The sequence below is a fragment of the Platalea leucorodia genome (assembly GCF_965183815.1).
Source record: "Platalea leucorodia genome assembly, chromosome: 3".
Taxonomy (NCBI): Eukaryota; Metazoa; Chordata; class Aves; order Pelecaniformes; family Threskiornithidae; genus Platalea; species Platalea leucorodia.
Genome location: NC_138825.1, coordinates 45,650,548 through 45,915,740, shown reverse-complemented (window position 1 = coordinate 45,915,740; position 265,193 = coordinate 45,650,548). Strand labels below are relative to the sequence as shown.

At 40.8% G+C, this 265,193-nt stretch overlaps 3 protein-coding genes across 3 annotated transcripts; 2 read left to right on the top strand and 1 right to left on the bottom strand.

Moving 5' to 3' along the window:
* Window positions 1-37,680: 37,680 nt before the first annotated feature.
* On the top strand, window positions 37,681-49,641 carry NTPCR (nucleoside-triphosphatase, cancer-related). The gene is made up of 5 exons (XM_082305932.1): window positions 37,681-37,755; window positions 40,310-40,472; window positions 41,576-41,672; window positions 44,477-44,686; window positions 49,505-49,641. The coding sequence occupies exons 1-5, from the start codon at window positions 37,722-37,724 to the stop codon at window positions 49,571-49,573; spliced, it is 573 nt and encodes a 190-aa protein (XP_082162058.1). The 5' UTR covers window positions 37,681-37,721; the 3' UTR covers window positions 49,574-49,641.
* A 7,753-nt stretch (window positions 49,642-57,394) lies between these two features.
* Window positions 57,395-216,522, bottom strand: PCNX2 (pecanex 2; the record flags this gene model as incomplete). The annotated part of the gene is made up of 34 exons (XM_082305421.1): window positions 216,361-216,522; window positions 209,823-210,028; window positions 207,066-207,183; window positions 204,747-204,783; window positions 202,557-203,846; window positions 193,774-193,921; window positions 193,450-193,605; window positions 192,135-192,218; window positions 178,285-178,420; window positions 174,958-175,100; window positions 173,485-173,638; window positions 173,359-173,391; window positions 164,712-164,883; window positions 159,622-159,732; window positions 157,934-158,025; window positions 147,037-147,146; window positions 144,718-144,814; window positions 137,973-138,065; window positions 137,295-137,445; window positions 131,324-131,465; window positions 126,440-126,617; window positions 115,694-115,817; window positions 110,810-110,939; window positions 95,871-95,929; window positions 93,224-93,439; window positions 81,407-81,660; window positions 77,740-77,973; window positions 75,476-75,579; window positions 67,885-68,029; window positions 66,461-66,691; window positions 65,843-66,117; window positions 64,626-64,810; window positions 59,652-60,100; window positions 57,395-57,568 (listed from the first exon to the last, which is right to left on the bottom strand). The coding sequence occupies exons 1-34, from the start codon at window positions 216,511-216,513 to the stop codon at window positions 57,395-57,397; spliced, it is 6,384 nt and encodes a 2,127-aa protein (XP_082161547.1). The 5' UTR covers window positions 216,514-216,522.
* A 4,109-nt stretch (window positions 216,523-220,631) lies between these two features.
* MAP3K21 (mitogen-activated protein kinase kinase kinase 21) lies at window positions 220,632-261,577 on the top strand (the record flags this gene model as incomplete). Its single annotated transcript, XM_082305551.1, has 11 exons — window positions 220,632-221,376; window positions 239,842-240,022; window positions 244,820-244,968; window positions 245,723-245,898; window positions 250,555-250,795; window positions 253,016-253,138; window positions 255,809-255,925; window positions 256,458-256,608; window positions 257,655-257,749; window positions 259,288-260,073; window positions 261,153-261,577. 11 exons carry the CDS (start codon window positions 220,632-220,634, stop codon window positions 261,575-261,577), a joined length of 3,189 nt encoding a protein of 1,062 aa, XP_082161677.1.
* Between the last annotated feature and the right edge of the window lie 3,616 nt (window positions 261,578-265,193).

The following is a 265,193-nucleotide window of genomic DNA, read 5'->3' as shown; positions in this document are numbered from 1 at the left end:
TGCAAAAAAGTAATCACTGCTAGATCTTGTCTGTAAAATATACATTGCTGAGGTCAACTGACAACCTCAGTCACAAACCTTCCTGAGCCTTTTCCCAAAACCAGATCAAGTTTCAGACTTCATAGTGAGACCAGGTGACCTTTGCCTGATTTCTAGTTTTTGGCACAACTACTGGAGAGCTTTAGTTATCAGATGCCAAATAATTATTCTTTCAAGATAAAAGGTAACATGGATCATAATTATTCATGTTGCAAAAGTACAGAAGTGGCTGGAGTTACACTGGGGAGCAGTCTGACCTACCATCTTCCAGCCTTAAATTAATTACATGAGGAAATTTACCATTTTTATATTTTACTTTTACAGGTCATTAAATACCAATGTAATTGCTGCGCTGTTTCATTTCTAGAACATGAATTCTAATTAATAGCATTGCAGTAAGTTAATTTAATATGGTAATAGCTTTAGAATAGCTTAATTGTTGCCATTATAGAGCACCTGCAGATGTTCAGCCAATCAGCTCATTCATTATCTGACCATTCTCATGTATCCATACATGGGGAAAACTTTGCCTGCAGAAAGGGTAATGAAATGTTTCCAGCAGTACTACTGGAAAAAGCTTTGCCTTTTCTAAGGGCGAAAGGTCTAAGGGGAGGTGGTTGTAGCTATATAGGAGAATTTTTTTTTACATCACTGACATTTTCGGAAATGGAACTATCTCTCCATGTCTGTAACCAGAACATGCTGTCCTCTACTTCCATGTGCACGGCTATTGTAATTGTTTAAATTCAGCCTCATGTTGCAAATGCCCACAAGCTCTGTATAAGTCAATGTTCTACATCATTTCAAGCAAAGTCTCATGTGGACATGATTGGGAATAACCAGAAGGCACTATTCTTGCTCCACTTAATGGTGCTTATCTAGGTGAAAAAAATCACATTGTTTCTGAAGACCTAGAAGAAGGAGGGAAATTGAGAAATAGACTTTATAATTTCAATCCGTCTCATCAAGAAATCCTTTTTTTTTAAGGTGTTACAGCAGTGTCAGAATATTTGAACTACTGGCCTTCAATCTTTTCATTCTTTGCCTTCCTAAAGACTGGCATTTTCTTTATGACTTGTATACCTCCAAGTGCACTCTTGGAACTAAAAAAGACAACAAAAAATGAAGGACGTAAGTTTCATGGAAGTAAAATACTATTTCCAATATGAAGGTAAGGAAGCAGAGGCAAACAGGTGAAGTGACTTTCCACAGTCACTTTAGTTAAGAAGTAACATATGTAACAACCTGGAATCAAAGAAAAATTGAGGTGGGTCTGGAGCTTGTCTCATTCTACACCCCACTTCCTACAGGGACACCTTCAAAGCGATAGCAGGTTGCTTAGGGCCTTGTGCAGTCAAACTTTGTATGCCTCCAAGGATGGAGACCCTCCACCTTTCCTGGGCAATGTGTCCCCGTGCTGCATCTCTCTGGCTGTGACATTTTTGTCCCTGTACCAAGCTGGTGTTTCTCTCATTGCAGTGTGTGACTGATATTTAAGTGTGCGACAATATTTAAGAAGCATTTGGACAACGCCCTCAGACATATGGTGTCAATTTTGGGGTTGTCCTGTGCAGGGACAGGAGTTGGACTCAATGATCCTTGTGGGTCCCTTCCAACTCGGGATATTCTGTGATTCTACTCCATGATGCCACTGCGTGCCTGTCACTGTGCGCCTCTGGGAAGAGCCTGGCTCCATCTCCTCAGCCCTCCTAGCTGGAGGCAGCAATCAGATCTCCCTGAGTTTCCTCCAGGCTGAACAGATCAAGTCCTTCCATCTCACTATGCGCTGAAATTGCTTCCATTCAGAAGAGAGTGTGCTTTTATTCTTGGCTAGAGCTATACAGATTTGCCTGTCCTTGTTTCCACATCAGGGCTGGTAGCTTTTCAGGACTGGCATTCAAGGCTGTGCTTTGCTTTCCTAAATTAGAGACTCTGTGCGCTGGTAGGAAGCCAGCAGGAGAGGCTTCCTCCTCAGCGGGTAAGACACTGCCAGTCAGCCTACAAGTAGTACCGGGCCTCTCTGTTAGCGAGCAGCTCCTGGCAAGCGTAGGTCCTGGGGCTCTTCTCGTTCCCAAATGCTGTCTTTCCCAAAATGCTGCAGGCCCCAACTCTTTTCTCTGCTTGGAAATCTGCCTGGAGTTAGTGCTGCCCGAGCTGTCGCGGTCGTAATGACTCAAATAGATGTAACCTTGTTTCCAAAGCATGCTGCAGTTATGTAAAGCATGAAAGGACTGTTCATCTCTTTATGAAAGGCAATGGGAGTTCTCTGCAATTTATTCAGGTTCTCACTCTGCAAGTTAAAACTTAAAATGTTAATAGAGGCTCTACCCTGACAGCATTTAAAAAAGGAGGAGAACAGATGACCTTTGTGGCGTGTGCTGTAAGTTTCTGTAGCACAAGAAACATTATAGCATCATTTTTAGGAGAGAAGAGACAAATTTCTGGCAAAGGAGCAAGACTGAGTAAAGCAAGCTGAATTTGCCTTGCAACCTTCTGTCCTCAATAGCAGAGATCCGATTTTACTCTTAGATTTGTTCAAATATAGTAAAGTAACAGCAGAATTCGGCAAAGGATAGACCCTTAATTCACAGCTACGTAAATGTGCCCTTTATTCTGCTTCAGTACAGATCATCCTTATCTATATATTTGACATCCAGATTCACTAAGTCCAGGGACCGTTGTGCAGCGGAACTATAAAAGAACATTCATTCTGATTTAGTTTTGTAATTAATCTGAGGTCCTTGGATCTAATTCAAGGCCATCTCAGTCTCTAAGCTTTTAGAAGATTTGTTCCTATTTTATACCAGCATGTGTTAAAGAAAATATTGGCCTCTCTTCCTGGAGCTGGACTTGTGCAATGCTTACATGTAAAAATAATCCCACTGAGACACCCATGGCTGCTTTGATTGCAAAAAGCCAAATGTTCCTATCTACTATGCAGCGAGGAAAGGGGAAAGGGCTCTGCAAACTGGAAGAAAAGACAAGACAAAAGCACAGATGAGATGGGAGAGAGCTTTGCCCCATATTCCTGGTGAGTTTGCAGAATCTCTTCCATATTAACATTGCAAAGTTTGATATCTGCAAGGTTCAGGGGAGACAGCGAGCAGTCCCTGGAAAGGGCATAACCTTTAATGACCACCATGTTTTTCAGTCAGAGGTAATGCTGCTTGCAGCAATGTTAGCAGCACCTCAGTGCCGCTGCGATTGCCCATTGCAGCACAAAGCAGCAGCAAAGCAGCTCTGGCAGGAGGGATTTTTAAGGGCAGGGCTAGCACTTCTTGGGATAGTGAGCAACAGCGAACGAATGCCGCTGCCACAACAGAAGTACGGCCCTGCTGAGCCTGGCTGGAACAGGGCCCTCGAGCCAAGGAGAGCCTGTGCCAGGCTACATGGCTGTGGGGGGCTGAAGTCTCCTGACCAGCCACAGCGCACACTGCGTACCCCAGCCTTTCATTTCTTGCTGCAGGGAAGTCTCAGATTTGCGGCGTGCACAGGCTATTTGTGGAAGGCTCGCTGTATCTCTCACAAACCTCTTCCCTCTCCAGGAAGGTGCTTTGGGTTTATGTCAGTTTGCAGAGCATTTCACATAGTTTCTCCTTTTTACCAATGGTAGGAGGCATTTCACCAAGATGAGCGGGAACTAGCACAGAAGTAGAGAAATGGCTCCTCACAGTTTCATGGGTGCTAAAGTCTGACCAGCTTTTGGCTGACAACTAGGGAAAAAAAGAGAGAGATGTGCTTTCTTTGCCTCCTTTTGCTCTCAGGAAAGATCTTGAAAGATCTAACTTCAATGAGACTGGGAAATTGAAGAAAAGAGACAAGGGCGGTAGAAAAAAGATGACCCCAAACTGACTGTTCACTCTCTTTTCTGTGATTCATTCCAACTCACCCACCTGACCTGCAGACAACCCCTTCCAGGAAGGGGGGGGGGGGAAATCCCTTTAAGGGACATTTTTCTCTGAATAGAGAATGCGCAGTCATCTACAGTTTCCTCCCTTACTGTGTGAGAGATTGCAGTCCAGAATGGAAACAGGAGGCCTGTCATGGCAGGGATGGTGAATAGGGTAAGTTATCTGCTACTGAAACAAATGGTGTCTTAAAATAAAGAGAAAAACGAAACATGCAAAAAAAAAAAAGGGAAGAATCTGCCAGGTCAGACATGAACACAAGAGTCTACTTCTCTGAGAAAAGTTACCTGTGTTCTGTCTGCTATCTCACTAACGTCTGAACTCTCTCAAAGGGAAAGAAGCGTTAGCATACAAACAAGAAAAGGAGTAAGAACAAAGTGGTGAAGCTTTGCACGAGAGAAATCGGAAACTCAGAGACTTTTGTGCCAACACACAGTAGTGACAGTCCTTTGCAGCTGCCCTGTTTGACATCAGTCCCTAGGTGTGGTCTGTCCTGTGTACGTTCACCACTAGTGAGCTGGCCGTGAAAGGTGGCAGGCTGACAGCCAGACAGACATACCTCCACTGTAGTGGCGTTTGGGGAGGTGGCTGGGGCTGGCAGGAAATGCATGGAAGTGGAACTGCTTCTCCTTTTATTTCATAAAAAAAAAAACAAAACAGGAGGTGTTTCCCTTCCTCTCCCTTTCCTGGATCTGGGAGGAGAGAAAGGTAAAATAAAATCTATTTCAAAAGGACAACAAATTTTCAGCTCCAGTGAATTATGACTATCATAAATGTCATTCTGTTTACTTAATGACGCATTTCAAAGAAACTACTAAGTGTGCACATTACTTTCTGTTAGTGCATATTAGTGCATGTTAGAAAGTAGAGAATAATCTAATCAGTCTTCCTTAAATTAGGTTTTGTATTCAGAAAACCTCGCAATACTCTGAGCTTATACATGCAAGCCATAATATTTATTGTACCACACTGTATTTTGCTCCATCTTAACACAGTTCTGCAACAGTCAGCAAAGAGTCTATTTGGAGATCTTCCCCGTTACAAATTTTCCAAAGGAAATTCATTTTCCAGGGTCATTTTAAAAATATATTCTATTCCAAGCTGTTGGAGGACTTTTTTCTTTGAACTGATTTCACTCTTTGTTCTCCAGCAGGCAGCCCACTTGCAAAGAGTATTTCCAAGACTCGTTATTCACATGCGAGATCCCAGCAACACGGCAGAACCCACCACTGAAGATGTGTGATACTGAATCAGTTCCCCAGCAGACTGACCTAACCTCCATAAACGTGTCATTAAAAGCTAACTACTTCCATCCCCCATCTAGCAGTCTGCACAGAGAGGGAACATTAATCTTGAAGGCTCTCCATTTTATTCTCTGGGAATATTTGAGCAATTCCAATTTCAGCAACACTTAAGTGACTATGGAAAGATGTGAACATAGTGTAAGTAATTGCTCAAGTGCTAAGACTATTTTTTCTCATTCTGCAGCCAATTCTCAGACCCCTTTAGCTGATGAAAATACAGTTGTCCCTTGGGATTTAGAATTATACCACATGCCGCAGATTCAGCTAAAAATGCCTTAGCTGCTGGACTACAGTGTCATACAAAGCACATGCCAATTCCCTGAACCACTGCTCAGCCCTTAGACAGGCCGTTTCTTTTTCTAACCACAATAACTAACTGTGTGTAGCGAGTGATTCAAGTGGAGAGTAGCAAACACTGTGCCATGGCAGCAAGAAAAACTAAATCTGTTCATCCCATGGCTAAATTTGTGCCTTTTTGCTATCAGCCAAGGGTGACAGATGAAACATTGTGTTAACCTGATGTAATTAAAAGATAGACCTGAGAGGAGACAGTACAAGCGACAGCTGTCAAAACATAGTTCAGGCACAATATTTAAGCATCTCTTATCAGTGTTTATTCATTCAAAGGTTGTACTAACAGAGAAGAGCATGTGTACAGCTGCACATGCATGTCTGTACTTGGGAAGACAAGCAGCCCTCACAGGCTTCTCACAGAGCTGTGCAACACTTTGGTGCTGGTTGTTAACACACCAGCTCAGTGCTTTGTATCTAAGCCTACCTCTAGACAGTGTTTTATGTTTGCAGTGTTATGCATCACAGAAGTGGAGCCCAGAGATTCCTTGCTTGGCAGTCCTGTTTCTCCATCCCCGTGGTACCCAACAGGCCTAACTCATCAGAAATTGTCCCTTTGGATACCTTCAGCTTAGGCGATTTCTGGCTTGGCAGTGCTGCCTTTGTAGTCAAATACAAGTATTACAAATGAAGAGTGTTTGGCTAGATTTTACTCTCTGTAGCAGGGATGGTCAGGGAAACCACTGCCCTATCTTACAACAGTAGCTTGGCTGATTCCTTGGCAGCCTTCAGTTGGCAGGATTCATCCCAGTTTCTTCAAGCACAGTTTCTTAAGAACTACTGCAGGATTGGATCCAAATTGAAAACGAGTCTTCCATATTTCAGTCTGAAGAGACAAATTCTAGTGTCTGAGCCATTTGTCTGCCTCTAGTCACAGGGAATGCTTCCAGGTACCTATACAGCCCGACACAGGGAAGCTATACATGACCCACTTGCAAACTGCATGTAGCTCAGCAACCACAGGTATGCCATTCCTGTCACAGTACCACTCTGTCACAAAAAAAGCCAAAGGTCATCCCTAGATGGATGAAGCTAGATGTCATACTAAGCTACATAAATAGATTAAAAGAAATTTATAAAACTTCTACTCCATGAAGTGCTGGTAAGGCATGGTCTGGATTACTGCATCCAATTTTGGTAGCCCACTTCAAGGAAGAGACCTAGAGAAGGTGTGCAGCAGGGTACGATCAAAGGGATGGGAGAGATCTAATCTGGAAAAGAGAAGGCAGAGGGGAAACTGTAAGCTTCATGTACACAAAATGCTACTGCAAAGCAGGGAACTGACTCTTGCCAATGCCTGTTGCAATAGGGCAGAATTAATGGCTTTGATTGCACAAGTGAGATGCAAATTTGACATTAGGAAAGCTTTCTAGTGGGAAGGTTAGTTTAGCACTCAAAGACTGCCTGGGGAGGTGGTAGAGTCTCCCTCACTGGAGGTTTTTAAGAAGAAATTAGACAATCATCTGGTCAGAAGAGTTAGGAGGAGTGGATTCAAGGAGCTCTCATAGTCTCTTCCAATCCTATTTTTACAGTCCTAGAAAGGATTTTTTTAGTTTCATTTAGCTGCAGCTGTCTGTTTCAGACTCCTGCTGGCAGGGATGACATTCGAGAAAAGTGATGGGTAAAACACCTCAAAATGGAATTTTCTACATTTGCTTTGCATACTACTGTGATCACTGAAACTCCCCAAACTTTAATGCATTAATCCATCATAACAGTGCTTTTTTGTTTCAAAACCTGTGAGTCTGTAGTGGAAGAAGGGATGGATGTTATGCATAATGAAACCTTAATCCTAGAAGTTCCTGAGTGGTTTCCCTTTGATTTTGTTATCACAATAAGGTTTGGACACACACACATACACACAAGTATGATACAGAAGGAATTCATGGTGTGCTTTTATAGCACGAAAAGTTCAGCTGAGCACACAGTGTTCATGGTTTTCCTCACAAAGATCTCAGTTCCATAAGCCTTGCTTATGCAGGTAATCCCCTTAAAGCCAAAGGTACAGAACCCACAAAGGAAACAGCACAGCTCATCAGAACAGGAGTCAGGACTATGAGATTTGCAAGGCCAAGGCACCAGTTCATACCAGTAAGCTACTACTGTTGCATGACACCCTTGTAACTACTGGCAGCTGGAAAAAGGAAGATGTTATCTGGAATGAAAATCAGAGATTAGGCAAAATTTATTTTCCTGCTGCCAATGAAAACACCAACACAGGAGGCCAGATTTTAAAAAAGAACATGTGTCAATATGCGGATATGCATGTGTTATCTTTTAACACTGGGTGTTCCCTGCTGCTGTATGTAATTTAAAGATCTGTTGCCATCAATAACTTATGTATCCAGTCTTGCTTGCGCTCCATTGTTACATCTTACTGTTCCTATTTTCAAGGACAATTTAACATTTTGATACATATTTTTTTAAGGGAAGCCCCTGCTGTACTTTTCATTTAGTGTTTTATTTTCTTCTGAACTTTTGACCTAACTATGAACAGATTTTACGTTACCATATTTAATGCATGTATCAAGACAAAGTCTCATCTGAGCCTTCCTCATGAACCCTTTCCCATACCTCTTCCCCTAGGCTTCACATTAGATTTCAGGATTTAAATTTTTGTACATGACAATACAAAATGAGTCACTCTTTGGAAACTCTTCCTGCAGTGGTATAGGAGTTTTAGTGGCCATGTGATGTGCCCTCACAAAGCATGGACCAGGGGAATCTCTGTTCTGTGATTCCCATTTTCCCATGCTGCACACATTCCAGTACACATTACATGCTGAGCAAGGGATCCTCTGGTCTTAAAGTATAATTCCCACTTAGAGCTGTGGGCATTAAAGGAAATGAGCAGGTGGCAAGAAGTTCAAAGCAATTGAGGGATTCTCAATGATACAATACAAGGTTAAGCTGCAAAACATCTTAGCACAGGAATACATGTAAAAATGTATGTATGATATTTAAAAAAGGGCAAATTCACAATGAAAAATCTGTTAAGGGCTCTTGAACACAAAGATCCTGCCACTGTCTTAGGGAGTCCCTGAGCCAAAAAGCCCTGGATCTTCAGAGAGTATTCTGGGGAGGGATTGCTTCAGGCTTGGTCTGTTCTTACACTCCTCTCCAGGCTCCCCTCCCCATTTGGCTATCACTGTCAACATGATAGTGATTAGGTGAACCTTTCTTCTGACCTTGGGTGGCTCTTTGCATTTTCGTACATAGAAATGCCTGTAGGTGATACGGGATGGACTCTGCCCCATCCTTCCTAGTTTCACACTGGCAGATGACTCTCAGCTACAAAGCTGACAATATAATGCAGACGCCAGCAAATGTCAGGTACTGAGCACAGGACCTGCTCTTTGCTGAGAGCGCAGCCTCTCAGGTGCTTGCAGCACAGAGCCACACCTTGCTTGGAGACCCCCATAGTGCAGGCAGCCAGCCTCAAGGGCAATGGCTGTGCTGAGTGGCTCCATCTGGGGTGGGGGGTCCTGGAGCGGCAGGGACACCAGGATGCTGCACTGCAGGACGGGAGGTATCTTGGCAGGGGACTCTGCTCAGGAAAGGCACACAGCAGTCAAAGACATGCTCCCAGCGGCAGCCTAGCACATGCCCCCACCGTATCATATAATCCAGTGTGACCATTCTGGAACCCCTGAGGTCCAGAATCTGTGCCTCAGTTTCTCCTGAAAGTAATGTAGACACAAATAATTAGTGATACTACCTCTCCAGCTTGATACCCTTTCAAAGACACTCAGAAAACAAACAAAAAACCCTTGTCATAGCAATTACCCTCTTGCTAACCCAAAGCTGAGGCTGTTGAAATCTGTGGTCCTGGGTATTTTGCCCTGGTTCTAGAAATGCTGTGATTCCTACTGATACCAACCACATCCCTTCATTCAAAGTCATGCACAAACCAAGCATGGGGGGTAGAGAGAACCAAGAGAAGGCGGTCTCCACTAAGGAAATGAGCAAACCATTCCTTCAGCAAGCTGCAATGGGCCTGCCTCACACAGTGTAACTGCAGACAGACAGACAGACAGACAGGTATCTCTAGATCTGTCTAAAACACAGTGCAGAGAAAAATCTAGTCCTCTCAATTAGACAGCTGCCTACCCTGCTGGTGCTTGTTTTTTGTTCTCCTGCCTTCTCTCTCTTACACAATGAACGCTGTGGAACAAAAAGTGGAGCCAAAGCAAGCATCAACTTAGACCAAGAGTTTGACATAGGAGAGTTGAAAGTGAGGCTCCCAAATTCACAAGCAAACACCTAAGAGATTTTCAAAAGCACTGTCGGGATGACTGCTGCCTCAACAACAGCAGAGTTACAAGCATGGCCTTGAGATGAGGAACATGGTCCCCATCGCTGGGGCTACACTGCATCACTTCCTCAGGAGATCAGCAGTGGAGAGCAGGCACCCACCTCATGAGCATCTGATGGCTCTTGCTAAAGAACATATATGAGCCACAAATTGTTAACTCCAGAGATGAAAGTCCGTGAGAACAGTGATTGCAAGCCTCTGTTCTGAAGTCCGTGACATAAGTTGCCTTTATCACATTAGGGGAATTCATTAGTCCTGTTATTCTGGAGATACTGTGTCAGGTTGTGTTCAGCCTCAGAGGCCCTAGTCAAAGTATGGTATTTGGAAAAGCCAATTTCAAACCATTTCCTAAAGAACAAACTCTTATTTGTGCATATTTGCCCAAACAGACTTAAAATGAACTCCCAAGTCTTTGCAGACTTCACACAATTCATCAATTTCTCATGTTCAGTGTGGGGAGGCGCAGAGGAAGGCTCATGGTACTTTCATGTTTTCTCATTAAAAAACACCCATCGGTACATTAATAAGACAAGAGCATCTCAGCAGGACATATAGCTATGTGACATTTCAAGGCTTTTGAAGAAAATGCACAGAAAAGAAGTGAACCCCAGCAGCTACAGCCAGCAAGAAAACAAGTAAATGAGCTTTTGGTGTGGAGAACAAAGAGGTAGGGAGCCAGGAATGGATAAAGAAAGTGGAGATATGACAGACAAGGGGAGATCATTCTGCCTGGGAGCCTCATTAGTATCAACAGACTTGAAAGAATGAAAGACTTCAGAGGTCAAACTGTTCTAATGTGTCCACCTCACCTAGGCTAGGAAAAAAGACGCCAAAAAAACACTGTCCCATTCTTTCCAGTGTATCACACCCTGTACTGAGCCCTATTCCGAAAGGGCTAAACAAACTGGTTACATTTATTGAGTGTATGTATTGCACCCTGTTTATTTTTTAAGTTTTTCCTTCAGAGTCACCCTGCAGAGTAGGACAAAGCTGCAGGAAACCATGTCTCATGATAGGACTCTAGGAACCAGTACTCCTAGATTTAATTACAGTAAAGCCTCAGTATCTCAATTTTTTTGCAGACATGCCTCTCTATTTGGGCCTATCCATCTTCATGTGATTATCCTTCCTTTCTTTCAAACAAACTTCATCTGAGACCACGCGAACCATGCCTTCAGGGCTATCAGCAGTAAATCCCCTCCTTTGATGCTACTGCCATGTTGATCAGCACTTCTCCGCTGGGAGCAGCCATTAAGCCCCACCAGACTGAGGGAGTGAAAAGCATCTGCAAATACTGGCTACAAGTCTAAACGCTGACTCCCCTGCTCTGGAGCACAAGCAGCTGCTGGCAGCAAACGCAAATAAATGCATGCTTTCCAGAAATATTTACTAGTAGTGAAAAATTGTTTTTAAAAAGTAGATTCAACTGTTCAAGACTGCCTTTCCATGAACGCCATAGTTTGAGAAAAACAAGTTTAGTGTGTAGCTGGCCTAATGCATTCCCCACCACACTGAACCTGCTTCACCTGTATTAGAAGGGTATCTCCCTTTAGCAAAAGGAAAGCATAAGCCTTTTATGTACTCACTTCAATAGTCTTCACTTATTCCTGTGTACTTGACAGCCATCCTTCCAAGTAGCTTCCATCCTTTGTTAACATACTGAGTATATTAATCCCATTTTACAGTTTGCTGAACTCTCCCTCTATCCCTTCACTTTGACCAAGCAATTCAACTTTTATAGTCAAAGGTAGAGAAATATCTTAACATCTTATATTTTCCATCATATGTCCTCAGGCCTTTTAGATATACTTGCATATTTTTTGGCATATCACTTTTTGGGGGAGTTCCCGTAAAACACATCATATTTTTGCTTTTTAAAAACCTTGGTTAGGTTTTTTTTTTCACAGAGAAGGAATAAAATACTCCCACAGAGATGCCACATAGCATAACTAAATTTTTCAATTTATTGTACCGGTTTGGAAATTTTCAGTCAGCAAACCAGACAATATCTGTTTTAGCTGACTTATAAATACTGAAGTTTAAACATTTCCAAAACATTTTCCTCCTGGTCTAAAAATATCCACATTTAGTCTCTGACAAAGGACAGTGTCTTTTTACTTGCAAGACTTGGTCAAATTGCCTTCAATTTTTAAAAAATGTTTTTAAAATGTTTTAAAAAATGCTTTGGTTGATGTTAGTGCTATAATCTTGTAAAACATACCTCAATAAACAAGCTTCAAGATATGTGGATACATTTTTTTCATATGGAGGAAATCAGAAACTGAAGTTGCTTGAACCCACCATAAAACCAAAAAATGTAAAGAAACTGCATTGGTAAAAGGTAAAAATACAGAACTTTTAATTAAAAGATCTGTTTTTCCCCTTAAAGAAAATCCCTACATAGTTTTGGGACTTGTGACCTTTCAGCGTTGTTTGATTTTCATAAAAATCGGGCATTTTCATTTATCAGAATCTTTTCATGAGGAAAATAAGCAATTCCCTGACCGGTTCTTTGAAGCATCTTGGATTATCTATCCATATTTGTCACATACAAGAAAAGAATAAAAAATATCCCACAGGTGGCGTCTTCCAAACTGACTCTAATATTAGTAGGCAGATGCAAATAATTAATTTATGAGCTGATATTTATTGTCATTTCAAGGTGATTAGGAATGTGTGCATGAAGTAACGGAACTTACTAGCCTTAAGGAGGTGTTCGGCACACCCAGCCCAAAGCAGAGCGCTCACCTCCGGAAGCCCCGAAGACAACTAGCACAAAAAAGGACCATGAACAGGAGGCATTCTGGAATAGTATTCCTATACAAAAATGAAGCTGGAGGAAAATAAATACTGGCTTTTATTCCTGTATGACATTAAGAAGCAAAGGGGATTTTTAATACTAAATGCTTCAAGTTGACCCTTTGGTATTAAACTGCAAATAAACTTTCAGTAAGAACTCCCGCAAATCCAGTATTATATTTGCAACAGAACTCCTGACAGTCATCGGAGCAACAGTTTATAGTATGTTAGGCTGGTAGACCAAAACTACAGATAATAAAGTAAGCATATTTCCAGCACAACTATAATCTGTAAAAAAAATTGTTTAGGCAATATCTAAGCTTGTTTTCTTCAGATGCACAATCAGAAAATACTATTGCCTGAGCCAACTCTTAGAGAAAAAGTATTCACATTTTTCTTCCTCAAAGTTATGCTAATAAGGGGATGTTATTATTAATAATGTTCTTCTTAATTCTTATTAATAAGAATCTTATTAGTAAGATTCTGATTTGCTGGATTGTCACCAGAAACTCTCCATAGATACCAAATGTGCCACTGGTTTTGATGAGTAATCAAAGTAAAAAGTTCACTGAATTATTTTCTTTCTGTTAAAAAAGAAGTGAATTTCGTGATAGTTTAAGGAAGGTGACAGGCCGTTCTTACTCAACAGGTACAATATCAGCAGCCTCCACACCTCTGGTTAATGGGGATAATCCTGGGAAGCACTTCTATTCCTAAGCAGAGAGACTGAATGAAGAAATTATTTACGAGGGTGCGAGGCTGTGGAAGAACTTTTGGTAGTTTGGATATTTGAGCTAACACTTCCAAATTGTTTCCCATCTAGCACTAAATGGCATTATTTGGATAATAAACTGGAATCCAAACCACACCTATTGTCCCTCCAGTGGTTTGAGCTTTTTTAATGTCCCCCTTCAGATACTGAAAGCAGCCATCACTTCCTGTGAGAAGCCACACCAAATACCCATCATCCGAATACCCTTGATTTATCCTTGTGGCAATTTGAAACAGCAGCAGAAAAAGTCCAAAGCAGAGATATAATGAAGCTGGTTAAAAACAAGGAAGGCTAACACTGCACAATACCACACAACCTGCTCTAGAGAGCAGCACCTCTGGGAGGAGCTCCATTATGTCGATGCTACAAGCTGAAATAGGAGTATGGTGCTGTCCCAGAGAGACAACACATCAAACAGCAAGAAGAAAAATTGGGCACAAAAATATATCGGTCTCAACTGCTGTGTGCTGAGTACTGCCTCCCACTAAACCACACTCTTCTGAAGAAATGTTTTATGGTTATTTCCCTATCTTTGTTTTATTTTTTAACTGTTGACACACGGGAAGTTTACACTATCCAGTGCCAGTTTCAAGAGCCATCTAGTTTACATTTGGAGTCAGGCTTTCTATGTGTATCTGTCTGTCCTCCACATATCTTTTCAATGCCTTGGACAATTTAAACAAAATTTGACAGAGATGCTGATAAACAAAACAAAACAGGCCACTGGGTAAGGGAAGACGACCACCAAGTGTGCAATGACTGAGGGAAAGGAGGCCGGGCGATCTCACATGTTAATGGACACCAAGGAAGGCACACGGGAAAACGAGACATCCTTAGTGTTCCCACCATGGGAAAGTCTTAACTGCTGCAATTGCAGTTCAATCATGGGAAACAAATCCAAGGGGCTCCTTTTGGAACCAGACCTCGGTTTATGGTCACTGGACCATCACTGTGCCACTGAGGACACACAGCAGGGGCTTCCACATAAACACTCTGGCTGGGTCTCCTGATCTCTGCTTGAAGCCTAGAGACAACCTGCCAGTAGACCAGAAGAAAGAGAGGGCACAAGGTTATGCTATCATCCTAGCCTCTCCCCATCTACGCTCTCCCTCCTCCCTTAGGCCATTCCCTGGGAGGGTCTGTGCTGCCCAAGTTTTAAACCGTACAAAGTTCCTTCTTTTCCCAGGTGTGTCGTTCCACAGTTGCACTACTGCTTTACATCAACGGATGTACAATATTTTTAAAGTAAATATTCATATTAATATTAAATACTAAATATTAAATATCTGGTCAGTCAGACTCCTTGCAGGCAAAGATTTTAGTACATAGTATTGGGTGTTACTTCACAGTTCTCTGCTGTCCTGTTGAGCTCACCAGTCTGTCAGGGTGGCAAATCCCTGTTAATGAGGGGACCCAGAATGGAAAATTGGATGGTCCCATCAGAGCAGAGGAACAGAGGAGGACCTCCACATCCTCTGAGGAGCACCTCCACATCCTCTGAGGAGCACCTCCACATCCTCTGAGTACGTCAGATGAAAAATCAAAACATCAGATGTGTCTTGTAGTCCCAAAATGAACAGAAATGTTTTTCCTCATTCTCAGAATCCCCATTAAAGGAAATTACTGCAATTGTCTCAATATAAACAAGCAGTTCTGTGGGCAGCAAAGCTAATCAAACCTATTTTACTATGAGCTGTGTTTTGTGGTTGGATTTGCTGGTATTTAATAGGATGGCAGAGCTGCTTATATAATCTTTTGCCATTAGGGCATTATACTGTTTTTCTCCTATGTGTACTCTCTGGTGTCTAAAACAGCACAAATCTGTATCGCAGGTTTTTTTTCTTGTAGAGACACTCATAAGGGCTCTCTCCACCCTCCTCCTTGGCTTCCTCCTGAAGCCTGCAGGATTATAACACCTGTGAGATCAATGCCCTCCTGCCAATCTGCCTGAACCTGTTGATCCATCTCAAAAGTTGTTCATGGGGCAGGCGGGCATAATCCCAAAAACTTTCTTGACTTAAAAAAATGCTGTAAGAAGACAAGACAGCTGTGTTCATTTTTGCAGCTTCATTGAGAGGTAGAAGATGCTCTTGTACCCCTTCACATTGCAATGAGAGAGACGCAAAAAAATCCTAGAGTTCCCTTCACTGAACTTTCTCCTGAACGAAGAGGAAGGGAGGAAGTATACGATAAAGGCATGCAGCACCAGAAATATTATCAAAATTTATTCTGAGAAAACAGCATGACACAGCATTCGTGTTCCCAGATGAGAAAACTCACTGTAGTTTTTTCTACAGCCACACCGTCAGTGGGATTTGTGGTTGTGTTTTGTGGCTGCTGAGATAGGAAGGAGCCAGAACTGGCAAACCAGCTCGCAGAGTCAAAAAACAAAACACCCTCCCCCCCCCACCCTCTGCCCCGAAACCACTAGACTTTTACAGCAGGACTGAATTGTTATTTCTCGATTAACTGAACAGGACTTGTAATTTCTGTCATTTGTCTGACTTTTTCCTTGCTATTTACAAGCACCCATCTTTACTTTTACTTAAACAGCTCCTTCCCTGGCTGAAGGGGCAGGAAAAATTTCTTTGTAGTCTACATCACCCTGTTCTCCAAAAGCTTGCCAGTGTAATAAAAATTTAACCCTAAATAGCCAGTATTGAATGAATTGGCAGAAGGTCTCTATAGCACAATACAGTAAATCAATATTTACTGTGTGACAGGTGCCCCAGAATTGTGGAAAGATCAAAAAGTATTGTATGAACTTTCTGACAGCTGTATGTATAGCCAAGGACTTTTTGTCTACAGAGCTAGAAAAGAAAGATAAAAATCCAATTCCTTCACAGACTTAAGACAGTGAGAACCAGTTAATGTAAATCCTCTATACCAAAATAGGGAAGATAAAAGTCTTTTGAAGTTTCACATCCTCACCTCATGAGAAAAAGTGTGGAATATTTTGACTAGACTCATAGGCCTCTGTCGATAACACCTACTGGTTTGGGGACAGTCAGTCTCTATTAACAGGAATGAACTCACAACCAAGCAGAGCCAGCAGTGTGCAGTGCTCTGTGGTGTTAGCCTTTGAAGAGCCCTGGTGAAAGGCAGGGGACTAACTGTTAAGCTATGGATGCTTAAAAGAACAGGGAGTTACTCCTGAACGTTTTTGTTCTGAAGAGCTAATGATTTGTTTTACGAGTCGTGACAGGTCATGAGCAATACTGTTGCTTTAACTAGTGGTTTCTATGACAAAATCAGACCTCTCAAGGTAGTCAGGGCGCATGTCCACAACGCACGCTGGGAGCAGAGGGCAGAGATGCTGGAGAGAGAGCAGAGACCTCACATGCTCTGTATCCAGATGCAATGCAAGCATGTCAGCACTGCAAGATACCTTTCTGCACCTTAGAGCCTTGTTGCAATACGACGATTGTGCTGTTTCTCCCTTCCAGAGCGATAATCTGCACATGAGCAAGCACAGAGCAGATAATACCAACTCGGGTCATTTATAGCTTTGGCATCTCCATGCCATACTCCATTGCAATTGCAGAGATGCATCCTCTGAGAACTGCAGACAGGCTCAGCCTGGGATTGCACAGTGGGGAGAGAACAGCAGGACTATCCAGCAAGGGAGACATCCTCTTTAGGGTGCAGCTGGGACCACTGGGAAGTCAGAGATGCAGGTAACTTAGAAACTACAACCTATATCACTACACCCGTGAAGGTGAATGGATGATTTCCTCCTCTCCTGCATGATCGCTTCAGTCTTGAAACATGATTAAAATGTGAACTGAACACAACACTGAACAGGACTGAATTAAAAAGAAAGGAAAGAGTCTCTTTGAGACCCCTTCTCTGAACCCACTCATTCAAAATGTTCAAAGGGAAAAGGTGACCTTTTTTTTTTTATTTTCCCTGCACCACTCTTTTGTATGATTCTGGGCAGCCTGGGGAAGCTACCTTACACAGCTTTGAGAACTAATGCATTTCCCTGCGATGGGGATTTTACCACAAATAATTTCCTCCAAACCAAACTGACTGAAAAAACACTGGTTTTATAACACCCAAACAAACAAAAACTTTGCCACGATGAACCACCAGCAAGTTAGTCCAGAAACCACACTATTAAAAGATTTATCCTAACATAGTCACTCATAAAAGTAGGAGAGGTTATTCTGACAGGGAATAAAGTGGTTAGCTAAAATTACAGCTAATAAAATCATTGCCTTCACAGGTATTTTTCTGTGAGATGGAACAGATGCAACTAAACCTGCTGCAATAATGGATGCTTTGGTACCTTTAGATGACCAGTTCAGCCAAGGTCAGGTTCAGACTGCTTCTGGATCCTACCAGAACTTCTGTGCCCAGTGAATTGATGGGGGCGTTTCTTGTGGATGGCATCTCTTCAGCACAGCAGGCAGGACCGAAGCAGATGTGCAGACAGTACAAGTGAAATACAGGTGGAGCAGCAGGGGGAGAAAACTGTAGGCACTATGAGACACATTCTCTCTTGCAAAATTAAACAGGATTTTGATTTTCCTGGAGTTCCCTCTTGCACTGTTGAGATGAGAGACAGGTCACTGCTATGAAACACAAGCCTATCTATGGGAAGGACACCACAGGATATATTGTACTCTCGCACCAGTACAATCCCATGCAAGTAACAAAGGTATCAAAGAGCAGAATGTGTCCCACAGACATCCATCTCTTTTGGGAGGAAAGGTAATTTCATTACTACCCCTCACCACTGCAAATTATGTGTGCTGAAGTGACTGAAGCACTTGCCTTCTGTTTGTTATAGCCAACTTTGAAAGAAATGTACTTTTACACTGAACAGAAGTGGATTGAAAGCTACAGTTACAGATGGAGTTCAACAACCTCTCCTCAATTAGCAGCACCTAATCCTTCCACAGTTGTACACACACTTTAAGAGGTTTGGATTTGATTTCCTATTCTGTCACACCAAAAGTACCATGGCAGCATTCAGTGGAATTTACAGGACTCCCCACTAGAGCTAACTGGTGTAACAGTGCAGGGAATCACTCTCACATGGTCAAGGGCTGCTGAAAAATAGTAGCAAGAGCATAGTGATCTGCCAGGTCTCACTGGAGATCCAGTGAGGACATAGGTGATCAGGATGAGCAGAGAACGCACTGAAAAAATTAGTGCTGCCTGCAAGAAAAAACACATGAGGGAGAGCATTTCCATTCTTGCCAACACAGGTTCCAGGGATCTGCAATTTTAAAGGCAGTTTGTACTTTCAGTAAAATTGAACCTTGGAACTTTCTGCAGACCAGGACTGTACATCAACCACAAGTAAGTTTAAAACAGAAAACACTCATCTAGCCAGAGCAGACACCCTCACCTAACAATTCCCAAGTCACTTTAATAAGCTGCAGTCAAAACTAATTGTATGGAGAAGTGCACAATCAGATTTAAGGTCTTGGAAGTGATGGAAAATCCATCATGACTGCTATGTCCCAGGAGCTAATTACCATCCCATTAGAAAATCTGGCACTCTATTTCCCATATGAGTTGGTCCAATTCCCCTATTAGAGCTCATTAAAACTGCTCTACTACAAATCTTCCTGTGTGTATTGAGTGATTAAGTCACCTCAAGTCACCTGAATGGGTGAATTTGAGAGCTTACCTTTTATTCTGGGAGACTTAATGAGTTTTTTACATCACTGTTCTCTCATCTCTCCCTTCCTAAGTTTATTAACACCAGCCCACGACAAGGAAGCCCAGTAACAGGCGCGCTAATGCTGCATAATGGCAGAACGTGCTTCTCCATCCCTGCTCTGGATTCCCTCTGCTGCGCTGCCAAGGACTGTGCTAGCTACTCAGCCTCAGCGTAAAACCAGGAGTACATGTTCAACCAATTACCCCTCAACCCCTGGCCCTTCCCCATCCTTTCTGAAGCTTCTTTTCTCAAGACACAGCCCCCACTGCGTAAGTGGGATCTATGCCTTTTTGCTTCCGAAACATGCAGCCTTTCATTTGTCATGTGTAAATGCACCTAGTTCATAATTCAATACCAGCTGCTCTTCTTAAATGACCTACCTTGCTCATTTTTTTCATTCCACCAATTTTTATCATCTGCAAACTGCCATGCAATGGCTTTGTATTTTCTTCATGCTACAGACAAAAACTAATCCTCTAGATGAGGCATTAGTACTTTCTTAGCCTCAAAAAAATGCAAGCAAGACTTGTACCTTTCCTGTACAAAAGATGGCCAGCAGCATAAAGGAAATCCATGTTTCCATTGACACAGGCATGCCACACTTCCACTAAGGTATCAAACACAGTACAAAAGGCTGTTCCTCCATTCACCCTTCATAGCTTGTTTGAATTTTTTTTTTTTTAAAGCCTCACAGTTCTTCCTTTGACTGACCACACTGCCAAAAGTGATGTTCGGTGGCTACAACCTGCAATAAGCATACAAAATTCATAGCTGATTTTAATTATAAAGAGCTTAAGTTTTGGAGCTATGCATTCTCTGGGATTTACTAGGACCATAAGATATCCAGGAAAGAGGTAAGGGGAGAAAAATGACTATTATCTTTATTATGGACTATGTCCTGAAAAAGCTTTTCTATAAGTACAGACTTTTCAAAATCACATGAGCTTATAAAAAAGAGGATTGTTACTATTTCTGTTGTGGTTTTGTTGTTGTCAGGTTTTGTTTGTTTGTTTGTTTGTTTTAACGTACACTTAGCAAATCCTTTTGGCAGAAAGTTCCACAGGAAAGTCAAAGTTGGTCTTCTACAGTCTGTGTATTTTTATGATAGGAAAATACAAACAGGTGTATAGAATTTATTGTCTATCTGCCATTATTTTAAGTGGATCTTGCCACCAGTTCTCTTTTTCAAACTATGTTCCGTGATACATGAAGAAGTCTGGAGGAGTAGATTGAAATAGACTGATTATCCTTAATAAAAAGTTTCCCTGATTTGCATTCCCCTCAATTTGAACATTTCCAGCAGATTATTCTTCTAAAGTCTGGTTTTCCCCAGATAATTATTTCCCTTACCTGCCTCTTAAGTAATTCTTCTCCACTGTCAAGGACAACACACTCTTTTCTGGACAGTTCTAGACATTTTGTTAGCAACTCAGCCACTCTGTTCTCAGATCTTTCAGAATCAGACCAATACTGTAGTTCCTGGTGACTTGTTGCTTTCCAGTTTTCCTGTGCACTCCAGTATGTGCTCACGTTCAACATATTCATACACTGGTGCAGCTTCAATGCAGAGCAGGAGGCAGCACAACAGTTCAGATGTCCCCTGCCACATGACCCTAAGTACCCGTTGTGTCAGATTGGTAATGGCAAGGAGAGACAGATGTTGGGATACAGTCTTGTAGGTCCTCTGTCTGCCTAAATCTGTCCCTCCATCTCACAGGACAAAATACACAGAAGAGAGGTTCTTCCAGTTCTACAACAATAAAAGGCAGGGAATAGAAGAGGATGTTCTGCCGTCCTGTCAGAACACAGCGAGCCAAACTTTCTGCTCAGTTTCACTCCGGAGGCCACATTTTGCCTCTTGTTTTTGGCTTCAGTGAGGATGTAAAGTGCATAGGCTATTACCAGGCATAAGAAAAGGAAACAATTTTTAATCTGACTCTGTGTGAAAGGAAGAAAAGTTACAAGAACACAAGCGTTTAAGTGTTTTTATAGACCAGAACCCCTGAAGACCTACCCCAGCAGAAGATTGAGGAACAGAAACAAGGCTGAAAAGGAAATCTGACACCAAAAATAGTTTGTGCGATTGTTTTCATTTCAGAGCGCATCACTGCAAAGACAGAGAGAAGTCAAAGAAACCAACTTTTCACACACCACAATTCTTCCGGAATTCCACATACATCCAATGCACCATAAACCGTAATTGTGGAATAAATGATAATTCATGGCTTTGTTCATTTCTAAGCACAGGAAGTTCTCTCCACTTGTACCCTCTCCCTTGCCTTGCTCCTGCTGTTGGCTGGGAGATGTAGTGGAGAAGCAATCAAACATAAGAAGCATCAAAGGAATAAGAATTCAGAGTTCAGTGGCTCCTGCAAGATGATCAGTGCATCACACTTGCTAGAGACTAAGATCAGAAGATTAAAAAAACCCAAAACCATAGTTTTGAAGTGGTACGTAGTTCCGGAAAAGCTACTTTGTGGAGACTGAAAACCATTTGGAAAAACTTCTTCCCATGGGTTTTATTGCATGTATTTGGGTTCAGCATCTTACTGAGAATCCTTTATGATAAGAAGTCAATACCTACAATAAACAGTAAGATACACCTAAAACTTCAGCTACAAAATTAAAGATTGCACTTTCCAGTAAGGAAAATACAGCAATCCAGTAAGTTTTTACAGTGCAAGGGGTGAAAGACTGTTTACATTAAGTGGCATTGAGCTTGTGCACTACTTTTAACCTCTTTAATTGTTCAAGTATGTACAATACTTCGGGATTATCCTGACAAAACCAGCAAAAGCCTCAGTAACACCTACAGATTTCTTTTTAATTCTTCTTGATGTCCATAAATCTAAATTGAATAATGAACATTGGTCACTGCTCTGTGATCTGTGCTGGATTCAGTCCAATTTATATGTGATCGTGAATTACTGACACACTGTAACACTAATTTTCTGAGTATGATAAAGATAAAACACAACATGTGATTTGCTGACTCATTCTCAAAAGTCAATTAATCTCCCTAAATGATGTCTGCTTTGGAGAAAAAGTGACAGAGGAAAGAGAATGTATATCATGATGAGGTTATTCAAGTATTAATGCCACCATTTTGAAAAAATGTGGTCCAATACATTGTCTAATGCACACATCTGCACGAAAGTGTACATGCAGCTATGAAATTTGACAGGGTAGAGACATTGTCACAAGGTTAAAAAATTCTATAAATTCAGGGAAATCATCTAGAATCTGCATTGCTGGCTCAGTCCTGCAGACCACAGACTCTGTACATTGAATGTCTCGGCTGAAAAAATAAAACTCTTCATTAGAAAATGAACTTTCCGAATACTGACCTGGATAACCAAGAAAGTTTCAAAGGAACTTCTTATCCCAAGAGGAAGAAGGAACTGAATTTAATGCCTCTTCAGTGAGTAGAGACAAATTGAAGAGCGGCCTATGAACAGGCCCACGGGCCTTGCGCGCAGTTTGTTCATTGTTTTGAGGATCAGCACGTGCATTGTTAACACAAGGAAGCGGTGTGGATGTAAGAGGATGCAAGATCTACAGGCTGAGGATTGCTAAGAATATGACGTATGGAGTGGAGAGCACTAAAGTTGTTTCCATTTTGTTTCACTTGATTGTATGATATTTGCGTTCTTTCCCTTAAACATTCATTTTCCACTTCAGCAAAACCCTGCAGCATTCTGAATTGTAATACTCCTAAGCAGATGATTATATTGGCAAATTATGAAAGTTTTCTCCTACTGACAAGATAATCTTCATCAAATTATGGATTCCACAAGCCAACTTAGATGTCACATTTAAGTCTGACTTCTTTAGAGGAACAGAAACCTTTCAATCTACCAACATTTCCATCATGCATCATCATAGCAAAGCAATTTGAGCCACACACTGCAAACAAGAGTTAAATTAATGTAGGAATTTAGTTAAACTGCTAAGGAATATTTTTTTAACTGTAAACAGACATCTGTTTCATTACTGACAACCATCCATTAGCCCTGGTGTTTGCCAACATAGTGCAGCAGATGTTATTTTCTTGTTGTATATTTTCATAAGATGCGGTCATTGTTTAAGCTACATTCTAACAAGGACTCAGAATTAAATGGAACTAGTTAAATTAAAAATGGAATGTTATTCTCCAATGTGAATTAATTACAATGACACATTGAAGTGAGAAGAAATAATTAATGTTCTGCAAATAGCTGCAAAATGCTTGTAATGTTAACATTTGGCTGATCTTTATGCACAAGCGGAAATAAGAGTATACTGGAAATGCTTGTTATTGTGTCTCTGAGCATTCTGTTATAACATAGAGGTGTGTATAAATAACATATATTTGACAGAAGCACATATACACATGCACATATAAACACAGTCAGGTATTTAAAGTCTGGATTTTTGTCCAAGCCAATGTATTTAGTGGGAAAGGACAAAATAACTTGAATAAACAGGAAATCTCCATCTCTTCCCAGTCTCTCTAAACTGAAATGCAGCCCAGTGTGTTAAAGAAACCTCCCAAAGTTCAGATAGTTTACTTCCCATTTCTCTTCTGATACAAAAAATGGTGAGATGTAATGAAGAAAGTTGCCCTCCCACTATTTCAGTTTAACAGCAAAGGATGGTAAACCTATGTAAGATATCTCCCTAGATTTGAGCGGTTCCTATATGTATCTGATAACAATCTGCAGTGCTGGATGCTCACTTAGACTGAATTTTAAATCCCTGAAGGTTCATCCATCGCCAGCTTACAGTCTGCAGGAACAAGAAAGCTGTTTACTTTATATTTTGTTTTTCTTATCTTTCTTTTTTTCCCAACTCTACTACTTTTGAAAGGCCCAAAATTACTGTAACTGGAGACTAGACTGGATAAAAAGATGTTCTCTTTATCACCAGAAAAACTGCCCTACCTTGTCCTCTCAATGAAACTTAAGTCTGAAACTTAAAACCAGCTGCCAGATTCTGATTACTACGATGTCTTTCATCGTTGTGCATTTAATAGAAACTTCACGGCCCAGTTTGAAACTCCCTGTTCAGCATTCAAGGAACACAGAATGTGTAAAGAATTCTACAGCTAAGGACAAGACAAAGCGTGTAGGTCAATGTAACTTCTTTTATTAGACCGACAGGTATAGCTTCTTGAAAAACTTGAATAAGCTTTTGGACATGAAATCCCTTCTTGGGGTATAAAATACATAAAAGCAGCAGCTTACTTAAGAACTATAGAACAACAGAGAAAACTGAGAACGGTGACAATTAGAACGCCACACCACAAGATCATTGAAGACACTAAATTTTGCTATTTGAAATCGAGACTATGCAAGATAAAGGCAGCAGCCAAGTTAAACATGACATCTCTCTCCTAAAACATCATAGACACTGCTACTAGCCCTAGTTAAAAGCACATGACTAAAAGCCAGTTCACGTCCCAGGCTGTGTGACTATGCTCTTCTGTTACTATCTGTAAAACTGTAGTATCAACTTTCTACCTGTTCCACCAGAGCAGGCTCACACCAATTACATTAATCTGTATAAATCGCATATAGGACTTCAAAGGAAAGAACTGTAAAGTACAAAGGATTGTATAATGAATAACACTTGAAAGAAAAGCAGAAAGAACATGCAGTGTGAAGCCCAAAATATCCACAATTATCCAACCTTCAGGTTTTGCCGCCAGCTAAAGGTCTGAACAAAACTTTGGAAGAAAACAGTGGAAGCAGAAATCTTGCATGACCTTAACAGGAATGGACCTGAAGACCATTTCATTTATTGAGATCAGTGGGTCTTGCTGAAACTACAAGATCCAAGCCCGTGCAGGCGAGAAGAGGAGAGAGCACACTTCTGGTCTAAAGAGCCCCTTCCCTCCCAAGGTCAGCAAGCGTATCAGGCTATTTGGAGGATGCAGGGACTCAGACTTGCAAGGACAGGGACAGCAGCAAGCATTCTGTCTCTCACACTGATGGGATGCAACTGCAATCACCCAGAGTTTCCAGCCCTTGAAGCAGGCAGCTTGAGTCTGAGGTGAAGCCCATCTTTTGTTTTGATTCCAGTTGCCAGGAAGGAATGAGTTTCCCACAGCTTTAGTTACGAGGCAGGAAGCAACAAAAAACAGCAATAAAAATTTAAAAAAAATGAAGAAGAGGGCAATAGGAATCAAGAGACAACATAACAAGTTAGTAGAAGGACAACATGCAGGATATATGCGTATGTGTGTGTCTGTGCCTGTGCAGTACTAAGCGCTTCCCCTAAGACTTAGCTATATGCCAGAACTTGGCTTACTGTTGATCATGATAATTTGAGATATCAGTGACTGGTATGCTCAGAGGACATTTAGTATCATTGCTCACTAGGCATGATGCCTAAATATCATTCCATCCCTTGAGGAATTATATGCCAAATTTAAGAAATAAAGTACTTTAAATAGTGGTATATTCTTTGCATGCAGCTTTGATTGATACAGGTTTTATAACAGCTAATAGCACCTACTGGAAAGGCTTTGGGACCAGCTTGTGCTGAATAATGGTTAGCTGCAGGAGCCAGGATTCTCAGCTTATTCTCTTTAAATAAACCCCCAAAACATTAGGATTAAAGAAGAGCAGGAAAAGCACTGAAGAACTAGCACTACCAGCAAGGAAAGAGTGTCAGAAGTATATTTAAGACTTGCCAAGCAGCATTCAGGTTTTTATAACCGTCTTAATAATGATCTTACAGAGCATCTTTCATCCAGAAGGATTCTTTTATGGGCTGTATGCATACCACGGGAATAACTGTCCTCTGCCAACTTACACAGTGAAATGCTGTTTACACCTCTGGAGGAAAATGTTGTGCTATGCGAATTGCTACATCACAACCAAAATGGATTAGGACAGGCAGTGCCAAGTGCTACAACAGTCAAATACAAAACATAGTAGGGAATTTGAAAGAAACACAACATCAAAGCCACATTCCGGTCAGGACACTGAGATTAACAGAGAAACTTCCAAAATGTATCATGGTATTAGTCATCGAACTTTTGCTTTTAAATCTCCATTGGACCTTTTGGCTCTCACTTAGATTCTCTCAATGTATACTCATAGAGGCTGCTCTCTAAAACATTAGCAACCAGCCAGCTGAGCCTGGCAGACCTGTTTCCAAAATTTTAAACAGTTATGTCACAGTTATGGCTTTTTAATTGTACCCAATGTAAAACAAGAAGGATTTTAAATCAAATAACACAAACAAAAAGCATTTATAGAATAACATTTATATTTTAAATGCATTAGGATAATTCTCACTAGGTCCAACTACCCTCTTTAATTCAATTTGTTTCTGACTTAGTCTCATCATCCTTACTTACGTAAGTTGCTTTTTCCCATAAAGGTGGAAAAGAACAGGACTGTCCATCGAGATAACAGGAGCAAACTCAGGACTCCTGCAACAGAAGAAAGATAGTATGAAAATGGTATGGACTGCAACATTGTAAGTAAGACTGGGGTAAATTTGCACTTGTCAGGATGCAGCGAGGCTTTGTGGGAATGGATATGGGCTGAGGCCAGGGCCCTGACAGTGCATAAAGCAGAGACTGAACTCCTCAATTTGTCACAGGGCAACCAAAAACATGGAAAAACAAGGAGGAGGCAAAAAAGCCAAAACCCAGTCTGAGCTCCTTTAACTCAGTTTCCAAGAGGGGAAAGTGTTCCACTTTCACTCAACAAGGGGGAAGCAAACAACAAAGCTTTTCTGGTCTTGGGTCCAAGCAACCCAGGCCTAGATCCTTCCAACCAACCTACCTACCTATAAAGGCCCTGCCCTCAGGTTAGGAACTCAGGACAAGAGCACAGAAAGAACCGCTCTTGCTATTCTTTCAGCACAACGCTAGTCTACTGCACAATCCAGGTACATAATATAACCATTGATGTTTTCATTTAAGACCGTGGGTCAGGAGACTTACGACTGAGGGAAAAGAGAGCATCTCCGTGAGCCTTAACTGTTCCCCTCACCCCCATGTTTTCTTCCTTTCATGGTTTCCCTAATTAAAAAAGGACTTTTGTCACATCATCTCCCATTAGCTTAACAAGTCAGAGCAATCAGCTCTCCTTTTGACACCAGATTGCTCAGGTGATCTTTAGATGTCACTTTCCAAAATGTACTTTCCAACAATAAACTTAATTCCAGGTTAACATAGATTTAGATTTTTACCCCTATGGAATAGGAATAATACTAAATGGGGAAAAGTTTCCTAGTGCAAAAGTAGGTATTTCAAATGCAATTGGAAGGAAGGAGCCTTCCACCACCCCTAGGAACAGGCCACGATATTGCTGGTCCATGGACCTATTACGACAACTAACAGTGGCAAGACTGAATACAAACCTAAGTGCTTGCAGGATGATGGCCAATCTCTGACACAAGGTCATAAGACAAGGATCCATCCTTTATTAAATTTTAAATGTTAAATGTATTGCCTTGCTACGATATCGCTGCCTACTTGGTGTTGATCCACTTGCTTCACTCATGAAGGATTTTTACTTGAAAAACACCTGAACTACAAATGGATCCAAATATCAGCAATGCAGACAAAGCACGTATTATGAACAAGTAAATAACAAGCTTTTCTTCTGGGAAGAAAACAAATCCTCAATTCCTGGCAAGGAGGCAAACCTAGCAACCAAGACTTCAGAACAACAATCTAAACTGATGAATCAGAATTTGTAATGACAGAAACAGAATTATACACAGCCCTCTACAAGGATTTATAGGAGAAATTAAAACATAACTACATTACCAGTAACATGACAAATGCAGCTAAGCTAGAAAACACATGATAAAAAATAGTAACTAAAGCAAATAGTAACCATGAAGATGGTTTTATCATTTAAAAAATGAATTTCATCCATTTGATTGCTCAAATTACTTTTTTTTTCCCAGTAATATTGAGCTGAATTGGCTATTCAGGAATTTCAATACCATTAACTGCTAATGCTGAAATAGGGTTTTGTTTTTCACATCAGGCAAGAAATGATTGACAGCCATGCCAGAGTTTGTATAGATTTTAGCACAGGAGAGACTGTTTGTTTACTCTCTGTGACTTTCTTCATTGGGCTGGGCAAAACCACAGACGGCACTAAGAGGAATTTATTTAGCAGGCAGAATTTCTTTCTTTTGTTCCTTTCTTGGTAGAAAAAGAAAGAATAGAAAAGTAACTATCAGTAACTGAATTTTCTTGGGAAAAATTATTCTTATAACAAGAGCAGAGGTATCCCTTAAACTAACAACTAGGGTGAGGGGGAAGATGTAACAAGAGAAACATACAGGCATTTCTTTGATATTGACACAAATGTAAGCAAACATAGTATCAGATTAGTAGAACAGCATCCAGGTTTTTTAATTAAACAGACAAAGACATAACAAGATTCACTGATTGAAAACCAAAGCTAGAAAAAATCTGAACAGGAAGAAAAATGCAAATTTTAAATGAAGGTAATTAACTACTGGAATATTTTACTGAAGCGTGTTGGTAGATTCCTCAGCATCCCACCTGGATAGCTTTCTAAAAGATAAACCCTCAAACGACCATAATGTATTAGGCTTCACACAGAGTAAGTAAGTAATATTTCATGGCATCTGTTATAACACAGATACGAGTAGATGTGCATAATGGTCTCTGCTGATCCTGAATCATCAAAAGCTTTAACCCAAACCAAAGATACAAAAGAACAAGAAAACAATTTATGGATCCTTCTGCCAGCTTCATTTATGCTGATTAGTATCTTACTGGACAATAAAATCTAACTGAAATCATTTCAAGGTATCACTAGTGTGGGTAAGGCTGGAAAAATCAGAGACTTCCTGTTTTATGGAAATTAGATTTTGTAGTTATGCTGTCTCTCCATTTCTTCAGACTTAGTAACTTTTGAAACTAATAACTAACTTAAAAAACAAATGGGACACTAAGTGTTTGAGAAATTAAATTCTTGAAGCTGAGGGGCCAGGTGTATAATTTGCTTTTCCTCATTGCCAGCAAGAATCAACCTATTGACATACCCATGTCTGGAGACTTACTACAAGAATGTGGTGTCTGGTCCTGGCAAGAAACCAGCCATGTTTCACAGATCTCCTGGATTTTGGTGGAGCACATGGAAATAGATAATTCAAATTACAAAGTCCATTTGGGTTTCCAAAAAGCCTTTGAAAAAGCCACTCACCTAAGGTTTATGAAGAGACAAACTGCCATGGAACAATCTTATTATGGATAAATAACTGTGTAAAATACAAGAAAGAAAATGTAGGGGTAAATGGACATTTTTCACAATGATGAAGTTCATCACTGGGTGTCCATTTGGATCTACACTAGGGGCTATTTTATTCAACTTCATCACAAATTACATAGAGAAGAGTGGACAGTAAAATCGCAAGGCTTGCTACTGATGCTAAATTATTCAGGATAGAAGAAAACAAAAGCTGAATGGCAAGAGTTACAGAAGTACTTCATGATACAGAATGGCTAGCAATAAAATGTGGGATGTGAGGGAAAACAATGCCATCCATTGTAAATATGCAGAGTCACGGCAAATCAGGCTTGGTATAATTTTCCAGCCAAACCTGAATGACAGGCAGTGAAGGATTGTACTACCTGTGTATCCAGCCAGGGGGGCAGGGCATTGGATCCTCTTGCCCATTTATGAAAGACTGAAGTCATTTCACCCAGCAAGAGGTGGGATAGACCTTATCGCCTCCTGAAATGCTTTGTGAGAGCAGAAGAAAAGCTTGTCTGCTCACCTCATCTGTTCGGTTGTGATTCAAGTCTTGTCTCCATGCACAGAAAGGAGCACAGAGGCACAGTAGCAGGCAGGGGAACCCCAATAACCTCATCAGAGGCACCTGCCTCAGCTTCTCCAGAGCCATCACAGGAGGGGGATCAGCCCACAGCCAGAGCAGGGGACCCCTCAAGATCAGTCAGTGGAAAACCTCTCCAGAACACCTTATAGAATGAGGGAGACCACTGCCTGCAGAGGTATGGGATTCACTATGGAACGTAAGGGAAGACCATTTGGGGATTGTACCGGACTTATGGGATGTTCAGGGGATGAACCAAAGGTGAGAAAAAGGAGGGATCAAGGTGGTTCAAGGAGGAACAAGCATGGAAAAATAGAGGGATAAAAGGGGCCGGTTGTACGTAAACAGGCTGCTGGTCATCACTCTTATCTGTCAATGCCCTGCACCTGATCAGCACAGTCTGTCCCATCTTCTTACTAAGCTCCATTTTAAAGTATTTTCTTGGGTGAGAGGACCGTATATTCTGTGTGCCATTGTGTGTCTAAGGCCTAAGTGCCAGCAACTGGAGTCAGACCACAGGTCATAGGAGCAACTGGAGAGACTGGAGGGAGTGAGGGGTCTAAGTGCCAGCAACCAGAGAAGGTACCATGAGTCATAAGGGCCACCATGCCTAGGGTGCAAGCAACAGGAGAGGTCAGAGCACATGGAGGTCTAATTGCCAGCAACTGAAGTGAGGACCACAGGTTATAGTGACCTGTGTGTCTGGGGTGCCAGCAACCTCAGAGACCAGAGTGTGTGCATATTTTGTGGGTGCACATGCATGGTCATTAACTGAAGCTGGATTACCACACAGGTAGGATAAAGAGGCTTGGGAACTGGGTATCAAAGCAGGCACAAGTCTGGGCCAGATACTGGAAAGACAAGAGGGGCTGAAAGTTGGCTACTGGAGGAATCCAGTAGCCCAAGCCAGCTCCTGGAGAGACTGTGAAATCTGGGGGTCAACTGAGACTTGTTTGCATTTGTGTGTCTGTGCACAATGCAACTGGAAACAAGCGGATCTGGGGCCAGCTACTGGATAGACGGGATGTCTATGGCCAGCTCCTGGAGAACCTTTAATGTGTCTGTCTGTGCATGCATGAGTGTGTGTGCATGTACACAAGAGGGTCTGAGTATCAGCAAGCCTCAGGGGCTTGTACACCCAGCTGCCAGTAACTGGGGAGAGCAGGAAATCCAGGACCAGCTACTGGATAGACCGAGTGTCTTAAGGCCAGCTTCTGGATGGATCCATATTGTATATATGCGTGTATGTGTGTATATATATATATATGTATGTGTATTTTCTATTAAAAGGCTTTCACCCTCATCAGCCAGAGAGGGCAACAGGACAAATCCATTGCTACTGTTTATGCTGTGTTTTCTGTTGTGTTGATCTGCATGGCCAATCATTTGTGTATATATATACATACACTGTGTGTGGGTATGTGTCTATTGGGAATACGTGCTCAGTCTCACTACTGGTTGAATGAGGGAATATGGAGCAGGAGCAGCCTTTCCTCTCTCAAGCTACCGGATTCAGCAACTCCTAAAAGCCTACACAATCACTCCATATTTGCCCTCTTCTGTGTGGATGCCAAAGAGACACGAAGGCCTTCCTGGAATGTCTTTACACTTGTCCACCAGTATACTGCAGGGCTTACCACTGCAGCCTTTATGCATAAAAGCTGTTCATCAAAAAAAGGAGCATCTCTGAAGAAAATAAATCTGAAAACTACATTCTTCTAAATACATCTATATCTACAGCTTGTTGGACTGGCTTAGCTTTTCTTTGTATTCTCTTAACTATTCACGCCTGTTAACTTTGGATTTTTTTTTTACTGCATTTAAGGAGATTAGGCCCCAGTGGGAGATAATTTGCTTCACTTTCCTAGGATTTTTGTATTCCCTTCGTCCTATGGTTTCTCTGATTGAACTGTCTTACAGGAATTACTGCTTGATGCACTTGTTCCAGTATAGCAGCTTGTATCAAGCACTCTGCCAACTGTCACTCAAAGTAGTATAGAAATTCACTTATGTTCCTGCCTATGTAAACCAACAATCACAAGAATGACATTTTCTTGACAAAACTGTTACACCTTAAAAAACAGCAATTGAAAAATTTAGCAATACAATCAGATTTATTCTCTATTGCAATGAAGTTCTTCCTCAATTACTGCTTATTCCATTGACTTCTAGCACATAGCAGAATTCAGTTGAAATTTAAAATTTGCAGGTGCGTATCTATGTCAAAATAACAGATTAACATAGTAAATTTATTTTTATCATCCCCTAACAAACCAAGCTGGATTTTTTTCCAGAGCAAATGTTTCTTGCTATTTCTACTAAAAATATAAGAATACCATACAAAATGTCATGCGGTTTCAAGGACACTGTTTTCTTTTTGAAGAAGTAGGAGGTGGGAGATTACTGAAAAGAGCAAACAAGCAAGCTGTTTCATCGAGAATGGAAGCAATGAAACCTGGTTTCCTATGGATTTATGCTATGGGTTGAGCTCTATGTGGCTTCTCTCCTGCCTAAAAGGATTCTGTTTATGCTGCATAATTCCCCTCAGACCATTAAAAGGGTCTTCCTCTTATATCCAGACCTGTGTGCTTAAAAATATGTATAGCAACTTACTAGATTTTTTACTTTTTCCTCTCTGCCAAACTGACTGCAATTGCCCAGGTTGTTCAACACGCTTTGCTGGTAGAGACAGAGGACTACATTCTTTGAAGGTTGGTTGGTCTCTGTTTACAGTAGTAAATTCAATTTCACAAATATTCTCCAACTTCCATGTAGAGGGCATTTATAACATTTGACATAATTTATTTCTTATGTCTCTATTTTCAGGAAATACTTTCAGGAATTTCTTCTGTTCTGTGGAACACAACCCCTGATGGAACATTTCTACTGGACGGATTTCTACTGCATGAACCACACACAAAAGATCCATAGATAAACCGCTGACAGAGGGAGTACTGCCGTTTTCATCTAGAGGAGGCCCTGCATGTAGCTAATGACTTATCTCTCTGGGAAGTTTAAGATTAAAGACTGGCAGACTGTAGATGTTCAATGCTTATTCTCAGACACCTGCTGATGCCATGATTACTCCACAGACAAAACAAAGTCAAGTCAGAAATACCATCACTAATATTAGATGGCCAGTGGGATACAGCTAGGCCCACTATCTGTGAGCAGGAGCATTCACTGCAAGTGAGAACAAGGACAAAATAAGGAACTCTCTAAAATTAAATCTCTTAAAAAAACAAAGTGTAATTCCCTATCCTGACATAAGCAAAATGCTGTACAAACTCAAGGTACCATGAATCAAAAAGACAAGTTCTGTTGGAGAGCAAGAAAAGGGTTTCAACCTAACTATTCTCTTTCCCATGAGGGCAAAAAAACCCCCAAACCTAACACCAGATAAACCAAGGGCTAAAACTCTAAGAATGTGCTGAGCCTTCCTTGAGGCAGAGCGCTGAAATGTAAACTACTGCGCAATTGAGGGTGCAGGTCAGAGATGGTAGATTCAACTCTTATTCCTTCCAGCTTCTACTCTAGGGAATACCATAAATATCATAAATGACCTCTTTTCTTAGCCACTGGTCTGGAAACTTGCAGTTAATTAATTTTACCCCATTCAACAGAAAGGTCTAGGACTCTATCCAAGTTTTTTTTAGTGAACACCCAGCAATATATGCAGGCTTCCCCAGGCTTAGGTAACAGTTTGTAACAATGATTGACAGTTCCTTCCAAGGTCTCCACAGGTCACTCAGAATCACAACCTGCCCCTGGTACTCCAGAGGGGGTCTTTTTCAGGCACCAGACTTTTGTAAATACTTCTTTCATGGCCTTGCCCAACCATACAGTTCAATTCAGCATGAGTTGAAGTTAACTGACCCTCACCTAGCAAAAACAGAGTCTAGGTAGCTGGACACAAAAATATTTTGAGCTGGCAACCTTTTAGGAATAAATGACTACTAATTAAGCTACCCATATTGGAAGAGGAAAAGCTGGGTTTTTCTCTCCTCATCCTAAAAGAAGTAAAACCCATGTTGTTTATTTTATTTTAGAGTTACCTACACTGCTAGGGTATATGCTGTGTCTACTTATTTCAGCTAACCATCTCCAGCCAAGAATGCCAAAATCCCACAATCAGGAGAGCACACAGGCTGACTCCAAAGACTACTGGTTACAGCATACAGCTACAGAGAAGACAACTTGCACGCTGCAGCTTGTGCTTATTGAACCTGCATGTTCTATGCAGTCACTAGATTATAGAATAAACACATCAAAGGGAACAAACCCAAATAGTAAATCTTTGAGGAAATACACATAAGACTTCCAATTCATTTAGCAAACATAAGGTCCTCTTAACAGCAAAACTCTACAAAAGCACAACTGGCCTAACTGCTTCCTGGTTTTGGTGCATTTAAATGACTGCAACCTAGACAGAGCCTCCAGAATGAGAGAACATTTTATGGTACAAATTACAATGGATATCAAAGTGGAATGCCAACTAATTTAAGCCCTGATGCTGCAACTGCTTTACTAATACATCTCTTTGCAAGACCAAGGTTTTAGCCACACAGTGAAATAAGTGTCAGAGTCCTGTATCTGAAAACAGGATGAAATCATTCTTAGACTATGGTACCACAAATCAAGGGTTCTGTCAAACAGTAGTGATAGCCCTAAAATTTTCCACATGCACTTCTGAAAACGACAGGTTGATTTATAAAACCTAGTAAAGCTCTATGTCGAATAAAACAACATTGTCTGGGTCTCTTTATGTGGCCTGCCTGGGCGACCAGCCAATAGGCTGAAATAGTTTAATATTATATAGAAAACCTACCTGTAAAATCAATCACTCTGCACAGGAAGTTCGGGGCAAGGCTGAAGTAGCCAGTTATAAAGCGTTGTTCTTGTGTTAGTAGTCTAGTAAATATGCGGTTCTTCTCTGTGGTTCTTTCTTCAGATTAAAGATGCCTGACAAACGCCCGCAGGAAGCCATAAGTTAACAGCACAACTTCATTGCTCCTGAAAAAAAACACAAAACAAAGTACTGGAATGTAAACTATGAAAATGCAGTTTTCATTTTAGATGACATAGGAAGCTGTCTTTGTTACCTCTCTACCCTCCTACCCCACAAGAGGCATGACAGAGCTGTCAGGTTTTTTTAATTAAGTATTTAAGCATGAAACATGTTCCACACTACTGATGTGAAATGAGGAATAGAAGTCATTATGTTTAAGGGAAAGATAAATTAACCACATGTGGTCATCAGTGAAAGCAGAGAATAGGCAAACAAGAATTCAGAGTTATGATCTCCCCTTCGAAATGACCTCTGGCCAGATTCGGTGAAAGAGGCCAAAGAAAGGTACAGATGTTCTGAACTATGATACAAACAATCCCTGGTCTGCTCATAAGTAACACTTAAAATTTGCTTCTGATGACTCACCAAATTTTATGTAAAACAGAAGTGTACTGATCATATGTAATACATCCAGTGAATTGACCATATGTAATATATCCAGTGACTGTACGATGGTGTTGAGGGCAGAAACTAGATCTTCCCTCCTCTACATTAACATCTTAACTGTGCTCTGTCTGGCCCAATCAGCTTGAATTTGTGACTGTGCTGTGTCTCAGCCTTAATAGGAAAAGCCTGTGAATTTGGTTACAAGGATACTCTCCTGTCAAATGGACAATATGGATTTCAACTCCCTTAACTTGAGGCTGCAGTTGAAGAGGACACATTTCCTACTACCTGACTAAATGGTAGCCTATTACCTAAAGCTGAAGTGCTTCACCTGCAGTTATAGAGCAGCTGTAAAATGTCTTGGTTTACAAATCCCAGCTAAAGAGAAATACTCCTCTACCATCCTGAAACATTGCACCAGATTTAGGGGCAGGGAGTGTATCTAACCATCCTCCCCGCGTTTCTTACTGGCAGGCTATACATCACCTCTGCAAGACACCTTCCTTTCCCTCCATACTGTCTTGGGATCCTAGGCATCAGCTCTGGTTCTGCATGCACCCAAGGGACCAAATGCATAATTTATTAACCCCACCTCTTAACATCGATTTGTTGCAATTTCTCCTTCTGAAAGTGGTGACGATGATTTCTACCTCACAAGCTGACCCTTAACTGGAGCGTAACTGGAGACTGAAAGAGACTTTTGCTTTCCTCAGAAGCCAGAAGCGCAGTGGTACAAGGTACTCTTATTATGCAGGGAAATAGCTGATTGCATCCCTCACACTTTCAGATGACCCACCATTCTACACAGACACTGCTCCTAGCTGACCTGAAAGTATTGTATATTTAAAGATGCAGAATCACTAAATAGAGGGTTACTCTTCATCCTGCTAAGAATATAAAACAATACAAGGAAGAGTAGCCATATATGATGTACACATCAAAAACATTTCTTTCAATTTATGGAAATACCTGTCTATTGTGATGTACGCTCTGCCTGCTGATCTACACATTTCATCTGGCTGAAAGGATACTTATTATCTTTGTGAAAATGATGAATAACCCTTAAATCCTTGGGAAATTACTGAAAATGAAAGCCAGACAAAGATGTGATGAACCTGAAGAGAACAATTCTAGCTGAACGATTCTAGGAACCAGGATGTATCCCCTTCATAGCCCAGTATTTCTGGGTAACCATTTTGGTGCTTACAGCCAGGCAGGGATCAATACGCCTTGGTGGCAGGGCATCACCTCACCCAGACTTCTGCCTGCGCACCACAGCCCTCCACACAAAAATCCTTTTCCCTGCTGTCTTACAGCTCTCCATCGCCCGAGTCCAAACAAACAAGGAGGCCACATGCATGAGGCGTGCTGGGATGCGGACAGACGTCTGTCAGTGTCTTTGTTAAACCTGCCAAACCTCTTCCTTTGTGACCCAATTCACTCAGATGTGCAACAACCCCCTAGTCACTGTCTGCATCGAGGTATCAGAGAACCTGTTTAATTGACTGGTTTGCTGCATCCTGCAGCACGTTGTTTACTCAAACGGGTAAAAAGCTCTAGGGAGAGCTTTCTTCACATATTCAGAAATTAAATAGGTCAAGCTGACTGGATAAAGAAAATGCTGACCCACATTTAGGAAATTCATTGTTTTTTCCCCTCTCCCCTAACCTTCAATAACGTCCATCTTCTGGGAAACACCACGGCAGCAGCTCACCCCTGGGCCGTGCCTTCGAGGCCGCCACAGGCCGGGAAGGGCCCGGCCCTCGGCGTCAACCGCCCGAGCCCTGCGGCCGCGGCGGCTCCTGCCCTGGGGGCGGGAAGACCCCGGCCCGCCGGCAGACGCCGCCCGCCCGGGGCAGCTTTGCAGGAATCCCCGCCGGGGGCTGCCGCGGGAGAGGCGCGGCTCCCCTCAGCAGCGGCCAGGGCTTGCGCGCCAACCCCCCCCGCCTGGGCGCCCACGCCGCCCGACGCCCCCTCGGGACCGGCCGATTAAAATGGCGCGTCGGCCGCTGTGGTGCAAGGCCACAAGAACCGCCATGTCGGGCACTGCCGGACGGGGCCTCGGGGCGGGCACCTCCCGGGGGGCGGCGGCAGACTCCGCGCCTCCCGGCGAGGCACGGCACGGCGCCGCGCTCGGCTCTTCCCCGCGGGCAGAAGGCGGAGGCGGCGCGGGGCCGGGCCGCCGCGCCGGGGGCGGGGCGAGGGGGCGGCGCGGCGTTCCCGCCAGCCGGGCCGCGGAGGGGGGGAGAGGGCGGAGCGCGGTCTGCGGCCCCCGCCATGGCCAAGCACGTTTTTCTCACGGGACCCCCAGGTAACGGGGGCAGGAGGAGCCTGGGGAGCGGGGCGAGAGGAGGCGGCGCGGCCGCTGGGGCCGCCCTGGGGCCGGGCCGGGCCTGGCCTGGCCTGGCCTGGGCTGGCCTGGGCTGGCCAGCCGCCCCGCGCGGGGCCCCCGGGGCTGTGAAGCGCTTAGAGCCAGGGGACCCCAGCACCGGCCCGGGGTGTGAGGGAGCCCCGGGAGCGCCTCCTGCTGCCGCCGGGCCCGGCAGCTGCCTGCGAGGTGACCCCGGCTGCCGCCGTGCAGGCCTGTAGCTGCTCCCCGCCCCGCGTGTCGCCTCTTCAGGTCGGCGCTGCTGCGTTCATTAATTCGTTCCTAATGAGAGCCCGTTTTAGCTCTCCGTCCAGTCCCATCTCATGTACGTTTCCAGACGCTACTGCTGTGTCCCTGGCCCCTGCCCTGCGGTTCAGTGTTGGGAGGAAAATAAAAACTCCCCGGCAACTAACCCTGCTTCAGTTAACCTGCAGCCGTTAATAGTTTCTGAGCGGTCATCTTTTCTGTAACTTAATTGTAGTGATTTAGCACATGCAACCTAAGCAATGTTCATTTATGGGTAATAATTGGTATCCCAGATGGGCAGGCCTTGATTGAAGCGGTGGAGTAGTTTATCGTGGTAGGGGAATCTGATTATTGTGGAAGTAGAGTGGTGTAGAGTACGAGAGTCAAACTATAAGGTTGACAAAGAAATAAACCAGTTATTATGATTGCAAAGCTTTCTTTTGTGCTCTGGAAGTAAAGCAGTGGGCCTAATTCTCCTTTTTGGGATCGTTTTGCAGATACCTGTCTTGTCTGGAAAGAATTTAAAACACTAGTGCTAGGCTGAGATAGCAATACCTTCCACCCACTTCATTTTGTCTTTCCATCCTGGCTAAAGGCAGCCCGCTGGGAGACGCAGAGGTTAGGCCTGCTTAGGCCTTGTCTCTGTTCATTTAACAGAAATGGAATGTAATGTTTTGATTAGCCAAATGTGTAACTTTAAGCTTTCTTAAACTTAGTTTGAATCATTTTAGCTTTCTTTGGCAATTTACTGAATGAAGGTAACCGAATTAGAGATAGCAAATCTACTTAGCCAAATTAGTATAAATGCACTTAAAGACACAAGGCCCTGGAAAGATGGTAGATATTGATGGTGCCACATTTGTCATTTTATTGTTGTTCAAATGCCAGGAATCCCTTTGGCTTCAATTTTGAAAAGTTTGTTTAATAGTTTGATGAGGTGCCCTTGAAGCCACAGAATATTTTGCCATTGATATTGACTGTTAAGAAAGTAGTTCCTAAATCTGCTTAAAATCTAAGGGAGGAATTCGGTAGGTGCATGTTGAAATCATTTCTCTTGGCATCTTTAGGCACCTTGCATTTGGTCTATTTTCCTTGTCTCCAGGAATTTAAAGGTTTATTCTGCAGGATATTTTCTATCTTCTGATTTTTTTGACAGCAACGGTTAAAAATGGAGTGATAACACTAAATTTTGTGAGAGGCAATAAAGCTGAGTTTAAAAGGAGATTGTCGAGGGATGTACTTGTACAATGGCAAAGGAGAAGAAATAGCTCCTTTGTGGGAACTGAGAGGATGTCTGGAACATGTCCAACGTTCACATTGTAGAAAGTACGTCGGACTGTGCTAGGAGACATCAGGTGGCGAGGGTTTTAAGGATCCATCTTAGAGTAAGAAAATGGATTATAAGACCACAGGATAATTCACGTGAGAAAGGACTTCAGGAGGTGTGAAGGAGGGTCACCTCTGAGGCCAGACCAGGTTGCTCAAGGCTTTATCCAGTCAGGTCTTGAAAACCTCAAAGGTTGCGAAGACTCTACAGCCTCTCTGCACAACCTGTTCCAGGGCTTGATTGTCCTCATGATAAAAAAGCTTTTCCCTGTATCTAGTTAAAACCTCTCTTGCTTCAATTACCATAAGAAGCATGTTTCTGTTGTTGGAAATAGTTTTTGCCATGTAGGACCTGATATCTCGGGGGCACTGAGGGCTTCCGATTTCTAGGACATCAATAGAAGTAGCATGTCCTTTGTGCCAGTTAGGCTCCTGGTAACAGCAGTCAATTTTGACCTTATGATCGTAACAGGGGGATGATCTCAGCTCTGTTCTTAAACAGTAGCGAATAGCAGTGGTAGAAAGGGAGATTCATCAGTTGTCTTCCAGCTGGCTTGGGTATCAGTTGTGTAACAGTATGGCTCTCGTGTATTTACCTGCCTTGGGGCAAGCTTTGTGGCCTGCCCGCGCACTATCTAAGCTGACAAGTTTAGTGGTAGCCTAGGATATTTTTACCATTCTGTTGTGACTTCACTGTAGACATACTTCTTAAAGGCTAATAAAACATTACAAAGTCAGTACAAGATGAACTTTAAAAGGTGTTTCTGTTCTTTCCTTTTCTACCATTTAAAAAAACTCAACAATTTGCAAAGTTAAAAAGTAATCAGTGTTCCTGCTGAACTGAATCATTACTGTGGTGTTTAAAAATGGGATTTTAGTGGAGAAGATTAATTCTGTGTGCTTTTTGTTTCTTCTTTATTTTTAGGGGTTGGAAAGACTACTTTGATCCAGAAAGTCACTCAAGCTCTAAAATCCTCAGGCATTCCCATTGATGGATTTTACACAGAGGAAGTTAGAGAAGGTGGCAGGAGAACAGGATTTGATGTTGTCACTTTGTCTGGAAAACGAGGACCTTTATCTAGAGTCAGGTACTGAGATTTTAATAACTGTAAGTGGCTTATTGTTTTATGCTTCTGCTCCAGTCGGTTGGCATGTTAAATGCTCTTCCAGAAGGTGATTTCCAGTACACATGGCTTTCATGGTCAGGTTCTTTGTTCAGTTCTCGTGTCCTGGCTGATACCTGTATTGTGTGTGTAGACAGTGCCTCTATTGCGCAGTGAAATACTGAAAACATGCTAGGGAAGGATGTTCTCTCTTACTGCCTATTTTACACCAGATAGAGAGGAAGCACTGCTGAGCCTTTTATTGTGAGACCAAGTCTCTTTGGGATACAGTAAGTAGCTTATTGTAGGCAGGGAGGAAGATTTTTTGTTTCCACCAGCTAATTTATGGAGACAGAAATGGAAAATAAAAGGGAAATTTAATATAACATTGTTTTAAAGAGCCACTGACTGGCCCACAAAACCCACATGTGAATTTTAAGAAAAAGAGGGTTTCAGAGCCCCACTAAGAGGGGGGCCTCTGAAGTGCAGAGGGGCTCACAGTCTCTCCTCTTTCACTAGACTTAGCTTTTCACACTTTGTGCAAAACTTAGTCTAGGTCCGGGTGTGACGTTAGCACCTCATTCAGACATAGTTGATCTGACTAAATAGTTTGCATATTGCTAATAAAGGAGGTTCACCTAGGATAGTGTGATGCAGCACATGCAAACTGATATTTTTTCCAAGATTGTTTAAGGGTTTTGCAGCCCATACTGAGATTTGGGCTACTGCTGTGATGCTGTCTGTAGTGTCACATTACCAAATTCAAAGATCTGAACTGCAGGCATGTATTTTGATTTCAGCATAAATATACCTGCTGGCTTTTTAGATCCCATTGTCTTTCCATACGCTGTTCATATTTGAGCTTACGTAGTTGTGAAGGTAGCTTATGGTGTATTTATTATCTGAAAGTCTGCTATCTGCAGCATGACTTAATGGATGGTTTACAGGATTTCTTTCTTGTTCTTAGAAGCATTAAGGGGATTTGACTTATTGCGATAACTTCTCGTAAATCCACTTGAAGTGACTGCAGTGAATTCTCACTAAACTCATTACTTAGAAGGAATTGTGTGTCTCTTTTTCAAATTCAGTTCTGATTCTTCGACTTCAAGACGTGAATATCGGGTCGGACAGTATGTTGTAGACCTTGTTTCATTTGAGCAGTTGGTTCTACCTATGCTGAGAAATGTGAGTATTCTATGAACGCTGCTGAAAAATGGACACTTTATGATAATCAGTGTTATTGGAAGGCCCTTCTAGAGCACTAGTTTTTAATATTAATAAATGGCCTGTTTCTTGGGTATTGCTGGTTCTGATTGACTTCAGGATCAGGAAGCTGGAGGGGCAAATCTGTCTTGTTCTCTTCTGCTTCTTATAGTGGTGTTGGAGAGATTGCAATCCTCTCTTGCTCTTGATCTGACGTCGTCCTGTGAGCAGGACCTCCTTGGCCTGAGAGACAGCCAACAGGAGATTTCTTCTTTTGCCACAGTCTTGCATATTATAAAGCAAACAAAATGTATGCGTGGCTTACCACGCAGAGCTGGGTGGAGTCAGTGGGTCCAAGAAAAAGGCTTTTGCTGCTGCTCTTCTTCTTTACAGCCTTTTTTTCCCTCTTTCTCTGATTCCCATCTTCTTCCAGTAGAAGCATTTGTTTCTTGAATCCAGTGGTTATTTTTGATTACTACTGTATACGTACCTGCAGACTAGTAAGTTTTAACTGATAGTAGCAGCCTGATAATTTGGGATTTAGCCTGCTGCGCAAGGAGTGCTCTGACTGTGACAAGACTTTCCACACAGTCTTTTTCCTATCCTTTTCCTAACATTCTGTTACTGTTTTTTCCTTCTCCTTCCTCTCTCTCACTCCAACCTTTCCCCTCTCCAAAATTAAACAAGAACAGATCTGATTTTGGCAGTAACATACCACAAACAGTATGCAGCAGCTGCTGAACTGTACTACTAAAAAAATCCTATTGTGATTTTTCTATGCTGTCAAAGCTCAAGGGACCAAGGAATAAGGGACTTCTTAATGAACTTTGAAAGAACAAAAAAACCAAAGAGGTGCAAGGAGCAAAAATGAGATTGAAGATCTGATTCTTGTTTTTGTCAAGGAACATTGAAGTCTGAGAATAAGGAAGCAAAGACATTGGGGGCAAGGCAGAAAGGAAATATGAATAAAATAGGACAATTTTTAATTTTTAATTTCCCTGTAACTTGATTTACTATGTTAGCAAATAGAAGGATAGTTTAATAAAAAAGACTTCATTATGCCAGCACTGTACTTGGAATCCTTTTGCTGCTGCATTAATGTGAAGTCCAGGAAAGATCTTGCTAGAAGGGTGTTAGCAGTGTTGAATTTTTCTGGTTGTTACGTAGCTTTCTGCGAGTATAAGAGAGTGAAGAGAAGAAGAAAAGGGGCCAGCAGGGTCGGCCAGTGCATGACCCTGTTCTCGTTGAAAGCACTGCTAATCGGTTTTGTGGGAATGTGGTCATGCATGTAGGCGGCGCAGAATGGGAGAGGAGGAGAATGAGGAAGATGATAGAACTGAAATAAGAAGAGACGAATGAAGAATGAGGGCCGGAGAGTCACAGGTATGGTCTGGTTTGATCAGAGAGCAGCACAGAGTGGGCACGTGCCCATTCAGTCTGGAGGACAGCTTCAGCTCTTAAGGCTTGGATCTCATTCACTCCAGTGAGAACAGGGGTAGATCCTACAATGGATGATCTCTCTGGTTCTGGAAACTTTACCAGGCAGGACTGAGGATTTTTTTTCAAAGCAAAATGCTCTGTTTCTCAGTGTGTGACCTACTGACTAGTATTGGATTTTTAGCTCACTGATCTATGAAAGGATTTTAGATAAAACAGCTACTCAGCAGGGACTTTGCTTGAAAATATTTTAGGATGCATGTTATACAGTTTTTCCACTTTCCCAGAAGCGAATACTTTGCCTTCCCAAGGGAAAACATTTAGATTTTTTTTGTTTTTTTTTTTTTTTAGGTTCTGTATAATATGGCTGGTATTGGTATATATTCATGGATCTACAGTGATCTTTTGACTTGAGTTGGTTTCCTTTTCACTTCTATAAATAATGGAGTACAGTTCCCAGTTACTTTTACCAAGAGAGGGTAGGCAGTGCACTTCCTTTTCTGTTGAATAGTTCCTCTGCTTTCCGAGTTGCCTTTCCCTCAGTGGGAATCACCCATGTTCTCTCCTAGGCTTCCCTGCTGCTCACAGCAGTCTGCAGCACGGTACTGCTTGGCACAGTATTCGCTTCATGAAAAAAACAAATAGACCACAAGTGTGGTTAATCGTTAGTATGGTGCCTATCCTATGATCCAGGGGAATGGCTAGGACTATAGAATAAGCTATATCTCGACAAAGAAATGGAAGATGACTGTTCTGATGTGAGAGAGGCTTGGAAACAGCTTGGTTGTTATACAGGTAGCTTTGAAGAAAGCTAGGTGTTCTGAGAGAAATGCTAGTTTTGACCCTCCTTTGACCCAGCTACAAGAGGAGAAACTTCCAAATCTAGACTTAATGCAAGTCCTTTTTTTTAATACTTGTGTTGTGTGGATATTTATCTATTCTAAATGCATAATTTGACGGGAAGAGTGAAGTTTTGAAAAATTGGTGTCCCTCAGATTGATTGAGAGCTGCTAGTAGGCAAAGTGCAGTTCTTAATTGTCAAATAGCTTGTATGGGACCATCATGAGAATTCTGCTTTGAAGGATAACTGATCTTATGGATAGTTCCTATTGTAGTTGGTATTTATGCTGTACATGTATTTTCATCTTTCCAAAAATCTGTGCTGAAATAGAAATGATAGATTTAGAAGTCTGTCAGTTACCAGCAGCAGCTTTGACTCTTCCACTTTCCCCAGTATTACAATTGAATTGATTTCTTTTGGAGATATTTCTTTTACTAGCATAAAATTATTTCTGTTGCTTGTTCTAAGTTCTGTGTTCTTTACAGTCTCTTGATGCACTTTTCCACAGGTGAACCATGGCAGTGGTGCAGAGAAACAAATTTGTGTCATAGATGAGATTGGTAAAATGGAACTCTTCAGCCAAGCTTTTATTCAAGCTGTTCGTCAAACACTGACTGGCTCAGGGACCGTGGTGCTTGGAACTATTCCAATACCTAAGGGAAAGCCACTGGATCTTGTTGAAGAAATAAGAAGTAGGAAAGATGTTAAAGTGTTCAATGTGAGTAATATTTAATATCCTTAAAGAGCCTTCTGTTCTAGGTTGCTGGTTTGTATTTGGCTCAGTTTAAAGACTAATTGGTACTACCAATTGATAGCTGTGGGTAGCTTGTATGAAATAAGGTTTTTTAGTTTCCATTTTATTCTTAATGGGCAGGTGTTCGCCTTATTAAAAAAAAAAAAAAATCACATTTGGCATTTACTGTAGCAGTCTCACACAGCTGGCTTTGCTTGTGAGGGGCTGTAGAAGTAATGATATAGTTGTTTTAAAAGGTTTTCTTGCTGTAGTATTATTGCCATATAAGTATTCATTATTCCTAAGAGTTAAATCTTTTAAAGTACAGTCAGATTTTTAATTTTTTTTTTTCCAGACTGGCTTGCAGAAATATTACCAGTAATCATATTCAAGAAAAAAAAAAAAAGGCAGCAGTGGAATTTGCAGAAATGATTTCTAGAAGAAAGACACTTGTAAATGGAGTGTACTTTCTCTGGAGTCAGCGAACCAATTTTGGAATTCATTATGTTGTTTTTACAGACATAATTTTCAGAATGTTAAGGCCTCAAAGTGCATTTCTGATCAGTTACAGGGAGGTTCTCAAAAACTTATCACAACAAAACATAGCCTGTTCAGAGGAATACACGAGTGAGGTTTCCTTAACATCTCTAAGTGTCCTGGATGCTTCACAAAAACAAGCTATACGCAGCCCCCACTCCTTTGATTTATTTTTCTGCTCAGTGTGTACTATTTATAGTAGAGAATAAAGCTATATATCCAAAACTGAACTGTGCATCTCTATAAATTATAAATTCAGTAAGTGGGACTTACACATCCTGGCTTACTAACAGGGGTAATATGCTGTAGAGCAGTATGCTGTTGCAGCCTGTTCTTTACCAGATGCACGTCACAGTGAGAGTGCTTACTTTGTTTTCATCCAAGTGCATGAGGAAGGAAAAAACACTATCAACAACTTTCTACTGAATGATCGTTATTACTGCAGAGAAGGCAAAGCCTCCGTCTTCTTTTTTCCTCTTCAAAGCGAGATTAGTAAAACTGCAGTGCTCAGAAAAGTTCCTCAGCTTTCTTTTAGTTGGTGGTCCCATCATCATCTTCAATTTCTGTTTCTTAAATTAAATGCCTGTTTAATTTAGTGCTGAAGCAATACTAGGGGCAAAGATGAGAGAAGATTCCTTTCCTCACATAAGCATTCAACTCCTACCGTTCCCTTCAGAGGTAAAACCCCAGGTTTCCCACTGACAAGCTGATGTGCGTTAGTTGTCAGGTTCCGGAACAGGGATGCACATGAATGTGAATTTTGTATGACTTGCTTTCCAGCGGTAGGACTGGGGAGGAGGGAATGGAGAATGCCTCACCAAAAGTAACCGTCATTCAGTGCTTAGGCTGCAGTCCCGGCAAGGCAATAGCGTGTGTTTGGCCCTCTCAGGGGAGGAAATAGAGCGCTAGAAAACAGCATTTGACTTTTCAAGGAAGCTTTTGAGGCTTCCGCTGTCTCTTTTTAGCAGGTGATGTTCTGAGGCCGTGTGCCACTCAGCCCCGGGTTGTTAGCTGTATCAGTCTGCCAATAGATCTTTCTCTTAAGTACTGACTACAGCCAGCAAAAGCCTTCCTGTATGTCTTCCTTTCAATGGAGCAATGTTTTCTCTAGCTAAAAACAACTTTACTAAAAGAATGAGCCATCCTGTTTATGCTGCTGAGATTAGGGTTCATGCAGATTCCTTTGTTTGAAGAGAGTTCTCTGGTGAACCCGTTATCCAAAGGCATGGGTGTGGAATGGGTGACAGCCTGCAACAGTTCCCAGGTGGCAGAGACCTGCTACACTAAAGTCTTGTGCAGGAGAGCATCTGTCTCGCTTGCTCCAGTGACACACGCCATGCTCTTTCCCAGCTAGTTAAACCGTGTGCATGAGCAGGAACAGAACCTGCCCGTGGGGAGTCAGAGGTGTTACTAGCTGAAGTAAATACTGCATCACCAGCTATGTTCTTCAAGGGCTGTGGCATGGGGAGAACCTGGAGTGCCCAAATAGCTCATGGTCAGTAATTTCTTACTAACTTTTATGGTGCCTGGAAGTGTGCAGAAGTAGGTGGCTACCTTCCAAAAGAAAGTTCTGCCTGCTTTGTCACTGAGTATGGGGTTAGGCTGCATTCAAGTAACTCAGCAGGGTTTTCTCATCCTTCTCTTAGCGTCGCAAGGACAGTTCTGATGTTTGATGCTAAGTGCATAGAGACAGCTGTTTGGGGTTTTACAGTCCCTTCTGTCTTGAAAGCATATTCAGTTGGTGTGAATGGGCCCAGACGCCCTAAAAGGAGTTGAGGATTTGGTCCCAAATGTTTAATTTATTATGTTTAGAGCACTTAGCCAGAGGAGCTCTGATATTTAACACATTTCTTTCCATTGTTGCCCAATTCCCTTTTGCTGAGAACTAAACTTTCCAGTGAAACTACAGAGGCTCTTTTTGCACTGCCCAGGTCTGTGTAGTTTTGCAGACACGGTGTTGTAAATAGGATCAGATTATCCTTAGCAGCTGGCAAGTATTCATTTTCTCCCATTTTCCCACCTATTAATTTTGCTTCCATGAAACCCATTAGTGAAGTTTGGTTGTGTATGCCTTTTAAGAAAGAAAATAAATAGTTAAATGGATCAGAAGAAGAAAAGTTTCCGTTTGAACAGACTGTACAAGAGGGGTTTCCTTGACAGTACTTTAACAGCTAGGGGAAGGAAGCTTTTGTCCTCTGCTGTTGCCTGCTTGGAGTCTAGGTGGTAGTTTCCTCCAAATTATCTAAATGCTTAGTAGAAGCAGCACCTACAGTTACTTTCAACTCCCTGTCTAAAAATGTACCCATCTGTTTGAACATTCAGTAAGGTACTGGGAGATTTGTTCTCTCTGGGAAAGCTGCCTGCACAGAATGCCTCCAGATCGTAAGAGGAGACTTGTATCTATCAAGCAGCCTTTGTAAAACAGTTGTGAAAATTTCCCAGCACTTGGCACTTTCTCTCCGCTGCTCTCACTGGACTTCTGGCATGTAGGTATGGAAAAGGGATAGATAAAATGTAGTATTGTTTTTGTTGGCTGTGAGACAGTGGGAAGAGCTATTAAATGTTCAGAAGGTCCTTTGAAAGTCAGGATATCGGGACACTTGCTGTGAGATTTGGAGTTTGGCTGATCTATGCTCTGTGCCTTGTTTACCTTGGGGTCTCTCAATAGCCTTACTGAAGAGCAATTCCATTCTTTGTTGTCTTGCTCTCTTTGTTATTGTGGGGTTTTCTGTTTATCTTGTAATAGGCTTGGAATGATGCACAATAAAATCGGCAGCGTTTTCAGGCAGATCTTCCCTTTCATTCTTTTTTTTTTTTTTTTAATGTAACTTTTTCATCAGTCCCGTGTTGATCTGCTCTCTTGAATTCACGTAGCGTAGGTGAGACCACCGTCTCTAGGTTTTACAGAGTTGGTTTCCAGCATTTGGGTAGGGTGTCTGTGACTGTAAATAGCAGTAGGCTCCTAGGGCCAAATTCTTCAGGTAGGACTGTCGCTTATTTAAAAATAATAATACTTTCTCCTGTTCAGTATTGACTGTAGTACTGAAAGGGATACAAACCCTTGTGCTCAGATCTTAAATGCAGCTACAGGGGATGCAGTGAAACCTTGCTGGTAGAGAGTTTTATGCCACACATGGTGTGGTGTCTCTCCTTCCTCGTCAAACAGCATTTCTCAAACTTTGTTAAAAATATGAACGTCCTCACTTTTTTTTGGCTCATCTGTCTTTGTCTGATTTTTTTTCCTGCCCTCTCTGCAGGGACCTGAACAGCGGGGAAAATTTCTTAGGCTTTCTAAAATGAGGCTTTTGCTGACACTTCACAAATGCTTGTTAACCCTTTCACCACCCCAGCCATCTCCCCAGGTTTTGGTTGAGTTCGTAATGCATGGCACTGTGGGTCACTGGGCTCTGTACCAGGACCCGGTCTCTCAAGAAGGGGTAATTTTACACAGACACACACAGACACACACAGACACACAGACACAGACACACACACACACACACACCCCTGCCAGCTCTGTGCTCTGTCGTTGCTGCACCTGGGAGCTGAGCTGACTAGCAAGTGCTGGCATTTGCTTGGCAGTTTACAGTAATCTGGCACGTGCTGCAATGCAGATGGGCCCAGCAAAAGACAGGACGCTGGACTATATGGATTTTCACATGTACTGGTCTTAAAGCCCAACATTTCCATGGACTGATCAACCAAAGGCGTACCTCAGTGTGCTGCAAAAGCCCCCCAGCTTTGTCAAGTAATCATCTTACTTCTTTTTCAAGGTGGTTCTATCCTGCAGTGCTAAGGTTTCTCGGAATACAGAGTTGCGCTGCTAAGCCTGTTTTAATTTTTTTCATTGCAGATGTTTTTGACTAGGTCTGTCATCCTAACAAATACAACTCTTTCGAGTACCGAAGGCATAAGAACTCCACTTCATAGCAGGAAAATTATATTTGGTAATTGAAAGGGATTTCTAGTAATGACAAAAGTACATGCTGGTTCTTCGAGCGATTCTTGTCAGTTATTCAAGCCCTGAATAATACTGCAAAATACCGTGGGTAATTAAATCAAAAAGATCACTGAATATTCAATTACATATGCAGGTTTGTGGTTTAGCTTATTGTGTTCTGAGTAGCAGAGGAAGGCAGGTGTTTGACATTCAACATTCCTCCACTGAGAAAGAAATGCATTTGAATTTCTGCTTTGTTTTTGAAGTAAACACTCATATACAGGTTATTCATCAAATTACATCAGTTTTAATTTCTCTTTCTCTAGGTTAGTAAGGAAAACAGAAACAGCATTTTGCAAGACATCTTGGCAGCTGTGGAATCCTGCAGAAAATGAAGACCTTTTCCTGCCTGTAAACACTAAAGCTTTTATTTTTACAAAACATTACAACATTTTGCGGATGTTTTAGAGTCTGTCCTTCCTGCTTTAGCCCCTGGAGGCTTTACTGGAGCCTTCAGGGTAAGCAAGGTAAAGCTGGTAATACTCTAAAATGTGAAAATGAGCTAGCAGGATTCTTGTTTATTCAGTTCACAAGCTGATCCATTCAAAAAAATTGAACAGATGCGTAGTTAACATCCAGTTCTAATCTGCGTATTTGGAAGTTAGGTGGTCTGACTCTGATCCTAGTTACACCATGTAAAAGCAATTAACTGTCAAATCTGTTAGAGATCTTAGTCTTTCAGAGTGTGGTGTGGACTGCTCTGGGTAGAGAGCAACTCTGTACCTGGAGCTTAGCCCTGCTGTAACAGAACAGAACCCTGCCCAAAATGTATGTGTGCTCTGCCTGTAGAAATATCTCTGCTGTCGGTGACCCTGCTTCGGTGTGGCCAAGTGTGTTTCAGCACGGGTGCTGACGATTCAGGAGGTAGAAGGAATAAGCAGATGCTCTCCCCCTACCCCCAGACACCCCTCTCTCCAGTTGGAGTATAAGAAGGGTTATCTAGAATTTCCAGGAAATTTCCTGTAGTCCCAAGTGACATTTGCAGAACTCCACTTCAGGAGGACAAATAACCACCCCTACCCTCTCCTAAGTGGCCCAGACAGTAGTTGATAAGAGGGGTGCATTTTGGATTTATTTTCAAGTTTCTGATGGCAATCCTGCCTCGCACCCCCTTAAAAAATTATATATATAAATCTTCAAGTCCATGAAGTTCAGTCGAATCTTGACGTGTGTTTTTCACGTAGAGTTTATTAAGTCAGGATCAACTTAATACTGCATTTGTCTATATGGGTTTTACAATCTGTTCTGTTTATTGATACTTTTTGTTTGGTTGGGTTTTTTTCCTTCTTCATTTCTGTACATGCTTCATGGTTAATGGTCAAATAAGAAGTGTTTGAGAGTATTAGACAATGTGTTTCCCTGTGAGGTGTGCAAATGTGTTCAGGCAAAGTGCTACCACTTAATCAGTTTTCATGTTGTGAAAACAGAATTCCCTCCCAGGTGCATACTTCTTCATTGTACGGTTTATAGTCATGTCTGGCTTTAAAAAGTTGTTAAGCATTCAGTCGCTGCTTAACTTTTTTCTGTTCAGTTCAACAACTGTTAAAATGAGCAAACTATTTAAAGGCATTTTCAAATATCAGTTTAGTTATTTATTTCTGTAAAACCGACACCCAAAGTTGCAGGGGGCTGGATGGGGACAGGCCTTTTTACAGGAGCCCTGGAAACAGCTGGGAGCATGGAGGGGATGTCCTTTATTTTCCCTACATTCAGAACGAGGGTCTGGTACAAACATTGCCCCTCCACAGATGGCAGGAGGTACGCACCATGTTAAAGGATGCCATGGCCTTGTTCCCTGACTGCCCCCTTACGCTACCATTCTGCCCAAATCCGTTTGGATGGTAGCATCGTCTTCATCGTATTTGGGAAACAGAGAATTCCTCTCAGGGTCCCCCTCCTCTGCGAACATACAGCTCCTGGCTGCTTTTTGCAAAATAAGGCTGTGCCCTGAAGGTATCCCTAATCCCTTAATTACTTCAGGCACCTTACACAGACAAGACACCTTGTTAGAGGTGAAGGACTTGGGACCACAGTAAACTTTTTCAGGGCTACGTGGCATAGACTTTCAAACAGAAACTTCTCTGCACTGAAGTGTTGGATATCCTACTGTTCCAATGTTAAGTCTCTTCAGCTGTAAAATATGCTGCAAAAGAATAGTTCTTTCAATGATTAAATAATTACCCAAAGTCTAGCAAGGTTTTAGTGCGACTGCAGTTGAGTCTTAAATGAGGACTGACCTTTAAAGCTAAATAAAACGGAGATGTTTGACACTTCTCTGTGGAGGCTGGGGAGGGGATTTCCTTCAGGAGTGGTGGCAGAGTTCAGTTTTTCCAAATTCCAGTTCAGCCAGTATTGTTGGGAGTTCCTCACTTACAGCGGTATTTGTTCCTCATAAAAGTAGATCTATTGCCCTGCATATAGTGCCACGATGCCTACTGTAGTCCCATCGTTTAATAGACGAGAAAAAAGAATCATAACAAGTTTGGGGAACTTTGGACCAGTGAACTTCTAAGCCATTGTCTCATAGTGCAAGGAAGACCTTTTGTAGTGAGGGCAGTCAGTCACTGGAAAACCTTCCAAAATGGAGGTCAATTTTTCCTTCACTGGAGCTGTGAGTGAAGCATCAGCCCTTTTAAATCAAAGGGTATTTTTGCTAATGACATTAGCGGCTCTTGCTTTCTGCTACCTATCTCGGGATTGGTGAGAGTCTTTAATTTGTTGTTCTTTTTTTAAGCCCATCTTCTCTGTGAGCTAGAGTGCTTTTCAAGAGAAATAAAGAGAAACTTTGTGGTCTGTGTTCAGCAGGAGATCCTAGATGACCTTAACAGTCATGTCTGGCCTTTAAATCTGAGACAGTTCTGAAGAAATGATTCACCTGTTTCAAATATACATCAAGTGAGTAAGAGAGTAATATTTCCAACTGAATTAAGGTTTTATGACACTCTGTGTTTACTTTAGAGGTAAAAATTTATTGTCTGGTCTTGCACTAGTAAAATATTTGGAAGGCCTTGAGAGCACTGTAACAACAAACGGAGCATTCACAATTCCCCTGATGGGCCGATTTTACTAATAGCACACATTTGGTGAAAACAGGCTCTGATGTACCAGCAAGATTCCAGATGACAACATTAGTGCACCTGCAGGTTTTAATTGGTGCAAAAAAGGGGAGAATATGAGGTACCAATTACTCTCTCGAAGCCCCAGAATCAAGGACTTTTTTGGCAAGGAGGCTTGTAATTCCAACATAAAATTGCACAGAGCATGGAATAAACAGGGCTGCATTATTTATCATGCATTAGACAATTTTTGACTTGTGAAACTCTGAGCAGGCTGAATGACAAGAGGTGAACCTTTAACACTTGACCTACTGCAAAGTTAATTATAAGTAATATGTCTGTGTTGCAGATTTAAGGATGTACAAGCACTAGTGAAACATTGTAATTAAATACCAGCTCCCAATCCAGGGAGTAATCTAAATATGGCAATAATTGAGTAGTTAAAAAATACGGATTGATGAGAAGTTGATTATTACATGCTGGAGAATTTCACTGGTAATTCTAATCTTCTAAAATGAGCTGCACAAAGTTCAGCTAATCTTTAACTTAAATGCCCCAGCAAGAGAAGAGCAGTCAGTTGGTGGGTTGGAGCCAAATGCAGATGACATTTCTTGCTTTATTCTAATAAATAGCTTTTAAAAAAAGCTGAGAGTGGTGTCACACAGACTCCTAAGAACTTAATAGTTTCAGAATGTCATTCATAGATATTGAGAGTATCATCTGGCCATCTTGTTGAGGGAAAAAGACTCACACTGGTAAGTCCTTTTCATTAACATTTGTCTTAAATGCAATGAATGCCAGGATTTTCTGTCTGTGGGAAGGAGGTGAGACTTTTCAATGAGAACTCCAGTTCCTCCCATAGAAGAAGTTTGTATGACACTTCAAAATGGAGGGAGCAGCAGGACCTCCAGCATTTCTATTTTTGGATGAACAGAACCGAACTTTGTACGTTGCGCCCATCACTGTTTCCTACTTGCGTGCTGTGGTGGGAAGCAGCCGGGCTGGAGGCCAGGCTGGGGCCTTGCCCGCGTACCTGGTGGGTGTGAGCAGTTCAGCAGCCTGTGGTTGGCTTTGGTCAAATGTTACTAAAAGTCTCTTCACCAGATCCTTGGGCCATGTTTCACCCTTAGGAGCGTAGCATCTGGCTTTTACTGTGTGATGTAAACCAGAGCCTATTAGTGAAAGGAAAGTTTAGGAAAACAGAATGGGAAGCGGGGTAAGTATCCCACATTTAATGCAAGGGCTGAAGTAGTGTGCGTGTGCTTGTTTTACCATATACTCCTTATCCTCCTGCCTGTAGCCTGCTGCACTGTGTGCGTTCCCCTCTGGTTGTGAGGGCCCTGCTGAGCCAGTGTGGGTAAAACCACTCCCCATGTTTCTTTGCAGCAGTGGTGATGTTATCTGGGGTTAAGCTGGGGGGAGGCAGTTAGGGCCTCCATCTCTTCATCCCTTCTGACATTTCTATGAAAAAACTACATGGACGCAATGCTCTTGTGGACCAAGTTCTTGATTTCCTCAAAGGATGCATTCAGCTTGCTAGCGAGACCGGAGTGTCACTGCTTTCAGGTTGTAGAAACAAGAAGGTTCTGGGCTGGCTGAATGAGCACCGGGCAGGCCTTCAGCCCCTGCTCAGTAAGTGGCCTCTGCAGCTCTGGAAAAATTCAAGCATAGCACCTGAATCTTCAAAACTGACACCAAATGGAACTGCATATAAAAGGTACTTATGTGTTGGTGGTGGCCATCCTTCCTGCATCACAGCGGTGGTAAGAGATCAGACATGTAACAACGTAGGGAAACTCTTCAGCCCGAGCAACTTCAGGGCCAAGTTTCAACAGCAGCGCTACGCACTGTGAAACCTACCATCGGTGCCACAGCTGACTTAAAAGCAGTGGAAGTAGTCTTTGCTTTTCATTCAGAGCCCAAAACTGCCCAACAGGTGGGGTTCCTGAGGTGTCATAGGTACGTCCAGCTTGCAACTCTGAAGCACCTCGCGTGTGAGGTAAGTATCAAGCTGCTTAGGTCTTTCAGGAATAAAATTATGGCTTAAAGCCTTTGTGCATCTGTAAGCACTAGTGCTGAGAACAGCATTCCTGTGGACTCGGGTGCCTTTTGGTGCTACGCAGAGCTGTTCTGAGCAGCTCACTGTTGCAACTAGGCCTTGTGTAAAGGTTAGGTACCTTTGTGTGCATCAGAGCCTTAAACGCATCTTCTGTCATGTACAGAGTAATCGGGTCTCTCTCTGCCTCACGCAGACATGGGGGGAGGTCTAAGATGTGTTTAATCAATACAACCTCACACCTAGTTCCAGGTTTTATTTCTAACCGTCATGTCTGATTATTCTGTAGGATTGGCCCATATTTAAAAACACTGCATGTAGCAGCAGTCTTATTAATAGCAGCAGACTTGCTCCAAAACTATGGAGAAATGTAACACGGGAGAGTTTGTGCTGTCATCTTCGACTTATTTTGTCTTTGTTACTGTTGTTAATGGTCACTCTTGGGTTTTTTTCAACCCCCCACTATGCTACAGAAACAACTTTAAGACAAAATAAAAACTGCGTCTATGGAAAGGAACTCATTTTTGAATCTTAGCGTGACTCCTGCTCTGCCCTGCTTGCGCACCGTGCCTCAACAAAGGAGTTGGGACGTGCCTTTTCTGGCAGCCACCCTGCGCAGCAGGAGGCTGGGCTCCATGGCGCGCTGCTGTCCCCAAGGAGTTGCGCTCCAGGGGCCGGTGGCTTGAACCAAGTCAGGAACTGTGAGGCAGCTGCGTTATCTTAGGGTGCAGTACCAGAGGCCAGGGGGATGGTTGAGTCTCTTACAGAAGATGTGGGGCTGCGGGAAGGTGGTGTTGCTGGGCCTTAGTCTGCGCTGAGCAGATAGAGCGGCTTGCTGCTGGAAGGATTTGTGCGGCTGTTTCCCAGTCTGGTTTAGCATGCTCGAGTTGGCTACACAGAATAATTTAAGTTGATTGGGACTACTGGAGTTAGTTACTTATTTTTGATGGAAATTAATTCAAACTTAAGTTAAAGATGTGAAAATTGGAGGCCTAAGTGAGGCTAACTGAACAGGGGAAAGTTTTTAGTGCTTTCCACGACCGCCTGTTTGCCCTGCCTCCGTGCAAGGCAGGGTTCAGGAAGACAAAGCGGCGATGCTTTATCTTAGTAGGCTGCCATGCAAAAGCCCCCAGGCCAGAAACGGGGCTGGTGGCTGTCGGTAAGAGCCCTCCACCTACCTGTATAAGCTCCAGCCTTCATTTGTAGGGAAGCACTTCATGAGCGGGGCGGTGGGAGGAGAGGTACGATCTGCCAGACGTGGTCAGAGGGGAGCAGCCGAGTTCCATTTCCTCTTCCACATCACACCTGGGTTAGGAGGGCCTAAACTGCACTGGTGACCACGCGTCTCAGGGGGCCGTACAGGAAGGCTCTGCTTTTGCCCTTGCGAACACGAGCAGAATTTTGCCTAGGTTGTGCTGAGCTTTATAAATAATCAATTCATCAAGCTCTGAAGTGAAAGAAAAACAATACATTTCTCAATTTCCTAAGGCAGAAAGCAAGCAAAACCAATTCAAAATAAAAAAGAAAACCCAGAAACTGCTGCCACACAAAACGTACTTGGATCATTTTATTTTCACTAGGTGTTATTTAGTTCTACTACTTATAGTCTTAAGTGTGGCACAGTAGGAAGCTCAGAATGCAACTGTGTATCGCCTAACAGTAATGAGACTTAGCTACAGCATCTCTTGTTAAATCTTTCTTGTTAATTGGGATAAGACAGCCTGGCTGCACATCATCGTGTTGAGAATTAGAAACAATCTATGGTAGTTACAGTAAAGAGGAACAGCAAGACACTGATAGCTGCAATTTTTTTAATTTAAAAAAAAGAAAAAATGAGGAGAACACGCACGTGTGTGTTTAGACGCTGCAGTAGAGGAAGGATGTGTTGTAGCCTTTCGGCTTCCGAAGTAGTCATGCATTCCTGTAAATCAGTGTTTCTCAAACTTTGTGAAAGCGCAGCCTCCCTTTTTGCATCATCTGTCTTTATGCAACTATTAAATTGGCAGCAGCCCAGTTTCTCTGGGGGAGGGAAATCAGAACGCTTTGTAATTACTGGCTACAAGTATTTATGGACACTGAGCTGTGTCCAGCAATTAAAGGCATTTAGCAGTTCCCCTCCTAATACAAACACTTCCAGACAATAATTACAGCCTGCTTTGCACTTTCCTGTCCTTGAGGAGGATTCCCCTGGGCCCTTCTGCAACTCCCAAGGGGGCTGTTGCCTGGAATTTGAGAAACACTGCTGTAAACCAAACAGGAGCACGAGATAATACCTACGAGCAGGTGTTTATGCAAAGCTGCTTTCTTTGCAAATAAGGTGCACCGTATGCTTTGAAGGCTTTCCATGCACTGGATACCTTCTTTTCTCACACTTGACTTTTGTTAATCTGTGTAGCATGGCTCGTTCACAGAATATTTCAATATGGCTGCATGCAGTATATCAATCTGTGATGCTATGTTGCTATTCAGAATTGCCACCTGCATAACATGTTAAAGAAAAATAAAAGAGAGATTTGCTGTTGGAAAAAAAAAAATCAGATTTAGCTCTAATGTTACAGTACAAGGTGTACTGTCCTTTTATGTATTCATTGCTTCTGTTCAGAGTTGCCTTTTGCTATATGTTATATATCAAATGCCAATTAGTTTGCATGCAATCAGCTGTTTAGTTATGGCAGGAAAGAGATGTCTTGTGTGCTTTTCACTGAGTTACATTAATATTTCCCACTGTATTCATTCATGATTCCAACCGTTGCAGGGGAAGGAACGTTAAACAGGTTGTATTCATTGTTCTAGGATTTACAAGAACCTGAGATGAAGTGGCACTGTGTGTTTTTTAGGACATCTTCCAACCCTACCTATGCCAAGGCCTGTAGCTGAAGAACATCTGCCCCGTAGTATTCCTGTGTAGAAGTTAGTTAGAAAAATAAACATTTGGAGGTTGGTTGGTACATTTGAAAGAACCGAAACCCACGTGTGGCTCCCTGACCTAACTCTGTCTTTATTTAATTCTAAGCAGCGCGTGGCCCTTGTGCTGGGAATACTCCTTACTGCTCCTCAGACAGGCTTTGCTGAGAAGCGGTGTCTTCCAGGGCCATATCTTCTTGGCTGGCCCTTCTGCACTCCAGGTTCTGACTCATGAATATGGCATGGGCCGGACCCGCCTCTCGCCGTGGTCTAGATTCTGTAGCATCGGTTGCTTCGCAGGTCTCGGTGAGTTGCTGGGAAGAAAGAAAGAAAAAAGGCAACTAGTTTAGGAAATTTCTAAGTAACACTTCAGCTATTTTTGAAGTGACAGGTGAAAAAAGTTAAAAATTGATTTAGGAATGTCATTCTGTGAAACTGCACGGATTCTTAACAGGCATTATTCGCAAGGGACTTCTGAAGAGGTACTTGTCACACTTTGTGCAACACATAAATTTGGAAAGAAAAGCAGACCGGGAGGTAGAGGTTTAGTACCACAGATGTACATGTATAGAGCGCTGTAAAATAATTTGGATTGAAAAGGACTTCTGGAGGTCATCCAGTCCAAACCGCTGCTCCAAGCAGGGCCGACTTCTAAGAAGTTAAATCGGGTTGCTCTGGGGCTTGCTTTATACACCAATTTTTAAATCCAACTTACAAAGAAACCTTTTCATCAAAACTGGAATGCAATTATCAGTCTGAAAATGTTATGTGCAGCGTCACCCCACTGTAAGGAGTCCATTAATATAAAAGCTTTCCAGAACTGTGCTGTGTTAACGTTTGAATAAAACACTTCCTCCGTACCACTTTCAATCAAACAGGCACCTGGACTCTCAGCAGTTACTTGGGCCAGGACTCCCTCATCTAAACTTAACCACGTAGTCGTAGGGTATCACCTAGGCTGTCAATGGCTGGCAGGGAGATACGAGTGTCCCAGCGGAAGATTTCTTCCTGACAGCTGTCAGGGTGACGTGGATTGTCCTCTCCGCTCAACACAGAGGCCACGCCAACAATCTGCCGAGGCTTCATGCCCAAACTTTAGACGGCTGAAAGTTAGACGAGGTGAATCCTACCATTACTACTCAGCATTGCAGGCTGGCTGAGTTCTTGCAAATTAGGCTGTAAACTCTTGAGAGCTGGAATTATGCCTTGTCATCTGATATGTTCAGCTGTACATGTAGAGATATTATTAATGCTCATTAGAGTAATAAAGCAGGATTGGACCCAGATGAGTAACGTTCAGTCAACTTCTGTCGAAGTTCACGGCAAAACTCCAGGGAACCATACCATACATGGTATTTTTGGGTTGAGAGCAAAATACACACAGGCTAAGGAGCTTTTTTCACCTGAGGTTTGGAGAATTCTTTGAAAATTAGGGAAGTTATACACAGTTCAGAGTGATAGTAGCAGAAAAGTGTTTTGGACTTTCCATATCCACAGTCTTCCCCTGTGACCAACCTGGTTTCCATTTTGATAGGCCAAATACGAAAGTCTGTCTTAATTATGTTGCCACTCAGCCTCTAGGTGCAGTCGCCCTTTCTATCTAGTCCCTCTTCTCCCATTACTGCTCTGTAGTGCTGAGGTGAAAGTTTCAAAATTCAGGAAAGCAACTGATGCCAACCAAAGTTAAATAAATATACTTAAGTAGGCAATAAAACAATAACACTACTATGTGCATTCAGTTTTCCAGGGAAGATGGGAATAGAACGGGGAGCCTACTGGGAAGAGGGCTGGAAGTTCTTTGTGTGTACTGTTTTGCCATTAGGAAATGCTGAATCACAGGGCACGCAGGTTTCCTTTGGGAAATATTGCCTACAGCCTTCCTCTGACTAACCCTTTCAGCAACGAGGCTTTCAGGTCCTGGATTGAATTTCTGGTCAGAGAGAGGGACAGAACAAGTGCCCTGTTCAGTGGGAACCGTTCCTCTTTGTACAAATAAGTAAGGCCTGCGTACGCAAGCAAGGAAGGAGCTATTTAGTTTGCTTATGATGGTACTCATTACCTGGGCCGCAGAAAATGAAGACTGAAGTCCTCGATCTGAGTGAAAGGAAGAGGGACTTTGCCCCAGTGTGCAATCCCAGGTGCCTGTTTAACAGCCAGCCTGTCACTTACTTAGAAATAGATCACTCTCATGTACACACTAATATTAAACAGTCTTGTTTTCATTTGATGCAGCAAAATACAAAACAAATACCAAAATCCTGGCGTTGTTTTGGGAAAGACTATTTTCTGACCAGTGAGAAGGAAGAAACTAAAGGGTGGTGAGGGCAGTTCAAGAACCTGATAGGAGAGCAGTATAGTAGCTCACGCTTAGTACTGCTATTTTGGCTTCAGCCTTACCCGAGTCGCTTGACTGGCTGCTCTAGCAGATGGACCCATGGCGATATTCATGCTGCTGGATGACTGGGTGTCACTGGTGTTACCTCCGTCTGCAGCTGAGAGCCCAGAAATCACCAACGCACTTGAAAAGCTTCTCTTGCCGAACAGCAGGCTGAGAGTTGAGCTGGTGGAAGAGGCCAGACTGGACCTGAGCATCGCTGCAGCGCGGTCCTGCACAGTCAGCTGGCCAGCAACAGGAACAGCGGGGGACTGGGAAAACACAGATGTTGCCGAGTTGTGGAATGACAGCTGACTGCTAGAAAGCCTTTGGGCAATTTCGTGGGCAGATGTAGACGTTTGGATGAAAGGCTGGCGGCTTTCTACAATTGGTCCAGAGTGACTTGAAGCAGGGGGCCTTTGGTTTAAAGCAGTGTGTGCCTGGACTGACTGACTCCTGGGTTTTCTCCTGCCTTTAAAAGAAAGATTAATACATTTAAATCAGTGGCATCCTGATGAACTCCATGCAATTGACAGCGTCCCACATGTACATAGTACTTTTGGCATATTACTACTGGTTTTATCAGCATAAGAATCCCAAGAATAACAGAAATAACAAATCGCTAAACTTATGAACCTTTCTGTGTTTTCCACTACAAGGGTTCTGCCTTTTGGTCAGAACAGCTCCAGTGGCTTTGCACTGAGTCAAAAGAGAGGAAAATGAGCAGACACCCCCCAAGGAAAGTACTCTGAGCACAAGCTCACACCTATTCTGCCACGCACATTTTACCCTGCCCGGTGAATGACTGAGCATAGTCTTCCTGTAACTCCACTCCTCTTTGACAACCGCGCTGAAGCAGGGGATGCTGCATATCTACCTTAAATGGCTTGGTATAATTAAATGCAAAAATAAAACCAAAAAACCTGTGAGTTAAAACAGTGGCACATTGAAAAGAATTAGTCCTGCATATGGGGAAAGAGAATTTGAGAATTCAACCAAGTGGAAGACTACAGCATTCAAGCCACAAGACAGTTTTTAAGACTAATATTAAACTACATCTGAGCTCCAAGAGTGGCATTTGCAGTATATCACAGACTGAAAAGACGGGAGCACCTCTAGTTAGGGTAGCGTACTGGAGGTCTGAATGAGACCCACATAAGGCCCTTGCCCCGTTCCGGGAAGCGTCCTGAAGCAGCCACTGTTGGGTACAGCGAGTAGTTTCGATAAGCTGTTCTGTTGCGCCTAGACAACTTCTAACTGCCTGTACCTTTACACCCCCATTTTCCTTTACACCCCCATTTTTAACATATCAACACCCAATGTCATTCAAACAAATCATTTCTGTATTTCTTACGCTTGCCTATTTAAATAGGCATAAAATGAAAACTAAGTCAACTTACTGGCCAGCGAGCCCACCAGATACCTGCTTGCACCCAGGCACCCCGCAAACGGCAGGCAGCGGGCTGGCGTGCGCCACCGGCCCCGAAAGAATTTACTGTTTCTGCAGGCAGGCTCTAACCCAGGCTCGTGCAGCAAATACCCAGTCACGCGAGTGCCTGCTTGGCTTTTCTGCTTTCCAGGAAGCTCCAACCATTAACACAAGCTGGCATTTTGGTTTCCTAGCTATAGCTGTGGGATAGAGAGTTGATGCCAGAAAATCTGTTGAGAGCCATCAATGCAGAACCGAGTTTTGCTGGCCGGCATTTCCAGGTTGTTGGTAATTTTTTTTGCTTTGCTTTTTCCCAGTACCTGAAGGGAAGCACTGAAACTCCTCCAGATACTGAAATTTTGCAGGCTTAAAGGAATATAAATCTCACACTGTCTTCTAGAAACATGACTGCTGAATTCATGAGGGTTCCAGTAATGCAGAATTTCCTATCCAAACTATTTACATTATATAGCTGAAACACACTGTTTTACATCCACAGACCTGCTTTCCAGAGGCTGGTATCATTAGCCCCATTTTTCAGATGCTGAAGCAAAGAGAATTTAGGTAACTTGGCACAGAGTCAGATGGCAGAGCTGGGCCAAATCTAACTGGAGCTCTGTAGCTGGACTAAAACCTAGTTGGCTTGGCAAGCACCAGACACCTTTGCACCCCACTTACAATGTGTCTTTAGTTCTACTTTTATACTCCAAACAATAAAAAAATAATTTTCCTAAGATGGCCTGCAAAGCAGCTTTCTCTGTAATGAGAGCCCCAAGATCTCTGCTTGAGAGCAACGGGACAGACGGACGCGGGCCCTGTGCGCCGCGTTGCCACCAGTCCTCCGCGCTGCGGACGTGATCCATAGGGAGGGCGCGCGCTGCAACACGTCTGGCCTCCACAGGGATTCAGGTTCTTCAGACTCCGGGGTTTTGTTTAAGTGCTTTGGTTTCTACATCTGATGGTTATTTTAATATGTTACCCTTTTTAAATAAAAAGAAGGGACTGGAATTAAGAACAGAGGGGCTGTGGTGTGTTAGCTCATGCAGGGGCTAACGTGGCCAAACATCTGCTTGTGATTTAAACTGCCAAGCTGACCCCTGTCCAAAGGTATTCGGTATTCATCCCAAATGCAGTGGTTAGAGCGTTGGACAGGAGACCACCCGCGTCTACACATAAATAACTCTGTCCTTGAAAACACTTAGGAAACAAAGGCCGTTCTATAAACTGCATCATGAAATAAGGACACCTTGCGGGAGAACCCCACGCGTTTCCAATGCTCCCGATTTTGGTCACACTTCTATATAGGGCTTTCATTGCATTTTGCAGACTCATTGGCACCAGGCCGCAAAATGAAATACGAAAACATTAAATGCACTTGATTCATAGATTATGAGTCTAGAAAGGATTGCTGTGACCATCTAGTCTGCTGTGCCATATAGCACGGGCCACAGAGCTTCCTGGAATTAATGCCTGCACGGTATTACTAATTACTATGATTATTTTTAAGAAATGCATCCAATATCTCCAGTCATGGAGAAGCTGTCTTAACCCTTAGTCACTTGTTTCACTGTTTATTTACTCTCACTGTTAAAAATGTGCACTTGATTTCAAATCTGAATTTGTTTAGCTTTGTTATATCATATGTCTGCTCGAATCAACTGTCTTTGGTCACCTTTGGTTGCCCAGGTAAGTACTTACAGACTAAGATCAAAGCATCTTTTACAATATAAATTGTTTGAAAGCTCCTAGTCTTTTACTACAGGATGTATTTCCCAGATCTTTGATCATTTTTTGGCTCTTCTTTGAACTCCTTCCAAATTAAAAATGTCCTTCTTAAATCAGGGCTCTAGCACTGCACGTGGTGGACCAACAGTGTCCCGAACCGAAGTCAGACTGACAGACGTGCCTTACCCAGGTCACCCTATTCGTTCTGCTTCAACAACAACAGGCATAGCGTAAGTTCTTCCCCAGTCCTCTGGTATTGCCTTACTGTTCCGATACTTACTGAAGATCAAACAGAGCTTGCTTTTTAACCAGCTCTCTTTCTTAAAAACCTTCTTGACTTAGAGTCATTTGGATTTGCTCAAGTAAGCACATAGCTTTGATAGCCACCCTTTCGTGTTCTTTGTAGCTGTTGGGATGGAAGGAACTACTTCATGATCAGATCACGGAAACAGATCAGCTGCATTTTTCTCAGTGCAAACCAGACATTTCTTCTCTCATTTCTACATTATTGGCAACTCTGCTGTTGTATGGAGGGACGGATTGAGACCACTGTTAGGATTTCTTTTGCTTCTAATACTCTTTAAACAGCCACAAACCCACATTCATCTTTGTGTCCCTAACGGTGCTAGCCAGAGACTTCTCCTTGTTTCATTTTCTTTCTCTTATCAACGGTCTCTTGGGACTGAACACTGATTTGCACTTGCTATTTTCCACTTCCTTGCATTTGTTGTGTATGTCTTCGTTTAACCTCAAAGCCAGGTTGCTTTTCTTAACTAAGTGTGACCTTCTCTCTTGATTGTGGTTTTCTGAGCACCCAATACATTCTTTTAAACAACTCACAATTAACTTTCATTCTTGTATGGCATGCTCAGGATCATTATTTTACAATTAAGTTTGCCATTCTGATTACTGCAGTGTCAAGTTATGAGTATGCACGTGGGGATTCCTCTAATGCTAGGCTCAATTAAAAACAGCAGATATTTTATTCTTACAACATGATTTACATTCAGGGCAAGATTTTCTCCAGTCCCGTCCATTATCTTAACGATAGGTCAAAATGATCTAACGGGAAACAAACAAGTGTCATACCCCTCTAGTTCTCTGCTTTAGTTTATACAGTAATACCACAACTTGTTGAAAGGTTAATTGGCTTTGCATTACAAGTCCTGATCCCACAGCAATAGGTCTCACAGTGACCCGCTGCCAAACTTCACGCATCTTTCCAATGTGAAGGCCAGTCGTTCTACCTTGTGAATAGGTCTGAGGTACTTCTGAATCCGTAATGTGAGAAGGGCTCAGCTGTTAGCTGACAGAATGATTGGCAACATTTCATTTTCTCCTGGTAACTGCTCTATAGATGTAAGGAGTTATTTCCTATTTGTTTGTTCTCCACATGCACTGATGAACAGCCAAACGTATTTCTCAAATAAATCGTCATGGTCCTTCCAAGATAATTAAGATTTTTGCATACTTGCACTTCTGCTGTTCCCAGCCAGCAATAAGCACAGGTTCACTGCGGTACGGGCTCCCTGCATCGCACGTGTGGACTCCCTCCCATCTGCATTTCTCATTCTGGCATTGTTAGTGGCACCTCCTCGTCCAAAAGTTACAGATAAAGCAGTTTGACAGTGGAACCTTTGGTGAATCACATTTGTCTTGTACCCTCCCGGTAAATACCCGGAACAATATCAGGAAGCCATCTCCTACAGGTCATTAGGAAAGACAAACCTCTCTCTTTCTAAAATTAGTTTCCCGCTGGATATGAGCACGCCCCAAAAGCATCTTCCTATGCGGCCCCCTCAGGAGAAGACTACAGAAAAAGCCAAGTAAACGGTGCAAATACCTGCACGTTGGTGGACCTCTTGAGATGAAGCTTGCAACTGAGGGGTTCCATCTCTGGTGGGCTGCGAGCTACTGCTCTGGCTTGAATTGCCTGTGGAGTTGCTGCTAGAGGAAGACCCCCCTCCACTGTCCACCTCTTCCACGTTACCTCGCTCATGGTGAGCTGCGTGGCAGTCCTTCCGCATTCTGTTGGCAGGAACACACGCACGGTCAGCCATTTATTATGCAAGAAAATTTGTGCCACCAATGCTAGGTGCCCTCAAAATGTGTAACTGTACTCTCTCATACTGCTGCAGGTCTTGACATTTTATGCGATGGCAAAGATGATGATGTGGTAAGCTTACTTGGAACAAAATTGTATAGGACACAAACCAAATCTTTCCTTGACTGTGTTAAGTGGCTTTGGAGCCCTGCAAGACCTTAGGCCTCTTTATCTACTGTTACAGCTGTCTCTAAAGATCAAACATTTGCATGAGGTAACCAAGTAGCAAAGAAGAGGAATGGGGTGGAGGGAGCTCAGTGGGAATGAGCTGCATGGTGGGAAACTAGCCTATTAAGCCACTAGATTTAATCTTGGCATTTTAGCATAGGTCTTAGCATGCAAGCTGGCTCCCACAGCCTCTCCATGGTCCCCTGACTCTCCTCAGCCACAGTGGCGATAGGGCGGGTGGAGGGAGTGAGACAAGAGTGAGTTATTGCCGTATGAAAAGTGCACGTAGGAATGAGAGATGGAGGGTGTCAGATACTGATCGTGCATACCTTGGGGAAGTCAGGCAGTTTTGATGGGTAGTAAGTACATTTTTAGATGCATTTTGGTCAAGAACAGTGACTTGGGGATGATCATCTATACTGCTAAAGCTTTGGAGCATAACCCACCATAACCCACCAACACATTTACTCATGTTCTGACATGTCACTGAGTTACAGAAAAGATACCCTTATTTATAAGGAATAAACGGTAAAATTCCCTGGAATAAGGGAAAAGTCTCTAGTGCTAAGTGATTTGACAATGAATCTTCTTGAACATGTAGAAAGCTTTGCTTAAAAGCCATGAATGAGTTAATGAATTTGTTTTCTGCTATATCTGTAGCGCTATGTTGTTATATTCTGAGTTATTTGCAATTAAGTTTTTTACTCATAGATAACAGTATGGAATTACTCTCTTTAACAGAACATACAGTGGAGTCTCTATCTGCGTAGCCAAAATTTAACACCTACCTTAACCATTTGGATCTGAACCACTTTTTAATGTTGTCCAAACTCACAGGTCCCCCCCAAATGTTCCTCAGTTGGCTGTGTGTCCCAAGGTACGAGGTGGTTAAAGGGGAAACGTACATTGGATATCCCAGTGGCTGATCACATGAAGAATTAATTAAGTTCCGCAAGACCTGTTTATTGTTCTGGATGCTTCCTCTCTCTGGGTTACGATTGCGTAAGAAAATCAGTTCCTGCTGCTGCCCAGCCCAAAGCCCTCTGACGCACTCCTTGTTCACCTACAGGTAGGTTAAAAACATGGATCATGTGAAAACATCTGCTACTGAACATGCAGAACTACACGATCACAGGAGAACAGCAGCAGCTGTGTGTGCAAACACCTCATGTCTTTGCACCAACAGGTTTTATGAACTTCTGCAGCTACTCCCTAGTAAAGCCTGGAATGTTATTTCAGATACACAAACATATGGGTGCAAGATGGAAGTCAACTGAAGAGAGCTCTTTTAGCCTCCAGTCCCTACTCCATAACTCCAATCAACCTCTCCTTTTGGCCACATTACTCAGAAATATTAGTTACCACAGCCCTAAATTACTGCAATATTAGAAAGATGGTATATGCACCTTGATAACCTTGAAGGTCAAGTAGCTTTTGTGGAGCATGATAACTTTATATTCATCTGCTCCTTCATCAACCACGTGTCTCAGGGTTAGCAGCTCCTCTCTGTTGGAGAGTACAGCGCTGCGCCAGGCTGGGTCCCCTTCGTGACAAATCACAACCTTTTCTTCAAAAGATTGGATCGCTTCATACAAAACTGCTGGGTCCTCATACTCATCTGGGCAGGTGAACTGGTCCTGGTAGTACAAGAAAAAGTATTGAAAAGGTCAGGTATATCTGTGAAAACACGAAAACTATTACCAATAAACAAAATCCTGGTTTTCAAACGGTTGCCAGCTGACCCCAAGTGACTTGCCATTTGATACAGCGTGTCTTTGGGCAGGTGGAACAATTAGTTTAACAGTAATATAAAAAGGTACGATTTTTGTTTTATTGTAACCTGTTCTGATCTCATGTCTCCACTGGACAAAGACACTCGGAGAATGCCAGCTTATCCACTTTCTTTTTATAAAGTGGAAAACCACAGGAGGCAGAGCTTTTGGGTAAGCCAGAGAGAGATCAAATCACCTGGGGCGTTCCACAGTTCTTGGGGAAATCCTTACTTTTATTCACGAAAAACCACCAACAAGAGCACAGACTGGGAATTCATCAGCAGATATCACAATATTGTGTTACTACTTTAGCTGTCATGCAGCAACACGGCCAGCGGTAACATTCATAAAATTATTGTGTCAAATTCACAGCAGTTCCACTTCAGTTACATTCAGAGCAATTATAAACATCATGCATGATAAAAGCATACGATACTAAAACGTAACGTGCCAGAGCAAGAACAAAATCAACCCCAAGCTATACAGGGGTTGACCTGAAGAAATTGGAGCAACTTCAATGGAGGTGTGCCAGATTTTTACAACTGAAAACAGAGCAGGGTCAGAAACAGCCCAACATCATCAAACAACCAGCCAAGACGCTAACCCTTCAAACCACTCTCCTCTCAGCTGTGTCTTTTAACACACGGAAGCGTTACACGTGTATTGCCATTCACGAAAGGACTGATGAATTAGCAATGAAATTAGTCTAATCAAGGTATTTCTTTTCAATCTAGAAACCATCTTTATAGCACCCTCGCAACTAAAACATGACATGACCTTCAGTTTTGTTTTGATGAAAAATGCAGGGTCAAGCTGCAATATGAATGGTTTCAAATGGGCAGCTGGGGGGTACAAAAAAGAAGATCAAGTGAATGCCAAATAAATAAATGCCAAGCTTTTCCATTTTGGTTAAGGAAGTTTCTCTGAATAAGGCAACAAGTTCTCCATTTCCCTCTCATTTCTTTCTTCTTTGGACAGTTTCTAAGGTTTCCTGTGTTTCCCTAAGAAAACAGATGCAGTAGTAAAAGTTAAAAACAAAAATTAAAAAAAGACCTTACCTGGTGTAGCTTCAGAGACATTCGGATTGCCGGGGCAACCACCTTATGCAATAAATCCATGTCTGCGAAGACCCACTCATCTTTTGCTGCTATCCGAAAGTCTCCTTTGAACAGTGCGTGGAGCCCATAGAGAAAAGAGTCCAAGCTGCAAGAGAAAGGCAGCAGTCACTCCCAGAAGCCATTCCCGTCTCACCAAGCCGGACCCCTGCCAGCGCCGGCCACGTGCTGAGCTGCGCAGTGACCGGTGGCTCTCCGGCGCAGGGTGAGCTCCTGCGGTGGGTATAAAGCAGGGGTCGCACCGCATATTTCTAACGAGAAACCATTCCTCGGGGTAGGTGGTTTTCCTTCTGCTTGCACTGTAAATGACGGGCCACGAAACGAGCGTGGCACCCGGAGCAAAGGGTGTCCTGAGGACGGGCGGCTGGGTCACGGGGCGCCTCAGGGTGCCGCTTCTCTGCGGCTCTGCCAAAGAGACCAGCTCGAAGCGGGCCAGCTGCTCTGCAATCCCCGTGCAGGCAGCAGAAGCTAGCCCCTCATTTGAAAGTTTATTGATTGGCCCTGTTAGTCTTAGCAGTTCTCCTTGCAAGGTAAAAATTAAAAAAAAAACAAAAAAAAAAAAACAACAAAACCAGCTGTAAAAAATATTTTCAGCAAATCTGAGACTTCTGTCATGAAACTCAAACGTGAACATTAAACCAGATGTACTAAGAAGAATACTAAGTTTCAGGAATGGTTCAGGAAACCAGGTGAGAGCATGAATCAAACGACAGGCATTTCATACTGAAACAATGAGCGCTAAAGCAAATATGCACTGGGTTTCTTTTTTCTATTATAAGAAACTAGATGTAACCAGTTCTGCCTGACCTTGGATGATGGTTTGCCTGGATCTGAGATTTAAGCAAGAGCTAAAAGGTACAAAATCGAGTAGTTGTTAGAAAATGGTTGCACGAGGGCTTTGTGAAGGGCAACAACCAGCCTTCAGCTCCAGTCCGCGCCCCGACTCACGAGCTTCCCACGACGACACCGCAGCCACTCGTATAACACGTACAGAGCAGGACTGCCGTCCTAATGCTGCTCTGAAGAAGTGATCTCAAAACTGAGGAAAACAGAACCATCTGTTAAAAACAGGCACCTCTTGCAAACCCACAGGACATGGTTTCATCTACCTGCCAAGATTTTACTCACTCTTACAGCAGCTGATTTTTTCAGATTGTAAAGGCTCTGAGGAGAAGCTGCATTAAGATGTTAGCGGTTTTCATTACCACCCAGGCTTTCTCCAGAGAACCCATAATCTTTCCACATAATTGAGCTTTCTTAATTATTTTAGGAAACGAAAAAAAAAAAAAAATCTTTTAAATTTTTTCTCTTCTGCGAGAGAGGGAGAGGAGAGACTGGGAGACGGCCTGGCCTATCCCCAGCTCAGACACATTCTAATTTTGCCCTTGGTGGGCAGCATGGTTTAGAAATTAGAATAGAAAGATATAGATGTTGTTACCAGAAAAACAGCTGGATACCGATTTTCTCCGTGACAGCGCTGTGTAATACAAATCAACTAATCAGTGGGACCAAGGCCAGTCAGGAAGGCAGGGCTGCTGTTGCTGCTGGGAACGTGAAGAATACAGGGAAGCTCTTCTGAATTCTTACCTGATTTGCATTTATTACTACTAAGTTACGTATTAAAACATGCCTATGTGAGACAGACACTTACACTCAAGTCTTCAAAACATTCAAGCACTGATTTCAGTGGGAGTTCTTATGTGTCTTCAAGGAGCGGGTCCCGATCCCCACTGACTTTCAATCAATCATCTCCATGGTTTAGAAAATGATAATATACCCAAATCCTGCTTAATAGCTAGCAAAGCCCCAGAATAAAGCAGTTAGGGGGAAAAAAATGGTGGGTGCAGCCAGTGGGGTGAAATATGTGACTATCATCTCCTTTGGAAAGGCTAGAGATCAGGAAGGGTCCTTTCACTCACCCACCCACTAGACAACATCCAGCATACACAGCTGACACGTTGCCTGGGAAAAACACTTCTGTATCTAAATATTCTTCCCAGGATGAAACTGAAAAAACTACCCTGAACTCTGCACCTAACGATGATCTGTAGCATAGTTTTTCCCCACGTAACACCCCCTGTATTTGCTCTGAAAAGTTGTCTGGGATGAAGGGAGGAATAGGCAGGCAAGACAACTGTTTTTTACATCATTAGAGGCTCTCAGAGCCAAAGCTGAACACCAGAGCAGACAAAGAGTTTGCATTCACATCAAAGTGTCTTATAGGCATCAGCACATGCTAAACAGGCTGCTGTGAACAGCAGTATCTGCTGAAAGCAAGGCCAGGACTAGGACAGCTATGCAAACTGCAGCTGAGCATCAGCAGAGGGAGCGGAGGGAAGCACGTACAGCTCTTGCTGCGCTTAGTTAGGGAAGACTCATCCATTTCTCATCCCTCTGCATAATAAGTTCTCTAACCATCATTTTTAAGAACAAATATGACTGCTACAAGGAGCAAAGCAGCGGTGGCAGTAGTTGTGAGAGGCTGAGAGTCAATTATTTTATATATCGTATTTTCCACCAGAGAGGTCTGGAGGAGATTGCTGTATTCACAAAACCATGGACAGCTTTTATTCTCCTGCCAATTGTAATGAGGCTTTTGGGTACATTCCGCCTATAATGTGACACTATCTCAAGCCATTACTTCTGTAACACGCCGCCCTTAATCCACATAAGATACAGCTGTTGTTATTCTTCCCATTGTTACGCTCTCTCCTGAAGACTCTAATGAGATTATAAGGAAGCTGTAAAGCCAACAGCTTTGATCTCAGGCCTGACTCAAGGTTGCTGCTGCTTTCTTGGCCCAGTTTTAACATACCTCAATTAGTAATTTGCTGTAGTTACAGGCTCTTTCAAAATATTTTAAACACTAGTTAAGGTAAATTCACATGCCAAAGAAACGACATTAATCAAGAAGAGACGTAACTACTATTTCTGGCAACATTTCTAACCCTCTGAGCTAAGAACCCGAAAAGCTGCTGCCACAACTGCGAGCTATTCTAGAACAAGACTAGTAGGTGTGTGGGAACCGTCGGCCCCTCGAATGTGCAGAAAGGAGGGGATTAAGTAGCACCACAAATACCAGAGGGAGGGCACCGGAGCCAAAGCAAATACTCCCTCCTACTGCACTCCTTACGTTGCTCCAACAGCTGAAACTAAAAGCATTTGATGCAAGCCTGAAAACAGTATGGATGAAGACTAATGAGCTGGTGAATATATCTGTGTGTATTCTTCACACCAAAACTCATCCTCTGTCTGCAGTTTATAGACCTTTCCCAATGTTAACTGTCGATTTATTTAAGGAATAAAGAAACATGCATGCCTGCGAGCTGGTAACGACCTGAATGTCATAGCTCACCTGAATGAAATATTTTCAATGGTAGCCCTTCTAAATTTGGTATTTTAGATGACAGTGGCTGTGAGCTAAGAGTCAAACTTCTCTCCCCTGCTTCTGCTCGGCTCAGCTCTGGCAGACATGGAGCTGCACCGTCTGCTTGAACTCCCACTAGCAATGCAGCACCGCCAGCAACGTTGTGGCGCCGTGTCCCGTGCCCTCCACCTCTTTCCCCTCAGATGCCGGCCAGTGCGATGTGGTGCCCAGGAGGGAACGGGCAAGCGGGGCCAGCTGCTTCCCCGGGCTTCAGCGTGAGCAGCGGCTCCTCCAGGCAGAGGCGTTCCGTGGGGTGACCCTCCGCCCACCCTGAGCGATAACGCCCAGAGCGAGCTCAGGGGACCGGAGCGTCCAGGCTTGGTAGTGTTGGAACTATCTGATGAGAGACGCTTTATTAAGAGACTTTTACATTTTTCCAAATTTGAAGTGTGTACTAAACATTTATTTAAAAGCAGGTCTAGTGGCTGAATAGGATTTTTTACAAATACACACCTAAACATATCACTCATATTTGAATAAATGAATGGTAATGTCATGCCGTTCTTCAAATTGCATTTTGTGCAGGATGCCTCCTAATGACAGTTTAAAAGAGCAAGTGATTTGCATAGCAATGTTCTGCCTTCTTAATGAATGCATTTATTGTGTAATCTAGTGCTAATGTTGGGTTTCTACTGACATTTACATGAGCAGGTACACTGAATAATTATTTACATACATTATATAAGAGCATTTAAAATCTTGGTTTACACAGTGACATTTACTGATTAATAGATTAGACAAAATCATGTGTAAATGAGTGCAAATTGATAGTTTACATACACAATGTAAACTTGAGTCTCAATTCTGTAGTGCACAGCTCAGTGTAACATTACCTTTGCGTTCCTATTTCTGTGCAGCAGTTGGATGACTGACACTCCTCAAGACACAGCAAGGGCTAGACTTAAGCCAGAGACAGTTTCCTACTACCTGCACAGTTACCCCTGAGAACAAAACGTGGACCACAGAGCACAGACTCTTGGCTAGTTTGCTCACGTTGGACATACCTGAAATGCTTTGTAGAAAAAAGCGTGAGGAGGAGAAGACTACAATGCCTATCTGGCCGTTACATCTCAAACTCATCATGAAACCTCTAGCAATGTTGTATACAAGATGCTTCACAGCCAGAATGAATTGAAAGTCCTGAGATGAAGTTCAAGGTCATTTCTCACTGCCTACCAGAGTGATCTACATAATCTAAATTTTTGTAGTCTGGCTGTGGGATTGCCTGTTCTGACACCATCTCTGCAGAAAACCAAAATCCTCTTCAGCACTAGTAGGCTCCAAAAGGTCCCCAAAATATCATGACACCTTTTCAAGGAAAAGGACTGTGAAGCATCACCTAAGGAATGATTTCTCCAGCTTCTGAGGACCTTAAGTACTTCTCCCGCACCTGACTGAATGCAGACCTCCAACGGCCTGAGAGCTGGGGGCGAGGACCAGCAGTAATGCTCTAAATCACCCCCCGTAAGAGCTGCTGTGTCTCCATCAGAGAGCGAGGGGAGGGAGACCTGCCTTCAGTGCCTCAAGTTAATTAATCCTTGGGAACATCTCCTTCTGGCCTCAGCAGCGTTGCACGTGTTGGACAAAGTCTCCTTCCCCCTGGCATGCCATACAGTTGTATTCCTATCAGAGTCTCGCTGACTTACTGCTTCTTTGTGTTTAAATAAGTTGTGAAGATCTGTGTGAAGCAGTAAACACTGTCAGTGTGGTAAGAACTGCCCTCTGTGCTGAACTGAATGTCTTTGGGGGACTTGTGTTGATAAATGTCTTGATGTCAGGGGGCAGCGTACCCACCTTGCTCCTCAGTTAATAATTTCTACTAAATTGTTTTTGTCAATTAAAATAAATATATAAATTCTTTAAGACAAGAATAAACATATTTCACCAAGCTAAAGTCATGTTTTGTAGCTGTAGCAATTTATAACTTGAATTGTGCTACTCGGATTCCTTTTTTTCCCCAAAAAAATCTTTCTGACAGTTGAAATGTATTAAAGGTAATTTAACCAGGTGGGTAAGTGACACAGTTTTTCACAGTGAAACTTTTCTAGGGAAAGCTTTTGTGAAGTAGCACTGAAAAAGATACTGACAGAAGCTTCCATTTAATCCCTTTTATGTCACAAAATACATTTAAAAAAATACAATGATTCAATACTGCCCCGGAGCACTTTCTTAATAAAAAGAAAATCAGGACTTAAAAATACAGGATTATACAGAATGGATTCAGAAAAACAGCGATAGAGCTGTGCAGTGCATATGACTGCTGCATTTTTTTGCCCTTCTACAAACCTTTTCTCCCCAAGAGAAGTATTTTTGAGCATGGAGCGTCCACTCACCAAAGGAGAGAAACTAATTTGGTTCACTGGTAATTTTCCAGATTTTAAAAAGACATGGTATAGCTGACTCCTGCAACTATTATTCAAATCTTTACAGAAGACTTTGCAAATAATTATTCTCAACATTCATACTTTTCACGTTGAGCTTTAGAAAGTCTCTGATAGTATTATCTCTTTCCATTAGCTACTGACCATGTAAGCCAATAAAAATAGGTGACATTGTTATTGTATCTGTACTAGTGCCAAAACATTGTAATGAACATTTTAAGATCCTGTGGAAAGTACATGTAACGTGATGACACTTTTAGGAAGCTTTTGTGATATTTTTAGATGCATTCCTAATATTGCTGTGACATATCTATTGCAGCCCCAGATCAAATTCACTTTAATCTTTTCTCAAAAAAAAAAAAAAAAAAAAAAAAATATCACAAATGCACATCAACTTTGCTATCATGTCCCCAAACTCTAAAATTCGGATCATCAAAAAAATAGGGCAATTTTAGAAATACCGATGACTGACTTACTAAACATCACACTAATTCGAGTGCATAGAAATGAAGGGAGAGGAAACTCAACACAGAAGACAACTGCTACAGGAAGGGAATGCGCAAAGACTAGTAGAAAAGAGATGACGAAAGCCACTTTAGAAAGCAGAAAGCAGCAGCACACCAAGAAATCAGGCGTGTGGGCCATGAACATTTTGTGTGACTGACTGGAAGATGAAGACATAAAAACAGACGTTACAAACGACTCAACAGATCACAAAGCTAGAATGAATATTTAAAGGACTGTTTTATCTTGTAACAGAAAATGCATTCAAAATCGCACATGCTGTCTTTGTTTGCTTGTTAGTAAGACAAATCCTCTCTAAGGACCGTGTTGATAGAGGGCTAGCTAGCTGTATTCACAGTTTTATGCCAATACAGCAAGGTCACTTAGAGACTGTGTATTTACTCATCTTCTCTACTGTTACTAAACTCTTGTGAACACAGGGAGTTCAAATACCTCTAATAAAAATCTAAAATTAGGAGAGAAGTTAGACTGTGATAAAGTAAAGATTATTTCATTAATAAAATGCTTTATCTATAAAATTAATTACTCAGGCTAAACACTTAGCACAGCATAAATGGTACTTTATAAAACCTAAACAACTCGGAACTCCTAGTGAAAATGGAAGAATCCCTAAGGAAAATGTAAGGTGATGAGCATATCCAGAAATAAACTTAACCAAGCACATTTTAATTAGCCAGACTTGCTAGGAAGAAGTGTTTTGAATGAATGAATGGATGAGTAAGGTAGACTGAGAACAGACAAAGCTGCGGTCTCAACAGATGCGAGGTTCTCCCTTCCTCCATCACCAGAATGAAGTGGCACAAGGAACATGGAATACAGCCCTGAGGAACAGAGGACCCTTATGGATTTATTATTATTTAGCTAACTAGATGTCAGAGTACTTTGCAGTTTCTTCCCCTTCTGGAGGAAGCCAGCATTACAGTAGCCAGGCCAGGCATGAGTGAACACAAGCAATAATCATCGGCACCTATTCTTTCAATGCAAAAATGCTCTGCCCTGTGAAATAAAGACTGTTATTAGTTATTAAGCAAACTATCAAAGTAAAAGATGTCCAGGAATGGCAGAAAACAAATTATTTTATGGAGGAAAGAGACTTTGCCTTGATCTAATCTTCTGCTGAGATTCCACATTAAGTGAAAAAAGACAAATAGGTTTAAAACAAACAGCTTTAAAATGAGGAAAAAGGATTCCTAAAAATTACCTGATGGCCATATTGTGAGCTGCCGTTCCCAAAGCTCTTCGACCCAGTATACACAAGGCAAAGGAAAGTGTCACTAGAGGAGAATCCTCATCGCTGTCCAGGTGCTACAAGGTTTTAAGAATAGCGTGTTATTCCAGATGCAAATACCATCTCTAAAAGCAGTGCAATACTATAGATCATAACATTCATAAAATTTGTTTGTAGCTGGACCTACACACAAAAACATTCTTTGCAATTAAAGGAAGATCATTGCCATCAAAGGCTTTCTGCAAAGTGCAAACTGATTTTGCCCACTGGCTAGAAACAGAACACTTCAATCTCAGGTGGCAAGATTGCAAGGGAGGGGAGCTTGGGGGGGGGTGAGCTTGGGGGGTTTTTTGTTTGTCTGTTTTTTTCTGATCTGACATTCTAAACCAGAGCAGATTCCTTATTGCTGAGAGACACTGCAACTGGAGGCAGCCAAACCCCTTTTCATGGGACACGGTGCATATGAAATTCCCCCACAGATTCCAGAACAATCTATTTGGAAAAATTTGGGGGAACACACTTTTAGTGAGTAACAATATATACCTAAATTATATACTATTGATGACACTGACCTCACATTTTAACAAGCAAAGTCAAAACATTACATCGACATATACTAGCTCAGGAGAGTTTCTTTACTGAAATTTTTGCAAAGAAAACCTTGCTATCAAGCAGGAGGAAAAACTGAAACAACCCCTCATGAATGTGAATCTTTAGGAGGATACAGACTATTTCTGTCCATGCAATGGGTGATTTCTTACAGCTTTCTTTGACTCTAATACTGAAGCCACTTATAATTGAGAATGTAGCTCCTTCTATAAAATACACTGATTTTCAGGGCTCTGTGTACAGTAAAACTTCCTTTACATCTTTCTTACCTCCTACATGAATTTTACCTCTATATAGTTAGTGAATTACAAAAACAGAGATAAAAGAAAAAGATGTAAAAATATATATATAAGGGGTGTGTGTGCACACTAGTGCAGGCACTCCTTTGCTCTTTTAAGTCTAACTCAGTTAAGTTTCAAGTCTATTGGGCATCCCTAAATCTATTATTCTGTTTGAAAGTCTCAGCCACATAACAAGTGAAAAAGCATCATTTAACAGTGGCTTTCCCTGCACCATGCAATTCTTTGTATGTCCAAACCTGGGAGCTGAGACATGGAGATAGGAAAGAAAAGAGATGAAATATTCCCAGCAGGAGGAGATGGTGGGGAAGGCTCAGAGGACAATTCAATGAAAACAGTATCAATGCAATGATATGCAGAGGAACTGGTGGAATGGTACTCAGGGTCAGAGACATGAGAAGGAACCGAAGTGGAGAAGAATCATTAAGATTCAGCGATGTTATGCCAGCTAAGGTCAGTGGTAGCAAATGGGATGTGCACTCAGCGATCCTAAATGAAACATGCACAAGTAACAGTGTGTGGTGGCCAGGAAAGACACACTTCTCATTTTTTGCCATTATCAGCAATAATCAGAAAATTAGATCAAGAGAATATGCTTGTTTGAAACTGTATTCTCCCTCTGGGCTATCTGGAGTATTCCATGAAAATACGGTAGTGCATTTCTGACAATCAGCAATCTTAGTGGCTCAAAGCATGTGAATGCACAGCTGTAAACCTGCCCTTGACCTTCTAGAGCTGCGAGGTAATTTCACACGGTTTTGTGGCACGCTTCACATTTGAATTATGAGCTCTCAGAAGTGACCTATCCCAGCAGTGAGTTTGTTATGCACTTCCCTACCATTTGAAGATTGTACCCAAACATACCTTTTGGAAAGGGTACATAAACATTGCAAATATTTGGAAAGGTACCCAAACACTGGCAACACTGAAGGAATGATGACATTCCCTGAACAGACCCTACTCCAGCATTACTTCTGCAAACACTTATTATATCCATGCTTTTTAGAGATGATGAAATTAATGGTGTCGGAAGTGTGCACAATAAGGAATTGGTTCTGTATTCAAAGACTAACTCTCCTTAAAACTCAGTTTTTGCACAATGGTAGTCCCCAAAATATGTTTTTTCCATTCCACAAAACATGTATTTTCCTTTGATGTTAAATCTGACAGCTTAAATGAAATAAATTTTATTGTATTAATCCTGAGCAAGCTAAAGAGTAACGATGCGTCATTTAACTCCTATCCCAAGAATTAAAACTACTACTACAAAAAAAACCCCAACCAACCAACCAACCAATAAAAACCACCAAAAAATCAATGCAAGCTTACCTCCACTCTTTTTCTGGCACAGAACTGAATCCAGTCCAGATAAACACTGCAGAAACTAGCTCTTGTTATTCCTTGGAGACATGGAACATAATCTTCGTCTATGTTAATGTTAAACATTGCAAGGTCACGTTCAATATAATGCCACTTTGCGTAAGGCTGCAGTATCTTTTGGATGGATTCGTCTTTTATCCAGTCAAGGATTTTGGGAGAACTTGCTGTAAAGTATATTATACTCTGTGGATAAAATGTGCAAACGTTAGTCACTCTATTTCTGATTAAAGGAGATACATTTTACACAGAAGAGAATAAATTAAACAGGACCACACTAACTACCCATAACAGTACATATTTTTCCTATTTTTTACTGCTTGGCATCATTGCTTCACAAAACTGTTCAAGTTAGAAAGATGATAAAATTGATATCTAAACAGCAGACAACAGAAAAAGAAGTCATATTTTTAATACCTTCTGCCTTATAGGAAAATTAATACAAGCAATAGACTATGATAAGAATACAGAGTTCCAGCTTTCAAACATGTTAATTATGGAATATTAGTGGGGTTCTAGAGCCCATCCATTGATACCGAGAAGGTGGTATCAATAAAAGTTCCGGCATATTTTGAAAAAATAGTAGTAGATGGTCACATGCTCAAAATAGGACTCTCTCCCCTTCGTGGACTTCTTGTTTTCTAGGGGATGAAGCTTTCCTAATTCTTTAACAAACAGTTCCACCACGATTTAACTACAGAGGTGAGATTTGACAGATGTGTACAACACAAGTCTGAAAACGCCTGTTTTAATTGATGTTTTCACTCTGCATTTAGTGGCATCACTATTTTTGTTATTTGTCGATAAGGCCAGTAAAGAATAATGGATTATTTCTTATATGTCAGCCTAAGAAGCTGATAACTGATGTAACTGAGTTTGCTTTTAAAGCAGTGAAGGAGGAGCAGCATTCAGCAGGACATCTTTTACCAAATGCAGAAATATTAGAAAGCAGCAAGACTCGTATCTCATATCTGTGCGTGGGTTTCTAAATGCAAGTTCTTCTAACCGCTGTCTCTGAAACCATTAAAATAATAATAAATAAAATAAAATTAAAAATCTATCTAAACCAAATTTAAAGCATATTTTCAAAAGAATATGAAACTTAAGGAGAAGTTCCAGTGCTGCAAAGGAAAGTGGCATCAGCTGGGAAGTCCCATTATAATGTTTTATGATTATAACTTTTGTTTTAATAAAATATATTAATTTAGAATTGAGTTCCAAAGCAAACGAGGGGCAAGTGAACATGACTGAAGATGACATAGTTCTACTTTACCCATGCAATGGAAATATTATTAAGCAGATAAATGTATAAAATGAAAATATGATGGATTAAAAAGGACAGAAGCACCACCAGCCCCTTTAAAAATTCACAGTTTATCTTTCAAATTGCACAAAAATACACAAGCAAGAGGAAAATTAAGCTCCAGAGGAAAAAGACAAGTCAGACAGATACAGACTAAGGATGGACCCTTAATTTCTTGGCATGTGGAGAACGATACACTCTTTAAAAAAGATTCATGCAGAAACAATAGAGCTGAAAACACAGCACGCAGCAAATGCAGGCTTCTTGAATACTAAAAGATGTCTAAATAAGAATATATTGAGAAGAGATGGAGGAGGCACGAGGGAAAAATATCACAGTAGTTGGGCAGGAAATGATTTCAAAATATATGCAGAAGGGCTACAGGAGCTGACCCACTTTATTTGTGGAGAATAAAAAATCCTTTTATAGGAAGAAATACGGGCCTTTCTAGGCTGTCAATGAAACTGCAAGTGAAATAAATACATTAGGAATAAGACGCTTAGTGCAACTCATTGTTTAAAAGACGAATGTGGTAATTATTCTTGAAGGACAGGAGAACTGAAACAAAGCATACATTTTATTTGTTGATCTTCAAAATACAGTTTGCTTTTTTTATTATTCTCACCTGTGTTTCCAGAGAAGCAGATTCAGCTGGGGAAAAATCAGACTCGCAATCAGACATAGAAACAGCAAAAACTTCTGCCACCTAATTAAATTCTGCGCTTACTAGCTCTTCCTAGATATGTTTTGTGCACAAGTACATCCTCAGCTATATGGCAATTCAGAAATAATATGGTAAATATTTACAATATTGTAAGCTACAATGAATAAACTAGAAGCACTCCAAATGCTCAGTGCAATGGAAGTGCAGTTGCTGCTGGAACTCCAGCCTAAGTGTTTTCTGAGTTTGTGATTTATGTGACCTGAATTCTGCATTAACTAGAGTTCTTCTTACAATGACTTTCCTATGCCATTAAAACGAATGTGACAGGGCTTTAGAATGGTCACAGTGAAATTGCGCAGGGTCTTTACAGCTCAAGATTCCCCCGTAAGAAAGAGCTGGGCAAGGAATGAATTCTCACCTGTTTCTGATATTGTTTATCTGGAGGTAAGTACTAAATAAACAGGATGATAGCTGATCTGATACATAATATAACCTTCTCACCTTCTGAGGCTGTACTAAGGATTTTACCAAATCTTATCAGAGCTCCTGTTTCCAGAAGAAACTCATAACTTGAAGAACAGGAGAAGAAAATCTCCATACAGCTTTCTTTTGGGAAGTGTCATTCTAAAGAAGGGATCTCCTGAGCATGCTCTCCCTTCGCTGAAGGGAGCCCCAGCCCAGGCTAATATCGAAGCTGCCAACAGGTTATTATTATCTTCTGTTCATCCTTTAAAGGACTGACACCTTTCTAAGAATGAAGATCTGTACATGCAGTGTTATAGTACTGGCTCAAATAAATCCAACCACAAGAGATTCAATTTTCACCCCTCCAAAGCCATAGGTGGTGGACGTAACAAAAGTAATTAGGAAAGAGATGTCAGGGATGGTTGGGAGCTCTAGTGAGTGGCTTTGCGGCAGTAGCAATGGCACAGGAGGCAGCATTTCATTCTTGTTGCTTTAGTAGAAAACAATAAAGCTCAGCGATTTCTTCATTTGCTAGACTGGAAAGGCTTTGGCAGAGGATGAAGGTGTCTTGCTAGACTATAAGGTTCAATTACCGTAACAAATTAATATCTGCCTGGTCATTGTGATCTTAATAGTGCAAATATAGATGTGATATAAATGAATTGCTGCTTAATCTAATGGAATAAAACAACTTCAAATGTGTTGTAGTTTATATGTAAAACAGCAGGTAAGAAGGGGGTTTGCACTACTAAAAAAGTATAGTTGAGAAAGAGCTCTTCAGAGATTTCCCAAGAACTTTATGCTTGTTGATCTTTTTTTTTTTTTTTTGCCAGAAAAAACAGTGGAAAGGCCAAGTCAAGAAGAAACAACAAACTGTCAGTGAAGTTTTGCTTTGTAAGAATGCTTCCTCTGACTTTATCGCTAGAGGATGTTAACTCACCTTCTTGATTTCTGCTTAAGCATGCCAGCAATCTTCTGTACTAACTCTAAGTGGTCAGAATCAAATGTAGCAAAGGGAGATATGAATTAATTATCCCTATCTAACATTAAGTCAGTCTGACTGCCGGGAGTGCAAATGAATAAATATAAAGCCAAAAATTTCAAATGCTATTTCTAATACACAGCCAGCGTTCATTCTTTATGACAAACCTGCCTAGGAATATAGTCCACTTTACCGAAGAGTTTACCTTTATATAGTATCTGATAAGTATTCTCCGCAGATCGAACACTTGCAGCATTGTTGCAGCGTTGTTATCAATGATGCTATATCCTTCCAGGATGTACTGGGTTCGTGTTATTTCCCACGTCAGCCATCGGAGGTTAAAGGCTGCATTACACGATAACAAATGAGGCAAGTGCCCGGGCTTACAACAGCAGCAGCCTTCATTGTCTTCATCTCCTTCTGTTATAGCCTCCACTTCTCTCTGCTGGCAATATGTCCCTTGGCAGTGAGAAAAAGAGAGTATGCTGCCAGTTATTGGGGGAGGAGGAAACAAAGGACTTCTTCCAAGCTGACAAAGTATGACCGAAGGCTCTATGCACTTAGCAAAAATCTAATAGAGCGAGCTACGGCAACAAATTAGATGTGCCAATTGATCCACGCGCAGTAGCGAATAAAGAGCTGTACGTTATTTATTTGCCATCGCCTATAAAAGCCAAAAGGGCCCAATCCAACGTTCTAGGTATTTGGTTCTGAGCTGAGCTAAACTACAGACCACAGCTTCTGCCTTAATAAAAACTCACCAGGAAGCGACACTAACGAGTCTCGATTCATCAGGCACATTAAGCAAATTGATCCAAGTCTCAGTCTACTACTTCAAATTACATACAGGATGCAAACAAAGATTTCACAGTGTGTCAGAGCACTTATAAAATCCAGGTTTTAGCAAACTATCCTGGAAAGCAGGTTCCAAAAATAACATCCAATGGGTTGTTCTCTCTCCCACCGGAGTAAAAGCTACTCCGGATCAAACATCGCTAATGAATAACACTAGAGGCATGAGAACAGAACAGCTTTCTAATTAGCTGTAGATCAAAATAGAGTAAATCTTCCTGAAAAAGAGATGTTACCTCAAAAAGAAGTCATGAGGCAGATGCAGAAACAGTAATATATCTGCTCTGCAAACTCTGCATTTCTGGCCTGGCCTGTGCACACTAGAAGGTCAAGCTGAGCCCTTTGGGATTTGGCATCTATGAAAATGTGGTTTCTACACCGTGTAGGGCACTACAAATCAAAACCAAGGTGGACACCCAGATGCTCCTCCCACTGTTCTCAAAATACATGAGTTATTTGTTCTTGACGCATGGATCTTTTTAAAATTTACTCTCTGTGGGCTGTTGCTGAACTTACTCTCCACCGAATTTGTACATAAACCGTCTGTCAAGGCCACCTCCTAAGATGCAAGTTACACATATGTCTCGCATGGGCCGTCCGCCAACGGTTCAGTATCGCCCCCCGAGAGAGCTGGCTCCGTCAGCTCCCAAACGGAATCGATAGGAGAGGAAGGTGCTAGACACTGTGCTGCAGTTCAGCAGCTAGGAACCCTCCCCGCCAGGACCAACAGGCCTGTTCCGTTGTGTCGCTGTAAACGGGAGAAGAAGTTGCCTATGTTCATCATCTGAACGTCGGACTGGGAAAGAATACAGCGTCAGCTCCGATCCCCCCCAGTTTGCCAGCAGCCCGAAAGAGAGCCTGGAGCAAGGCAGCATCCCAAAGGCCTTTCTGTGGAGCGTCATGACAGTCGCTGTGCCCTCGACTAACCATCCCGGTCCCATCACAACTGTCTGGTCAACAAACTGAGGACCTTTAGTTTGTACCGATAGAAGTAGCACCCAGCATATTCCTTTCTCCACACCAAGAAAAGCCTTTCAAAATATAACAAAATATGTTAAAGTATTGGTTATCACCTTCTCTTTTTTTGCCCATACACCTTCTAAAATGTATCCAGCCAGCAAACACATACAAGAAAAAAGATGAATAGAAAGATCTGAAGGAAACGTGAGACAAAATGGGATTGTAGCCCTAAGGGACAGGGGGAAAAAAGATCCAGTATATTCCAGTGTTCTCCGTTCAGTTTTCTCTAAGTGAAAACTTACACTGTGTATCCAGTGTTGTTCACACACTGATATGTATTCCTCCTTGAACTTCAGGGATATACAATATGACAAATTATTAAATGTCTTCAAGTAACCCAAATATAAACATCTTCCAAGACTGCCACAAGGTACAAAACATGTACGTGTATCAGGCTGACATTTCCAGTTGGACTGGACATGAACTGGACTGCTTCTGCTTCATATTTCACAGATTTCGACAGGAATTAACACTTATTGCTCAACAGCAAAAAAGCAGCAACTGCTCTGGGTCAGCGGATGCTTTTCTGAAGTCAAGTCAAAAGACATCATACTCAAACTGAAGTAGGGAAAGGCATATTCCTTTGTATGGAGCTTGAAAAGAGTAAAATAACTACTCCGTGCTGGTGCTGTTACTATTGCTGTTATGTTTATTTGTGAAAGCTTAAGGGTCTGTCAGTATTAAACTGAATTTAAGAAAAGATACATCTTCATCCAAGGTGCTAAATTAAGTATTGCCAAATGTTTATAAGCAATGAAAAACACAAGCCTAATACACAACTGCCACTGATCCCCTTACAACTAAGGGAATTAAAGATGGATTTGCTCAGTCTGTGTAACTCTATTCTTAAATATTTTTTTTCTTTTGGTATGGAAATACCACATTTCGTTCCTATGGAATGCTGGACATTTTTATGTGCTTTCTGTATTATCTCTATTAATAAATACAAAATATTATTACTCGAGACCCTGTAATTACTTAAGCCATATATTTTGTAAAATAGAGGGACTAAAGAGGCTGGCAAGGCAAATAATAAGTGAATTCAAGAGACCCTCAATGCTTGAGGGAAGCTGTCATCGCACACATAACAAACAGAAGAAGAAGATGCCAGAACAATTATTTGCATTCTCAGCTAATTTGACAGGTAAAAATATCTGTAAGTCATCTTTGCTAGGTAATTTTAATCAACTAAAGTTAAAATTATACTACAGTGGACACAATCCACATTGAACTTGAGGAGTGAGAGACATTCTAACCGGTATCATGTTATTACAAAAGCTCTGGAAACCAACCAAAGGAGCTCATGTGGTTATTGTGCAGATTTATTCCCAAGAATGAAATCAGGGCTGTGCACTGTCAACATCTGGCAAACATGCACTTGCTTAGCAAAAACTGTTTGATGGACTCGGGTACTATCACCTTGGGGATTTGGTGTGTCTTGACTGCTTGCAGAGCCTCTGGGGTATCCCTGTTAAGTTTAAAGGTATAATCTGAGCCACAGCCAGTGCTCTGACAAAACACCAAATCCCTATTTCTATCGTCATGCTGCTGATTAGGATTCCCAAACGACATCTAGTAAAAGGACTCAAGTCTGCACAGACAAAATGCAGGCTTGATGTTCAAGTACATGTTGGTTCCCCCCCAATCCTTGCAATCAGTTCTAGGAAGACTGTTGGTAATTTTCTCTCATCTTTAATTGAGCCTTACTTTAATCCCTAATGCACTGGCTGGACTTCAATGCCACAGATTTGCATGTTACTGAGAAACTTCATTTTACCAGTGTGTACATCAATCCTTTTTGGTTCATTACTCTAGACACTGCAAAGACTAAGACCATGTGCTCAGTTTTATTCATTGAGCCAAAAGGGACAAGTCACAGTAAATGAAGTTTTTACGTGCATCTTTTACAGAAGGGCGACCCTAAACTTTTGCATATATGTTATACGCTGATGACTAAAATGACAATTTTTATATTGCTTCTCGAAACATTATGAAGTTCAAGCAACTCAGAATTATTCATAAAACTAAAGAGCAGGGAGCAGAGCGTGCACTTCAGTTCTGCAATGTAATTAAGTGTAGTACCATTAAATATTAAAATACAGGAAAATGTTTTCACTGGTAATTAGTCAGTTTAAAATCAGAGGGAAAACATTTTTTTTTTTTTTACATTTCTTTCTGCAGTAGAAAGAAAAGAAGCTCTCCCTCTTCACTCAAGCTTAGTCACTCACTGTGACCCTTGCTAGTACAGATGAGATTTCTAAGACATCTAACACTGGATGGTTGCCAAAAATCCATCAATGCAAAAGCGTGTGCCAGCTGAACAAAGCAAGGTCAATCTATGTGAGCTCAGGAGAAAACCAGGGTGAGAACTTGGAGCTCTTTCTATTTTCCTGACGCATCAGGATTGGAGGACTGACTTGTGCTCTGCCAGAGTGATCTGACCTAAATGGAAATAAGAAAATTGAAACTGAAGACTGTAATCTCACTTCAAGAGGATACATAAAATACACCTACATTAATGACCACCCACCCTTCTAGAATTTAAGGCTGAAATCAAAGTGTGCTTTTGAATTTAATTTTGAAAACTCAGTGAGTGAAAAGAAGAGCATTTTTCAGTTCTGAAGGGCCAGAAAGAAAATCCCGTAACACAACTAGATACTTCTAGAAGCAGTTTTAATTTCCATAAAACATTTCAGTTTAGCAACACATCCAGAATGGGGAATAATTATTGTGGCTGAAGGTAGTGATGGCTTGAGCACTAAGGATTGCTAACATATAATAAGCAACTAGGGTGCAAATGTACGTAGAAAGGGCTCATAGGGCTCATGCACTAACCCCACCCTGCAGACGTTAAGAAGATCATAAATCACCCTCCTGCACTAGGCATTTCAAGCTTTAAACTCCGTGATGCCAACAACCAGTTTTGGACTAGGGGATTTAACTAGGTGTTGAGTCTGAGAGATGGAGCTGGATATGGAGATGGGAGCCATGGAGATGGACTGAAGCCCAGGGTGACTCCTTTTGTAGGCCATGCAGAGGTCTCTTCACCGACAACTCCACAAAAATGCCGGGTTGCTCATCATTTGTTTGGCAAAATCATGCACATGAATATTTTACAAATAAATGCATTACAGTGGAAATATCTGACTCTGCTCCACCAAGCTCTGCTGCAAAAGTATTCACAAATTCTGATGGATTCTCCTTCTCACCCAACACATTTCTTTTCTGCTCAGGATAGGAGCTTCATAAGCAGCAAGTTATCACCCAGAAGACCAAAGAGCATAATTACAGCCACTGAAAGGCCACCCTCTCCTGAAACAAGCATCAGATACAGCTCTAGAAACAGAGAAAAACTAACACTTCAGAAAGGAGTGAACTGAGCTCCCAAATGGAAACTCATGAACCCCAGAACTGGACACATTCTGGAAACCAGCAACTGTTTTGGCTCTTTCCTGCTCTTTTCCTTGTGGAACTGGGATTAAGAACAGTAATTTATAGGCTCTGATAGTCTCAGGTTGTTTCAAAGAAAAATCTCAGGACTTAAAAACCAATATCAATTCCTCAAACATCAAAGCTGTTAGTTATAAAACTGTGGTTTGGTTTTCAGCTGCTTCAGGTGCTTGTATGCCTGAAAAATAGTCTGGTTTTCAAACCAGATCAGTTGCTCTAATAACAGGCATCCCCTCTTCTCAGAAACCTTTCCTTTTCTTGGTCCACAGAGACACATTATGGAAGCCCAGGTGGAAGAAAGCATTCTCTAAAGATGGTGGTTGTTAAACTTGCAGCTACCAAATACCATGAAAACCTCTCATGTCACCTCTTCTGGAGTGCAATGCAAGATGCAACATATTGTTTCTGGCAAAGACATTTTCTCAATAAAAAGGCTGCAGTGCATCTAACAACATGTTCCTTCCTTCCAGAGGTCCTCTCTGGTGCACCCATACATACATATAAAGTTGTGGAAGGGAGGAAAGGGAAAAAAGACATCAAATATTTATTCTAGTCTGTGTTACAGAAACTATTCTAAGCCTATTTGAAATTCATAGATGGCTTCCACTGTTGGAGCATCATTGTACACCTAGAAAGGCTTGTACATCACAGATTTCCTGCATTCAACATAAAATATCCTCTTCCCTGTTTCATGCCATTATTCGCAATTAAATGACCAAGATTTAAGAAACCCCTTTGCATCCTTTCTGTTCATGCCTGTAATATTTCGGAGCATTGTGTCTCTCAGTCTTTGTTCTTTTCCACAAACAATGTACTTTTGGTTTTTAACCTTCTCTCCAAAGAGATGTGTGAAAAATGGCTGCTTTTGTCTGAACTCCTTGTAATTTATCAATACCTTTTAATGGTCTGATGCATACACTGAACACACCTCAAGTGTGGTCTCAGGAAAGACATGAAGGTGGGGACTTTTATTTCCCAACAACAAGAGGTGATTTGTAAAAGCAAAAAGGGAAAGTTGCAACCACTCTTTAAATAAAGAATGAGTCTTGCTAGTGCTACAGAGACTTCAGACACAAAAATCAAACACCAATAAACATTCCTTACACTGGTAATGTACTTGCTACTGTAATAAAACTATACAGCGTACACATACACTGCAGAAATGAGTAACTGTCCTTATTTCTTAGACATCATTACTATGCCTAAAGCTTATAACCTAAACTGGCTGCATTCATACACCACTTTGCGTGGGAAGTAAGCCAGCTAACACAGAGAAAGCCCCACGGGCGATCCCATCCTGCTGTCACAGCTGCCTTCCACTACGTACAATTACATCTCTCTCTGCTCTGTGCTTCTTTCCTTGATCCATCTAATGAAGTTCCAAGTGAAGCATGAATATCGCACGTGCAACATGCAGCAACAAAAAATCACAGCAGAGATTTAGAAGTTAATTACATGATTGAAGAATATCGGGCATGAGTTAGAAAACAGCTCCTCAAGATTTCAGCATCACCACCCGTAATTTCTCCACATGTAACGCCTAACTGGATATTCTCCAGAAGACATTTTGTAGAGGCACAGACTAAAGAGGAAAATATTTTAAGTCTTCCTTGTTCTACAGGGAACACGCGGGAGCTAGATATTTTGACATTCTTTCGGCTTGTTCCCTGATTGCGGGTTTTCCCCTGTCTCTTCCTTTCAAATTAAATGGTACATTATGTATTTCTTCTGGCAGGCTGCTTTTAGCATACTGCTGTGGTCTAACACAGACAGCAGAGTTAAGTTACTGAAGGGCTTGATTCCCCCACACCAACATGCAGCTACCTGAATGTTTTCACCTAGCCTGAGCTCATTACTATCCTCTCTTCGTTTTCGGAAAAGGAGGAGTTGGGCGTCTCTTCTCAATGCCTGGCTCCCCCCTGCTTTACACACAGGACGAATGACACGATGCAGGCACATCCCCTCTCTCTCCATAGAAAGGGAGAGCGAAGAACTAATTCACACAAGGTGCTTAATTTGAACAGGACTAAAGATGGTTGAGAGGAATCCCAGCTTTGCTGACTGTCGTCTTTCAGTCTGCTCAGTCTGTGTCTTCTTACCCTGTCTGCAAGGGTTTGGTTGGTTGTTTTATTTGTTTGGGTTTTTTTTTCATTTAAAAGCTGAGCCAAATGCTTCTATTACATACCGTTAGAAAGGCATCTGGATCAGTCATTTATAATACCAACTCTCAGTTAGGCTGGACTGCAAACTGGGGAGGCAATACCTCCTGCTCCTAGTACACTTAAATTCAGAAGACTCTATGACCCCTTCTTCGAGCACTACTGTGGCAGTATTGCCAGCACAGCTTTTCAGCTACCGCAATGAGAAACACCCGTAGGAAAATCCAGAGCTCCACAATGCAAATATTGCTTTTGGTATACTCATAAACAGAAAACAGTCACCGACACAGAGAGCACTGTTCTGATTCACTCATTTCCAAAGCAAACACAGACTTCCTATTTAAGGAACAGCAGATTTTTAAGGCCCTCAATTAAAATTACTCATTTGAAATTGAAGTTAAGCAGCCAAAGCTCAGAAATTACAGATTTCAAGTTCCTCCTCTAGCCCTTTCCTTCTTCCTTGTGGGAAACCATTCTGTACAATGAAAGGAATCAGGGTCCTATGTGAAAAACAGTGCATGACCAGATGGCTAAAAATAGGAATGTAAGATGCCCAAAGCAGACAAAATGAGCCTAGTGCTTAACAACTGCCTCTTGACTTCGTAAACCACCAGGTTCTTCCATGGCAGTTGCATACACTCTTCCCACTTATGCAGAAAAAAATCCTGCTGTATTCAGTTGTACCCCACACTCACCAGCTGCAAGATTTGAAACTGGGAAGGACGTGCTGAGTCCGCGCAGGAAATGGCTCCTGGTGCTGCTTGGGGGCAGCCCGGTCTAACTTTCTGCCCCTGCAGGCAGCGATCCCGCCCAAAGGAAGGAGCAAAGAAAACCCTCCAAGGAAGAGTTTCAGCTCAGTCTCAGCTTTCACAGAGCTTCCTTGGGACAGCCCTTGTCCCCTTATGCAGCTTCTGCCTTCAGGTCTGCCCTTCTGGCTCCTTTTACTCAGACTCAGTGCCCCAGTGTTTGGGCACCCTTGCGTAACCCCTATGGGCCCACCAGAGCAGGGCTCCTTGCTGACACAAGGACAAAACCTGTTACAGGCAGGGCATGGTACAGCAGCATAGTTTATCTAAAGCACACCAGCCCTCATGGGTTACCGGGAGACACAAGCAACCCTCTGGTGTCAGCACACCACCTCAGCAAGCCTGCATGGGGCACACAGCAGACTACTTGCCCACACTTTGGAGTCCATGAAGCTTTCGTTATCGTCTGCGTCAGGCAGATCCATCTTATCTGGCTTGTGCCTGCTTCCCCTCTGGGCTCCTCTGTTCCTCCTACTCCATCCTTAAGCAGGCTTGTAATTCATGTGGTTTCTCTGGCACCCATTCTGCACGGTCCAGTGGGGTTCAACTCTCACATAGCATGTCAAATGCTACACGTTTGAGCTGTTCTTTCCTCAGGTATGTTCCTTTATTCAATCCTGTGGCTTCTCTGTGCCAGGCCAAACAACGTAATAACAATACTCATGCACTCCTAGTTTCTCTTCCCACAACACCTCCTCTACCCAGAGAAAATATTCTGAAAGCTAGAGAAACCTTCCTTACATACCATCTCTGCGAGGACATAAACTAATGACACATTTTCTCTTATTCTTGTAATAACATCATCCAGTGGGTTCAGAGAGAACAGGGGGAGTCCATTTCCCTCCCATTTCCATCCTTTTCCTCTCCTTCTGGTACTGGGGAGTCTCTTCCCCCAGTGATACTCTGAGGGTGAGGAGGAATAGGGGACTGGATTTGTACTGAAGATGAGATAATCTAGGTGAGATTCCCATTCCCATTTTCCCACTCCTCCTCCTCCAGTAACTTGTCTGTGCTTTCCCAGTTCACAGTTTGCTGCCGCTCTCTTGGTCCAGGTCTTTTGAACCCTCAGGTAAGGGTGCTGCTTTGCAGGCTGCCAGCCTCCTCCTGAGGAGCACGAGAGAGACGGGGAAAGGAGATATTCGTGATGAGAACTCAGCTGGCTCTAAATGGCAACCCATGAAACAAAGGAGAGGCTGCGGGGCTCAGCCCCAGCTGAATTTAAAGACCTGTTGCAGCCAGCACATTGGATCTATTCACAAAGCGAACCAGCTACAGTAGTAACACTGAACAGCGTAAGGCAATCTGCATGGAAAGGTCAATTTTCAGACCCATTTAGTTACTCGAACTGTGGTTTTAGGGAATACGGAGATGCCTTGACAGGTGGCACACTGCAATTTTTGAGCTTTGCTCTCAGATCCAAATGCAAAATGGCACTCGCCTGATAATGAACCATCCTGGCTCAAAGTCAAACAAAGTCTTCCCAAACCACTTTGCAACAAAACTATCCAGTTGTTTACCATTCAACTTCCAGTTCATTAAGCCTGTCTGCTAAGCCCCTGATCATTTTATCCAGCTAGCACGTGGTTTGAGGATCCTCTCATATTTTTTCATCTCTGTTTCCAAGATTTTCTTTTCTTGAACTGCCTGGGGATGGTGATGATGGAGAGGGACCCAGCAGTAGGTGGCAACTGCATAAAGGAAAAAAACCACTCACAAAACTCATGTAATTTAAGCATGAAAGTGAGATTTCTTTCTTTTTGTTTCAAATCCTACAGTGAACTATTTTAACACAAAAGGATGATCAGCAAAGATAATTTTCTGAAATTAGAATGCAGGTTAATGGAAATGTACATGGTCCTGCTTACTCAAAATCCCAACAGATCTGAACAAAATGTCAACATTGTCCAAGATATGTCTCTTCTTTAACATACATAAACCCGTCCTGGAAGTCACTTTTCTTTTCGGATCTGCACAAATGAATGAACTATTTTTTGACTTCACAGAGTTTCCATAAAGAATTATAACTGAGCAACCTAAGAGGAACCAAAAATGACAGGCTGACTAAAACTGTCCTCAAAAAAACCAAAAAAAGCAATTATCTCAGAGATTTACCAGCCTGTGAAACCAGTGGTACTCTAACTAAGCGATTTGAACTGCCACAGTATTTAACTGTTCTTGCAGAACAACATAAATTTGCATTTGTCTGGCCTGAATTTGAAAGAAATAATAGCAAGTTCCAAATCTACCCAAAAAAAGCTTTCCACCTATGGACTCCATAGGGTACTTAACCTCAGTACCTATCTCTGATACAGCAGCACCACTGCTTACCTTGGGGGCACACAAGGAGAAGATAATACTTGCACAGATGTCTTTGAAATTGAAGAAAGCTACAGAGCCACACATACATCATCATCATCATGAACAATAAGAAATTATACGGCTGATAAATAAATTCTTTCTCGTCCTTTCCACTTGCTTTTTCTTAAAAATTGCCTTTATATTGAATAGGTATCTCCTCAGGTACTACAATACCAAGCTGTTTCAGGTATTTACTGTTTTCTACATAACCTTTCTTACAATACAGGAGTGTTATCTTCGTCCCCACCATCCAGGAAGGAAAGTGAACATCAAGCATTTACCTCAACCTGTTCAACATCCTACAGGGAGCCTGTCACAGAGTCAAGACTTGAGCCCACACATGTTATTTCCTAGTCTAATCCTCCCACACCTAAGAGCATTCAAAGAGTCAGTCTGTCTCCTATTTTCTCATACTCAACCTTGTTGAAAAGTCACCTTGATTATACACTCCTCTACATGTTGCCCATTAGATGCTCAGCCCTTGAGCCTGGGAAGCTGTTTGTTCTGGGATTTCAAAACTACAATCACCTGCAATTGCAAAGTGGTATCTTTGAAAGGTCACAAACCCAAGCAACAAACCCAGGCAGCCAACACGTGTAGCATGAGCAAAATCTAAAAGCTGTTTAAAAGTTCTGTGGTTTTACTTTTATTTTTCTTCATACTTTAGGGACAACAACAGACAAAAGGACAGGAGTGTGACACTACAAGCAACCGGCCTCACAAAAGCCACACCACTGAGGAGGCGGATGCAATTGCCATTCATTAAAGAGGAGTGTCCTGACAGAGGAATATACTGAAGAGGAAGAAAGCGAGGTCCCTTCTTCAACTGAAGTCAGCTCTTCCTAAATAAGAGATACATGAAGGCCTGATCGACCTGCTTCTCCTCTCCTGTTCTACTGTGACGGAGACCATCTCAGCACTGGCATCTTGCATGATCTGACACAAGATATTTTCCATGGGAGGAATCTTATGATATTTGGGGTTTTTTCAAAGACAAGTTTTGCATTGAACAACTTCAAGAACAACTTTGGTTTTCATGGTTATGGAGGGAAAGGAACAATTCAAAAACATAACTAAGCATAACCTAAAACATCTGTGAACCAAGCAAATAACTCAACATGCTTTCTTTCTGAAAGTCTTAAGATACTGCAGAACACAACTCCAAATTTCTTAACATCTAGGTTTCAAAACACTGTCATTCAAATAATGATACAAAGAAGTACAGAGCTTTTAGACAGACAGACAAATATCTACAAAAAGAGAGACAGAGAGAAAGGTCCTTAAACTCTATGTCCTACTATAGAGTTGTGACAGATTAAAAAGCCAGACAGGGTTTGTTGCTGTTTTGTTGTGATTTAAATCATCAGGGATCCTTACCTCGAAATTCCAGCCCTCTGAGCTGAAAGGTGACAAGGCCATTTCCAATTTCGATCAAGTGCACAAAGGCATTTAAATAATCCGATGCCAGAATAAAACAGTCTCCTGTGTTGTAGTTTCCCCAGCGGCCCAGAATCAAATCTCCACAAAGAGACTCCTGCAGAGATCTTGTCAAATGCTCATAAAAAATGGAGTTGAGATTATTGTCATCATTTCCTACAACCAGAGCAGCACACATTTGTAAAGAATAAAATTTATAATACACTAAGCCATTCTGCATAAAACCCCATATTCTTTTTTATTCCTGCATAAAGCTCCTTCCTCTATCTGGATGATATCTTCCTGATACTTTATACAACCTACATTTCCTCGGTGATATTTAGCCCTTCAGAGAAGCAGGCTGAAACTTTTGTTTAATATGAACAATATTGTAAATATAACATCAAATTAGTGATAACACATATCTCAGACTGAATCAAATCACCTCCATGTTTTAGAACAGCAAGACTTTTTTGGCTCCACTGAAAGTCTCTGCAATGCTAAGTTAATGTCTACATATTGTTCTTAATTTTAAGGAACCATAAATCATGATTATTTCAGTACATAAGCTTAAATCTGAATATTATTTCTGAGATTTTTAAAGAATTTAGCCACACAGCTTCCAGTAATTTTATTGGGATTTTTTTCTTTTAGTCCTCCAGGATTTTTTCAAGGCTTTGCCCATGAAGTATCTCTTGGTACTTAAGATGATGATACATATTTTATCACTTAGGTCACTTAGTATATTCAGAAAGAATGAAACAAGATTCATTCCCCACTAGAATTGCTACCACTTCTTTAAAAATAGTAGCTGTCCAATTACACATTGCTTGGACCAATTGTCCAGATGAAAAACACCCCATCACAGTCTAGAAGTGTTATCTCATAAAGGTCCACGGCATTTAACTGGATTAAAAGTAGCACTTTATGATGGTGATCCGTGAAAGGGAATGAACCTTTCACAAATGCTAACACAGTGCCACATAATCCAACGTGGTGTTGTCTTGTGCTTCTGCTCTTTTACATAATATACGCTTGACATGAGAACTGCTTTTCTATAATGCATCAGTGTCTCACCTTCAATACTTTTAAAACACTGGTGCATGAATAGATACACATGTACAAACCAACATCTTGTAGGTGTATTCGTACACACGAGAGTGTATGCAGATACATATATACAAGTACACGTGCATATTTACGTATGTGCACATTTAGGAGCAGATCTAACATGGAGAAAAAAAACAGAGGATGACAGGCTATAGCTTCCCCTACAAATTGCTCCTCAATATGAGAAGAGGAGTGGGCGTGTTTCTATGCCGCTTTTCATCACCATGGCCATTATGCATCCAGCCCTGGTATGTACGTATATGCAGGTATGTATGCACATACAGACATACTCAGCTATATACCCTCTGCAATATATTCGGTGAAAATCTAAACAAGTCATAAAATGAATCTTTTAAGCACACACACACAAAAGGAATGTTTTGCTTGAGCTATGGGGTTTAAAACATAATTAACTTACTAGCATATATAATAATGCTGAAGGTTATTGCTATCGGATGACAGAACGGCCTTGGGAAACATCTTAACTCCCTGCCTTGAAATGATAAATAATGAAAGAGCACTATATATGCCTCAAACTGCTAGTACCTCTCTCGCCTTCTTGGACACCCTGGATTACACCCATTTCTGCTTGAAGATATATATTTGTTCATGCTACTGATGTAATGGATAAGGATAAAAAGGGAGGGTGTGTAAAAATATAACAGCAGTAATTACAATGTAAACTTACACCTCCACAATACAAGCTCCTGACACCTCAGTAGCAAAATAAAATCAGCTGCAGAACACTGAAACGGAAGAAACCCATGTATGAAACCCTGGCCTCTCTCACTAGGACTGGGATTTGGCATGAAACACTGGTACCTGTTTCCCCAGGAAAGGACTCTGTCCCGCCAGGTGCTGAAGAGCGTCAGCTGAGGCACCGCACGCTTCCCGCGTCCACTGACTTGCCAAATAACGCTCTCGCTTCCCAGTCTCACCGGAACCACTCGGTGCAGCCCAGGAAGGTGCTTCACATTGCCATGGATCAGAGCTCGTTTCATGCACCAATACCCAGAGGAGAAGCCCACCATCTTTCCTACTTCTTTCTTTTACCCCCTCCTGCAAATTTTCCAACTTCCCTTTACCCCCTCTCCAAAAGGTTTCTCTCCAGGGAAGAGGAGATACCTGTCAGCGCAAACTGCTCAGCAGTAGGGGCACTGTTAACCTGCTGCTTTTTTCCAAAACCTTTCCCTGCCCACAGCTGACCTTCAAGTCTAGCTCGGGTGTCTGCTGCGTACTCCGCAAAACAGCAGTGTTATGATTAACCAAGCAATTCGCAGCTCAGCAGCTATCTGATCAGCCACATGTAACTGAAGAGCAAATTCACTTATCAAGTCACACGACCTAAACCGGTGCTCTGCTACCTTTAAAACGCTCTGGTTTGTTCACAAAACATTTAAACCCTTTGCATCTCTTCAGCTTCCCAGGCAAAGCCTCGACAGTGTAAATACATCACATTTTGTAAATCAAGCAAAACACCCAAACTCTGAGGCCATACCTGCATCCTTTTCGATCTGAATTGCCAGTCTGGTGTTGGAATGGTCCGACCTTTTGGTGCTGGAAATAAAGACATGTTGTACAGCCAATTCTTTTTTATAAAAATAAGACTCTCCCAAAACCACATTTTAATTTTCTTTTTAACATATCTTCTCATTCTGTGTTTATATCATTATGCAGTTCACACTCTAACCTGTTCATCCGTTTACTCCAAGTAGGCATATATAGTTATTTCACTTCAGTATTGCTATTGATATTGTAGCTTATCAGCACACAAACCAGAAGTGTCCGTGGCCCCTCCTCCTTTTCCTCAAACTCTCTCTTCCCCATTTTCCTTCTTGTGGGGCAGAGTCCATTCAGAATTTGGCATCTACAATAATACACAACACTACGTACTTAAATAAATGAACTGGCTCCAGAAGCATATCAGCCAGGTGCCACCAAAACAATGAATAGAAAGAATATTAAATTAGTCTGTCTTCCCTTCTGAGCCTTAAGGGAAACAGCTGGACTCAAGGGGTTTTCTTTGTGAGAAAATATTTCTGTGGGTGTACAACATCTATGGAAAAACAACAACAAAAAACCCACTTAGTTTCATATTTAGCTAGGCAGCAACAAGAGAGTCCCTTGTCATTCTTAGTGCTTGAAAAGGAGTAAATTACAGGGTCTTAATCCATACAGACAGTAACCCTGTCTCACTTATGAATGACACATTCCCTGCTCAGTATTTTCATTGTAGCAGTGATATAAATACCACAGGAAAAACAGTCACAAACCAGAACACAACTAAAAGGTAGACTGGATTGAGTTTTTATTCCTACCTGTAACAAAAAACACTAACAAAGCCTGAAAATAAGGAACAAGTATATCACTGTGGGCAAGCATGTGTCCAACAGAAGGGAGCCGTTGTTGTGGTCACCAGGGATATTCAACACCAGAAGTGCAAAACATCTCCCAAGCATCCATCTCCCAAGCCTCCAGGGTACAAGTGAAAGCCTGGGTAACTGAAATGCTATAGCAAATGTAAATTTCCCTGAAATACTGCTCTGGCAGTGGTGCTTTAGGATTTCAGGACACTTCCTTAAGAATATTGCCTCAAAAGTTTTGACCTCAATCGCTAACCTTAGCAGAAGGTCTATCAATCAGATACATGAATATTATCACTCCTTGGAAAATGGTGTTAAAGCAGAAAATGGGTAAAGACAAAGCCACTTGCCCCAAACAACAGTCAGCATAAGGTTACATGTGACAGCGGTGAGAGTCTCATCTGTTCAACAGCCTGCAAACGCAGGGGAAAAGTGCCAGCACGCCACCTCTCCTGGCAGGGGAACCGAGGGAGACACCCAGGCGTGGTCCTCATCGTGTCCTTTGTCAAACTGTGATGAGGGCGGCGAGGCCCGGTGGGACTGGCTGTGGTCTGGCTCATTAGGGTGGAGCACAGACCATAGCGGAGATTTTGAGCCCGCTGATGGCTGGCCTGTCAACTTAGCCTGAATTTAGCTACTCACTATGAGAACTTAGACATGCCTCGAGGAAGACTGCAGCAAAGAGGGTAGAAGTTATATGGGAGGCTTTCAAACAGCTTAAATAATGCTGAAAAAGGATGGTGTAAGCTCAGAGTAATGTTGTCTTTGAAGTACAGCAGAGACTCTCTGGGAGTCTGTGTGTCCTCATTGCAGTATTGGCTCCCAGGATTTTGTGTGTCAATATACAAGTTATTTAAAAGGTTGGAAGTTTCTGAGCTGAAGCTATAAGCCCATACTGAAGCCAACTGGGAGAAGGATGCCATTGATGTCCCTAATGTTAGAAAGCCTTTTCATGCACCTTCTCTACCTCCCTGAAAAAGCTGTGGAAAACTGACCAACAGAAAAATCACACGCAGGCTTCGATGTAGTAGATAGAAGAGGAACAGAATTGCTTTATGTCTACTCCCTACCGGCAACTGAGTTTTGCTTTAAAAAGGCATGTTCTTTACTTTGCAAGAAATACAGCTGGAGAGAATATGAGTCTTAATTAGAATTATTTGTGGTTAATATTAGTACATTATCTACATAGATTAACATTTTATTTGATGTATTATTTATCTTCCTGCCTCTGGTTGGCTCAGCTTATTGTAACCGCAATTTTCATTTCCTATGTAACAGAAAATGGCAATGGGGGGGAGGGCCTTCTAAGCAGCTCAGAATATAAAGAATGATTTTGCTTCAAAATGCTTGTCAGAATTCTTCTACCCTGATATACATCCACCTGCAATTGCAACATATGCAAGAGTAAGCATAAAGACAAGGTTATGGAATTCAATCAATTTTCTATTCTCAGCAGAGAAACGCTGCTGATTTCCAAATGCCTATGTTTTAAGATTATGAGACTCCTTATTAACTTTCAGTCCCTCTGAAATCAGTGTGGCAGTATGAGGTACAAGTCAACACTATTCTTTACCCCAATTTTTTACCAACCTATAAAGCATTTCTCTTCTTGAGGCATACTGAGACCCATACAAATCAGGCAATACTTCAGAAAATTCTAATCTCTAATAAGTAGGAATCCTTTTGCCCAGCATGCAGCTCTAGTTCCATTTCTCCCCCCCCCTTTTTCCTTTTTTTTTTTTTTTTTTTGAGATAAAGATGCATGAAACAATCAAGGAAAATCATGAGTACTTCAGGGCACTCCGAGAGGGATAATGCAGCCTGACTGGGAAGAAGGGAAGGAAACAGAAGGGCTCTCTCAAACAAAACAAAACCAGGCTCCGTTGCAGCTTTATCCTCCATTCCAAGCACAGTAACGATTGCTTAAGCAGCTAAAACATGGGCCTCAGGACATGAGACAAGAAAGGATTTACCTTTTCAGACACTACCACAAAAACTCAAATCTTTATAGAGATATTTTGAAGCATAATTTTAATTTTTTTTAAGACTTACAGTAATATAGGTAGTTTGTAAAGCAAACTTCTGTCCTGAAATTGGTTTAGTTGAATAAATTCAGTCAGGTAATCCATTTTGGACTTTAAAAATCTTCCACAATTATTAGTAACCAAAGCTATGTTTGCACCTTCTTGAAGGCAATGAGAATTTGCATAGCATTAAACTATAATACACTGCGCCTAACAATTAAACCAGCGACGCCTTTACTCCCGGGCTTTTTGCTGCCCACTAGGACCTCTCAAAGTGAACTTTTGGGACTAGTGGGTGATTTGGGCTTTCCTCCAGTGGCCTCTTGCTTTAAACTTGGTTGTTACCACTCATCCAAGGTGATAATTAGCTCAGTAATTGGATTTCTTCCTGAACGGCATTATTCTATGCAAACCGAGTGCAGGTCCTTCCGCACTTGCCCTAGAGAGCAAGTGATTGTGTTTGAACATCTTCAGCTAAGTCTTCAGCAATTTTCAAGCGAACATCCTGCTTAGTTCCTGCAATACCTATCTCGTGCTCTTTTAATCCAGCATTTACATGGGCACTGAGATAATCCACTGGTCTGCACAGCACTGTTCATGCCATTTTAACTATCGCGTCCCTTTGCAAAAGGATGAAGTCACTTCCTATACTTCCCTTGTCCAAAAATACTGCCTCATTTTTCAACCTGGAAAGACCTTCTTCTCCTACTTTACTCTCCCAATTTTCTTAGAAAGATAGAAAAAAGACTGAGGGGGATTCAGGCAGCCTGGGGAACATACAGTGGATGGTAAGAATTGGGCAAATTGAGGAGAAAAATTAAAAAAGATCATTACTATGCTTATTTCCAGAAGATGAAAATAAAATCACAGCTGTTCTATCTGCCTTGCTGTTGCTGGGTTTTGCCCCAAAACACAAATTCAAGATTTCCAGGATTCCTACTGTGAAGGAGGAGATCTCTACTTTGAAAGAGAACAAAACAAAGAAAAGCAGTTCCCCTCCGGGGGATGTAAGAGATGCCTTTCTAGGATAGATCCAAAGTTTTTCTTTGTCTGTGTCCAATGAATTTTAATCCATCTTTCCATGACATCTAACAGGCAAGTCTAACAGAGAGAAACTTTACTATGCTGCAGCCCTATGATTATTCATGGGAGTCTGGGGGAAAAAAAAAAAAAAAAAAAAAAAAATCAACATTTCCGTGTGAATGTCTTACACTGCTGGCACTATAAACAGAAGGCTTAGCATTAAAAACGCAGTAGTAGTAGTAGTGACAGTGAGGAAGGAGGGAGAATGAGGAGATGGCAGAATAAGCAGGCATCCATGAATATTCGAAGGACACCAGAGGCAAAAATGATGGTACTAATTGGAAGTGTGAGGATGCCCAAGTAGTTTTAAATCAATTTCATCTAAAATGCAGAATGATTTCAGTGCGATTATAACAGCAAAGGCTGACAGCCCCTTCGTGCATAACCATACCCAGGTTTTCTGGGCAGCTGCATGGAAGGCATGCCTTAGGTTTAACTCATGTTAACAAAGATAGATTTCCTAAAAATGAAAACAGCAGCTCCTTCCTGATAACTCACTCTGATTTTTATTTTTTGTGCTTTCTTCCTCTCCTCCTTCCCTGACTGTTCCAATGTTTCACTTAACAATAAAAAGTGGCTTTAATTGCACGCTAGGAAACTGGGGGAGGGCTAAGGTACAAAAAGTTCCAGTTGTTAAAGACAGTGCTGCTGGAAGATCCTTTTAAAACATAGGAAGATCTTATTACCAGTAATGTTTCCTGTTCTTAGGGTTTCTTTACTTTCTTAAAAAGGTTTTTATAATTCATTCTGAGAGCTTCTCAGATTTGGGTTTTAGGTTTTTTGTGGTTTGTTTGGTTTGGGTTTTTTGTTTGTTTGTTTAAGTAGGTGGAAAAATCAGAATTGCGGTCATTTGCTAAGATACTACTGAGCATGTTTGTTTGGCATATTCTGAAGCCTTTCCTGAAGATGAGGTTTCTGTGCTCCTGTAGCAATAGGGATGCAAATGAGAGGTGTGAATTTGAGATCAAAAGCTGAATGCCCAAACATGGATTAAACCCACCCAAGTGCTCTGACATTCAAAGGTTTAGCTGGGGAATTCACTTCTTATTTGTAAGCCAGGTCATTTAGAGCATGTGTGCTTTAAAATATTCACTAATGCTTTACCAAAAATGTCATCAATATCCCCACTTCTGTCTTACTTGCCTACTTTGCTACTTAATTTCTTTCCCCTTCCTTGAGTATGCTTTTTCTTTTAAAAGGCATTTAGTCACTATCTTCAGATATTTTATACTAAGCAATACAAGGAGCTTTATAAGTGGAGGGATTATGCCAACCGCACAGATGTGTTTGTGCTCGCTCCTGTGCCAGTGAAAAAGGGTTGGGACCCTGACATTCCTGTAAGGATGGGGCTTAGCACAGGTCCCAGCATCACAGCCATACCTCACAGTCCACAATTCATAGAAGTACTTTTAATTTAAAAGCAAATGTGTTAATTGCACCCAGAAACATGCACCTGAAATACTGCAGGTGAGTGTTATTTTTCTGGCTTTCCCATCGTGAGCCAATGCAAACATTATAGGAAAGGTACTCTGCTGTGCCCAGCTCTGGGTAAAGAGCTCGGCAGGACCGATCCACCTGGGCTCTGCGCGGGCTGATGGGCCCACGAGTGAAGTGGCAAAAGCCTGAGAAACTGTAAGGACCTGGAGAATAGAAAAGAGGTGATGAGAAATGTCCTGGTGAAGTTTCCACCAGAAAAGAGAGCAAGATCAGGCAGCAAAAAAAAAAAATTACCAAGATGTTGGGAGCTGCTTCAGCAAATGAGGCCCGAGGCCAAGACATTTACCTCCTTTACTCCACACAGAGAGATGCACATTGTTTAAACATCATAAAAGGAGGAAAGGACAGCAAGGCATTTCAGAACTCATTCTTAGTATTCTTTATTGCTGATAACAAAGTGCTTTCATGCTTTTTCAGTATGCAATATTAAAATAACATATACTTAAGATATTTTAATTGTCACTTTCAGACTCGCAGTGACTGCTTAAAAATAAAATTAGGAGGTAGAGATGGCAAGAAAGTATGAGGAAATACAAGAATAAGACAAAGACTGGTGAATGATGTCTTACAAAGAAAGCCTACATTAGAAATACTAGTTTCGTTCACTACAGGGTTTTCCATATCGATATTTCTCACCAAAAGATGAAGGGAGGCAAAACGAAAGCTAACCAAGCCATTCCAGTGCCGTAAACCTGCGAGTGCAGCATCAGTGATACTATACTGAAGAACAAGAAAAATCTGACTGCTAGTGTGCTGTTGTACAAAATCCAATCTAAAACAGGGATAACTTTTAATACCTCTGGTTTTTTTTTCATTGCAAGGCCTGTTGAGAGTGTTAATCATTTACAGCAGTCGTTATGGTAGTCTCTACAGTACTCTTCAGACTGAAAAAAATCTCCAACACATGGTTGAACTAGATAGTATTTTGAGAGCAAACACTGCTAGTCAAAGAATTAAAAAAAAAAAAAAAAAAAAAAAAATCCCTCTAGCATTCATCCAGTATTTACCTGGTCCCAACTAGCACAAAGCTTCAGAGACAATTCTCAGTGGCAATGGTGACATAATCCTGCATTTTGCATTATCTTAGAAAGAAGCGAGAGACATTTTACATTTTGCTTTTATAAGCCCTCAGGTAATTTGGGTCCAGTACATCAGGAGACAACCAGGATTTGAGCAAGCTGTAGCACAAATTATTCCCTGCTGCTCTCTGTACACAACTGATGTATCACCTCAGTTAGAACGGTTACAGTTGCTGAACATCTCCTTTGCAATCTCAGCCTTTCCCCTGTCTTCATATTTTGGCAAAAGTTGCCTGAGTAAGCATCTTCTTGAATGGAAGGTTTGAGTTTAGTGCTCCAAACCTCAGCTTGTCCCTAAATGTTTGATTCAGTTAAATCTAAAACAGAAGGTGATCTACATTATCCAAGTGAATGGACGAACGCTTGCTGAGAACATCTATTCTTATGGAAATTCGGTCAATCCGTTCAAACAGGTTTCCAATACTCAATATGACAAATTTACTTATCTCATTAGATTTACATGATTTGGAAGCTAAGCATTAGATGGACAGCTTATAAAATTTTTGTGCCACTGTATACCCACACAATCCCTTAAAATATTACATGCTTCCTATTTCTGATCTATGTGTCCATTCTCATCTTTCTCTTATGTCCTGTTGCTGTCTTCCTTTCCAAATATCTTTAAAGTCCTCTTCTGTCATGCTCATGATTTCTCTTCCTCTATAGGTCTGAGTTCCTGCTTATCAATGTCTGTTGCATTACCCTCTCAGATTTTTCACTGCACGCCTTTTGCTTTTTTGCCCATCCCTTTCCCTTTTCATTTATCCTGCCTGTTGTTTTGATCTCTGCTTGTGTTTCTGCCTGGCCTCAGCATGCATTCCCTCTCTGATGCCTCCCTTCTGTCTTTATTCTGTCCTCTTAGAATGATTCAGTGAATTGGAGTTGTGAATGCATCTTTAACTCGGCAGGGAACTACAGAGCACTGAATCAGAATGCACTCCCAATTAATTATCACACATATGGCTCCTATTCAATTAGCCTCAATTTGTTTTATTGACTGCCACGGGCAAAATTTGAGAAGATGAGATGTTACCAGTTAAAGAGATACTGCCAAACAGTTAAAACACAACTTTGAATTTTGTATAGCTTCCCTTGAGTGTGAAACTCTTGGCAACTCAGAAAACACTTATTTTAATACCAGATCTGTTTGATTAATGGTGCCTGGTTTTCCTTACCCATCCTTTCCCAGACAGCCTTCATGTTCTCCCAGTTCAGTGTGACTCCACACATGGAGTCAAGCGATGAGGTGAGGGCTGGGTTGGAGAGGAGATGTGCATTACCTCCATGCTACAGCAAGTGGCCAAAGGGGCACACATGCACACAAGGTCACTTAATCCGGGGGAGACCACAGGTCAAGATACTTAATTTCTAGTAGGGCTTCTTTTAGTTTGGGGCTTTACCTGAAGCAACACCTCCCACACCTGAATGCTGTGGCTTTGTCACTCCTCAAAGCCCCACACACCTGCTGAAAGGGATTAAAGACTCCCAAGCCAGGCAAGTGCTGCAGGTACAAGTCCATGGGCAGTACTGGTGGTGTGCAATGTGAAGATGTAGAGCAGACAGGCACTACAGCAGGGAGGAGGCAGGGAATGGTCTTGAGAAGACAGTCAGATGAGTAAGTCTAATGAATAACATGTAACTTCAGAGGGCTCATGAAGAAATAAGGCTAAAGTACGGACAAAGATGTTCCTTGTTCTTCAAACATTTCTGTTTTCTCTGTTCTCTCCCCCAATGCCAGAACCATGGCCACACATGCATCTGGAGAACAGGGCGCAACTTCCCAAAGACCAGTTTATACTCATTGTTTCAACAGAGGAGCATTTTTTCCCCCAAAAAATCATCTTTATTGGGAAATCTGCCAGTTATAAGAGTAATGAAGGAAAAATAGCAGCAATTTGCTAACATTTCAGCTTTTCCATCACTGCCAGCCAGGGAGTAACACTACAGTCACCCCGAATGCTGTACCCAAGGGCACCCAATCCAGGCCTAAGCATCCCTCAGTACCAGTCTAGGCTGGATGCTCAAGGATCTAAATCCCTTTGAAGTCCCCAGAAGGACTCTCACCAAATTCCACATGCTTTGTGAACAGGACCGGGCAGCCCTTCTGATTTGAAGACAACACACCAAAAAGTTCAGACTAAACCCCATTCATTCATTGGTTCTATTTTTTTTGACTTGTAAGTCCCAGGCACTAATAAGCACCCATTTTGCTTTTATCTACATGCTGATACTTATTTATACTATTTTTCTGAGTTCTAAATTAACTTAACGCTCAATAAAAGCCTGGAGGAGCCCTGAGGCCAACTCAGTGAAGACTTCTCTTAAGAGAGCCACAGCCATCAAAGGGGCTAGCATTCATAAAACTGAGTAATAGCTGATAACAAAGGAACCAGAACCTCAGTACACTCTAGAGTAAAGTCGTGCAAGTGGAATATAGTGCTTCTTTCTGGTCAGTTCATAAAAAACAGTACAGATATAAGCAGCCACAGAGAAACACAAAAATTAGCAAACAAAGAGAAACAGTTCAGAAGAAACTAAAACAATTGCAATGAACAGTAAAACTGATGGCTGCAATGTGGCTTTCATGCTAACTCCTGTTGACTAGGGCAAAAAGGGTTCTCCTATGCTTAGGTTATGCTATAATTGTTGACTTCAGAGGTTAATGTACCTTTCTTTAAAGTATTTATTATAAATCAATGTCCAAGGCATTACTGAACTATAAGCAGCTGCTGCAGTTGTTCCTCTGTAAACATCACCACTATGGAGGTCTAAGAACATGTGAAAAATCAAACAACATAGCAAAAAAAGACTAAAAAAAGAGAAACTCAGCCCTAGAAAGGCAACTTGAAAGGTCTGAACATGCAGCTCCCAAACAAGGCCCATGGACAGTTATGGTTGAATGATGTTTTGTGTTCAGAGCAGAGGTTTTAGCAGCTGTAACAGATGAGCAGGCTCACAGGGAAACCAGACGCACTAGGGTGTGTTAAAAATAAGCATTTGGAAGTGGAAGGCCTGTTATTTTATGGGAAAAAGGGAGGGAGCAGACGGGTACATTTCACAACTCCTTTTCCCATACACCTGCATAATGTGGGGTCAACCCGAATTACGTCTACACTGGGAAAACTCTTCCTATTCCACCTGCAGGCTGTCCACAACAGGCAGGTTAAATGAGCTGGCAGGAAAAAAGAAAATGCCAGCTGCACTAGATCTGAGGCAGGGCAGATTTTCCTCACCCTCCGTTCCCAGCTGTATTCACCTTACGGGTGGCTGTTTTCCAGACCACAATGACTGGAACAATAACACAGTGATACACTTTTTAGAAAGATGGAGGAAAGAAAGGCTTGCTTACATATTCTCAAACACAGAGAGGTGTCCTGTAATGCCATCCTGAGATAACTGGCAATTTAATCACAGCCTCTTTAGAGGCACCTAACAAATTCAGTTACACCACATGGTAATTCACTCGAGACCCTTTAGAGCAAATGCAAGCTGTGCCTTACCCAAAAATAGGCACTGAACCAGATGACCAAGAAAGAACAGAAAACAAGGAGCAGGAGAGAGACGAGTGGCTTGTAGGCAATAAAATCTCTAGATTCCTGGTGGCAGTTTGCTGTTTGTGGGGGAGAACAGGCTGCTCGTCGTGATCCAGCGGTTAGACCCACCGGGGAACGAAAGTAAACTTCCTACTCTGTTCTGTCCATTGCCTTATCCAAGATACAAAGCAAGATAAGAGAAAGGGAGGAAGGGGACAGAGTCAGGCTGCAGCGTGACAAAGTATTTAAGAAAAAAAGCAAAGCAGAGGAAGGGAACAACAGCGTTTGAACAAACACTTTATGCTTTAAAGTGCCTATACATTAAACAAGATTTACTGCTATTTCCTTTTCTCTGTCTGACATCTACAGCCTAATCATTCCAACAGCTGTGAAAATAAAGACTAAAACAGGACTCTTCGAACTGGGAAGCAGGACCCAGGCTAACAGCAGGACAAAGCCAGTGTTGCCTCAAACTTCTTTTTTTTTTTTAAAAAAAAAAAAAAGAAAGAAAAAAAAAAGAAAACAGAGAAAATTTCTCCTAGTTGGATTCCCATGAGGCAACCAGCTCATGAGCAGCAGGCCAGCTTTCTGATTTTACACCCCTCTCTTTTCAACAACAATGGCAGCAAAAGCTGTAAAAAAGTGGCTGCGTGAGAAGTTGTTCTTTCTTACTCACCCTCCTTATTGCCTTATTTTTTCTTCTTCTTAAAGTCACCCTTCCGTTTCCCCCCCGAAAGATCCCTGACCTCAGTGATGTATTGGCGTACCACACTCTGAACGCAGTGAGTACCAAAGTGCACGCTATAAACAAAGAGCATCTGCTGATTGCAGGGAAGAACACCCATGCTCTGCGCACACGCTGCAAGAGCACAAACAAGCACAGTATGACTCCGGAATTTTGAAGAGCTTGCTAGGAATTTCACAGTTTGCCTACTGTCAAAATGAATCTTTTTTTTTTTTTTTTCTTTTTTTTTTAACCCACTTGAGTTCCTCCATCTCCTTGAAAAAACAAACAAGCCATCATCTTAATTCTCTAAGACTTTCAGCTCCAGCTCACATCATCTGGAGTGGCAGATGCCCAGTCAGAAATCTGAGGAATCAAACTCCTCTTTAGCCAGCAGAAAAAATGGGACTAAAAGAAACACTGGAAATGCAAGATGTGTATGTGTGCACTCAAAAAACCAGATGAAGACAACCAAAGCAGCACTTCAAAGACAGATGGAGCAGTTGCTCACCACTCAGGCTACTGGCCTAATAGCCCAGCTCTATTAATAAACACGGTACTGTCTACTTGCTGATGTCCGAAGCTTCAACTTTGGATTCACTTCACAGAAAATGAACCGGATGTTTTTTTTCCCCTCATCTAATTTTACACTGTTGGCCCAAATGAGATGCAAAAATAAGTTTTCCTTAAGTGAAACAAAATAAAAATGACTCGCTTGACAGCAGTGCAGTGTGCATATACTGATGAACAGAAATGACACTCTAAGAAAGCAACTTAATTTATGCTTGGAAGAAAAACAAAACCATGATATTTTGATATCTAGACTGCCTGTCAAAATTGTTTTCGATTAGTCCAATTAAGAGGTTAAAGTATAAAAAAAAAAATAACCACGGAATTCACTACCTCTGTAACTTCATATAAATGTAAATGAATTTTTGCATAGCTAATATAAATATGATAATTTAATGTAGTCATCAATACAGCAAGGAAGTGTTTGAAAATGAGTATGCAAAGCAGCCAAAACAAAAAAAAAAAAAAGCACGCTATATCCCAGGCACAGTAGAGTAAGATGATAAGCAGTACAGCAAGGAGCAAAAGCAAAAAGCAGCCACTAACGAGCACTAGATTAATACATAGTAAGGCAAGCAAGCCCCATGGCAAACACCTGCCTGCCGATGGGAAGTGGTGAATGAATTCCTTGGTTTGCTTTGCTTGCGTGCACAGCTTTTGCTTTGCCTGTTAAACTGTCTTTATCTCAACCCATGAGTTTTCTCACTTTCACTCTTCCGATTCTCTCCCCCATCCCCCCCGCTGGCTGCGTGGTGCTTAGTTGCTGGCTGGGGTTGAACCATGCAATAAGGCACGCTGAAGGTAGTTTTCCCCTGGGCAAAAGTTCCTGTCAACAGGCAATGAGTATGGAAACGGCCAAAAAAATCTGCTAGAGCTTCTGCTTTGTACGAGCGTATCTCAGACTGCCCTGTAGTGAACCTGCGACTTTCCATGAATACCCTGAGCTGAACTTAGCAAAAAGTAACTGTCAATGCACTCCAAAAAAGCAATCTGTACACCAGCTTCCCCATCTGTTTGTTCTGTTTTGTCTTCCAGCACCTGGAAACTCAGTGCATACCTGGCCACAGGGCACTGCAGCCCAAAGACTGGTCAGTGCAGGAGCCAGAACAACTTTCACTCCAGCTTAAGTTCCCAATCCTATTTAACTCCACAGCTCTGAAAGAAAGCAATCCTGCTGTCCCTTTGAATTCTAAAAAGTTGAAGGGTCAAGATTTAAAGCAGTAAGGCAAGACCTGTCTCACTTCATTCAATTATTTTAAGTATTTTGTAGAAAATGTCCCTATTCTGAATACAAAATTTCTTCCTTCCCTTGCCTTTTTTTGTCTTTTGACTGTGTCCCTTTAACGACCAAGGAGTTTTTCAGTCCAATGCTCACTTGCTCTGCTCAGTTCTTCAAGTTAGCAATGAAATACTGAAATACAAGCGAGGCAAAGGAGAATCAGAAGTGCTAGAGACAAAAATGAGTATAAATTTAGGAGGAGCCATTACATGTGCATATTGTGGGGTGCCACAGGTTCAGGCAAACATTTATTTCACTTTGATGACTATCTGAATCTTCTACAAGGCTGTTTTCTACTTCTGAAAGATTTTTGAGGGGGAAGGTTGTGGTTTTGATGTATTAAGAGAGAAGATCATAAAAGATAAACTAGAATTTCTAACAAACAACAAAGCATGAATTTTTCACAAAGAGCCTAACTTAAGCATTCATGTTGAAGACAAAGTTGTAGTTACTGCTTATTTTGAAAGGACAAGTAGTGGTGGTTTAAAGTATTAAAAGGGTTAGTTTTTTGCACTCGGGGTTTTACAGTTTATGGGTAAAATAATTAGTTTTGTTTTAAAAAATCATTAGCACCAACTTCTTTACTTCCCTTAGCAGGAGTCACAGATGGTCAGTATTGATGAAAACAAGACCCCCTTATTTAAGTATCACCCATCAAGCACCATCTTTTGACATTTCCTTTGAATACCTTCTGCTCATCTCATCCCAAAAGCCTCTGACAAACCAAAACCAAATGAAAATGGTCCCGCTATCTCCATCTACAACAATCTACAGATACTACACTAACCTAGCTATATGGAAGTGATGTGTCTACAGCCGAGTTTGATTCTCTAACCCATACTTAGAAAAGAAGCCACATGCCTTCAGAATGGTCTGGTTGAAGTGAAATGCTGCAAATATTCAGTTCTCCACTTCCTACCTAATATGGCTCAAAGTTTCTGTCCAAAAATGTAATGCTCTCTGTGGGATTAGTGGTAGCTTCCTGCCTTTCCACGACTCCCCTCAACTTCACTCCTATGGAATAATGAACCTGTTGACCCAGAAAAAGATGTGAGAGAAAAAATTTTGTTAAGATCTGGCCCCAGTGCACAAAACACAGCTACCCCCCCCGAAAGGTTTCCACAAATCTCAGAAGCAAATACAAAGCCTCTTTATATGACTTGGCTGTGTTTGACTCATTTCTTTATAGATGAGTACATATTCACTCACTGACACAAGTCAAATTGAAACAAAAATTAAAATCTTCGAACTAATCAGACCCTTTCTTCTAAAAGGTAAAATCAATCACTGTAATTTCCAGTTTTCAGTTCTTTTGAGGTGCTCAGATACATCAGTGGCACTGATACAAGAAGTGTGGTAAGTGTATAGTACTTCTCACTGGTCTGGCCAAGTCCTAATTTGGCCAATATGATTTTCACTTCTGCCTCAAACTGCTGTTCTGCAGCTGCAGTAAGTTACTCTGAGTGTGATTACATGTTAGTAGGTGGTGAAGAGCTCACACGCTGCCCAGATCGCAGGACTCAAAGGAACCTCCCTTAGTCACTGAATCCAGCTCCTAAAGTTGCAGACTGCTCATTCATCCCTTGCAAAAACTACCTCCATCAGGAAAGGTAAGCATTTCCCTGTCTCCAGTACTCTTGTTGGGAGCCCGCTAGATCCCAGTTACCAAAAGCTTTCAAATCCTACTGGCTAGAAGGAGCAGAAGCTCTTTATTCAATCTTTTCAATATTCTGCGTTTACGTCCTTGTCAAACAATGAATGGCAGATAAAATCTGACAAACCCAACCAATTCTTAAGTCAAACTCCAAGATCAGATGTAGCGAGTAATAACAATGCACACCCATCATCACTTCACTATGAGAGTTACCTGCCACATCCCAAACAGTAACATTTAATCAGGCTAGTAAAAAACATATTAATGCAGCCTGACTTCGAGTGCCAAAGGCTTCACAGTTGCTAACCCTAGCTGGCAAGACAAAAAAGGCTGACAACGGGGAGTTTTACTGATTTTTTTTTTCACAGCTTCGCTCCTGTATGTCTGTACAACAAATGCAACAAGACACCTCATCTGTAACGTACTGACAATTGTTTAAATACACTTTCAGAAATACCCAAATAACCATGAAATAGTAAAACACCAGAATCAAGATTCAAAGATTAACCTCCCATGCCCTACAACAATTTAAGGATTATCCTCAGAAAGAAAAATACCTCCAGAAATGCATCTAATGAGAGCAAAACCTTTACAAATAAAAAAAATGTAGAAAATTTTTGAATAGTCTTACTTGTAGTTTTTCTCCCAGAACTTGATCGGTCTTGCGTATGATGCGATAAAGATGACACTACCAAGAAATGGACTCAGTGGTGTAGAAAAGACTGAGGTGGCCAGAGTTTGGAAAAAAAGCATAGCAGAGTCTGAAAATTGCAAGTTAAGGTAACACAAATGATTTCTTCATACTTTTAAACCATTGTTGAGGCAGCTCTTCAAACTATTTATTTTTGCTTTTTTCTTGTTATTTATTTTACCAAAGAGGTGGTAAGGAAAGGAAAGGGAGGCAGGCAGTGCCGAATTGCCAATTACCAGCATGTAATCGGTGGCTCTTCAATGCGACACAGTTGTAATGAAGGCGACATGTCTGAACGGAGTACGCTATTAGCAGGGTGACCCTGTCTAATCTCTGCCCGAGGACAGATGCTGAGCGTAGGCAGAGCAGTAAGCACCCTTTTCCAGCTACCTCAGTGTAGTGCAGTGTGCAGTGTAGTGTACCTTCTATAACACAAAGTGCCTTTCCAGAGTCTGACAATCAAGAGTTTAAAACACAAAAATACCCCAAAACTCATTTTCTTGGAAATTCTCGGTTCTCTGCACTGGAGTCTTGCTCCCAATGTGTCCAGTATTTCATTCTATGAGTTTCTGCTTATTTTGGAATGACCTAGTACATGCAGAAACAACTATACCTCTATTAATCCAACCTGCTGGCTTAAAATCATGCTTTCATGTTAATTTTTACTGACAATTTCATATTCCATGCTGACTGAAAGGTAAAAAAATGCTCAGCACTTCATACTTTTTGAAATACATATGAAATGAGAAGGTGAGGACAGGGGAATAGTAAATATCACACAAACACATCACAATGAATGCCTGAAGCCATAGCTTACTTTAACTGTAAATTCATATTCCAGATTGCTGGAAAGCAAGTTAGGAGATGGACAAGGATACTGAAAAACATGCGAGTTGAAAAGAACATGATTAAAAACCCAAGAAAATTAAATGTTAGGCTTTAATTCTTCATTAATTCATACCACGTCCATGAAATCTGAAGAAAAAAGTTTCCAAGTTGGTATAAGAGAATAGTTGTCCTTCCTAATACCACTCTTGGGAGGAAGGTGCTAAATAAAGAAGTCATAGACTAAGGAGCAACTATCAAAGTACAACACTTAAGTGCATCTCAAACTAAAATTCAGGTCAAATCACCCAATAACCACAGCCTTTTAGCTTACCCTCTTGTAGTAATATCCTGCACGTGTGTCCCACAGACTTTGAGACTTCACAAAAAAAAAACATTTTAACACATGTAGCATCATTTGTGGTACAGTATTTCCATAAAAAGGCTAGCTAGCCATGCTTTCAAAGCAATCTGCAAAATCTAAAAACAAATATTTGCCAAAAGATATCTCTCATATTCCTCAAACTTATTAAAAGAAAGTGGTCTGGAACGGTGTCTTTGTGCATTAGTGAGCTTGCAAAATGAGCTGCCCTCAAGAGTCTAAAGTTCAAAAAGCAACAGAGAGGACAGAGCAGGAAGCAAGTGCACCAAAAAAGTTAAACTGTCACATTACACTGTAGTCACAACCAGCACTGGCTGTGAAAGATGAACAAGTATTTACAAGTGTCAGATAAGGGAAGGAGGCATGGGAGCTGAAGAGACAAAAAGAGAACAAGGAGGACAGATAAGGACAGCAAATCAAGTTTTCTAAGGAGGGCTCTAATGTCATGATTAATTTAAAAATTGCCACCATCATGAGTTAAGACATTTAGGACTCCACTGTGAGCTGTTTGTGTCTAAGACATAATCAGTAGCAACAGTTTTATTTTTGCTAAAAGACATAATGCTCTACTACATGTACGCTGGAAGACATTTCCCATTTGACTTGCTGAGACTGATTTTAATAAAGTGTTTCACATATGTAAGCGTGTCATTAGTGCAAGTAACAGCACTCAACTCCCTCACACACACAGCTGATGTGTACAGTGGGCAATTATCTGTCATCAGGGTTTTTTTTATTTGATGTTACCTGATTTCCTTTTATTAGGTAACTTTTTTTATACCGATGCTTTAATTATGTTTAACTAGAAAATAAAAAAGAAGTGCAAAAAACTTTTATTCTATGTACCAATCCAGTTTTCCTGTGTACCATCTTTGTTAGGGTATACAGTGTAGAAGCAGAACTTGTTTCTTTGTGAATAATGGATTTTCCTTTTAATGTGGCCAAAGTCAAATTTTTTTGAGAAGAAGAAATCACTAGAAACCCTTCAACATGAAATAAAACATTCTATTTTGAGGATTAATTCTTATAATTCAAAAATCTGTTTAAATTCCAATCAGTTTCAAAACAAGTAACTGAAAGACTGAAATTTTCAGTGTCTTCCATCCCCTTCTTTTAACACAAAACTATGCAGCAAGGCCAGTGCAAATCCTCTGTTTCCCAAAACCCACATTTCTAATTGCAATTTCTGTTGGCCAAAAAACATTTTGTCACTTCCAAGCACATGATCACTTCAAAGATGGGAGAACTGAGCAACACAGGGCTTCATTTTCTGATGTTAGAGCTGTAACCCTGAAACAGCCAAAGCAGAAACTCTCACAAACAGGATAATCTGAACTACAAATCCTTTCCTTCCGAATCTCACCATGGATTTATTACGTAAAATCCTCCCTTGACTACCAACTACACTGACTTTCTAAGTGCGCTGATAATTTTAAACACATAACCTTTTCTTACTCATTTAAGCACTGGGAAGCGAAGCTGCAGATCTCTCCGAAAGCCAGAAGCCCATTCCCATTGCTCATCTTTCAGGATTAGGAGGGACTTTGAGGGGTCACCTAGACCATCTAGCAGCGACAAGGAAGGATCAGCTAAACCTATATGACTCCTGACAGACATTCGTCTAAAAGACCTCCAATGGCTCCACAACCTCCACCAGGCACAACTCCAGGCGCGTTGCCCTTCGTGCTCTGCACACCAGAATCAAATGCATTAAAGCATGCAGAACTTCTCATATTGCTGAGCTCTATGGCAAAAGCTCACAGAGGCATTTTGAAATTTAAAAATTTATGTCCTGTTTGCAGAAGTGATTTAGGCGATTAAGAACCACAAATAATTAAACTCTGCAAAGAAATGGCAGGCTTAGTGACTCTGCAAACTGCAACATGCATTCATCAGTACTGTTTGCAGGGTTATGGCAACAACAAATAAAAATACCATGCAAAAAGGCAAAGTTATTGTTGTTGTGGGAATAGTAACTTGGTCATTTAACCAGTATCTTAATTGCAACATTGCCTTAAAAGACAGATTTGCATCTACAAAGGGTATTATACATATAAATAATAGAAAACTAGTCTAGATCACGTTAGTAATAACTGTGTAAATAAATTAAATCCTGCTTAATTAACTGCTTTCCATTTTACAAAGCTTAATTGGTACTTTTACCAAGAGTAAAGTTATTACTGCACAAAATATTTGTGACCAAAGGGAAACCTGTTGAAATATCATCTCAGTTCTTAAATGTGTTACTAAATAACCTTATATACACTTCTCCTGCAATTCATACCTACAACAGAGATGAAAATAATTTTTTGTTGTGGAATTCTGTATTAATTTGCTACAAATCACTCAAAGTGCTCAGACTACTATTTTTATAATGCTTTCCTTTTGCAAATAGACAATCTAAAGCCTTCCCTCCGGGAGTTATTCTGTCTGCAATTCCCTCTGTCCAAGGCTCTCATTTATACTTCCTATCTAGAAACATAAGCATAGTTAATCAATGCTGCATATGATTCAATATACCACAGCAAAGAGCAGAGGGAAGAAATCACTCAAGGGGGGGAAAAAAAACACTGGGCAATGAAAGGGACAAAGACTTAAGTGCATATATCTAATAAACAGTACAAAGTAAACTCTTCAGTAGGTCTGAACTAAAACCACTTTGTCTATTCTTCTACCACAACTTTGGTTGGGAGGGAAGGAAGAAATGAAACATTAGTCTCTGAAAATGCTTTAGATGTCAATAAAGTTAAATTTGTTCAGTTAAAGTGGTTTATTTCACTCTTTATCTTTTTCCTGTATTAAATCAAGTTTCTCATTGAATTAGACTTCCAGCTGAAAAAATTTTATTACAAAAATCGAATATATATTTTTTAACCCCACCGACATTTGGGGGGCATTGAACTCTGTGTCTTACTCTCCATATCCACAAAACCAACGTTCACAGCCCTGGAACAGGCACTGAAACAGACTGTTTCCAAAGAACTGCTTTGGTGTTGATGAACATGTATTGTTACTCATAAAACAGAGTGGAAATGTTAAAAAGGAGAATGCATCTCAGCACCACAATGAAAAATGTACATTAAAATGTTAAAATCCAGCTGCTTCTGAAATGGAAAAAAAAACCAAAAAAAAACCCCAAAAAATCAGGACAGTCGCACCAGAGATTGGCTCACTGAAATGAATTTGTATCTGAGATACCAACTAGAAGCAACTAAGAAAGTAACTAATATTTTAGAGCTCAGTCAGCCATATGCCCAGCACTTTACGAAACTAGCTTCTACATATATAAAAGTCCACCCAAGTTGGAGCTAATATGTTAGTCACAACGTTTCTTTCTGGATGCATCAAAAGTCAGTGTGGAGGACTGTGGAAGTACGTGATCTGCAGAATGTGGCTTGGTGGGAAGTGAGCAAGCATAAACAGACCAGTTTGAGTCACAGTTCAGTTTCCCAGTTTCAGCTCCCATGCAGCCAAGAAAGAGAGAAAACCGTATTTCTCAGGAGATGCTCCAAACATTGTCACATTTTAAAATAAGTTACCTAGGAATTTCGTGCCTTGTTCAAACACTGTAAATAAATTACATACATGAAGAGGAATTTAAGACTAAAGAAAAACACATTTATAAAGGATATGAGGTATTGCAAAGAGCTGAGCAAAAACATGGAACGATGATCCCCAGGCAATCTGCCAGGGAGCAATGTATGTCATGATGAACTGCAACTTCTGCAGTAGGTCCCACAGCTGGAAAAAAAAAAAAAAAAAAAAGAAAAACATGGTGACTTTTTAGGCACTGAGATAGTTTCAATACTAATATCTGAAAGTGACACTTTTTAGAACCCCGGAATGAATGTGAGAAAAATTATTTTGTATTATTAGCTTTCACGGGCATTAAGGTCTTACTTTAATAAGGCACAGAAGTATATTCTTCATTTGAAATTCAAACTTGCAATGAGGTATGTTTTTAACCACCTTACTGAGGTAGCTCCCAGATTACCTTTCTTCAAAAGTACATCTGCTTTAATTAGAAAGTGAGAAAATACGTTCTGATATTCGCTGCATATATCACACCACCAGTTAGATGGTTACAGGAGAAGAGACTCCAGGAGAAAGTGGGTATAGTGAACAGAGGAAGCCCAATGTGCGACACGTGTCGCTCTGCACATGGAAATCAGACTTATTTCTCAAGACTGCAACATTTTTCACTTGTTGAATCAATGGGAGGAGCCATCTCTATGTCAGCATATGCTTGGCATTAACCATGAATTGTAGCCGCATTTTCAAGATCAAACCATCCTACCATAAAAACGTTGCATTAATATGACTTTTTATTGTTGTATGGTACAAACTGAAAAACACACTGAATTTACTTTTCCTTCCTGTAAAATATGCTTGGTGCTGCAACTAGCAGTTTCTGATTCAAGAATGGTGTGTACTAATTCCCTAGAATACATATGTTTTTCTGCCAGCTCTATTGGCATCAGGCCAAAACAGATCTTATGTCTCGTCTGCATTGGGCCATCAGATTCATATTGCAGAGTAGGTTCCTGACAAACTGTCAGGAAAGATTTGGCCATCAATAGACATTAGTGCTCAACACACATACAAGTTGACAGTGAAACAGGAGTATACGCAATATTTCATGCTCATATAGCAAATATATGTTGAATTTCCTATAGTAATTTTTTAAATTGAGTTAATGAAAAACAAGACATTGCCAACATCCTGAAAGACATTGAAGCTATATCAATACTTGTATACAAAATGCTTCCAGAGAATGTTCCCAGGCACTGGTATTGTGTATGTTGTTAAATTGTTAGAAAGGTCCCCGGGAAGGTTTTGGTCTGGCCCAGCTAGCACTGTTCCAAGCAATCCACAGGCATCCTTTCAACTGAAAACCCTCCATGGTCCATTTCCAGGTGGCAGTTCCGTACCTCCACCCTGCATACAGACCGGGAGAGTTTATTAGCACGGACACAAGCTTCCTCCTGACAGCTGGCCTCCGGGACACAGCATGGTCGTAGGCACTCTTCATTTACTAGTATGTTGACAGTCAGAGAGCATGTACCTTCACCAGCTAACTCATTTCGTCTGTCCTTAAGTTGCCACCCCCAAAGTAACACTTGGCCATCTGTATCCACATCAGCAATGCACTTATAAGATGTTTCATTGAGCTTCTCTATGAATTATTGTAAATAATTGCAAATTAATTGGGAGGGTGGTGAGAATGACTGATGGCATTAATGTGTTTTGGTTTTTGTGCTACCAAACGATCGTAGAAGCAGCTGCTGTGTCATGCTAACTCCAGTTATAACTGATAAACCTTCCAGTTGAGATGCAAGCAGTGCTTCACATGATTTCTGTGCTTTGGCATGACTCAAATTAGGAGCAATATGCAAAATACAGATTATGTTAACCTTGCACAGGCATACTACTTAAAACCAGCAAAGCCCTGATAAAAGCAAGCTGTTCTGATCTCTTCAAGGCACAGCCTGGTTACCCCTACTTAGTTTGAGAAATTCGGATCTTGTCAACTTCATTTTCTCTCAAAAATGCTACATGTGACTTGAAAACTACAACATTAGGTAAAGTAGGCAAGTAAACCTGAACTGAAACTAGAACTGACTTTCATTTATTTGAACCCCGTTTAGCAGGCTGTGGGGTTGCTTTGTTTTGCTTAATTTTTATTTATCTGAACTGTCTGAATGAACAGCTGGGAGAAAAATTGTATCTGCTAAAAGATTTAAGTGAAGGGCTAAAAAAGCTAATGACTCACATCTGAAACCTCAAAAATTCAAAACTGCAGCACAACCCAGCAAAGTTCTGCCTGTTACAGATTGAAATCACAAAGCCATAAATCACCCCAGCTGTGCTCAAAGCTCAGGGTTCATCAAAAGGTTTTCAAACCTCAAATAGAATTCAGGTTTTGCATTTGCTTGGAAACCAAATCCAGGAGGAGACCCTTCTGGCTTCTTGTTCCATTACACCATTTTAATCATTCTTTAATATTTACACATCCTTGCAAAACAGGCCATGGAGCCCAAGTTCCCTGTTGCTTCTAACAAGTCCCCTTACTTCTACATTCACCACTGCTTGAACTTGCTGTTATTTCTTTCAACACTTGCCTCTTGGCTAATGTTTCTGTAAGACAGGCAATGGAGCTCATTTCCATTGGCAAGAATACGAGCCTAAGAAGAAGCTCTAGCGAACCTCCCAGTTTTTGAGAGCCTTATGACACTGCACCTAAAGGCCTGGAAATGTGTGATTTTCAAGCTACTGCTTTCTTTAAGAGTTGTCAAGTGCCTCTATTACCTCCTAAATTACCACTTCCAGGGCACATTCTGCAAAACACCTTAAGGGTAACGTGCCATCAGCATTTTACATATCTAACTATACTTGTTCGAGGTTGTGTCACCTAGCGACTACAATATAGACATTCAGGAAGGGGAGACTTGGCTTTACATCTTCTCTTTTTTGTTTTGCTAAAACCATCTGAAAAAATATTGCTCCTTATCAGTTTTACCCAATTTACTACGTACTTTCTCCTATATCTGGCAGAGGAGCTCCAGGGATTCACAAAGCGCTATTGCTTTTCTCACAGGAACTGGAGCTGCTAAAAATTGCTTTCATAAATAGGAGGAAGCTGATCCTCAGAAACAGTCATTCTCTTCTATCAACTACAACTAACTGCGTTTCAGTCTTCAATAATCATAAGACACTAGCTTAAGAGGCAAACCTTCAACATCTTTTTTAAATTGTCAGAAACAATTAGGATTAGAAAGGGTTAGGAAAGACAAAGCCCATCTGGAGTTGAATCTGGCAAGGAAGGTGAGAGGCAACAGGGTGGACTTCTACAGGTATATCAGCAGCAAAAGACAGACTGAGGAAAACACGGACCCAGACCCGCTGCTGAATGGGGCAGGGGACCTGGTGACAAAGGACATGGAGAAGGTCAAGGTACCCTATGCCTTCTTTGCCTTGGTCTTTATTGGTAAGACTTCAGGAATTGCAGGCCCCTGAGACCTGTAGGAAAGCACGGAGAAATTAAGACACCCTAAGTAGTGAAAGATTAATTAAGGGTGCATTTAAACAGACTAGACAAAAACACTTCCACAGGACCTGATAGGACACCTCAGCCCTTCTGTGATTCTGTGAAATACGCAATTTATCCTCAGTAAAGTTTTGTTTGAATGAGGGTAATAACTTGCTCCTGAGGGTGTGAGGTATATGTTTTAACAGTGCTAGATACAAAGGGGGAACCTTCCCATCTAAAGTGAAAGTGTAAAAAAAAAAAAAAAAAAAAAAACAAACAACACAAAACCCAACAAAAAAACTGTGCTGAGTTTTAACCCTCTCTTTATGACTATTTATTTCCTTAAACATGTATAAAAGATTAATTTTTCATTAAGACTTCTCCATCCCAATTTAAGATGATTTATAAAAGAATATTTTTATTAAGCCTTCTTAGATCTTCAATGTTTTCCACAGTTCACTAAGTAGAAAATGATATATTATTTAGGGGACAAAGTTCTAATATTCCTAGATATCGTTACTCATGTTAGTCTTGCACAGTAAACAGTTTTTAAGTCTTTGATAAAGTGTTTAAATTATCAGTATATTCAGTGAATTTAAACCAGCACATTCCCACTACTGTCAAGTGAAAGTGCAGTACATGTATCTTTCTTTCATATTTACTTTATGTGGACACACACATTTTATCATCTTAATCATCCTTAAGTCCTCTATGAGCTCTGAAGCCTCTACAGACCTCTGGCACATAAGCTAGTATTCTATATATCTATAAACAAAGCAAAGGCAAAGACTTATCTTTTCAGGATTTCTTTTAAATCTCGTTATTCTTGCTTAACCAAATTTAAGTAACATTACAAACTAGAAGTTAATGGAAATTAGTTAACATACATAAAAAAAGATTTTGGGAGTCTGAAACATCAGTAAAACGTGATCTCCTTTTCTTAGTTTGGTAGATTTCAATAAACTAGGCAGAGATTAACATCTGAATTTAAATGACACTGAATGTGAGATGGAGACTATGCAATGCTTTCAGCTTTTGGCAGCCTTTCTATCTGTTTAGCATCTGTTGGGATTCTGTGTGGGCAGACTCCTTGGCAATACTGGGACTAAATAATGCATAAACATTAACATTTTCTTGCTAAGCTTGAATTTTGCTGTGTTTTAAAGTAAGTATATGTACAAATTGGTTTTAAACAAAAATAACTGTCATATACATATGGCTATATGCTCTATGTGCAACACAGAATTGAGAGATTAAAAAAGTTAAATGCAGAAAGCAATTATTTTCCGCTTTGAACAGGTATTTCTTTGTATTCCTGTTTAGATCCTAAGAACTTGAGACAGATTTGAACTTAGACTTTCAGATGCTAGGTGGGTATTTAGTTTTTCATGTTAAGCTAAATCTGGTCAATTCATAGCTCCAAGTCTTGGAAGTAAATTCTAATACCCACTGGTAATTTCTTTTTTTTTTTTTGTATGTCAATAAAAATTAAGATGCATTAAGAGGGAAAAGTTGTGAGTATGTATGTGTTTATGGATATGAAATTAAACTTAGGTGGAATAATTTTATTCTAGTTCTTGGCTTTGCAAATCATTGACTGACTTTGTTTTTTTTATTTAATGCCATTTAAAACAAACTTCACCTATGAAATCCTACAAAACAAGATTTACTGGAAATATCAAAGCTTTCTAATGCTTATGTCTTAAGTCATTGTGGCATTCTACTGGTGTATTTGATGAGCACTATGTTTGAATCTACAACAAATACTTTCCAGGCTGTCTTTATCTGCATCTGCTTACAGACATTTGAAGCCCTTCTGTTGTAGGATTTCAAGATAATTGTCTAACGCAACATATATAAGAGGATCAAAATACAATAAGTCCAAGGCTCTGATATCAAACCTTGGAGGAATACATTCCTGAAACACGGTGTTCAGCACTTAACATCGACAGTGAACAAAACAGGCATGTTTTAAACAGTTTGAGTAACAAGCCTCAGAAGCCGTACATTTGAAGTTCAACGTTAACCATCAGGCAGAAGTAAGTATGATGAGGATTATGACAATAAGATGATGATAAAACCTAACAGCCCTGGATCTGCTCATGGCAGAGGCTGCTTCTTCCAACACTGTTAGCTGACAGCAAGAGCCCAGGGAAGGAGCCTGTGGTACTGTAAGAAACCATCTCCCATATCTCCCGAGGTGGGCAAAAAGGACAAGATCAGAGCTAATCAGCTTAATTTGCAGAGGGGCAGGCAAGCAAAATAAATCAGCTGGGAGTTGCGCTGGTCCAGCCTCTTTAGTGAAGCCTTCATAGGCATTGCTCCTGCCAAGACTGTATCTTCCCAGAAATTGCCTTTACTAAAAGTGGATGTAAAAAATGCACAGAGTAAGTTGTGTGCTGAAGCACCAGATACTCAAGATTTCTCCTTCAGTGCCTGCATCAACAGATACAGAACACATCTCTATCAGTATGAAAGTGCATGAATATAGTCCTCAGTGCGTAGTGAGCCAGACTGACCCCAGGGAGCGGGTGTACATCTCCCTGCACCCCTGAGTGCCTTTGTCCCATTCTAAAGGAAAAAACACAAAAGAGAGAAAATGCAATTTGGGAATAGTGTCAGGAATGAAGTCTAACAAAGAGGTCAGTGATGGAAGGCTGAATGAAAAATCAATTAAACCATTTCTCCAATATTAAAAGGAAACATGAACTGTACAGTGCTCCAGAGAGTTAAGGAGTCTATGGAAAATACCACTGGGATTATCCTGTCAAATATCAGATGTAGCCTTGGGTATTTTACTCAGCAGAAAGTGTCTTAACAGGGTTTATATGCTAGATATCAAAAGTTGAGGAAACAGCTGTGAGCCAAGAGGGTGCAGCTGATTAAGACATTGGATTTCAGTATGCACGAATGGCAAGAAATGGATTAAAATATGAATTAATGACTTAGTGCCAGAAGCTTTGAAGTGAAACATCAGATTTAGAGAAGGATGAAAAATCAGAAGGGGACAGGAAAAAGAGTAAGGCTTTTGACTTATAAGTAGCACCTAAATCAATCAATGAGACATGCCAACTAACCAAGAGTTTTATTGCCACAAAGGCAATAAAAAGATCCAATAGGTTAATTACTTGACTTCAACAAAGCACCAAGAAGGTCAATGCACTTGGCAGTAGTTTCTCATAAAATGAAGGAAAATAAGATGACACGCATAATTTCTTTCCCATCCAAGGGATTGCGTTGTGGATGTTGAAAGTTAAGCCTCATCAGCACAGGTCTGGCAGGTTGTTACAAACTGGCTATCTTAGCTGGAGTTACTTTGACATAAAGATCATCTTTCCTAACTGTGTGACATTGGATACTATGGCAGAAAGAAGTACACAGAAAAAGAGAAAAATTCTTATAAAAAAATAAAAAATGCAGATTCCTTATTAGCTGGAAAATGTATTCTGGGAAAGAAGAAAAAAATATCAGAGAGGGAAATTGTATTCTTAAATGAGCTCAGCAGGGGTAAGAGTACTTAGGCAAATGAATTCAGTGTTAATGAAGGTAAATTTAACAAGCTCTGGTTCTTTGATTATTTTGCCTTATGCATGAAGACAAATTCAGAACCCTCAGAGGACTTGACTATAAGAAAATATAAGGCAATTTCATATTTTAGTATTGCTAATTAGTTCATCCACACACACAAATTAAGAGGCCATTAAACTGCCTGCCAGTAACATACAAGACACTGAAAGAGATAAGAAGTTGTAGTCCTATACATTAGAGGGTTAATAACAATGGGTCTTATCATTCCCATCAGAATCTACGTAGTAGATGAGTGTGTAAGCTAGGGGTGGCTCTTTCTTTAGGGCTTAAAAGAAGCTACACAGATTTGGCAAAAATGCATATTCCAAAGCCAGGTATCACTTCTCAGTGAAAGAGTTGCTGGTAAAAGAACTTTTTTTACCACAGTCTGGCATACAGGAATTTCCAACATGCTGCTGGTTGCTCTCAATAGTGAACAGACTGGCAAAAAAAAGAAAAAACCACCAGGTTTTTTTCTGTGGTAGCCAAGAGCGTACTACAGCCAGAAGCATCCATATTCGCAATACCAAGTTTTTTTTTTTCTGTCTTTTCTCCTTCAGCTCAACATCAGCACCCACTTGCGGTTCCAAAGCAGTTCAGGGAGACACCTTAACCCCTCTCCACCAGCAAGATTTAGAGGATGCCCATAGCTGAGCACATTCCCTTTTTTTTTTTTTAAATCGCACTGAAGAAAGATGGACTAGATAAGCTATGACATGCACTTAACCATCCACATGCTCTCCCTCTCTTGTATGTCTTGCGTAAGTTGGGTTTTCCTCAGTTAAATATTATGTCAGTAGATATCAGAAGGGTGGAAGAAAGGTCCATCTTTTCATCATTCCCAAATAGTTTATTCTTTCCATACCCCTAAACTGGTTAATATTCCCACATTTTTTACCCTATTACAGAGGAAGTCTTAAGAGTTTTTCCTACTGTTAGAAGTCTAGGAAGAAATCTCCTAAATCCTGTTATATATTTCATCTTTCTATGCCTATGAAGAATATATTATTTGTGGGTTTCCATTTTCAACGAACATGAACATTCTTATTAACCTTTGCACTGACACCATCTCCTAAAAAGTCCAGGGAGAACAACTGGCTCATTTGAAAAGTTTACACAGAGTCATGTAGACCAAGACGACTGTCTTGATGATCCGGTTTGACTTCCTGTAAAGCATTATACCCACAATTTTTGAATGAGCAATCATATAATTTTAAAAGGCCACTCAACTCTGATTTAAAGAATATAGACAACGGGAGTTTTGGACAGAAGAATCCCAGGCTGTAGCCAAGGAGACAAACTGGGCTGGCTACATGGAAAGTCTTAGCATAAGAAAGATGGCTAAGTCCTGTTCCAGTTGAATTGAAAGCTGCAATCATTCTTAAAAATAAATAAGAAAGTCTTTCCTAAATGTTTATCTTGCTCCCTTGCCATGGCAATTTGAAAGACAAAACAGCACACTCCGCATATACCTAATCAACTTTTATCATTGTTTTCACATTCAGCAACTTGTCAAAATGTAAACAGCTAATGATTCTTAAAAATGAAGTGAATTAACCGTGTTGCATTAATAAATCCTACAATGTTAAAAAGACAAAAAAATCCAAGTTGATTAAAAAAATCCTCAGGAATAAAACTGAATAGACTCTCTTGTTCTCTGTGTTACCCCAGTGTGGGTGGCTTGGCTATTTGCAAACAGAGATAAAAACCTGTGAGCAGCTATTTGGACTTCCATGCCTCAACTTGTTCAGGGAGCAATATGCTCATTTGGAGCTTCTGATTTGACTAAATTACATTAAATCAACAGCACAATGGGGAAAATGAGGGAAGCACAATCAGTGAGAGATTCAGAAATATTCTACCTGACATTATTAGCAAAGTTTTATTCAACATAATCTGCTTCAAGAGTCACTAGTGGAGTTGTGAATGTCTGTTGAATTTAGACGCCTTCTTCCCCAGTGCCTGGCAGAAGAAAATAAATGCTTACTACCACAGTGCTTTGAGAGCATGCAAATATTTTTTGTGGGGTAACCATGCTTAAAAATTACCATCACTACGACTAAGGCACAGCACTTCTAGTGTTCCCTAATTCAGATGGTGGTAAATTGACACTTTCAATACGTAAGCAGAAATCAGCCATGACTGTGTAATAAGTTCTGCAAGGCCAAAGGTGATGGTACTAGAAACTATTTCATTTTTGTTTTTCTTTTTAAAAATAGCTGCAAACATAAAAATGACTGAACTACAGACGGACAGAATCTGTGAAGACCCATAAAGCTTTTAGGAACAGAAGTGGATGCAGCTTGCTTAGGGCCTACAGCATGGAATAAACACACATTGTCCACGGAGTCTTTATCCTCAAGTGACCATATCCTTTACTGAAGTTCCACAATATTGAGCTAATAAAAGCTCAGACCTTAATTAGGGTAAAGAAAACGTATGCCCTTTATGATTCGAAATTAATAGCACTTTAATTGCTATCATCTGCAATGATATTTTTCAGATTGGCTTTAATGATCATTGTGTAACTGTGCATGTGCTTTTGTAATATAAATAATTCAACCATTTAATTTCAGTTTTTTAAAATGGAACAAGGATAAGTCCACTTGATGAACTAATGACCTGCAAAATTTCAGATATTATCAGATATAAAGAAGATGGCAGATCAATGTTAAAACTACATTTTCAAAACATGTCTGTAGTACAAGCTTTCAGCCTAGTAGAGTAGTAGTTATTCTAGCAAATATCTCTGCTTAATTTGGTATGCATCCTTCATTATCTCATTCAAATTGCTATCACTGGTCTTTCTACTGTAAATAGTAGCTTCAAACTACCCAAGCAACTCCCAAAAAACAACACTGAAAAGCCTTTACATCTCTCTCTTCCAAAACCATGCAATAATCCACACCAGTATTTTGTGATACACTCAAAAGGTCAACATTTTCAAAAGAATTAATGAATAGTGAGAACTTCAATTCTAGGGTGCTAATTTTCTGATCCTGTAAAGAGGTTTTTGGAGAATGAGTTTTAGGACTAAATAAGCCATTATCCAGACATGGGATGTCCACTGATGCACATCACTGTCAATCTTCTCTGGAGATAGAAATGCACCCCTTACTCTAGGGAACACAGTAACACAACAAATACTGAAAACTGCCACAATCCCAAATGTTTTTTTAAAGTAAATTCAAGTAGAGCACACTCCAAGAGTTAACAATGAAAAAGAGAGGAAGGAGCTCTGAGGTTAAGGTTAAGGGCAGCATCACAAGGATAACAGACTGAAAATAGGAAAAGAAAAATGTTAAGGCTGACATTAGGAAAACATTTATTATCATGAGGATGATTAGATAATGGAATAATTTCCCAAAGGAAGTTGTTGAGTCAAACACTAAAGGCATTCAAAGGAAACCTAGATAAAAACACCAGGCCATTGATCTGGAGTGCAGCCCTGCACTAATGACCCAAGAGGCTCCTTCAAACTCATTGAGGATTCTCCTCTTGAAAACAACAATTCGGAACTTTCTATAGCAACATGTGCACAAAAAATAAAGGCAAAACATTGCACAAAACCAGATGACATTTAACTGGAATCTTGTTTTCAGCTTAGAGATTTTTTTCCTCTGTAGTACCAATAATCTGTGTCTATATATGCATTCATTACTACTAGAAAATCCTACCACATATTGACCAGCACAGTGACACTGAGAAGATAAATAAAGCTATGAAATATATTTTCCAAAGAAATGACAAGAGCTATAAAACTTGCCTTATGAAACACAATGGACATCATGAAGAAATCCAGCAAGAAATTTTCTGAAATGTCTCTGTAGTCAAATCGGAAGAAGATTACAGTAAAGCTCAAAGTAACAAACTGATTAATAGGATTACAGAATGAGGAGCGGAGGAGTTTCATCCCAGCAACTGTTATCAGGATAATATCACAGCTGTAAGAAAGGCAGAGAGAAAAACCTAATCAAGTCAAAGTCATAAAGCATTAAATTATGAAGCTCTTAAATACAAATAGCTGTACCAGATATATTTTAGATTGCTATGTATATCTAAATATACATATCTTATTGATTTCTGATATTAATCCTATGTTCTTTTAATAATCGCAGTTATTGGACCCATGTGCAACTTCATATTTTTCCCTTATCATTATCACACACTTGTAATCTGTAATAAAGAAAGAACTCTGTACTAAAAACAGTAGTATTGACTATTAAAAACCAAGAATCTAGAAAGGATATTTTTATATAGCTCTTAAAATAAAATTTCCGTTTTGGAAATATCCTGGCACTTCCATTAATACATTACTGTATTTGAAAAAAACATCTTGAACCCACTCCAGTTTTTTTATTACTATAAATTTCACTTGATGACAGAGTCTATAATTATTCTCCTAATTTCATTACACACAATGCCAAAATTCTGGATAGAAACGCCCATAGATGTGAAATGTTTGAAGTTCTTACCATTGTTCTTGATCGGAAGGTCGTCTATTCTATACAGTAATTACTTCATCAGATGAAAAGAAATTGTGTGTTGCATCTATGTTTTGTAAAATGCATACAGTCTGCATTTTATTCTCCCTTATTATATTCCAGAGAGTGAAATTAAGCTGAGAGCTCTAAATAGAAGTGACCACACAGAAAATCAAGAAGTCCAATCTTTGGAAATTACAGTGCTTGCTGCTATATCTCCAAAAGATAATGTTCCTCTTTTAACTCTCTAGAAAACTACACAGTTTTCTGTGTAAGAAAAGAAAATATAATTGCATGAGAAGAAAAGATGGAGGTAATGTGTTGGCATCCCTTGAAGTTAAAAAAACACTCCAGTCTGTGGATATATATCTGAACTTAAGAGACTTGAGGTTGTTCACATTTTTAAGTTTGTTTTGGTTTTGGTTTTTTAAGATACTTTACAGAATTAGAAAGATGGTCTTGCTTGGACAGCAATTTTGATCTCTTGATAATACAGCCTATTCTGGGGGTTAAATCCTAGAAAGGTCGCAGACACGTTGATTTTTAGATCACTTGAGTAGCTGGGCACTCCCGTGATACGCAACACAGTACTGGGCTCCAGATCACGAGCGGTTGCATGGTTCTGTATTTTATCCAACAACCACTAAAAAACGCAGGAACAGGGTCAGGAGTAGGAACTGGAACACGATTCCCCACCCTATAAGAACTTCCTTACCACCAAAGCAGGAAGAATCAAGAGCAAACCTCCCATAGCCTCTACTTTCCTGGTAAGTGTTGAACAGTTGGACCCTTGTTAAATGAAATGGGCAACACCACCTTCTCCATCAAGGATTTTAAAAAGAAAGAGATCAAAGCAGTATTTTGTGAACTCAATCCTGATCACATACTGGGGATGCTGCAAAAAACAGCTCTCAGCTCAAAACCTTTGGGTTTCTGGATTCTAGTCAGGATAAGGTAAGAGACAAGTGATTTATTCTGAAAGCTCTGGGCACGTTCAGAGTATATCTCAAGCCTCCTAATGAACCATCAAGTCAAAATCAGGAGTATTTAGTGATATTAGGTACTCTCAGGGTTTTCTGGCAGTTAAACAAGTATATTTGTGTTGCAGTTTTGCACATTGATGCCCAAGAACCATACTGGATGTATTCCTGAAAAGACGACCCAAACCTAATAGACATGTACAAGTAACTCCCTGTTAATTGAGAGCCAGGTGACTTCTCTTAAGTAAATTAAGCCCATTAACTTTTTGGGAGATGCATTGCTTTTTTGATGCTGGTCAAAATAGATTGGGACTTCAATGCATAATGAGTGACTCAAAGCAGGCTGGGTATTTGCAGAATGCATGGAAGGTTCTCCTCCACCCTGCTGCAAACAAGGAGAATACCTGCTGCCGTGACTGACACTTGACAGGCCAGAAAGGTCTAAGCAGGTTTTCATCATTCTAGCAAGGCTCATAAGTCTGTACATTTCCAGGTTGATTTTATTTTATGTGGCATTTATTCATTATTGTGTAACTTCCAAAATGCAGACGCAACTTTATTTGAGTGCAGGTCATTCTAAAGGATCACCAGGACATCACTGTTGGAATGAAATGCCAAGCTGACCTTATTTCTCACCTTGTCAAAGCTGTTCTTTTCAATTTGCCCCAGATTTCTGAATGGAAAGCCTAGTGACTAAGCTAGATAGATTCTGAAGCCACTAGAAGCCATCCCAGTGTGTCCTGTATAAGCCAGTTGGATCTCGCATTCTTCAGAAAGAAGAAAATTCTTGCAACATGGAGGAATTTTCATATGGAAAACTTACAGATCATAGAGCAAAAGGAAGACTTTTTCCTCACTGGATCTGTTAACATGTGGAAAATTTCACAAAAAATGACATTTTATAAAATAATGCTCTCAGGGGTAACAGAAAATAATTTGCTCATTATTCCTCTCCTTTAAAGATACTGCCACACAAGATGCTTTTCCTGGGGCCTTAACTCCCAGCAGAGAGAAAGCAAGAAAGAGAGAGAAGGGGGGCTTATTTCTGAAGCCTCTGTGGCAGGTAACACAGGCAGGGTTTTCAGCTTGTCAGCATGGGTCCCATTAATAACCAGCACATCAGGGTCCGGAAAGCTCAAGCTAACTCCTGACTGTGAAGGAGCTGTTCTGCCTGCTCAAGAAGCAAACCACTTCAGTCCTTTAAATCACAAAGCAAGATGAAGCTTCTTTAAAAAATACATTCAAATTAAGAAAAGCTCCAAAATCAAATCATGCAAAACATACCACCTCAGACACTTTCAGACACAAAGCAGGAGAGCGACACTTTCCCTTCTCTGAGATGCGATGTGGTCTGATCCTTGGGCAGTAAATAACTAAGGGATGTCCCAACAACATAAAAGGGGTATTTATGTATTAAAGCAGAGAAAGTACAATCCTCAGTAACACGGTGTATGGAAGGAGCAAGGAGAATCCAGGATCCCTCACGGGCTTACAGAGTTGAGGAGAAAGAGGTAGGATCTGAGGACGAATGTTTTGCATGTGGTATTTACATGGTAGCTGTAGGGGAAGCATATTAAAGAGGAGTGCCAGAGAAGAAGGGATACTGGGAGTGTTGTGGATAGACCTCCATTACAACAAAAAGGAGAAAAGCACGGGTTTTAAATCCAAGGTGATCACACAGACACAAGGGGGATGAGGAAGGAAAGGATTGTCATGGTATTCCCCTAACAGGCCAAACAATCAGAGGCAGACAAATGTAATTACTTTCTTTAATCTCAGGATTTCTGGGGGACTGACTCACTACTTCTGAACACCTGAGGGAGGTGATACTTTAAAGTACAACCTAGCTTGGAGGAATGACTATGCAAAAATAGCACCTTCCTAACCCTACATATTTGCTCCGTGCATGTATTCAGTCACGTCTGCTAACTAGCAACAAATGACATTTTGATTACTTTTTAGTTCTCCCAGCCTTGCAGAACCAAACAGAGGGATGAGTGTGAACGCAGTTTCACCTAAACTCCTGAAGCACTTTGGCCTTAGCATCTCCCAAGTGCCTCGGGGAAAAAAGGTCAATGGGGAACTACACAGGCTCTCTGAGTGACTGGTGAGAGTCACTCTGGAAAAGTAGTTGTCTGGGAGGAATATGCGGAAAATTTGACTAACGCCCTAGTCCTACTTTCAGCCCCTAAAAGCAGGGGCCACGTTTTCCTTATAGCTGTGTAGTCCCTAAAGCTGTGTTGCTCTTCAAGAGAGAAGAATAATTAAAACAACATGCAATTTTTACATCAAAGTTCTTTTATCTAATATTTAAAGTTAAGAATCTAAATTATTATTAATACTGAGGAACTCCCCCACCTCCAGCAGTTTTTCCTGCTACTGGAACCTTCCTTCCTGAACACAGGCTGTTTCTTTGTTTTTATCATCTGCATCACTGTCATTCTGATAAAAAGACTGCAGAAACTCTGCTCGCTGGGGATGCTGCAGTCACTAAGCCTGCTGAATATCTGCAGTAGGCAAGTCACTGACCAACATATTTACCATAAAAGGCTGTCTGCAAGGATCATACTGTGAGACCATGGATCAGCATCACCAGTTCTGCTTAATACCAGACACATCAGACTTTGGAAAAACTTGTATCCCTACCTTTCTCAAACCACCCTTAATGCAGGACTACCCACCATTCTACACTATTGAATATTTTATTCAGTCTTGCCTTAAAAGACTTGTGTGGTGAAGCTTCTCATAACTCCTTTGGGAGAATACGCCGTAGTCTTAAAAATCCTCAGTTAGGAAATGTTTCCCGATATCCAGCCTAGATTTCTCATTTTCATCTGATTAATTCTAGTTACCCCACTGTGTTTATGCCCATCAAACACCTGCAGCCTGGTATAGCGTGTCTTGCTTTTAATTGACATTTAGACATGCCATATATATCTATATATAGCTCTTTAATCTTTTAATTTCTCTCTCTCTCTCACTGGAGTCATGTCTTAGCATGTGCTAAGCTAGTTTTGCTTTTTTCTTTCAGCAAAGCTGATAATTATTTTATACTGAACTAATAATGCAGGAAAGCAAACTGTGACAAGCAAATAGACTTATTTAAGAAACAAATTTCATTTCTCAATCTTCAGTCTAAAACCAAATATTCTACTAATCACATGCTTTGAGTTCTAATCTACTTACTGTGTACCAAGCTTCTTGTATTTACTAATTGAGAAAGCATCAATGGTGAGGGCATTCAGTATTATAGCTGGATACAAAATGTATTTTTCAAAGCACTGAAGCCACACATAGAGCCTTTCAAACCACATCAAATGAGCAGCATCTGAAATAGAAACCCAGATAACAGATCGTTTCATCAAATTATCAGCATCTTTTGCACTGCAATACCGTAGAAGAAATGAGTTAGCTCACATTAATAAATGTAATCAACCAACTAATTTATGAAACAACGCAATTCATAATTCTTTTGCAAAACAGAAATAATTTTGTTCTCTGAATTTAGAGAGTATTTGTTCTGCCGCTTATAACCGCACTCATAAGAAATGCTCAAAAAGTGTAAGAGATGGCACATACTATTTGGTAGTTTCTACATAATCCAATTACCAGTCACTATATTAAATAGCACTTTTAGTGATGTAATGACTCCAGAGAGGCCCTCTCCAGCTCTGGTACTGACCTGGTGGATGACCTAGGGAACCTCATTTGAACTCCGTGCCTCTCCCTCCCCATCTTGTAGTGGCAAAACACTGTTCATTAGGCTGCAAAGTATTATTGACCTCATTGATAAATGAAATATCCTTTGAGATCTAAAGACTGAAGAATTAACAGGAGCTAGAAACTGTCACAGATGTTTCTCAAAACACTTAAACAGCCATTGTAAAAAGTACCTGCCAGGACCACATCATTCACCAGTAAAGAATATCTTTTTTTTTTTGCAGTAGACTTTTCCAACAACATCACAATGCTTAATATGAGTATTAAACAAGAACTGAATGCTCTGTGCAATTCAACTGCCATGAGAACTTAGGTGAACTGAGTTCAGAAATACTTGTGTACGGACAAAAATAATATCTTTATTCTGAACCGAGCTCAGCTAGACAAGGTTATTGGAAAACCAGTGAATGCAAAAAGGCAGAACTTGGTATTGACTCAAATAACAATGCCAGCTACTGAATCTCCAATACTCTTCCCTGCAGAAATGAAAATAATTATGTATACACATCCCATGCTCCCACACATACCTTTTCAATGACAGGCAAGGACGACATGCCAAATCAATAGATTTGTATGTTCTACAGGCACAGTTGTATATTGTATAGGCTCAAAGAGAAATAGCTAAAAGCAATCCTTCCAAATTACCTTTAAGTCATGCTTTGGCAGTATCTTAAACTAAGGCAATGCTCTTTCAAAAATCTGCCTTCAGAAAATACAATCAACTTCTGTTTCTTGTTATAACGCAAAAATATTTCCTCTTCTTATTACCTAAAGGCCACCTCCTAGAAGTTCATACATGCAGCGAAATGTCCATTTTGGAACCTAGCTGTTATTCACCGTTCCTCTCTCCTCCTCCTGAGCTACAGATTGCTCTCAGAGCTCCACTCAAGAACTTCATCCAGCTGCCCAACGCTGAGCTCTGTTTAAGAACTCAAGCTTGAATAAAGAGATATACATATCAAGTAGACTAAAAAGAAGGTAGCTGCAGGAGCAGAGAGAAATGCATGCAGACAATGCAGACAGGAAAAAAAAGAGCTCATGTTCAGAGGGGGCCCAGGGAAACGTGGATGATTTGAAAATGGCTTACATGAATCTGTGCAGTATAAAAGCAGTGGTGGGGAGGAAGGAGAAGAAAAAGAGTCTGTAGTGTTTCAGGATTTCTTTCTCACTCAGTACTGCACTACTTTCTACATATCTATTATACCATAAGCTCATATATCTTGACCTCAGCCTTTCTTCCTCCAGTCAGGCAAAACAAGGACAATGAATGAATGAGTTATCTCATATGGGCATCACGAGAACTGGTCTGATAATTGCTATTCTGTGGAAGGCCTGAAAGTTTGAACAGCTCATCCAGAGGCTATGAAACAAAGCCAGGAATAAACTTGTGGAATTGTCATTACCAGCTGCTCATCTAATTGCAAGAAATCATTCGTCTCCCCATAGCACTACACTTGTCAAAAATTAGGAAGCTGAAAATTAAATTCTCTACAGTAAAAGCTCCTCACAGATGTTTTGTGGTCGCCAACGCGGAGGGAAACATTGCCAGGAAGGATGAAGAGAAGGCTGAGGTACTTAATGCCTTCTTTGCCTTAGTCTTTAATAGTCAGACTGGCCATCCTCAGGGTTTTCAGGCCCCTGAGCTGGGAGATGGAGATAGGATGCAGAATGAAGCCCCAGTTGTCGAAGAGGTGGCAGTCACTGACCTGCTCCTCCACCTGGATGCTCACGAGTCTATGGGGCCAGATGGGATCCACCTGAGGATACTGAGGGAGCTGGCAGAGGAGCTTGCCAAGCCACTCTCCATCATTTATCGGCAGTCCTGGTCAACCAGGGAGGTCCCAGATGATAGGAAATTAGCAAACGTGATGCCCCTCTACAAGAAGGGTCGGAAGGAGGATCCCAGGAACTACGGGCCTGTCAGCCTGACCTCGGTGCCGGGAAAGGTCATGGAGCAGATCATCTTGAGTGCCATTATGCAGCAGATGTGGGACAACCGGGGGATCAGGCTCAGCCAGCATGGGTTTAGGAAAGGGAGGTCCTGCTTCACTAACCTGGTCTCCTTCTATGACAAGGTAACCTGCTTAGTGGATGAGGGGAAGGCTGTGGATGTTGTCTACTTGGACTTTAGTAAGGCCTTTGACACTGTCTCCCACAGCATTCTCCTGGAGAAGGTGGCTGCTCACGGCTTGGATAAGCACACTCTGCGCTGGGTTAAAAACTGGCTGGACGGCCGAGCCCAGAGAGTAGTGGTGAATGGAGTCAAATCCAGTCGACGGCCGGTCACGAGTGGTGTTCCCCAGGGCTCAGTACTGGGGCCAGTTCTGTTTAATATCTTTACCAATGATCTGAATGAGGGGATCAAGTGCACCCTCAGTAAGTTTGCAGACGACACCAAGTTGGCCAGGAGTGTTGATCTGCTGGAGGGCAGGAAGGCCCTACAGAGGGATCTGGACAGGCTGGATCGATGGGCCAAGGGCAATTGTATGAGGTTCAACAAGGCCAAGTGCCGGGTCCTGCACTTGGGTCACAACAACCCCATGCAACGCTACAGGCTTGGGGAAGAGTGGCTGGAGAGCTGCCTGGTGGAAAAGGACCTGGGGGTGTTGGTTGACAGCAGCTGAATAGGAGCCAGCAATGTGCCCAGATGGCCAAGAAGGCCAATGGCATCCTGGCTTGTATCGGGAATAGTGTGGCCAGCAGGACTAGGGAAAGTGATCGTCCGCCTGTACTCGGCACTGGTGAGGCTGCACCTCGAGTACTGTGTTCAGTTTTGGGCCCCTCACTACAAGAAGGACATCGAGGTGCTGGAGCGTGTCCAAAGAAGGGCAACAAAGCTGGTGAAGGGTCTAGAGCACAAGTTTTATGAGGAGCGGCTGAGGGAACTGGGGTTGTTTAGCCTGAGAAAAGGAGGCTGAGGGGAGACCTTATTGCTCTCTACAACTACCTGAAAGGAGGCTGTAGCGAGGTGGGGGTCGGTCTCTTCTCCCAAGTAACAAGTGATAGGACAAGAGGAAATGGCCTCAAGCTGCGCCAAGGGAAGTTTAGGTTGGATATGAAGAAAAACTTCTTCACCGAAAGGGTACTCAGGCACTGGCACAGGCTGCCCAGGGAAGTGGTTGAGTCTCCATCCCTGGAGGTATTTAAAAGACGGGTAGACGTGGTGCTTGGGGACATGGCTTAGTGGTGGACTTGGCAGTGCTAGGTTAACGGTTGGACTCGATGATCTTAAGGGTCTTTTCCAACCTTAACGATTCTATGATTCTATGATTCTGTCTTGTTTTGTGTACTTGTCCTTTCATTGTCCACACCTGACAACTACAGGATACTGTCCTTTTCCAAGCTTCTCTTGTTGTACAAACAGGGAACCTTTAAATTCAGCTCCTACATTTTTCTTACAGGGTAAAAGAAAGAAGACAGCCTGTCAGACATATCTATCAAAGGGATTACACAACCTTTTCCTCAGCCTGTCTCATCTCAGAACATGATAAAAAGCCTCTGCAGCAGCCTAAGGGACTGAAATATATATATATTTTTTATTTTTTACTCTTGTTTTCTAACACGCACCACCACATACATTGCAATAATACTTAAGCCCCAAAGTGCGGAAATGGACCACATATAAAATGAGGACTGCAAAAGAAGGAAAAAAAGCCTGTTGCCTGCAGCGGGTAGCATGGGAAATGCAGCTGATCTCCAAGCAGAAGGAAACCCATCTGTGGAGATCAGTCTCTACCCTCAACCTTTTCAAAAGCTGAGTCATTGCATTTAGGAAAACAATGTTTCCTGACAAATGAAGACAGACTTAATCAGGACAAGGGAAAGAAATCCTACAGCAGTCTTTTATGATTAAGTGATGTAACAAACAATAAAACTTGGGTATTCATCAGAATTACTGATTGTCAGGGAGAGGAAGCCCTGAGCAATGTTTTCAGTTGGGCATGATCCTTAATAAGATTTATATTTCTACTACACTTTCCTTGGCGTATTGCAGTAAAAGTTAAAAGGCAACCTTCAATCAAGTCTCTTGGGTACTTTTTTCATACCCAAGTGGAAAAGTGTGGAAAGAAATCGTTTTGAAAGACATGATTTTTTTCAAAAAAAAAGATTTAAATCCTTAATGCATGGTTTTGCAGAGAGTGATCTGAACTCTTTTGTTGTCTAGTTGAAGAACAGACTAAAGTCCCTCAGCAGACTGTGTTCTGACAACACTGTCTTCAAACACCTCAGGAACATATATTGAGAATGATTAAGGCACAGGATCCATCAAGAAATGACAAGCAAGCTTTTGGCTGGTAGCAAAGGCAAGATAAGAGCTGGGGGGGGCGGGGAAGCTGTGCTTCTCAAAGTACACTGTCTGCTTGCAGAAATAACTGTACTAGAACAGAAAATCAGACCTCAACATATTAAAATATTTACTGATACTGACATGTATCAGGGCACTACCCACTGAAGCCAGCGGACAGTAGCAAGAATGAATCTTCAAGAAAATTTCACAGTTCCTTTCAATTTTAATGTTTCTCTAAAGTGTTATGATGGAAATTAGAACTCTAACTTGCACTACCCATGGTGTTCAAATGATATATAGTTACATGTCAGAAAGTACAAAAAATTCTCCTCAATTTCATCAATCATTTAAGTTTTTAAATTATATAAAATGCCAATGTATTAAGCATGAACTATAACATACCAAGCAACGCAGCAAGTAACATTACTGTAATGTAAAAGCAAAAGGCAGCTCAGACGATGGGTCATGAAAGGCCACTTCGGGCCAGTAAGATGATTAAGGGACAGGAGCTTTTGACATCGGAGGAGAAGTTGAGAGCGCCAGGATTGCTTAGCCTTGAGAAGAAACGGCTCCAGGGGCATCTTATTAATGCCTGACTGGGGTCATTTTGTGAGTATAAATACCTGATGGGGAGGGTGAAGTTGATGGAGCCAGTTATCAGTAGTGCCCAGTGACAGGACAAAATGAAATGAGCACAAACTGAAATTCCATTTCAACGTAAGAAAAAAAACCAACCAAAACAACCTTTCTTACTGTAAGGATGATTGAATGCTAGAACAGGTTGTCCAGAAAGGTTGAGGAGTCTCCATGCTTGAAGATATTAAAAGTTGGACACAGCCCTGAGCAACCTGCTCTAGCTGACCCTGCTCTGACCAGGGGCATTGGACTAGACAATCTCCAGAGGTGCCTGCCCAGCCTCAGCCCTTCTGTGCAGTGCTCTCAGGAGACAAATTCTACAGGTTCACAGACATGCTGGTGATTCGGGGGGGAGGGAAATGGAAAAGATGGGCTATGCATGCTATTCAAAAGAGGGAAATGTAAAGCATGATTTATTCTCCCTGCTCTGTTCCTTCTGGATTTTTTTTTGTTTAAACCAAGACAAGCTGCAAGTCATTACATCCATTGTTTAGAAAAGATTTTATTACAAACCTCTCACTTCCCGTTGCTGATGCTCTTTGCTTTTAAGAATGGGGTGGGAGATCCACAGCCAGGGGTGATGCTTGCGAAGCTGAGGAAGTATGTAATGTGTTACAAATCCCACAGTCCAAGCTAAAGCAAACAGGACAATGCTGAGAAATGGCTGGGCCAAAAGAGAAAAATGATACATGGTTATAATTTGCAAACAACATTTTTATATAAAACTTTTTTTAACAGTTTTTAAGAGTTCCTATAACTGTATTTTTGTGCAATTAGTTTTTATTCCTATGTTCAAACTCTCTGACTCCACAGGTGGGTATAGATTTTGAAATATGTATTTTGCACACAAAATGAACCAATTTTTTTCCTCCCTAATTGGAGGAAAAAAGGCAAGTGATCAGGCTTACTCATTCTGTCCCCCAGGTTCCACATCATAAAAGAGCTATGAATATGCAGAGGTTTAAGGAAAGAGATGTCAAATAACTAACACTAAAAGTAATACAAATATCCATAAACTAACTGCCTTGCACATAAAAAAAATGTTATCATAAAAAGTAAATGCATTTTCACTAAGTTCTTTTCTCACAATCTCTATTCTTTCCAGTTAAAGCACCCTGTGGTTTTACATAAAAGAGATAATACCTTGGGGGGGGGGGAGAAAAAAAAGAAAAAAGAAGGACAGATACACACCCTTAATGATAGAAACACAGTACTGGCACTGACAGCAAATGACAGAACAGCAGCCACTGTGCAGACAATGAGATCCGATTTCAAGATTTCTTTCTGTGAAAATAATTATTTTATACAAAATTAGCAAGCCAATACTATTTTGACCAAAATAAATGACTCCATTCTCAATTACTCGCAGTCTGCATTGTGATAAGGCTAATCAGCACTCCCTGATACAAAAGTATTTTCTCCACTCTGCTTTGGGAAATTATTTCTTCACACTTTAGGTCTGTCAAAATAATCACATTTGAATTCATCATGCCTAATTTTAAATTGTATTTTTAAATAACATAGTTTTAAGATTGGAGAAATGAAAGTAATACATTTTCATACCGAGTCTGATTCTGTTTAAGGAATATAACTCTCTTATATTATGACTTTTTCATTTTTGGGAATCAAAATTCTGGTTCCATTTGCAAGCATTAAGGTTTCTTCAGATTCACTTTCTCTTGCATTACTGAAATGACTCATGCTTTTCTGTAATATCTTCAGAGACACGAAGTTAATATATTTATTATGTTCTAAAGTGACACATCCCATTCTCTGATTTTCTGCGTTGGAAGCCAAATTTCAGCATGATTTTATGGATTACAGACAAGGCCTTTTTCTAGTGCCACTGAATGATAATGAAAGGACACGTCTGACTTTACATAAAGATCTATAACTAGGGTAGGAGTAATTTTGTTTCTAAAGATTGGAAAACATCACTGTCTTTCCAGCCTGTTTGTCTTGTGATTAAAATGTCATTCTCAGTAAACAAATAAACAAGATAGCTTGTGAGCTGTGCGATCTTCTGAATTGAACGTCGGAGGCCACCCAAACGCGTTTGTGAGTAAATGAAAATCTTGCCTTAGATTTATGAGAGGGGCATTTAAGTTCAGCACTCAATACTACTGCTAAGTTATCAAATGAGTAACTGTTTGTAGCTCTTGGTTTAGAAACTGACTTATTCTTCAAATTCAAAGACATCTAGAAACAACATACGAAATGCAACACTTTTGTTAGTATTAGAAGCTCATCCAATTTCCTCGTGCTGCAGTCTAGGTAGTCTTCATGTATCTCATCAGAGAAAAAGAAAGAAAACTAAAATAATGATGGGATAGCAAACCTATGAATAAGGGAGATAAAAAGAAAGCACGCAGAACAAGTGAACAACAGAAGGGTTGCGAATTACACGGGAAGCTGGTAGCAACAACTATATTTAGGCTGCCTCTCACTCCCTGTTATGAAAGATGCTTCTCAGTAAAAGGTCAGAAGCATCAGCACTTCCACTTACTGCAGCAGGCCTTTGAAATTCAGCAGGACTAAAAAGCCTTCAGGCTCAAGAAGTACTTTTGCTTTGTCCCAGGAAACTCCAATCCCGTTTACCTGAATTCTCAAGCGATCACCACTATCCTTCCCTTTCCCAGGCTGCTCAGGAGCACGAACAGCCCTCCCTCCCCTCTGAGAGCTGTGCCCTCTCCAGACGGCCCTGTACTCTGCATGCTCTATAGGTGGGAAGGTGTAGGAGCAGAGTTAGGTCTTCCTAACTCTTCACAACCATCTTTTGAAAACATAATACTGCTGGCCTTGTTCCTTGCTTCTTGGCTGTGGCGTGCAACAGGAGAACCACAGCATGAGGGACCTCACAGGAAAGACCTTCTCTTCTCTGAACAAATCTTTAATCCCTGCCTGTCCCCACAGGTCCTCTCCATTCGGTTCAGACTTTCTCTCACTAGCAAGCTGTGTATCCATCTCTCACTAGCAAGTTGTGTATCCATACTCAAATGTTTTTACTATGCAGACCTGTACTGAAAAACCCTGGTCAAAGCCCTGATAAAGATGGATAAGGGAACTATTACCAATGCATGTAATAGAAACAATTTTTTTTAGCCTTTCCCATTTTTTTTCAAGATGTTGCATACAAAATCTACGTAAAGTAACAGTATTTAGCTTGTAAAATTCAGCATCTGAGAAAGTTAAGCAGTGCCAGATTCATATGGTACTATTTCAGCCCTTTTGTGAATACATATTATGAAAAGTCTTGATCAAGTATCATTTTCTGCACAGCTGAATCCAACTACTCAATAATCTAAAACAAGTTTGTAAGAACAACAAACATAATCAAATCATATTTTCAAGCTCTTCTGTACCACCAGGAAGGATTACTATTAAAATGACTTATTTCTCTCACAATATGAAGAAGCTGCCATTTTAAGAATGACATCAAATATTAAGAATTCAGCTGTAAAATCAGCAGAGGTGATAATAATGGACACTCTGGGGAGAGGCGGCATCCTAACTTTCCATTCAGTGCCAGCTCACCAAAGAGAATCTTTTTAAAAGGCTACATTCAAAAGAGAACATATTACACAAATTATATTGCACAGGACTGGTATTTCCCATCTTTCCCATCTTTGAGTTTGCAAGTGTTCTTTTTAGGGTGCTCTCACTGCTTTTGAAACATTAACAATCCCATACAGGAACAGGCCTATGTTTTTAAAGCAATGATTATTATTCAGGTATTTAAACCCAAATCTGACAATTGCATTCCAACCCTGCCAACATCTAAAGTGTTTAAAGTATCTTATATGCCCAGGCTTGCCCTTTTGCCCTTGCACAGAACTGCTTCAAAATGCAAATGTACTGCTCAGCTGCTGACTTTCACAGAGGTCCCCACGGGAGCTCCTTCTTGATGTGGCAGATGCTTTCAAACTTCTCACAAAATTCGGGGGGTTTTTCCTTCTAAAACAAAGCTGAGCAGTAGTTGCTTTTGTTTCACATCATGGCATAGTGGTCAGGACCCCCCAGGAAGCGGCTGACCCTGGGCAGTCATCTCTGACTGAGGGGGATTCAGAGCTACCTTCCAGGAAAAAAACCTCAGGCTTCCACCTACAGGCTGCTGCGGGTGGATCTGCGGCTTCCGCCCTTCCTGCTGAAGGCAGCTAGCTCCTGCAAAGCATGAGCCTACCTTGGACGCAACTCTATTCTCTGTCCTGCATTTAGACCCAACTGTCTAAAGCAGGATTTTGGATTCCATTCCCAAGGCCAGACACTTATGAATTGAATGTTGAATAGCCCTATGATGTGATGCTTGAGTCCTTCATTGCAGCTGGTCCAACGTGGAAAAGTTAAGCTCTGATCACAGTTAAAATCTCTGCAGTGAGAGATAATCACTGTTATCATTTGGGCTGAAAGCAGGTGTTCTTTTTTCTCCATTTTACACTCAAGGAAAAAAAAAACCCAAACCAACATCACATTTGATGCTTCAGAGATTTTACAAGCAGAATATACCATAGTGGTGCTTTTTTTTTTTATTATTATTTTCAATTATGCTTTTGGAGCTTTGTACAAATCCTTTTACTAGCTATCTAAATGTTTGTATTAAAGGCCAGGAAGGAAGCTGAGTTTGAATGTAACACATTAGCACCCTCAGGCCACTGGTTAATCTAGTAATCAGCCATGTGGATGCCTATAGAAATTAATTATAATGGTAGGAAGCTCCATTCTCAAAGTTGAATGGTCAATTATCCATCACAGCTGCTTTATAATTCAGGCTTCCAAAGCTGGCAATTCTTAAACAGCTATTCAAGCAAAGGAAAATAGTAAAGGTCATGTAACTAAACATTAGAGATGCTGTATTTATTATTCCTAACATCAATGCAAAGCCACTACAGAATACAACACGTTAATTTTCAATATTAACCTTGTTTGCTTTCAGCTCCTTGAGGAAGTGATTTGGTTCCATACACCTCAGGATTTCTGATTAAAATGGGTCTTATTTAAATGGCATGTTCTGTAGACCAGATGTCTGTATATAGACCAGGGCAAGGCTGGCTGTTGTGTTGCATCCTGCCATCTCTTGCCCCTGACAGGGTGTTAGGAATACTCTCCTCGCAGAGGAGCACTCCAAGAGGAAAAACCGAACTACCACCATGAAATCTCCTTCAAATACTGACATATTGTTTCACCCAGTTTCTGAACTGTCTGAAGATCCCCTTGCAGAAGTTCTGCAAGCTACTTAAAATTGGCTTTTAATAGTCAGCTGAGTCCTACGTCCTAAACATGACTGCTGTTGCTGAAGCAAGTCAGCAGAGACTGTGGCTTGACTGCTCCTCAGACTTGAGGCACATGCATTTTCTCCTGCCTCAATTCTTCCCTGCTTGCTCTATTAGCACTGCACTGTGAGACAGCAGTGGGAGTCTGCTGGCAAACTGGTTAGTGTTTAATTGAGACAGAGGTACCAGATAATACAGGGGTTAAACGAAGAGCCTGCATTAATCAGAAATTGCCCTCTCTTTCTTCAAGAGATCTCCCAGTGTGGAAGAATTAGCACTGCTAATTGACATTGTAAGCAAACACATTTGCTTACAGTTTTTATACAGATTGAGGGAAGCCCAGACAGAGAAAAAAAACGAAGGCAAAGAACTAGCAAGCTCCAGCAGCACTGAAGGAAAGCAGCCTCCGTCTAAAAGCAGCAGCACGGAGTATCAAATGTACAGAGCAGAAAAGTGCCAATCCCCAAAACCAGGTACATCCTGGAAAGCAAAAGGTGCCAGGAATCCCACTTAATTAAATGCAAAAAAACACTGGCAAAACATGACAGGAATGAGCCATGGTGAAGAGAAGAACTGAAGTCCTACGTCTGGCCAGTCCCACCGCAGTCCTCCCTATGCTTCTGCATCTTCCACCCCAGTGGCTCAATGGCCCAAGTGCGGTTGAACCACATGGTAACTGTGTTGGTATAAGATGTCAGATCCCTGTCCATATTGCTGACACAAAAATAGGTCAAGAGTCTGCAACATGACTCTGTTTTGAAAATACAGCCAGGATTTTAAATGAGAATTTGTTCATTCTTTTGTTTTTTGTTTTCAATGTATTGAAGCCTTGCTCAAGGTTTCCCTCTGCACTGTGAAATGAAACCAGCTAAGTGGACAGCCACAGTAACTGCTTCAGTCCCCTGGCAAGGCTCCATCTGCAGAACAGATGAGATCAGACTCTGTACTGCTCTAAGGGCACTATCAGCAAAAGATACAAGTGGGATATAAATATGGGGAAACAAGAAGCTTTCCATTGCATCTGCCATACAGTGCCCACGTACAAGAATGGACTGACAATGAACTGTGGCAATAACCTACACACCAGAAATACTACAGAATATAGCAAAACTTTAACATAAATACTTTGGTTTTTACTCTGTTACCAGCTGCACATTCATATTGCAGTATGACCTTGTTGCAAATAGTTTAGTTTGCAAGGAACTGTAGCTCAACACAAGCAACAAGAAATAGGCATATCACTTAATCTTATGTGGACCTTATTAGAGTAAGCAGTTTAAAATAACATTATACATGGTAGAAAATAACAATCTAAGCAGCAGCTTAGCAAAGAAAAGTAGAAAACATTGGTAGTGTGGGATCAACTCATGTGCTGAATGTAGGCTGTGTAACACCTTATAAAATGCCCAACAAACACGATACAAGATGTACAGGACAGATGCATCCCTTTGAAGGGACATCTGGAGGCCAGGCCAGCTACCTCACTAGCAACCTGTACCACTAGGCACTATAGACTCTTAGGTCATGTCTAAGGGTCAAAAAAAAGGCAGTCTGTCTTTCAGGCACTCTCTGAACACTCCTTGCTTCTGCAAACATTCAGGAACTTAGGAATAATTGCCTAGATTGCAAATGCTCAGATGCAGGTGTTAGGGATGTGGTCAGGAGGAAGGGCTGTCTGACAGCCGGGAAGCAGGACAGCTCATGACTCTAAGAAATGTCAAACACCCCTTAATACTTTTGGAAACTTGATGATCTTCCCACATGAACTCTTTATAAGATCAACCTCCCCTGGGTAACAGTGAGGTTTTTTTATATAAAAAGACACAAAAAGGAAGATGGGTCACTTTGGATGTTTAAGCTAAAGTGGGAAATAAGCTGACACAAACTTAGAGCTATGTGCCAGACAGTAGGAAATAAACAGCCTGCCAAGCAAAGAAGAGAGGATGAGACAGCAATGCTTGGCACCAGGCATGTACCTCCCTCTCTCATACTAGTCAAGTTTCACATGCTCCTTCCACCTCCAGGTGCCAAGTCTGGTCTGTGCTCCACCTGGCTTGGCTGAAGTGGAGGGCATACAGTCAAGGGTACTTCCTGGCACAGAAAAAGGCATTCCTGAAAACCAGGTCAACTCCTAGCCCTAGAAAAAGAAAGAATCAGGGCTGTTTTAAAGACACTTAATTCTGTGGACCAAATCCTGTCCCCCTCCAACGTAGACAGGGAGTTTGGCAGGACTGCTTACCTTTATGAATGCTTGTTGAACAATCCAGCCTACCTTGTATGCACCAGGTTGCCAGGCTGTAACTCTATGCAAAGAACCTGCATTAGCTCTCTGAGTACCAGGATGAGATGCCTCATTCCCCAAGCTCTAAGAGTGCATTTCCCATCAACTGTATTAAGGAATCAATGTTGCCGAGTCCTTCAAAGGAACCCTTCAGAAAGCAAAATTGCAATATCCCCCTTCTCCCTTCCAGCCTCACTGGAAAGAAGATCTGGAAGAACTTCTCTCAGTTTCCATCTGTGGATTTAAAGGAACAGGATAGAGATCCTCCCATTTTCTGTGCTTTTATAAGCATATGATATATATAAATGAGAACATCTTAAAGTTCCTCAGTGGAGAAAATGGATGGGAGAGAGCTTTGAGCAGGAAGTAATGAAAGAAAAAGTCTTACCACTGATTCTCTCATCTTTTCTGGGAGTGGATCTGCTGATGAATCTTCAAATTGTTGACGCAGAAAGTGAGGGACATATTTGCATTGAATAAGAGACCTGTTAAAAAAAAAATCCTAGTTAGGATGCTTTTGAACACGCCTTTCAGATATGAATGTTCCTGGGGGGCAGAGGAGGAGAAGTGGCCTCAGGTTTCCTTCCTTATGTATGCAGTAACTATCTTATCTCTGTATAGCTGGAGATTGACACAAACCAGCTCTACCTGTGATCAGGGCAGAACCTCCTTGTCAAAATCTTAAGGCGCCTCAGCAGTCCAATCAATGTGACTCAGTCATTTAGAGGAATGTGCAGAGAGAGTACTGTTCCATTCATGCCCTTTATCAATGTTTCAGCTAAGCTGAAACCAATATGGGAAACTGTTTAGACCCACATTAGAAAGGCCAAAGAGGCTATTTCTGCATAAATTGTATATTAATCTTCAGTTCAAGATTTTCTGTGCTACCTCCTGCTCCATCTTGACGTTTATGCCACAGGCCATCCCTTATATACTGTTTCCAACCTCCTTAACTTCCTTTAATTAAGTTCAGAGCCATTTAAAAAAAAAATCTTAAACCTCTTTTTTTAAGGAATATACATTTTTATCATGATTGCACAATAAACATTTGATGTTGTTACACACGTATTCTTAAGATATTTAACAACCATTTCAGCTGCTGCTGATTTGATTAAGAACATTATAAAATCACTAGCTAGATTTAAAAGTTAAAATGGATTTAATGGTTTAAGATTACTTCCTTAAAACAAAAGTTTTAAGGAAAGACAAGTTTCTGTTTTATTAAAGAAGTTAATGAACTGGTGTGTCCTTCCTGGGGAGTGGGAGAGAAGAATACATTTAAATTACTTCAAAATTGAAAGAGCTCACTCTTCCATGCTGATTTGCAATTTACCTGTGTATATTTTCCTCCAAGGCTAAATAAATCTCCCTAATACAGCACACAGCTTCACTTCCTTCCATACCTGAGTTCCATACTGTAATAGTTGATGAACTACACACTACCTACACAAAGCTTGATCCAGGTCAAACTGACATCAGTGCCAGACACAGTAGGCTTTGGATAAAGTTAATGGCAATAGATATAAGCAGTTCTTGTTGCTTTGCCACATCAGAACCTAGTAATGTATAAATATCAGGTTCTCTGAATCTTCTGGATGGTAAAGAAGGAATTTCTCAACTCTTCAGTAAGATTTACTGGGATGCCAATTTTCCACTAGTGCCCTATATCCTTTCTTTCCTCATCAGAATTCTTCTCCTTTTCCCAAGTTTCTCTCCTCAAACATCATCTTGAATGGCCTAAAAAGCCCTCCACTCCCCCTCTCTCTCTCCCGCATTACAGAATTGTGCGTCCAACCACCCTGACTTACCGTACGCCTACTACAATCTTCATACACTAGAGAGCCTCACCTCAAAGCACACACAACACACCTCGTGAGTCAAAGGAGAGAACCTGTGGGTTTCCTCACAGGCCCTCTGCACTGTTCTACGATAAGACTGAGCTGTCTGTGAAGCAGAATCCCAGATGGCATGGTGATACCGGCTGCACAAAACCTGTTTGCTTGCTTAATCCCATACATAGATGCCCAGCTGCTTGCGGAACACCACAGCCCCCGTGACAGCCATAAAGCACAGTTCCCACACAGGACAACTCATGTCTGCCGCCCCTGAGCTATGGATCTAAGGGCCTCTCTCACATCACCTCAACCTGCAGATCACAATGTTGGGAACTTCTCCCCTGGATCTCCCTTGTTCTCAGTGGCAGCTCTTAATACACACTACCTTTCCTCAGCTACCTTTAGCAGACTGTGCCAGCACAGAAAAGGAAGGAGTTAATCTCAAACAGAGGCACAGCCTACTGACAGTGACCCTCAGCAAGAGCTGGAATTGAGCCATCTTCCCAGCATGTCAAATGCCCTTTCTCCTTGCCACAGTGCTAACCAATGCACATTCTGCAACTCCAGTACCCTGAGAGCCCCCTCAACTAAATCGCTATCCTCCAACATGGCAAGCACGTAATTTCCCAGAGGGTGAAATCTGCTTCAGAGAATTTGGATAGTGCTGTTTAAAGAGCACCAGCCTTACTGATAATCTGACTGCAGCACTTCATTTATTTACAGGACTGATACCAACCAGGCAGACATGGTGAGGAATTTCCACCTCACCACAGTACTTTTGGGAGACAGTCCCTGCGGTTCTGAAACCCAGGCATCACTCTGGTTGCGCGCTGTACGGAGTAATCAATAAATAAGATTTGCAGGCAACTTACATCAGTACAGATGGGTCACTGCTTTGTCTGCTGAGATGATAAGAAAGTGCAACTAGCAGACCACAGAAAGCAGAGAACAGCGCTGGAATGTGTTGCGCATCCCAGGGTTCCTGAACAGGAGGACAGAAAGCAGAGTATTTGCAAGTTAGGAATGCAGAGCTTAATTTTCTTATTTTTCTCTCTTTTTTTTTTTTTTTTTTTTTTTTTTTTGAAGTAGGCTAAGCCATACATGCAGTGTTAAACACACAGCATCTAAATTTGTACACCATCTACCAAGGACTGAAAATCCTTTTTCATATCAAAGTCTATTATTGTGAAAAAGACTGAGATTAGAGGCATGTTTTGTGATCGTATTATGTAATTCCTCTATAATCAGCAATTAGCTAGAAAACCACATGAAAGGCAGGTTTTCTTTCCTCTTTAATGAAACACTAGAGGCAAATTCTCATTAAAATGAGATGTGAATGAAATGAACTGCACTGTATTTGTCTAAACTCTAAAGTGATATATAGTTACTTGACCTGTGGCCAGACTGCATACAACGAATGCCAATGTCACCTGAATCAGGCAGTGGGGTACAGTTCTGGCACCTCACTCTGCAATCTTTCTGCTGCTTTGTACGTTACACGCAGGCCCTGCCTGGATGATAACACAGTGGAGAGGGAGAGTGCTCGCTCCCGTACGTGACACCCCCGAGCAGGGAAAGAAGAGACAATTTAAACACTCGCCCGCACACTGTGGGCATAACCAAGATGAGAAACTGTCTAGGTGACTTAAACAGCTAAAATTGGCTAGAAATAATAAGAGAAAGAACATGAAGCTTAAGGAACACTTATCAAGAACAGCTTCATCTGTTGAGTCCTCAGCTACAAATTAGGGATCCTAAGACATACTTGCGAGTCCTGGCTGTAAAAGGACACAAATTTTGGCTGTGAAGGATACAGAAACTCAGTGGATCAAATCCATAGCCATTTCACTTATTAGGCTTCTTCAATACCTCCACGCAACTTCCACCTGATCAAGTGAATGTGAAGTTACCAGATCCTGGCATTAGAGCACCTTCTGGGTAGGTTTTGAGAGACAATGCTTGTAGGACCTGTGAAACTTTAAGCCTTGTTCAGCTACAACAAGGCATCTTCTGCAGTATGTCTTTTGCTTGAAAAAAAAAAAAAATCACAACTTGTACAGGACCAATATTTTCACAGAATAAAGTGGTTTTATTCATCCTATTTTGCCAAGCGATATGCATGATTTCTTAGCAAAGCTGATTCACATTAAGAAAGATTTCATTTCTTTCAGGGGCAATGAATACCTGGGTAAGACAAACTGATTTGCTGTTAAGGGATGAACCACCTCCTCCAACGTGAGGTTTCTCTTAAGAACTGGTATCACAGAAGCAAAATTTTAATTCCAAGAATCACCTTCCCCTCATCATACTACTGAACATCACAAAGATGAAAGAAAGAAGTGTCTAGTTCTGCCAAACAATCCTACTTAAAACAGTCATTACAAACAAAAGAGAGTGTTACACAGTATTACTGAAAGAATGCAGCACCATTTGTTTGACAAGTTAAACTTTGCCATCCAATTCCACTCCTCATTTCGTTGTTCCCAGTTTTGAGGCCAAATACATTTTGGGTTAACTTTTCCCATGCTTAGTCTCAGGTAAAAAATTTGTATTCTTCAAAACACTGAAGAAAACTAACTGGAGTCAAAACGTTCCGAAAATGGCTGCATCACAGCCCATCCGAATATCCATTGCCTTTCCAGGGCAATACAACTGCGTACAGATCCACCCAGCAGTTTCAATTGCATGACTGCCCCTTCCCCCTGCAATGTATTTCAAAAGCAAACACTACAAAGAGCCCAGCAATATACCTGGGTATTAAAATGTACCAGTAGCCAGTTTGAGAAACCATTTCACCCTGTTTCTACTGTAAAACTGCACATGGCTGATTCCTCATATTAATGTCTCAGGAACTTTTTACTTCTATATTTTCTGTATATTACACAGAGCTTCTACATTTGGCTGGCCTGTGCTCCAGTTCCAAAATGTCATCGTCTCCTCAAAGCTCAGCTGTCAGGGAGCCAGGAAGGCAGGCAGGACAGGCATCGATATTTGCTATGCGCCTGGAGAGCAGGATTTTCCAGAATAATGCCACACAATGTTGTACAAAAGATGAGAATGAACAAAGGTGTCATTTCTCCAGCATCAGCGTGATATACACCCTGCTCCATTTTGTCATTTTCCTCCCCCACTAATGATGCCTGGTAGAGCTTTAAATTAAAAAGATGAAAAAAACAATATAGCTGATAATTGGACAATGATTCTTCTCAGTGGGAAAACAGGAATGACAGGTTTTAGACTTGGAAGCTGGTATTATCTGTCATACTAGACAGGGAGTTTGACTTCCTACTTTACCTCATTTGGTTGAGGTGACAGGTAGTGCTTTCATATATGGTTTTGACTGATGCAGACACTCACGTAGTCATTTTTAAAACAAGTGAAATGGACTTACAGGGTTAAGGATGAAAGTGATGAGTTACAACAGACCCAGTGGTCCAGGGGTGATGTTCCATTTCAACCACAGAATCCCTAATCCCAAAACAACCCACTAAAAAGGAAGATAAAGGTGTCTTTGAACTTACAAGCCTTTTACCACTGGTAAAGGTGGGGAGGCAAATGTATTTTTAAAAAAGCAGCGATAGTAGTTTTCTATCCTACATTATTTATCCTTTTTGCGTCTTTCTTTCTTTAAAAAAAAAAAAAAAAAGCATGTAGAAAAATCTTATCTTTCAAAGATATGCTAAAATAAATCATATATCCTACTCTAGAGACAAAAAGTGCACTGAACACAGCAGAACCATTGTGCTAGGTAGAAATTTTTGCTACTTTTTTTTTTTTTTTAAACTGAATATTGCTCTCAACTCAAAGACTTTGCAGATTGCTGCAGCATTAGCATCATTGAAGGTGTTTGCATACTGACTGGCTCTTTAAATATGGAGACAAACTCCAGTTGCTCTTCATAAAGAAGAGACATCAACTAATTTTCCACTCTCTCATGATTTCATCATTATTCAACCAATTTTTTGAGGGGGGGTCTTTCTCCTTACTTCCACTCCCCAGCTTCACCATGGATCTATGCTATTGCTCATATCAAGCAATATGCAGGATAGCTGTTGACAGTCAACCATTCCACATGTGCAATAGTAATTTGAAAGAAATACTATCATCCTGTTTCTGAGCATACAAAAACTTTCTGAATGAGACTGTAAAAGGGAATTCCCCACCCCGCCCCTTAAGGTATGAGAAAGTGCTAACCACTACTTGTTCTCTACAAGGTTAACTATAAGCTTAACTATATTACGATGAATACTCGTTTTCAGTGAACACTAATGACCAGGAAATGTGAATTATTCATGGACCTCAGGTTACACTGGTTATAGACAAATTCTAGGGAGAAAGGCCCACCAGCCTTATCTTCCCATCATCCACAGAAAACAAAACATTACTTTCCCAGAAGAGCTCCAAAAACCTGACAAGTGATAAGCTACCAGAATACAGATATCACTACCCATTCTGCACTTCCAACTGTTATCTGTGACTGTATTTTCATTGCTGAAATTTAAAATCCACAAGGACGGGACTCATGCAGGGGTATGCAAGTGTGTGCGCACACCACCTTACACAACAGGGTCCCGGTCTGTGACCAGGATTCCTCTGCTAGAGAGTAAGATGAGAAACAACTTCAGGCAGGGGGCATGGATATTCATGTTTCACATAACGGTGAGTTTATCCTAAGCCAGAAGTGCAGATTTCTGCATTCCTATACAGTGACATAACTCTGTGAGAGTAACCCTGGGCCATATCAGATTTTGCAGACATAGTTTCGTTTTTCTGTTATAACTGGACAATAAGTTCATGTTATACACACAGAAAACCAAGAACATAACTATTGAAGTTCTCACTAAAGTGCGAGTCTGACTACGGCTGCAAACATCACTCACCGAAGCACGTGATATCTGACAATTCTCTCCAAAATTAACACTGCTAACAGCTCTTGCTTGAACCTCAGGGGTCTTTAAATTGGAAAGTACGTAAAACTGATGAGCCTTGTCTTCAAAACCTCCAACAGGGCTGTAAGTATTTTATGCGGTAGAAACGAAGCTGTCTAATAATCCTGTACTTCTGCTTTTGGTCACTTACGCAACCAGGAATTCTGTCTATACACATGGGCCCATTCAGTGCTGTTTAGAAATTTATCTGGGCAGTCTTAGCAGATTGAGGGAGATGTATGCTTGCAATTCTTTCCCATTATAAAACCCTAAGACAAATATTTCAAAATTATTAGTACACAGATGAAGCTTGCATCGTTGAAAACAGGAACCAAGAAGCATTGTTATTCTGATTAATGAGTTTAAAACTCATTAAACAACAAACTAAACTACATCAATGTGAGCTGAGAGTGGTTTAAAATACACACAGGATTTTTACTAACTGTCCATTGAAGTGATAAATAAGTTATCAGAAAATACTTTCTTCAGGTATATGGTAATAGAAGCTATATAACTTTCATTAAAAAAATACTCACTCACACAGAGCTGGAGGAAGCAGCTGTGCCACATATGAACACATTCACATCAGTTTAATTTTTCTGACCCACGTCCAAAATCTGAATTTTTTCCAGGCTGATTTAAGATAAACCACAAGTTCCTTAAGCATTTAAAAAAAAAAAAAAAAAAAAAAAAAAGCTGGATGACAAAAATAATTACTGGTTCCGGATAAGTTTCAAATCCAAACCAGCTGATTGGCACAGAAGGCAGAAGAGGACTGACTGATTCCAGAAACCTTTGGGGATGTGATCTTCTGCCCCATAGCAAAACACTGATGTGCTGGAATGCTAAAGACTGATATCAAGATGGCTAAATTCCAGACTGAATATTTGTGGAAAAAGTAAGAGGGCATACCTGACTTTTTTTTTTTTTTTTTAAAATATCTGTTAAATATTTGGGCACAGACCACAAAACAGATGGAGAAGGAGACAAAAATCAGCACATCAGGCAATTCTAGTCAAGTGAAAAAGACGGCACAGAAGTTCCCGTGTCCCCAATCTGATGGATGTAATATCTGAAAATAAAAACACCTCCTCCAGGAAAAAGAGATAACCTTTTCATATATCAAAGCTAAGGTAGCTATTAGAGCTGCCAATTTCTGTTCAAGATTACAGGACTGAAGCTGAGATCAGAAACAAAGCCAGGCTGAAGTGAACGCAGATAGTTTTAAACTAAACTCAGTTACCCAATAGCTTCAAAAAAGTAGCAAGCTGAAAAATTGCTGCTATTATATGTAACAACCCAAGGAATGACCAAAAGAGGTAATCAAACCATGTTTAGAATTTAGAGCTTTTTATTAAACAAAAGCAAATGAAAGTTCATAGAACACCTGGAAAGAACTGGAATAAGGAGTGATGATATTATTAAACAGAGGCCTGGGAAATAAAGAAAATCTCAAAGTAAGCAGGAGAAACTCAGGTCTTTGCATTTCAGAAGCTAAGACATTTATCTCCTTTCTTGTCTGAAATCAAGCTCACAGGATCGTTGTATGTAAGGCTGGATAAGCAGCTGATCACTCATGCCAGGGATGTGTCACGGGATAAGATTTATGAAGAGATGCGTTACAGCACCTGAAAGCTGTAGCCAAGCGTTACAGCACCTGAAAGCTGTAGCCAAACGACCTTTGCATCACTGGGATAACATAACTGTAAAAATCAATCCAGGTGACTTCGCATCACCACCAGAGGGGATGACTTCTGTTCACCAGCTATGTCCGACAGTGACTTGAAAACCTGCTCCACTCAATACGCTCCTTTGACTGACAACAGTGATGACCAGTGTCTTGTTCATCAGTCCTCAAGGCCTCAAGGCCTCAAACACAAGGATGGAGACCTGGAATTCCAGCTATTTTGTGCTTTGCGGCTTTCTGGAGAAATTATCTGTTATAATTTTAGACACAATACTCTGTACTTCCTACTGAGAACAGTTTTGGGTTTTCTTTCTTCTTTTTTAATTTGACAGCTTTAAACAAAAAGAAAACCGATCAATCCAGCAGTAGCACCACCAAAGGAGGTCGCGACAAACTGCAGACCCACAGTTCCTTCACACAAAGAGCAAGGGCAAAGCTGCTGAAGAGCACCCTGAGGAGGGGAGCCAATCGCTTGGCCACAGCAGATGGGACCCCTTTGCTTCTCAGTCACCTCCAAACAACATGTCCCTGTCCCTGTCCCTCCTCCAAGTGTCCGAGTCACACAACTGAAACACACGCCTCCCCATCACGCAATGAATTCACGCCTGGCCTTGTAACAGACTGTCCCTTATTTTTGTTGTGTGGAAAGTGCATGCTTGGTCCCATAACACCCCGTGTCCACCAGGTGAGCCATATGCAGCCACCCCTCAAAGCACATCACATGCTTCTGATCAAGTCCTGTGATGGGACCTGTAAGCAGCCTGCCACGTGATCCAACCTGCACATTCACTCTTAGCACAAGACTAGAGATCTGTCCATCCTCTTTTAGGCGATATGTGCATTTTAGCCATGAGAGAGGAACATTTCTGGTCATGCGATGGCAAAGATGCTGCAAGGTCATTCAGAAAGAGTGGCAGGGCCAGATGAACTCATCGGGCAGGCCGAATTTTGTCGGCAGATCATAGGATGAACTCTCAATCGAGAATACTGTATAATAATTTTCCTCAGGCATCTTACCTGAACAAAAATCAATGACAATTATTAAGTTAAACTAATGATACGTCTATATTGCAGCTGCTTTTTCATAGAGACTCTCCGTCGGTTTTGTACAACATAATTCAACAGCAAAATCAGTCTGGACAAGGCACAGGACTTCTGCACAGGCCTATTTGTCTCAATTCTCAGAGCTTATATTCACACGTTGAAAGTTAACTTGAGTACTTACACTGTTTTGCGGACATACCCCAAAACAATTGCTCAATTCTTATTTTTTTATTTTTCTAAAATTGGAATTTTAGAGCAAAGAATTAATTGCTGTGAATTTGCTATTCTAAAATAATTTCAAAATTTGACCGCAACTAAATCAAACTATTGTACGTACATATACAGTTTCTGTTCTAAAAATGAACAAGTAAAACTCACTTAAGAACACAGATCTATTATAAAATGAACATTATTTATTTTAATAAAAAAGAAAATCATGTGGTAAATTAATTATTCTTCTAATGAACTTCTTCAGGAATAATATCTTTGCTTTTGAAATAATTAACGTACACAGAGAAATGAGGCTAGACTATTTCACCCTGCAAGATAATAATTAGAACACAAGAACTACTTAAGGAAGGAGAGGCTCAAGCCTGATACCGCTGGAATGGGTCTTCAGACTGGGTATTTGATGTGAGCAATTGTTCACCACTAAAAAGCACACGACCACTTAGAGATCCACTCTCCTCTACAATTTATTTCAGGAAATAGAACCCTGCTAGTTACACCTGCTGAGCTATAAGATGTTCTGCCAATAAACAGAGTTTACATTTGAGGATGCTACATTTCAGCCAAGAAATAAGCTTTGCAACCCAGAAATCCTGTGCCACAGAAAGCCTACCATGTTTCCCTGCCTTGAATCTTTTTGATTGTCATGATTTTTTGACCTCTATAAATATTGAAAATTTCGTTCTGTTGTTTTTGCCAAACTGACTAAAAGTGAAAAGAGTAGAATAAAAATAAAAAGAATAGCTGTAAAGTGCAACTGTAAAGACATGCTATTTCTATCTTAAAGAAAACCGTGTACTTATCACTGTCGTGCAAACACCTCAGTGAAACAGACTATAGCATTTGCTCAGTTTTGAGTTAAACTCTACAATTTCTAGTGCACCAAAAATCCAAACCTTCATTTGATCAGGATCAGAAGTTGTTGCTCACTACATATCAAAACAGTTTTAGTTTCTCAGAGGGGTATTAGACCACCTTTCACAGTGGTCCCTATTCAGGATCAGATTCTTCTCTTACATTTAAGCCAAATCCTACTCCTCCACCAACCAAAGAATAAGTCTATAACATTGCAAGAGAACGATTCTGTCAGACAACAGTCCGAAAGGAAAAAAATCTCAGGACCTGACTGAAGAACAAGGAGGGTTAACACAAGTGCTTATTTGATAACTTCTAGAAGGAAAAAAGTATGAAATTTCAAGCACCCCAGTAGACTGAAATTATGAGCTGAAGCAAGTGGAATCATCTTTACATGCTTTAAATTAACCTCCTCAGAAGTGCCTTCACAAGAACAGTGCCATAAAAATTCAAATTAACTGTAATTTCTGTGTGAACAGAAACTCTGCACTTAATATTGGCAATTTACAACAGATATCTTGTAAATCTTTCACAGCACTCTACAACTTCAGGGTAACATTAAAAGCATATTTCTAAGCAGTTTGAAGTCTAATCCACGAGGAGATTGCTTATCTACAAAGCCACCTGCATGCTGTAATTTAAAGTATTATGCTGAGAAAGGAGTCTGTAGAATATTTTAAGAGGCTTTTCTTTAATACTGTTTACAAAACTATTTTTTAAAGTATCCATCACACAACTTCCCTACTGTCAACTAGCGAATCACCCTCTGCTAACCTTAGGGGAAAAAATGATCATTTCCCCAGATATTTGCCTGTTGAACAGTGGTTTAACTCAGTTCCTTCCTTCCATATAGCTCTCTCCGTTTTTCTCATTGTTTCTCCCCGCCACTATAGATTTTTCTCACTCTGTTCATCCTTACAGAGAGTCACCTTCTTCATCCCAGGTGCCAGTTTCCAAATCATTAATACAGCTGGAAAATGGTAGCAGGAGTACTAGCTACTTTAGGAAACTGCATAAGAAGCAGTTAAGCTTTCAAGTATCACACAGCTGGGCCAGGTCAAACCAGTGTAACTGATATACTGGGTGAGCCTGGCAACAGGAGATTCCCTCGGAGCACACCACATGTTCAAAGACATTTAATTTAAAGTGTCTTAATGCAGCACTGCTCAGCAGCTGAGTTGCCATAATTTATTGTGTATGGACTCAAGCCACCCAGGGGCAAGATAAAATGGTGGCTTAACACATTTTACCTTACTATTGGGAGTGGTTAAAAACACATGCACAACCAGCTCCGATCATCTGCAAGACATCATTAAGGCATTATAATTGACGTTTTTTGATTTAAGGCTCCTACTCAAAATTTTAAGTGGAAAATTGTTAAAAGCCATTATAGAAATGCTTATGTTCCTTAAAGAATTCCCTTAAAGAAACATCTGATCACCCCTCTCATCTGTGTAAATCACCAGCCTGGGTGTTGACACGATATATCCTTGGCTGTTGTGGAACCTCATATTGTGATCTCTGTGTGTGCTGTGCATGTGTAGCACCATAAAGCATCCTCTCACGTATGCCTGCAAGATGTCAAGAGCAGCTTGTAAATCACTGCGCATCCTGGTGCACTCCTGCACGGGCACTGACAGCATCTAGCCTGTAATGAAACACTGTCAAAAGACTGTCCCTTAAACGATAAATTTTATCACAAGTCTAAGATGAAATTCTGGTCTTGCTGTGGTCGCCTGGAATTTTACAGAAGACTTGAAGGCAGCCAAAATTTCATTGCTATTTTTTAAATTAAAACAAAAAAATTGCAGAGGACATATACATTAACTGCAAAAAAAATAAAGGCTTTAGATTGAATATGGCTCAAAATACAGCATCTGCCAAAAAAACCAACATTGGGCATCCCTGGGAAGGGTACCAAGAACAAGGCAGCCAGTCGTTTTGCTAGCACATAGAGCCGTGGTATACCCACATCCTGAGCACCAGGCACAACTTGCTCTCCACATCTGAAGGCCACAATGGAGTAAGAGAAGGCACAGAGTAGGGCAACTAACTTAGCTGCTCCTGAGAGAGCAGCCACTTTACAAGGAGACACTAGAAAGGCTGGGACTCTTCAGTTTAAAGAGAAGATGTCTGGGCAGGATATGACTGATGCTTACAAAACTGCAAAAGTAGTGGATACGCTGAATGCGAAACAGTTCTTCCACAAATCGTGCAATACTAGGCATAGGGAAGACTTGGTGAAATGAGCAGCTCAGTTTAAGACCAATGAAGGACAGCACTGCTTTGCACAGAGCAGAGTGAACACCTGGAATTTGTTGTGGCACAAAGCTGTGGAGACAGACAGGACCAGCGCATTCAGGAAGGGACTCAGGAAATTCATAGACAAGAAGTCCACAGATACGAAACGAAACTGGAAGCAAGGACACACTCTCCAACATCCCTAATCCAACAATTGCAGATACTGATGGAATATTAGGGAAAAGAGTGGCAAACAGTCATCTGGCTTGCATTAAATTCCTAAATTGCATTTCCCTGTCGATGCAGACACATTACTGGGTTAGATGGTCCACTGAGCTGCCCAAGCTGGACATTTGAGTTCTTAGGCATACCGTTATGAAGCAACAACAAAACCCTTTCTTTCTTTCTTTCTTTCCTTCAGAAATACGGACCTTACTAGGAATTTTGACCAAATTCAGCCTGGCTTATACAGGTCAACAGGAGTTGCAGCTTTTTAAGCCAAGCCTGCTGTTAGTCTTTGTAGGGGAAATTCAGTGGATCATTTCAGACTGATACATGTAAGAGGCAAACAGTCACAGGTATTAGACACACGTTCACTCCAGTATTTCTACTACAGTTTCAATCTATTTCAGTGTAGCTAATAGGCAGAACCTGAAGCATGGCTTGTAAAGCTTATCTTGATAAACAACAGTGACAGCGTAGCACCAAACAATGCTGGTCTCCCTAGATTATATAAATTTTGAGCTTGAAATTTTGAATTTTTGCAGTGTTCTTTTTCTGGCTTACCTTCACTGCACTGAAGCAGAAACCATATAGGACAATCAGAACCACAAAGCTTCGGGAAATGCTGTATAGTGCAGATACGAACCCAGCAGCAGCTGAAATACAGACATTACGTTAATTTCTTCCTAAATGAGAACGTGCAATGAAAAGAAAAAAAAATGAAACAGCTCTTGCATCACAAGAGGCATAGAGATTAAAATCAGATATCACAAAGGTGGTTATTGAGAGAACACCTTCAATGCCCCAAAAAAGCTCACAAAACTGTTTACAGCTAAGACTGAAAACCTGATTGCACTGTGCTCCATGTGTTTTCCATTGACCCAAGGTCCCACACTACTGCTTTTTGTACGGATCATTGTTTTGCCAAAATATCAGTATCCCTCTTCATGTTGCTACCAAGGAGGAATGAAGTGACCTACAAAATTGGCAATTTTCTAGTCAAACTCCATGTGGAATTTTCCTCCTTCCCTTTACTCCTGAGACACAGGCTCTGGTATCATCCAAAAGCATCCTAACTTGCTCGGTCAACCATGATTTGCACCATATTAAGATACGTGAACGAACTTAAAGGGAGAGAGAAGGATGCCAGCTGATCTCTTGCTATAACCTCCTTTGAGAGCTCCCAGAAACAGGGTAGGCAAAGCTGTCAGACAGAATTGGGAGTTCAGCAGTCTTGACAATAGAGACACAGGGACTGCAAAATTGTGCTCTAATTAGGGTTCAACATACACTGGAATCATCATTATTGATAGGATGAGGACTTTATCCAACACGTTAGTTCCTCCAGGTCTCCTATGGTATTTACGAGACAAAAAGCGAAGAACACCCGTATCATCTGTACTAGTTTTAACCACTTGCCAAAAGCTACAGCTACAGTAGCAAGCAGAATGATGCAGTAAGCGTGGGTCTGTGGAATGAGAAGTGCTGAGGATGTGATATCCATGATATACATGTCTGAGATGCCTTACTGCAGACTGTCTCTAGTCTGGTCCCACAGACTGTATGCTCATTAGCATTTGCAGTGCAATAGGTGCACCCTTACAGTGCACCTTTCTTTTAAGCTTCATCCAAATGGAATCCAGTTTGCACACTGATATCATTCCATGATGCAAAACAACACGGGGTGAGCAGGAACAAGGAGGAAGTTTGCTCCTGATCCAAACTAAGATGACAGTGTAGATGCATCCCAATCTTCTCTGTTACTTAAGCTATAATGAAAAACAAAAACCACCACTACCAACAACAAAACGATGCATTGTCTCTCATGGGCCTTGTTTAATCTCTGACTGAAACAACATGAAAAAAAAAAAATCACACATCCAGTATCTTGTGAACATGTCTCACTATGGAACGATGCAAACATTTTTTTGGTTTTATTTTTTAAATGGAGGTTTAACAGAATATTTTTTTAAAGAAGTTTTTTGTTTTTAGTACATACAGTAAAGATTCACATCAGACATGCCAGGAAAGAGCTATTTGATGTCAACCACATTCTACAGTCTATAACACAACTTGTATACAACTTTTCAAAAGAAAAAAGAAATCTAATTAAGGGGGTCTTATTAGTATTCACCCCACTGTTATATGAATACCATTAGCTGTTTGAACTTTAACATGCAATGTGCTTTAAATAATATACTCTAATCTAAGGTTATAAAGCCCAGAAAGGGGTAGCTCAGGCTGCAACTTACCAGAACCGCCAAAAAGCAGCATGTCTATTTGCTCCAAAAGATATATACAGAAGGTGTTGATTTGAGGGAAAAGACCAAGAAGAGAAATTGCAGGAAAGCAATATAAAAACACTAAAGAAACAAAAAGATGTATGTTAGAACACAGTCATACACCACAATGTATGGAGAACAGAGAAACATGCAGCATACCAGAATAAGAAATTGTTGCAATAAATTCTGAAGATTACTCAAGTTAGCACACCTTAACCTTAGCAGCATCAATTACACTTTCCTTCTTGTGTATTCAAAATCAATTATGCTATTTTACATGTAAGAAACTAAAGCTCAGAGGCTAACTTTAAACTTTATTTTGGATAAAAGCAGCGGCAGAAAAATAGCATTATGTAGCCTCCTTACTGCTTCTAATACTTTCAAGGTTATACTTGTTCTATTTAGAATACAAAAGTTTTAATTTGCAGACTTCGGAACTTTCATCTTGGATCTGAGATGATTCGAGCACAAATACAACAATTCAATATAAACAAACAAAACTATTTTAATGGCTAAGTATCTTGGCTAGACAGTATCCTGCCTCTGCCAGCAATCAAGAGCAGACAGTTAAAGCAGCAGATAAAAATGGGACAAAGTAGTGAAACTTCCCCAGACTATTTCCCCAGCTTCCAGCAGGATGCACCTTGACTTTGCAGTAGTGAAAGAACATTAAGAACAGTAAAGAAACTCAGGGGTAAAACCCAGTCTGACATCTTTACATAGTCTCTTTCTAAATAGAAATGCTAATTTAAATGATGGCTGCCTTACACTCAAGGAAAAGCAGGAGTCATAATTCAGGTAATTGTGCTGCTAGTCTTATGTTCTGTTCATTTCCAGCCACTTCTTCCCATCCATTTACTCTTAGCTCCACCCTAGAAAATGCTAAGCACAGTTGTCTAGCAAAGCATCTGAACACACACGTGACCCAAGTCTCCAATACTGTCAGCTCTCAAAGATACATGCACATCTTTAATCATATTCTTACTGCGTCGTTGTACTAGTACCAGAATGTTCTGCATGGTGAAGGACAGAGATGTGTGTCAGCCGCTATTCCTTGTAAACAAGTATGTATTTGTTAGTTTACATGCTAGGAAGACTGCAGTTTCCTCCTATTCATTCTCATAAAAAAACAAATTAAACAAATCACTAGTACAACTTACTCCCCTTCCCACCCCAGTCAAATTTTAAGAAGGTAACAATAGGATTTGTGTTCTTTGTTGAATGCTAATTTCATATTTTACACCCAGCTCCTCTTACTAATGCATCTTGTGCTAAAATAAAACAATACACCGAGTTTGACCTGACAGCTTTTATCTTCATTGTATTATACAGTACTGCTATCTAATATTGTAAATCTTGCTGAGGAAGTCAAACACAGGAGAAAAAATGACATATGCAAGTGTTAAACACAGACAGGGCTCACTTAAGTATACTTGCATTCACAATGCGCCCTTCATCATGACTTCCTGCCGCTGGCACAAATTACGTGTACGTAAGAACACGAAGAAACACTGTCTTCTCAATCTTTTACATGCAAATGCCATTATTAATCTCCTCTTCCTTTACTACTCTGCTCTTCTTTTAGATATCCCACCAAGCCATACTAAGCCAAGCAAGGACCACTCGAAGACAGACAACTGCATGACCCGAAAATGCCCAGCAGGCCACGTGGACTCGCCATGAGATCAACTATCCCAAAAACTCACTGCTGAAACTCACAGGAGATCTTGTTCCTGGGGCAAAGGACTTGCAGAACTGCGAGATCTCGTCTTAGACTACTGACCTACAGTCCAAACAACTGCCTTTGCTGCAGCAGCCTCATAAAAAGCTGAATAAGAGCAGGGGAAGGAAGGACAAGACCAGACACATTATACTGTCAGTACACCAAAATACATAGGGGTGAATGTAAATAAGGAGGGAAAAGTTGGTTGACTACAGCAATGTCCTCCGCTCACCCTCTCTCTATTAATACCTTGAATACTCCTGACAACTTCTTCGGCTAAGGCAGCTTTGTTTATCTCATTCTGCACAAAGGAGTATACCAGAGAGGAAAATAAACAGTTGTCACTTACAAAAGGATTGAATTTAGGAGCAGTAGTTTCCCTTGTGGGAAGAAGACAATAAAAGTAACTGATTATTCAGTTGGAATTGCATTATGAATTCCAGAGAGAATTTAGGCATCACACATTTCCATACAGAACAACACCTTTAAGAGCAGGACCACTAAGAAATGCTTATGTGAGCTGCTAGCATTTAACACTGCAGTTTGAAGGTTTCCTCTAAACGAGTAGCTACCAGATAAGTGTAGGAAGGAAACACAAATTTTGACTTTGGAAACTTTGGGTCTTTTGAGAAATGCAGAATGATAACTCAGTGGCAATGTCACTGCAAACATTTTAGAAGTTTAGAAAATTATTGTTTTGAAAATGATATATCTGAGTACTAGTCCATTTGCTGTGTAATAACACATACTTTTTCACGGGGAAAAAAAATATGCGTTATTTCAGTGAGAAATAGTCTTTTTGTTCTCCCTCTCCTGAACATAGCAGAGGATAACATTCACAGAGGCTTTCTTCCCCTGACAGAAGGTCAGTCATTGCTGAAAGTAGCAGGCAGATGACATGCTATCACAAAATTTTGCCACTACCTGATACTTACTCCTCTGAGAAGTCTGCCAAATAATTTCACTCACCTGTCTAATGCTTAAATAGTTTCATCACAAAAACTATCATACATTAAGTGCGTAACTACTTTTGTCACTGACCACACCTGTAGCACCTAGTGACTGAGGCTGGCTCTGTCTGTGCACTTACTTGCACTACATATACGAATCTAGCAAAAAGGTCAACTGATATAAGGAATTCAAGATGAAAACCATAGTTAGAATGAATTAAAGCCATGATTCCCCAACTAATATAAATCAATAGCAGAATGACCATCAATTTAAAATAAAACGGCATCAGATCCTAAATAGATTGCTTGCAAAGAAACGGACCTGTTAAAAGCCACATTTCTTAAGTAATTAGGTTACACATCTAACAAATTTCCCCTGATTTTCTTTTATAACCTTGTGTCAAGACTTTTATCGTAGTATGCTATGCAGCATCACACTAGGTAGTCCTTTCTATGATTTCCATCATTTTAGCTTCTTACCATAGTGAACACCTGAAATAGAAAACTTTGCCTTTCCTCGGTATTTGTAGTGTATAGTGAAAAATCCCTTGATTTCCCAGCATATGAACTCTGACTGCTACAATAAATTACAAGTAAAATATAAATTAAAACATCACCATACGATGGCAAACTAATAAAAAGATATCAAAAATATCTAGCAAATGGGCAAAACTGCAAAACAATACAACACTTCATTGGTTTTCAGTGGGGCCAACTTCCCTCCCAAAACAATCCTATACCTTCCGTGCCTAAGGGAATCTGTACTCAAAGCGCAACAAGATGCTGGAGGATGCCAGCTGCCGTGGCGTAGGGAAGTAGCTGCACTGTGAACACTCGCAAGGATCGATGGCAGCCAGAAGCTGGGACTCCCATAGAAACAAAAGAAGGAATTGCCAGAGCGTGGCACCAAACATCACTTGAACAAATACACCCACAGGTGTGCCAGCTCCCAGAGCTGGCAAAATAAGAACGGGGGACAAGCAGAGGGAAATGGTTTCTTCTCCCTTTCTTGTTAAACAGATGCCGACTGGGGAGATGAGCCTGTATTTCTTCTCTCCCCCACCCCCTCCAGGCTGTTTCAAGAAGCTGCTCCACCACCTCTTTTGAGGCCAGCCAAAATTAGCACATTTATAACCACACTTTTTTTCTTATACTGGTTGCTATAGTTTTTCATTTATCTCTATCCCAAGAGTCATTTAAGATTCTTGTTGAATTATTTATCAGCATTTTTACTGTTCACCTTTGACAGGCAGAGAAAATAAGATGTAAGAAGAAACTTTAATGAGACCAAAGGAAAGTAATGAAAGAAGCTAATGAAAATAAGTGAGATGCAGGTCTTCATTATTCCCCTGCTTCTATTGAGAAGGATTGGGAGTCAATGAACCCATATAAAGGACCAGAAGGCTTTCGTAAAAATAGTATGCTTTTCAGGCAGTAATAGCCTGACTTGAGTATAGCAAAAAGCAAGAACAACAGTCAAAGGTGAACAAAGACCTCAAAGGTCATACACTCTATATCACAAAGTTTTTTCCTCTACTACAGCAGGTTTTCCTGGTTCTAAATTCACAAACCAACAGGTTGTCTTTGGTACACTACAACACAGCTCTTGGGAAGTTTTCACAACTTTTGCAGTAACCTTTAGCTTTTCTGCTTCGTACCGAACATTGTTGCACTACTTGACTTGCGTCCAGTTCAGCACTCTTACCTGTGACACAACTACAGCAGCATCGCAGCTACAGACTGCAAGTGTGTAACAGGAAGAAGCGTCCTGACAGAACCGGGTATTTCCAGCTGTGGCCACTCCGAATTAGTGCCAAAGGACCATCAGTCCAGTCCCATTTTGGGGCAATACCTGAATGTCCTCAGCCACCTCAGGACATGATTCCAGAAGGAAACAGGTTGGAAAAGCTACTGCGGAATGGCCGCTCGACACTAACTCACCACGTGGACAGCGAGATTAAACTAAACCAAGAAAAAGCATGTGCTTCATCAGTGGAAGAATGTCCACCTGAGGGCTTGGCATGGATTAGCTTCCAGGCATTAAATTTAAAACTCGGCTTATTCTGCAGTAACTGCTCCGCACAGACAAGCTCTTACAAAGATTAACTGCATTTCACAGATGATGTCTTTTGCTAATAACATCAGTGACTGTTAGAAAAGTCTCTATAGAAAACTATGAGCCTCATTTCATTAAGAACTCCTTTTACACGAAGGAAGGTTGCCAGCTGCCCCCCACCCCCAATCTTAAATCATTCCAAATGTTTCTATCAATTTGACTTAGAGTTGTGCCCCCATAACATGCATTTGATTGCCAACAGGGGAAAACACAGACCTCCCCAGCTAACACTTAATTCATTTTTACGGTCCTAGGAAAAACACCGACTCACCTATTACATGGTCTCTGGCTGACTGGAGAGATCTAGGCGAAAAGAGCTTCAAGCCATACATTGTATAAACTGGAGGATTTGTGTCTTTAGATCCAGCATCTAGCAGCAAAATAAGGCCACACAATATACAAAAATATACAGGTCTGCTGTAGGTTATGATTTTATTGTGCCCCTGGAAAAAAAAAAAGGGAAAAAAAGTGTTTGAATTTTGTACTCACTCTCCTACTGTGTGCACTACATTAAACTGGAGAGAGGGTCAGGAGTCAGACAAAATATTTTAATGACTTATACATACTAATTAATTATAAATACATTACAAGGTATTTTATCTTCTCCAGAGGAGACTTTCAAAAGGCACAAAAAGCAGTTAAGACTGACTCCAGCAATCATTTATGCTTTTGAAAATCTAACCTTCTGGACCTTTCAAAACACACTAATTGCAGAAGTCGTCATTTTCTGTGGAGAGAAAAAACCCTCAATCTGTCTTTTCAACAGAAGAAGAAATTTTCTCTGTATTACTTTTATTTTAATGAATATCGGCTTCAGGTAGCTTGGCTTTTTTTTTTTTTTTTTTACTTTTTGAAGTATAAAATTAATTTTTAATTGCATCCCGGGAAGTAAAAAAATAGCAGAGCACCTCCTAGGTGCAGTGTGAGGCATGGAGATTGATTTTCTTTTTTTTTTTGCACCAATACAATTCAATTTTTTTTGTTGATGTGAACCACTTGACAGCAAACTAGTGTCCCTCCTGGAGGGGGTGACACTCATCAGCAGTTTCTGGTGTCTCTCTCTCATGCAGCACTTTGAAATGATGATCCAAAGGAATTAATATGTGGAAGGATCCTTATCTTACATCTTTCATACGCATCTCTCACACAATTGATTTGCACTAACCCTACAAAAGACTGCTGTGGGGCTTTGGGCCAGGGGGAATAATAGACGCTTAAGAAAAGTCTTAATAGTTCTCCTGGTAGCAATCTTAAGGGTAAATAAGACATTTTAAAGGCTGGTGAGTCAAAAGATTCTTTGAGTGTGAAAAGCCAGGAACAAAGTGACAAGGATTCAAGTTTGCCTTGCATAAAACTGCTGTGAAACTGTTCTTATTTGTAAAATGTAATTTAAGCGAGTATAATAAAAGATAATTTCTTTTTTGAGTCTACTTACTGATTTGAAACAGTGGCCATATTTGTTGGCCAAGCTTGTGTGTTAGCTTTGCTATTAACTGCTCTGTACTCTCTTTTGGGATTAATCAGTTAACAAGGTGGCAGATTGCAGGGAACTAGCGGGCTTATATTGCACCTAACATCCATGGAATATGAATCAAGTTAGACTGACAAATCCTAGCTGTTTAATCAGAGTTTCAATTTTACTAATGCCTTTTTTTTTTTTTTAAATAGAACATATGTCCATGAAAAAAATCAAAGGGGAATTAGAAAGATAAATATCCGACTTAAAAAAAAAAAAAAAAATCACTTAAAATATTACTTTCAGGCTGTTTTTAAACTTCAGTTCATTTGTCTTAAATACAAGCTGTGCCTTAGGAAAAGAAACAAGTAAATATTGCATCTAAACAATTGCTTAATGATTTATATCCTGATGTGCACTCCAGACCAAAATCTATTTTATTGTGATGTTACATTCTTGTCTTATCTCTTGAATTACAGAACCCAGGTTTTATCTTTGCATAGTAATTATTTGAAGGCAGTTGGGTAAGACTGAGTTGATAACCAGAAGTCCAGAGGTTTAGCTCCACACACCTTTCAGTTCCAAGCAGAACACTGACATACTCAATTAAGTTTATAGTGTATATTTAACTCTTATTTTTGAGTAGTTCACAGTGCACTGGGTGAAGAAGTGGCTGAAGGGCAGAGCTCAAAGGGTGGTAGCGAACAGGGCTACATCTGGCTGGTGACGCGTCAGCAGCGGTGTTCCTCAAGGTCCAGTTCTAGGGCCAGTTCTGTTCAATGTGTTTATCAATGATCTGGACGCAGGAGTTGAACGCGCCATTAGCCAGTTTGGTGATGATACCAAACCGGGAGGTGCTGTTGACTCTCTTGAGGGACAGGAGGCCTTGCAGAGGGATCCAGATAGATTGGAGCATTGGGCTATGATTAATGGGATGAAATGTCCAAATGCCAGATTCTGCACCTGGGACAGAGTAACACCAGGCACAAGTATAAATTGGGAGAGGAGTGGCTGGAGAGCAGCCCCGCAGGAAGGGATCTGGGGGTGCTGGTCGACAGCAGGCTCAACAGGAGTCAGCAGGGTGCCCTGGCAGCCAAGAGGGCAAACCGCATCCTGGGGTGCATCGAACACAGCAAAACCAGCCGGTCAGGAGAGGTGATGGTCCCGCTGTATGCAGCGTTGGTGCGGCCTCACCTGGAGCAAGTCCTGTGTGCAGGTCTGGGCCCCACAAGTTAAGAGGGATGTGAAGGTCCTGGAATGCGTCCCGAGGAGGGCAACAGAGCTGGTGAAAGGGCTGGAAGGCATGGCCTGTGAGGAGCCGCTGAGGACTCTGGGCTCGTCTAGTTTGGAGAGGAGGCGGCTGAGGGGCCACCTCATGGCTCTCTACGGCTTCCTGAGGAGGGGAGGTGGAGAGGGAGGTGCTGAGCTCTTCTCCCTGGTACTCAGTGACAGGATGCATGGGAACTGTTCAAAGCTGCACCAGGGGTGATTTAGACTGGACCTGAGGAAGCATTTGTTTACCGAGAGGGTGGTCAAACACTGGCACAGGCTTCCTAGAGATGTGGTCAATACCCCAAGCCTGTCAGTGTTTAAGAGGGATTCGGACAATGCCCTTAATAACACACTAACTTTTGGTGAGACTGGAATTGGTCAGGCAGTTGGACTAGATGATTGTTGTACGTCTCTTCCAACTGAAATAGTCTGTTCTATTCTAAATAAATCACTCGTACCATGCTAACAACAATAACCCTAGTTAGGCCTGAGAAAGCAGCTTTCAAAGGCTGTCTGAACAGCCTGCAAAACGTGAGCAAATACTACCTTCCCTATTTTTCAGGTGGCGGTGGGGAATAAGACAGAATCCTGAACAGGAAATCTTGTCTACTATCGGATCAACAGGAGCAAAGCAATGCAGTAGTGATGCTCTCGGAAGGACACTGGTTGCACAGCTGTTGCACCGCTTGGGATGCTCTCGAGCTGATTGAGCTTCCCAGAGCACAACAGAGACTCCAGTCCCCACACCTGGGGAACAGGCAACACTAGAAAGAGGAACTGCTGCAAGTGTTAGTGTTGTATTTCACTGTCGTTTACATCCTTTGTGTGAGGGGGATTATTCGGGACAGGGATTGGTTTGAGGCCAACAGTGGACACCTTCTAGGAGAGAGAGCATCACTGAGACGGTGCATCACCTCCTGAAAGCCATAGCCGGGGAGGGACATTACATTTCCTCTTTTCAAGGTTTTAGAAAAAAAACAAACAAAACGAAACAAAACAAGAAGGAGTGAAGGCCTCTTGTGCCTGCCACTGACAGGCCAAGCTAGGCAGCCCTTCAGCAAAATGGGCATGTGGCAGTGCTACTTATCAATAACATTTTAGATATTAAGGGCTCATTTTGTTCTACTAGACAATCTCATCAAATTTTGACATGCAAAACTGATTTCATCTTGGTGAAACTACTCCACTTTGCATTCTCCTTCAGAAGAATTTAAATAATGAAGCAGGATTCCCTTTATATTTTACATCTCATTTGTTGAACAATCATTTTTTTAATCCACTGATAAAAATTTCAGTGAAAACTCTTCCTTTCCTTAAGTCTGCCAAAAAATGTCACTGACTTTTTCAGGTCCATGTTTCTCATTAATGTGTTTCAGAAACATATTCCCATCCTACAAACACAGCACTGGTGCATCTCGTATTTTGATAAAAATATTAAGATTTTCAACAAAGCTAGAATAATTTCACAAACACTTCCATTTAGTAAAATAGCACTTTTGACTGCAAAGCATTTTGATGGGGACATTTCAGAAAGATCTAATGATTTTTTTTGTTTGTGGGTACACACATGTAAGAGGAAAAAGACAGAAGGCTTTTACATAAAAAGAAAAGCGTGTGTGCTCAGTTCTACAGAAAAGCTTACAGGGACAAATTAAAAATACTTTTTAAGTGCCTTATGGGATTTATGAAACTGCCTATGGTAGCTACCCACCTGAGTTAGCTATCTGCTTTGGCAGGTAATGGGACCGAGACAATGAAGTTATGCAAGCAATTCTGTAAATCTTATTAAGAGCATGACTGCAATCTTTCAAAGCTCAAATGCCTTTGTAAACCTGAGCTAGATCCTGAGCTATACAGGTGTCTTATGAGGGACTTACAGACAAGCTCTCATGATCCTTCTATATAGCCATTTACTACAGACACAGTCTTTATTGCCCAATCTGCTGCTGCCTCTGGTCAATACCAAGAAACTCTGCAGTCAAAGCCACTTGTCTAAAACCTTGAAATGCACAGAACAAGGATCTCTTGGATCTCTGAATTTAATATCCTGCAGTCACTGGCACCTCCCTTATATTGCCTGACCAACCTAGTGGCCTTCTATGATGGAGTGACTACATCAGTGGACAACGGAAGAGCTACGGATGTCATCTCTCTGGACTTCTGTAAGGCCTTTGACACGGCCCCCCCCAATATCCTCCTCTCTAAATTGGAAGGATACAGATTTGATGGGTGGACTGTTTGGTGGATAAGGAATTGGCTGGATGCTCACATCCAGAGGGTAGCTGTCAATGGCTCAATGTCCAGATGGAGAACAGTGACGAGTGGTGTCCCTCAGGGGTCCGTACTGGGGGCCTGTGCTGTTCAGTATCTTCATCAATGACACAGACAGTGGGATTGAGCGCACCCTCAGCCAGTTTGCAGATGACACCAAGCTGAGCGGTGCAGCTGACACGCCTGAGGGACAGGATGCCATCCAGAGGGACCTGGAAAGGCTGGAGAGGTGGGCCTGTGTGAACCTCATGAGGTTCAACAAGGACAAGTGTAGGGTCCTACACTTGGGTCGGGGCAATCCCCAGTATCAGTACAGGCTGGGGGATGAAGGGATTGAGTGCAGCCCTGCTGAGAAGGGCTTGGGGGTACTGATAGATGAAAAGCTGGACATGAGCCAGCAATGTGCTCTCGCAGCCCAGAAAGCCAACCATATTCTGGGCTGCATCAAAAGAAGCGTGGCCAGCAGGTCAAGGGAGGTGATTCTGCCCCTCTGCTCTGGTGAGACCCCACCTGCAGTACTGTGTCCAGCTCTGGGGTCCTCAGTACAAGAAGGACATGGACCTGTTGGAGTGAGTCCAGAGGAGGGCCACAAAAATGATCAGAGGGATGGAACACCTCTCCTGTGAGGACAGGCTGAACGAGCTGGGGTTGTTCAGCCTGGAGAAGAGAAGGCTCCAGGGAGACCTTATTGCGTCCTTTCCATACTTAAAGGGGGCTTATAAGAAAGATGGGGACAGACTTTTTAACAGGGCCAATAGCGATAGGACAAGAGGTAATGGTTTTAAACTAAAAGAGGGTAGATTCAGACTGGATAAGGAAGAAATTTTTTACAATGAGGGTAGTGAAGCACTGGAATGGGTTGCCCAGAGAGGCGGTAGATGCCCCATCCTTGAAAACGTTCAAGGACAGGCTGGATGGGGCTCTGAGCAACCTGATCGAGTTGTAGATGTCCCTACCAATTGCAGGAAGGATGGACTAGATGACCTTTAAAGGCCCCTTCCATCCCAAAGCATTCTACGATTCTATGATTCTATATTCTGCTGTTAATAAACTGATACAAGTCACACTTGGGATGGACTTTATTTTCCTCTCCCCACCGCTCCAGTGAGGAGGCTGTTGCCAAATTTCACTATCCCAGAACGACGTACCCCTGTGCAAACAGCAACTAAAGGCCACCAGCTGCCAACAGACCAGAACTGGAAAGGCTAAAGCACAAGGTGACAGGAAAATTAGGCTCTCATCTTGTAGCAGGCAACAGTACTAAACCTGCAGCTACGATAAACGCCAGTAGCCAGCATTAGCTGTAGAACCTGGGAAGTTCCAACTTAAAACACCAAAGCTGATCAAAACAGAACTATTATCACAATTCAATAAAATGAGTATAAATGACTAAAATTCAAAACATGAGCTGAGTTACATAGGTTCTCCATATACTGAAACTCATCCCTTACCATAATGACAGCATACAGACAATACATAGTGTTCAACTCAGAGACCCTAGCCATCACAGCATGGTATGGGGCAAGAAATAATCTTATCTCCAATAAAATTGTACCAGACTACCAGACTTTACAGGGTTTAGTCAGCAAGTTCCTCCTCAACACCAGGAAGTGAATACGCAGGCACTCAGAAGGATTTCAGAACAAAAGCTTTATGCATCCCTAGGCACCATGTTTTCTGAATTCACTGGGTGGTATTTTAAAGCAGAGTCTTTCAAAATGGTATAGGTTAGAGATGACAAAGTCTCATCAAACAGTAACAAAGTCTGCATGTGAGAGATAGGGAAGAAGTCTGGAACCTCCTTGGCAGGCATGGATAACATAAGGCATTAGCAGCTACTCATGGATCCAAGAATAGAAATCAATTCAGTGTGCAAATCTGTGGCTCGCGATGGTTTGTTTCACACTGAAAAATCTCATCTGCATTTTCATTCATGGACATGCTACTGATCATTCTTTAATCCCTCTTCTGTTCTGCATCCTTACATTAACATCAAGAGATGTTATTCTCTTTAATTTTAATGTAGTCACATGAATTATGAAACAGTACATGGAGTATCTTTTCTTGCCTTCTTGTTGTCTTATTTTTCGTGGTGCTTCCTAGCTCAAGCAAGTCTTTACAAATACCCATTGTGTTAAAAAGATATAATGTAGAAATAGCTAATCTTCTAGTTTAACTTTATTTATAATGCCTCCCACCTTTAAAACCCTCTGTGGAAAAACTCTCTAAATTCTACTTCCACTGGAGTTCGTATGATGCACCAGAAAGTTTGCAAGAAAATGTCCCTGATAAACAAAGTTTAAGGAAGCATATGGAAGATGGGAATAGGCCTGTTGCTACTTTGCTACACCACTGCATGATACACAGAATACCACACGGTGAATAATACCTGTAACAGTATTGTGGGAGTCTCAAATGCAAACCTGGATTCTGCACAAAAAATGTTCTGTTTAAACTCCATTAGCTACTTTGTCTTTAATACTATAAAAAAATATGGGCTAGATAGGTTTATAATGAAGGTTTGATTATTTGATTAAATTGTTTGCCACACACTGAAACAAATGTACACATTACTGATGTCTGAATAAGTGCAAACTATTTGATTACAGTTCACATTATTATATCTAGACACATACTAGTTGGAACTGACAAATAATGTTATTTTAGTCCCCAAAACCCCAGATTTTTACTGAGGTACAAATATTTCTTTAATGTATTGAAAATATTACCCTACAATGTGGAAGCTGCTGTTTATTAGCCTTCCCTACTTTTTACGCAGACAGGTACTGTCCATGAATTTCCTGTGAAAGCATTATAACCAACAATACCATAAGTTCACGCCAGTTATTATGGGGTGGAAAAGAAACTAAGAATCTTCTGAAATCCATCTCAGTGAAATGTCTATCATACACTTGTAAATAACCTCAATTTCAAGTTCAGCCTGTATTTCTAGCCTCTAAACTGACAAAAATAATTGCTCCCTGACAAAGGGAAATAAACCAGCAGACCTGCAGTTTTCAACATTCTGTTTTTGAACCCTGAGGGAAAAGAAGGGGTCCTCAAAAACATTCAAAGAGCTAAATAAGAAACATGAGCAACTAAGCAGCCGGTGTAAAAGCAAGCAAGGGACCTTGTGACCACTGAAATGTCTTCCAAGATCCACAAATCAAAACCACTGAGGCACTGTGGCAGGTGGAGGGGTCAGGTCGCAGTTGTAGGATGATGCTCCTAAACCACTCCTATAATGAGGACAGACTTGGGTAAGGAACTGTTTCCTTGCAAGGTGGTTGTCACTGTCAGAGTTCAGTTTCTCAGATATACTCAAAGTAGCAACCAAGGATCCTTAGAGCCTGCGTTTACCCACAGATTTGTCCATTTCTTCAGGAGACAAGCAGAAAAACTGTGACCATATTATAAAAAAGGGAAAACACCTCTGCCATTTGATGAGCTAATAATACTGTTGAGAAATACATCTGCAATACCAGATTTAAAAAAAAAAAAAAAAAAAAAAAAAATCAATCCCCAATCTAAAAAAAAAAAAATTTAAAGCCCCAACTGACCAATGACTGAGGTGCTAATCTGGAACTTCTGCTGTTTTCAGTCACTGTTTCTAGAAATAAAAAGCTTGTCTGATGCCACAGGATTGAATTTCAGCAAACTAGTCCAGATGCATTTGTTTTTACTGCATATTTTAGCTTAAAGAAAAAGCACTTTTCTAACAGCACTGATCAATTCAAATAGCTTAAAATTAATTCAATGTAGTACAAAGTCTCAAAATCACAGACAACATCTTGCTCATTTTCATAAATCACTCAGTACAGCAAACTACTTATACCTGTGTTTCACTGAACAGTCAACTATTTCACAGTACACAAGTGATAATAAAGGAGAAAGACTTGTTACACTTGCCAAGACTTACATGTATTGGTGAAGCAGGATCAGGCTGAACGCTCTAAAAACAAAACAGAAAAAAGTTTAATTACAGGATTTTGCCTTCGTAGAGTTAGAAGAGAATTCAGCAACTGGATATGAACTTGTGTCCTACCTTTAGGAGAGAATACTGGCAGCTGGCCATCACAAGACAGAACAACAGAACCCAAATGTCTTTACAGAAGCCTTGATTCAGAGTCAGGAATCCAAGAAGTGAAACAAGAACTACTAGAAGGACAGCCAATACATTCTCCTTTATATCTTCTGTCCTATGTGAATAAAAGTGTTAAGAGAAGTTCAAATATTTATATATTCATTAGAGCAACGCAGGTCCGTTTGCAGCTGGTATGAACTGTCAAGTGCTGGAGCTACCAGAATTTACAGAATCTGAGGTTTTGCTCCCAAAACTACATTTCCATGCTCAACAGTACTTCACCCTGTGCCAAAAATGTTATCCATTGTGACAACTGAAATGTATAGAAAAAAGGCATATGCACTGAAGTCCAGCAACCTCCAATCTCACTTCCCAAACAGAACTGCACAGTGGAGGCGATTTGAATGTAGGCAAGTGTATGTTTATAAAAAACAAACAAAGCCCCAAACACTTAATAAGGAAAGGCGGCATTCATTTAATGAAAAATATATATCTGACAACAAAGAATTAGATGAAAGGCCAAATTTGCATCTGATGTTTTAGTCGTTTTATCTGTTCTATTAGAACATGGAAGCTGAGATAAAAAACAATGTTAATATTCAGGCTATAACAAAAGAGTTTATCAGCAGATGCTTTCCATGCAATTGAAACACAGAGATAAGACACCACAGATAAGTAAGTATCTGCTCTGGATGTAAGCCCCCTGACTAGCCTGATTTCTGCAGCATGTAAAACTGTCATCTGAAATTTCTGTTGTGGAGCCCATATTAACATATATGGCATAGCACCCACCCAAAGGTAGAGATAGGAAAGCCAGCAGCCATTAGGTATGTAAACTAACATGTTTGAAGCTCCTAGTAGTCCGGCAGATTACCATGTGAGGTCTAATAGCAATGGGCACTGCCCAAAGAGTCAATGCCAAATTAAACTGAGGGACTAGAAAAAGGAGAGAAAAGGAGAGATGCCAAGACAAGAAGTTCGCTCTAAACAAATAAAACTGAACTGGAACAGAGGGACCACCTGAAAGATCCCCTCCTGACTATTCACTCTATAATATTTTTAAGATTGGAGTACTTGGCTTACAATACCCTGGGACCCTTCCACTTCTGTATTTTTGCACAAAACACTGATTTTCTCATCAGAAAGCTCAGAACCATTGGATACAACAGCTGAGAGTCAAATTAAAGACAATTCCACAGGCCTAGTGCTCACATAAATCAAAGTCTCCGCTTGAAGATGAACAGTAGTGAGAATCACCAAATCTAACTCTGAAGAAAAACATTTTCTTCTACTTAAAGCAAACAAGCATCTATCTACTCAACTAAGACATTAATTCAATGCTGAATTTTTCCTTGTCTAGTCATCTGCATTGCTCTATATAAGTGGAGCCACACCCTGAAACACTACATAGAGTTGCATTTTAAAAAACCTTACCTGTCCAACAATGCCAACAAGGTAAGCCGATCATACCAGACTTTAATCCATTTGCCAGGGAATATAATAAATCTGTAAAACTGCCTGTTCAGTTTCCGCTGTGCTGAAGAACATGAAGAATCCTCAGGGTCCTGGCTGGGTTGCTTTATAAACAAACAAACCAGAAATACACAAAACACACTTTCACACTGACATATGGCTGCCAGCAAAACAGGTGTTTAAAAGGCCAAATTTACATGAAGTTTCAGATTATTTTTTTTTTCTAAAAGGGATAGAGGGAGAATTTATTTTCTTCATTTTAAATTAGAAACAAAGATACCACACCAGCTTAATTATTGCAGATGGACAGAAGCTATATCAATTGTGGAGCTCAACAGTGACGATACGCTTTAAACACAAATATTCACTAAAAAAATCGTTATTTTTTAGTCTCAATCCACTTCTTGTCTAAAGTTTCTTTTCAAAGATTTTTCCAGGCTAATTACAGCACAACACAAAACCACACATGATAGGACGAATCCTTGTTTTTAACCAAAAAAAATCAAGTAGGCTTCAAGGCCTAGAGGTATGACTTATCAACTCTCCTTCCAGAACACAGCTTTGTTTATCCTTCCTGAGACACTTCTAATACCACATCAGGTGTGCATCCTCAAGAACAGCAAGAGGAGAAACAAAAAATTGCAAACAAGCACAAACAGCATAAACATTACTAGTTTAAGAGCCTCTAATCTTACCATCACAATCATAAATCCTTCCTTTTGAATATTGCTTTTGTCAGATACTAAGGCCTTTTCTTCTTGCCTGGATTTGAACTACAGCATTTCAGCTCTCCTCCAACTCTACACCTGCACTCCTTCACCAACACTTGTGGGGAGGAAGGCTTATCTACAGACCATCAGCCAAAGTCTGCAAAGCTAGACAAGAGAACAAAAAACCTCGGCAAAGTAGTGATTTCTTTCCAAAGTACACCAATTATTGATTTGGGGGAGAGCGGAATCATCACTTATTTTTCTTTTAAGAAGAATACATCTGAGACTTCTAATCAGTGTAAAGCCTAGTGGTTTTCAACCTCCTTCTACCCTCCCGCCCCCCCCCCCCCCTTGTTAAAGATAATTAATCAACATTAGATAATATATCTATTACAGAACTCTAGGCAATGTTTACATTAGAATTATTTGTGTTAGTTTAACTTTCCTAGTCAGAGAAGGGGATTTCTGTGTGAAATAATTGATCCCCTTCTTGAATCAAAAAACTGCTCAAAAAACACATATTTTTTTAAACAACCTGTCCACCTGCACAAAGGAATTGTTAAATTTTCTCTCAGGTTATTGGAATAATTTCTAATCTTCATTTTCTAGAAAACAGAATTTTACACATAATTTACATGTGACAATGTATTGCTGCATGTCAGCTGGGAACCGACTCATTGATATTCTCAGTTTGCTGGCAAAAGTGTGGTAAAACAGGCTAGCTTAAGCTTCGAAGAAAGAAATTCAAGTTTATGCATTTTACCTTATGCCTCCAACTGACTAAAAGTGTACAGCCACACAGTGCCGGGTAGCTCAGCCGCTATCAGCACAGGACCGTAACTCACTCATGTTTCTGATCATTCAGACATGCCAGGGGACGCCGGGTTGCTCGGCATTCTTTCATTTATTAAAAATTCCAAGTAATTTAAAAGCTGTGAGACTCATTGAAATCCTTTCACCATGCTGATTTTAAAATAAAAGAGTAGTTTAGGTACTCCAAATTTTAATATTTCTATTACCACTTTAAAAAGTCGCTTAATTATGGAGTTGGGGCATTTTAAAAGAAAAAATATATTTTAAAATATTAGAGTTGCTAATACTGGCACAGTATTCTTTCTCTTGGGTCCTATTTCCCAACAGAAAGTAATGTGAAACTCAATCAACTGCAATCATTAACTTCACTCATCTAATCTAGATTGCTCACTATAATTAAATAAAATAAAAAAAAAAAAAAAGGTGGCAAAGAGTCCATTAGAAACATCTGAGGATCTGATTGTTCGGTCCTCAGAACAGCTTAACACGTATTTAACTGAGCGCGTAAGTGAACATTTTGGCTCCTGAGGAACTGTAACGTTTGGATGAAGTCCATTACATGAAGCTTGCAGTACTTGGGCTAGAGTCCGATTTTGGAGCTGCATTTGGGAAACTCTCTGACTAGCCTTGAGCAAGTCACTAAGTCTAATTGTGCCTCCTATCAAAAAAGGGCTTATAAAAATTCACTTCATAAATTTATATGGTGTCAGAGACAGCCTGAAACCCTAGCTTCATTGATATCAATAACAAAACTTGTCCTGACTTACATAGGCTCAGAATTTCATGTTTAATAAAAAAAAAAAATTCAGAAATCAGGAAGTTCTCAAATTACTGCCTGGCCTTGTTACAAACTTGCTATGGGATCTTGAGCAATACATCTTACTTCTTAATGGTGTAGTTTTCCCAGAAGAGAAAAAAAAAAAGGCATAATTGTTCTTTAATTTACAGGGAGTTTACAAGATCATAAACATCTGGAAAACAGCCGAGCCTTTAGATGGAAGTCTCTGTCCAAATCTGAAATACACAATTCAGGACAATTTTCTGATTTTTAAAAAATAGTTCCTTTATACAAGTTGCTTCTAGCTTGAGGTTCCTGTGCAAAATCTAAGATGAAAGATAATTAACTGGCATTTTAAGGTTATCCATAAATATCAAACTAGAATTTGCCACGGAAGAAAAGAGAAGGTTAAAGTTATTATAAAAGGAATTGTAAAAACAGATTACAGCCTTAAGCCATTGGTCACAGACCCAAAACACTGTAAAGTTCAAGCATGTCCACATATTACCATACAAACTGAACTCTTGAGGGCCTTTTTCTTTTACTAGCTGAATTGAGGAGGTGGCTTTGACATTCCACAAAAGACATCCAGAAGTCTGGTTGCCTGATTCGGAAAAGTGAAACCAGACATGAGGTTTTAGGATAGTAATGAATCTGGAATATACACTTCCTACTATTAAAATTTGGTGGTGTGTCTAAAATCCTAACAGCTGTGGCTTCTTTCTTTCAAATGAACTAAGACTGAAGATAGAAGATCACCTTTTTAGGTGATGGAGTTTTTAAGTACTCCCCTGGGACCCTACTCAGCATCAGTAGAAAGCAGCTGAATTGCATCCATCAACATAAAATACATCTTCTCCCACATGAGCAATACCAGGCAAAGTAGTATAAAAAAAAAATCAACAAAACTGTCTCAGGAACAAGCCTGCAGCATTTGTTTATAAAGCAGTTTATCAAAATGCTACAAACTGAGATATTACAATGTACCCGTGGGCTTTCTGAAAGGGTCCTTCGTGCCACCATCAGTAGGAGCTGCTGCTGAAGCGCGCTTGCTGCTTGATCGCCGGAAGACGGTTCTTGGCTCTCTGAAGTGGTAGTACTAGAGGAGCTGAACTGTATTTCACTGTGCACAGAGGGGAGAAAGGAAAGAGATTGTTTTAAGAAGCAGTATTTTCCTAGTGTTTCTGAAACATTATGGGAGGAAGCCTGTAATTGCATTACTGGTTGGCTCACAGGACATGGAGCCTTCCACCTCCCACCTGAAATCCAGCCCAGGCCCACAAAGCAGTTAACACCCAAATTTAGATACACGTGGTCTACTACATCCACCGCAGAGAAACAGATACTTCTATATCATAATTTTTCTCATCCTGAGATGAGCACCTACAATGAATCACACTTCAGAAGTGCCTTTTTCTGTCCACTAGCAATAATTCAGGTCAAGAGCTGCATATCTACAGAGCAAAACTGCAGGGTAGCTACTGCAGAGATCCTGGATCAGCTTTCAAACAAGGTCGCTTAGGTACCAAGCTAGTCTGGCCTCACCTGCACTGAATTTCATGAGTACTGATTTACCCTACTGAGAATTCAGGCTACAAGAGCTTCCTTCTGCCCTAGCAAGATGACAACAATACATGAGCTAATTCACATAAGGCTGTCTCAGATATTCCCCGTGCTGAGCATAAGCTCATCCTGGGAGGGCCTTGAGCAAGATGCTATTCCCCACCCCATGTTTACTGCTTTGTATTGTAAATACAGCACTTGAACGGTTTACTTTAGGAAATCTGCACTTACAGCAGCAGTACCTGTTGGGTTGCAGAAATGGTGTGCTACCATGACATGACTGACTGGATCTCAGCAAGAACTATATTGAAATGAAATAATTGTTACTTAGGTAAAAGATCTATTTTGAATACTTCTTGCTTATTCTCTTCCAAATGGGGTTAATACATCAGGCGCCCCGCTCTGAGCTCATTACCCCCCTGCCTCCAGATGCCTGCCTTGGGCTGTTATTACTTTCATATCTGCACGAGGTGAAAGCATCTCAGTGCTCATGCAAGGTAGTCAATACTTATTGTTCCTATTTTCCATAAAGGAAAGACAAGCAGGAAGAAACTAGAGCAATCTGCCGACAGTCAGCCAAGACGCCTGTGGCAGGGCAAAGAATAAAACTCTCATCTTACATGCCCTATGCTTGTCCCCAAACCACCTTATTAATTTTAACCTTCCCCACCTTTGGGTGCCAGTTCCCAAAGCCTTTCATGTAACCCTTGTTAAGCTCAACAAAAGAGGCTTTAAAATTGTGCCTGTCCTGCACATAACTGGCTGTTAACTTAAGCTGCAGTGGCTAGCGCTGTGCCGGGATAAGGTTCAATGTCTGGGTTACTTAGAAGCAGGGCTGAAGAGTCACAGCTTGAAATGCGCACACTCTCTCCTTCTCCCCTCCAGGACCTGCTAGCTCTGCCTGGACCAACGGGAACACCAGCAGCCTGGGGATGTCACCAGAGGAGCCATCAGGAGCCTCTGGTCTCTGAGCCAGGTAGTGTAGTTTTTTCAAAGCCTTGATTGCTATCAGGCTTGGATCCCAGACCTGATATTCACCATCTGCCACTCCAGCAGAGCTATCAGCTGAGTAGAAATGAGAGCACCCCACATTCCTGACCCTAATGGCTTCCCCTGCACTCCCCACTCCTCCTGCTACAGGCAGAAGTAGGATCTGCTCCACAGAGTCAGGACAGCTGTCGTTCTCTTTGGACAGTACTAGGAAATGAGGACTTGGTCCAACACAACCCACTTGATGTCCTAGCCACAAGGCAGCCCTCTCTAAGAACACATCTCCTTTGTGGGTCTTGTTTAGCACCTTGTCAGCAGTCAATAACAAAAGAGTACAGAAGGGATGGGAACTGATCCAAGATCCCGGATCTCAACCAAAAGATTTAGGCAGCAAGAAAGGGGAGGAAGCCTAGAGGCATGCCTCACAGGAGGAAGATTCCCACAGATATGGACTACAGAGGACAGCCATGCCTTTGCATATTTTGAAGTGCCCTACTCAAGGGCGACCTTGTCCAGCTTGAAGGAAAGCAATGGATTTTTTTTGTTGTTGTTGTTTTCTCAGGATGAGCTGTCCTGTTCCTTGTCACTGTGGGTGCAACCCTGGGACTCCCTCTTCACAGCAGGAAAAAGGCAAGCACAGCCCAGGTTAGGCAGGAACACTACCCTGGAAATTCCTGCCCAAAAGGTGACCCAACAAAACAGCAGAGGAATGGAACAGTGGCTGCTCATGCCTTCCTAAATGAAGAGTTAATCTCCAATAACTTTCTGCATCTTTAGCTGTCTTTCTACAAAAGCCAAGTGGAGTCAAAAGGATTTCTAGATTGGACCATGTCTTTTATCCCATTTTTACCAAGAATGGAAATGGCAGAAGGACGGATAGATAAGCCAAGATATTCCCCTGGTACTCTGCTCTATCAGTTCTCAGAAATCAAAATTCTTTTACTCATAAGACTTCTTCCAAGAATAAACTTAAGAGATCACATCATCTCCCACCAGACGAAGATAACCGAAAAGCCAAGAGAGCCCATAGTCTGTTTTCTGTTTACAGAAAAAATTCACAGCTCCACCTATCAGCAACCGGCAGAAGAGTCCGCAAGCAGCTGGGACACTGACTGTGGGAAAAAGTCGGAAACTTCATAGGCCTGAAAAGGCAATTAGGACAGAGAAGTTGGGAAGGCAGAGCTAGCAAAGCAACAATTCCAAAATCAGAAGCAGTCATCTGGCCTTCATCTGCCTCCTATGCCTTTTATTCATCAGCCTCATCTCTCTCCGTCTTCTTACTCTTTCTTCATCTTCTGTTCCCTTCAGCTCCTGTTTGCTGGTTTTTTCCTCCTTATCCCTATTTTCCACTAAACCTCCTTCTGACATTCACTTGCTGCCCCCCCGATGCTGAATCGCTTGCACAGCTACTTGGAAGCCGTACGTCTCATCTGATGACATCGTTATCACACTGACAGCAAATGCCAGTAAGAAATGTGATGGTGGTGTTTGTGTTTTTGTAAGCCTATAAACTAGATTCCATAAATTTATTACCACATATAAATAGGAGCAAACACTCTCTAATCATAAAATCATTATAACAGAGCTGATCACAGCAGAACATGGAATCTTGCTCAACAGAAAATCTCTTCATTTGCAGAATCAAATTAATGTTATCAAGATCTACTACAGTAAACTGCACTGCTAATGTAAGCAAAGGTATAATTGAACTAAATTTTGAATAATAAATTATTTACTAAAAATATCTTTGATAAACATACAACCTATGCAGATCAAATGCAAAAGCAACATAGCACCCTCTACCGATAACTGGTTGTAAAGGCAAGAATTTTTTTCTGGCTCATAATTCAGTTTTGGAAGACACTAAGTAAACATAAACTAGTTGAGCAATCATATAAAACCGAGAATGTTTTAGTATAACCATACAGCACTGTAAAATTCTTCCTTCTCCCTCTCTGATTAGTCTGTGACAGTTGCCTTATATCACTGACAATTTGGCCCCAGCCATTCAAATATAACCCAGCCAAAGTCATCCCCTTTGTTAAGGATTAGTTACCCTTGAGTGTGAACACCCCTCAAGGTAAGCTCATTACATAGGCATGCCACAAAGAATTCCCCGTTAATAAAGCTGTTTTGCTGGTCTTGGCTAAATCTCATTTTAACCTGCATATAGGAGAAAGGACAAGGAACCTTGTAACCAACGTCACAACAATAAAGAACCTTCCTCTCCATCCTCGCATGCTTAAAACGAGATAGATCCCACCAGACTGCTTCAGACAGCTGTCTGGGTCGCTACAAAGCTTAACAGTATGTAACAAATATCCACAGCGATAATAAATAATATAGCTGAAAGCTATTTGTAATACTCACTAAAACACCACTCAAGTCAAAGCAGCTATGGCTGTGACATTTGAAGAAGAGCCAGAGTGAAGCTCAGAGTTGGGAATCTCCCCTTCTGCCCATCCAACGAGCAATCACTTCTGAGGTATTGGTCTGAGGCGCATTCAAAGGACTTGCCGAACTGAGACCTGAGCGATCCGGTTGTACAAAAGCCAGCTAGTGCCAACGACATAGCAGGAACTCCAAACGCCCTTACTTTTGTGCCCTTTCCAAACGGTCAGTTTGTGGTACGAACGTAGCTGTCCGAACTGACATTGAAAGCATTGGATCAACAGCAGCCCCTAGCTCACCGATGGCACCTCGTTACTCAATGTCATTGCTGATGTCTTCCTACCACCACCTCAGCAGCTTTGCTCCTTCTCACCTAAAATGGCCTCCCTGCCATTTCATGTCCCAATCACTTTTACACCTCATCACACAGGCCTCCTGCTACGTCTCTACTCATTGCTCATTAGGTCTCCACTACAAAGCTGCCAGCACTAATCTGACCAGAGTACTGCACAATTCGGGACCGAGATTAAATCCACTAGTTGTGGATATTGCTTTTTTTAAGCAGCAGATGATTTACAGTTCCCAATTGTACTACCAAATAACAAGACTTAAACTAAAAAGCAACTTAAAGTATATAAGAAAATTGAAATATGCAAAAGTGATAGCTGCATTAAGACTGGATAGCTATGTGACAAACCCGATCATAGCAAACACGGAAAAAACATGAAGAAGAGAAGGCAATCTTCACTTTTTTGGTAAGAAATTAATAGTTTCAAAAAGAATACTATTAATTCAGAATGCATATTTTAACTTTCCTTAGTGGTTACTTCTGAGGGGAGCTCAAGCTAAAGATGAAATCTCTCTCAAATCTTGTTCACATTTTGCTACTCATGCAACAGGATTTGGCGAGGATTTTTGACATGTTTTAACTATCAATAATAACACCCTTAACAACAGTAAGATAGCATACCCGAGTTTACAGAACAGGAAAGCTGGATGTACTGATTTACTGACATAACAGACAGAGAAGGATAGAAGATCACTGTGAAAGCCTTGCAATAGACTACAAAATGAGCAGTGGCACACACTAAGTTCATTACGTCGGATCCTACGCGTGGACAGAAAGGCCTTGTAAAGCACGCTACCAGTAGCGTCGTGGGCAACAGGAAGGGAGAAGTTATGAACACCTTCCTACACCTTCAGGTGTAAGAATGGGATCCACTTGGTACATTCTTACTTCTCAGTATTCGGATTTTTTTTATTTTGATGGCAAGCATGTAAATTAATTTTAAGCTTATTACATTTCAGAGCAAAGATAAATGTGCTAACAACTTTAAAAACAAACAGCATGTACTAGCTAATAAACTAGAGGATGCATTTTGAGAAGATGCAGCTTTACTGGAATTAATGCATTAACAGCACCCACGGTTCCATTATCTCCAGAGTCTTTTAAAACATCCCTTTTAGCTCTCCTTATGAAAGGGTGGGGGGAGGGAAGAGAAGCCAGTCCCAAAAGCTAAAGGACTACCGAAGCTCCTAGTCCTGAGCAGGATTTTGCTGCCATCATGTGGCAGCATGGCCCCTCTAAGCTCCGAGGCTCATTCTGCTGAAAATACTCACCTCCCTGTGCTCTGTGTTCACAGAGTGAAAGAGGGGCTAAAAAACCCTACAAATACAGCAAAAGATTTTAACTGGCCAAGTTAACACAAGGGTTTTCCTCCTGTCCCTAGCAAGCCAGCCGGAAAATGCTACTGAGTTTGGAAAGAGTACTTTTCAGAAAAATCAGTGGCTTCATTACAATTCAAACATTGTAATTTTCAGCGTGCACAGGCACACACCACGCTCATTTATGTGTCCAAGCAGCACTATGCTCAGGTGACCAGCTCATCTGAAATCACTGAATCCCAAAAGGAACTATATAATATTTGTCGCATCCATTTCAAAATGTGCTCCGCTGCAGAACTGCACAACCTGCCAAGCAGCTTTCAGAAATCTTTAGGAGTCAGCAGCCTATTACTAGAGCAGTGGGTGATATTTGTTATTTGGGTCACCTTGCTGAGAAATATAAAGATGTCTTAGTGATACCATATTTTGTCATTCTAAAATGGCATTTTGAAACACTAAAAATAAATTAAAAAAAAAAAATCTACTTATAAGTCTACCTTCTCCTATGAGGAATAAGGTTCAGGGAATTTTCCAGCAGTGAACATGCTACAGTATTAATGGATTTATACAGGAGACATACAGCACCACTAAGGCATTCAGATAGATACCTTCATATAGTATAATGCACTCAAGCAGCTTATTCAGGGATGTAAGTGTAAGTCAAGTAAGTTAACGCATTGATTTGAAGTTCTCTCTTTTGCCCAGGGCCAGAAACACTAGCACTCCACAACTGTACTAGCAGGTAACGTAAATTACTTTCTTAGTACTTGTTAGTCACTATTTTGCTGTAACTACTTCTTTTTAACCTATTGGCCCTGCTGTTCCAGAAAAAAAGAATATTCTCAAAACAAACAAAAAAAAAAAAAATCAAGCAAAATTTTTTTTCTTAATGCAGTCCTCCATCTGTCCAGCAAAGCATTTTAGACTCAAACTATAATATAGCTTCTTAGAAGCCTGGTTTTAGTGTCAGGGCCTCATCTAAAAAAGTGAGGAGTTTAGAGGACCAATTGCTCAGACAGAGCATGCAAAGTGAAATTGTACTGGTATGGATGAACAACGTGTAATAATAAAACGTACATAAATACTATTATATACATACATAAAATTATATTATTTTAATAATTATATACATAAATTTAAAAAAGATACATGAGCAAGAAAGCAGGAGAAGGCTCAAACTAGAATTTTTTTTTAAAGGTATACAGCAAGTTAGGTGTAGGTATACAATTGATTTCAAGTGAAAGCCCAAGTGTCACTTAGGCAGGAAGGAGAATCTGCAGCTAAGATAGAAAGATTTTTTATTTGTTTTTTCTCAGGGCTGGGCAATCATTCTTTCTGCTCCAGTTCTCAAATATTTCAGCTGCATGCCATACATCCATTTCTGTGGCCTATCTTACATATTTATTTTAAACTCCAGCTTCTATTACACATACGCAGCATAGTAGCCTCCTGATGCAATTTATGGCTACTGCTGACTGTTGCCAGACACATGAAGCGATAAACTGCAGCAAGAGGTCTAGCACTTAAACCTATATATGCATTTGAATAAATCAAATGCTTTTGCATCATGAAGTTGAATCGCTGTCAGTAAAAACTTGGATTGTTCTGAAGAGACACCAACTCTCTCTTTAAAATCAATGCATGTGTATAACGATACCATCCTGCACAGAATTGGGAGTTTCAGTATGGTTTTCTTCTCAGGAGTTTAACACAGGAGAGAAGGAAAAGGGCTCAAGAATACAAGCAGTATTCTTTATAAATTGCATTTGTAAAAGCCAGAGTATTTCTTGAAAGAAATACAAATGGCCAAATGCTTCCACAGCTTGTGTGGGCACAACTCCAGTTGGCTTTAGAAGATATAATACTTGATTTGAGAGACAGAATTGTCCTATCCTCAAAAAGTAGCCCTCAGCTTTTTTTCTACTTAAGAAAAAAAACTCCACAAAAAAAAAAAACATTTTTCCTTGGAGCTGAACATATCTCTGTTTTTCAGTTAACACAGAGAGCATTCTCAGGTTGGTAGTGACATATCCACATTGGGATTTTGTGTGTGGACCACCTTCTGTATCTTTTGAAGTGTAATTAACATACGAGCCTGCACACACACCAAAGAAAGCTCTGTGCTTTAAATAGAAAAAATTGCAAGAATGCAGAGAAAAGTGCTCAAACACCCATAAATACTATTGGGTATCTAGCATGACCCTATATTGGCATGCTCTTCAGGGATATTTAATGACCTGTTCTCATCTCAGACCTGAATACCCATGAACGTATCAGAGATGGACTGCAATATACCTGAGCAAAACAGCAATGGAAAAATGCAAAACATATTTTGGAAATAAATCCAGCCCTTCTTGACATTAAATTTGTTCATATTAGCTAGCAAAATGCTATACTGAAATAAAAATCATGGTGATAGATCATCAGTAAAACTTATGGAGGAAAACATCCGAGTTTCACAGTGCTATCATGTCTGTGAACTGCAGTACCATGGAAGTTTTGGATAGTTTATTTCTGATTGGGAATATTTGCAAAATTATTTGAAGCAGAAAAGCAGAAACAACAAACAATGTGAATGCATAATCATTAGAGCATTTCACAGATTATCACGTGAATATAGCCAGTTATTTAACAACTTCATACGTAACGGTATTATATTTTGATATTGGATGTTGTGTTCAAGGTTTCTCCAAACACTATTTCTTTCATTACCAAGAACACATTTGGAATAAATTTTTGGTAGGAGCAAAACCACATAGAAACTATCAAAATAGTAAAGTGTGTTGCATTAGTGCCCTCAAGTTGTAAGCTTACTTTTTCTGTCTTTCGCAACGTAAGTGAAGGAAGCAGATACAGGCTATATATTCAGGCAGTATATTATTTTAGTCCTTGATACTTGAGAAAAGAAACTGCAATAGTTTACATCAGTTGAACAGTTTTTCATAGATGTGAAACCAGGAAGGACAACATGCCTATAGAACATCCTCTTATATTCAAATAACTTAGAAAGACACAGCAGTATTTCATACACGTTGAGGACAGCTACATTACTGAGAGGTATCAAATACTGACACGTTTTTCTTCAGTATGTATGCACACACACACTGAAGGTGTTCAACCTTCTGAACAAGAGCTCCAGTATGCAAAGACAGCACATTTAGAAAAGTAGTCAAACATTTAAAAATATATTAGCCTTGTACAGCAAGTATGCACAGAATATGTGACTGCTGTTAAATTTATATATTGGCATTGATATACACTTTATGGCCCTATTAGCTGCTGTACTGGGGACAGATCATGCAACTTATGCAAAAATCATTAATTCTACTATTATAATTACTGTAATTTTAGGGGTTTATGCTTTCACTGATATTTATGAGCCACTTTACATGTAATGCCTAGATAACATGATAGCTCACATTTATCTTTTTGACTGCTTATCAAAACTGAGTTATTTAATTACAAGAGACATTCAAGGTAATTAAAGAAATTCCTGGGAAATGTCTGCTTTCTGTCAGAGTGGCAGACAGAAAAGGTGTGTCAGAGTGACACCTCCTTATTTGTAAGACATTTATTAACTCCAGCTTGCTCCTCATGACCCCAGAAAACAGCTATACACCTCTGAATGCTTTAATGTATACGTTCTTTCAGCTCATTTATTTAAGGAAGTGTTCTTGTTAATTATTGTGGGTTTTACTTTGTATCACCAATCTAATGGGAAGAATTTTAACTTGAAATTGTAACTGTTCTATACAGGTATGATGTAAACCTAATGGCCATTGGGTGGTAAGTCAAACTAACCATGCAAAAAGGCAGCTCATGCTTATACCAGGCACCCGTTTTACACAAATGTGAACTTTCGCATCCTTATCTGCCTTCTCAGAAGCCAAGCAGATACTCAAAACACACAGCACAGAAACATTAAGGATTCACTGTAAGAGAGACAAAGGCTGCTAAAGAACTTTAATGCAATGGGACAGAAGAATGGTTTTCAACTGCTCACTCCAAAACAGATTCAGATGGTCTTTCTCTAGCTCGTTTCTAATGTAATCCATGAGCTGAGAATACAGTTTACACTTTGTCATGTCAAAGCCTGTCACAAAGCAATTTATGGCTAGAGGTGAAGCTGGCAAGGTAATGGGAGCATCAGTTTTAGAGGCAATTCGCTCAGCAGGGAACCCATCCCACAGGGACTGCTGGCAAGGGGTGTTGCTGGCAAGATAACAGACAAAAGTGGGGTCAAGGTAATTACATGGACAATAACTGGGGAATTGCTTAGCTACCTGCCAATGTTTAAATAACTTACCAAACTCAGTAACAAGAATCACCTGCCAAAGTGAGGGTTAAGATGGAAAGGATTTTTTTTTTTTTTTTGTGATCATTACAATATAAAAACCTCCTTTAAATTTCACTTGGCTAACTTCAAGTTTTAAATATTTTAAAAGCTGGACTGCTGGACCAGTGCGAGACAATTTGGTGAGAGACAAATATGTAGACAGTTTGAAACAATTCTAATTCTCAGTAACCTTTGGCAGAATTAAGGGATAATTTTAGAAATTATTAATAAGAGACTGTTCATGCTACATTTAAGAAGCTCTGAAAATTTCCAGGACACAGACTGCAGGTACAGGTAATATCTTTCATTAGGACAACTACTATAGTTGAAAATGCAAACAATAAAACTAAAAAACAAAAAAAAGAAGAAAAATTATAATCAGGTAGAATATATATTAACATTGATAAACTGGAGAATACTCCAAAGATCATCTCACAACACTGCAGAGCCAAAAAGAGGTGATGGACTGCTGATAGACAAAGTGTAATTCCCTCAAACAGTATTGCTTCCAATGTCAAGAAGCCTCTGAAGGAAGAAGGCACAGACTCCTTCAAACTTGGATATTTTTCTTTGGCACATTGTAATCCATTGTTGTTCACCTAGCCCTTTACAAGCAAAGGAAGAGCAGGAAGCATGCAAAAGTGAAGAACAAACAAACAAACAAACAAACAAAAAAAACCCCAACCAACCAAAAACCAAACAAAACCACAAACCAAAACATAACACAGCATCAGTTCCGTGACAGAGCGGTACTGTTAAGATTTTGCATTATTTGTGAGAAATGGATTTCAGAAGCCATGTCAAGAAGAGAAGACAAACTGTTTACAGACCACACAAATCCTACTTTAATTTCAGTTCCTAATAATCTGTTGTGAAATGCCGGACCAGTTAAGACTTCACTACTGGAGCAGACGATAGTAGGACTCAATAGACAGAAATAGCAAGTTACAATTTGAATTTAAGATCGTTAAACATTAGTTAGTCTGCCTCAAGGCTTTCTTTAATGGCTTCTTTTGAGTAATATTTAAATACCTTCTCCAGTTTTGCAAAACTTAATTAAAAGGTATTTACCTATGGCCAATTCATAAGGCAATTACATTATTCTTGACAAACCAGCCAGAGTTCATACCCTCCCCAGTCAAAATTCCTTCCCCCTTCACCAGCTGCCATGTTACCCAGAAGTGCCACAGCTCCTAGCATGCCAGTGCCCCTGATCCGCTGCTTCTCCCCACAACACCCCCAAAGCAAGAGGCCTCTTGCCGTCACCTGGCCTGGGCCAATTCTCCTCCTCATGGAGGAGCACATCAGGGCACGGTCAATGCACATCCACACAGTTAGTCCACTGGCTCAACTCAGTTTTCCCTTTAGGAGCAGCTTAATCCTAATACTATAAAGCAAGAATGATGGGTGAGAAGTGTTTTAAGAGCTTATACACATCTACTGCAGACCTATCTATTGTTCTCCATGAGCTTTTTCTAGACTCTGAAATCTGGGCTTCCCAAGATCAAAACCCTATCCCTCCTATTCAAGGAGGATGCCACCTCTTATGTCCAGGCATTATTTTCTCCTGCATCTTTTGACTTCATAAAATCTAATTTGGATGGCTCATTAATGGATTCAGACACCAAGCGTAAAGCTGTTGTTTCTGCACCAACTCAAGTACTCATGAAGAAGTACTGTCAGAGTCATTGTCTTCTCCTTAGTTAACTTTCTGATGGGCTGGGAGATAAGCCAAGGACATCTCAGAGGTGCTTTCCGTGTCTCTTTTCTAATATCCTTTCATAACAGCAGCATCTCCTGTTGGTATGGACTACCACACAATGAACATCTCCACCAGAGGAGGACCCACCCTCAAGGGAATAATTTCTGTCAAGAGCTCTCCACAGACAGACATACAGAAAAGACTTAAGTGAAGCAGTCATTGATTGCACCTTGTGCTTTATTTTATTCTATTTGGTTTTTTAAATAAAAATATCATTAGTTAATAACTGTGATTATTTGGCTTATCTTTAACCATGGGTAAGAAACTAACCTGACATAAGTGATGTGCAAGCCTGTAGGTGGGGGTAGGGGAAAATGAAAGACGCCTCATTGCTGAACTGTCTTTAAAGCAGATTTGCCCCTCTATTTTCTATATGCTGTAAGTGTTCCATATTGTCTAAATACAGAATTACTTGATGGTGAACACCTGAAGAAAAAACAAAAACCCTTTCCTTCCCAAGCAACCCTTCAATCTATGCACAGATGGTAGGAACTGCTCATTGAACAAATAGCTCTCACTAATCTCTCTGGCCTAAACATACTACAAACCACCCTTGCAAAAACCAACTTGAGCATGCTTCATGCTTCCTTGTCCTCTTTCCTCGTTTTTCAAGTGAACTTCTGCTTTGTACTTTCTTTCACGCTGCTCTGTTCTTGGAAAAGCTCTTGTGTTCTGTCTTCCCATTGACTCCCATACAGAAGCAGTCCTGCAAACCCACTGGGGTCTTTGCTGATTTGTTCTGTTCCCCAGTCTGAACTGTCACTGTACTCCAAGATTTATGGCAAAGGTGCTGATCTTTAGAAATTAAATGCATGCAAATGGCTGCAAAGAATATCTGAACTTGCTCTTAACAATGTTTAGCAGACCCCTTAAAAATAATTCACACCCCTAGAGGTCTGCAAACCACAAACTGAAAAACAGCACTTAACATAGTAGAGGAAGACAAGAGGTGTCACATAAACATCCAGCAAAGACAGAATCAGAGGGACTTCTTATATGAGAAGATTGTTCTTTTTTTTATAAAAAACAGATTAACTGAAAAACGTCAGGGGACAGTAAACTATTTCTGAATTTAGGACAGATTCAGGTTCATAGTTACATGATGTGGGAGGAAGGGAGTATTCTGTGCAAGGTGAAACAAAGAGAGTTGCAAGAGATAAATAGCCCCCAAGTAAAATGTTTGATTTTATGTCAAAACTGAACTCTATCAGGTTGGGTTTTTTTATTTTGCTAAAGACAGAACATTTCTGCTGTAGATGAACTCAAATTATTATGTTTTTTAATGTTCGCCCACTGACTGTTAAAAGCATTATTCTCATTTCTCTCATCATAGCATTCTATCTAAAATGCTAACACTGTTCTTAACATGGTTCCAAGCTTTTCAAAAGTCTCCACTGAAAGCCAAACACTTGAACAACAATATTTACTATTAACAATGACCCTTCTCACCCTCTCACTCAACTTTTCCAAATGCTGTGTAACAGTATGAAAAACATAAAAGTATTTAATAAAAATACTTAAGAATAGTTAAAATTCTCTTTACAGATATGCAAACAACAGATCACACAGAAGTGGAAACCACAGTAATGAATATGGGATTTATGTGGACCATTCTGAAAAGACCTTCAAAAAAGAAAATTGTTCAGATACCTTTTCAGAGTGGCAAACTATCATTAGAGATTTCATGCAAGGTGAAAGGCTCTGCTGCTAGAATCCCTGGGAAGCAATGTCACTGGCTGATACTGACGCAGCACTAAAAATCTACAAAGGATCCAACAGTCATGGGAAGGGAGCAAGACACAGTTGAGAGAATAGCTGGTAACAGCCCTACTTTGTTTTATTTACAATGTTATTTATAATCGCCACACTTGACTTTGGCTATTCCCAGAAAGTAATGAAAGCACACTGAACAGTTCTCGTTTTCTTTTTCACTTTTCCTTATCAATATTCTTACAAAGCAGTCACTGTTTTAGCACAAAACAAAACCTGCATGCTTTGACATCTCTAGAAGAGGTTAGCACATTTATTCTCCAGTACTCCTCTTCACATGCATCTTTCACAGCTACTATCAGTTTCATAGCTTCTAGCAACAAAAACTTTTAATGTTTCTAAAAATATGGGCTTACTTACTGAGCATTTGAAATACAATCACAATTTGACAGCTGATGTCGAAAATTTCCTTCCTTCTGACAGCCGGCCTTTAAATAACAGGATCTAATTTCCCCTTTAGAAAATACACAGGAAAAAAATCAGTTCGGTGATACGATCATTTGTTTTACACACAAAGTTCATAAAAAATACATTTTAGGTCAGGCACATTTATAAACATAGTTTTCAGTCTGTGCACTAGGCTTATTTTAGACTTCAGAAAGCAAATTAACATTTGAACAACTGAAAACCTGAGACAAATTCAAACACAGAAGTTACAGTGAAAATTGAAAGGGTTTGTAAAGTAAATGCAAAGGCCATCTATCTATTCTGTAGAAGTTCATTGTAAAGTGTGAAATCATCAGATTTTTTTCTTTCAGTTCACAAAGCTGAGGTCAGGAAGTACAAAGTAAGGAAAAATTCTGCTGAAAGCGTAGCCACTGCTACTCCCTCCTTGCATATGCAGCAAAAAGTGAAGGGTCACTGCTCATTGACCCAGAGGTCATGCCATCTGCCTGAGTGGCAGCTGCTGCTCTTAGCCCCACAGCACACCAGGAGCTGCAAGGCTGCAAGCAGGGCCAGGACGAACCGGCAGAAAACCAAAGCATCTCTGGGGTCACGAACCCAGCTACCATAAGCACTCATTCCACGCTGGTTTTGAAGGCAGTTTTAAGGGAAACACGGCTATTGGGACAACTGCCTTTCAGAAGTATGGGTCAGTACCTCACAGGGCACTACGTGGAGTTCAAACAAACCACCACCGAGTAGGTTACAGCTTCAGCCTCTAGGAATAGCTGCAGAGCAGTGGCATACCAAGCACAGGCATGGGGCAAGACTAGGTCACTTGTTAATTCTCTTGAAAGGGGTAGCAGACCACAACTCCGAACAAGAGCAACCACCACATTATCAGAGGGAGTTCAGTCTGAGCCAGCTGAAGAACAAAGCACTAAAGAGGAGGAACGTTTTGCCCAGCCAGGCCAGTGCAAAACTCCTCACCATGCAGAAAGTGCCAGGGGTTCTTCTGCAAAGGCAGAAGTAGTCTTCTGGCCTAGCCAGCATTTTTTGAGGATGATGTTTGGAAAGCAGACTTCATGCACTGTGTAAGCCTCAGCTCTGTGATGGTTGCTGGTGGATTTTGAAAACTCTAGTTATTGGTGATCTGACTTTAAATTACTAAGCCCTTTTCTTTCACGCACACAGGAAAACATACAATCAGTAACAGACCAGAGAAATATCCTTCCAGGGCATCTAAAGTTTCTTTGGAAATTTCCTCACACATTGTAATTATTCCAATTACAGAAACTCACCATTTTCATCTATGAACACGTGCATTGCATCCACGGATAGCTCATCTTGCACAGATGCCTCAGGTCCACTTATTACTTGCAAGACAGAACTGTCTTGCTGAGAAGTTACCCGGTAGATTATCTGCCTTTGCCTGTTGCCCTGGTAACTTGACACAAAAATGTTTCAAAACTACTATGAGGAACTTTTTTCTTGTTCTCAATAAAACAAAAAGAAAGAGAGGTTAATTAAAAGTTTATGTCATTTCTACTCAGTGAAACAAAACAGCTTACATCATAACTTTGAAGTACAAAATTGTAAAGTAAACTGGCCTTACAGTGCTGCAAATTTGGCAGACTCTGGCAGCGCCGGACTAGTACTAGCACGATCTTGGCTTTGTACATCTGATCTTTCCTGTTTAGGAAGTTGCTCACAGTGCTTTTCTGTTCCCACCGTTTCTTCTTTTCTCTCCGTCATCTGGCTATCTGGAAAACAGGGCAGTGAAGTGGAGCCACTCTCCGCAGATGACTGTCAAGAGTTTTGTTCATTAACTACTGAACAAGAGCATCTAAAAGAGAAAAGCTAAAACATCGCAGTAATTACTAGTTTTATGGAAAACATTAAAATTACTTAAAACAATACAATCACAGAAATCTGGACGAGGAGGTACTCTGACTTGAGGAGGCTGTGTGAATGGGTTGTTTCAAGAACAGGCTGTGCGAAGCAAAGGACAAACGCGAGAGAATTTCTGCTTTGCTTCTCCTATTGTTTCAGAGGGAAGCAATCTGTCCCTACCCTAGAAGGGTAAGAGGCTGCTTTCCTGGGGGCCGTAATTTGTTCCCAAGCTGTGTATACTGGCAGTGGAAAAGCAGAAGCATTGGCCCATTCCCCTTTTACAAAAGGGAAAGCAGCACCTTCGAAGGAAATAGAGCTCTTGGACAGGAAAGCATGTAGCTGCCTAATCCCTCTTCCCCACCTGCCACACACCTGATGCAGGTCAAAGGAGAAACTGGCTAAACAATTTCACAGTAGATTTTCCTAAGCTTGGAAAATACAGAACTATAGATTTTTAAATATAGATGATGGACTTGTCCAATTTCTACTGCTTTGAATACCAATTTGAATACCAATTATATTACCTCTCTACACACGTATGTCATTTACTTATATATAATAGTCTCTTTTAGTTGCTAACATTCATGCTGAATAGTAAAACATTTTGCAACCGCTTTGACTGTAAACTAAAAAAAATTATCTGTTAGGATTTTAAAGTGCAACTAAGTCAGTGATCTCATCACCACCATGTGCAGTCGCACAACTAAATGCTTTTAAATGGAAAATAAAAAAAAAAAAAAAAAAAAACGTTTTTTGTGGTGCTTGTTGGAGGTGCTTCAGTGAGTCCTGTAGCTTCTTGCACTAAGCAAGGTGTATTGAAATGTACTTACCCAGACTTCTTGCAACACCTGCTGTTTAAACACCTTAGAAATTTAATCATCAAAGAAACACCCACAGAAATTCTCCCCACAAAAAAATCCACTTGTTAAACCATATTTCCTACCAATACAATTACCATCCTAACCCGCAAGAGTCGCCAGTCAGGAAATAGTGCTGTCATAGCTAAGATAGTCTAAGGATAAAACAGATTCAAGGCTTGTAGAGAGACATAGCATCTTTCATTAGGCCAACTGATATAACTGAAAAAAGCAAACAAGCTTTTGGATATGCAGACCTTTCAGATCATCTGTCTTGTTTTCCTCCAACCATATCAGGTGATCTAATAACACATTACTTCTACAAACAAACCTACCTTCAGGAATATCTCTACACCAGTTTCCATTCACAGGACACACGCCTCTAAGACCCTAAAGCCTCAGACACTCACACATAACCACTTTTCACTGCAGACACTTCAGACTTACTGGGGGGGGGGAATCCAGAAGCATAAGAACAACTTTAATTGTACCACCACATCTCATCCCAGCAGATCTCAGCCCTTAATGTGAAGCACAACAAGCAGCACCAAGCCTGAAGAGTCTCACTGGGGCCGCAGACGCTCACCAGCCAGGGTACCAGAAGCGAGAGGGAATGGGCACTAGCGATAAAGACACCACGTAACTCTTGCTTGGAACAGCAGCGCTCCTTCAGCGTCCACGAGGAGGAAAAAGAAGAATCTCGCTACAACACTGCCAGTGTTCCGAGTCTCCCGTGCTCTTTCTGTAGCACACGACGACCAAGCATCCTGACTTCTTGTGCAATAAATACGAGCGTAAATGTGGTTTAGGGAAATCTGTTGTGCATGAAGACAAATTTCAATAGGTCTTCCTGACCTACTTTCTTCTATTTAGGGGGAAAAAAAAAAAAAAAGAAGCGGGGAAGGGAATGGACAACCCTTTTTTTCCTTTCCTAATTAAAGATTTAAACTCCATTTTAAGCAGAAACTGCCTTATTTAACTGTGGCATTACTGAAGCATCCCCTTAATGATGCAACTGTACCTGAGGGAGGTGATGGAGCCACAGACACCTAATCAAAATCACCTTCCTAAAGGCTTGGGCTGTTCAAGCTGTAAGGATAATTGATAGAGATCAGAAACTGTGGTTTTAATAATCTAATTGGTCCCATATTGCCCAAAACTAGCTCTAGGGCTGGAACAATTAAAAAGATTTTTTAATTTGATTATCTAGTGGTTTTAGAAAATGCCTCTCTCTTTTCCATTCCAAACCACAAGCCTTGCAGACTTCTTTTCCCTGCAGTGGTAGAGAGTCATAATAATAAAAACATAAACGTACTGCTTCTTACAGGCTTTATATGCCAATCAGACAACACCATGGGGATGAGTACTTCCAGCACTGGAAAGGTGGGCCATGATGGGTTTGTGACTGGGTTTCATGGTTATTACTCATTTTCTTCCGAGTGACTTACACCTTCAGTATTTAAATGAAGATAGAGGTGTCTAGACTAGGAGTGTTCTGCCAGGGTACGTAATTGACTCTACGTCACCAAACGCTCCTTGCATGGAAATTATGCTGGCGAAGCTCAAGTTACTAGGAAAAACCCCCTCCAAGAGCAAGAGAAGAGTAAAAAGCACAACATGGCAGCGTACCTGCACCTTCCCTGTGGCCTCCTACCAGAGCCATTTACTGGGAGCCACCGTTCCACACGTCTCTGGCGTACACATGGCTGGGCTCGCAGAAGCCCCAAGCTCAGACCCAGGCTCTGCAAGTAACTTCATAATTTATCTGGAAATTATATGCCACATGGCTCAGATATGTGAGGCGTAACTACCGGGATTCATGGCTAAGGCAGGCTTGGGGAAGGGTGATTCAGAAAAGTCCTGCACAAACCACCAAGTTTTGGTCTGTACACCATTTTCATATTTTGATTAAGCACAAGATACATCCTTTAGTTATCCTGGTAAAAGCCTTACCAAGATAAATGTCTCTTATATGTCCCATATGGGTATAAGATACTTCCTGTAAACATTTTTATCTGTACTAGAGAGTTGTAACAGCATAGCAACATTACTTAAAAGTATAGCACCCCAACCCTGACAAATGAGCTCCTAATTTAAATGCAGTTACACTACCAAAATTTCCTTTGCCATGAAACTTTTTCATTTGTGGAACAGATTTTAGGTATCCCAAACCATCTTCGTAGACAAGCCTTTGGTCCACACCGGGAGGAGGCTGAAAACAGTTTTACAGTTGAAATGGAGCAGCCTTTGTACATATAGTAATCACAATAACCAACTGTCAGTGTATCTCGACTTTAAAGTTGCCTTATTATTAGGTAATTAAAATGAAATTTTATTGCTCTGTAACTTTTCTCCAAAATATTTTTACTATTTTGTGCCCTCTCTCCAGAGTCTCCCAGACATTTTTCCTCGTCTTTTACTTGTATATCCCTATCCCAATCTCCACAACTCACTCCTGAAAGTTAAAATGCCACTGTTGTCATAATTTCAAATGCCATCTGGTTTGAAATCTGGTCAAGCAGACCAGAGTCTCTTCTGTTCATTAACTGCCCTGCTACAGAATCTACTTCCTTCCGCAACACTACACTCCAAAACAGAAACTTCCACTTTAAAACATATTTGTTGCCTGTTCGGCTGCAGAGATCATTGATTTCAAATTGCTCTATGCTCTTGTTAGTACCAGCATGAAGCAAAAGCTCTATGGAGTTGTGAACTGTCCCGTTCGTATCTCTGGAGAATATATCCTAAGGACATTCCTAGCCCTTTCTTCATCGACTGTTTTAGCAGAAACATCTATCTTATGTACTTTATTCTCAACTCAAATTTGCCTATTATGCCACATATACATTAAAAGAAAAATCTGACATTAAAGTTGGTCACCTGCCAAACAACGGGAGTGCCCAGAGAACCTGACACAGTCCAAGAATTGCTATAAAAGTTCAACATGGGCACTGGAGAAGCACACGGGATTATCCATTCATCAGGATTACCACATTAATCCTGAAGCGACAGGAAAAACTAGCGATACTCACTGTACCTGTTACAGGACAGGGAGACTTAAGCAGAGAAGTGACTTGCTCAAAACAATCTCCTAGGCCAGCAGCAGAGCTAGGAATAAAATCAAGGCTTTTGAGGTCTCAGGTAAGGAGTCTAATCATTATATTTAACAATTATGTCAGAATACAGACCTCCGAAATAACCTCATAGTTTCTTTACAGGTGCCAGCCTTGTCATCAAACATACTATTACCTCTTTGATTTAAAGGCTGAAATTTTAAAATTTCAACTCGCCAAGCCTTACACATTGAATATCAGATTTAGAGAACTGAGTTCTGCACCCTCCTCATCCAAAGAGGGGCATCAAACACCACACGGTCCCTCTCTGGCAGGGGAGTCAGGGACAGCACACAGCTGCCCCGATAGAAGAGCTCAGCACCTGGCAGGGCTTTGTGTCCTGGGTGCTGCCCGCCTGCCAGCAAACTCCCCTGCTCTCGCCTCCCACCACAGCTGTCATTTGGGCTGGTGACTCAATGCACAGGATCCCTCTTCCCCATGATTATACGGCAGGCGATAGCCCTCTTTCTCACATGCAGGGGGAAAAAAAACGAGGAGTCTAAAAACATCCACAGGAGCATGTTTTAGTTTTTTATAGGAGAAGGGTAATTGCTTGGGATCCAGAAGAACTCACTCGAGGTTGTGGTTTGTGCACTGCCCAGAATGATGAGTACCTTTTCTAAAAAGAGCCTGCAAAACATCTAAATTCAGGCCACGCAGTCCTGGTTTAGGTTCTCCCATGCCGGTCCCCACCACTCCCATGGCAGGCTTTGCCCCCCGGCTGATAACATTGCTTGTCCTAGATTACAAGCCAGCTGTGCCAGAGGGGACATACATGAGTTTTTGCCCTGCACAAGTCTGATGCACAGCTGCTCTTACTCAGCTCCAGGCATGTCAGAGGGACCCAAAGCAGCCAATAAATCCGGCTTTCTTTATGCTTCCAAGACTGAAGAAAATTTGCAGTTGCCCTTCCACAGGCTTTCATTACGTGGGTGGTGCAAGTTTGATTCAAAACTGAAAGGACACTGGCCTGAAAGTCATTTTTAGCAACAGTGTCAGTGATACTTTCTCACGATCCAGAAGAGATGGGATGGCAACAGAACAGCTCTTAAACAGCTTTTTTATGTCCTGTATTTTAACACATTAAATCTGGCATCCTTGGTAGTGTAAAGCAAGGCTTTAATTTTCTTGTACTGCATTTTACTGAGCTGTCTACTGGCAAAGGCTTACGTGGTCAGGACGATATCTCTTCTGTTTCCACAGAACTCACAAGTTCTTTGAGGGAGCACTCGTAACAAAGACCCATCCATGACATTCACTCACTTGCAAGACTTCTGATGAGCACAGTTCCCCACTTTCTCCAAATTATGCAAAATGTCAGCTGTCTTACACACAGCTCTGAATATCCAGCTTTCCAGGAATTTGCCAAGTTTCTCACGCTGCCTAATAAACACCTTTGTGGGGTGCATTTCATGCTCATTATTAGCTTTTGCCAATTAGGCGGTTTGCAAGGTTAAAAGAACAAAAAACAAACACAACCAACCTCCTCCCTCAAAACAACTGGTGCAGAGCTTGACTTGCTCTGTATTCCCCCACACACACACTCTTTTTTTTTTTTTTTGAACCACCACTTTAATGTGGGAATAATGTTTATTCAGATCTGTTCTAAGACACTATTTTGTTCAAGCATATTTGTAGTTGCAAGGCTGTAAACAAATTAGAGGCTTTCTCATTCCTAAAATCCAGTCTTACTGTGGGGAAGCTGCCAGTAATGACAGTAATGTATTTTAGCAAACAGCACGTTCTGACTGGGCTAGAAAACAAAGCCTACTTGCTTTTAAAAAATAACTGCCTTTGAACTACCTCTCCCTAGCTTAAAGAGTTCAGATCGAATACCCATTTTCCCACAGCACCGGTCCGAGGCGCAGGAGCCACCTCGCAGCGACAGGAGCCACAGCCGCCATGCCGGCTCCTGCAGGGCAGCCCTCTTCCCGGCCCCGCTCCCTTCCCCGGGTGACACTTGCTGGGCCCACGCCGGAAACGAGCAGGGCCGCTTAATTACACAGGTATGCGGCTCAGCGTCACCGTCTCGCAAACATACGGACTTAAGAAAATAGGAAAGTAGGAAATTCAGTTCAGGTCGCTTTAAGTAACAGCTTGGTTTGAGGGAAGAGCAGAATCCTCCTCTTTCCTCAGGATCGTGGATTCCAATAAGAATCTCGTTTGCCAGATCTAAAGCACAATTACTACACACACATTAATAAAGTTTTGGTTTGTTGGGGTTCTTTTTGTCACCGTGGAATCTATGAGGCCGATTTATTCTGATCACCCATTGCTTTCTTTTATGCTGCAATCTTCCCCATTCGTATTATCTGAGGGTACATGTCTGAAAGCCCTTTGCAGATTAGCTGCGCTTTTTTTAAAAATTTACCTCTGAAATTTTTCTCTCTTCTCTTTTCCAGCTAAGTCACATCACACAGAAGTCAAATTCTTGTGTAAATACTCCTTTTTACGGTCGAGGAGCAGCAAAGATCACAATCCGCTTGCCGCGACCCTCATTTTGCAGCGTGCTGCTGCACAGGGAGGCAACCCTGCACCCGACCCCCTGCACCCCGGGGACCTGGCGGGGTTCTCTGGGCTCAGCAGGGGATCAGGATCTTAGGAAACCAGGGAGTATGGACTGGAGCCAGCTGGGCAGGCGGATAAACTCGATAGAGCAGGACAGAAACTGCTCTGCAGAACAAACAGCCTGAGAAGGCGGGGGAGATGGGTAAGATAGACCAGAAGAGAGGCACCAGGCCTAGGAGGAGCAAAATTTGACTAGGGAATGGAAAGGAGGGTAAGTACAAGAGAAGCAAGTGCAAGCTATAGGGAGGCAACAGCTTTAGGCGAGCTCGAGAGAGTGGAAAAGGCTAGAAAATCAACAGTGCGGATTGCTAGGAAGAGCAGAGGGAAAGACGAGAGAGAAGCAGTATGAAGAGGAAGGCAAATAAGGAGGTCGCACAGCAGGGAGGTGGAGTGGCTAAACTGAGAAGGAATGAATGGGGGAAGAGAAGGCACAAATTAGAAATACAAAGTGGAAAGAAAAAAGGACACAAGTGAACGATGGAACGAGATATGGGTCTAATGTAATTGATAGGACAGATAAGAGGAAAGAGAGTTAGGAAAGGCAGAGTGAAAGGTAAAAAGAATCTACAGGTAGATGACACATCGAGAAAATAAAACTATCTACTTAATTTTTTTTAAACAAGATAAAAATATGAATTTCACATTTGTTTTTAAAAAAAGCTGACAAACTTTGAAATCAGATGTGCATTTTTCATGTAATGGAAGGTTCTTGTGGGAATGAGCCGGGGGAGCAGAGACACCCTAGAGTCGGTCTATGGACAGGGATACCATTGCAAAACAGGAGCACTGAGCTGTTCTGCTGAGCGCCGTTAAGTTTCTTACCTTCCATGCAAAATAGGTATTGAGATTGCACCCTCTTAGGCTGTCTTAGAACAGCTTATTATAGGATCTAAGGTAAACCAAACATTGTGGAGAAGGGGAAGATATGGGTTGTCTTCTTTCACTTTGGCCCAGATCTTCTAAACCGATTGCACAGATCACTTGGCAAGTACCCTGAGATTGCACCTGCCTTCACTGCACCGTATCTCGCACCCTCACGAAACAGTCCTGCTAGTTTTGCCTAGAGAGCTGCTAAAGATGCTACCAACAATATTCCTTCCTAACAGAAAGGGGTGACAGAGTTAAGTGACAGCAATGACAATGCTGATTAAAACCAGATATTTCTACATAAGAGCTATAAATTGGATTGCTTATAGGTTTTAAAATGAGCTGACTGAGGGGATTTTTTGTTTTAAATAAAAGCCCTTTTGATTAAATGGGAACTTGCATGGGAAGTTACCATTCCATTTTTCATTAAAATACTGGGGGCTTTCATTGAAAACAACCACCAAACTTTCCTCCTTAAAACCCGAATATTTTAGTTTTAAGCAACTAAAAATAGAAACTCTTACCTATTGAGAACAAATACATGATTTTTTTCATTTTTTTAATTATAAACCAACCCACAATGGTCCAGGAAGTTTAGGAATATGTGTGTGCACACACACACGTGTTAGCTAAAAGTTGAACCATCACCAGTGACAATTCCAGCTTTCTACATACTTATAGGCACACACAGACAACTCTTCAAGGTACACCTGGTAAGATGGACAAAGGCAAGCGCAGTACTATAGCTATACATGTTTTTGTAAGATATTTTTGGTATTCCAACAATCCAGGCCTGCCACATGCATGCTATTCTAGTATAGAACACTAGATACACACCAGACACCTACTGAAGTTAGCATTAGGTTTTCCAAAGGAAAATCTTTAAGAAAATAAAAATATTCGAAGAACTGCAGCTGACACTATCACACTTTAACCAAATCACCTTGTCCCACCAAGTCCAGCCCTACCCTGGCCCTATTAGCAAAACCAGTTCTCCTCTGGGAATTGACCCTACTGCAGATCTCGGGCTAAGCTGTTACAAATAATGTAACTAGTCGCAACTACTTTATTCCAAAAGAGTTGTAAACCATGCATCATACCTCCGACAAGCCCATTTTCCTTTGTCGTCTCCATTTTGACAGTGGATTGATTAGATGCCTTCATCTTTGAGGTATTAATGGATTCCAGGAGGGAGACAAACTCTAGAAAGTTAGATTCATTGGGCACCTGTCCTTCTTTAGCTTCTAGATCTGATTTAGAAGTTGGTAAGGTCTTTTCTTTGTCAGATACCTCCATGAAATTCTTACTTAAAAGCACATCTGTCCCGCTGTCTACGCTCAGCACCCGCATGTGCCTCTTTTCGTGAGCAGTTCTACAGGACTGCGGGTCCAGGTTCTGCAGGTCTTCCTTAGAAGCTAAATCCATGGTCTGCACATTTTCAGAAGCATTCTCCCGATTTGGATCTGAAGAAGTGTTAGTTTCTAAAGGAGTATTTGCTGGGTTGCTGTGTTCCTTCACTGCATCACCCGATTCATAGCCAGAGCATTGGTTGGACGACAGCTCTGCCTTTAAAATTTCTGGAGTTCTTTCGCTTTCACTAACTTCTGGGCAAGCCTTACCTTTACTGTCATCGGACAAGTCAAAAGTGATAACAGGGATCCTGAGCTGTTCATTAGTTTGCTGACTTGGGCAGCCTGCTGTAACTATACCAGGCTCGAGGGCTGAGCTCGTTCTCTCAGTTCCCAGAGCCTTCAGGTGGACAGAACCCGCTAGGTCACTGAGGGTGGTGTTTGGTGTAGTACTCATCGTGATGACAATTTTAATGGGCTCACATAGCTGGTCTCCAGGAAGAGAGTTGTCCACAACTGCAACAGCGGTCTCACTGTTCAAGCAATCAAGGTCCTCATGGGTATTACCGGCATTGCAAGAACTTTCCACGTGCTCGGGATCTTTGGTTGCAATGGCATTGCACTGTGGGCAGTTACTGGTAAAGCCTGTCTGTGGTGATCCATCTGGCAATTTCTCTCTTTTGTAGCTTTTAGGATTACTCAAATGGTCTGAAACAACTGAATTTTCACTGTCCCATGGCTCTGAAGAAACTCCAGTCCTTAAAATATCACCTTGTGATGAAGAAATATTGGAGAAGTTTTTAGCTACATCTCTGTCCACAAGGATATCTTGGGATCCATGCTGTCCATATGGCTGTCCGTTCCCTCCGTTTTCATTTATTCCATTACCAGAAAATGTTTCCATAGCAGCTGGTTTTGTCGCTATTGCTGATGTGGTGGCACCTGAAGCAGAGGCTGTAGAAATGGGTAATATATCTGCTTTGATACAGGGTGAGGTAGATGAAACTGGTGGTGCGGCCTGGTCTTCTAATACCATAACACCTAATAAAAAACATATGGGAGTTAGGTCTCACAAATGTGAACACTGTGCATTACTTAAGTATGAAGCTAGCAAAATCAGATCCATGGCAGAGCAAAGGAAGAACACATGATGCAGCTGATTAAAACAGTTCCTAAGCAAGGATTTTTTTTTTTTTTTTTAGCTATGTGTGAAATACTATAAAAGCAAGCTGGAATCCTTCCAGGTCAAGACAGGTGTAGCAGCATGTCTATTTAATTTCATAGTCAAAATAGCTCAAGAAACAGCTAATATCTAAACTAAATGTTTCACAGAATTATCCCCACTTAGCGAGAGATGAAAGAAAGAATAAACCAGCGTGGCAGAAGTTCGTTAAATCACTGTGTGCAATTCCTAAACGGTCCCATAGGATATAGCAATCAACCTTAATAAAAAGGAGATAAACTGAAATATACTGATACATCTCAAGCACTTGAACTGTAGGCAAAGCAAGGTGTGCTGGAGTACACACTACTGAGCTAAAGGTCAACAGTCGCAACAGGAGACTACAGTCAGAAGACGTTTAAGGGCTTTAAGATGCGATCTGAGCATAGGCTTCCTTGTTAAAAGCTTTCCAGAGGCACAGAGCTTCCCAAGAATGTGGGGAAAAGGCTGTTTCATCTCACCATGTCAAAATGGGGAGAGCTACTTGCATTCTCACCAAAAGGCTGCATCCCAAACAGCCTGGCTGACAGCTGAGAAAGTTTAGTCTGCTAGAATTCCCTTGAGATTTTGTTCTCTCAAGCTTTTCCATTCAGTTCCTAACATGAGGCACAACAGAACCTGCCATGGGGTCCTCTGTGCCTTTTTTTTTTTTTTTTTTTTTTGTGGTAAGCAATGATTAAACAAAAGTTTAAAAAGATTTATAAAGCCTTTTAAGGTACCTCTGAGATCTTCAATAGTTTCCCGTGTTGACAGCTCCTAAAAATAAAAAGAAACACACAAAATTATCATGGGCATTTATTAAATTCTGTTGGAAAAAACATCTATCAATGCAATAGCTATCTAATCAAAGGTTAATTACAGCATTGGTAAGTTGCTTAACATCACTGAAATTTGGACATGTGCCTTGCACAAAATGCAAGGGGTGGGTGAGGGAGATGATTATAGAACAGTCATGCTCCAAATTGCATCATTGCAATTGTGTGTGATGTTGGGGGGGGGGGGGGAATCTAAGATTTTTTTAAAAAACATTTTGCAGTACCTAATCCAGATTTTTTTTTTAATCATTACGGAATAGAATGTGTTCATCTGTTCCACTTTTCCAGCTATGTGTTTCCAAAGTACTAAAATGAAAAGTTTGGTCTCCAGCACTTGGTAACAATTTCTCAATGGAAAACTAGAGGACAGAGCCATTAAATTGTCATAGAATCATTTAGATTGCAAGGAAGCTTTGGAGGTCATTTAGTCCAAATCCCCTCCGCCATACACACACTCAAAGCAGGTACAATTAGAGCAGGTTGCTCAGGGCCATCTCCAGCAGATCTTTGAATATCTCCAAAGACGGAGATTTCACAGCCTCTCTGGGCAACCTCTTCCAGTATTTGACCACCTTCTTGGTAGGGAAAAAAAAGAAACAACAACAACAAAAAAAAACCACAAAACCCAACCTCCCCCCAAAAAATACACAAAACCCCTTTAAATCCAATTCATCTAATTGTAGTTTTCCATGGCTGCAAGCTGCAGCCACTGTCTTTTATACTGTCACTGGGCACCTCCGAGAAGAGTGTGCTCAGTCTTCTCTATATCTTTCCATAGGAAGCTGAAGACAGCAGTAAGCTCTTCCAGTCTTACAAAAGATTTTAGCCTTACAAAGACTAAACCATCCCATCTGCCTGTCCTCATACATCATGTACCTCATTCCTCAATCCCCTTGGTGGCATCTGCTGGATTCTCATCAGGAGGTCAATGCCTGTGGGGAGCTCAAAACTAAACACAATACTCCAGAGGAATACTTCAAGAGTCTAAATTCAACAGCCTAAGTGCATAACTAGAAAAAAAGTTATTGGGAAAAATTAATGTCGCTCTCTTCTGGCTGACAGGCACCAAAAGCAAGAGGAAATAGTTGTTATCTCCTAAAATTTCATGGTGGTATCCCGGCAGCAAGAACAGGAGATTAGGTTTGACAAGACCCAACCTACATATTTGGAAGTGGGAGACTTGGACAAGATCCCAAGAAGAAATGGGTCTGCAGAGTGAACAAATACCAGAATACTGGGGACTAAGACAGAAACAAGGCGAAAAATATTTTACCTTATAAAAAAAAAAAAAAAACAAACTATTAAATGTCTGTGAATCATACAGATGCTACAAAAAGGTAAAAACACTCCAGGAAATGAGAAAATAGTTCTGATTCAGACCAGGATTTGAACAGTTTGCAGTAAATAGGGACACAGGGTGGGGGTGGAGGGATATGAAGACAGAATGAAGTATCAAATAGCTACTTATTCAGAGAGCACTAACCATCCTCTGCACTGACTGAGGCAGGAGTCCTGTAGAAAAAATAGCATGGGATCACATAATTAAAGATTTTATCACAGTATACATAGGGAGCAGCTTAAGATTACACAGACAGTGTTCATTCCGTTTCTTAATTTTTGGATACTTAACTCTTCAACCCTCTCATAGGTGTTTCCTATTTTTTCTTTAATAATAACATCTACATACATCCCCTTCATCACTTCATACACTACTGATTTAGAAAGCATGGCCAATGGCATGGAATGCACATACATGTGTTTTTAACCTTGTGTAGACATCTCCTACATTTAAATAATGGGTTTTAGGCTTTGTTTAAAGATGTGTTGGGTTCATTTTATAAGCATAAGTCTAGTTACACAAAACCAAATTATTAACACTCCAGGAGCGGATCCCTTCTGAGGCAATGAGAGGCTGCCCTGATTGCATTAGCCTCTCCCTTCTCTCAAAACAGCCACAAAAACTAGTTGCTCTTGGCAAGATTTACAAAGGCCGTTTGGTAAGAAGTGCAGAATTATGTATACTAGCTTCAGCTTTGCAAACCCAGACCTTTAGGACAAGGCTGACTGACAGCAGTGGTATACCTAGTAGATCCACGGAACAACCCTTCCTCCTCAAGGCAGACCTACGCTTCAAGTGATCAGTACCTGGCAACGCAAAACTCCGTGTGGTAAGCTGTGGACTGCACAAAGTGAAGACACTATTACAGAAAACTGCATACTAACCATGACTCCAGGTGAGTTCTGCGAGTGCAGAGCCTGTACCCTTGAACTGTCGTGAATTGTTTCGGTAGAGTCATTTTGGTTGGTCTCACCGACGACACCGTTGTCCCCGGTGTTATTGCTGAAAAGTAAGCAAACGAAAAATAAAGCAATGCTTCTTACCACAGAGGATCACAGTGAGTTTTGGGAAGAAGCTGAGGAATAATAACAGAATAGGAAGAAATAGCACAGCACAATGAAGCGACAGCATGTTTTCCCCCTCCAATGCTAAAAGCACAAGGCTGAAAAATACTGTAACCCCTTTTTGCACCTCCTTCCTCTCCAAGACAACTTGCTAAAAATAAAGAAATAAAAATCCCTCAATACAAAATGATTCTGGTGTCTTAGGAAGTAGAGCATTGCTACGAGAAATACGACGACACCTCTTCAAACTCCCTACATGTATATAATGTCATTTAGCCTGCCTGACATGCACGTGGATTTATTGGCACAAAAGCTGTTTGGGGCTTCTCATTAGACATATAACGGTCAAATGCTACTCTATTCACAATTTTTGCTTTTTACGTGCTTTGACTGTACCCTCATGTACATACTGCTTATCTAACTGCCTATTTACAAACCTCCCATTAAACAACTATTTGAAATGCAATACGTGATGTGTATTAATATAATCATTAGACCACAAAATAAAGTTGTTTCTCTGATTTTAGCCAAGGCAAACATATATCCGTTACTAATTTCATACGTTATAGGCAACTTGTTGATCACTTCCTTTGTGGATGCATTCAACTACCCACTAACTCTTTTTACACATATTTTCTACTAGCTTTTCCATGGATATAAGCAAGTATTTTTGGACAAGGTTTACTAATGAGAACCAACAAACGTTCTCTTTCTTGGGTATAATACAACAAAAATTCAATTGAAAAAAAAAAAATTGACACTATGGTGAAATGTCAAAAAGTGCGGGTTTGGGCTTTTTTGTTTGTTTGTGAGGTTGTTTTTTTTCCCCCAAAACTTATTTTTAAAACCCTACAGCTGTATATAAGCTATAAAATTATTTACCTGGGGGGTCTCAGTCAACTTTCCACAATTTTTTTTTTTAGTTAGCTAGCTTCAAAAACTTGTTCAACCAACCTGCCAACTGCCAGGGCCTGTTTAAAAACTTCTGTCATCCATCTAGTCAAAATACTAAGTTCTTTATTTTCTGATCAAGTACTAAATAACAGATCGTTGCACCTAGGACCTCCTAGGTGGAGGAACAGTTATATGATTTAACACACAAGTTTCAAGTGATTCTACCTTTACTTCTTAGCCAAAATAAAGGCAGGATAATGAAAGTTTGCATTCATTTCATTAGCCAGTGAACAGGAAAACACTGGGGTTCTGTTTAAATGTCAACCAGCCTAGAACAACTGATGAGCCTCTTAAATTACTGTATTAGACATCTGTAAATAGGAAATAGCTTTGCGGGCTGGCAAGAACTAAAGAGGAACAGAGCCTGAAAGGCATCACCTAATCTACAATAAAAACCTTGTATGGTTAGTGACACACATAAGAGGCATTTCTCAGAAGAGTCTCAATGCAGGCAGACCTTGACACTCTCAGCAATGCCACTGCCAGGAGTGTAGCACAGACGTGCATGTGTACAGACACAGAAGAGCAGGAGCATAGAGGTACACAAACAATCATGATACCACTTAGCTTGCACAGAGCTAACAGCAGCGACTGCAAATGCACCAAAAAATACCCAAAGTTCTTTTCTACAGAGCTCTCTGTTCAAGTTTGACTGGTAGTTGTAATAAACCTACTCGGTTTAAGCTTTGTTTGGACATTTCTATGGATTTCCATCACTATTGGATGTACCTTGTTTCAGCATTTTTGACATCTGTCGTAACGCTTGGGAACACTGGAAGCTGCTTGCCAGCTTCATTTGTTTGTATGACTCAAGCTTGAAAAACAGCAGGAGAGGTCTCCATTTTTTCTGAAAAGTTTACAGTAGAATATTCTACACATACACAAATCTGGAAAAAGTCAGTAATAGTCTTTAGCCCAATACTATTTTTACTTTTAATGCCATCTCAACCTGGAAGCAGCCTTATTGACTTTGATTCTTTACTTGCAGCAAAGACATAGTACTTGGCTTCTCAGTAGAGAGGCTGCAAATACCCACCAAATGCCTGAGAAATAAAAGCGGTTCTAGCTTTCCTCATGAACAGGACCACAGAAGCATCATAGACAGCCACAATAAAACATCAGGGGGAAAAGCAACTCACAGGTGTAGGTTTGATCTGAGAGGGAAGTTACTATAAGCACACAAAGGCAACAAGAGCTCAGGCTTTCAAAGCTGTGATATTAAAGCATTTTCTTCACCAACGGGTGCGCTCCGCTCCGCTCCGCTCCTCTCCTCTCCTCTTCCCAGCAGGAAGAGGAAAGAGCACACACTTAAGGCTTCCCCAGAAAACTTCTCCCAGGTTTTCTCCAGGATCTTTTAGCACCTCCAGAGGAGTCTCTTCCTCCTGCCTTCATCCTGCCCGGCTGCTGCCCCACCCTCTGCATCAGGTGCAGCTCTGCCTGCTTCACCACAAGCATGCTGCAGCCACTGAAAATAAAAGCGCTAAGCAGGTTTTTAAAAGTGCCATTCCTCACACAACTGTAAGGAATCTTCCTACAGTCAACAGCCATTTCTGTTACGCAGGACCATCGTGCAAACTCATCCGTTTTACAGAACATACCAGCAATGTGCAATAAAAACCATACCTACGATTTGAGGGCTGAACTGTGTTTCCTTTTGGGACCTCTGTATCTTTACATTGCCTTCCATTTTTTCTTGAGATCTTTTGTTGAATTACTTCGCCTTTATCAAACATAAGGTGCAGACGGTAACTGATCACCTTTATTACTGTGAAGAACACTGTCACCAAGCTGCAGTACACAAAAACTGTAACTGCATTTGCTGGAAAAGCCTACAGAAAGAAATAATAAAGACATAATCATAACAGTTTATTTTAAGAAGATGCTACTAAAATTTTTAAAGTAATTTTCAAACTCTTTATTCCTTATTGTCTGTTATTCATACCTCTACTGTTTCGCAACCACAAGAAGTAGTGCATCTTCATACAGTATATTTGAGTTCTGCTCACAAAAAAGGTCTAAGGATGTGTTAAAATTTCAAACCATTTTACAAGATCTATTCTTCTTTTGATTAGCTGTGGTTATTACTTATTTCTTAACAAAATCAGTAAAATCTCACAATTGACAAACATTGTAAATCCTATCAAAATACTGCATTCCCAGGATAATGCAGATGGAGCCTTTCCTAAACTATGAACTTTTAAAAATGCAGACACAAAATGAAACATTAGTTATCTATAAACAGGAAACCCCTTTTGAAAAACTGTCATCTTACCCTGCTTCTCAGTTATGATTTAACCGTAAAACATTGTAGTTTGATCTCCTTTTTCTAACACTTCACAACATGTTCCCAAGTCTCTCTACCGCTGAAGAATTTTAAATAATTGATCAGGACTAGTCAAAACAAATGAATAAAATGCATTTGGAGAGGCAGCCGCTTTGAATTCTTTTTCTAAAGTTCGTAATTGTTAATTTGCAGCTGCCTGTGATCTGTTTGCTGATCTGTGATGAGCACCATATTTCTTAGTCATTAAAATTAATTACAGTTCAACTATTGTCTGTAAAATTCTTTCACAGCCATGACACACTAACAACATTTTTATATGTAAATACTTCCTTAAAGTAAAGGGCAAATCATAGCAATGGACACTTGCTGTTGTAACCAAAGGGCCAAAGCCTTCATCATTACAGTCAAGGAATGCCCTTATGTATTGCTGTCACGCAGTTGCAGTCTCACAATGAGTTTAATCTCTTCTCGGTTTTTTGGTTTTTGAACAGAGCATTACTATATCCCCACACAATTTGGGGGGGGGGGGGGGGGGGGGGGAAGGAAGGGAAGATTTTCAATGCTCAGGAATTGCTAAAAGCCTACTGAAGTTAATTTTTAAGAATGGTCTTTACTTCAGGCCTAAATCTATCATTTTAAGTATCAGCATTACAGGTCAAGGAGCATTTGGACGTAAAAGATCAGAAATCCTTTCAGATTCATAAATAAACCACACTGACCACACAGGTGAAGGGAAGGGAACGAGGCACACTTACTTCATCTCTAAAACAAGTCACCACATTTATCTTGATGTTGAAACAAGTACGTTGAATCATTTCTGTGTTATTACAAGTAAGTGGGTTGCTATTCTGCTGCTGCTTTTGGCTTAGTGAGACTTCATCCCTTCAAGATGTACATGTGAAAATTTTCAGGCAAATCCTTTTTTATGACCATTCTGAGTCATATACAAAGAATGTATTGCACAAAAGTGGAGAAGCTGTTTAGCATATAGGTACTACTAATGATCCCTCATAAGAAAGACATTACTTTCTACAAGTTCAGGCATAGTCTCTCTCTTAAGAGAGACTAGTTTGTGGTGCTACGCATATACCAAAACTAACCATACCCTTCAGTTATTTTGTGAATCCGAGCCAGAAAGAGGATCAGGTTGCAAGGCCATGCTCTCGGGGTATAAGGTTTGGTGGATAAAGTTGAAGAATTTGTGTTTTATGACTAATGTATTTGCAAAACACAAGTTAAAAATTGCTTGGTTTCACAAAGAACGATATCCAATTATCTGTAATGATTTGTTTAAGAGAGAGATTTGTTCACTTTCCAAGGAATGTCTTCAACTATACACTAAAAAGCACAGGCCAACCGCTCATTATGAAATACCAGCTCAGAACAAGCCACTAGAAAAGAAGTGCTCTATAGGTGACGTTCATAAAGCTTAATAAATATTACACGAATAATGTCAAGAGGACACAACAAAAATAGACTTCCAGAAGTGCTGCCCATGCATGCAGAGCACGCTACAAGAGAGAATCAAAGGAAGCTCCTAGATTTCCAAGTGGAAAAGAGGGCCAGTTTTAGCAAATGCTGAGCGCTGCATGTCCTCAGCCCTGCCTTGTGACCAGACCTATGGGAGCTGCGCCCTGAGCCAGCCCGTGGTCTCCCATCTGCCCAAGCTATGCAGCGCTTCCCCCCATGTACGTGCCATGCATGCCCACAATCCCAAGCCTGCCCATGTATAATAAGGCCAATGCACCCTTAATATTCTGAATCTTGGGGCAAGCTATGTAGTACAAGCCAGCAGCTTGCTGCCTGCCCACATGAGGAATTAGGAGAAAGATGACGCGGAGAATGGAAAGCCCTCAATTTTCCAAATCAGGCCTCTTGCATAAGGGTACAAGCGTCATATGACTGCAGCTGGTGTTCCCAGGTACGGATAGGTGAAAGCTATCAAATCTGCTTGAGCTAAGGAGGAATTAAGTTAAAGACCACTGAGGAATTAGACGATAGATGAGCTTTTGATGCACTATAGTTATAATTAGCCTGGTTTCCTATGGAAACGAGGTTTTTATAATCACACCATGTGTCTGTGTATTCATCATCTCTCTCCATCCCCTCTGCTGAATAACTTTTTAATTCTTTGGCTACTTTCAACTAACTGTGAGAGAATACACCCCACTGGGACAAGGTCACAGCAGCACACCTCCTGCGTTAACAAAAGGAACCCACACAGCTCTCTGACCTTTTGAATGCTGCCCCAGTGACAGAAAAAGCTTCAAATGAGCTGACATCTTATTAGAAGCTAGGAGGGAAAAAACAAAAAAAACAAAAACAAAAAAAACCCAAACAAACCAAAAAACCAACCACAAACACAAATTCATGAGAAAGCAAGCTTCATGACATCCCACAGGTTTCTGTGGAAGCTGTAGTTCTAGCTTTCTTTGCTTTTGCCCAATTAAAAACCCTACCATAACATACTTTTTGTTTTCCAGTAGCTTCTGTTGTTATACCCCGCACCAGAACAGCGTGGGGTCACAGGCAGAAATGCAGGCTGGCATGTTCTGAATGTGGCCTGACTTACTACTGCAAATGCAACGGAGTTGACCTGCCCATGCAGGGAGGGCCTTTGCTTGGGGCTTCTGCCCGCCCAGAGGAACGGCCAAATTCTTCTTCTTCTTCTTCACGCCTACTAACATTATTCAAGTAGCACAAAGGCAGAGGTGACTGAGGTATATACTTCCTAATATAAAGTTGTGTAACCTTTGAACAAAATACCACACCTTTAAATTGGACTGAGTGATTAAAGGTGATTAGACCCAGATGTATCCCACCTGATGCCTAAGCACCTGAGGCATCTAAAGCAAGACGGTGCTGCACCTGGGCCTCAGTGTCTTAATGTGCTACAAAACCCAAATGAGGGAACTACCAAATAAATATGCAGCCAGCCACTACTATCAGGCTTGCAGAGGTATGAGTGGGAGGCATAATATTGGAGCCAAAGATGAATCTTTTGATGTTAATTTAGCTGAATTAGTAACTAAGAGATGTCCATCACACCGTATAAAACATGGGAAAACAGGTAGCAAATAAAATTCCAGGGGTGTACACTCAGTTCTAAGTGTGCATCTTACCACACAATAAATACAGTAAGTACAGCGTAGCTTATCTCTCTTTTGTGAAGGTGTATGTATCCTTACTTTTACAGAGAGAGATAGTGGGGTAAAGTGTGGCCAAATGGGACTGGAAGCAGCTGACACCGTGCAAGTTTTCTTACAGTTTACCTCTGAGTAATTTATGTGCCCACACCCTCATACTGCCACGTTGTACTTCCCCTATCACAGCATGATTTGAAGATCTAATGCGTAAGAAGTAATAACCCTGTAAGTTCAAGGGCTTCCTGTCCAACAAAAGGCAGACGAAACACTCACTGAGCCATTCTGGGGACTCACCGAAACGCGGATGGTGTTCTCTTGTGCCTTGTAAAATAAGCTGTAGTACAAGCATCCCCAAAGTTGCATCTCTGCATCACTGGTGTTTCACTGGGGCTGAACTCAGCCCGGTGGCTTCATATAACAATTACCACTATTTTCATGCACAAAACACCTGGGGACCCTGGACTGTTTGGTGGAATAAGATAACTTTAATTCTTAATCTATTATGAGAGTTGGCATAGCAAAGTTAGAAGAGATCTCATTATAATTTTGAAAGTTGATTTTAACAGCAATGATGCTCCAAATAATATCCAATGTGTATTTTTAATTGTATGTTTACTACTACAAAGGATCAATGAGAAAGAAAGGGAAGCTATAGAAACACAGATCTGCACATTTTCAGGGGTGGGGAAGCTAATAACAAAACCATTAGTACCGAAGTAAGCTATGCTGACAAAGCTAGAGAATGAAACCCTCAATCCACACGACAGAAACAACTTGATACTATAAGCTTCCTGATGCTACTGTCAGCGTGTCTCTGCTGAGCCAATGTGAAAAAAATCTAAAAACAGCTGGATGAGTTTTGCCGTTTCATTCAAATCAAACTGTTTCAGAGAGACTTTATGACTTTGACAAAAAGTATGATTAAGATTATCCCAAGCAAAGAAAAATTTTAAAAAGTAGTACTCTGATTTCACTTTTCCATTTCAAGAAATGTCAGTGACTGCTTTAGCTGAATCCAAAACTATTGGTGTCGAGTGTGTAACAAATATCACCCCAAACATTACTGAATATAATAGTATAAATAAAATTTCCAAAAGAAAATCTTTAGTTAAAAAGCAGGTTCAGGTTTCTAAGTGACAAGAATATATGTCTTGCACAAAGTTTACAAAGCTCAACCGCTTAAAAGCAAGAAAACAGATACTTATGGACATCATTACTATCAAGCAGGCAGCATAATAAACGCATTATTCTTATCAAGGATAAAGAATTCCCATAGCAATACGTTAGCTCAAGAACACAAGTCCTGCATTTAACCAGATGATTCATCAGAAGGTCAGCCAGTCTGCAGAAAACGCAAGTCCATCTAGACAGGCAAAGATGAAGCCCAAGAGAGAGAGAGTTAAGTAGGTAAGTTAGGTTTTCTCCCTTTCCCTTTAAATAATGTCTTTTTTTTACCTTAGCTCTGACCTACAGTCTTTGTATTCAGTGTTCTTTTGCGCAACTCTGCATGCCTTCTTCCATGCTATTAGTTCAGAAGTTTCCCCACAAGGAAATATATATTCCTTCAGATACATACTTACATCAATTGGAAAACAGTTAACCTTTACTTTTTTTTTTTTTCTTTTTAATCACATATACCACTTTGACAGTCAATGTAAGACTCTTGCTGGTTTGCACAAGAAATAGATCTCATGAATCTGAAGAAAGCATATTGTTATCTTGGTTTATTAACTCCATGAGCCATGCTTACGGAATTTACTGCAATCCATGCCACAGAATACAGTATACCAATTGATTTTTTAAAAATACAAGATTGACTTTTCACTGGGATTGCAGAGGGATTCGTGAATGCTCTTTACTCTTGAAAATCAGGCCAATATCTGACACATAGGGTGAAGAGACCTATTTAGAAATTTTATCCAACAACAACAACAAAAGAAAAATCTACAGAACTCACTTAAGAATTTAGTTGAGTCACTGTGAGAATCAAAGGGATGGAAATTGTTTCCAATGGAACCAGTATTAAGCTACAATCACTGAAGAACACACCAATGGATAGATGCAATGATCCAGCAAACTATACTTTTAAGCTTTTCTCACACAGTAGGAATGCTCAAAAATAGAGCAAAAGTTTCAAGTTTTCAAGGAAAATAAGTTTCAAGTCTGGCAAACAAATTCTAGTTATTATTTATTTGCAATGTGTAAATTTCAGCACCAAAAGAGCTGCATGTCATGAAAAGCCATGTGACTCACCGGTGACATTCAGCAAGGCATATTAATTATGCGATATTGGGATTTTTCCATTTATTTACCCTTCTTAGCAGGTAAGACTACAGCAGAAGGGTAATTTTTTTTTTTTTTTTTTTGGGGGGGGGGGGTGGGGGGGGGCAGGGAAACGTCTCCAAAAGAGATTTTTTTGAACAAACGTCCCCACGGTCACTGGGGATTTGCAGAGCCAGCATCGCACCCCTTCCTCAGCGACCCTGCCCGACAGCTCCAGCAGGGCCCCAGCCCAGGGCGCCCGCCGTACCTACCCCCGTAACCTTTAGCGACACAACCCTCACGCAAAACCCGATATGCCTATTTTTGTTTACCCCCCGGCGGTGAGTTCATTTCCCCGCTGCGCTCGCCCCCGTGCCGCTGCCGCCTCCGGGCGGGTGCCCGCGGCCCCCGGGCCCCGGCTCGGCCCCGCCGCCCGCCGCCCCCCGCCGCGGCCCGGGCGGGCTCTCACCAGGTGCAGGGCCATGGGCAGCGTCAGCAGGAAGAGCCACAGATAGAGGTGGCAGCTGTTGGTGAAGGCGCCCTGCTCCGGGTCGTGGTACCAGCCCCCGGTCAGCGCCGCCCACACGCCCTGCCCCACCAGCCGCGCCGCCGGCGACACCATGGCCGCCCCCCGCCGCCGCCGCCACCGCCGCCCCTCAGCCGCCCGCCGCCGCCGCCATGCCGGGCGCCCGCGGATTCTCCCATGGTGCCCCGCGACGCCGAGCATCCCGCCCGCCCCACCCCGAGCGCCGCCGCCGCCGCCGCCGCCGGGAGGGCGCCGTCAGGGGCCGCCCCCCCCGGCACAGCGCCCCGCTCGGCCCCGCCGCGGTGCGGGGGCGGCGCGCACGGCTACCGGTAGCGAGCGGCAGCGCAGGGAGGCGGCGGGGCCGGGCCGGGCCGCGGCGGGGAGCAGCTCTGGCGCGGAGGCGTCCGTCACCGCGGCGTCCCGCCCCGGGCGGGCGCGGGGCTGGGTCACAGGTGCAAAAAATGCGCGGCAAAGGGGCAGCGGCGGCGCCTGCTCTGCTCCTCCGCCACACCCCCCGCCGCCTTGCCTCCCCTGCCCGGTCCCGGTCCCGGTCCCGGTCCCGGTCCCGCCTGGCACACCACGGGCCTCTGCGCTCTGAGCTCTGCCCGACTTCAGCGTTGACATGTGCGTGTGGTTTCGAGCCGTGTTTTGGGCAGGCAGCTGGGGAAATTCCGTAAAAACCGTTCGGTTTCTTTCGAGAATCAGTTTAGGGTAAAACAACTTCACGGCAGCTGACCTCAAATTAGCGGAGTCAAGAGGTACGAGAGGGGCGGGGGAAGCATAGGTGTGCGAAGCAGGGGGGAGCGGAGCTGAAACGGAGGGTTCAGCCAAGCCGGAGCCTGAGCAGGGGAGGCCAAAGGCAGGGAAGGATGGGGCATAAGGATGCGGGGCGTATCCCTATGGGATAACCCTGGAGGAAGGGGCATCAGGCTGGGCCATGGCCACCAGAGCCGATCGTACGCAGCACTCCCTCCCTCTCACCCTCGGCCGTCAGAAAATAGCTGCGAACTTCGATTGTGCGTCTCTCATCAACCCCTTCTAGGGACTTTTCCACATCCATAGACTTCCATGGCAGTCGGTTTTGTGAAGGACGCGTGTACGAAATGCAGGCAGCCAAGCAGCTTGCACGTTACTTCACCAGATTTACCCTGCTTCCATTGTTCCTGACCGCGGCTACAGTTTCATGGGCTAAACACGCGTCCCGGCGTGCCTCGTATGGATTTTTTAGGCAAAGGTAGGAGACCAAAGATGCTATCAAACAACCGTATTTGTGAGCAAATGCAGCACATCTCGGCTCGCCTCCTGATGCTGCGGGCGACGCGGCCACGCCGGGTGCTTGTGCCGGCTTGGCGGGAGGGATGGCACAGCAGTACAAACAAGCGGCTGGGAGCAGGGCAGGAACGGCACCGTTTCCTTCAGCGGCGCTGGCACCCTCGGATGTCTGTGGGTCTGTAGCCACAGGGCTTGAGTACTTTGTCCTCGGTAAGCAGCGAGGTCTCTTGATCTGCTCGAAGGAGGCACAGTCCTAGCGGTGTCTCGTGTGCTACTCCTGTAAACACATGTTACCCAAACCTCTCCCTTGTTGAGTGGAAATTTTTTTTTTGTATCCTCTGCAGATTCTTTTCAAAGATGACAAAGTTTGTTAATACAAATGTAATGATTGAATCAAGTGCAATAGCCGGCTGTGAATAATATTTTTGATGTGTGATAATTAAAAATGTTAATTTTCAGAAACTACTGAAGTTGTTTTCCACATGCATACTGGCAGATAAGATCACTTACATGCACAGTTCCAAAAAAGAAAGATGAGTAAAGAAAGGTGGAAATGGAAAGCTTCTTCAAAACCTCCTCTCTTCTGTTTTTTGAGACCTCTGACTCATGTAGGTTATTATTTGGAAGCCCCAGGTAATGCAGACTTCATTGGAGTTGACATAAGATTGGGTCTTGTTAGGGTGACTTGTCTGCCCAGCACTCAAATCTTTCAACTCTTCCTCATCTTTGGATAATGTTGACACCAAATATTTTTTGGTATAATGGTACTTGCAGGAATGAAGGATTCCTCTAATTTCCAGCTCAGGATGTGTATTCTGGACACAACGTAGATGCACAGTACTACACCTACAGCTGCAGGAGTGCCAAAGATGAAAAACGCGACCACTTTTCTCCTGAGAGAAGCCAATGACAGACTGAGCCGAAAGCTTTGCCTTCTGTATGCCGTCCTTCTCAACGGGAACTCCACCAGGTGGTGCCGTCAGAAAAGTTACAGGAGCTTTCCAGTGTTCTCCGCAACGCTCTTGCCATTATTGGAACTCCTAGGAACAGCAATTACATACCAAGATCCTAGAGTGCTCGGTGCTGCGGGAACACTGAACAAAGAATAACCCGAGTGTAGCAATTCCTAGTGGATAATGGTACTTCAGAGAGCAAATTTTGGAATAATCGCTCTAAATAAATATTTAACTTTTCACCGTACTGCAACCAATACCTGGTCTGACCCAAAACATTCCACACTTAATTAGTTCCTGCAGATTCCTTTAGATAACAGATAAAGTTCAAGGTGGAATTTGTGTGGCAGAATGCTTGTATTACAACATAGTTTATGGCTTTTATAATAAAGCAAATATGCAGATAAGGAAAAGGCTTGTAATTATCTCTCTGAATAGCTGCAAGGCATTCTCTTATATTAAAGGAAATGGGAAAAGACTCGATAGACATGCTGGTTCTGCATTCTTTCTTTTTGGTTAGCAGGGTTCCGTAAGTCACTTCCTGCGTAGCTTTATTTTTGCGTGTAATTCTCTTGTGTGTACAGCTATTGACACAGTTTAGACTGTGGGGAAAATAAAAATTTATGATTTTTGGATACTGTAATTTTAATTTTTTTGAATTACTGTCTGTTGGAGCCTTAGTCCTGTGATATCCAGCTGCGAATTTTGTGCTTCTGTAGGGGATGTATAGTGCTCTGGATGTGGGGTTTTGTGCGAGAAGCTGAGAGGCATTCATCAGGCCAGGTTATTCTACCTGGCAGTGCGGTTTGACACCTTCCCCAAGCCTCTTCTGCCCACCTCAGGGCTTCTGCTGGCAGCAGCCGCGTCCCGAACCGCAGGTGCCGCAGCGCGAAGCGATGGCCTCCGAGGACGGGCACGCGTCTCCTTCCACTTTGAACCACGCTTCCCACAGCGCTGACGAGAAGAGGGTACGTCCCCGAGGGCCCACACGCTTCCCTCCAACTTCCAACGAAACGACTAATGTGGTTTAGAAAGTGATACGATTTTTCCACCTAAACCCAGGAAAATCTTTGTCCAGAAATAGCATACACGCGGCATCTGCTATTTCCAGCCAGCCTCCTAAGGGCGGGCTCCTGCGATGGCCCCACGGGGAGCCGGGACCCTCCCCGCCGTGCGCCGGCAGGGCAGCGGGGGCGGGTGGAAGAGGGAACGCGAACTGGGGAAGCTCCGTTTCCTCAGAAGCTGCTGGGGTTTTATTCCGCTGAAGCCCCAAGACCGGACAAGGCAGGCGAGGGGAAGGCGCCGCCGGCGGCACGAACCCCCGACCTGCTCTGCCGCCCCCCGCGGGACGAAGCAGGCCGGGGCGGGCGCCTGAGGGCGGCCTCCACCGAGGCGCCGCTGCCCGCCCGGGGGCCACGGGCTCCCCCCGACACCGCCCCGGCTCCGCGCGGGGCCGGACCGGGCCGCTCCTGCCCCGATCCCCCGCCGCGACGGCCGCCGGCGGGGCGCGGCCGCCGCCCGCGCCTCAGCCGCCCGCGCGCCGGCCCCTGCCCCGCCCCCCGCGGCGGCCGGAGCCTGCCAGTCTGGGCGCGTGGGAGGGCGGGCGCGCGGGCAGGTAGGCGCCCGCCCCCGCCTCCCGCCCGCGGCCCCACGTGACGGCCGGCGGCCAATCCCCGGCGGCAGGGCGCGGCGGCGGGAGGGAGGGAGGGAGGGACGGAGGTCGCGGGGCGCCGCCGCTCCCCGCCCCGCCTTCCCCGCCCGCGCTTGCGCCCTACCTGCCGCAGCCCCGCGGCGGCGGCGGCGGCGACCGGGCCGGGCGGGCCCCGCCCCTGCCCCGGCCCCGCCCCTTCCCCCTGCCTGGCGCCCCCGCCCCTCCCCCTCCCGCGGCTCCCGCTCGGCGGCGGCGGCGGCGGCGGCAGGTGAGGATGCGGCCGGGCGGGCGCCCCCACGTCGGCGGCGCTGGCGGCCGCCGGGGCTGAGGTCGCTGCCATGGCTCTGCCGGGCGCCGGGGCGGCGGCCGCCGGCGGGGGCCCGTGCCCACTGTGGACGGCGCTGTACGACTATGAGGCGAGCGGCGAGGACGAGCTGAGCCTGCGGCGGGGGGACGTGGTGGAGGTGCTGTCGCAGGACGCGGCCGTGTCCGGCGACGACGGCTGGTGGGCGGGGAAGATCCGCCACCGCCTCGGCATCTTCCCCGCCAACTACGTGACCCGCCAGCCCCGCGGCGGGGCGGCGGCGGCGGCGGGGGCCGGCGGCGGCGGGCGGGGGGACCCCGCGGGGAGCCTGACGGAGATCGACTTCCAGCACCTGGAGCTGCAGGAGATCATCGGCGTGGGGGGCTTCGGGAAGGTGTACCGGGCCACCTGGCGCGGCCGCGAGGTGGCCGTGAAGGCGGCGCGGCAGGACCCCGACGAGGACATCACGGCCACGGCGGAGAGCGTGCGGCAGGAGGCCAAGCTCTTCTCCATGCTGAGGCACCCCAACATCATCGCCCTGCACGGGGTCTGCCTGCGGGAGCCCAACCTCTGCCTCGTCATGGAGTTCGCCCGCGGCGGCTCCCTCAACCGGGCCCTGGCCGCCGCCGCCGCCCCCGGGGCCGGGGCCGCCCGCGGGGGCCGCCGCATCCCCCCGCACATCCTGGTGAACTGGGCGGTGCAGATCGCCCGCGGCATGCTCTACCTGCACGACGAGGCCATCGTCCCCATCCTGCACCGGGACCTCAAGTCGAGCAACAGTGAGTCCCGACCGGGGCGGGGGGGTGAGGGGTGAGGAGGGGCCTCCGGGCCGCCGCGGCGGGGCGGCGGCGGGGGGGTCGGCGGCCCTCTGCCGCGGCTGGGCTGCGCCGCGGCGCCGGCCCCTCGCCTGAGGCCGCCCGGGAAGAGGGGGGAAACGCCTGAGGCTGCTAGGAAACGGGCGGCCGGGCCCGGCCCGGGAGCCCTGTTTTCACCGGGAGGTGGGTGTCGCAACTTGGGCGGCGTGGGCACCCGCTGCCAGCAGCCGGGGCTGGCGGCAGGTTGGCCGCCGGGGCTGGGGGCTGGGTACGGAGTCGTGAGCAGGTCGGGAGGAGAGGGTTTGCCTGCCGCGCACGCAGAGCAAAGTCCCGTCCTCTCGGACGGGAGCTCGCTTAAAAGCGAGGCGGGATAAAATCCTGTGCACGACCGCATCTGCAAATCCACGCGACTTCTTTTACTCCGATGCGTTGCGCAGCCCTCGCTTTTAAAAGTTTGAGTAAACCAAGCGCCTTGTCGAGGAAAGGTTTCATAAGGCTATCGCTTCTGTTTCACCGCCGAACAATCGTACGTGTTTCTATTTTCCGTTGCGTGCATTTAGCATTGCTAAAATTCACCCACTTAGCGAACATTGAGACAGAAAAGGCAGCAGCTGAAAAACAGTAGAAACTCTTGTGCAGCTGCCAGATTTGCTTTCAGCCGTTGGCACGGACAAAAGCACCTGAAAGAGTGAGGGAGTTGCTCAATTCATGCTTAATGGATCCTTGGTCCCTCTGTCGATACAGGAGCATCAAAGATTTTGGCAGTTGTGGTGTTGGAAGGCTGGCTTACTGGAATAGAGGTGTTTATAACTGGGTGTTGTGCTGTTATACTTGTCGGTTGAATTGGTGATCTGAAAGTGGAAATCTATGTGCTTCCATGAATGTCAGAAGCTCTCTCCCTTTCCTTTTTGTTCTGAATGGGCCAAATGTGCAGCAATATGTTACTCTTTTTTTTCCGATTAGGAGTCCTGAAGTAGTCCAGTAGAAGTAAAAAAAGCTTCATTCAAGTTTGAAGCACTTTGTTTAAAAGGCCTTTGCAGCGTGTCTTGGAGGTCATCATGCATGGGTTGTTAAGACAAGGCTCAGTCATGGGACTGCTCCTGAGAATACTTTCACTATTTGTTTGATAAAGAAAGGACCTAGCTCAGCCACATTTGTGGTTCTGCTTGTAGCACAAGATGACAAACTCTTGCAATGTACCTTTAGGGTTATGCCCAACACCTTCATTTCTAGCAAGTTGTCTGTACAGAGCTTGTGCCCTCCTTGTTTGCTGCTCTGTTCAGAGTGAGCTGCTGTACCTGGAGTACTTAGTGGCTCTCCTTAGACAAAGTGGCTTGCTGCCTGCTAGCCTCTGAAGGTGACAGTGTCAAAGTCCGTACCTGAAATGAATTCATAACCCTGTGGTTTAGCGTACCACCTACAGCTGAGCTGGTGACTGCAGTGAACTGATTGCTGTTACCATCTCTGTGTATGTGGATAATGGCAGAGCATTTTAAAAATACGCTTTTGATTAGAACCTCAGCATATGTGCCTATTCACTGCTTTCATTACTAACCCATGTTGCATGTGCACTTAACTTTAGCTACTTAGTTTTCTCACCATATTTCTTAGTCTTAGTGAAGCTTGAAGACAGTATTGAATATGCTAAATAGAATTATGTCTCTTGATCATCCAACTAAATAATAATGTTGGAGGACCATGGTGCGCTAGTGGTACAATATGCTATAGTAGTTAAGTTCAACAACATGAATTTAAAATGACTGCAAATCATGACGGTATCCCATCTTCTGTTAACTCATCTGTTCATCAAAGATTTCACTTCATGCTTTTACTATGGTCTTTTCCAGTCTTACACAGTGGGAGTGGAAAGCTGCCAGGTTGACTGATCGATAGTAACAGTTCAGCAGCGGCTATCGTTGCAGACAGGGATCTGGCAGCACCCATTCCTCAACTGGTCATTGCTGCTTTCCGTGGACTGCTAGTGGTGGTGGTTCAGTGCTCTCCATTCAGCAGCTCTAGGTAGTGTACCGATGTATCAGTTTTGTGCTAGCTTCGTTATTAAGAAGGAATTTTTCTTCCTTGGACAACCAATTGGAAAAATGACTGCCCTTAACATGGCATGGTAAGGAATGCTCCCCAAACTATTTCCCTACCAAATAGGGAGGAACTAATTTTTCCAGCCAGGGGAAGGGAGCTCCTTCCACCAGTATATGTGATCCAGAAAGGATATATGTCTGGGCTTGTGGTTGGCAGGTGAAAGGCAAAGCAAGAATCTCAAAGGCAAGTGTGTTATTTCTCTCCAAGCAGTTCTATGGAGTTGGGATCTATAGGGCAGCATATCTAGTGTGGTTTTGCTGATGCCAAATTTACATGACTGGAGAGAAGGTGCCACAGAGAGAAGAGCCATGAGACCAGCACGGTTTTATTAGCAGCAATGACCATCTAGGTTTGTATGCACAAGTTTCCTTGGGCTCCTTTCAGGAGGTGGAAAAAGGTTTCTGTTTCTGCCAAAGCAAGAAAAGGGAAATAAATAGGTATGCAAATGTTGTCTATATTGGGAAGAAAAACTAACAAACTTGGTTGTGAGGGCTTGACAAAGAAGGAAGGGGTAACTCTTGAGTTTTGTTGGTAGCAGAGTTTCTTCAATTCTGGAGTCCAGGTAAAATAAACTTGATATTTAAAGGTTATTCAGAAGTAGACAAAACAAAGGTGTAAAGAAGGTTCTTAGCTTTAGATATGTGTGATAAAATGAAACATAGTAACCATGGCCTCTAATGTTGGTTTGCAAATTTTGGGTCCTTTGTAAAACCTTGTGCAGGTGACACAGTGAGAAGTTTCTCTGAAAGAAGAAGGTCTATTCGTGGTCTATTTCGAGAATATCTTTCTCATAAGCAGTTCTTACGTTCTTAGACTTTATAGATTAAAGAGATAATCTAAAATTAAGGGTTAAGAGGTGGACTTCATCTATCTAAAATCTGAAGAAAAAATTTGAAAGAAAATTTGACATTTTTCAAACCTTCATGGATAGTCAAGAAATTCTGAATTAAATGATACTTTGACTGAAAAGCAGATATCTTAAAAATTGTGAAAATACTTGAACATTCTTAACTGTGTCTTCAGGGTACAAACTTGGTCTTGATTAAGCATGCCAGCTGATTATGAAAAAGTTAAGTTTTACTGAAAATAAAAACCACAAGTTCGTCTGCAAGACTGGACACTAATAGTGACGTGTCTTTTCAGCACATCTCAGCTGTTCTGCTGACTCCTTGAAAGGGCAACTTTTCTCTCTAGGGGAATCAAATTGCTTTCTTCTGGGCAAAGACACCCTGTTAGTTATGAGACCTGTGGTTGTTTGGGGGCTTGGTGCAGCCTTTCCTGATTCTTTTTTAGTCTTCTGAAGAAAGCTAGTAACATGCTCAGATAGAGTGTGCAACGTTTTTACTTTCTGAAGTCTGGTGTAGAGAAAGCAGAGGTTTGTGTTTCTGGGATTGATTTCAGACTGTGCAGTACTTCTGCCTTAAAAAAAGGCACTTTATCTCTAGTGCAGCAGCTTTGTGTACTTGTAGGAAATGTCACAAAAAGTTCAGAATATCTTGCTTACGGCATAGACCCATCCATGAACACAAAGTAAAGCATAAAGTTGATTCTGTGCAGATTACGTGTACTAATACAATACTGATAAAGCACTCTGTACTCATTTGTAGCAGATGGATATGCAAGTAAGGTTCAGTTTGCTATGGCTTTCACCAGCTCCTCTGACATCCTAGGATCCTTTGCCGCCCTCAGCTCTCTGAAGTGTATTGAATTTATATAACTTTTTGAAATTGTCAAAGACAGCTTGAGTTTCAAAGATTGTTGAATAAGGCCATGGATGTGACAATGCTAATGAGAGCAATACTGGAAATCTGAAGAAATCAAACATACAAGAGAACAGTGAAAGTGCAATTGGACAATGTACTTTAATGTGACGTTCTTCAAACTAGTCTCATGAAAAACAGTCAGAAAATAGAAATAATTTGGTTTTAAAACCTCAAAAGGAAGTGTGATGTGGTTTGACAGAACTGTTGAATCAGTTGCTTTTGATGAGGAAGGTGTCCTGGAGTCTGAGAAAAACAAGAACAAATTATCTCTGGTTCTTTGCTCTTACAGGTTATTTGCAGCAGAATTGCTCAAGTTATGCTGTTAAACACCTTTACAATAAGATGGATAGGTTTTCAAGAACTTATAAAAACTCTACTTTCACTCTTAACTTCTCCACCTAGCAACTTTAGGCTAGCTGTTCAGGCAGAGGAAGAGAAAGAAACCAGAGTTAAGCCTATCTGCCATCTTCTGAACTGATTTTATTTATTCTGAAATCACTGGGGTGCATAATTTGTCTCTTGGCTCTGTTTTGAAGAGGGAAGACTTGTTCACATCACAAGTAGAGCTGTAAGGGTTGCTTAGATGTTACTAAAGGCTTGAAAAGTCAGTATCTTCTAATGTACAGTTACCAAGAAAATAAAAAAGAAATTATATGACAATTGTCTTTTGTAGTTTTGAGGGAGAAGAGAGAGCTTTTCAGCAGATTTGAACTTCAACCTAACTTTCTTTGTCTGGAAATCAAGTTCCAAGATCTCCTTGAATGGCAGTGAAAGTTAAGAGTCGTTTCTGTCAATAGCAATGTGCCACTTACTGCTCAGCTGTTACCTTGTAACAAAACTAAAAAATCTGATTTTTCTACGGGTATGTTGTATTCAGCATGTCCCTCTCCTCCTCCTCCTGGCGCTCTCAATTCGTGGAACTTCTGCTCTCCTGTTCCCTTCCCCATCCCCAGTGTCCCCGCTGGGCTAAGCCTGGCTGTCCCAGGCTGCCCACCTCCAGTACTGGGTGACTCCTGCCACCTCCTATAGCAGGCTGCGTATAATTGCTGTGAAACCACTTGTATTGCCTGGCTAGCTGCTAAGTTCCTACTGGCCGGCCTCTCGGAGGTCTGGCGAGGAACGAACATGTTTTTTTCTGGCAGAACTAACTGCAGTTCCTCTTCCGTAAGGCAGCTGACTTTCATGAAACCCGTAGGAACCGTATCTCTGAGAACATGGTATCGCTTTGACTAACGTCAGACAGATAAAATAGTGGGGCTACAAGTTATTTAGCCATTTAAAATTCTTATGCTGTAGTTTTCCATGGTGTGTTCATATAGGAAGTCATGGCACTTAAATGCTTTGCACTATTCTTAATTACTTAAATTGCATGAAGCTAGAAACTGTTCCAGGTGCACCAGCTTCCTATCCCATCTCTATGAGTGGCAGTAGCCCTGCCTTGTGCTTTGCTGTAAAGATAATGCTGCTGCATTACAACATAAGAACCGGTCATACATCCTGAAGCATCTGGAAATGTATAGCAGGAAGGAGCTGTAGTTTTAATAACCTTGTCCACTTAGTATTCTTAAAAACAAAACCAAAAAACCCCACCAATAATCAAAATCAAACCACCCTAATGCAAACTGTGATAGGACTGCAGAATTTCATCAATGTTCTATTAAAAGTTAGAATGCCATTGAATTCTAGTAAGGTTTTCTTTTGCATATAGTTATGTCACTTGAAAATGTTCTACTTTGTTTCATAAAACATTCCTCCCAGTAATTTGTTTCACTGTTTGATGTGTGCTCAGACTATGTAGATAGGGATTTTATTTTTTTAGAGACCCTGAAGGCTGGTTGGATTCTGTGGGAGCAGCAAATGCTCTAGCAGCCTTGAGCTATAGTGTAGCTTTTTCCAGTTCATCAAAGGAAACGTTTTGTGTTATGCACATTTTAATTCACTTCATATATTCACTTGGTGGATAAATATGTTGTATATTTTGTGTTCAGAAAGGGATGCTGGAATTCAAGAAAGAACTATTTTGAGCAACTGATTGCTATGATTGTCTCAATCTGCAGTAGAAATAACTAGCGCTAAAATGTTGTAGAGGCTAATTTCCAGTCGAAGGACGTATTTCAGCATTTAAAATCAATATTCAGGAGCTTAATGATTTTAATACAATATCTGTCAACTGAAATTTTGTGAACTACTACTCTGTAGCACAATATTCGTTTGTACAGTTTGTAAGCTTCCAGAGGAGGAGTAACACCCAGCAGTTATTTTATTTGTAGATGAAGACTTAACTGCAATAGCCATTTATTTGACCTCGATCTACTGTCTTCTAAATTTGCTACTGTTTGATGTTTTTCTGTATCTCAAGTCTGGACATTAATAGGGGAAAAATGCTCATTAATTTAGAACAAATTCCCTCAAAGCTAACAAGGCTCAAGTATATTTACATACAGTCCTTAAAGCTGAAAACAAGATTCTAGGCTGAAACACTAGCTAAATGTAATATAATTAATTTTAAAACCCATGAACTTTTAATACCCCTATTCATAACTCATTTTTAATACAGACTTTCATTTCAATGTTTCCCCAACTGTGTCCATCTGACAAGTGTAGAGTTGTTCCTTATTTGGTGTTGAGACTCTTTGCATCTTTAACAGGTAGGATTATTAATTCAAGAACAATGTTACTTTGATCTTTTTCTGGCTCTTACTTGGTTCTTCATGTCTTTCTCCTCTCCCTGTCTTTGTTCTCTCTCTCATTCTAAGACACCAAGTGATCTGGCTTACAGGTGTTGGAAGTTTGTTTTTTTCTTTTTTCCTGCTCCATGTTGGACTCTTTGTAGCAGGTTTCTGCAAGAGGCTTGTTTGCACTAAGGCTTCTGGTGACCTTTTCATGTCCAACATGGGGAGTCACGTTCTAGTCTGTATGTCGCTTTTGCTGACTGTCTTTTCTGAAAAAGAGTTCTGTTTTGGGGTAGCATTATAAATTGATGTGTAGGACTTTGGATTAGAGTGTGTGTAGTATTTTTATATTAAAGAAGACTTCAAGCATTACTTGGCTTGATTTTTTTTTTTTTTTTTTTTTTTTTAAAGCTGGTGCCCTAAGGATATGGTCACATACCTACCTGCCTCTGAAAATTGCAGTGAGCGAGCAACCTATTTCCACAGAAGGCAATGGAAAAACAGGCAGCTAAACACCTTCCATTAGCTGTTAAAATACTTGTACAATTTTGTTCATTCTCCTAAACAGTGAGAAATAAGTTTAACTGCTGACCATAACCCTTGTGAAATGAGGTATAAATAAATAAACAGAATGCAAAATGGGGTTGGGATTTGGGCATCGAAAGCATTAGCCTAGCGTTAGAAAAGTTTGAGGTAGAACTGAGTTTCAGTTACAGATTATTATTTTCCCCCTATTGGGACTGCAAGCACAGTGCATGCCTTTGGACCCTCTTACAAAATATTAAAAGTTCCATTAAAAAGTTGTGTTCTGCAACCTCAAAAGAATAGAGAAGTAACACATCATTGAACTGTATTTGGATGTTGAATGCTGTTTTGTGGTTTCTTTGACCTTAGGAGAGAATGGCTTTTTGTTTGCAGCCTGTAAGTTTTCTTATCACTAAGTATAAATTTTCGTCTAAACATGCTTCAGTGTTTCAAGTTCTGAAACATGATGGCCTTGTCCAATGAAAATTTGCAAGGAGTGTTTGCAGCATGGGTGATTTCTGTCCTTGATTTTTTATTTTGGATGATCTCTTAAAATTTAAAGCATTGAAATTCATCCCAATGACCTTCAGTAATAATGCTTCTAAAAACTGCAGTGATTTTTTTTATTTTTGAGCTTTGGGTATGTTTTGGTTTGGTTGGGTTTTTTGTTTGTTTGGTTTTTGTTAGAGGCAAAATTATGGCATTGTTGTCAACAAACATATAGGTAATATATACAGATAAAAATAGATAAAATATATTAAATACCAAATGACTTGGTTGTCTATGGTAGCAGTTACCAAAATAATAACTGGTGTCAAAAATTTACATTACTGGATTGACAGCTTAAAACTATTTTCACCATTTTTACTTTGTTTGACCATGTCACTGAGAGCTTACCTCAGATCAGTAACTGAAAGTAAGTGAATGTTTAAATTTTGACACACTTACTGCATCTTAAAGTCATGGGTTATATATGGTAAGATGGAAAAGTTACATATCTGTATAATGTCACCACAGAAGGATTCTTCTTTCTTGGAGCTTCTTGCCAAGTTTAACCGTTTTTTGTGGGGAGGTCATAGCTCCAGTTAAATCAGTCCTAGACATGCCAGTGTTGGCTATATAATCATGCTTTGTTCTCTTCATAGTGACTAAAATCTGTGTTTTGGCAGGTGTGCTATTAACTTGGAGGTGATAAGCTGTCCCTCCCTCTCAAAAACGCAGCAGTAACTGCTTCATTGCTGTGGTTCATTTGGGACAAATTAACCCTTGGAACTGGTTCTATTTTGGTTTGAAATATTTAGGCAGTTTTGTGATTTTCTTTTCCATTAGAATTAGATGCCACTGTTCTTCCTGAAACTAATTGTGTTTATTTCCTCATGTGTTATGTAAAAAGGAAAAAATTGTACTTTTTAACTCATTACTGAATGTTATGCTAATTATTGAGTCAAAAGAGCAAGTTTTCCCTTCCATTTTCTCCTCCCAAGAGAAGGAGAGCGCTGCCAAGTTTGCAGAGTTCTCATTTCAAAATAAGTGTTTTGCCTTTGCTATTAAAGAAGAGTTCTTGGAAATGCACAGTCCTGAGGGGCTTCAGCTACTGAAGAAACTGCAAGGATGGAACGCAGGAATACTTCTACCCCACAGAACATATTAAAAAGCTTGATTTTTTTTTCCCCCATGTTTTGTATTTTAAAAAAAAAAAATGGTCTCAAAAATTCAGTTGTGTTTGGTTTTTTGTGGTTTTTGTGTTGGGTTTTTTTTTTTTCCTGTTTTGTTTTGGAACAGGTTGTTTGGCAAAAAATGTTTTAAAGCAATAAGACTCTCTCAAATATTCTGTATAAAAGAAACTGACAGCCTAAGTCAGAATTCTTTATGGAGTGTAACATATTAAAATTCCTCATAGAAATTATATTAAAGGAGTTTGATGTTAACTGATGAGGTTCTAAGGGAACTCGGTGTCTGAAGATGACTAAGCATCTACAACCAGAGTTTGTTTGGATTCATAGCAGTAGGCATCTTCAAAAGGAGGGAGAAAACTTTTTTGTTTTCCATTTATTCAACTGGTTCTTTTCAATAGTAAATTTCATCAAAGATGATTTTATAATGGAAAAAAGTAGCAAAGCTGCATTCTATCTTTACCTCTCTGACTAAAACTAGATGTAAAAGGATGAGATCTATTAATTCTGAAAGGTTGCTTGACTTCTCACTTACTACAGCGGGTGATGTGTGGCTTCATTTAGCAGCTAGCTGCACGAGGAGGCTTCCCCACCCGTCTCCAGGCACAGGTTCTTCCCCTCCCACATGTCAGCAGAAGCTCCTTGTCTTTGCCTGCACGGTCAGTAGGTTTGCGTTAAATCAGCTGAGGGATCCAGCAGAAAGCTACTCCAAGCTGTTTGATTTGCAGGCTTAATTTTCTGCTGGGCTATCTGGCTGGTTTTGTCTCCCAAGACTACCCAGTTGCTAGACTCAGTGTGGGAGGAAAAAGAGCTGTGAGGATGAGGGACTGTAACTGGAGAGGAGATTAAGGTAAGTATTTTAGTGACAGCAAGCTCTTATGGTCTTGGTTGTGACATCAGCTTACACCCTTATACTTCAGTTTGGTTAGTAAGTCACCTTTAAAGGCAGAATGTGTTTTTAATTTTTTATGTATGTATCTACTTATATTAAACTTTTCTAAACTTTCCTTAATTTTGAAGTGATATTTTTGTGCATTAAATATTCTAATTTCGATACATCAAATGCAACCTGATATACATCACAAAAAATAAAGCAACAAGGAAGTATGTAATTGCCGAATGTACTGTGTTACGATCAGGAAAAGTATGCCAACTATGTAAATGCTTGCGTGTATTCAGAAGCCGTGTATTCTCCTGATTAGCTTGACATATCATATTGCATCAAGTCATGTTCTATTTACTTCAAAAAAACCCCCAACTATATAAATCCAAAACAAATTTGAATGAAATATTCTTGTTTTCTAAATTAAATCTTGCAAAAGTGATTTGACTAATGATAGATAAGTTAACTTGTTAGTTCTGAAGGAAGGTAACCTCTGTCAGCTCTTGCCCCTGGATGCCATTTTTGAGATTAGAAACCTCAACTGCATTGCCCTGGTGAATTCTCTATGTTCCATGGCATATATTGATTTACTTTGTTTTGAAGGGAATGGCTAGGTCTTGAATTTGGGGTAAGGGAGGTGATTAATATGTTTTCTGAAAGTTTCTGTTGGAGGAAATTATACCTGATGCATTATATATTGGCTAAGACTCCTTTTGCAGTTTGAATACAATAGCTTTAGTTTGCCTTGCGTTTTGTTTTTTTAGGAATAGGAAGAAGTTCTTAAAAAAAAAAAAATTACTATTTCATAATAAAGGTGGTGTTCTTTAACAACGGATACACAGCCACTTTGTTCTGTAGAGTTTGAAACTAGAAGAATACCTTAGTCAGGAATGACTGCTTTACCATCTAACTATTATTACTAGTTGTTCTTAGCATATCTTTCTAATCTACCTGCATTTTGGTCACTGTTTTTATTGCATAGCTGCCTTTTACAAACTAATAGCAAGCAAAGAAGAAAGAGCTTAAAAGAAAGTAATTGCTGTTTCAAATAAGTGTGGAAGTTCCTGGTAGGTGCCGCATAACTTGAGTGTTTTGAGTTTTAAAGCTAAGTTTCAGTGTTGACTGATTGCCATGTAATCGTAAAATTATGGAGGAATTGCTGCAATGAGGTAACTTTTCTCAAATGTAGTATTTTCAGAATTTACTGTTTAAATGATGTTTATTTGAATGTCTAATTATAAACACTTGTTACTTCTAGTAGTTCCTCTTATGGCACAATAGAAATTTCTGTTTTGCGTTACAGAACTATCTGAACAGCAAGTGAAGCACAAATGGCAGGCAATAAAGTAACTTGCAGCATCTGCATCCTGTGCCAATAACTTGTTAAAACTGCTTCTTTCTCTCAAGTTTCCATTTGCCCAAAGTTGCTTTAGTAATGGTTATTAAAGAAATGAAGGGGAAGCAAACAGTGGTGATGCAAGGCGTGTTGAAGCTGTTGAAATCTCTCATCCCTCCTTCTCGCTCTTCATTTTCTCCAGATAGCCAGGTGACTCTCTATCATTCTCATGCTTTGGTAGTTTTCTTGTGCCACATGTCCTGGTTTGGGATGTGTTTTTCTTATGGGGTTGGTGTGTATTTGTCAATTAGTGTTGTCAAGGACTTTGTGTCAAGTCTTGTCTTGTTTTGGCTTTCCAATTGGGAACACCTTGTTCAGGGTTGGTTATATATATATATATGTTGGCTCCTGTGAGGTAGGACTCTCTCTTTTTTTTACTTTTTTTTTTAGTTTATACATTTAAGAACAAACTGTTGTTGAGTTGTTTTCAATTTACTGTGAAAATTAAGAAATGGTTATATGTCTGCTGTAAAGGGACATAAATGATAGAGGAATACGGTATCCCTAAAATAAAAGGTAGAGAAATGCCTCCTGCATATGTAATCAGTGTTTAAAGGATGAAATTCACTTCCTGATGATGAGCTCTAAACTTAAGCTAGCGAGATAATTGCAATTCTACAGATACTGGCTACAGAGATGAGGATAACGGCTGTTATCCTGAGAACCCATAGGAGAAAAGCAAGGTATTTAAGAAGCAGTGCTATATAGGCAAACGTATCATTTTTTGTATGTATTGAAGATGTCCTGATCAGTTAATGTTTTCACTGTGGTAGTTAATTTGTGATTTAAATGCTTAATGTTTTCACTGTGATAGTTAATTTGCAGTTTAAAAACTGGGCATGGCTTCTATAACCAGTGTTGAAATTTTAATTTCTAATTACAATCGGAACCAAGCAGCAGCTCCACATAATGGTGGTAGGCCTCTTATTGGCAAGGTGTTGTGTTTCGTTAACTGAATATGCAGTGTTTAATAAGGTGGTTTGTTTTTTTTTTTTTTTTTCCTGCTGATTAGTTCCTAGGTGAAGATACAAGGTTGCCCTGCTGGTTTTGTTGCATGTTGATTTAGTGAATTAACAGGAACCAGATTCACTTGCAAACAGTTGGAGGGGGAACTGACTGGGTGCGGGGGGAATGGACAACAGTAGCAGCATTGTCTGGACAATCTCTATTTGCAAGTAGAGGTATACAGTGTAACATCTTTCTTTTGTTTCTGCTATTCTCTAAGAATGACTTTATCAGTGGTGGTAAATGTAGTGGACGTGTAGGCAGTCTTGCCTGTAATCATACTAACTTAAATTGCTATGCTATTAAATAGCTTATATTTGCAAAAGCCATGATAGTGAGCTATTTAGCAAACTGTAGATAAGGTAGCAAGAAGCAGTCGGTGGAAAATAACTAACTTGAGAAAATAACGTTGCTTAACATTTCATTTTTAGTAGTGACAAAATACAGAATATAAAGAGGGTATAGTAGAAGGTATAAAGAGAGCGTAAAGGGGATAGAAGGGATAGAAAGGACTTGAATATTTGAGGATTTTTATTTTTTTTTAAGCTTAAGCATTAAAAGATAGTTTGAATTCAGTACGTCTAAACTATTAAAAAGGTGTTCAATCCTTTGACTTGGCTTCTCTCAGAATACCTTGTTTAAAAGGCTAGTAACTGAAAATGGTCGCCTGAAAGTGCTGGAATGCATTATGAAATAAAACTGATTTTAACTGCATAAAGCCTTTGGACTTCAAGAAACCTGTTGAATGAAATATTGTATTAAATGAGGACTTTGAGATAGATAAAGTTGGAGAAATATAATCTATATGTATTTAGTAACAAAAAGAAAACTAAGACTGTAGGAAATAAGCCTGCATTATAAGAGTAGCATTGAAGAGCTTAGTGCTAGTTGGAGGTTTCCTGGGTATGCTGCCAACTAAAAGGTCTGTCCAGGCTTCCCTCAGGCTTGCTGTAACTACTGTTTCTTAAGTTACCTAAATTTTAAGAAATAAAAAGGGGGGAAGCTGAGGCAAGAATGTGAGCCTTTTATATAAAATTATGCTTTAAACTTTACAAAATTTAAAAATGCTTGCAATTTAAACAAACACTTTCAGTTCCTCTCTTAACTTTCAGCTTAGTCCTGAAAGCAGTGGGGGTGTAGTTCTGGACCTGTCTGAATTCGGTAGAGCAGGCATGCACCCCAGGAATCTGATTTGTCTAAATGAGCTCTTTTCTATTATTTCTTGAGCAGTTACAGCCTATCTGTCCGTATCCTCCCTCTCACTTCATTTTTTTTTTTTTTTTTTTTTCCGCCCCAATAAAATTTCAACCCAACTCACAAGAAAAGAGAATGGAGGAGAGAAGGCAGCTCTTATCCAAATCTGGCCAGAGCTGGTCTGCCACTTAATGCATTTCTAACCTGAGCTGCTGCAGTTGATCCCTTACCTTTTGCTCTCAGTAGCTCAAAGCAAGTGTTACTGCCAGAGAGGAGAGTTTGGAGATGGAGTAGTGGAAAGGGAATGGCACAGGAAAGGAGGGGGGACTGGGAGCATTTGGGTGGGATTTTACTGGGACTTCTGCCTCCTTTTGAAGCCTAAATTCTCTGCCTTTCCTGACTAAGCATGGCTTGTATGGGAACAGTAGTGGTTCAGCAGAGATGCTGCTGGTTCTGTTTTAATTAGAGGAACACGGACTTGGGAAGTACTGTTGGGCTCAGCAGGTCCAGTTCCCTTGTGGTCTTGGGCAACTGTGTGATAGATTTTAGTTTTTAAAAGTGTGCAGAACATCTTATCTGCATACTGTTACACCGTAAAATACTTGCAGTGTGCTGTAAGATTAGTAGAAAAAGACTCCAGCTGTAACTATGATAATGCAGAAAGAAAGCAGGAAAGATAATGGCATTGCTATTTCAGGAACCATTAGGTTTAACAGGAGCGTTTGTTGGATCTTGTGACTTTTTTGAGGAGTAAACTGTGCTTTACACTGCAGAGGAGAGCCAAAAGGGGGGTGGGAGAAAAGAAGCAATGTCTTGAAATCTGGTATAACTCTGTCCCCACCCTGGCAGCTCCAGATCTAGAAGAGCGTTTAATCGCGAGTATGCCAGTAAGGTGGATCAGCCAGGGCACCTAGGAAAATATTTTATCAATAAGAGCGACTGTGCTGTAGGTCTGCATCCTGTTTCCAGATATGGCTAATTTCTGTTCTCATAACTGTTCTCAACATTTGTTTAGCCTAGCAAAAAGGACAAGCTTTTCTGATTTATCTAAATAAAAGACATTACAGGTTCATAACTATTCTATTTTCTGCATCTGCTCCAGTTTAAGTTCCTGTTGTTCAACACACATGTGCAGTTCTAGTCATCCAGTATTTCATATGAGGTTTTATGCTTTGTACAATTCTATTGACACTTCCCCGTTTATACTAAAAAAAGCCTTTTTAGTGCCTTTTAGAATTGCATGAGCTAGTTGCGCAACTATGCGTAGCTGCTGTTTTGGTCTTCCTTCTGTTAGCCAGAATAGCCAGCCTTTTTCCTTTGCCTCTGCGTTATAGCTGTAAGTTTTATGATTGATCCCTTCCAACTTTGCTTATTTTCTAGTATGATGATCTCGTGGTCTTCAGAATGGGCAGTATCTTCTGACTTTGCTGTCACTTCTTGAAACACACCTTGTATTTTTTACTCTGATTGCAAATCGGCACGTGAAGCAATCATGCTTCCTAATGATGATTCCTCTTTATCCTGATAATTTGTCTCTTAAGATTTTCCTTCATACAACTGCTATACAGAATTATTTGATTAATCCTTATTCTGTCTGCATAATTAAACTTCCTAAAAGGTACTCATATCTGCTCAAGTCTGCTACCTTATCCCTTTCTAAGAAACCATCTGTCGGGACAAAATAGGATTACTGTCACATGAGCTGTTTGTAATGTAATTCTGCTATAAGTTTGCTGCTTTTTCTATGCCTTGATGCCCCTAATTACGGTCCTTAATTAGTTTTCTTCAAAATCCGTTCTAAGACGACATTTAAGTTAAATTTATGTCTGTAGTTGAGTGAATACAATACGGTTGTTTTGAATATAGATAATGTTTATTTTAATTCTGTCATAGTGCCATAACTTTACAGATTCATAAAAATGTTTGATGGTAGATTTACACTTTTTGCAACGTTAGTCCTGCTCTCAGTGGGGGGAGTTTGACATCCTAAGGTCTGTTCCAACCTAAATTATTTCGTAATTCTATGAGCTACTTCCTTCAGTGTGAGCTATGATGAGTAATACTTGGATTTCCATGTTCTTTTTAGTGCTAGACAACCTGAGAGTGTAAGGTTTTTTCATCTGTATGGTTAAACAGCAGTATTTTTGTTAGGGATGCTGTTAGAGTCCTCATGTACACTTGCTGCACTGTCAAAAGTGTCTTTAATTTTTAAGACGTCCAAAATCATATTCACCAATTTCAATACCACTTTACCACACAGCATTTGTATTTTTTCATTTTTGTCTCTGATTTAAGGATTTTTTGGCTTTTATCTTCAACCTATTGATTTATATTTCCTGGAATTATTGAAAATAACATGCAATAATAACTCTTTTATAATAATGCAACAATGCAATAATATCTCCCCAGCTGTAAATGGTTCTGGGCATGTGCTGTCTCTTATATTCAAAGCGTACCTGGTATATGGCACCCTAACCTCTGCTGCTATGATGTTAATAAATTTACTTTCCCCTTGATCTCATTGCAGAAAGGTCACAAAGAGTGTTGAAAATGGTGTAACCAGTAGGAAACATATGCAACCTTAAAATATTTAGTCAAATGTTTATTTGTGGCTTTAGTACATGCAATGTTTGAATAATAGTGCACGATGAAGTTTTATGCTGGTTTGCACAAAATAGTCTTCTCACATCCAACTTAGTCTCCTTCTCTTAGATTTTGAATCATTCGGAAATAGTCACAGTCTCTGGTTTTGCTTGTGTCAAAATAAATGAGGTGGACGTAGGATTTTCCTGCACTTCTGCATTCCTAATCTAATTTAGGTTTTTTGGTAGGTTTGAATTTATTTTCAAGTGGGCTTTGTACTATTAAATATTTTAGGCTGTGTTTGTCAGAATGATAGCACTAATGTAAGTATGAACTTTACTCTTTGTGGAAAAGAAAAAGTATGAAAAATGTTAAAGTAAACCAGGTAGTGCTAAACTGGCTCTTACCCAGCATAATATTGCAGGTGTAGTGGAGTCTGAAAAGACAATTTAAAGGATTTGGAAAAGAAACAGGTGGGGGCTGAGTGAACAGGGTAAGCAAAAGATCGTAAAAGTGACTTCTCCCAGGTTAGCAGCCAGCAAGGGCCGGGAAGCTGTGGAGGCGGCAGAAGGATGCTGTAGTAAAGGTTGCTAGGCTACTGTGCGGGAAGCACTTACGGAGCACTACTCAGCTATGCCGAGCATTTTTACTGCCCAGCTGCTAAGTAATCTGTGTATAGTATGGCTGTTTTCCTGGCTACCGGCCGGAAAGGGAAGTTTGAACTGCTAAGAAACGTTGTCCTTCTGTAGAATGAAACTTGGCCACGTGCCAGTGGTTACCTTTTGCAAGACTGACTGTTTTTGGTTTCGGTCACATTGACTGACAAGGAATGTCAGGAATTCTGCTGAACATGTTTGAAATGGAATAGCAAACAATAGGTCTTTGATTCAAGTATAAAAGTATAAAAACTCTTGCATGAATTTAACTTGTTCTAGTGGTGCTGACTGGTGAGCTTTTGGTTTGTCTATACCATCTTGGCCTTCATTTCTTCTACCGTGTTAAGAAGCTTACTGAAAATGGAATGTAGGTTCTATTTTTTTATCTGTATTTGATGTCATTCTTTAAATATTTATAAGACTGTAATTAATCCGTACCAGTAAAAATTATTTCTTGCAATTGCAAATGCAAGGTTATCAGTTTTCCCTCTGTAAGGGAATGTAATTCTTCATCTGCTTTTTTATTAATGGGTTCCCTGTACTGTGTTTTGCTGTGCATATAGTTGGAAAATCAAACATGCGTTTGATTCTTCTTATTTGTAATTTAACCTTTGATCTTTTGTCCCAGGAAATCATTTTAACAGAAAGTTAAAGCTAACAGTTACTACCACAGACAGTGACACAGGAACTGAATATGGAATTAAAATTCTAGTGTGTTAATAATGATTCCTTTGCACCCGTTGTCTTTCTCCTTGTGAGCTCTAACGCAATAAGCCAGTTCTCTTTTCTTTTAGCGCTATTTTGTGAAGGTGTGTTGCGACTCTGCCAATACTGTTACGTTACGAATGAGTCAGACACTGAATACGCGCTGTAGGATGCAACAGCAAGAAAAGATAATTTACTCTTTAACATCCATGAAAGTGCAGTGGATATAATGTAACATGGATTTGATCCTAGTCCAGTGTCCTGTTGCCAGCTGGGGACTCCCCAGGCAAGCTGACCACCCTGGTGTATAGTCTCCCACCTTGTACTGATTTGTGGCCCAGGGATTTCTTGAACTTGAACCCACTTTTTTTATGTAAATGCTCTTTATGGAGTTGTCTTCTGTGAATTCGTGTAGGTGCTTTTTAAATCTATGTAAAATAATACTATTCGCATACTATGCCAAGAATTCCAGAGTTCACCTACCCGTGTGTTGTGTGAACGACTGCCACGTGTTTGATTCTTATCTGTTAATTTTGCTCAATGATGTCCGTTTCTTCTGTTGAGAAACCATGAACAATTGTTACCTATAGCTTTCTTCATTCCATGGGTGGTGTTATAGGTTCTGTTCTCAGCTGTTTCTTCTCCTGTGGAAAGATTCCTTGCCTACTAACCGTTCCTTGTAGCTGTGGATATGCTGTTTTGAGCACCCTGGTTGTGTCCTTCTCTGTGCGTCTTTCCGTTCTCTTATATACTTTTTGAGATGAGTAGGAGCCAGGATTGGGTGCAGTATTAAGGATGGATTTTATGCAGTGACATAATGCATCCTGCTTTGTTTTCTAAGTCTTTCATAAGAATTCTTAACTTTGTTTTTGTTTTACTACTACTGCTATTTTTGTTACTTCAGAATCTCATTCTGAAGTGAGTACCTTTTTCACAGCCTGTCATCACCTGTGGGATGTTAGGATTCCAGGCTTTCTTAAACTTATGTGCTTTACTTTACATCTCTTTACAGTGGATTTCTTGTGCTAGTTTAATATCTACTCACACAGTTCCATAAAGAACTCATGACACTGTAGGTATTTCTCACTTTTATAGCTTAGAATAGCTTAGAATTATCAAAAACCTTTTTCATGTTTATAAAAATTGCAATACTATTTTCACAACATTTAAAGTATACAATTATCTGTGCAGTGCAAGTTGTATGTGAAATTAATAACAGGACTGGGTATTTTGAATTGATGCCCATTGCATTAATTTACAAACTCAATCTTTTGCAGTTTTGTTGCTAGAGAAGATGGAACATGATGACATTTGTAATAAAACTCTGAAGATTACAGACTTTGGTCTGGCTAGAGAGTGGCACAGAACAACCAAAATGAGTGCAGCAGGGACGTATGCGTGGATGGCTCCAGAAGTTATCAAGTCCTCCATGTTTTCTAAAGGAAGTGATATTTGGAGGTAAGAAGTTTCTCTGCTGAAGACCATGTTCAGCAGAACCATGCTGAAGTTTTTGAATGAATTTTTATTTGGAGTTTTTTGGTGGTTTCCTAGATTATTGTCTCAGCATATGGCAAGTATAGCTGTTCTATGAAATATATTCATTTCTCTGCACCTGGTTCATTTGATCTACCTTCATGACTTACAAATTGGGGGAGGGAGAGGGAAAATAACAGAATAACTTTTTTTTTTTTTAAGAAAGCATGATCTCATTAAGAGAAGCCTTTAAAATATCTATTGGTTAAAATACGTAATTATTTTATCTGGAGTCTTAATATAAACAGCCATATGCTCTTGATACATTAACATATGATTGATCTTGTATTGGTGTATTTACTTTCTATCAGATGTCTGAAAAGTCTCGTCAGTAAATAAAATTAATAAAAATAAGATGCAAACTGTAACTTTGCCAAATGTTAACTTAAATGAGTGCTGTTTTTTGGGAATCTAGAATGTCATCATGTGTAAAAGAGAGCATCAGATCTAAGCTTTTATATCTATAGAGATTTTGCTTCCAGTAGCTGGAGTGAGGAGAATGTGTTCACCACAAAATTGTTTTAACTTGCTGTCTAATTTTAAAGGTGGGGAACTCCCTATGTTAAATTTGTGAATTTCTCGTTAAAGGCATTATTGTGGATCATATAAATAACAAGGCTCTTGCTACTGATGCTATTTTTGAGTGGTGTAGTGTGGGATACATGTAGTGTAGAAAGGTAATTTAAAGTTTAGTTTTCATTTAATTCTGTTTTGTGAGTGGGGAAAAGCAGTGATTGCACAATAAGCTCTAAAAGCTGCTGTGCCTCACCCTGAAAAGTCTACGTTTCCCTTCTTTTTTAAATGTTTTCTCTCTGAAGGATCCAAGGTAGCTATTTGGGGAAGGAGGGGAGGACTTTAATCTGTTTTCTCATGCCTTCTTATGCATGTTCTGTGTTGTATAATTCTTAAATAGGGTCCTATTTTGCTTTGATGCCTGATATTCTACAGCATGAAGTAATACTTTTGGTATTCTCAGGATGATTCTATATCTGCGCTACTGTTTTGTGACGCCCATTTGTCTTGTGTCTGGAACTGATTTTCAGCATTTTGTTTACATCAGTCTGAGTTGATGCCCAGTTGAGAAACATCTTTGGCTTCATTCTTTTTTTCCATTCTTTCTTCCTTTTTTCTTTAATTTTTTTTTCTTTTGTGGGGTGGAGGTTGGGTGTAGGCGTTTCCCTAATCAGCTGTATTCCATGCTTAATTACAGGTCCTGTCCAGTCTTGTTGCTGTGATTTTAGGTATCTGAGGGGGTATGCTTTGGTGCAATTATTTTATATTCTGCTGCAACATTAGTTTACATTTTTGGAACCTACAGTATTTCTCTTCTTCGCCTTCTCTCCTGCACGCCTCTCTTTTAAAAATGTAAGTATTTAGCTCAATGATGGACGTCTAACAGGAGAGGTTTTTAAGTAAAAGGCTGTGTTGTACAGTATAGTTTAGACCTTCTTGGCTTCTAAAGATTTTCTGCTTGCTGCACCTTGATCTATTCTGTTGCTTATCTTTACTCTTTCTTTAAAAGAAAAGCAAATAAAGAATACCCTGGTTATGGGAGTGTTTTTTGTTTTAAAAAGCATTCAGGTTACAATTTAAGTACGGGTCTCTCTAAGACAAGAACACGGTGTATGTCAGGAAAGTTCTAAACTTCAGTTACACATACTGAGTATTGAGTCTGCAAAAGAAGTCTGTGGACCTCTTGTTTTAAAAAAAAAAAAAAAAAAAAAAAAAAGTCAGTTGAGGCTGCTCAAGTATACTCACATTTGTAACTAGTCTTCCAGAATCAGCTAGTGCTTGGAAGTGGTGTGGGAGTATTTTCGTGCAGAGCCTTCCAGGCTGCCTGTTCTCAGGTGTCATCCTAGAGAGCAGAACTGGTACTTTCTAGGCTCTGCATGTGTATCCTTTTGCTTCCCAAACCAAAATTGTAACTACTGCTTTTATTATTCTTTGGCATATGCTTCCAAATTCCCAAACAAGAATTGCACTCTTTCAGCCCTACCCTTCCATCGATCATCACACATTTCTTAGTGGTAAGTCAGTCTTGGTTTTGTGTATGGAGCCTGAAAGTACAAATGTGCCCGCAGATTTCCAAGTGCTGGTGGTGTGCTTCAGCAGTGGTCTTTACAGTAACACGTACCTCCGTTGTAGGAGCTCTTGGCAAAGCTAGGAAGCACTTACTGTACAGCAGAACTGTCAGCTGCTTTTGCCTGGCACATTCCTATAATTTTGAAGTGATTCATGTAGCAATGCTTAGTAACTTCTGCTTTAAAGGTGGATTGTAGTGTAAAACAAACCTTGAGAACTTTAATTACCTTCATTTCGATCAGCTTTTAAAATACGTAAAACGACCAAGTTATTGCTGGAATGAGATATAGTAAGGCTTAAATCACATTTGACGGCAGGAGAATAATTTTTAATAATGAAAATACTTAAAAGGATATCTTTTTGAAAATGTCTTAGTTTTCGTGGTTTAAAAATGTATAATTCAAGCATATTATGCCTGTATTTTTGGCCTTTTGCTGAAGATGGAAAAGGAGATGGTATTCGCTCTTTTAAAAAAATCTTCTTAGAAGCTCTGACTGTATACATAGGACAACTGTGCGTGGGGTGGTGAAATCTAATGCCCAAAGTAGCTACTTCTGTAGTTAAGAGAATTAATAAGTAGTTGTTGTCCTAGATAATGATAGATTAGTACCTCCCAAAAACTCCAGCATGGCAGGACTAGAATGTCTTCAGGGTTCCTCCCCACAGTTTCCCCCCCCGACAGCGCTGGCTCTTGGTACTTGATATTAAGACTGCTTTTGTTAAGAGACACTTTCAGGCTATTACTTTGTCGGTCTGTTTAAAATTTTACAACCACCTTCTCGGGAATTCCTTGAATTTAGAACAGTACGCTTACTGAGAGAGCATGACATTATTTTTACATTTTCTCTAAGGACACAGATGAGATGTAGTTCAGCAGAATTCCTCCATCACGCATAAAATGTGTATGTACCACAGGCGGTGGTGTACTCATCATTGTCAGAAGTACCACTGATTTAAAACAAAATTCAAATTCATTATTTTGTCCTTCTCTGAGTATGCAAGCAAGTGCAGAGGTTAGACTGGAAAAAATCAGGAGGAAATTAAGAAGCCCAAGACTTTTTTTATTTTTTCTATTTTTTTAGGAATAGACCATATTGCTCAGCTTTTGACTAACTGTTAACACTGTAAATTCATTAGTTTTCTAAGATTTTATGATAGGCAAAACTTCTTAGATAAACAGAATGTAGATAAACAAAACACTGCTGATATTTGTGCTGATATCGTGTAGTTTGCTGTTTTATTATTTAAGTGATGTTGTAAGGTCTTGTATAATGCTGAATGACTTTTTCTCATTAAGGAGAGAGTGATAGAAAAACTTAACTAGTGTGTGGTGTTCTCCCTGTCACATCTGCTGTAGTTGAGGTGGTATTTCTAGTACGAAGGGGTACGTAGCCCTTACCTCCCCAGTGCCGTATGCATTTCTCCTCATGTGAGAGACTTCAATCCAGTCCTGCAAAACTCAGGGGTAGTTTCTTCGCATACCTGGAGAGAAAGGACAAGAACAATACTTTGTATTCTGTTTTTTTCCCATTGCCTGCTCACTTTACTATTCAAAAGCAGCAATAGGTTGTCCTTTGTATCCTTGTTCTACAGATAGTGGCTCCCTGGTAGGAAGAGAAGGGGGAAAAAACCAAACCAAAACAAACCCAGTCATAAAGTCCACTTTAGGCTTATGTTCTAAAAGGAGTAATTCCCGCTTCCACGAAAATGACTGTGAAAGCTATCCATTTCGATGGTGGTGGAATAGGAGCTCTAGAGCAACAGCAGCGAGCATGCTGTCCCAGCCCTTTGTAGGGGCTTGGATCATTTGAGCAAGCCATATAGACCCAAAGAAGGTAAAAGCAACACCCAGCTCTTCTTCTAGAGTGAAGAGCATAGCAGAAATTCTTATGATTAATGTTGCTGCAATAGGAATTCCTATGATTCTTGATTTCTGTACCTGACGCTGAGAAAAGATCTCTTCATGCCACCACCTTTCACTGGGGACAGTGTGGTTTGGTTTGGTTTTTTTCCTAGTATGGAGAAATTAGTTGTGTGTGTGTGTGTGTGTGTAATAATTTCTCAATCTTCTTGCATCTTCTGTGACAAGTGAAAAGTTAACAGGCCTTTATATAGCGCACGAGAGATTAGAAATGCAAGCTTCCAAACAAAGGTGGGGCTTTTCTGGTGTTTTTTATTACTATTATTTTTTTTAAAAATTAGCATGTACATCTGGGTAAATTGTTGTGAGATGTTTGGAAAGAGGAACGGCCTGAATGCTCTTCTGAGGTTTTCTTTTTTTTTTTTTTGTTTTGTTTTGGTTGGTTGGTTTTTGGTGGGGGGAAGGCTGCTTGTTTTCTTGTTGTTCAGGCTTCTGATTGTAAGTGAGATTTACATGCTACTAGCATTTCTAGAAAAGTGACTTCCGTCTACATTTTGAATAGGAGTGTGAGCCAGTCTGAGTCGCATCCACTGTGGTTAATCGCTATTAGTGGAAAGGTGCAAGATGGCTAAAGTAGAGCTGACTCTTAGACATTCACCTTTGACACGGGAAATCCTCGTGAATTTCAGTGCATGGTTGGACAGATACTTGTTTGTTCTTGAGTAAACAATGTGTCAGTATTCAGAAAATAACTGTTAAAAAAAAATTACCTTTTGTAGTTATGGAGTGTTGCTGTGGGAACTGCTTACAGGAGAAGTTCCTTACCGTGGCATTGACGGCCTTGCTGTGGCTTACGGAGTTGCTGTCAATAAGCTTACTTTGCCCATTCCATCCACCTGCCCTGAACCATTTGCAAAATTAATGAAAGGTATCTATGTTGTTTCTTCCTATGTATTTAAATAGTTACGTTTTGGGGGTATGTATCCTTCCTGTAATAGTTATGGGGTTGCAAAATACACACCTCATTTGATAATGTGCTGTGTACAAAGTATTTTGTTTTTCTTTGCACAGCACTCTGGTGTTACAGACAATTAAATGTGTTTCTGAGGAAGTCATACAGTATTACTGTGTACTGCATAAGTTCTTCAGTAGTGACAGAGTACATTTTTTGCTCTGGTTTTACTGATTTCCTTTTACACTCAAATTGCATTAATTTTCATAAACTAAAAGATATACTACAGATCAATACAAGATCAAGATTAAAATCCCAAGGGGAAGAACTGCAAATGCCACTTTTATCTCATTATTTCTTTCTGAGTGTCAAAAATGTTCTGGAAATACTTTTTAGAGAAATAAACATTACTTGCTAATGGCTATTTCCTTGTGTTTAATTAATGTCTTTACCTTTTATATGTATCGCTTCTGTGCAGTACTGCTAGTTTTGCTATTTCAGATCCTAAAGATAGAGATGAAAAAAAAATTGACTATTAATACAAAAATAGTCCTCTGAGTACAGGTAGGTAGATGTCACTTCTGTAAATGGAAAAGGAACTAGGGAAGCCTTGCAGATAAAGGGAACACATTAGAACTTGAAGTACAGTAGCAAGTAACTTGAAATTCATGTAGTTCTTCAAAAAGTTCTGTGTATTATTAAAAACTGATGGGATTTTGATAAATTCTAGAATGCTGGGAGCAGGACCCTCATATCCGACCATCGTTTGCCTTAATTCTTGAACAGCTTACTGCCATTGAAGGGGCAGTTATGACTGAAATGCCTCAAGAGTCTTTCCATTCCATGCAAGACGACTGGAAATTGGAAATTCAGCAGATATTCAATGAATTGAGGACCAAGGAAAAAGTAAGTTGATTTTTCCAATTGCATGGCAGTGAAGGAAGGGTATGTGTGTATGTGCGTTTATCTGATACAGCAGTTTTGAACTTTTGATTTGTGGCTTACCAGTATAATATGAGAAACCTGATTTAGTAGTGGAGATACATTTGAGAGGATAAACTACTTGGAAGAGACGATTTACTTGCTCATTAAAACATTATTAAGTTGTCTGTTCTTGTTGGTGGATGTACTATTCTTTAATTCCATTCATGTGTTTCTGGACAGTATTTTAAGATAACCCTGTAACTGCCTTGCAGCAAACTTACTTTAGAAAAAAGGTTTGAATACTGGTTCTCTCAAATTTCAGACAATGTTACTTTTCCCCTTTCTTCCTTAACCAAAACAATAAACAGTTCTGTACACTGAAACTATAGCTAGAGGTATTTCAGTTGAGGTGAAATGTTAAGTTTGACAGGAAGCATAATGTTATTGTAGTAAGTGAGGGTTATCATATGAACAGCTCATTCAAGAAGTACAAGCAGCTGAAAAAGAAACATATCCACACCTGTCTCCCCAAGGAAAACAGGTTGTAAATCTGCAAATGTGGCACGTAGGTTCTTTTTAACATGTGTTATTTTTTTTTTTCTTGGATACTTGAATGCATTACTTGACACACAAGCCAGAGTTTGTTTACTCCTTAGCTAATCTTTATAACCACTGCAAATTTGCAGCTGCTGCTGAACATTCTCCTCAGCTGTGGGAATGAAAAGCTTTTCATCCTGTTGTATGACTGTAACACGTGGCTTCTTTTCCAAAAACGGAATAGTGCTTTTATCTCTCTCCTTCCTGAACAGACTGATAATATTGATCTCTTTCAGTGTTGCAGTTTTGGAAGTCTTCTTGCCAGATATTAATAAGATCAATTAGGTCAAACTTGTACTGATGAATCAGCAAATACAGTTTCTCTTGTTTATTATCCAGATTCCTGTCACTAATCTTTTTTCCGTATTCTCATATCATGATATGTTTGTGCTAAATGAGTGCTCACTGTTAATTCTTTGCCCTCTCTTGTAGTTACTTCAACTAGTTTTTAATCACCTGAGGTTTATATTTTCCTTTAGACAACTTGATAACGATAACAGTTGGAATAGGCCAGGTGTGCTCTTGGACTCCCTGTTAGAAATGCTTCTAGTAGAAACAGATTCCTTCTTTGCGGGTCTTTCTTGCAGTATGATTATTGCCCAGTGTGTATTTGTTGTTGTTTTTCATGAAGTGGTAATAGGTGAGGAAGGGGAGAGAACTGAGATGCAGTGACTGGTGAAGAAATCTGTATAAAAGACGTAGTCAGTTTGACAAAAGCAAAGACTAAACTCTCATCTTGCAAGTCACTGTCAGTAGCCTTTGTCCCTCACTACTTCTCATCAAGTGTCACATATGGCTGTTTGTGGACTATTGACTGGTGATGGGTGTGACATTACAGATGTACTGTAGTATCAGCATAAGTGGTATCAGAATTTATTGATCACCACTAAGACTGCAGTATTGTCGATGATAATCTTACATACTTCCCATCTGCCTTTTCTTCCACACTCTGCTCTTCCCTCTTCCATTTCAGTTCACGGAACTGGGTGAGTGTTGTCTGTGTAGTCTCTGCCCTGCCTGCAGTGGGCACACAGGTTGCTAGAGCTGGGCTGTGTGCCTCTGTATCTGTCAGACCTCTTCCTTTCCAGATGGGTTATAATCCTTCTACAGAGAGTAGAGACTTTCCTTTCTACTTTCTGTGGGGTCACCAGCTGCTGCATTTACTTGCCACAACCTGCCACAGGGCATAACTCTCTTTCCCCCCCCCCTCCCCCGCCCCCCCAGCAAAGGCTCAACCAGCCATTTTCCCTTTTTTGCTCTAGGAGTGATTGTAACAGGCATTCCCATTCAGGTTTTGTTTATTTTTTTATTTTCTGGAGGCATTAGTCCAGTGTGAGATTTCCTATTGAAGAAAAAGCTGACTAAATCAAGTTTAGGATTAAATAAGTCGGTACAAAGCTTTGGGAGAAGAATCCTATTTTGGTGTAGAAGTGAGTTGAGCTTAATTAGGGAGCGGAAAAGATAAAAGGAAATTTATTTCTTATATGCCAAAGTAAATGCATCTCCAAAGGCATCTGCCCTAATTAGGTAAAGCTGTTTAAGAATGAAAGCCCATAAATTTGACTTAGACAAGGTTTTCATATGTGCAGGCTTATTTAATTTGGCATATTATCAATTTTACTGAGAAGTACTAGGGAGAAAGTAATATCTATGAAGTATTTATATTATAATAATAAAACAAACAAGAAAACCCTGCATGGAGTCTCATGCCCTGTAAAAGAGGAACTTCTGTAGCTGGAGGAATTTCCTCAAGGGCTTGCTGTAAATGAGCAATGGTGTCGCCCACTCCAAGAGAAGATCACGATCTTTTGACAAGCATTCTTGAGCAACTTAAATATAGAATTCTTTCCTAGCTTCCTTACAATGGGTGTTTTAATTGTAGAGTGGTGTAAAAACATTGCATAACTAATTGCACTAAGTCTGTTTTTAATTAGTTTATTTGGAAAAGAGTAAATACTTAATCTCTCAGTGAGGAAACACTATTACTTTTTCTAGACTGTCTACCTTTTCAATATGGGCCCTCAATTTTGGCCTGGTTACTGAGCTTTATGGAACCTGGATTTGAGGACAACAAGAGACAGATAATCAAGAGTGTCTCCTAATACATCTTTATTACAGTATTAATACAGTAATAAACATATTTTCTATTTAAACTGTAAAATACCTTTATTCCAAATTTGAATACATGCAGCTTCTGCTTCCAACTCTTGTTTTAGGTTGTCCAGTCTTGACTGAATGGGAGGAGGAGGAAAGTGAGAATTTGCAGCAATCTCTAAATTAAGTGATTAAATATCTTAAAAAACAAAACCAAAAACAAAATCCAAAACCTTACTTGCTGGCATGAAGACAGGCTCCTTTGAATTTCTTTTTTGTGAAACTGTCTATGTTAAGCAAAGGTGATTGGGAAAAAAAAAAATTGTGTTGAAACAAGCTCACTCAAAATTAGCAAACCATATGAAATTCGTCAATCATTTCAACTAAATTTGAAAGCAATGATAAGCAGTGTATGTATGCTATAGTTGTGAAGAAAAAACAAGTGTCCTGCTGAGGAACCGATACTTCTCACTGAACGAGTTTGCTTCAGTGCTAACCTATCTTTTGACATCTCTAGTCTTTTTGGCAAGAACAGAGAGGGTTTTTTCCCCTCATTTGAAAACAGCAAAGTAGTATAGTTCGGCAACTAATTTATTCAAGACAAAGCAGGAGTTAATAAGAGCAGAAAGTTTATTTTTTTGCTTTCACTGTATGCGAGAAGGAATTGTGCTGGCATACAACATTGCCGGGTACTGATAAGCAGAAGTAGGCAGTCTGCTTTGGGGGGAAAAAAAACAAAACAAAACAAAAACCCACACAAAACCAAAAAAACAACCAAAACAAAACCAAAAACCAATGCCCCCCAACACCACAATTATAAGATTGTATAGTAACAACATGAATTAACTTTAAATAAGAATAAGATTCTTAAATATCCAGCACTTTTAGCATAGCTTAATTTCAAATGCTGGTTTTCTATTTTGAATTGAATTTCAATTTCTATCCAGGTAAAATTTACACAGATATGTAAAAACAAAAAAAATTATGTACTGAGAAACATACAGTATCAGTTACGTTGTAGCTTCTCCTTTTCCTGTAGTCTCTTTTATTAGCAGTACTGACTGCAACACTTCTGGCTAAGTCTGTTTCGGGTATAATATGCCCCATACTATGAAGGGAGGTGTACTTAAATTTCAGATATATTTTAACAGATTTTGGAAGCGGAAGGTTAAGATAATTTTAAGATTGTAGGTTTACAGCTGTTTAGCCTTGGAGATTCATTCACCCTGAAAAATTAACTAGCTTCCTCACTAAAGCTTCTCCAAAATAAAAAAGAATAACAACTGTTCGATGGGATTGCTGGCTGGAGAGTCTTTGTGGTGTAATTCAGTGGTTAGTAGCTGTTTGATGTTATACAGATACCTGCTAGATTTTAATTAAGAAACAGCTGTCTTCTGTCTTATGACTTGGTTTATCCTATTACACTAATCCTCATTCAGTGTAATACAGATTGCTTTTCTAGATAGAAAAGCACTACTTAATACATGGCTGAAAAACAGGAAAGGTTAGAAAATTTAAGCTAAAGGCATTCATTTGTGTATTCGTCAGGTCATTGACTTTATGTTAGTGCATAGGAGCTATCTAAGAGCAGCCCTCATGCTATGAAAGTCTCTGATGTGAAGTACTTTGAGCACATTTTCTTCTAGGCTGTAAGCTGATAATCTTTGATTGGATGTGTTGTCCCCATTGCCAGTGCTTACCTACTTTAGGTAAAGCGACTCAAGTTAAATGGTAAAAGGAAATCTGTATAATGCTTGATTGCATCCGGATACAGAATCTTGGCTTAAGCAGAATGGAGGACTGTCAGAAGGTCGTCTGTGCATGTTAAATGTATATAGTTCATCGTGAGAGTAGATAAGGAAATACAACCTACTGTGCACTTTATATATCCTTTAATACAACCTTCACATTATGACTTAGTTTCACTTGTGTGAATCTTATCTTCAGGAGCTTCGATCACGGGAAGAGGAGTTGACAAGAGCAGCTCTTCAGCAAAAATCTCAAGAAGAATTACTTAAGCGCCGTGAGCAACAGTTAGCAGAACGTGAGATCGATGTACTGGAGCGTGAGCTGAATATCATGATATTCCAGTTAAATCAAGAGAAACCCAATGTAAAGAAGAGGAAGGGCAAATTTAAAAGAAGCCGATTAAAACTTAAAGATGGACACAGAATTAGTTTGCCTTCAGGTTTGCAATTTTTTTAAAGTTCACAATATGTGTTACGATTAAATATGCAAGCTTCAGTTCCATGGTTAATGTTTTCAGTATTGGCTACTATTTTAATTCAGTGCCAGATCCTTCTACCCTAATAGGGCAAAAGGATATAGTAAGAATTGTATGGCTTCCCCCCCCGCAATGAAACAACTTTCACATATCTTAATCTTATGGAGTAGTCCTCACTTCAGCTGGAAGAGTCTTTCACCTGATTCAGCTAGAAGTCCGTTGTGTCTGGAGGGAAGGGTTAGTAGCATGGGAGACAAATTATTTAAGACTGGTTTGAAGTTTAGATTTTTGCTATCGTTCTTTTTGCGCAGATAGAAAAGTACCTTTTTATCACATCCCAGAGCTTTCTAACATGACCAAATATTAGTGCTGTTTGCCCTGAACTTGCAAATACGTAGTAGAAAAACAGCACTTCATAAAGGCTGGAGGTACAGGTGTGGTAGGTCCAAATGGCATGCTTATTGCAGACGCAAAATACAACACAGCAGTTACAATATTCGGTGCCTTACTTCTTACAAGAAAACACTGTAATAGCAACAGAAGATATTATTTCAGAATACAAATGTGGTATAATTTGAATGTTAGAGCATTTAATTTACCCATGAACACATTAAAATGCCCCCTTTGCAAAGGAGGTGTGTTTGTAGAGAGCTGGGTTTTTTTAGTGTCAGGGACTGGTTTGGTGGTGCCTTTGTAGTGTTGCCACGAGATGGCACTACGGAAACTCAAGGTTACATCAACGGTTGGAAAGCCTTCAAAAGTGGTAGCAGCATCCTGGTGTTGATGGGCTTCCTTTCAGTGGCTTCCAGGTCAAGTCTGTCAGTTCATTACTAATGTAGTAGGAACGTAATGCCACACTAACACAGGTCTGAGCAAATCATAGCTGTCTGGTAGCTGGAAAGAGACAAGGAGGGCAGTAAAATTTAGAGTACTGTTTCAGCACTAGTGAAATAAGCTTATTTTTCCTTACTTTACAAATAATAATAACAGTAAATAAAATAAATCACACTACAGCCTCCCAGACAAGCGTGTTAGATTGGATCACAAGCTTAAACTAAATATTTCATAGAATGGGCTGGGTTGGAAGGGACCTTAAAGATCACCTGGTTCCAACCCCTCTGCCATGGGCAGAAGCACCTTCCACTAGCCCAGGTTGCTCAAAGCCCCATCCAACCTGGCCTTGAACACTTCCAGGGAGGGGCATCCACAACTTCTCTGGGCAACCTGTTCCAGTGCCTCACCACCCTCACAGTGAAGAATTTCTTCCTTAGATCTAACCTACATCTACCCTCTTTCAGTTTAAAGCCATTACCCCTTGTCCTATCACTACAGGCCCTTGTAAAAAGTCTCTCTCCAGCTTTCTTGTAGGCTCCCTTCAGGACTGGAAGGCTGCTATAAGCTCTCCCCAGAGCCTTCTCTTCTCCAGGCTTATTTGGTCCTTTGTTTCCAGCTCTGCTCATATTTAACTTGAAAAAGTGATAAAATAAATAGTTTTACTCGGAATACCACTTAACTCTTTGTTGTCAAGAGTCATCCAGATGAACTTGTCCTTGAGACAGTTCAGTTGTAAGAACAGCATACAGTCTAATTGCACTGATGGTGGGGATCAGAGAGGGGCATATTGTCAAATTTTATTTCATAAAATTTTTCCTACTTGCCATTATTTGTCGTTGTTCTTTTTTTTATTACATTGCTATAAATATTTGTAATTCTGTAGTTTGGTGTCTTGTTTTTCTGACATGTTGATAGATGTGACTTCTTTGTTAATGCTGTTTTTTGTCATGTATGAATTACATGTTAAAAAAAATAAGGCAAATCTGATTGCCATGAATGAGATGAAATATTGAGATTTTTCTTTCCCTCTGTGACAACCAACAAGATTGAATAACAGCTTGTGATGTGCATGTGTCTCAGTTTTGGGTCTGCTTGGACCCACCTGCTTTTTGTTGCAAACCTATCATATAGTGTCTGTGAAGGTGTGAAATCCTGCCTCTTTGACTCAATATCTAAATTGTTACATTAAGAGTCAGAGTTTATCAGTGGTTTTAATATGAACATCTCTTACACTATCAAGTCTAATTCATTATATAGCTTTAGTTGTTTTAAGAAGTACAGCAGTATAATCTCCTGGAGATTTTTTTTTTTTGTTTAGAACATTGAAACTGATTTGTTTTGTTCTTATAGATTTCCAGCACAAAATAACAGTGCAGGCATCCCCCAATTTGGATAAGAGGAGGAGTTTAAACAGTAACAGCTCTAGTCCATCAAGTAGCCCCACAATAATTCCTCGTCTTCGAGCTATACAGTGTAAGTCTCCACCATTTCTATTTGTTCATTTGGTCAATAGAGACTGTTCCATATGTTCACTGAAACACTGGTAGTAGTATCAAATTCCAGAGAGATTTCTGTCTGGTTTCCAGGTCCCTTAACTTGTTCTAACATTTGCAACTTGTTTTTTGATGGGAGGGATAATCTTAGTAAAATGCTAACTAATTTTCAGTAATTCAAAATGATTATGAATGCTTTAAATCATATCTTTCCTTAATAACTTCAGGAACTCATTTGTAAACTGACTGGGATAAAACAATGAAGAATCAAAATTTATAATGGCAAAAGGTAAAGCATCATGTTTAGAATCCATGTAAGATGGAAAGCAAGTTTTTATTAGGTATTGGAGTTGATAAAGGAAATGAGTTATAGACTATCCAAAAAAAGGTGGGGGGGGAAGAAAGATTCAGAGAATAAGGGAGTCATGTGAGATGGAAAGGCCTAAGAATCAGCCAGCAGCCCAGCTTGCTCATGTCGGAAGAGAAGCAAGCTTTAAGCAAATACAAAAACAGAAGAAAATAAAGAAGAAAGTCTGCCTTAGGTTTTTTGAAAACAAGAGAAAGAAACAAAAATAAAATTGTGAGTATGCTTGTAGGCCTACATTATTCCATGTATAATGATGACAAGAAGGGAAGGTGTGTTCATGCTCATCTAGTGGAGGTACCATGAATATGGAAGAAAACTGATCATATTTATATCTGATCATTCCCGCATTTATGTTTGGGAATGACATGTTCAGATAGAAAAAAAATTCCTACAGGATTCATTGCTTGCATTTGTACTGTCTGATCTATCATGCAAAGTAGATTGTTTAATTGTCCATATTTAGTGTGGAATGCTATGTGAGATGAAAAAGCCTCAAGTTTCTCTCTCTATATGAAGTCAGTGGAACCTGTTCCAGCTGATTGCTTATGGATGGTGACTATCTTCTGTTGCAAGGGTAGTCACCTCTGAAGGAAATGACTTCAGAATCTGACTTTATCAGATGTAAATAAGGAGGAGGACAAATCAAAATGCATGTGGGTTTTTTTTTTTTTTTTCTGCATACTGTTCTGTAGCTAGTTTAATTTTTTTTTTTTCCCCCCTCAACCTGAAATTTGTTTAAAGTTTGGATAGAAACCAGATCTCTCATCTCCTTTGGAATACCTCTGCCTTCTGAAACACTTTTCATTATTAATGTCTAAAGGAGAAGTGGTGTCTTTTCTGGCAGTGACTTTATTATTTGTTTGAACTGTAACTGATACAGTTCCCTGGGTGAAGACCATTACTAGCCATATGTTGTGGATAAAGGAGAGAGGTGGGCAAACCCTGTCTTACTTTTTGTAATGAAAATTTGAAATGGAAGGAAAATTACATAAAGTCTTTTTCAGAAGTTAACTGACACAGTATCTGTGTTGATAATGGTTTCCCAACCTCAAACCATGTGGTGGCATTTTTTGGTTGGTTATTTTTTTTACTGCAGAAAGGTAAGAAAGGTTTTTCTTAGTAAAATGTCATAATTACACATAAACAAGACTGTCTTATTTTCTCCTTGCTCTGTATGGAAATGCTTGGAAATGAAGCAAGTGTCAGGTATTGCCATGATTCTGAAAACCTGAGGTTCGGTTTTGTTTTTTTTTTTTTTAAATACATAGCCTTGTGTAAGCTATAGCAGTGCCATTCCTTGCATGTGTGCTAAGTGCCACTGGGGATTTTTCTTTCTTTTTTTTTTTTTTTTTTTTTTTTTATTATTTGAGCAGGCATTTGTATTTGTAGGACTAGAACATACAGGACAACATAAAGGCTCTCCTTTGAAAGAAGTACTCTTCTGTTTCCGAGTTTGGATCCCTAGGCTTTACCTAAAAGCTTATCAGATCTCTCAGGAGTATCTAGCTGAAACAATTCAGCTTCCACACCCATCTGCACCTGTGCAAAATAAATTCTCTTTCCCACAATAATGTTTTATCTTGATTTAACTTCAAAGTGTCTTTGTTTCAAGAAGACTTGCTCAAATACAGGTAATTTGAACAGGCATATCTAACCATTTGGTTACTTGATTGCTTCACTTGTCATGAGCAAGACTAGCTTCTGAATCTAAAAGTTTTTTAAGTTAAAATAAAAATCTAGTTAATTTTAAATCTTGTTATTAAAACAAATTCAGCTGATTTTGAAAGATGTTTTAAAGGAAGGAGGAAGACAAGTAAGATATATATTCCGTAGGTCCTGGAATGTGGTTGAAAATGGGAGTGTAAAGAAGGCAAGTAGAGTGCCGTGCTACCGGGGAAGCTGTGCTGGCGAGAAGGTGTGCGGTGAGGCAGGAGGAGAGTGCTGTGCAGTGCAGGACTGGCAGAGGCACAGGCATGTAAATGCCGCCTCACTTATCATGCTGTTATAACTGGCTAAGTTGTTGTTCTCTTAGGTCTCTCCATCATAGCTGTAAGCATGCTAAGTTCATAGCAAGTTACTTTTCCAGTTAGTTAGTCGTATACAAAAATCTACTTGCCTGGCTCTGGTCCTAAACCCTACAATAAAAACCCTCTATCAAAAGATGCTTAGTGCCTTTATAGATCTGGGCTTTATGACCCAAAGATAAAAATATAAGGGAAACAGTTCTGTTTCTGAAATCAGCTTGACTAAGATGTCTACTACATTCTCTTAATTTTTCCTCAGTGATTCCCAAAACAGATACACACACAGCTAATGGCCGAAGAAACAGTATATATGTGTACCAGCAAGATGTAGATATCACAAGTGAATATGAACTTCCCAGTGGGGTTATGAAAAAAGGCAAGATTTCATTATGTTTCAAAGGTGCTGGTTCTGTTTAATTTAACAGTTGAGACAGTGACAGACTAAGCATTTAATGAAGGTTAGACACTTCAAAAGTATAATTTGTTTTGATGTAGTGAGAAAGAAAATGTTAATCGCTGTCACAATTGGAATATTCTGTTTCGTTTGATACCAATTGTTCCAAAGCATATGTTTTCTTCATTGGAATTTAAGTGCTCAGTCTAACTCACTTGTCTGAATTACCTAAATATAAGGTTCTCAGTTAAAGGAAGCATGGAAAATATGATTGTCTTGCTGCTTTATCTTTAATTTGGGTCTCTCATCAGCTCATAAATTATTTTTCTTGCTTGCCTATCTTTTTGGATCAGTGCAGTGGTGGTTTTTGTAAAAGAAAAAAAATCTCAGATTTTGTCTACTCCTCGTTGTGTTACTGTCAAAATGGTTTTGCAGTGGAGAAAATATTCTGTTCTGTCAAAATACTGTGGTTTTAGAAATACTATTGTTTGTGTTTTTTAAATCCAATCTCTAGTAACTTCAGATGAAAGCAATAGAACTTGGGGAAGGAGCACAACTTATCACCAAGAAGAGTTTGAAGATGTGAAGAGAAGTTTTAAAAAGAGAGGTTGTACATGGGGACCAAGTTCAGTTCAAACAAAGGATCGTGCAGATTGTAAGGACAAGTATGTCTACTACATTTTGTTTGTTTGATAATACTAAGTGTTCTTGGTAGCTGAATCACTAACATAGGTAGTGAGTGAGAGAAGTTCTGCAGTCCCTAGTTACAGCTAAAACTCAGTCATACCTTTTAATTAATTTAGGAATTACATTAATGAGTAGCTCCCCCACATAGACTTGAGGATAAAATGCTTGCTTATCTTAAGGTTTTAGTGGCTCTTATCTATTACCCTTTATCTCTGTTTTTTGAGACTTGAAACACACTGGGATGCTGAACTACTAATGCATACCAGACATTCATGGCCTGTCTATCTTTCATGCCCTTCCTCAGATTGACTTGAGGAACATGGCCCCCAGTCAGCACTTCCAGTGTGATTAAGTAAGACTGACTGACTTTGCATATATGAAGCAAAATTCACACCAGCAACATCATTTATGCTGTCAAACACAGGGTTCTGAAAATCAGTTGGACGCCTTCACTTTCAGATTGTTTTCTGATTGTTCAAAACTGGAGATTAGCAGTTTTTCTGAAGCAACAGATCCTTTCCCTTGTCTCTTCTAGTATATGTAATTATTTATAGTGCCTTTTTTTTTCTCTTGGTAGAGACATCCACTCATTTACCTGTGGCAGTAGTTGGTTCCACACTATCTATTGAAACTGGATTTATGATATTTTTGTTTGTTTTAAAGTCACTATGTTTAAAAAAATTCCAATATTCACATCATTTCTTTAACACAGTGAAACTGTTGTCCAGATTTTCACCAACTTTTGTTCTTCAATAGGTAGTCAAGGCCAATTTTTCATTGGCTTTCTTTTTAGGCCTGCAATTTTCATCTTACAAGGAATACCTGGTATAAGGCATGTATCAATTTATAATCATATGACTCTGTGCTATTATATACGTTTTTTATTACCTTTGGAAAGCTTTACTGTTTTCAAGTTATGTAGTACATTTATAGTTAAAAAAGAAAGATGTTTTAGTAATTTTCTGTCAAAGCGTATATAAGCGTGGTATCCTCTATAATATCAAAATAACTATTGTAATTTCAGAATAAGACCCCTTTCAGATGGCAGCAACCCTTGGTCAACCCTTTTAATGAAAAATCAGAAGGGTGTTCCCTTAGCTTCACTATTTGTGGACCAAGGTAAGAGCTATTTTTGAAAAAGTGGAAGTTGCCATATAACGGCATTAAGTCTACCTCCAGTGTTATAAATTGTATTGCTTGAATTCCTCAAGGATTATGCAGATTATTAGAAGAGTAGTCATGCTACATTTCATTTCCCTGTGCAAAAAACCTGCCTATAAAAAAATGCAACTGTGGACATCTTTACATATCCAGCATTAGCAGTTAAAAAAGATATATGGTGTGTGAGCAGTACCACATAGAGATTTTTTTTTTCCCCCCACATTTTTGAGTTGCAGGCTGATTTGTATATGAGGTCTGCAGTCACCACTTTTTAGCTTCTTTTAAAAGGAAATATCTAAACCAGTAATTGTCTTGCCATTTAAATGACCATTAATGACTTTTATTGTTAGTGGGCTCTGCATAGTTGTTTAAAAACCTGTAAGCCCTGATGTACTGCCAGATATTAGTTCCTTGTTTTTTAAATCAGACTTATTCTGTCTGAGAAAATTAAGTTACCAGTATCAGGGAGAAAAACTGTGATATAACTTGGTGTCCATACCAGTGGCTAGATTTATGCCAGCTGGAAGAGGAAATGGTAAGCTGCTTGGACACCGCTTCCCCCCGCTAGGAAAAAGGCATTTTCATCTTCGTGTATACTGGTAGGGGTATAAATCAAGGCTTTACAAATAGAAATTTTATAGATTTATTAGCTTATTGCTAAACCCCTACATACAGGGAAGACTATACAAGTTTACATATTTGCATTTCAAATATTTCTGTGTTTATTCTGTAGCATTCAATAGTTTGTAGTAGAATAACACATGTAAATCAAATTATACCTTCCATTTTATTTGTCATTAGGTGAGAGATGTCAAATTTACTTTTTACTCCAGACCACCATGGCCTAATGAATTAGTTGGAAAATTTTCTAGTAACTCACTGGATTTTGGAGCACAGCTTAATTGAAAGTGTTGTAAAGAATGTGTTCCAGATCTTATCTGGCAGTTTGTGTATAGTAAATTTCTTCACTGTAATCCATACACAGAAATATTTTCTGTGTTGTTTGAAAAGCACTACCAAAGTGTTGCAAATCCTCAAATATCACAGAAAATGCAAAGACAATATCTGCTCTTCAACTGTGTTGAGTGTGCAAAGGTTGGGAGACACATTATGCCTCTCTTAAAATACAGGTAGGTCTTTCAGATGTGGAAAACATAATTTGTTTACAGTTAACTTATACACTCAGGAAGATTGATCTACAAGTTGCTTCTAATAGAGTTTGCTTTTGAGTTGCTAAAAAGGTGAAATTGTAGCAAAATGGTACTTCTGCTATTTTAAAGACTATCAAGAGAGCATGAAGAGGTTTAGGCTTAGGATGTTTTTCTGAATCTTACAATACGAGTCTCTGAGCTTCTGACTGCATCTAAAGGGGGCATACAGTATACCTCAAGATTAATACTTGTGCAAGTGAAAGGAAATAATGGTGTACATATGCAGACATGCAATAGCAAAATAGCTGAATTGCAATCTTAAAAGTATACTGTCATGTTTTATAGGTGTCTGTACTGATAAGAAACTTCTCCCTGAAGGTTTGGACAGTAGAAGACCAAAGCCAATTAAGTTGCCGAATCAGGCCTATATTAATCTACCTCTTTGGAAAGATGATCAGGGAGAGAATACAGTAGAACATGAGAGCTTTGAAGAAGGAACTTCTGCTAGTTCTACAAATAGTACTCCTCAAATGACACCTACAAACAGTCTGAGCAGGACGCTGCAGAAAAAGAAGACTGATTCAGTGCTGTATGGGTGTGCTGTCCTCCTTGCCTCTGTTGCCCTGGGCTTAGATATCAGAGAGCTGAACAAATCGCAGGGTCCAGATGAACTCTTGCCTAAAGATGAGAAGAAGAAGCGTGATGGAATATTTCAGCGTGCTTCAAAGTTTCGCAGGAGTGCCAGCCCTACAAGACTGCAGTCCAAGAAAGAGGAAACAAGTATTCCATCCCTAAATCCAGCTGCAAATACTGTGAATCTTCTCTCAATGCCCTCCATTTCCACAAAATGCCTACTTCAGTCTGACAGTGAAGATGCATTTGTAAGCACTGTGCTTGGTGACTGTGGTCCGTGTAGTTCCACTGATGACTTTTCATCTGAAACTTCTGAAAGTAAGAGAGAACAGAGGATACAGCTGGCTCCTAACACAGTTTCTACACGATTAAAAAATCAGCCTTTTAATCTTCTTCTGAAGCAAGAATCTCAAAATGTGCCAAATGATTCCCCAACAAAGTTAAGTGTGTTGGGTCACAGACGAACCTTATCAGATGGGAACAATTTTCAGACCACAGGTGGGTAGTTAAGAACTTAAAATGTAGGGGATTTTTAAGTATAGAAACAGGAAATGTAGGGAAACTAACCATTCACTAATGAGTTGCTTAGATTTTTGTTACACTGTTATGTGTTAGCTGAGCCACCATAACCGTATGTGGGTAAGCCTGTGTCTGAACCCTGAATAAACTACCTGCGCTTGGAATAGTATCCTCTTAGGAGTGGGGGTATGGACATTTAAGGGGAAGAGATGGTTCATTTTAAGGCAATATCTATTTTTCCCACATACGGCAAAAATAGGTTTCCCTTGTCTTTTCATGTCTGTAAGAACCCGCTTTTTGTTCAATGTACAATATTAACATTATGGCTGAAATAAACTCAGACCGTGTCAGGTGCATGCATTATGTAGTTGTGGACTTCCTGAGACTGAGAGTGCACTTGTTTAATATAGTTTCACAGTCTGCATAGGTGAGTGATGGAGCACCATTTTAGTACTGTATGTTGTTTAACTTTGAGAAAAACAAATTTGGTAAGTTTTGATTTGCTTGCCTGACCTAGAAGTTATGTCACCTGTTCCACAAATCCTTAAGTTAAGCTGTTGGTAAAAATTTAAGCTTAAAAAAAAGGGTCTTTAAATCTGTTTTCCATGTAAATGGATAAGTTCATGATTAATGAGTTTTTGAAAAGAAGTTCTAAATTTCAATACTGGTGTTCTGTAGTGGCTTAAATGTAATATTTGTCATGGTTCTCTATGCATACATAATTACTCATAGTAACTGGATAGATTTGTGGGGCTTTATTCCAATATTAATATTAATCTAGTTACTGGGTGCTTAATTCTTTATCTCTATATCTCTCTTGTAAAATGTAAAAATAAATTGTTATGTCCTCTAGCAGAGAGTATAGATGCAAAAAATGTTATCTGAGCACTACTGGTCCCCTCTTAGGAGTTTCCCCACAAATGTACAATCCTCTTAATTTTTCTGGTGGAAAAAAAAACCCTAGTGTTTATGGCAACCCAGTTTTACAAATGGCAAAGAAATCAAGAAGTCACATGGTTTAAATTGTCTTTTTTTGTTTGGCCTTTCTTTTCTCCTAGCTAATGGATTTGCTTCAACCCATGGTGTCTCCACGTCTCCAGTTCTATCAGTTACCGGAACTCTGCACTCTCTGTCCGTTCAACAAAGAAGTAGTCACAGTGGTGTTTCAACTGAAAAGCAAAGCGCTGTCAATATTATATCAAGGCCTCGACCTTCTTCTCTAAGAAGTAGAATTGATGCATGGCAAATTATTCCACGTGTTATTAAACCAAACTCTAAAGACTCTGAATATTTAGAGGGCAGTGTGGATCCAGATGTTAACTTCTTGCCAGATACAGAGGAAAGAACTAACTGCCACATGCCCTCATTACTTGATATTGATGTGGAAGGTCAAAACAGAGACTGTACTGTGCCTTTATGTAGAATGAAGAGCAAAACTTGTCGGCCATCTATATATGAACTGGAGAGAGAGTTTCTGTCGTGAGTGCCTTTCATTTTAAAAATGTTTGCTTTTTAAAGGGGAACAAATATAAAGTTCTTGTCCATCTAATGCTTTGTGCTGCTGTTTTCTGATGTACTGTGACAAATAGTACCAAAATTATTAAAATGGGCAGCTAATTAAGAAAGTGTAGTAGGTGCCTTTTTCAAATGTTCCTTGGAATCCCAGCTAGTAACTCTAAAAGCACAATGCTGCAAAATAGCATTCTAGGTGAACTTTATAAGCATGTTTTGAATGACTGAAATAACATGCCCATCTCCCTCTTCAGCGTCACAGAAGTTTTCTTTAGGTTTGAGGGGTTTTGCTAGAAATTCAACTTTTGCACATTTAAAAAACGAATGACATACAGTAAGGTTGTGTTCCATCAAGAAGAGTTTCGCCTGAGAAGTGGTTGTCTGCAGCTTGCCTCTGTGGCCTGTAGAATTAGAGAGGGGGGCAGGGGGTTTAAGGTGCTGGTGCAGGAGGCTCTGTTCACTCCTCATTAAGTAGCTGGTTACTTTTTGGCATTTGATACTGAAATTGGTTAAGGACCAGCAGCTGAATTTGCAGTCTTCGCCCTTGGTTTTTGTGAGAACTGTGTGCATTAGTTTCTCCAGAAAGTTACACTGCTTGTATAAACACTTAGGTTTCAGCCACCATATTGATTTGAGAGGGTAAACTTTAGTATTGCGATTGGATTAAAGGTATTTGACATACTTCATAATGTGAAGCAACATTCCTTGTAGGGAAGGATACACTGGAACGTAAATATTTGTACTCTTAACCTTTTGAAGACTACAGTGTTTGCACTGAAAACAATATTCTTGGTTTGGGATTTTTTGTTTGTGGTGGAGGGGTTTGCCCCCTTTCTTGTTTTTTAAACTCTGCTGCACCTTGTATTGAGGAAAGATGATGGGGTTTAAGGATGATTGGTTTTGGTTTTAAGTGAGCCAACATTGCGTTTTACTGCACTCAAATTTTAAAACTGTAATAATTTAATATTAAATCTTTCAGTATAATCTCTGCAGCTTTTCTTCCTAACGTTACTAATGAGTGCCCAGGTATTCATATTTAGGAATTAAAAGGACAAACATATATGCTTGACTGGTTTTCAGTGATGGAAAGGTTCCAGAAAATTCCAAGTAGTTAATTGTGGGGGAGGAACATTTAACCTTGATAACACTGATAGTTTTATCACTAAGTAAGTGATTGAATAAAACCAAATGTACAGTATACCTTCCTTGATGAAAGCATTTCTAGAATTAAAGGAACATCCCTCGTATTCCAGTATTTGAAGTCCTAATTTTGCATATCATTTGACATCTGAATAGTCTTCATAAATAAAATTAGATGTTAGAATAAAACTGCTGTGTTCCCATCAGAACGCTGTTTTGTTGAGACCTTTGTTTTAAATGTTTTCTTCTCCTTTGCTCCGGGATCTGGGAGTTCAGTTGTTAAATAGAATGCACAATTGCTTAAAGCTTCAAAACCAAGGGATTAAAAAGGAAAGTTTCTGTTCTAAGACTGGTATGCAGTACAGTGGCTACCTTGAGGATGACAGATAATTATACATAGAAGATCATGAAGTCTTAATCACACAAAGCAGAACACAGAAAATGCAACTTCTCAGCTCTCAAAGTGAAAATAGAAAAGGATTTCCTTAAAGTATTAGTTTGCCAAAAGTAAAGACATAACCACTAGTTGTCTGTAAAACTAAATGCTTGCATAGCAGATTGTTATTACATTTTGTTCAAACCTGTTTCTATTTCAGTATTTTTAGTTCTTTGTCAACATGATTCAAGTTGCATACCGTTCTTTGTCTTTTCTTTAAACTTTAATTTTATCAGAACACTTTAATAGATGAAGTCTATTCCAGCTTTAATACAAAATGTTTTCCTAAAATAAAGTCAATTAGGTAATGCACATGGATCGAATTTTAAGTATAGCTTGATAGCAGATTTATCTTCCAGGCTTAATTAGTATTTTGGAGCATTATGTGTATTTCAACTCTTTCTTGATCAATTATTCCTATGTAATACTGAGAGAAAAGGAGTTGATTGTATTACATGTTTCTGAAGAAAGTACCTCTGTTTGGCTTTCTACAGGAAAATCTCAGGTGCTGAAGTATTTTGACTTGTTAAGTTCTGTTCTGTACTTTTAAGGTTCATAAAATTTTAAATGTTTAATTTTGCACCCTATGTTTTGTAATCAATAGTATCAGCATAAAAAGCCCTTTGTGAGCCATGTTGTTTTCACTTATCAGTGGCTTATCTCTCTTGTAATTAAAAAAAGATTTCTATTCCTCTTCAATGGATAATTTCCCGTAAGAGTGGGACTTTTACGATATGACCAGCCCAGTGTGTTGTAACAAATTTAGGAGTTTGTATTCCACCTCTTATTCTGAGTCAGTTTAGGTAAGCCATCTCAAATATTTCTCTTACATGATGCAGTTTTTTTGAAGCTATAGTCCATAGTGCTTTATCATTGTTTTTCTAGTTTAAAATTACAGGCCAGTCTTCACTGAAATTAAAAAGAGAAAAAGAAAAAAGTATTGCAATCATGGTTTCACAGTCTGTATTTCACTTGTCACCAGAGAAACTTTCTATAAAGGTATGGTAATCTGGTATACATTAAATGATCTGTCTTGGTTAAAAGTATATTTATTTCAATGTAGGTTAATAGCCTGACCAAATAATAAATTATGTTGATTGTTTTAGCACAAAACTGAAGGTGCTTACACTACAAAGATTAAGATAAACACTTGACATGCTGTTTTACAAAACCTGATGATTTAAATGTTTTTATTTAAAAAATAAATGTTTTGTAGCTACTGTATTGCAAAGTGACCTGAATTTTCTTGAAAAGTATATTTTAATGCTTTCTTAACATGTACAAAGGAGTTCTCTGGTGAATAACCAGGAACTATAGACTATGGCCAGCCTGTTCTTGGAACATTAGAATGTAATTGTTACTTCAAGATTAATTATCCAGTACAGTAACATGAATGTTCCATTAATTTCTTGCAATTGATGTGGGCAGAAACCTATGGTATAAGCTTGTTCTTTCTTTCATGTGACCATAATATGTCTTTTGATGCTTTTACAATGTTGGCTGATTATCTTAGAGGAGGTAGAACAGTGGACATAAATTCTGCATCTGATTCAGCATCAAGAATACAGGTAAGGAGTAACATATTTCTGTTGTGGGGTTTAAGGGGGAGAGTTTTTTGGTTTTTTGGGGTTGGGGGGGGGTGGTACTTTGGTTTTTTGTTTGGTTGGGGTTTTTTTTAGGCAAATGAAGCCAGTATTTTCCTTGTAATATTTTTTAACGCCTTCTTTTGTGAACTTCCCTCTTCTCTTCCCCTATCATGCCATGGGCACGCTACCCCATCTTTCAGTAAGGAGAGAAGGAAGCATCCGTTTGCACAGTGGGAACAGACAAGATACAGCAAAGTGTCTAGCAGTGCAGTGAAACTCAAAGCTGTAAGCCCAATCATATAAAGCATAGAGCTTTCAGTGAGGCTGGCTAGATAACAAATATTGACATGGCCTGTGAGCATCAGTATCAAGCCTGGGTTATAAACCAAGCTGCACAGGCAGTATATTTTATACACAATGTTATA

Bases quoted from the DNA above. Each gene is read 5' to 3' on its own strand.
- NTPCR (XM_082305932.1), top strand. From the start codon at position 37,722: ATGGCCAAGCACGTTTTTCTCACGGGACCCCCAG. The intron at 37,756-40,309 runs GTAACGGGGGCA...CTTTATTTTTAG, and splicing joins TTTTCTCACGGGACCCCCAG to GGGTTGGAAAGACTACTTTG. The intron at 41,673-44,476 runs GTGAGTATTCTA...ACTTTTCCACAG, and splicing joins TTCTACCTATGCTGAGAAAT to GTGAACCATGGCAGTGGTGC.